Here is a 283,980-nt window from a genome sequence, read left to right as displayed (position 1 = left end):
GTCCCTGTCCCCTTCCTGCCTAAGGGACAGTGAATTTGGGTTCCAGTCCTCCCTGGAATGAGAGTTGCACAGACTGGGCCCTACCTCCCACCGTGTCCTCACAGAGAATGCCGTGCAGATTGGCAGGAGACCTCGCTGTGGGGTTGGTGGAGCCCACCCTCTGGGCCACAGGCCCCACGAGATCTCTGAGGCCACAGAGCGTGTCCACACATATGACCTCCAGGGTGATTTGGGCCAGGGCACAGGAATGGCCCAGGCAGCGGTGGCCTGGGCGTGGGCAGAGGTGGCTCAGCATCGCATCTCCTCAGAGGGGCCATCTGAGACGGCTGGGCCCGTGAAGAGGCTTCTCCCCAGTACCCACCTGTCCTGTCCGGGAGAGAACAGCCAGCCCCACAGCCCCAAATGTCTCTGTCCTCCAAGAGGCTGGATGTGAATCACAGGAATTTACAGCCCGGCCTGGCGTGGGATTTATGAGTCTGCCTCCAGCCAGGGCTGGCGGGGAGTGGCCGCTGTCAGCCCCCCATTGCCGCTGATGGATGAGGCTGTTTCCTGCAAGACAAACTCCCCTCTGTGGCAGGCAGCGGAGGGAGAAGCATCCAGGCCCTTGGGCCAGCCCCATACCTGTCCCAAAGCCAGATCACTCCTGCCCTTCCTTGGACCTGCCCAAGATGGGACATGCCACACTCAAAGCCAGAATGGATCTCTGAGGTAGCCCAGAACACACACACACACACACACACACACACACACACGAGGAACCAGGGTCCAGAGAGGAACGGGCCTTGCCGGAAGTCACCCAGCAGCACAGTGGTGAAGCCAGACCCCAGCCCACAAGCCCCTGGACTGGTCATTTCAGTGTCCGGTCACAGTGGACTGTCATATGGCCACGGGGGTAGTTTTCACCTCCAAATGTGGGCGCCTCTCCAGACAAGAGACAGACCTGGGTTTGAGTCCCTGCCCCACCACTCTGTGTGTAAAAGTCATAACCTCTCTGTGCCCTTCCCTCACCTGAAAAATGGGGCTCAAAATAACCCCAACTTAGCAAGGCTCTTACAAGGTTCAAGTGAGAGGACGCAGGCAGAGCCGCAGGACAGAGTGGGCCCCTGGCACATGCTCCCTGAGTGGTGACAATGGCTCTCCACCATCTCTCGTGCCTCAAGGGGCTCCACTGACTGATTTGCTGCGGGCAGGAGGACAGTCATGGTTGGGTGGGGCAGGAGGAGCAAGGAGAGTTTGAGTGTGGGACTGCAGGGCAGGAGTGAGGCCACTTCCCACTGAAGGAGACCCTGGAAGGCTCCCTGGAGGTGGTGGCATCAAGCAGAGGATGTAGAACTCTTTCTCTTGCTCTGAAGCTGACTGGGGGCTTCTTGAGTGCCACAGGGATGGAGGGAAGCACCCTACCCTGAAAGCCCAGCCCAAGCTTCTGCCCTGGATGACCTAAGGAGGAGTCCCTCCTTTCTCTGGACATCCGAGAAATGGGGCCAGGGAGGACCAGACAACACTCCCTAGAGGCGCCTTTCTGCTCTGGCCCTTGTGCCAACTGAAGGTGGCCGTCCAGACCAACCCTCTGCAGTACCCAATTATTGCCACTGAGCGGCAGCAGGGAGTAAATCTGCGATCCGGCCTCCTTTCCCTGCCGGCCAGTCCCTCCCCCAGCACCTGGTGGTCTTTGCGCCTCCACCCGCCAGCCAGCTCGGCAGAGAGCCAGAGCTGAGGGTCCTTCACATCCAGACATCTGATGCTACCTGCAGCCCTGCAGAGAGCCAGCATGCTGGCTGCTTTCCAGACGGGCAAACTGATGGCCGAGAGGGGAGGACTTGTTCAAGGTCACATAAGAGCAAAGTGTGCCCACAGCAGAGGCGATGTGAAAGGAGACTGCGGTCACACGGATCTGGCTGGGATCCTGGTCCCCTCACTTCCGGCTGTGTGTCGTCGGGCAGGTCCCCCACCCTCTCTGAACCTCAGTTGATATAAGTGCTGAACACACGAAGCCACCGCTTTGTTTCCAGTAGAGTTTATGCTCCACGAGTGCGAAGACGTATCTGTCACTCACCTCAGCGCCCCCAGAGCCTGGCGCAGGGTGGGATTCGGCGAATAGCGCCTACCTCCCGGGGCCTGCCTGGCACTCAGCAGACGCTGTGTCTCCTCAAAACCCCCCCACGGCCCTGGATCAGCCTCGCCTCGTTCCCCTCCCATCAGTCCTTCCTGCAGGACACCCACCCCCCTGGCCTTGAGGGGGGCTCCTGCTCACCTCCCACCTTGCTCTCTGACTCCCACCCCATCCCTCTCGGCCCCCTTTCTCTGTCCCGGCCTCTCCCTCATGTCCCTCTCTCCTGCCGAGCCCCCACTTGGTGCTACACTGTGTTTACAAGATGACTATGACAGTTTTTATTTCTCTGTTTTGTCTCCCTTCCTCCCCTGAAGGGAAACATGCTTCCAGTCTTCCAGGAAAAAATGAAGGCTCCGGATGAGAAAAAGCAAACAAAGGACGGTGGGACTGTGTGCGTCCCCACCCCCGCCACCTGCAGGCCCCACACACAAACCAGCGCCCGTGCCGGCGCCCGTGCAGACCTCCTCCGCCAGGCCCCAAGAATGGCTCTGTTATTTTTGGGGTAATTGAAAATGTCGATCTTTATTCTAGAGGATAAGCAGGTCACAGGGACACAGGGAGCCAGAGAGAGAGAAAGGAAATCCAGTCATGGGGGAGGATCCAGGGGAGAGAAAGGCCAGGTGGGAGGACGTGGGCGCTGAGAAGAAGAGGGAGCGGGAGAAACAGGAGGGGCGGGTGACTCTGCCAGTGAGCAAGGCCACACAGCCCCTGACCCCAGGACTCAGGGGGATGTGTCCTCTCACCAGCCCCCCACCCCACCCTGCAAGGAGCCGGGTGGCAGGAGCTCCTGTTTAGTCCTCCTGTGCCTGAGCAGCCCCGGGGGTGGGCATCTCTGAATGCCGGGAGCAGGGGTGGGCACCTGGTTGTCTTCCTGGGCGACGGCTTTGAAAATATGGTGCCCTCTCACAAGCACATGTACAGCGCCCAGAGGCCGGATCCCAGGCTGGAGGGCTGAAAGCAGCCAGTGGTCTCCTCTCCTGTGGGAATGCAGGTACTCTCTGACCTCCCTCCCATCACCCATCCCACTTCTCTCTGCATGTCATGTCGGGCATCTCGTGGTTTGTGGACTTACTTCTCCAGGGCAGTGGGGGGCGCCAGTAAGCCTGGGTGGGCACGTATCTGTACATGAGATGAGACGCCTGGGAGAGAGGGACGGGGTGGGGTGGGGAGAGTAAGAGGTGTGGCCTTGTGTGGCGTGGGGCCTGTGCACATGTGTGGTATAAGCGTGGGTTGTGTCTGCTTTTTCCCTGTGACTAGCATGAAGCATGTGTTTGAAGGCAGTGGTGGTACCAGGTGTGTGTGTGTGTGTAGAGTAAGGTGTGGGTCTGCGCATTTGTGTGTGTGTCTTGCTCCCACGTGTGTGCAGTAAGGGACATGTGTGTGTGCACAGCCCCTACCTGTGTGCCTCCAGATGGTGTGTCCATGTGTCCCTGAAGGCAGGGCCCCTCTTCCGCTTCTGGCCCAGGGCCACCATCCCCCCAGGTCCTGGGAATCAGAGTGGTGTTTGGCCTTGGGAATCCCTCCAGCAACAATGGAACAACAGATACCAGCCCCCACCCCAGCCAGTGTCCAGGAGGCTCGTGGGACTGTGATGTCACCACCAAGCTCTGGCTGAGGTACATGGAGCCAGGCCTGTCTTGCCCTCTAGAGAGAAAGGAGGAACCTCAGGTTGGCTTCCTGCCAGGCACCGAGCCTCATGCGCCCTCCAACGTCTGCTTGTGGCGGGAAAGGGCGAATTCCCACCCTCCCACTGACACAGCCTCAGACGTCCTGGAGGCCAGGGCTCCAGGTGAAGATCATCTCTCCATATCCCTGGGCCCAGCCAGAGCCTGGCACAGGGCAGGAGCTTAGCAAATGCTTGTTGAATGAATGAATGCACGGATGGGGGCTTTGTGTGTGATCAAGTGCCAGGCTCTGGGCTCTAGTGACCTGAAGATACGGATTCAAGTCCTACAAGGATCAAACCAGGGCTTCCTGCAAGGTCAAGTGAGAACCCCCTGAGTTGTTCAGAAGAGGCCACGCCGCACTCAGCCAGACCCGGGAGGCCATGCCTGACCTTCTGCAGGTCACCTCTCTGGGGGCACTACCACAGGAAAGGCAGCGTCAAGCGATGGGACTGCTTCATCCAGAGGTCGATCCCAAGCTAAATGACCCTGTCATTTTGCAGACCGAGGCACAAGGGAGGCCCCATCATCTTCCCTGGAGTTGGCATCCCTCTGATGGTGGGGCCATCTCTCATCTGAACATCTTCACCCCCCAGATATTCCTTCCGAACCCTCCATCCTCCTTCTCCCCTTCCCTTGGGACCATAAACCCACCCCAAGAGTGAGTCCTAGTTCCAGGACCAGCTCCCAATCCTGCCCCTGTCTGGTGGCAGCTGGGGCCAGGCTGAAGGTCTGTCCTAGACTGAGCCATAAAGGCAAAAATAATACTTAGTCCTAATAGAAGTAAAGCACCTCACCCCAGACGAGCCCTGGTCCTGGTCACCCACTGAGCCCTGGTCCTGGTCACACATGGAACCTAGACCTTTATTTAGAGATGGGCCACTAATCTGTCACTCAGGCTGGGAATGGTGGCTCAAGCCTGTAATCCCACTTTGGGAGGCCCAGGCAGGAGGATCACTTGAGGCCATGAGTTTGAGACCAGTCTGGGCAACATAGCAGGACCATGTCTCAAAAAAAGAAATTTAAAATTAATCAGGTGTGGTGGCGTGTGCCTGTAGTCCCAGCTACTGCAGTCAGCTAAGATTGTGCCATTGCACTCTGGCCTGGGCAACAGAGCAAGATTCTAACTTAAAATAATAATAATAATAATAATTGTCATATGGCCAAATTTTTTTCCAGGCTCTGAGCGCCAGCTTCCTCATCTTTCCAACAGAGGGCCTTCACCTGGGCTAAGTGTTAAGTCAGAAAACCCCTATTTGGAGGTTGGCCAGACTTAGAGGTTAAGTCAGAAAACCTCTATTCAGAGTTCCCTGACCTGGTAATGCCGGGGAGCATTGGCTGCTGTCACCTGCCAGCTCCCACCCCACCCAACACTTTTAGACCAAGCATCACTAATTTTTGCAGCTGCCGTGATAAATGGCACTGTCGGCAAAATGACATCTTTCTAATCTGCTACAAGACAGATGGGTCCCCGAGCTCCCGCAGCCTCCCAAGAGCCAGCCCAGGCCAGCCTTGTTGAGAGGATGGGCAGACACAAAGCCCAGGGCCTGGGGGCAGGAGGGATGGAGAGGGGACCTCAGGGCTCAGAGTCAAGGACATCCCTAGTGGGGTTTATCACAGGCTCTTTTCTAAATATTTAGTTGTATGTGTGCTTCTAAAAACATTCCAAAGAATATTATATCCTCTGTTCCTTTCTGTCCAAAGTTAGGTCTTCTTTTCTTTTCTTTTCTTTTTCTTTTCTTTTCTTTTCTTTTCTTTTTCTTTTCTTTTCTTTTCTTTTCTTTTCTTTTCTTTTCTTTCTTTCTTTCTTTCTTTTTTTTTTTTAAACAGTCTTGCTCTGTCTCCCAGGCTGGAATGCAGTGGCATGATCACAGCTCACTGCAGCCTCTACCTCCTGGGCTCAAGCGATCCTCCCACCTCAGCCTCCCAAGTAGCTGAGATGACAGGTGCCTGCCACCATGCCTGGCTTATTTTTGCATTTTTAGTAGAGACAGGGTCTCGCCATGTTGTCCAGACTGGTCTTGAACTCCTGGCTTCAAGTGATCTGCCCACCTCGGCCTCCCAAAATGCGTGGATTATAGGCTTGAGCCACCATACCCAGCCTCAATTTTCGCTTTAAATTAAAACCTGGAAATTTCTGAGGCGGTGCTCTCTTCCCGTCTCCCTCTGCTCTGCGGAACGGTGTGCCTCTGCCTGAGCCATCGGGTCTGGGGGCTCTTCTCACCCCCCCCACCTCACTTCCACTCCATGGCTCCCACCCTCCCTCCCAGCCCCTCCGCTGACCTCAGCCACATCCCCTCCATGCCTCTCGCTGGCCTCAAGTTGCCAGGTCAAAGTAGAACTCCCCTCACACCTTCCTGTGTCCAGGAGTAGAGGTGAATTGAGGCTCTGGATGCCAAGAACGGAGGAAGGACAAATGTCGGCCCTAGAGACCCTCGCCTCCTCGAGACCAACAGGAGCTGGCGCCTGTCCGCCCAGCAGCAGCAAAGCCAGAGCAGGTGGGGGCCGGGGTGGGTGGGCACAGGCCTGGGCTTGAAGATTGAGGCAACGCTGCCCTCTCCTGGCTAATTCATGGCTGCTCCTCTGACAAACACTGCCAGGCTAAGCTGTTGAGGCTGGGGACATAGTAAGTGACTCTCCAAAGCAGCATGTGACAAGCTGACCCTTCCCTGCAGTCTGCCCAGCTGAGAGCTGCCTCCCGCTCTGCTCATCCTGTCCGAGCTTCTCTCACTGCCCAAAGCATCTTCCGGCCCTCACATGTTCAGGGCAAAGCCCGAGGCCCCTCCCAGCTGCCCACCACGTGGCCCCGGGTAGCAGCCCCACCCCTGCACCCCAGGCCCCTGCCGCTCTGTGTCTCCCTGGTTCCCTGTCCCTTCTGGGGCACCTGCATGCTTTGCTCTCACCTTGATCCCCACCTTTGCCCTCCCCAGCACACTGTCTCCTCTTCTCCTCTTGGGCCCCTCCCCGAGGAAACTCCCCTCTTCCCAACTCCCAACCACAGGGACCCCCCAGCTCCTGCCTGCACCCCCACCTGCCCTGCCCCTGTCCCAGGGACTGCCGCCTGTCAGTAACTCAGACTGGGGATTTGATCTGAACTGGGTCAGCGGTGTCCACCTCAGGAACCAGATGACTGCTGGCTTTAGACAGGGTGTCTGTCACCACCCCAGTACCCAGTTAAGAAAACTGAGGCCTGGAAAGGAACAAGGACTTGCCCAAAGTCTCCTGTTACATCAAAATAGCGGAGACGGAACCAGGACACAAAACCCAGAGCTCTCCTTGGATCATAGTCTCTGATTGAATAGAAACCAAGCCATGCTCTGAACGCATTCCAGTCAGCAGGCACAGGGAGGGCTCAGAGCAGCAGGCAGGACAGGCATGCAGGGTGTCCAGAAGCCCCTGAGGGACCGCAGGCCTCAGAACAGAGGATGGGGGCCCAGCTCCCCCAGCAGCAGACCCTCGAGTGCCCCTGCATGCCCATGGGGCAAGTGAACCTCTGATTTCTGGGTAAGGGAGGGCTGGGCCAGACTGGGAGTGACCCTGCCTCAGTGGCCTTGGGCCAGAGCCAGTGCTACCTCCTCAGCCCCATCTGCGTCAGCTTTTCCTGTAGGAGGCTGTGAGCCCTGATGGTCCCCAGTGCTGAGAGGGGCCAGATCTGGGGCTGGGATCCCCAGCTTCCTGGTGAGGGGGTGGTCTCCAAATATTTCAGGCCCGGGGAGCCTCCTGCCTTCCTCCCTCACTGTTTCTGCCCATCATCCCGGTGCACAGCTCTTCGGGAAAACAAGCCACCCCGCACCCCAGCAGGTCATAAGTCACTTCAATTTGTTCCAAATGCTCCCTTCCCTCCAGCTCTGACAGAGACCCAACTTGCCCTGGAAGTGGCCCTTGGCCCTCTCCAAAGCTGGCTGCTCCGTCATTCATATCCCTCGTGCCTCAGAGTCCACAGTGGTATGAGTTTCTGTCCACCTTAGTCCCCATACTGTGCCCTCCCCATCAAATGCACCTCTGGGGCCCTGGCATCCAGGTGTGTCCTCCTTCAGCTCCTCGAGGCTGCCCTGAGTCCCTACTCATAAACCTAGCAGCCATGGCTCGAGGCCACCTCCACCCCACCCCAACTCCTGACAGCTCGGTCCTCCCCAGGGACCACCACCAAAGCCCTGGCCTCCCCGTTCCCAGACCTCCTCAGGTGCAAACCGCTCCACTCCACTCCCTTGCAGCCCGGTCCCCCTCTGCAATCCTGGGCTTCCCACCACCTCCCGCAGCATTGACTGCCAGTCTCCCTGGGAGGCCATCCCCTGCCCCCCATCGCTGAGACCCCAGTGCTGACCCTGTACTCCCTCCACTTCTGCCTCATCCTTCAGGCCCCTCCAGCCTTCACTACCCTCCTCATCTAGCCCTTTTCCTGGAACATCCAAGCCTTGTGTCCCCTAGGTCTGCCTTGTCCATCTGCAACAGGCAGCTAAAGCTGCCAGAGACAGTCTCATGGCTGGAACCCTGGACCTGCCCTCCTTGACACCTGCCACCCACCCCCACCTCTGGGCAGCTGCCCTCCCCGTCTCTCCCACCCCCAGGGATCATCCCCCATGAGGAGCGTGAGAGGTGGCTTACACTCCTCTCTTTGCCTGGCGGTCCCTCCAGTCCCCCTGTCCACCTGCCCCATCAGGCTGGGCTCTGACGAGCACCCCCAACCAGAGCCTCAAACTGCCACGTGTTTTGTCATCGGCTCCCACTTCCCACCTGGGACACTGTGGATTGCACCCCTCTCCTTGGACTTGTGCCTCTCATCTGGCTCCCTCCTGTCACACTCTAGATATCCTAAGTCCCCTCCATCTATTCAAAACCGTTCCCCCAGCCCACGTGCTTCTCCGTCACCCCCTGTCCCTCTCTGCCCAGCCCACAGACCACCTCCCCCACAGAGGCGTTTTCTGGTCATCTCTATCATCACCTCCCTCTCACACTTGACTTAGCCGAGCCCACTGCTCCACCTGAACCAGGCCTAACTCCATGCCTACTGCCTGTAGGTGGCAGCTGCTTCCAAGGGACACACTTCATCCTCTAATGCATGACCTCTCAGCAGCACTGGCCCCAAATGCCAGCCCCGCCTCCCTCATGCTGCTCCTCCTGCTGGCTTCAGGACCCCCTCCTCCTTTCCTCCTGTCTCTTGGCTGCCCCTGCACTGGCTTTCTTCCTGGCTTCCTTCCTCAACCTGACCTTTCAATGTTGGTGTATGGTTATTCATTGCAAAGAGGAAACAGTAACTTTACAGGGGAGAGGCCTGGCAGGCATCACCTCAACCAAGTGATACCAGTCAACATCCTGATGATGGGATGTTGTGCCTCTTTTTTTTTTTTTTTTTTTTTTTTTGGAGAGAGTCTTGCTCTGTCACCCAGGCTGCAGGCTGCTGATTGCAGCAGTATGATCTTGGCTCAATGCAACTTCCACTTCCTCAGTTCAAGTGATTCTCTTGCCTCAGCATCCTGAGTAGCTGGGATTACAGGCACCTACTACCATGCCCAGCTAATTTTTGTGCTTTTAGTAGTGAGGGGGTTTCATCATGTTGGCCAGGCTGGTATCGAACTCCTGACCTCAGGTGATCCGCCCTCCTCAGCCTCCCAAAGTGCTGGGATTATAGGGGTGAGCCATTGCGCCCGGCCTGATGTGTGTCTCTTGATAGGCTGCGTGAGAAGGGCACAGCATCACTTCCTGGATGTTCATGCCAAGATGCAGAACCTGAATTTAATCATGAGGAAACAAGACAAACTCAAACCAAAATTCACCTGCAAAAGAACTGGCCTGTGCCTGTCAAAAATGGCAACATCACAGAAGACAACGAAACACTGAAGATCGTGCCAGATGAACAGACACTCAGAAGAAAGGATAAGTAAATGCAAAGTGGAAGCCGGGGTTTTCTTTTGCCATAAAGCATACTGTTGGGAAAATTGGAAAGCTGGGGAGAAAAAACTCTATGGCTTAGTTCAAAGTATTGTACCAATGTTAATTTCCTGATTTTGATCATTGCACTCCAGGTATGAAAGAGAAGGTCCTAGGCCAGGCACAGAGCCTTATGCCCATAATCCCAGCACTTTGGGAGGCCAAGGCTGGCAGATCACCTGAGGTCGGGAGTTCGAGACCAGGCTGAGCAATGTAGAGAAACCCTGTCTCTACTAAAAATATAAAATTAGCCAGGTGTGGTGGCACATGCCTGTAATCCCAGCTACTTGGGAGGCTGAGGCTTGAGAATCGCTTGAACCTGGAAGGCAGAGATTGCAGTGAGCCGAGATTGCGCCATTGCACTCCAGCCTGGGCAACATGAGCGAAACTCCAACTCAAAAAAAGAAAAAGAAAAAAAAAAGAGAAAGTTCTGTTCTTAGGAAATACTCACTGCTTGAGCCCAGGGGTTTGAGACCAGCCTGGGCAACACAGTGAGACCCTGTCATTACCAAAAAAGAAAAAAAAAAAATAGCCAGTCTTGGTGGTGTGTTCTTGTAATCCCATCTACTCAAGCAAGAAGCTCGCTTGAGTGGGAGTTCGATGCTGCGGTGAGCTATGACGACACCATAACACACCAGCTTGGGCAACAGAGCGAGACCCTGTCTCATTAAAAAAACAAATAAAAAGGAAATGCACATGGAAATATTTAGGGGTAAAGGAGCATTATGTCTGCAACTTACTTTCAAATGGTTCAGAAAGAAATATATACAGATAGAGAAAAGAATTTAAAATGTGGTAAATGATGAACATTCGGGAAATCTAGGTGGAGTATGCGGGAAATATTTGTAATCATCTTGCCACTTTTATCTAAGACTCAAATTATGTCAAAATAAATGTTTTAAAGAAGTGACATTGATGTCTCAGGGCTCCGTGCTGGGTCTTCCTCTCATTTTGCACCATGCTCCTCTCCCCCGGGCAGTCTCATCTCTTGTTGCTTTAATTCCTTTATTGATACTCCAGCAATCCCGAAGTATAACTTCCCCTGGCTAGACCTTCTTAGGAGCATTAGGCTCACATATGCAGCAGCCTGCACAGTGTCACCTGGGTTTCTCAGAAGCACCTCAAAGTCAACATGCCCCAAGATTTCCATCTTATAAGATGCCCACCCAGTCCCCATCCATCTCAATCCATGACACCGGCACCCACCCTTCCAAGTGTCCAAGCCATCAACCTGGGCTTGTCCTGCACACCTCCTTCATCCTGACTCCCACAGCCAACCAATCACCAAGTCACTTTGGGGAGCCTTTAAGTTCCCCCAAAACAGGGTCCTGTGTTATTCGCTTGTGTCCCCAGCCCCCAGCATCAGCATAGTGCCTGACAAATGGTCTGTGCTTAGGAAATATTTGTTGAATGAATGAATTTGTTGATCAAGGAAGAGTCCCAAGCACATGTTGGGCCTGACTCAGTGGAGTGCCATCTACAACTGTGCCCGTATCAGTTATCTTTTGCTGCATAACCATAACAAATTAGTCTCAAAATCTAATCTCTTAAAACAGCAATCTCCTTCTGTTGCACACAGTTTCTGTGGGTTGGAAGTTTAAAAGTGACTTTGCTGGGTGGGTCTGGCTCCAGGTCTCTCAGTAGGTAGCAGTCAAGATGTCAGTAGAGGTTGTATTCATCTGAAGGTTTGATTGAGGCTGGCAGATTCCCTTCCAAGATGGCTCATTCACATGGTGAGTTGGTGCTTTCTGCTGGCAAGAGGCCTCAGTTCTTCTTCACATTGGCACCTCCACATGCTGCCTAAATGCTCTCAGATTATGGCGGCTGCAATCAGAAAAGAGCAAGGCAGAAGCTGCCATGTCTTTTCTGACCTCATCTTGGATGTCACCCCATCATTTCTGCAACACCCTATTGGCTGCACAGGTCATCTGTATTCAACATGAAAGGGAACTACCCAAGGGCATGAATGCCAGAAAGTGAGGCTCACCGAGGGCCATCTTGGAGGCTGGCTACCACGAAGCTTTTCACTGTGCAAGGACAACAGCCAATGGGGCCGGTAGGGGCTGAACTCCAAGCTGTGTATTCTTGTGTAAGGTGGCGTCCCCACTAAAGCTCCACACAGGCTAACAGCAGGCCCGCCAGCTTGCTCCAGCTGTCTCTTGGTTGTCAGTCTTGCCTCTTCTCCAAGGGACTCCAGGGAGTCAGGCAGACAGCAGGACCCTGGCATAAAAATCATCATAACCAGCAAGTCTTCAGAGTTTATAAAACTCCGGCGCCTCTGTTGGAGGCCATCATCCAAGCACCTCGGTGACCATACATTTTACGGATGAAGAAAAGGGGACAGAAAGATGAAGTGACTTGTCTGGGGCCACATAAAAAAAGGCTTGGCAGGACCGGGCTCCGGGCTCCTGGCTCCTGGCCCCACATTCTTTCCACTGCCCTGCCCAGTGGCCAGCTCAGACCCACATCCCGGACATCTGCAAGCCTCATTCCTAGCCCTCAGCAGGTATTTCTCACCCTTCCTCTGGGAGCCCCAACCCAGCCCTCAAACAAATATATTCACAAATTTTTCATCCAGGTGGGGACTGTCCACTCTCCTTCCAAGAGGCTCTGTCTGGCAGCCGGCTGTCTACTGGGGTGGCACAGCAAGGGTTAACAGCAGGAACTAATATTTAGAAACAGTACAACCCCAGAGGAGTCAGCTGTGGTCAGCTGGTCACAGCCACTGAAGCCACCAGCCTTGTGAATGTGGTATGGAAGACGAGTGCCTGCTTCTGCAGAGCAAAGGCTCCGAGAGGCTCCTTCACCGCCCCCGGTCCTCGTCCTCCCAGCACGGCTTGTGCATGGATCAGAGCCCAGGGCAAAGCCCTCCACTGGCCTCCCCCACACCTGGCTCCTGAGGGGGGCAAACATAACTTTCCAGCTCCCGAACTGAAATTGTTGGGACTGGCTGCTCCCGCCCCTCCTGAGCCTGCCTGCCTGTACTTGGAGGAGCCCTATGTGTGCCTCTGCCAGAAGCAGGATCAGCACCACTCCTAACAGAGGCCCCAGGTCAAAGGCCCAGGCCCAGGGCCCGCTGCCGTGGAGCTCTTGGCCACAAAACTGTAGGGCCACTGAGCCAGTGCCTAAAGCCCATGCCCTCTTGCACAATAGTGGCCTAGGTTCTGTGACCTTCATGGCAGAGGGCCAATTCCCTGAGGGCAGGCCCTGGGCAGCAGAAGCACAGCCCTGCTTAGGCACCACCCCATCTAGGGCACAGGCACACACCATTTACCAGCAAGCTGGCTTTGGCCACAGGCTCCTTGGGTGGGGCCCAGGTGACCAGGGTGCAAAACGCCCTGGCCAAGGCTGGGGCCAAACCACAGCCACTGCCCAGAGCGGGGACTCTTAGTCCAAGAACCAAGAAGGGTAGGAGTGACCAGCAGCGCCTGGCCAGCATGCTTGGCTGAACTCTGCTGGCAGGGAGGTGGGTATTACTGGGCCCTCTGTTGTCTTCTTCTCCGAGAACAATTGGAGAAATGGAGGCAGCACATACCACAGGTCACTGTAGCTTCAGAGAAGTTTGAATCTTCTTTCGCCCCTGGGTGGGAACATCCTTCTTCCTTCTTCTAAGCGTGTTCTAAGCCTCCTTCTTTCCTCCTCCCTCCCACCCTGTCCCCTGTCCCATGCTTGGCTGGGGAGGCATGGACACCTCCTGACCCAGCTAGGCAGGCCCCAGGTGAAACTTGGAGAGCCACGGAGATCAGGACTCCAGGGAATCGTTTGAAAGAGAAGTCACCGTGCATGAAGGAGGGCTAGGAGGGCTTGCTGGAGGAAGGTGAGATGTGGCCAGGGAGCTAGGGGCAGTCAGGGATGGCCACCAAGGACGTCTGGCCAAGCAAAGTCATGGCAAAGGTTGGAAGGCAGAAGGGAGAAGGCCCGAGCCAGACCTGAGGATGCCAGGGAGGCCCAGGTCAGCTCTGCTCAGCACTGAGGCTTCAGGGCCTCAGGGGAGCTTGCTGAGGAGCTAGAGAGGGGACAGTTGCGGAGCAGGCACGGCTGGTCCAGCAGCCTTTGTTCCAAGACAGTGGGAGGCAGTCAGGGGTCAGTTTCTTTTTTTTTTTTTTTTTGAAACGGAGTCTCGCTCTGCTGCCCAGGCTGGAATGCAGTGGCCGGATCTCAGCTCACTGCAAGCTCCGCCTCCCGGGTTCACGCCATTCTCCTGCCTCAGCCTCCCGAGTAGCTGGGACTACAGGCGCCTGCCACCTCGCCCGGCTAGTTTTTTGTATTTTTTTTTTTAGTAGAGACGGGGTTTCACCGTGTCAGCCAGGATGGTCTCGATCTCCTGACCTCGTGATCCGCCCGTCTCGGCCTCCCAAAGTGCTGGGATTACAGGCTTGAGCCACCGCGCCCGGCTGAGGGGTCAGTTTCAAAGGCACACAGGGGCCTTGACTTTCTGCCAGTCTGCCTGGCATGATGCTGCCCAGCATTGGTCCAGAGTTCCAGCCCTAGGTTATGGCTGAGCAAAGGCCAGGCCTGTGTGCGCTGGAGCCACAGCATCCCTTTTTCACTGAGAGCCTCAGTTTCCTCATCTGGAAGAAGGGACACTGTCGGCCAACACATACACTTCCCAATGTTGTCAAGAGAGCAGGTGAATGTTTTGTAAACTGGGAAGCCCCAGCAGAGATGCGCCAGCCGGGTTACTGCCGCTGTGCTGGTTGCCGTTATTTTCCAGGCCTGTGTTTCTCTGCCCAGCTAGCAACAAGGCAGGGGGAGGCTCCCAGCTAATCCAGACTTGAATCTCAGCTGTGGGCGGGAGCGCCCTGTCTGGAGGCTCCATAGACATCTGTGTAGGTGGGGAGCAGGGAAGATGGGGAGGGGGAAGGGAAGGGGAGATGGGGCCAGTAGGGATCTTCACCCAAATTTTTGATTCATAGAGCAAAAATCCTTCTGTCTTCTTTTTTCATTCCTGAAAAGAAAGCTCTTTTCCTCCAAACACAGTCTTCCAAGCAGACCCCCGAACCCCAGCCCCATAGCTGGTCAGTGATTAGCCCCTAATGAGGACCAGGTGTCCTGCTGACTTGAGGAGAAGGAAAAACATGGGACAAATTGTGGAATCAATGACTTTACCACCACTGAGGCCAGCCTGGCACAGCCTCCATCCCAGGCCTCCTAGGGCACCTGGATGGAAGCTCTTAGGTTTGCCAAAATCCCCATAGAACAGCAGCAATTGGTTTCTTAGTCAACTACGGTAGACATTTATTGCACACCTACTGTATGCAGCAGCCTGTGCAGGGGAAAATTAAAGCTTTACAACAAGGGAGGTGATATGTGTAAAGCTGTATGTAAACCACGAATCACAGGGAATGTGCAGGATGACAGAGGCAGAGGAGAAAGGATAAGCATTTAATGAGCACCTACTGTATGCCAGGCCCTGGGCTAGGCACTCAAGGTACATTAAAGGATTTAATTGTCATCAATCCAATTTTACAAATGAGGAAACTGCCACAGAGAGGTGAGGTGACTTGTTCAAGGTTTGACAGCCAAGTAGGAGAGCTGGGATTCGAACCCAGGTCTCTCTGGTTTCAAGACCAGTACTCATAACCCCTGCATGGACCAGGCACCATCACACCTCGAAAAACCTGTCACTCAGCCTGCTGGGATGCATTCCAGGATGCGGCCCCCACCTCCCCCCTCCCCCCGGCCCTGGCTTTGCCCCTGACTATGTTGCTCAGACTTGCATCCGCAGGTGAGTGAGGGGCCTGAGACCCTAACCCAGCCTGGCAGAACTAGAGGGGTTCCTGCAGGAGGGAAAAGGGACAGGAGGAGCCAGAAGTGGCCCCCAGATCAGGAGTCAAGCAGGCTGCGCTTTTCCCACCACTGGCTGGGGTCGCCAGGGGTTCAATCCTGGGGTGGACATGGGACCCTGCCACCTCAGGTTATGGGGTTTCAAGCTAGCCAAGGCTGTCCAGTTAGGGGCGGGGGCAGGCGCCCCAGGCATGGATTGTCTAGGGCATGGCTTTCCCCGTTTGGATTGTCGGAGACACCAGTGGGGCCACCCCAATGCTGGCCAGGCTTTGTTTGCCAGGCAAGTTTGGGGTGACTATGTTGGGGTCCAAAGGGACCCGGTGACAGTGAGAAGTGGGTCCTCCAGCCTCAGATGCCCCGGACCAGGAACGGGGAGAACAAGGCGGGAAACGAGGAAGGAGCCACCATGTCCTCCCCTGTGAGGAGCCCCCACACACACCCCTCCAGCCACCCCCCAGCTCTGCCCCTTCTCCCCTCTCCTTGCTCCCCTGAGGATCCATCTGTCTATCCACCACCTCCCCTCTTCCTTCTCTCCTCCTCTTCCTGACAGGCAGGACCCCCCCACCCACCACCCACTCTCAGCCTCCTAGAGGCAGAGCCGGTGCCCCTCAGATACACTGTGCCCCAGCGGGGGCTTGTCCTACAGATAGCCCTGGACCACCCCCTGCCACACCTCCTCATCCCAGCACTGACGCCTGACCCAGCAGAGGCTGAATGGAAGTTCGCTTTCACAGAAGTGCTGGGATGTATCCCCTCTCTGTCTCCATGCCAGAAACCCCGACATGACAGCATTCTTCCTTCAGCGAAGGCAGCTCTACTTATGCCATAAGAACTGTGGCCTTAGGGCCCATCCATCATCACTACCCATGTGTGATTCAGTGCTTCAGCTGCACCTTCGAGATCATTCCCAAGAGCAACATGGAGCCAAGGAAGGGCCTGAGCTTCCTTCACAAGGGCCCAGGCCACACCCTTCTCCCCTTCAGATGGAGAAGCAGCTCTAAAAGAGGGCATCACATGGTTCCCAGAAGGGAAGTGAGTCAAGGGAGGACCCCCTGGGGTGAATCAGGGCTGGATCCCCAGGCTCCCTGTTCCTGCAGGGACCAGATCCCCTGAGATCTCAGGGCCTGAGGGATGGGCTGGGCGGCCCGGGAGAGGGGAAGGGAGCATCCAAGGTGACCAGGGCAGTCAGCTCATCCAGGCCCCAGCCTCCAGCCAAGGAGGGATTCCAGTACCCCCACCTCCTTGCGCTTCAACTGAGAGCCATTCTCAAATACCTTCTTAGCCCTGACAGCATGCAGGCATGGTGCTAGGCTCAGGGGCACAGGATATTGAGAGACTGAACTGAGACTCATTCAGGAGGCAGAAAGGCAAATTAAATCTCAAACAGCAAATATCTGGATGAAAAGTACGGAGGGGAGAAAATCAGGGGCAAGCTGGGGCGGGACACAGGTGGTCCTCAAACCATGCCTTGGTGGATGGGAAGGGAGTCAGTCCTCCAGGCCAGGGCACTGACTCAGAGGTACCGAGGTGGGCGTAAGCAGAGGGGTGTTGAGACAGGAAGGCCAGCAGCCTGACTGGGAGGCACATCTCGAGCACAGGCCAGGGAGAACCACTGGGCTGGGGCACGGAAGCCTTAAATGGCAAAATGAGGCCCACGGCCTTATGCCCTATTGCAGAGGAGATGCCACCAGGGTTTTAGGGCAAGAGAACAGCATGGTGCTGTGGGGTTTTATAAAGTTATACCACCCCCTGCCTTTAGGAGGACTCAGAAATGAGGAGGGGGTGGGAGAGCTCCTGTCCAGCAGCCCATCTCTGTCACCACTCCTGGTACAGCTCCCTGTCCTGATTTCTGCAGTAGGGGCAGCTCCTGCCTGAGGGAAGCGTCCCTCTCACCCCTGCCGGATGCCCCTGGCTGCAAAGGCCCTTGTCCTCCCGTATTCGAGTGAGGCATGCTGGGAGGCTCTCCCTCCACTCATCAACGTTTGAGGCATCTGGGTCAGGGGGCCTGGCAGTCAGCACCCTAGAGGCCATCTGGACCAATCTTCCACTTGTATAGAGAGGGAAACTGAGGCCCCAGAGAGGAAGAAAAGTACTCTGAGTTCCACCAAGAACCCCAGCAGCCCAGGAAGAGCCCCCAGCCCTGCTTTGAGGGTGCTCCCAGCCTGCGTGGGGGCCTGGGTTTGGGCCACTGTGACAGTGTGGATGACAGATGCGGTGTCCAGCTCCTTCTGAGCTGTGTGGGAGGCCCCAGCAGAGAGCCAGGCGTCAGGGGAGACTAGATTTGAGCCGATACTGGAAGGACAGGCAGAGAAGGAAGGAGGTGACATTCTAGTCGGGGGGTCACAGTGAGCACAGGGCAGGCAGGGATGGTGGCTCCCACACCTCTTCCCTGTCACCGCTGACTTTGAAAGGCAGAATGTGAGGGATTGAAGTGGGACCCAGGTGGGGGAGTACCTGGCAGGGAGGGCTTGTGTGTTACCTGGGTGGGAACTCAGAATTGATGGGGGTATCTTAGCATGCACGGCCGCAGGGACACCAGGTACAAGAAATTGAAGCAGGGTAGATCCTGCTGCCTCTGAGGATGGCTTGGGGGGACCAATGGTGCTCAGGACAGGCACTGAGCCTTGTGTGCACCTTTTGTGCCACTCCAGGCCTCCAGAGCAGAGCAGGGCCCAGGGGCCAGCGCCCTTGGCCCAGCCCACCCAGACTCGAGAAAAACTGTTCTAGAGCCAAGTGTAACGGAGCCTCCCTCCCTATGCCTGCCTGCCCAGGCAGGACAAGAAGGGCCTTTTAGTGCTGCCCGCCTGGGGGGACCGGGGTGGGCCACGCCAGGTGAGCCAGGTGGCCGTCGATGATGGCAGGAGGGGAGTGGGGTGCGTGTGGAGCTCGTGGAGGAAGTGTATAGACTATGTCTGGGAACTGGGCGTGCTGCCCAGAAGGGGTGGGCAGGGGAGGGGGAGTTGGAAATAGCCCTGATGTCCACACTTACTGGCGCACACAGATGTGGGCACACACACGTGCACACGGCCACTCTCACAGACCTGGACAAGGTGGCCAGGACCAGGATCCCGGGACAGAGGCTAATGCCTCTGTCTCCAAGTCCCCTACCTTAAAGACCTGGGTCAGTGGTGCTTGCGGGGAAGGAAGTGAGCACAGGATGGGGACGGGGTGCCACCCTGAGCTGTGTCTTCTATTCAAGGCCAGGAGCAAATGAACAAGGGGCCTCTGGGTCTGGGACTGGAGGCTGATCCCTCCCTGGTCCCTCTGCTCCTTCATTGCCTTTCCCCCTGACTCCCGCCCCATCCAGCTCTCCTCTTGCCTCCAACATGCCCTCCGCCCCAGCGTATGTCAATTCAGTAGAGCCTTGTAGAGAGAGCTAAGACTCTTCCTCCAGCTGCAGGCTTAGGGCAGGTTTCAAATTTACTGTATTACCATTCCTACTGAGTTTGTATGAGGAGTGTTTGAAGGAACTGAATTTGTATGAACAATTTTGTGCTTGGCTCCTCCGTGGGACAAGGGTTCCTAGCTCTCTCCGCTTCTCTGGAGGGTCCGTAACTCCAAACGGGAGAGGATAGAGCTGTCTTATCGCTGCGTTCTTACCTCCAGGGACACCCCATAGTGCGCACTAACCATGTTGTTAGTCCTGCAGCCCCACAGCAGCCCTGCAGGTCAGGAAAGTCACTGCAGCCTCAACCTCCCAGGCTCAAGCGATCTCCCCACCTCAGCCTCCTGAGTAGCTGGGACCTCAGGCATGTGCCACCACACCAGGGTAATTATGTTTTGCAGAGATGAGGTCTTGTTCTCACTATGTTGCCCAGGCTGGTCTCGAACTCCTGGGTTGAAGCAAGCCTCCCACCTGGGCCTCCCAAAGTGCTGGGATTACAGATGTGAGCCACCATATCTGTCCAACATTCCCATTTTACAGTTGAGGAAACTGAGGCTCAGAGAAAAGCAGGGACTGCCTCAGGTCTCTCTCTGGGCACACAGGCCGTGGTATTCTCACTTACCCCAACAGCAGTGAGCTTCCCCACATCAGGCCAGGTGGACAGCCACCCACCAGTTGGCTCAGGCCCCATTAGGGGAAAGAGAGAGGTCTGCAGGGACAGGCAGCTCCCTGAGGACTCCAGATGTTTGTTCCTGTCTCCCCATCCCCCACCAGCCAGCATTTTCTCCCTCTCCAAACCCTCCCCACTTTCTCACAGCCTAAGCAAATCCCCTTCAAATAAGCCCCCACCAAAAGCTGGGGTTGCCAATGAAGCCACGTTTGTCTCTCTGTAGGGTCATAGCTGTAGGGCTGCCATCAAGGTGGCCTGGCGGCAGGGGTGGGCCCCGTCAGGAACAGTGCCTGTCCTGTTGAGCATTCCTGCCTCTCGCTCAGCTCCTCCGCACGCCCATGCCGCTCCCAGCCTGTGGAGGAGCCCGCGGGCTCTGCCAGCCTTGGCGTGCGTTATCCAGGCCTCCAGCCATCGCTCCTGCTTCAACACTTCAGTGTGGCTCTCCTGTGGCCTAAGGTTGAGGCGTGTCAGTGAGGCTGTCTCCCTTCCCGGAACTTACTGCAGAAACCCCTGACCCTAGACCAGCCCCCAGTGGATCCTGGGGAAACCCAGGCTCGGAGAGAGGAGCCTCCTTGTTCAGAGTCACACAGAGAGTCCTCAGCAGATTAGGGGGTGAGCTCCCTACTCTTTCTCCCTGGTTTGGGCAGTAGCTTCACCCTCAGGACCAGCAGCTCCCCGGGAGCACACATCCCACCTGCTTCGCTCAGGGGTCTCCCCCATCGTAGGGCTCACAGCCTGGTCCCCAGAGGGGTGTAGAGATCACTGAGCCAACCAGGGATTTTCCAGCTGTGCTCCAACGCACCCCAGGGCTTTCCAGCTGAGCCAGCCTGGAGGCGGCTGAGCTTGGGATTATGGGATGCTTGCCCCACCCCAATTCATGCAGAGCCGCATGAATTCTTGGGTTCCATGAAGATTGGTAGTAAGGGCTGTTGGAAGATGTCCTTCCCCAAGTCTGGGAGACTGGAGGCCGGGAGCAGAAGACGGTCCCAGCTTCCTCACAGCAGGCCTGGGGCTGTGTGGCCTTTCCTGCCCCAGCTCCCTGCTCCTGCCCCTGCTTGCTGGCCCTCATGCCACACTGGCTGAGTGTCCCTTATCTGAAACGTTGGGGACCTGAAGTGCTTCAGATTTAGAAATTTTTTGGCTTTTGGAATATTTGTTATATATAATGAGATATTTTGAAGATGGGACCCAAGTCTAAACATGAAACTGATTTGTGTTTCATATACACCTTATACACATAGGCTGAAGGTAACTTTTTAGATTTTTAAAAAATAATTTTGTGCCTGAGATAAATTTATGTTAAGTTCTTATGTGTGGAGGCCAGGCGTGGTGGCTCACGCCTGTAATCCCAGCACTTTGGGAGGCTGAGGTGGGAGGGTCACCTGAGTTTAGGAGTTCGAGACCAGCCTGGCCAACATGGTGAAACCCTGTCTCTAGTAAAAATACAAAAATTAGCTGGGCGTGTTGGCAACTCCCGTAATCCCAGCTACTCGGGAGACGGAGGCATGAGAATCACTTGAACCTTGGAGGAAGATGTTGCAGTGAGCTAAGATCACGTCACTGCACTCCAGCCTGGGCGACAGAGTGAGTGAGGGTTCATCTAAAAAAAAAAGTTCTTATGTGTGGGATTTTCCACTGGTGGCATCCTATTGGCACTCAAAAAGTTTTGGATTTAGGGGCATTTAGATTTTGAATTTTCAGATTAGGGATGCTCAACTGTGCTATGCTATGTCTTTCTCTCCCCAAATATATCATCCTCCCTGGTCAGGGTGATCCTGTGTCCCACAGACTGGCTGATCAGGTAGAACTAGGCCATCAGATAATAACCTGTAACGGCTGGCACCCTTCCACTTCTGCTCAAGCTGCTCCATGCAACCGGCCTTCCCTTTCCTCATCCTCCAAGGCTCAGCTCCAGCATCGCCACCCCCAGGAGCCTGTTCTAACCACAGATTGCTCTGAGACCCATGACCTGGACTGTGCCTCTCCTGGGGCCCTGCCCTCCATCTCTGTGGGGTTACAGGCCTTTCTTCCCCCACCCTCACCTGGCCTCTGACCCCGGTCCATGACCTTCTTCTGCCTGACACCCAGCCTGTGTGCACTCTCTCACACACACACACTCACACACACACACACACACACACTCCCCTCCCACTCTCTCACACATACACACACAAGACACACACACTCACACACATACCCTCTCACACTCACACACACTCCCCCCCACACTCTTACACTCACACAACACATACTCTTTCACACTCTCACAAACACACTCTCACACACACACATACACACTCTCTCACACACACACTCTCACACACTCACACACACACTCACACACACACACACAGTGTTGCTCAGCAGGCAAGGAGTGTCCCACCCCTGAGCCAGCAGCCCCAGGGAAAACCGCCAACTCAGGACACAGTGCCTCGTCCCACCGCCAGGGCCGGCCCTCTGGCCTGGGCCAGTCCACTCTCTGGGGAGATAGAGGGGGCTGGGGAGAGGAGACCAACTTCCGTTCCCACCTAAGAGCAGCCCCTTCCCCCACCCACATTTCAGGAAGGGGCAGCTATAAATACCAGTAGGACCAGGACACTGATTCCCACGACACCCGCTTCTCCCTGCCCCTTCCCTGTGCACAGTGGCTGGGGCCAGACCAGCTCTCCTGCAGCTGGAGGCCACCCAGGCAGGCCTGAGGCCTAGCCACACACACACAGACACACACACACATACACATAGAGACAGACAGACAGACACACACATACACACACACACACATACACACACACACAGACATACACATAGACACACACATACACATAGAGACAGACACATACACATACACACACAGACACACACACACACTCACACACACACACAGAGACAGACACATACACACACAGACACACACACACAGACACACACACATATAGAGACAGACACATACACACACACACACATACACACACACAGACATACACACACACACACACATAGAGACAGACACATACACATACACACACACACACATACACACATACACATAGAGACAGACACACATACACACACACACATACACACACACAGACATACACACACACACACACATAGAGACAGACACATACACACACACACAGACATACACACACACATACACACACACACACACATAGAGACAGACACATACACGTACACACACAGACACACACACATACACACATACACATAGAGACAGACACACATACACACACAGACACACACACACATACACACATACACATAGAGACAGACACATACACATACACACACACACACACATACACATAGAGACAGACACATACACATACACACACACACACACATACACATAGAGACAGACACATACACACACAGACACACACACACACATAGAGACAGACACACACACACACACACACACAGACATACACACACAGACACATACACATAGAGACAGACACATACACATACACACACACAGACATACACACACACACACACACATAGAGACAGACACATACACATACACACACACACACACATACACACATACACATAGAGACAGACACACATACACACACAGACACACACACATACACACATACACATAGAGACAGACACATACACATACACACACACATACACACATACACATAGAGACAGACACATACACATACACACACACACATATAGACAGAGACACAGACACAGAGACATAGACACACACACACATACACACACATACACATAGAGACAGACACAGACACACACACACACAGAGACACAGACACACACATACGCACACAGACACAGAGACATAGACACACAGACAGGCACACACACACATACACACAGAGATACACACAGACACACACAGAGACACAATACACACACATATGCACATAGACACACACACACAGACATACACACACAGACACAGATACACACACACACACAGAGACACAGACACAGACACCACACACACACTCTTACTTCCCACACTAGTCAAGGAAGGAGCAAATCTCCCTTTCTGGGAGTCTGCGGGCAGCTGAGAGGGAGCTCCTCCCCTGCCCCTCAGCCCTGACCCAGGCCCCACTTCTCCCTCCTCTGAGTGCTGAGCTGTGGGCACCCATACAGGGAAGCGGGACGCCAGGCACGGGTGGTAAAACACGGCGTTAGAGGGCTCAGATTGAATTCCAGCCCTAACACTCCATGCCTGACCTTGGGCAAGTGACTCTGTCTTTCTGAGCCTCAGTTTTCTCCTCTATAAAATGGGGATAAATAATTTCAACCTCTTATGTGTTGTGAGAATTAAGCAAGACACTGTGCCTGGAATCAATGCTCAGTGGCGTCTGCTCCTGAGGCTGCAGTCACTCTGCTATTAGCATCTTCTTCCCAGGGTGGAGCGGCCCGGCCACGTGGGGCTTCTGCTTAGGAATCTTTAAGGAAGGTTCCGAGGCAAAGGCTTGAAGGAGGTGGCCCTGTGAGTCTGTGTGGGACCAGGTGATGTGGAAAAGGAGAGGTGGGCTCTTGAGGGGGGATCAGTCAGCGGCTGCCTGCCAGCCCAGGACCCTTCAGAAGGTGGGAGGGGCTGGGAGTCTGCATCTGTCTGGCTAACTGGGCTGAGGTCCACACCCCTCTCCCAGTGCTAGAAGAACTGGGGACAGCCCCTCCCCAGGGCCTGTTTCTCCCGAGCCTAGCAGCCCCTAGGATGGAGCTCACTGGGCCGGGGCACAGCAGGAACCCCCGGTCCCCAGAGCAAGTGGGTGGGGAGAAGAGAATGAGCAGGCACCAGGACCTTTTATGGGATGGGGGATTCCAGAAGCCTGTCTTTTCTCTGTTCTCTACCAGCCCCTCGCAAGTCCCTCTCTGGAGGTGGGGGCTGGAGGCCAGGGCCCAGGGACACGAGACAGCTCACCTGCCAGAGTCACCATGGTGCTCTTACCAGCACTCATGATATAAGCAGTGGTGGCTGCATCACGAGGAGCAGAAATCCAGACTGAGGGGAGGGGACAGCCCTCTCCGCTCTGGGCTGCTAGGACCCCTCAGGGGTATGGGTGTATGTGTGAGCTCAGCGTAGGGGAAGGTGTGGGGAGGTGACTGAGGTGACTGCAGAGCGGGGTGTGCAGCTCAGGGCAGGGACACTGGAGGAACCTGGGACAAGGGCTGGCCCATGCCTGAACCCCCAGGCCGAGATCCCATTGTGCAGGCTCCCACTGCCTTCACCCCCATAGTGGTGACTCTTCTCCACAGACCCCTGGGCAGGGCCTGGCCAGGCCCCCCACCCACATGTGCTAACGGAATCCAGGTGGCTGCTCCTGGCCGAGGTTCCATCTCTGGGCATCTGGGGCCCATGTGCTTCTGGCCACCCATCTGGAGCCTGGCTGAGCCCCTCCAGGGGTGGGTACTCAGACAGGGGCTGCTCCTCCAACCGTGGACAGCCCTGGAGTTGGGGAGATATTGTAGAGACCTCAGCCAGCTGGGTGATGGTGCCACAGCCCTTGGGCTTCCTGGCCCCGCTGTGTGGCCTTGGGGAGACCCCTGGCCCTATCTGGGCCTCTGAGTAGAATCCTCAGTCTCCTGGGTCAGCTCTAAATTCTGCACTTAAGCCTCTTGGGAACAGGACAGGGGGCTCTGCCTCTATCTAGAGAGAGCCAGCTGCTTGTCCTGGGCCAAGCAGCAAGGCAGGCTAGGCCTGGAGTGGGGCTGAGAAGCAGCCAGCCTGCCAGGGCTCCCTGGCATTGGAAAGCCACTTTCCTAAGTTGGCATGGAGCCCCGGGGCGCTCCCCGGGATGAGAGCAGTGGCTCCTCTCCACCCCCGGTTCCCATCTTCCACCCCTGGCCCCAGCCCCACCCTGCCAAAAATAAACCCAGACCACCCCATCTTGTACCAGCCAGACCCACCCAGCCCCTCCAGAGCCAATTGAGTCACCACTCAGAGCTGCTCCTTTTTTAACTGTCTGAGTCACTGCTTGTGGCTCCATGACACATGCCCCAGGCTACAGTTACCCGGCAGCCCCCTACAAGCGCAGCCAAGGGAGGGGTCTGAGTAGAGGCTGGCAGTAGGAGTGAGTCCAGGCCATAGCCTTAGCTTGTGAGCCCTCCAGGCCTAGGGAACTCATCCCATAACAAGCCAGAGACCAGACCTGTCCCTCGAGATCCTGGCCTGAGGTCCTGGCCGTGCCCAAGACAGCCCTTGGGGATCTTGGTGACAAGGTCAATCTGGGCTCTGCCCCACCGCATTGTGTTGCCTCCAACAGGCCTGGGCCTCCCCTGCAGGACTGCCAGGAATAGAGAGTCTCCAGGCCCTGGGCCCTGGGGGCTGGGGGTGGGCGAGGCCTGGCCTTCTGGGGTGAAGGCCACAGAGGCGCCTGCTCCCTCCCTCCTCACCGGCTCTACCCAGACTCTGACCACGCTGCATGGAGCACCATGAAGACTTTCTATGGGACGGAAGCCACACTTCAGTCTCCACTCATGGCTTCTGTCTGCCCCTGCTAAGGGTCAACCGGGCTGCAGAGCTTTCCCCTGTCTCTCTGTCCGCCCCCACATCCTGCTTTCTCCATCTCTCTGTCCCTTCCCACCCCTGGCTCTGGTTCCTCCATCTCTTTCCATCTGTCTTTCCCACCCTGTCTCTCTGTCTGCCCATCTTTCCAATCCTGCTCTGTTCTCCTTCCCTTCTCCTTTACCCGGTTCCAGTTCATGGCAGTCAGAGTGCTCCCTGCTGCCAGCACCCCACCCCTCCCCAGGGCCCTCTCTGCCTTCTCAGTAGACATAACAGACCCTCACCTCCTCCCATTCCCACAAGGGACTCCGGGCCCCAGGGACCAATCCTGAGAAATGTTCCGCCCCCTCACCAGGTCCTCCCCGGCCCGAAAGTGCAGGCTACATCCTGTCCCAGGGAGTGTCAGGATCCCACAGGCACTTCCTTGGGAGTTGAGAAAGGCGGGCAGGGGACCTGGGAATGGCCCCACGCCCCCAGCCCCTGCCAGAGCAGGGGCCTGGAAGCCTCCAACCCCATTTGTCTTCTGTCTATGGCTGTGGCCTCTGACTATAAACAGGAGCTCTGATTCTGTTTTCTTTAGAAACAAGCACCAGACTCTGTCATCACAGGCCCAGAAAAGCAGTCTCTGGCTGGGGCAGTCCCTCCAACCCTCCCTGGCCATTATGTCCAGCCCCCTGCTTCTGAGTCCTGGGGCTCTGGAGAGCAGAGGAGGCCTGGAAAGGAGCCTGGAGGTAAGACAAGGTGGGGAGGGCTGGAGCGAGTTCCCAGAGGCAGCCTCTCCCTCCTTTCCTCCCACCTCCTGTCCCCAAGCAAGGTCAGTCTTGTCCCCAAGGCTCACACTGTAAATGGAGAGAGGTAACAGCACAGGCCCCTGGGCCACAGCAAGTGTCTTTGCACCCCAACGACAAAGAAGGTGCTTTGGGCTTTTTTCCTGAAAGAGCTTGAGGACAGTTCACAGGCGGACAGGAGAGAAGAGCTGGCCGGGCAGCAGGCCCATCCTAAGCGAAGGCAGCAGGCGGGCCCTGCTAGGTGTGCGCAGAGGCAGTGTAGGATCTAGTGAGGCAGAGGCGTGGAGTGTCCGTGGAAGACAGCAGGAGACTCTGGCAGGCAGAGTCTAGGGCACCCTGGCCTTCAGTGCCACTCGGGGGTGGGGTCCTGACCCTGGAGCAGGGGGAGCCACCAAAGGCTTCCAGGCAAGGGAGGCTGAGGGAGCGGCTTTCAGTTTGGGTTAACTGGGGCTGCTATTAGCAAAGGGAGGCAGGAGATTCATTAAACCGGACCAAGGACCATGGCCAGTTGCCTTATGGATGGACCAGGAGCAAGAGAGGGAGATGAATTTGAAGGAGAGTTTGGGAGCAGGAAGGATGGAACCTGAGTATTAGTTAGCAGTGGCCACGGGGAGGGAGGAGGAGGAGAGTCCAGCGCAACCCTCAGATGTCTACTCAGCAACGGGTGGACAGTTGGGCCTTCACGGGGCTGGGGAGCAGGCTGTAGGGGAGAGGACACTGAGTCCTCCTTGCTTTGGGTGGGGTTGGGCTTGGGGGTTCCTATGGGTGTTCGTGGCGTGGACATCTGAGGGACACTGGCAGTGGGCCGGGAGTCCTGGAGAGTTGGTGCCAGGGAGAGAGACATGGTGCATCAGCAAAGAGGCTGGGCCTGAGGCCAGGAGGGAAAAGGAGGGCCAGGGGGAGTGTGGTGGCAGTGGGCACAGCTCCAGGGGAGCCTACAGGCTGCAGGCTTCCAGGCAGTTGACAGGTGGTGGTGCTAGGCGGGAACCTATTCCAGGAGGAGCCAGGCCTGCCCAGGAAGAGAGGTCTCAGTCTCGGGATCTCTGATGGGCCTGGTTAGCTCAGAGGTCCACAAGGACAGCTGAGGTTTCCTGGTGCACCTTCCCGGCAATGCCCTCCCGATGGAGCACGACCAGTGCCTGGGCCTGCTGTGGTGGGACAGCTCTGCCTGATAGAAAACCCCTCATGCAGGCCAAATGCTACCTCATTTGATCCTTTCGTTCCCTTAGATACTGATGTCACCTCCCTCATCACCGGTCCGTGGGCCTCCTGGCTGCACACACGCCCTGGGCAGGGGATGTGGGCCCTGGTCCTGTCCTCAAGAGCTTCCAGTCTGGCCGGACCTGTGGCCATTTAGGCCAGAGGTGGCTTTACTGTACCCACAGTAGTGGCCACACCTCTTGTCAGTCTGCTGGGCTGGTCAGAGGCCAGATCTGGGTCCCTCTATCCAGGTCCCCTTTTACAGATGGGGACACTGAGGCCAGGGAAAGCATGGAAGCACATGGCTCTGAGCCCTGTGTGTGGGCTGGGGGTGTGAGTCCTGACCCAGACATCTGCCCTGGACATGGACTTCTGTCTGTGGGGTCAGCACACCCTCTGCCCTGTATTCAGATGGGGGAACTGAGGAGGAGGCACACAAGCTGTTGTGCCACCAGATTTCAGGTCCAGGCAGCCATCCAGACCCACAGTCACCATTTCCTCTGTTCTTCCCCCACCCCAACTCACACTCACTATCTCCAGACCCAGCCCGCCAGGCTGGGGAAGCCCCGAGACGCCGCCCCAACAGCCGTGTCTTTGGTGGTTTCTGCTGCCAGAGCCGAGGGGAGACTCAGAGATGAGCCATGGGCTGCCTGGTCCTGGATGCGGCCCAGGAGAGAGCCTGGCCCTCAGTCTCCTGGGGGCAGCTCCCACCCAGACCCCCTGTCTCTCCACCCGCCTCCCGGACCTCCAAGTCCCCAGTGGGCAGGGCTGGCACTTATCACTGACTTCTAGACTGAGTCATCCCCCGCCAGCCCCTGCAGAAGGGCCGTCCCCATGCAGCCAGCCCCAGAGCCAGAGAGGCGGGGCTGCCAAACCTTCCAAGGAGAGCAGATGCTTCCCTCCCCTCCTCGCTGCCCCCTCCACCCGGCCCTGACAGAAGAGCCCCAGGGGACAAGAAGGGAAAGAGTGTGTCTTCCCCAGGCTGGGGTCCAGCTCTCACACCCTCCTCCCACTGGGGCCCTTGGCAGATGCTCCACTTCCGATTCACAGGCAGCAAGTAAACCCACCACGCCTCTCTGGGTGCACACACGGTGCATGTGCCCTGCCGACACCCACAGCCCCCAGCTCTGGAGCCACACCCGCAGGAGCTTAAGTCCCAGCCCTGCCGCTGCTCCACAGGCTAGCGCAGAGGACTGCGCTCTCTGAGCCTCAGTTTCCTCACCTGTAAAATGGGAGATGCCTCCCAGGAGCCTGCTGGGCCTGGGAGGGGGGTGCTGGGCAGCCCCAGTGCCAAGTGAGGGTCCTTCATTCTTCTCTTCGCTGCCAGAAACCTTACCCCAGCCTGGGTCCACTGAGGTGAGGGTCCCAGATCCGCTAGGGCCAGGAAAGTGGGGAGAAAGGAGGTTACGGAAGGGGCCTGGAAACCCACCCATCTCCCTGTACAAGGGGGAAAATTATAAGGCAGGGAAAAGCCTCTTGGAACCACTCCCCACCGCAGCCACCCCACCCTCCTCGCCTGAGGCCTGGGGAGCAGCAGGGCCTGCACAAAGACACCATTGAGGCCCCGCTTCCTCCTTCCCCGGCCCAGCCCTCCAGCCTGGGTGGACTCTGGGCTGCTTCTTCCCTCAAAACCTCTCATTTCCCCTCCTGCTTCCTCTGTGCTCCACTAGGCCCCAGGGTTGGGACATGTGGCCGGGAGCCCAGCGTGCGGCCCCTATCAGCCTCTGTGGACCAAGCTCAGCTTCTCCCACCCCACCTGCCCCTGCTTCCACTCTTCTTCCAGACGGGTTCCCTTAACTGGAAATGTTCCCCAGTACATGCCCCTCCAGGTGGGTGACTCAGAGCGCTTGGTTAGAGGACTGCAGCTGAGGCCAGTGACCAGGGTCAGGGCCCAGTCAATAGCTGAGGAAACTGTTTTCCTCCCTGGCTTCCTTGGCCTTGCAGGGGACCGGAAAGGCCACTAAACAGAAGGTCAGCTGACCTCAGTGTGTGTCTCTTGGCTCAAGAGTTCTTGGGGCAAGGAGGGATCGGGCTGCCCTGACCCTGGCAGAGGTCTCTGCAGCATTTAGATGTGGAGGCAGTCACCTGAGCAGGTGCCTGGCACCCCAGCGCCCCACTGGGATAAAGCAGTGTCTCCTGAGAGGACAGCTGCTGTTGTAAGCTCCATGGGATTTGGAACTAACCTACTGTTTTGTTTTGTTATGGTTTTTTTGCAACAGAGTCTCTCTTTGTCTCCTAGGCTGGAGTGCAGTGTCACAATCTCGAGTCACTGCAACCTCCGTCTTCTGGGTTCAAGCGATTCTCCTGTCTCAGCCTCCCAAGTAGCTTGGATTACCTGCGTGCCCCACCATGCCCAGCTAATTTTTGTATTTTTAGTAGAGACAGGGTTTTGTCATGTTGGCCAGGCTGGTCTCAAACTCCAGACCTCAGGTGATCCACCTGCCTCAGCCTCCCAAAGTGCTGGGATTACAGGCATGAGCCACCACGCCTGGCCCAGAACTAACCTACTGTTGTCCACATTTCGGTAGCTCATGGGACAGGAGAGGAGCAGGCAGTCCGTGGGCTGCGGGGATGGCCCTGGGTGGTGGAATCCCAGTCTGGAAGCAGCCAGGAAGAGTGGCTAATGGTCAGTGAGCCCTGTGGGGTCTGCAGGTGTGTGAGTGTCTCCCAGGCAGCCCACCCCGGCCAGCGATGAGCCATCTAGCCTGAGCCCTGGTGACCCCAATGTCATCACTGGGCAGGTTATGTGGTCCCCTTAGTCTGACCTTAAGTCTCCCCTGTAACCTACCCCCTTGTAACCCTCAGAGTAACAGGTTGAGGGAAGGCGACAGTTCAGTGTGTGTGGCTGAGCCTGGGGGGTCTGCCGAGAGGAGGTTTGAGAGGGGCTGGCACCTGAGTAGGCACATCAGACAGCTTCTCCCTTGCCTGAGGAGCCCAGGGAGACCAATGTGCTGGGGAGGGAGCCTCCAGTTATGGCTCAGTATCCAGGGCCCACAGTGGGGCCAGACCGTGGACTCAGCACCCCCCCTCCTCGCTTGCCTTGCTGCCACACACATGTGTACACGTGACACTGACCCACACTCCTGCACACACACTCGTCCACGCCCCGCCTGCTGGCTCGAAAGTAGATTGCTGGCGGAAGAAAAATTGGGGAGTCCCTTGGAGATGCAAGGGGAGGGGAACTGACCTGAGGTCTAGAGGGCCAGGTGACTTCAGGGAGGGTCTGCTGCTGGGGAAGCACACCTGGCCTGTCCATGCTCTCACACAGCTGGCATTCAGCCCCCAGGTGAGCCACGACCCCACCCCTGCCCCACTACACACACACCCATGAGGGGAGACAGACAGCCCTTCATCCTGGCCTTGGCCCTCCCAGAGCACCCCAGCCCACAGCCCCCTCAGACTCCCTCACCCCTGCCTGCCTAGACCCGGAGCCAGGATCTCCACCCATGGTGCTAAACCGCAAGGGGCTATGGTGGAGAAGTTCAGCAAAGGGTGATGTGCCCAGGGACAGCCAGGATGGGGCAGAGGGAAGTGGGAGCCAAAGACAGAGCTAAGGAGAGACTAGGGGGAGCAGAGGCAGAGCACAGCAGCAGCAAAGGCCAGAGGTGAAGGAGAGATGGGAAGATGGGGCAGAGACGGGGATGGAGGTGGCCTCGCTCACCCCTGGGGCTTCTGAGGACTTAGGACAGAGCCCACAGCAGCCCTCAGCCTGGAAGAGGCTTCTGTGCCTGAGACCTGGCCCTGGGCTGACTGGGGAAGGTGGGGCCCTGGCAGGGGGAGGCGGGCCTGAGGGGCAGAGATGCTCCCTTCACAGTGGCCCCTTCTCCCCGGAGCCTGGTGTCAGACAGAGGGCTGGGCGTCAGGATGGAAGCCTCAGGGGCCCATCCACACTCCTCCTAGCAGTGCCTCCAGGGAGCCCGGAGATGCCAGCGCAGCCCTTGCCCTGCCAGAGGAGGCTTGCTGGGGACCTTGACCGAGGTTTCCCCTAGCCCCTGAGAAGGGACTTGGGAGGGAAGGACACAGGCTTTGTCTGTGCCCCCAGGCCTAGGTCTCAGGAAGGATGGAGCCACCCCACCCTCAGGCCCAGACAGCAGTGCCCTGTTCATGAGGAGGAAGGGTGGGAAGCCTGAGGACATACCCACCTTTAGCAAACCTCTCTATGGGCGCCGAGCAGGAGGGGCAGGAACCCTCCAAGAACACACAGCCCCTTTCATGGAGCCAGGCCCAGCCAAGTAATGGCAGGCGGGCAGCGAAGGGCAGGACAGGCCCAGGCACAATCATTGCTCTGTCCTGGCAGCTCCCGGCCCACACACGCGCACGCACACACAAACACACAGCCTTACTCAAACCCAAAGCACACCCCCAGCAGCCACCCACACGCTTGCGGGCACACACAAATACACATCTATTAATATACAGCCCTGGACGCTCACCGACGCACCTTCCAGAGAGAAGCCCATACACGCAGCACTCTTCCTGCCCCTCCCACGGGCCCCCAGACCTGTGGGGCATCCTGCTCCTCTCATGCCCAAGGCTTGGCACCTCCAGACACCCCACGCCATTAACCTTCTCCACATCCATATGGACAGCAAACTCCTAGACCAGGGAGGGACCCCCAGGACTAATCCCCAGAGTCAGGAGGGAGAAGAGGTGGGAGGGATGTGCCCATTTTACAGAATGGTGACACTGAGGCCTGAAGTGGGCCCCTTCTCCTGGCTCAGAGGGCAGCCCATGGAGCTGCTGTAGGTCTGGACTGGTGTTTTGATGAATCATGGGTCCTCTTGACCCAGGAGAGTCAAGGGCAGGTCCCATCCAGCCTGTGCCGATGTCTCCCCACAACCTCCTCCATTCCCCCCTCCCCCCAGGCAGGCGGCTGAGCCTGGCTTGACCCATTCTACTTTCCCCTCTACTTCTCTTCCTTCAAGTTAGTCAGAGGCTCTATGGAGTGAGGGAGGAGAAACCCTCCCTGCCCCACCTGAGGGGGACCTGTGTACCCCTGCCAGTCTCTCACTTGGCCTTGCTGCTGTCCTCAGAGACTGCTGCTTCCTCCCTCTCTGTGACTGTACACCACTGTCACCTCCTCCAGGAAGTCTTCTGGATTGACTTCTAGCTTATTACATCTTTATCCTGCACACCCTCTCCATTCAAAGCCCCTCTTCAAATGCCCCCCATCCCCCACCACCTCCAAGACAGAGATTCTGGGTTTTTGCAACTGCAGCCCCTCAGAGAGTGTAAAAGGGGCAGAAGAATGGAGACTGGGAGGTGGGTGAAGTGGTGCTGTCAGAGTTTCCAAAGCCCTGGCCAGCAAGGCCTCAGAGGCCTCTGTTGGGATGGGGGGCTGCCTGGCTATGCGCTCCAGCAGCACAAGACAGCCTGTGTGAGCCCCTCCCACTCAGCCCCACAGGAAGTAGCAGGGTCCAGCCCCTCAATGGACCCATTCAGACTCCAGCGCTCTGGAAAGTACCTCTGCTTCCTGCCACCCTCCCACTCTAGCCAAACAGGCTCTACTGTCTTCTGCTGGGAGGGGGCTGCAGGCAGGTGGTTCAGTGGTTAGGGCCAACCATCTAATTCAGTTCCTGTCTGGCCCAGAGCCCTGACATTGACCAAGCCTTGGCTGGTCTACATATGCCTTTAGTGCAAGGGTGGTGTGATAGTTAATACTGACTGTCAACTTGATTGGGTTGAAGGGTGCAAAGTATTGATCCTGGGTGTGTCTGCGAGGGTGTTGCCAAAGGAGGTTAACATTTGAGTCAGTGGGCTGGGGAAGGCAGACCCACCCTTCATACTGGTGGGCACCATCTGATCAGCTGCCAGCGAATACAAAGCAGGCAGAAAAATGTGAAAATGCGAGACTGGCCCAGCCTCCCAGCCTACATCTTTCTCCCAGGCTGGACATGTCCTCCCCTCTAACATTGGACTCGAAGTTCTTCAGTTTTGGGACTCAGACTGGGTCTCCTTGCTCCTCAAGCTTGCAGACAGCCTATTGAGGGACCTTGTGATTGTGCAAATTAGTACTTAATAAATTCCCCTTTATATATCTATATCTATATCTGTATCTATATCTGTATCTGTATCTATATCTATGTCTACATCTATATCTACATCTATGTCTACATCTATATCTGCATCTATATCTACATCTATATCTATATCTATCTCCTATAACTTCTGTCCCTCTAGAGAACCCTGACTAACACAGGTGGGTAGGGGCAGGGAGATGTGCCCTTTTCCCCATGGGTGCTGGGTAGGTAAATGTTTAGCAATGGGCTTTCTTGGGGAGGGGGAACCCTGATTTGCAGTATTTGCCTCTTTTCCTGGTATAAATATTCTCACTATGGGTAGTATCACCTGGCTCTCAAAATTCCTGAACATTCAACAGTTGGCTCCTGACAGCTGCTGTGAGCCGCTCCAGCCGGTGGCGGTGGTGGCTCCATCCTGCAGGGCCGTGTGCCCCCACCCCTTGTGCTATGGCCTCCCTCACTTTAGTGTGCTGTGTTTTGCTCTAAGGAATCAATGTCTTTGCAGATAAGGCACCCCGGTAGGTGGCCGCCACCTGCAGTTCCCTGGTCTGTCCCTTGCTGGTACCGAGCTGTGCTGGGCCTGCTGAGCCTGCTGGGCCGCCTCCATGCAGATGGTCTGCAGGGCTCGCTTGATTCTCTTAGCTTCCCAGACAAGGTGCTGGTGTTGCCAGCAGTGCTGGCAGGAGGAGATAACTAGAGGGGATTTAACTCAGCCCAAGGGGTTTTTACGGATCTTTCTTGGACATCCTTCCCAGTGGGGCTGGCTGCCCTTAGGGTGTACAAATCTCCGACTCCTCCAATGGCTGAAGCTGCTTTCTCAGGCGGATGGCAGCTGGCTCAGGCTGGCCAGGGACCAGCGCATGTGGGGCTGGTGCTGGATCATCCCCATCAAGGCCGTCAGCCTGTGCTTGCTCTCGGGGTTTGAGGGAAACCCAAGAGGGATGAATCACCGTTTTTAACCCGTGTTTGTCTGTCCCCCAGCCCTGGACATCTGCAGGCAAAGTCAAAGTTATATTTGGCTTTTATCACCACAAAAGGCATAGACCAGAAATTGTGGCAGTGGGTTGGAAGTCAGGGAGGCTAATCTGGGGAAACTGCCTGGAGGAAGCAGCAATTCAAAAGAGGAGGAGTCCCGGTGTGGGACAGAATGGGCCTTGCATAGGAACCACTAACCCCAGGCAAGCCCAGGTATGGCCTTCTGCCTGGCGAGGCCCTCTTTGGTCTGCCCAGCAGACCCTCAGCCGTTCCCAGGCCCTGTCTTCAGCCTCAGCCTGCGTGGTGGCCTGGGGAAGTTGGGAGCTCAGCTGTTCTCATCCCTGGTTCCTTGGCCATGGTGGAAACAATGGGGCCGGATCTGACTGCTCATCGGGGACTGTGAATAGCTCTCCAGCAGGAAGCAATAGCAGGGTAATGGAGGAAGTGTGGGCCCACTTTGGTTTGACCCTGCACATGGTCTCCATCTGGCCTCAGAGCCTTTGCTCCTTCTCAGACTCAGTCCAATAAGCTCCCGCCCCCAACCCTCAATGGCAGCTGGAAGGATGGCCTGAGAGAGAAGCGGGGATAGGTGGGCCATGCTGACACCTCCACCAGATCCCAGCCGTGGCCCCAGCCAATCCATGGAGGCGGGGCATGGCATGGCGGGCACTGCACAGGAGCCCAAGCACAAGGGCACTTAGGAGAAGGAATCTGAGCAGGGATCAGTCTGGACTGGGGGTGATTCTCCAGAAACTCCATTCCTCGGGGCTGTGACCACCAAGCCAGGTGATCAGGCCAGTGATGTTTCCCTTTGGAGGGGTAGGGGACCCAGACCCGGGAGGAAGACTCCTCTGGGGCCCAGGGGAGGTGAGTCAGAGCTGGCAAAGGCCTCTGGCTCCAGGAACCTCCAAGGAGGAGACCTGAGTTGCTGGGAATTTCTGGGTCTGATCTCCTGCAAAGTCAAGGTCTGGCTGGACACAAGGTGAGGCTGTGCCTTCTGGTGCCAGGACCAAGAAGATGCTGGGATCCAGGCAGTACTCACAGACAGCACCATATAGCAGAACCATGAGGGTGCGCCAGCATGGACCCCTTTCTTCAACCCACCGGTACCTCTTTGTGGCACCTCACCTCCTCCAGGCAAGCATCTGAGCCTGGACCACAGCTCCCTCTCTCACACAGCTTCCTTCTTCGGTGAGAACCACCTGGAGGTGCCTGTGGCCACAGCTCTGACCGACATAGACCTACAGCTGCAGTTCTCCACGTCCCAGCCCGAAGCCCTCCTTCTCCTGGCAGCAGGCCCAGCTGACCACCTCCTGCTGCAGCTCTACTCTGGACGCCTGCAGGTCAGCGACGTCCCCCTGGGATCCGGGTGGGATTCAGGGTGGGATTCCTTCTCTAGCTTTGAGTGAACCCCAGCTGGCTGTGTGACCTTGTGTAAGTCACTTTTATCTTAGGGTCTCAAGTTCTCCACTGTGGGATGGGCAGCAGCAGCCTAGAAATGGCAAATCCTTCATGAATTGGCTCTGCCCACTGGCTCCCTCCAACCATGTTTCCCACCACAAGCCCTTGCTGGCCCTTTGTGCTCTGACCGCACTGAACTGCTTTCAGTTCCCGGCCATCTTACAGTCACTTGATGCCAGGCCTTTGGTCACCACACTCCTTCTGCCAGGTGCGTGCCTCACCCATTCCCTGCACATGCCTAACTCCAGCCTCTCCTTAAAGTCTCAGTGTGGACATCCCCTCCTCCTGGGCGAGGCCCCCTCCTGGGTCCCCACGACCCCTGTGCTTCCCTGTGGCACTACACCAATTTCTCTGCAGCACCACTGTCTGTCCACGACAGTAACAGCACCAGTACTGCCTCAGCTTCCTCATTTTTCCATTTCATCCTTCAAGACACCACAAGCTTTGTTAGTGAGGAGTCTTGTGGCTCTTTCTTGAGTCTTTTCCCAAACCATGAAGAGTTAAGAACCCAGGGTCTTATTCCAAATTTGTGCCAGGCTGGGTACAGTGGCTCATGCCTATAATCCCACCACTTTGGGAGGCCAAGGTGGGAAGATCACTTGAGCCCGGGAGTTCAAGGCTGGCCTGAGCCACACAATGAGACCCTATCTCTATTTTTAAAAGAAAAAAAATTTGGGTCAGCCATCTCCTTCCACACCCCAGTGGGGAGAGGACTAGGGCTTGGCCAGTCTGCTGCTGTCATTGCATTCCCAGTTACCTATTTTTCTAGGGGTGAAATCTAGATTCCAAGACAATATTTCTGGCACCTCTCACTTGAGGAAAGAGGAGGAGAATTTAAAAATCAGGTTGGATTTCTAGGAGAGCATCTTACTGTATGTCAGTTCCTTGTGGGCGAGGATCACATCTGATTCACATCACGGTCCCCAGAGCCCATCCAGGCCTGGCCCAGAGTCCCTTTGGTGAGTGTTTGGAGGATGAGTAAAGAGATGGCAGGATGGCAAGAGGAGTGGCACCAGAGGCCCTCATCCTAGGTTTTCCACTCTGGGGCCCCAAGTGTGGGGAACGCACTATGCTTTTATAAGGGAAATGATGGATTCAAAAGTCTGTTCCCCATCTCCCACTCCCCATCCCTCTTAAGGTCAGATTTGTCCTGAGCCAGGAGGAGCTGAAGCTGCAGACCCCAGCAGAGAAGCTGCTGAGTGACTCCTTTGCCCATACTATGGTGCTGATTGTCCTAGAGGGCTGGGCCACATTGTCAGTTGATGGATTTCTGAACGCCTCCTGTACAGTCCCAGGAAACCCCATAGAGGTCCCCTATGGGCTCTTTGTTGGGGGTACTGGGATCCTTGGCCTGCCCTACCTGAGGGGAAGCAGCCGACCCCTGAGGGGTTGCCTCCATGCAGCCACCCTCAATGACTGCAGCCTCCTCAGAGCTGCTCAAATCCCAGGTGCTGTTCAGCGTGACCCGAGGGGCACGTGACGGTGAGCTCAAGCCCGGGTGCCCAGGCACAAAAAATGTTCACCCTTCTGGACGTGGTGAACCGCAAGGCCCGCTTCATCCACGATGGCTCTGAGGACACCTCCGACCAGCTGGTGCTGGAGGTGTCAGTGACGGCTCGGGTGCCTCTGCCTTCATGCCTGCGGAGGGGCCAAACTGACCTCCTGCCCATCCAGGTCAACCCTGTCAATGACCCTCCCCGCATCGTCTTCCCACGTGGCAGCTTCATGGTGATCCTGGAACACACACAGAAGCCGCTGGGGCCCGAGGTTTTCCAGGCCTATGACCCAGACTCTGCCTGTGAGGGCCTCACCTTCCAGTTCCTTGGCACCCCTCTGGCCTCCCTGTGCAGCGCCGAGACCAGCCTGGGGAGCCGGCAACCGAGTTCTCCTGCCAGGAGTTGGAGGCCGGCAGCCTAGTCTGTGTCCACCGTGGTGGCCCTGCACAGGACTTGACATTCCGGGTCAGCGATGGACTGCAGGCCAGCCCCCCGGCCACGCTGAAGGTGGTGGCTGTCCGGCTGGCCATACAGATCCACCGCAGCAAGGCCCAAGGCCCTGCCATGCCCATCTTGCCCGCCAACCTGTCGGTGGAGACCAATGCCATGGGGCAGGATGTGAGCGTGCTGTTTCGCGTCACCAGAGCCCTGCAGTTTGGGGAGCTGCAGAAGCAGGGGGCAGGTGGGGTGGAGGGTGCTGAGTGGTGGGCTACACAGGCGTTCCACCAGCGGGATGTGGAGCAGGGCCGCATGAGGTACCTGAGCACCGACCCACAGCACCACACAGAGGACACCGTGGAGAACCTGGCCCTGGAGGTGCAGGTGGGCCAGGAGATCCTGAGCAATCTGTCCTTCCCAGTGACCATCCAGAGAGCCACCGTGTGGATGCTGCAGCTGGAGCCACTGCACACTCAGAACACCCAGCAGGAGACCCTCACCACAGCCCACCTGGAGGCCACCCTGGAGGAGGCAGGCCCAAGCCCCCCAGCCTTCCACTGTGAGGTGGTTCAGGCTCCCAGGAAAGGCAACCTTCAACTTCAGGGCACGAGGCTGTCAGACGGTCAGGGCTTCACCCAGGATGACATACAGGCTGGCCGGGTGACCTATGGGGCCACGGCACGTGCCTCGGAGGCAGTCGAGGACACCTTCCGTTTCCGTGTCAGAGCTCCACCATATTTCTCCCCACTCTATACCTTCCCCATCCACATTGGTGGTGACCCAGATGCGCCCATCCTCACCAATGTCCTCCTCGTGGTGCCTGAGGGTGGTGAGGGTGTCCTCTCTGCTGACCACCTCTTTGTCAAGAGTCTCAATAGTGCCAGCTACCTCTATGAGGTCATGGAGTGGCCCCGCCATGGGAGGTTGGCTTGGCGTGGGACACGGGACAAGACCACTATGGTGACATCCTTCACCAATGAAGACCTGTTGCGTGGCCGGCTGGTCTACCAGCATGATGACTCCGAGACCACAGAAGATGATATCCCATTTGTTGCTACCCGCCAGGGTGAGAGCAGTGGTGACATGGCCTGGGAGGAGGTACGGGGAGTCTTCCGGGTGGCCATCCAACCCGTGAATGACCACGCCCCTGTGCAGACCATCAGCCGCGTCTTCCATATGGCCCAGGGTGGGTGGCGGCTGCTGACTACAGACGACGTGGCCTTCAGACTCGGGCTTTGCTGACGCCCAGCTGGTGCTGACACTCAAGGACCTCCTCTTTGGCAGTATCGTGGCCGTGGATGAGCCCACGCGGCCCATCTACCACTTCACCCAGGAGGCCTCAGAAAGAGGCGAGTCCTGTTCATGCGCTTGGGCTGATCATGGCTGGATCTAGCTGCAGGTGTCCGATGGGCAACACCAGACCACTGCGCTGCTGGAGGTGCAGGCCTCGGAGCCCTACCTCCTTGTGGCCAACGGCTCTGGCCTTGTGGTCCCTCAAGGAGGTCAGGGCACCATTGACACAGCTGAGCCCCACCTGGACACCAACCTTGACATCTGCAGTGGGGATGAGGTGCACTACCATGTCACAGCCGGCCCTCGCTGGGGGCAGTTGCTCTGGGCCACTCAGCCAGCCACAGCCTTCTCCCAGGAGGACCTGCTAGACGGGGCCATTCTCTACGGCCTCAATGGCAACCTCAGAACCCGTGACACCCTGATCTTCTCAATGGAAGTGGGGCCAGTGCACACGGATCCCACGCTACAAGTGACCATTGCCCTAGAGGGCCCACTGGCCCCACTGAAGCTGGTCCGGCACAAGAAGATCTATGTCTTCCAGGGAGAGGCAGCTGAGATCAGAAGGGACCAGCTGGAGGTGGTGAGCGGTGGTGTGGGCCAGGTAGAGGGCCTCCGGCCCAGCTTCCATGCCAGGTACACATGTGACTTGGGCTGTGGCTGTGGTGGTCCCAGTTGCATGTGTGCACAGGTCTCAGATGTGCTCCCGTATATGTTGTGCTCCCAAGAGTTTCTGGGGAGCTTGCTGTACACCCATCCTCCTGGGAGTTGTGTGTGACTCCAGAGTTGGTGTCCACTCGTGTCCAAGGTGTGGCTGAGCATGCAGATTCCCGGGCCCCACCAAGCCCTACTGAATCTCTGAAGTGGAGCCCAAGAATCTGCATTGCAGTCAGTTTCCTGGGAGGGCATCACGGGTCCTGAACTTTGGGGATTGCTGGCCACGGAGACAGGTGGCTGCTCTTCAGATCCACATGTTCCCCGCTATTTTCTCAGAGCCCAGACCAGGACTAGGAGGGTCTGTCAAGGGCTTCTACCCACCCAGGAACCCCACAGAGCAGCCACGGGCCCTCCAGCAGGCTCACTCCAGCAGGACTTGCCCTGTGACCTCAGGCCAGTCCTTGCCCGCTCAGCCTTACTCTCCCACACTACTAATTTCGGAGACCCTTCTGGTCTGCATGTCTGGAGCTTGAGGCTGACAGTGAGCCAGCAGATCTGGCATCAGGAAGGCCTTGCGGAAGGAGGCAGTGTTTGGGCCGGGCTCTGAAGAGCACAGGCCATTGGTAGCAGAGAATGGGGAGTGGTATTCCAGGCAGGAGGAACATTCTGGGGAAAGGCATAGAACAGGAATGTGAGTTTGGGGGTGGTTTAGCCTCTTGTGACTGGCCCATCAGGTGAGGAAGCCCATGTGGCCTTTGGGGCATGAGCTCCATAGGGCCTGGGCTGAAGGTGGCTGTGCCTCCAGGAGGGGTGGGGCAGGGCGCCCTCTGATGGTCCTGGATGGTAATAACAGGGGCTGGGGAGGCACTGCCTGCAAACCAGCCACAGACCTGAGCAGATCTTCAGCAGGGGGGCGTGTGTGTGTGTGTGTGTGTGTGTGTGTGTGTACATGTGTGACTGCGTCAGCGTATGATGAACTTGGGTGTCTGTGTCACTGAGTCTGGGGATATGTGATTATGCACCTCCCCGGGGGAGTGCATCTCAAGCTGTGTGACTGACCCCCTGTAACCGTGTGTAGGGTGGGTATTAACATGTGACCAGCAGCCAGGGGCAACCCAATGAAACCCCATCTCTACACAAAAAATTTAAAATTAGCTGGGCATGGAAGCATGTGCCTATGGTCACAGCTACTTGGGAGACTGAGGTGGGAGGATCCCTTGAGTCTAGGAGGTTGAGGCTGCAGGGAGCCATGATTGCGCCACTGCACTCCAGCCTGGGTGAGAGTGAGACTGTCAAAAAACAAAAAATGTGACCAGCTGCATGTCTAGCTGCTGTGTGTGTGAACCCACATGTGTGTTTGTGTGTGTAAATGAGCAGTGGTATCTGGAAGAATAAGTGGGGCAAGATCAAGTCTGTTCTGGCTGCTTAGAGCCACAATGGCCCCTCAGAGACTGCCTCTGTGGCCCCCTGTGAGTCCTCATGACCTCTGTTAACCAGGCAGCCCAGGAGGCAGTGCCGCTGGCAGACATTTTATTCTCAGTGAAGAAGCCACCGAGTGCCGGCTACCTGGTGATGGTGTCTCGTGGCGTCTTGGCAGATGAGCCACCCAGCCTGGACCCCGTGCAGAGCTTCTCCCAGGAGGCAGTGGATGTGGGCAGGGTCCTGTACCTGCACTCCCGCCCTGAGGCCTGGAGCGATGCCTTCTCACTGGATGTGCCCTTGGGCCTGGGTGCTCCCCTCAAGGGTGTCCGCGTGGAGCTAGAGGTGCTGCCTGCTGCCATCCCACTGGAGATGCAAAACTTCAGTGACCCCGAGGGTGGCAGCCTCACCCTGGCCCCTCCACTGCTCTGTGTCACCGGGCCCTACTTCCCCACTCTCCTCGCCCTCGGCCTGGCATGGGGCCCTGCAGAAGGAGGACGGACCTCAAGCCAGGACCCTCAGCGCCTTCTCCTGGAGAGAGGTACAGCTGTGAGAGAGGCCCAGGGACTGCAGCCCAGCTCTGGGGGCAGAATGGAGGGAGCCCTGGGGACCCGCAGTGTGGGGGTTATACACAGAGAGGAGATGGGGAGTCACATTTCAGAAGCACCTGTGCTTTAAATACTGTATCTCCTTTCTTCCTCACAGCTCCTCTGGGAGCCAGAACTTATGGTCCCCATTTTCCACCAATGGAAGCTGAAGCCCTAAAAGAGTCAGTCTCCTCCTGCACCCAAAGGCAGGACATGAAGGGTGCTGCTGGGGCCTGACTAGCCCTGGGCCTGTCCGTAGGTGGAAGAGCAGCTGATCCGCTACGTGCACGACGGGAGCGAGACACTGACAGACAGTTTTGTCCTGATGGCTAACGCCTCCGAGATGGGCTGCCAGAGCCATCCTGTGGCCTTCACTGTCACCATCCTGCCTGTCAATGACCAACCCCCCGTCCTCACTACAAACACAGGCCTGCAGGTGAGAGTATTCCCGGCACCATCCCCCATGTCTGCTTCGAGAAAGAGGCCAGCGTCCCCTACTTCCCAGCACAGAGCTCCCCCTGTCTGAGCCTCAGTTTCCTCCTCTGCAAAATGGGGACGCTGCCGCATGCTTCACGGGGTTGTTGGAAGGAGAGTTGTGAGATTGTGCTGAAATAGAACACAGGTGGGAGGTTTTGTCATGGACACTTGCAAGTAAGGTAGGCAGACTTCTGAGCAGCCACAGGTGGCTCTGCTGTTCCTTCTCCTGTGGCTCAGGACCAGAACTCCTGACAGAATCACTTACAAGCCCGTAAGGGCAGGTGTCAGGGCAGGAGCCAATAAGCTTCCCACCTTCACCCCAGCAAGTGAAGGCCACGGCTTGGCTCCCCAAACTCCTGCCCCTTGTGCCACAGCAGAGCAGGGCCCCCGTTTGGCAGGAACCCAGGGCCCAGACATGGGGTGGAACTTCTCCATGCTTGTGAAAGTAGTTCTGGCAGAACAGAAAGGGCATGGCTTCACTAAGCTCACATGGCAGGGCTTTGAATGCCGGCTTCTGGGTTGCATCCTCTGTGGTCAGCGAGAGTCACTGAAGGTTCCACAGGAGAGTTGACTTGGGCTGTCTTTGACATGGGGCGCTGAGGAGGGCTTTGGTGGTCTAGGATGTGCCCATAGGGGGTGGCCTCATGGTGCGGAGGTCACAGGAGAGTGGAACACAGTGCTCTGGAACCACAGGCCAGGACGGCTGTGTGGCAGCGCGGCCACCAGGTGGTGCCATCGTTTTTGCTCCGGGAGCCCTGCAATGGGTCCCTGCTCCCCACATTATGGCCCTTCCTGCCAAGACTCAGCCTGAGGGCTCCCTGGGGCCGGGGCAGGGAGCCCAGGAATGCCAGAAGGCTCTGTTTCCCGGGCATGTGACTCCCACTGCAACTCTGCCTGCAAGTAATTGACCCACCAAGACTGGTACCAGGACCTCAGGAACAGGCGCCTGCTCTGCTTGCAAGTGGGAGACCTGAAAAAGGGTCCCCTTCACCCAACATGAGGAGGGCCCGTAACTGCTCTGGAAGCACCTGGGCCCATCGCAGCGCTGATTCTGTGCTGCAGAACATACCAACCATCAGCCCCCCACTCTCCGTGCCACCCACCCCTCCCTCAGCCGGAGGGAGGGCCCGTTTCTAAAATCACCACTCCCACCTGTGCCCAGCCCTGGCCAGGCACACACGGAGGCTCTGAAAGGAGACCCCTGCCCCACCAGTGAGACAGATTAAGGAGCACTGTTGGTCAGCGTTGGGGATTTCTGGGGGTGAGAACTTGGTGAGGGTAAGAACAGGGGCCTTCTTGGGTAGGGGACACAAGCTGGCCTTGAGGGACACACACGACTAGGGCAGATGGAGAGCAAGGAGGCTGGGCCTGGAGGGTGACCTTCCCTGGGGCCTTCCCTGGGGTGACAGGGAAGGTGAATGTGGGGAGGGCCCTTTGTGCAGGGGAGCCAGAGCAGTGCCAGCCTCGATGCCACCTGAGGGCCTGAGCCGCAGCAGAGTTGGAACCCTGGTGGCAGCCCAGAGCCGGGGAGGAAGGGGTGGGTGAGCAGGGCAAGGCAGAACCTTCACAGGCCTGTGTTCCCAGATGTGGGAGGGGGCCACTGCGCCCATCCCTGCGGAGGCCCTAAGGAGCATGGACAGTTACTCTGGGCCCCTGAGCATCTGGTTTACACCATTGAGCAGCCCAGCAAAGGGCGGGTAGTGCTGTGGGCAGCGCCGGGCACCAAGGTGCACAGCTTCACGCAGGCCCAGCTGGACGGCAGGCTCGTGCTGTTCTCACACAGTGGTGGGTGCTGAGGGCTGGGCCCTGGGTTCCTGCTGCTTGCAGGGGTGCCCTGAGATGAGGAGCCAGCTCAGGCCAGCCGGACCCAATGACTGTCCTCAGGAGCCCTGGATGGAGGCATCCACTTCAGCTTCTCTGACGACAAGCACACTTCCTCTGGACGCTTCTTCCGAGTGATGGCCCAGAAGCAAGTGCTCCTCTCGCTAGAGGGCAGCTGGACACTGACTGTCTGCCCAGGTGGGTGTGCTGATTGTGGGCATTCCGGGGTGTGCCAGGAGCTGGGGCAGAGCTGAGGGTGGTGCGCCAGGGTCACGCTGCCTCTCTGCAGACACAGGCCTGAGCCTGTATCCCGGCCCGCAGGATAGTCAGAGCAGGCCCTGGAGGAGGGGGTGGGAATTTGGGGAACAAGAGACACGAGAAATGGAGACAAGACAGTGCTCTGATCAAGTCTCATTTAATGGCGGTAATGCACTGCCTTATATACACTTGGAAGGGAAGGGGTTGGGCTAAGGCGGAAATGATCTCATTGCCGAGGGCGTGGCCAGGTTAGTTTCGGTTTCTCCGGTCGGCCGTCATGTTGCGCTTGTGCTATTAAGTAACAATTTTCCCGGGCGCGGGAAAAGTGAGTGAAGAAGCAGCAGGAAGAGCGCCATCTTTAATGAGGTATTAGTACAGGGGAAAAAAAGGCAAAGATAGGGAGAAGGTGTGGGGTGGAAATGAACACAGCTCAGGCGTTTAATCTTTAATTATTATTCACTATGGCTGGGGCGTGCAGCTCCGGACAGGCCTGGATCTCAAAGGGTGATGGCCCCTTTTGCATCTGGAAGGGTCCCTCCAGCCACTCAGCAGCCAGAGCCTCAGAGCCAGCTCCAGCACAGGCACTGACCCCCAGCTCCTGCTCTACAGTGTGGTCCTGGGCCCCCAGCTAGGCCAGCTGTTCCATGCCTAGCAGGACAGCACAGGGGAGGCCCTGGTGAACTTCATTCAGTCAGAGGTAAGGTCCCCACTCTGCAGCCACCACTCAGACACCCCCAGCCTCAAATGGCCACTGTGCCATGGACATCACGTGGACATGGGTGCAGGCTCCAGCATTACTAGCAGCAGACGCTCCCGGTCCTGCCATGGTCCAGGCCCAGGCTCCTCCAGGAGCCACCAGGCTGGCAGGGCAAGTTCATGTTCCCAGAAGGAGGGAGAAGGATGCAGAAAGTCAGGGATACAGGGCCCTACAGCAGGGCTGGGGTTTTGGAGTGTGTCTTCCAGAAGGAAGCTACAGCCGGACCCAAGGATACCGAGAGGGGGCACCATGTGGGGGCACTAGTGGCACCCCAGTAGCTTGGTCCAGAGGGGCAGTGCTTGGTCAAGAGGGATGGAGTTGGAGGTGAAGCAGCTGCTGGGCCTGTGGGCAGAGGTGTGAGCCTGGGGCTCGGGTCAGGTGCCAGCCAGAGGCAGAGTGGATCCTAGGGGCAGATGAGCTGATGAAAGGCAGCTGAGTCGGCCAAGAGGGTGAAGCCACGGTTCATCCGTCCTGGTGGCTTCAGAGACCACCAGGAAGAACTAGAGCTCTCAGCCATGGGTAGCAGCAGACTCTGTGATAACTGTGCCATGGGGGCCAGCCCAGTCATCGCTTAAACGAACACCTCTTCCCGAAGGCAGAACGGGAGTTGTTCCATAGCAGGGCAGAGTGGCGCAGACCCTTCCGTGGGCCATCCTGGGCAGGTGGTGCAACTGATGCCCCTGCCAGGAGGCTGCATGGGCATCTGGATCCAGCACATGATCACAGTGAGTTCTGGGTAGGGAGCGGTCTTGTGGGGCGCAGAGCTGACTCTCACTCAGGAGCCATGGCACGCGATACTGCCCCAAGTACCTCCAGAGGGGTCTGGCTGGCTGGTCCCCCTCCCAGCCCTCAAAAATGGCACAGCCCACCCCTAGCCCCCTTTCCAAGCTCCCTTGCTTGGGCAGGGACCTCCTGAGCCTGGCACTCTCCCTCCTGAGAGGCACAGATGGTATTCAGCAAATGCAAAGCAGAGGTTTCTTGGACCTCTCACATCAACACCTCCCAGGCCAGGTTCTGTATTTCCCTGGAGCCCCACTCCTGCTATGGCCCCCTCCCCACAATGAGATATTCATCAGGCTGGTGTCTACAGCTGCTGCATACCCTCGGTTGCTGGGAGCTTTTGTCAAGAATGCACAGGAATGGGGAGGGCACGGGAGCCAGCCATCAGCAACCCTCATGCACTCTATAGTCCCATGTTACTCAGAGCTTCCCCATGCCCCAGCAATATGAAGGACTAGACTGAATGGGAACCAGGGTACCAGGCTGGCAGTGCCACAAAGGCAAGTGGGGAAGAGGCTACATGGGCTATCTGGCCCACTCAGGGAGGAGGGCAGGACTGGGGATTGTCTTGACAGCAGCCCTGTCCCACAACACTGAACTGGGCAGGGAAGGGGTCAGATGTTCCCCTGACATGGGACTGGATTCCAGAGCATCGGACCTGGATGCCAGAACCGGCCCTCTCCTTCCAAGGCACTGGGACCATGGATGCCAGAGCCACGTGTGGCTGAGGGCTGGCAGAGCCTACCCCCAGGGAGCGCTGAGTCCCGGAGGTGGTCATTTTTGGGGAGGGGGCTATGGAGCTCATCCCACCTGCCCCCTTCTTTCCAGCACTTACATGGCGCTTCCCTCTATTTTCACTCTTGGCGGCCGCCCCACCCATTGCATTCCTCCTCCTTCTCGCTGTCCTCCATCCTCCATTCCCTCCAACTCCTCTCCCAGCCCCTGGGGAGCCTACCTCAGGTCAGAGAGCCTGAACCCTGAGATACGCTGGGTGTGTGGATTTCCTTCAGCTACCCTGATGTCCCCACTTCCAAGTCCTGACTCCTTTGAGCCATCCCAGGGGGTGTCCAGCCACTGGACCACAGGAGCAGAGACCAGGCTGTGATTGTGTGACCATCAAGGTTTGTGATGTGTGTGACACATCACATGAGTGTGAGAGTGTGAGAATGGCACCAAGCCTGGGCTAGGACAGAAGCAGTTGGGGAAGGAGCCTGGGGGCCATGAGCAATCTGATTTTTTATCCACCACCCCCCCCCACCCTACCCAGTCTAAACCAATGTGATAGGGGTGGCTGCCGGGGAAGGGATGGGAGTGTCTGAAGCCCACTTCATTCCCAAAGATTTCTAAGGAAAAGCATTCTACATCCTCTGGCTTGAACTTGTTGACCCATGGCTCTCTTTCAAGGACATTCACTCTGATTCCCAGTGTGCCCTGTTTACTGGCCACGTTCTCTAAGGAAAACAATAGCATCTGTTTTTGTTTCCAAATGGCTGGAGAGTGGGGCTGTGGGTCCAGCGCCCATAAACCAAAATGAGGCAGGGATTGGGGCTTGCCCTAGGATGTGGTAATGACCAACGGAGATGGGTAGAGGCAAGCAGTGCGGTATTGGGCAAGAGCACTGGACTGGGAGTCCAGAGATGCTGCTTCACCCTGGGACTTCAGGCAAGTCCCTTTCCCTTCCAGAGCCTCAGCATCCTTTCTATCAAATGATTTCTTTCTGCCTTTCTCCCAGGGTATCTGTGGGGATCAAGGGAGACAGTGGTCATAGGGATACTGTGTTAACTGCAGATGCGGCTGTAGGAGCACTTTGCTAACTACCAACGTGAGTTCAGACTCTTCAGGGTATTTGGCACCCAGGTCTGTGGTGAGGTGTGACATATGGGATGTAAGGTTTGATGCCTGCTCCAACTCTAGTCTTACTAACGCAAGCAAAACATTTGGCAAGTCATGACCCTGCCTTGGGGAAAAGGGCAGTCTGGGAGAGAGCTTCTTCAAGGCAGCCTGGCTTCAATGCAGTCCGGGGCATGACTGAGATAGGCTTATGTGATGAGGAATTGGAGGGTGTCTGGGTAAAGAGCTGCAGTGTGGGCAGAGGTTTAGTGTGGGACTCACTGAGGACAGCCACTGGCCAAAGCAGGGAACAGAGACAGAATGAGAAAGAGCTCTGTGGGGACGGCAGAGCATAGGGTGGAGAACTTAAAAGTCTGAAGAGTATGACTTGTTGGGGCTCAATGCTGTAGGCAGTAGGGAGCCATGGAAGGCTCTTAGGTGGAGAAATGGCAGCTGAACATTAGCGAGCAAGCGCTGTCTCCATGAGCAGCATGGATGGTCCTCTGAGCATGCCAGCATGAGTGTGCAGGGAGCTGGTGCAAATGCCTCTGTGTGTGGGTGAGCTTCTGTGTTGTGACTCTGCCCATGTGTGTGCTTCAGTGTGCCGAGTGGCTGCATGCCCCAGATCTGTGCTGCACGTGCCAGCCAGTGAGGGTACTGGGCACTGGGAGGTGGCAGGGAAGGAGGCGTATGCGTGTTGTGGGCATGTGTGTTAGTGTGTGCATGCCGGCAGTGGGGCCTCATAGCATGTGTGTGCACACCCCGGCATGTGCATGTGTGTGTCCCCCAACCCCAGGCCTGCCCCACCCATGCATGTGAGCTGCCATGTTGATTTGATGCTGTCTTTCAGAATCACTATCAGTGGCCCCTGAGGAGCATCAGCCATGGTAGGTACATGCCTCGCCGCCTGCTGCATGAATGGTGTTCCCGCCCCACTGCACCAGCTCCACAGGGGGGCACACCTGGGACCTCAGATCCAGGCTCCCTGCCCCTCCTTTCTGGAGCTGCAGATTTGCTCTTTCCTCTTTCTGTCCTCGTGCTGTGGCTCTCTCACCTCCCTTCCCTGTGAGCCATGGGACTCAGCACCACGCCCATGGCCTCCATGGCTGAGCCTGGGGGCTCTTGGAACAGGCTCCATGCCCAAGCTGGCAGACATGGGTGCTCTCTGGAGCCATCAGAGAGGGCATAGAGCCCATGGTTTATGGTGTAGGGGCTGGGAGCTTGGAGGGCATTGTGTGGGGCTGGACTCTGAGGAGGCCAGAGGTCTAGGAACGTCATCCTGGGCATGCCATACCGGTCGTGCAGTCTGAGTCATGCTGCTGGGGCAGGGTATCCAGCTCCCAGCCTGGGAGTGCCGAGAGCCGAATCCACTGCAGAGCAGGGGTGATAGTCGGGGTCCCACCTCCTCTATCTGTTGGCAATCCAGTGGTGATCTAGGATAAAACCTTAAAGTCCCATACACATGGTCATCCCACAACACACCTCACAGGCCAGGCGGGGACACACAGCCCCCTTCCCATCCTCCCGGGTACCATCATAGCTGCTAGCATGTGACCGAAGGCAGGGTCCCTGGCCCCCGCTGAAGCATTACCACAGGCCAGCAGGCTCACACAACTTGGCCTCTTGCTTCTAGGGGTCTCCTGTGCTATTCAGCCAAGGGGATCACAGTGCCTGCTGGCCCAGCTGACCTCCGCCTAGTGAACACACCTGCCTCTCCTGCCATGGACTCTCCCTCTTCTGCTTTTCCCAGCAGGAAGGGCCCAACCTCACCTACGAAACCTGTAGCATTCCCACCCAGCAACCAGCTGAGGCTCCCCTCTTAAGACTTACAAGTCTATGGCCAGTGGCATCCAGCTACCTGCCCTCCCTGCCTTCCCCAGGCTCCCTTCAGAGGACCCTGGTCTTTCTGACCACTCAAAGGGGCCTCTGGCACACACTCCAGCCATCCATCCCTTATAGTTTCACCATTTTGGGTCAAGCAGTGTTCCTTATCAGGCCAGGTGGCAGTTGGGTGGGGCTCCCCAAGCAAGAGGTGGCCCTGGCCAGTGGGTTGGAAGACAGGGTGACCAGAGAAGAGAGAAGCCCAAGGGGGCTGAGCATTGGTCTGAACTGTGGGTGCACTGCCTGTGTGCCATGGGTGAGGCCAGCGTATGTGGGCTGGGGAGGGCTGCTGCAGCCCCCAGGCACTACCTGTGAAGCTCTGGCTCCTCCCTCCATCTTCCTCCCCTTTCCCTTCTGGCCCCTCTTTTCTAGGAACCTTTGCCTTACCCGCACCTGTGCCCTCCCCTCCCCAGCCCTCTCACAGCTGCTGTGGCACACCAGTGCTCTGCGCTTGCCTCACCAGCTCTCTGCTTGCTTTTCTCTCTCCTGTTTTCTCTCTGCTTCTCTCTGACTGCCAGCTGATTGGGTCAGGCAAGTCCATCCCATCCTGAGAGCCCCAGCCACACTTTGACTTCTAAACAGATCCTCCTCTTCTCGGAGGCCTCCCTTTCCAAGCCTGCGGGGCAGGTGTCCTGTGACTTGACAGTGGCTCCCCAGCCCCAAAGCCAGCCCCCTTCATCTGTGACTTAGTCTGTTGTAGTGCTGAGCTGACACATCCAGGTGTGACCGTTCCTGAAAACTTGTGCCCCCTCTGTGGTATGCCCTGCCCTGTTCTATAAATATCCATAAATACTCTGTGGTACGCCCTGCCCTGTTCTATAAATATCCATAAATACTCTGTGGTACGCCCTGCCCTGTTCTATAAATATCTATAAATACTCTGTGGTACACCCTGCCCTGTTCTATAAATATCCATAAATACTCTGTGGTATGCCCTGCCCTGTTCTATAAATATCTATAAATACTCTGTGGTATGCCCTGCCCTGTTCTATAAATATCCATAAATACTCTGTGGTATGCCCTGCCCTGTTCTATAAATATCTATAAATACTCTGTGGTACACCCTGCCCTGTTCTATAAATATCCATAAATACTCTGTGGTACGCCCTGCCCTGTTCTATAAATATCCATAAATACTCTGTGGTACGCCCTGCCCTGTTCTATAAATATCTATAAATACTCTGTGGTACGCCCTGCCCTGTTCTATAAATATCCATAAATACTCTGTGGTATGCCCTGCCCTGTTCTATAAATATCTATAAATACTCTGTGGTACACCCTGCCCTGTTCTATAAATATCCATAAATACTCTGTGGTACGCCCTGCCCTGTTCTATAAATATCCATAAATACTCTGTGGTACGCCCTGCCCTGTTCTATAAATATCTATAAATACTCTGTGGTACGCCCTGCCCTGTTCTATAAATATCCATAAATACTCTGTGGTATGCCCTGCCCTGTTCTATAAATATCTATAAATACTCTGTGGTACGCCCTGCCCTGTTCTATAAATATCCATAAATACTCTGTGGTACGCCCTGCCCTGTTCTATAAATATCCATAAATATTCTGTGGTATGCCCTGCCCTGTTCTATAAATATCTATAAATACTCTGTGGTATGCCCTGCCCTGTTCTATAAATATCTATAAATACTCTGTGGTATACCCTGCCCTGTTCTATAAATATCCATAAATACTCTGTGGTATGCCCTGCCCTGTTCTATAAATATCTATAAATACTCTGTGGTATACCCTGCCCTGTTCTATAAATATCCATAAATACTCTGTGGTATGCCCCTGCCCTGTTCTATAAATATCCATAAATACTCTGTGGTATGCCCTGCCCTGTTCTATAAATACCCATAAATACTCTGTGGTACGCCCTGCCCTGTTCTATAAATATCCATAAATACTCTGTGGCATGCCCCTGCCCTGTTCTATAAATAGCTATAAATACTCATATATACATATATATATATACCCCTGCCTTCCCGGCCACCGGTAGATCAGGCTTCTGAGCCTGTTGGCTGTCAGGGCTGTACTGTGCTATAGCAGTCCACATGAAATCCACCAGCTGTCACCAGGCAGCATACAGGTAACAGGCCTGGAAGGTCCCCAACAGCCCAGCTGGACATGCTCAGACACTCTGGGCTCCTCGTTCAGTGGCACAAACTCCAGGACCCAGTGAGGGAAACAGGAACCCACCAGGCTGAGTAGTATGACTAAATCCATTTATTCCAAAATGAAAAGCAAAATACACAGGAGTCGCATCACCAAGGCAACCAGAACCCCATCCTCACCTCCTTCCTCTGTCCTATACTATAGATAAATAAGTTTCCCAGCTGTAAATAACATTTAGAACCTCCTCCTCATATGCCAGCTCCAGCCTCCACTAGTTACAATACAGGGGGTGGCCCTACCACCTGGAATATACAAAATGTTACACAGATACTATATGTACACTGGGGAAGGGGGGTCACCCCAGCAGCCCGTGCCCTCACCTGCTCTACACTTAGCCCCACTGTCCCGCCTCAGCTGCCTCTCTGAATAAGAGGACGGGAGCCCCCTGAGGGAAAAGTTGCTTTGGTGAGAGTAGGGAGGCCATCAGGCCTCCTCCAAACAAACCAACTCCACCAGCCTCTGGCTCTTCAATAACAAACATCACCGTCCAGAAATTTAAGGACTCAGCCTTGGTCAAGGTGGCAAAGGGTCTGTTTGTCTCCCTCCATTAGATGGGGTCTTGTCTTGCTCCCCTAATGGTAAAGGGGTGACTGGGAAGGGGTGGTTGGTACATGGTGGGGGCGGAGACTCCAGCCTCACTTCTCCAGGCTTATGCTGATAGGGGCCTGCTTTTATTTTTATCCCATAACTTAAAAAAAATAAAATCCCATAACTTCCTCTTCATAACTTTTTAAAAAACTTTTCATAAAACATTTTCCTACTTTTTTCCCCTTCTTTTGCCACAACTTTTACACAGCATTTTTTATCCCATAACTTTTTCATCTCACAACTGTTTTAAATTCCCATAACTTCTTTTTAGTTTGTGTTCTTTTAATAAACACACTTGCATAGTTACAAATTTGTAAAAATAAAAAACGATGATCTCATGCCAAGTGTGCCCAGGATTTGCACAGTCTCAATATCTTTAATACTATAGTTTTCAAGACACACAACATTTTAAGGCAAAAACAGCACTTTGCAACAATTTCCTAATTTATTACATTACAGTAGCATCACAGTAGCAGTCAATAATGGCACTTTAGACAACAGTCTTGCAGTATTTCCATTATACAGTCAGGAATTCATAAATTGATAGAAGTCATTCTAAGAAAACTTGGCAAATAAAGGTTCAGACTGAAATTGGCATCTCTTTCTCTACTTTTCCTCCCCCCAGGTTCTTTGTTTTAAACTACAGTATTCATATTTTAAAATGTTTTAACTTATTTGAAAACATTAACGCAGCAGTTACATTTTTCAATAACTATATTATTTTAAAGTGACTGTAAGATAAAGTTTTAGAGAAACTATATTATGGATAGGGCTGAGTTACATTTTCACATTTTCTAAATATCAGCTTTGGTTTTAGAACTGATTTTTTTCATTTCTGGAAAACTTATCAGGTTTAATCAGATACTTTAAAAATAATGACCATATATTGCAATCTTTAAATAGGTATTTTGATTCTTTACTTCCTATAGAAATTCAAATTTATTCAGTTGAACTCACACTTTAAAATTCTATATTTCTGATGAACTCTAACCTTCTAATGTTGCCCCACCAAGCCCTACTGAATTTCTGAAGTGGAGCCCAAGAATCTGCATTGCAGTCAGTTTCCTGGGAGGGCATCATGGGTCCTGAACTTTGGGGATTGCTGGCCGTGGAGACAGGTGATTAAAACAGGTAACATGAACATGGTGATTAAAACAGGTAACGTGAACATGGTGATTAAAACAGGTAACGTGAACTCTGACTTTAAAATGTATTGTAGATATAAATGCTCTAAGCTAGAAAAGGTTTTCTGCATCCACATTCAATGATGGGAGCCTTTCATTCCTCAGAAAGAATCCCTTTATAAGTCATTGAGTAAGAGTCCAACTGCTGCAGCTCATGCTGCAATATCTTCATGAGCCCAGAGCACATACAAATCCTAAGGGAACTACCATAGTACCGCGCTCATTCCTGGCACCAGAACAAATGAAACACACTCTATCCTGCACACACCTGCCAGAGCAGGCCACTTTCCTCTTCTGTGAGATTTAAAAAGCTCCCCAAAATGTTATCACTCCCATCCCCAATACACAGAAAATAGGGGAAAGACTGTTTCCAGTTCTCAGCCTTTAAACAACTCTAAATGTCAGTACTCACAGTGGCATGTTACAAAGTAAGAAACAGTGTGCACTTGAGGGCAAACCACATATTGAGCTAATGAAGAGCTCACTGTGATTAGGATTCGATCAAACATAATAACAGAACATAAGCAGATTTTATCTGAATTCTTTAATGAATATACATGCTGCAATAACATTTAAAAAGCAGGGCAGCCTATTCCAAACCAGTAAGAATAGTTTTGTGCAAATAGTGGGTCTTTGTGTGTTTGAACTCCCACCATGTAAGGGCAAACTCGATATGCGAGCTAATGACCTACAATTATCAATTAAAAACAAAAATGCTAAAGGATGCCAGAGTGAACATCAGGGAAAGATCCACTCTCCCTTAACTTTTCAGAAAGAAATTTAAACTGTAAATTAGAAACATAAATAAACATGAGGGGTTCTAACATTCCAATGAAGTAGATGAATTGTGTAGGGGATTAACCCCATAACTTTTTGTTGTTGATTTTAAATTTCTTGACCAGCTCTCAGATGATGATGATGTTTATCTCTCGGTTCTCGGCTGCCCGGTAAAAGAATGGCACGCAGGGTTTGGTGGCCAAGCCTGGGTGCTCCTGGGTGTCCTGCATTACAGGAAGCAGCTGCAGGATCTTCTGTGCAGTGGGGTTGTCACGGGGAGAACCCTCCCTGGCCTGTCCCACTGCAGGCTTCATGCTGTGGTGAAAATCTTTGGAGAGAGGGAGGCGGGGCTCTGAGTACACTGCGAGCCTCCCCTGCTCCAGCCTGCCCACCCCGCCTGAGGGCTCTACTCACCACCCTGCTCCTGGGGGGCTGGGGCCCCTGAAGCGGGCTCATTAACAGGGTTCTGGGCAGCAGGGAGGAATTTGTCATGCCCCTCGTGGTCGCCCACAACCGGCAACACCATATCTTGCAGCTCCAGCAGCTTCACCTGAAGGGAGGGGTGCTCAGTTACCACGCCTGAGCCGGCGCCAGCACCCACCCTCACCCCAACCCTGCAGAGATGTTGCACACCCTCTACCTTCATCTCCTCCTCGTTCTGGGCCAGCCTGCTGGCTTCCTCCTCCTGGTGCCGCGTGTTTGGCCCTGCCCCCTGGCTCTCATATACTGTGATGTGCTCTCCTGTGAGAGGACACGGCTCAGACACTGGGGCCCCTCTGAAGGCTCTGCAGCTCCCCGTGCCTGTGCCCTGGCCTCCTGCTTACTCATGCCGTCTGTCGCTCCGGAGAGCTGGATGAATCCAAGCTCTAGATTCTCCACCTGCTGCTTCCCGACCACCTTCTCCCTCGGGAGGTCCATAAAGCCACTCTGGAGCCAAAATAATACGGTCACATCACAGGAGTGACCTGTCCTGCCCCACCGCCACTTTTCTTGGCCCATGCCAGGACTCACTCACCTTCACCTTCTCCATGGCCTCCTACAGGGCCCGGTAGCTCTCCCCACACACAAACTCACCCCCATTCCCTAGGGCTGGGGCCTCTGCCTCTGGCTCCTTCCAGGCCGAGGCCACCAGGTGAGCCAGGTGCAGGCAGCACAGCCTTCACACCTTCCGCTGCCCACATAGCCGTGCCTGCTCCTCCTGGGCACTGGCTCCAGCGGAGTTCAAAAAGCCACTTGAAGGCAAGAGCTGAGTATCCTTGTAGGGGCATACACAGAACAAATGGGGCAGGGAGGTGGAGCACAGCCCCTTCCCTTGGGGCCTCAGAGAGTGCACCTGTTGGTCACAGGTGAAGTGGTGTCTGACCACTGGCTCCCAGAAGGGGTGAATGTCCAGAGAAATCAGAAGGCGGGGAAAGCAAGAGCATAAGGGGGTCTGGGAGGGACCACAGAGGAAGGTGGCAAAGTGGGGACAGGGAAAGTCAGACTCACCGTGGCCTCCTGGCTCTCCATGTCCTCTGGGACACTTGGCCTAGGCCGAGGCACCCCCTCCTCCTCAGTGTCCTGATGTCCTCCTCCATCTCCTGTGGGGAGGTGGCCAGAGGGGTCCTCAGAAAACCCAACAAGGGAAGTACTGTGGGCCCACCTCTGTCCCCACCCTCACTGTGTAACCCTGAGCCAGCCCCTCCCCAGAGGGGAATGAGCTGCTGTTCTTTAGTTTTCCTATAAGATCCAAGATCTTCTATATTGCCCAGGCACAGTCACACTAGCGGTTGGTGTGGGAGTTCTGACCTGCTCCCTTTCTGATCTGGGCCAGTTCACTCATCCTTAGGCAACCTGGCGGCCCCCTGCTCCCGGGAGGTCATCATATTGATGCCGAACTTAGTGCAGACACCCGGTTGGCATAACAACCAGCTGTTCTAAAGGTCTCTTCCAACCCCTCAATCCTATGCTGCTAACAGTCCCCCCTTCCTCCTGGGGCTCTCTCCTCTTCCCCTGAGTGGTCTCCTGTACCTTGTCCAGGGAGAGCCATGAGACTCAGCTGGGCCTCTAGCTGTTGGTTCTGCTGGCTGGCAGCTTCTAGGCACTCCTAAGGGAATGGAAAACAGAGTGAGAAGGCACAGAGGTTGCCAGGTCGTCCCCCTCGGGGCCCTGTCCTCAGCGACTCCCTCTCCTGGGTCTCCTGCAACTTTTGGCAGGCCATCTCAGCCACCGCTTTGCCCTGAGCTTCCTGCTGCTGCAGCTGGTCCACGAGCTCGGTCTGCAGCAGTAACTGCCTGTGCGGCGCCTGCTTCTCAGAGGTCAGCTGCTAATGGGTGACCATGTACTGCTGCAGGTGACCCCGGTACTAGTCTCACTGCTGCTGCTGCAGACTCTGAGACTCTTGACTCTTCAGCTGTATCTGCAGGAAGACCCTGGGCATGAGGGCATGTGGTTGGCTTCCAGATTCTGGGCCCATTAATAGGGTAGCGAGGGCACGGTGGGGCTCTGTCACCTGCCCGGGACCCTGGCCCCTTGCTCCAGGCCTAAGAGACGTAACCCCCTTGCCTAGAACCCCATGCCTCCTTCCCCAGCCTCAAATCTCCTGTCCTTCTTCCCACCATTTAAACTGTAGGCCACAGACTGGTGGAAAAGCTGAGGGAGGCAACCACCATCTGCTAAGTGTGCTCCATGCCTAATGCTTTCCATGTGTTCTCTCATTTAATCCCCAGCACCTCCATAAGAAAAATGCTAACTTCCTTTTGAAGCTAAAGAAACAGAGACTTAGAGATGAAAAGTAGTTGAATGGTGACCAGTGGAACTGAGGCCGGAATCCAGTTTGAATCTAAGGAAGCTTTTTTGTTTTGTTTTCAGACAGAGTGTCACCATGTGGCCCATACTGGAGTGCAGTGGTGCAATCTCAGCTCACTGCAACCTCCACCTCCCAGGCTCAAGGGATTCTCATGCCTCAGTCTCCTGAGTAGCTGGGATTACAGGCATGTGCCACCATGCCGAGCTAATTTTTTTGTTGTTGTTATAATTTTAGTAGAGATGAGGTTTCGCCATGTTGGCCAGGCTGGTCTCTAACTCCTGACTTCAAGTGATTCTCCTGCCTCAGCATCCCAAAGTGCTGGGATTACAGGCAGGAGCCACTGTGCCCGGCATAAAGACCCTCTTATACCACTGTCTCCACCCCTATGATTGGGGGAATCCATGCCTCTAGCTGGGAAGATGATGTCCAGACCTGGGAGGAGCCCAGGGCTACCCACCTCTAAAAGTCAGAGGGCAGGAAGAAAGAAACAGTCATGGAGCTGCCCTGGAGGGTGCTGGGGTCACCTGCCCGCCAGCTGGAGCTGCCTTTGGCCTGGCACCTCCCCTCACCAGAGGCTGGTGCCTGCCTTCCAGCCCTTCTTGGATGGGGCAGAGGTTACCATCTCCTTCACCTTGCTCAGCTTCTCCTGCAGCTCCTTTACTTGCTGCTCCAACTGCAGTGTGCTTTTGTTCTCGTTGTTCTGGACAGAGAGAAGCAATCAGTGGTCAGCCACTGCAGCTGGAGACCCCAGAACTTGGTGTCTGCCTCCCATGTCACCGGAAAGGGTGGAGGTAGGTTAGAAAAATCATCCCCTCTCCCCTACAGCCATCAGAGCAGGGCCTGATGAGCTCTGGCTCACAGATGCCTTTAGAAGTACCATGTCATGTGAGGGCTACACTGCCCCATTTTACAGGTGGGGAAACAAAGGCCTGGAGGGCTAGGGATGAGGGCAGGCTGCCCAGGTGGGGCAACCCACCAGATCCTCAAAGCTGCACTGTGGCTCGGCCAGCTGCTTGTTGAACTTGTGGTTCTGGGAGAGCGCGAGCCTCTCCTCCTGTATTCGCAGCCTCTTCTCCTGTTTTCGCAGCCTCTCCTCCTTCTCCCACAGCCTCTCTTCCTGCTTTTGTAGCCTCTCCTCCTCCTTTCGCAGCCTCTCCTCCTGCTTTCGCAGCCTCTCACCCTGCTCCCCCAGCCTCTTCTGCTTCTCCCAAAGCCTCTTCTTTTGCTCACATAGTCTCTCCTCCTCCCGCAACCTCCTCTCTTCCTGCTCTTGGAGCCTCTCCTCCTGCTTTTGAAGCCTCTCCTGCTGCTCTTGGAGCCTCTCCTCCTGCTCCTGGAGCCTCTGCTTTTGTTCTTTGCTCAGGAGACTCAAGGCCTGATTGTTTTCCACCTGGGATTGGAGTTTTCCCACCAAACTCTCCACCTCCTTCCTCAGGTGTTTGGCCTCATCTTGTAGCTGTTCCATCTCAGATGTCCCTGCTGGGTCCACTGGGGATGGAGGCTCAGCTGAGAAATGAAGCAGACAATAAGGGCCTCTGGATTCCCCACCCACCACCCCCCCCTCAAAGAAAAAGCCCTCCTTTTGATGCACAGCTCCTCTCAGGCTTCCCAAACTTGGCCTCACTGCTAATGATTCCTCGCACCCGATGGTAGCCAATTTCCAAGCCATGTCAGATGGAGAGCACTGTGGGTGGCTGACAACGGCACTCCTCGCTCTTAGCTGATGGGGACCCTGAGGCTCATGGAGATGACAAGACTTGCCAGCTGCTGGCACAGACCTCTTTCCCTCTGCTTCAAAGCCCTTCTATTCACCCACCTCCCTGGGGCATCCTAAGCCACCCCACAGCCCTCTGATGCCAGTCCTGCTCCCACGTCACACCAGCCCCATCTTACCCATCTGGTGTTTGCGTTCGGACAAGCTCCTCTCCAGCTCCTGTATCCGATGTATGTCACGCTTCTTCTCCTCCTTCAATGTGCGAGCCTGCCCAAAGCACAGGGGGAAAGGGCCCTGGAGAGAGGGGCTGGTGGCTGGACAGGCTACTATCTCCCTCTCTGCCCCCACCTCCACAAACCCAGACCCATGACCACCTCTAGCTATACTCTTCCCATTTTACAGATGCCCAGAAAGATCCAGTGACCTATCTAAGGTGGGGGCTGAAGGGTCAGGTCTCACCTCCACCGACATTTTCCACATCCTCTCCTGCCACCGGGCCCTCTCTCCTTTTATATGTAGAGCATATTCGTCTCTCTCCAGTTGGACTTGTTTCAATGACTCTGTCACCTGCAAGAATGGGCACAGAAGTGAGGAAGGGCTGTCACTGGTCCTCACCTGCTCCTGGTCAGCTGGGATCATCTTCCCTCCACATCCCTCCCTCTGCAAAGCCTCACCTGTGTCACGTGTGCGTTCAGCAGCGCCCGCTCCTTTCTGGTCTGCTGTAACTGCCGCTGGAGGACTGCTTCACTGCGGCTCGAGGACTGGATGGTGAAGAGTGAGAAGTTTTGATGTGGGGAGCCCGGGCAGTGCCCCTTAAAGGGCTAGGGCTAGGCTCAATGTACAACTTGATCAGTAAAGATCAAGGCATTTCCAAGCCCGTGGCCTGGTTTTTAAAAGAACTCAGTAAAGTTGGAAGGGACAGGGAAAGAGATCGAACTTACAGCTGGCTAACAGAGGCCCAGAGAGATCAGATAACATTGCTGTTGTTATTACTGTTATTAATACCACTGTTTGAACCTTTATGGAGTGCTTCACCAGGTTCCATACTAGCAATCCCATGTCATCCTCACAACCACCATATGAGACAGTTACTAGGATAACCTCTATTGTGTAGATGAAAAACACGGAGTGTTCGAGGTTAAGTGCTTGCCCAAGATCACTGAGACAGAGCTGGGATTTGAACACCCAGGTCTATCTGATTCTCTAAGCCCATTTTCCTTGCTGGGCATGGGGGCATAGAAAGGAAGGGGAAGTTAATCTTTTGTCCATTTTTTGAAAGGATGATACATTCGCATAGTTCAAAACTCAGAAGGTACACCATGGAAGGGTCTCCCAGCCGCCCTGTTACTCTCTCCTGAGTTTTTTGTGAACCCTTGCAGACATGTTTCATGTATATTATCATAGTATGTATGCACACACAGACACAGATACACACACACACACACCTTTCCTCTCTCTACAGAAATGGTGATGTACTAAAGGTACTCTTCTGTACCTTCATAGTACAATACCCAATACTCCACCTAGGATTTGGCCAAGGCCACAGCCAGGTAAGGGCAGGGCAGGCACTTCGCATTCAAGCTGTGTGTGCAGTGCTTACTCCCCCCAGTGCCCCTCAACTCACCCACAGCAGCTGACTCAGCCCCAGGCTGTCTCTAACAACCACACACAATAGCAGCTAGAAATGAGCATTCTGCCTTCTGGGCAGGACACTGCATCCTGCAGAAGGGACCTTTACACTCTCTCCTCCATCTGGGAAGCCGGGCTGCCAGGGGATGGGGCAGTTGGTTGGACTCACCCTGTCCTCTTCCCGCTGCTGTGTACACACAGCAGAGAGAGCCCGCTCCAATTCTTGAATACGCTGTAAAGAGTATTGAAGGCGGCCGGCCAGATCCTTGGACTCTTCTGTAATGACAGAGGTGGAGATGGGGCCCAAAGGACTCCCCCTAAAGACCTGTCAAAGTGCCAGGGTGAAGGATGACGGGGTGCACAGATTCCCACCTTCGAAGTGTCTGGCGGCACGTTTAGTATGGTAAAGGGTGGTCTTCAAGTCTGCCTTTTCCAGCGTGAGGATGTTGATTGTCTGGAATTGAATGTTTGGGAGAAAAGCCAAGCAAGTGCTGAAAGAGATGGAAAGAAACATTCTCCGGAGGACAGGAGAAAACTCCCCACCCTCCACTCACCTCTAGCTGCTCCGTCTGTGCTTTGTATATGTCATTGTTTGCTTTCTTTTCCTATAGGAAGAGGAAGACAGAGCTCTTACCCGGGGGAGGCAGAGATGGCACAGCAAGAGACATGCCCCCAGCATGCCACCAATGCCCCAGCACAGGCCCACCCATGGGATCAGATTATCAGGGACCCTGTGGGGATGTGGTGGAATCTGAGGGGTGAGCCTTCTTCCCCAGGCTGGGAGTGGGTGAGACGAGACTGGCGCCTCTACATCTGAGTGCCCCCCAAACCCAGCAGTCATGTTGTGAGCAAACAAAGAAATCACATTACTTCTTCCAGCTGATGTTCCACTTGTTTCTTCTGTTGTTTCTGTGGGGAGAGTCAAATTCAGGTGACTGAGGGTGGCCCCCTCAACTCTATTCCCCAGGAAGCGGTAGGCAGGGGCCAGGAAGGAATTTTAAAGACAACATTCTCAGACCCAATGGCAACATGAACGGGCAACTGTCCTCAAGCTCCCAAAGACAGAGGATTTGGGTCTTTGTTGGTTTTTGCCCACAGCCACGGAACTCAAAGTCTGAATCTGGATTCTCTCCAAAGGACAGTAACATAAACCTCTAGGGACGGAGTCTGAGAAAGGCCCACCCTTCTGCCAGCTTGTGATTGAGAAAGGTGCATTCATTCAACAAACATTTACTGAGCACGTACGAGCCAGGTACAGTTCTTCACAGCAGATATAGAATGGAAAAGGACAGACAGGAGCCCTTGGCCCTCAGGTTTCCATTGTAGGAGGCTTTAAATCTCAGACTCTCAGAGCTAACCGAGACCTTTGATGCTCTACCTCCTTCGGAAACACCAGCGCAAGGAGGAGAGGTGGCTTGTCCAGACTCAAAGAGCAAATTAGGGACTGAGTCACAGCAGAAATACAAGGCCCCTGACAAACCATCAGGCTAGTGCTTCCCTGAGAGGTGACAACCCCAGGGCATGTGTGGCAAGGACTGGAGCAGGGGTGTCTGGAGAAGAGAGAGTTGGCAAAGAGGACAGTGACAGAAGAGCCATGCTGCATGCTCCTTGCTCTGGGATCCCTCCAGGTGAGGCCTGGGTGCTCCAGCTTCCCATTTGCCCTTGGCCTCAGGGGACCCAGCCCCTTTCTTCAGAGCCCCAAGGGGAAAGTAAAGCCCAGGATTGGCAGCGTGGAATCACAGGACCCCACTGGACTCTTACCAGTGATTCTATGTTTTCATAGAGTTGATTGATTGTTGCGGAGCTTGAGTCCAGAGCTACTTCCAGTTCTTGGTTCTGGCTCTGTGGCGCGTGCAGAGAGGAGGAGTTGGAGGAGGATTGTGGGAAGAGGTAGAGAGAACAATCATTAGGGCTGGGGTGTGTGTGGACTGTCTCAGCTGGCAGAGGGGCACCCAGCCCCCACTGTGAGAGGAGGTTGGAGGGCTGGCCTGCAGGGTCACTGCACCTTGGCTCAGGGCCTCTTACCTCCAGATCCTTCAGGGTAGCTGATGATGCAGGAGTAATAAAAAAGAGAAATTAAAAAAAAAAAAAACTTACAGGGAAACAGTTATGGATATAGAGAAAGTATAAAAACAGCAAAGGGGCCAGGCACAGTGGCTCACGAATGTAGTCCCAGCACTTTGGGAGGCTGAGGCAGGTGGATCAGTGGAGGTCAGGAGTTCAAGACCAGCATGGCCGACATGGTTAAACCGCGTCTCTAATAAAAATACAAAGATTAGCTGGGCGTGGTGACAGATGCCTGTAATCCAGGTTACTAAGGAGGCTAAGGCGAGAGTATCACTTGAACCTGGGAGGCAGATGTTATAGTGAGCTGAGATCGCACCACTGCACTCCAGTCTGGGTGACACAGTGAGACTCTGTCTCAAAAAAAAAAAAAAAAAAAAAAAAAAAAAAATCCCCAAATCGCACATGCCTGCTCTGTATGTTATTCCCAAGTTACTTTTAAACTGTAAGGTCTCACCATTTCCAAGATGATAAAAGATGCGGGGAAGGAAAAAACCCTATCAATCAAGCAGGTGAAGAAGCAGACATAAACAGGATGAAGGTTAATGGCAGCAACATAAAACAAGGCAGAGGCAAAGTATCCCCAAAACCAGAGAAGCCTCAGGGGCATGCACAGCTGGAGAGAGCAAGCCAGAGAGGGGTCCTGGCACTGCCTCACCTTCCACTTGTGCAATGGGGGAGCGCTACCCCACTGGAATGGTTAAGGTTGGACACCATCACCTTCAGAATGTCCTGAATCTTTTGGAGGGGACATGGGAAAAACAAGGGCAGGGGGAGAAAGACAGAAGTGGCTTAGAGAGAAACAAAAAGTCAGGGTATGAGAAAGATGTGGTTTCAGGAAAATAAAACGCTGAGGAAGAGCAGAGGAGATTGAAACCATGGCCTGTGCCATTCTTCCAAATGGCCACCTGCTGCCTTGCCAGGGGCAGGAACAAATAGATGGAAAAGTTCCCTGAGCGATGAAGTCACAGGGTGGAGTCACCTGACCAACGCAGCTCTTAATATGCTCACTGGACCCCTCTCCTCAGGCCCAGGACGTGGACGATGAATCTGGTAGAGCTCCAGACCTCCACCTCTATTTAAAAAACCAGACTCCTGACTAAGGGTTCACTTGAACTAAGGGGGCTCCAGCTAAAAAACAAGTTTGAAAGACACTGATCTTGTCCGGTATCATCTTACAATGGAGAAAACTGAGGCCCAGGGTAAGAAGTGATTTTTCTGTGGTCACTCAGCAAGCTGGTGGCAAGTTAGATCTTCTCTTAATCCTAGTGCCTGGGGCTCTCCTCACCACACCCTGAGCCCCCTTCTGTGACTCCTAAAGGGACAGCTTGATAGCAAGTGGCTGTACTCATTGGCCCAGCTCTCCCTTGAGACTGGGGATCAGGAAAATCAAACAGCAATGACCATTTCCTGGGTATCCTGGGTGTTCACAGCAGGATATGTACTAGGGATTAACATAAAAACAACAACAATATGGAATATCATTTAAACTTCAGAAATGAAAATCAAACAACACTACCCCTATTTTATAGATGTGAAAAGAGAGGCCCAAAGAACTCTAGCAACTTGCCATAAATCAGATCCCTAGCCAATGGAGAGGCAGGATTCAAACCCAAAATTCTTAACCAGTACCCAGCAATCTTAACAATTACCCTCTACTGCCCCCTTGGGTCTCCTGTCCCCAGGAGCCTGGCCAGCCAAGACTCACATCCCCAGGTGAGTGGCAACCACCAGAAGTGGTTGTCTCAGGGCTACTGCCAGTTTTCTTCTTTTTTGTCTTCGCTCCTGCCGGAACACCAGGGCTGTTCCTCTGCTGATATTCTTTTAGCTGTGGGAAAGAAGAGCAGTCATACTCATGAGAACTACCAGCCCCTATGGCCACATCCCCCTTTACAGTTTTTCAAAATACTCTTATACACCATCTGACTTAATGCCACCAACAACTGTACAAGGTGTTTTCACAATCACTTACTGATTGAGAGGGATGGATATTATGGCTAAAAAAAAGGGAGGGTGGGCAATAATGGGACTTAAATTCAGTCTTCTGAGTCCAAGCTCTGGGGTTTTGCCACGAATCAGCAGCTGCCAGAGACCAAAACCAGAGCCAGAGGTAGAAAACTAAACATTAAGTAGGCAGGAACTGCACACTGTGTGGTTTGGAGTCACACATCCTCACATGTCTGTAAGTGTGAAGAAGTGCACCAGGACCTCTCAAACTTTTATATCCATGTGTCCTCATGGCAGAAGGCAGCTTTTTTGTTAAATCTGGGAATTTATCAGAAAGAGGACAACCCAAGTCTCATTTCAGAGAGAAGTCTGGTATACTCTTAGAAACGTATGTGACTGTCATCCCTAAGTACATTAGCGTTTTTTCTCTCTCAAGAGAATCAAGGGAAACTGATGCTTCAGAAAGATCTCCCACATTCATCCTGTGGCACTCAAAGTACCCCAAGTTGAGATGATACGAGGAAGATTCAAGCTGTCAAGTTCAGTTTTCCAAGATCTATTCCACAGAAGATAAGCAAATCTCACTTCAGAGACCACTGACTGAAGGGCAGTCTGGTCCCAGAACTGTGGAGAATTAGAATATGAGGTGGAGAACTCAGAAGAACATGTTAAAGTCTCTCTGGAGAGTAGAAGGCTGGGAGAAAACCAAACCAAATCCATTCTCCCATTGCCACCCAGAGATGCTGTCAACGTTTGAGCTCACAGGGGAAGTGTAGGCTTTTCACAAAGTCAATGTCTATGCAAAGGGGGTAAGGCAACCTGAAACCTGTTGCTCCTAAGTCCCATAGTCCCCATTCCCCTCCCAGCTGGAAATGTGTGCTGTGGCCAGAGGAACCAGAAATGGGGTGAGAATGCTTAGGGGACTGGGTTGTAAGATCATAGGCCAGTCTTGAAGCAGTAATGACAGTTCCTAGGGGAACTGTGATGTCACTACATTCCACTCCTCCTGGGGGTGGGGGGAACCACATCAGTGCAATGGCTCAGTTGCTGATCCATGATGGGGGAGTGGGACGTAGGGCTGGTGCCCAGGCCTTTGGAGATGCCGGTCCAAAGAGCCCAGGGAGGTCAGGCTTGGGTCAGCAGGAGGGGAGAGTACAGTCTGCAGCAGGAAACCCCAGGAGTCAGCAGCCCAAAATCACCCGGGGATGACTGGCGATGGTGGGGGACTGGGGCTGGGGGACCCAGGTCCTCGGACAGCTGAACCCAAAGAACCCAGGGAGGTTGGGCTTGGGGCAGCAGGATGTGAGGGGCGAGTACGGAGCAGGGAGCCCCAGGAGTCACCTGCCAAAAGTCACCATGGGGCGACTGGCGAGGGCAGAGGCTGGGCTGCTTGCTGAGGGGGCAGGACTGACTGATGAGACTTTGGTGGGGGGAGCCCAGAGGTGCCAGCATTAGGGGGCCCAGCCCAGTGTGCCTCAGGAGTGCTATGTACTCTGGCAGTGGTCTTGTCATCGGAGGGGATCTCTGGCTAGGTTGGGGGGCCATGACCTGTTGTGTCTTACCTTTTTCTTGGCTGCTGCCAATTGACTCCGTTGAGTCTCGTCTAACATCATGGGGTGGGGAGGGAGGCAGGGTTGGGGCCACATCAGCGAACACCTCCAGTCACCTACCAGGCGGCTGTGTGACTGAGCCAGAGGAGGCGTAACCAGGGCCCCACTAGAATGCAGAATGGGGGCGTGGCCTTAATTCTCCAAGCCCATTGGTCAATGAGAAAGATGAAAAGGAAAGGAGGCGTGGCCAGGGAGCAGTGTGGCCAGAGGAACCTGTGATATCACAAGGAAAGCTGCCCATGCTACTGCTGTCCCCGCCCACTTGGGGAGAGGGGCGGGGCCTGCCTTCTCCGGGAGGGGGGGGCTGGTTTTTGCTTTAAAACGTTCAAAATAAACTTTAAAAAGTATTTGTGTTTATACTCTAAATATATGTGTGTCAGTGTGTGTGTGTGTCCACATGTTCCTCCAGAGCTCTCTTCATTATCCAGCTTCTATGCATGGTCTATGATTTTGGCCTACATTTTTCACCTTCACATAGAGTACAAGAATTACCAGTATTACCTCAATTGAGACAAATCCTATAAAAATGGAAAATCCAGAGCATGTTTGATGACTAATGAAGTGGACTATATTATCCAACATTCCAATAAGGTAAAATAATCACAATGATTTGTCTTTTTTGGAAAAACATTTCTTTTATTCTCCTACATTATTAAGATTTTTTTAAAAAACAAGAAACATGTCTAATATCTTTAAAAACACAAAGTTTTTGGGCTGGGTGCGGTGGCTCACACCTGTAATCCCAACATTTTGGGAGGCCTAGGCGGGTGGATCACCTTAGGTCAGGAGTTCAAGACCAGCCTGGCCAACGTGGTGAAACCCCGTCTCTACTAAAAATACAAAAGCTAGCCAGGTGTGGTGGTGGGTACCTGTAATCCCAGCTACTCAGGAGGCTGAGGCAGGAGAATAACTTGAACCCGGGAGGTGGAAGTTGCAGTGAGCCAAGCTCACGCCACTGCACTCCAGCCTGGGTGACAGAGTGAGACTCCATCTCAAAAAAATAAATAAATAAATAAAGTAAAAGAGTCAAAAGTAAATAAAAACACAAAGCTTTCAACTTAATAAGCACTCAAAGCTCTTTCTGGTTTAAAGTATATACAAGGTCTATTTTTCTAGAATCACCTGACCTCTCTAAGCCTTGCAAATGAAACTGAATTTCTCACTTGATACTTGGCTATGACTTACAATCATGAAAACCAAGAAATGTGTTATGTCACTGTGTATTGCTTGTTACCTGAATTCCACACTAGGCTGAGATCAAGGGTTGAATCTTTCACGATTTGCTTCATAACCTATGAGCTTCTTTTCCCACACCAAACTAAGCTTTTTTCTAGAATTCTACAATTTACAGTTAGTAGACAAGAGGGTTCTCAAAAATGTAGTCTCTGGACTAGCAGCACCAGCAGAACCTGAGAACTTTTTATAAGTGCAAATTCTCAGGCCCCACCCTGGACCTGGTGAATCGGAAACTCTGGAGTAGGGCTCAGCCATCTGTGCTGCAGTAATCCCTCCAGGTGTTCAAGAACCTCTGGCATACAGCAGGTAGAAAAATGTGTTTCCTTCTGTAGGTCCAAAGCCAGACATACTATATGTCCTGTCTTGATACGAAACCATGAAATGCAATTAAAACACATAAGTTTCCTTCCTACTCCCACCCTCCATCCGAAGTGTTCTATTTTTATGAGTTAATAAGAAAACAAGTGGCAATCAGAGATTCACTCTAAAAAGTATATTTACAAGTGTCAGTGCTCATCCAGCCTGATCTCATACAGTACCATTTACACCCTCCTACCTCTCAAGTTTTAAAAACTTATCTTCACAATGTAAGTCTCAGGCACACTAGCAGTTCTACAATAAAACACCAAGTAGGTTGGAATGTCCAAACTTACTACAGAAGAAAAGGGGAATGATTGGCTGTATTTTCAAATTGCATTCAACCAGAAATGTAAGTTTTGGATTCTTTTCACCTTCACACTTCCAAGTTAATAGAATTAAATCAAAATACTCCATTCTTTCAAAGCCTGTAAGCCAGGCAAAGTTTGACTGTATTACTCTTGCTTTCAATGGATATAAAGCAGAATCGTGGTAGGCACATTTTCTATGCCTGCAAAGATACAGAATTACACAGTTCCATCTGTTCAACATTAAAAACAAAAGTCCTGCAAACCTCAGATGGTGAGTGTAATACTTCAGCACTAGCACCAAAGCCTCAAACATAAAAAGATACCAAGAACTCCACTAGCAAACAAAATGAGCTCTTGGCCGGGAGCAGTAGTTCACACCTGTAATCCCAGCACGTTGGCAAACCAAGGTGGGAGGATCACTTTATGTCAGGTGTTCAAGACCAGCCTGGGCAGCACAGTGAATTCACATCTCTACAAAAATTTTTAAGAATTAGCTGGGCATCGTGGCACACACATGTAGTCCTAGCTACTTGGGAGGATGAGGTAGGAAAATTGCTTCAGCTCAGCAGTACAAGGCTGTGGTAGCTATGATCATGCCACTGCACTCCAGTCTGGGTGACAGAGCAAGATCTACATAATTACAGTCTGTCCTGCTCCTGTTTATGTTAAAATGCTTTCAATCAGCAGGATAAAATTTAAGTGAAATGTGACTTTGGAGGTTGGCCAGAAAATAGGCAATGGAGAAACAGGCACTTCCCACAAGAAAAAAAATGACCAATAAGCATATAAAAAAGATTCAAGGCTGGGTGCCATGGCTCATGTCTGTAATCCCAGCACTTTAGGAGGCCAAGGCGGGTGGAACACCTGAGGTCAGGAGTTCGAGACCGGCCTGACCAACATGATGAAACCCCATCTCTACTTAAAAATACAAAATTAGCCAGGTATGGTGGCGGGTACCTGTAATCCCAGCTGCTTGGGAAGCTGAGGCAGGAGAATGACTTGAACCCAGGAGACAGAGGTTGCAGTGAGCCGAGATTGCACTGTTGCATTCCAGCCTGGGCGATAGAGCAAGACTCCATCTAAAAAAAAAAAAATTCCAAAGCACTAGAAACCAAAGAAATGCAATGAAAACAATGAGATTTTCTCCTTAAATACCAGTAAAGTGGACAAATGGAAGGGGGACACTGGAGCTCTGCCACTTTGGGAGTATAAACTCTGAACCAATTTTTCTGCAGGATAATTTGAAAATTTCTATGAAAAATCTTAAAAGTGTTTTATGTTATTTTCCTCCAGAAATTCTACTTCTATGAATTCAGCCCAAAAATGCTTGCTTGCATCCATTAAAATATATATATAAGAAAATTTACTTCTGGGGTGACAATGATTAACTTAATATACATCAAGCTTTTAAAAAGGATGATGCCAAGGATATATTTACTGCCATAGAAATATGCCCAAAACATAATGACAAAAGACTATATATTATGATTCTACTTTTTAAAATGTTCAAATGCATAAAGATGTAAAAAAACAACAAACCAGAATGTTTTGAGTGGCAACATTAAAGACTTTTCTTCATATTTTGTCTTCCAAATTATCACAAAAAGAACGTGATTTTCTTTATAATCAGGGAGAAGTATTATTTTCATTTATTTACATTTAAATTTCTTTCCTTATTTTTTCTCATGTATGTATCACATGTACTCTAGAGAGCTTGAATCCCTACCTCTTGAGGTAAATCAGACCATTTCGGTCTCCATCAACTTGCCTTTTCTGGACATTTCAAATCAATGGAATTACACAATATGTGTTCTCCTGTCTGGTTTTTTTTACTTAGCTAATGTTTTTGAGGTTGGTCCATGACATATGACAGGTTTTGGTAGTTTGTTCCTTTCATTACTGAGTAGAAGTCCATCAATGGATATAGCACATTTTGTCAGCAGAGAACCTTTTAAACTTCGATTTCAACTTCCTGTGGTCTAAATGAAACCCCCGGAACACAGGACTTCTAGGGAAAGCTGCTGTGCATGTCAAAATAACTACTTAGCAGAACCAGCTTTGTCCTCAGGAGCCTGAACTGCTGCAGACATTTTTATAATTTTGCAACTTCTTTTTTCACAAGCAAGTTTTGTTCTACTACTACACATCAGGACTTTTGAAGCATCTGATACATCCATCGAATAAGTATGAGCATGTGTCTGAGTGGACAAGTGAAACCATCTATGGTACACTGCATATTTTTTCCTCCCCTAGACTGGACCAGGGAATCTCTCAGCTTTCTAGAGTACCCTTTCCACACTGACAAAGCCGAACAGTATTAAAGACCCTGCTGCCTTCATTAGGCACATTTGGAGGGGAGGCCCAGCAGCAAGGGTGGAGAGGAAAAAGAGAGGGGAGCTTGTGGAACAGGAAGCCCCCCAGGGTCCGTACATGGCTCCCTGCTGTTGAGGATGTTGTGGATGGGGAAGTGCTGATGGTGTCCTGAGGCAGCCTAGCACCTCCACTGGGCCCAGAAGGTCTTGACTTTGGAAGCTTACCCATGTTCCAGAAGTGTCCAAAAGCTGTTTTTGCTTTTATTCTTTTCATAAGAAATCATTACTTGGTAGTTAGTTATTTGTCTTTCTTTGGGAGAGGGACGGAGCTTTAAAACTGAAGAACATAATTTTCATTAAAATATCAAAAATGGAAAAAAGTTACTTTGTAAACAATTTGCTCTACAAACCAAATGGTAGCTGTTGAGAATCTCAATAAAAGGTTAAATGCATTTGCTGCTGTTAGAAGAAATAAAGAAAAAAAATTAGAATAAAGAAAAAAATGCATTTGCTGGCAGAGGTACCATTAGCCTAAGGTTGGGTCACTGTGTCATCATACTGTGGTGGGGGGTATGTGTGGTGTATATGTGTGAAACTTTTCATCTCAGGATGGATCATAATCTTAGCTGCAGTTTTTCTTTCAAATAGGGTTAAACAGTAGGAAAACATGGGCTTGGAAGTGACAGACCTGAGTGAACCAGCTCAGCTTAAAGAAAAATCCAATAAAACTAACTTTTAATAATCCTGAGGTTGGTTTTTGAAACAATAGATACAATGATTTACTTTAAGCATCTGGTTATGATTTTTAATTAGTAATACATACTGTCCAAACCCCCTTTTTTTCTTATGGAAACAGAGGTTTCACCCAGAAAACCACAAAACACTGATTTTTTTTTTAAAGACAGGGTGTCACTCTGTCATACAAGCTGCAGTGGAGTGGTGGATCTCAGCTCACTGCAGCCTCCACCTCCCACCTTAGCCTCCCAAGTAGCTGGGACCACAGGCGCCACTCCGTCCGGCTAATTTATTTCATTTTGTGTACAGATGGGGTTTTGCCTTGTTGCCCAGGGTGGTCTCAAACTTCTAGGCTCAAGTGGTTCACCCACTTCAGCCTCCCAAAGTGTTCTGTCTACAGGCATCAGCCAGTGTCCAACCTGCAGTGACTTTTTAAAACATAAGTTCAAGCATCTGGTCTTAACTCCTTTAATTGGAGGTATCTCTTCTCTCATTTTTCTCATCTTTGGTGTTCCCCCAGAGTTCACTGCTGACTGGATGTACAACATATATTTCAAAGTAAAGGCTGGACTGGGTGCAGTGACTCATGCCTATAATTGCAGGACTTTGGGAGTCCAAGGCAGGCAGATTGCTTGGGTCCAGGAGTCCTAGACCAGCCTGACCAACAGGGAGAAACCCTGTCTCTACAAAAAATACAAAAATTAGCCAGGTGTGGTGGTGCATGCCTGTAATCTCAGCTACTCAGGAGGCTAAGGCAGGAGAATCGCTTGAATCCAGGAGGTAGAAGTTGCGGTGAGTTGAGATCATGCCATCGCACTCCAGCCTGGGCAACAAGAGTGAAACTCCATCTCAGAAACAAAACCACACACAAAAACTAGAACGACTTTCTTCTGGAGTAGTCTATGTGTGCCACCTACCTAACCTACTGAATGAAACCCAGATCCTTTCCTATTTCTCCCAGTTGCAAGGCACTGTTACAAGGTTCAGACTATCCAGAAATAAAAAGCCAGGAAATAGCAAACGCTATGCATTTGTGGAGTTTAAGTCTGAGGATTTTGCCAAGATAGTTGCTGAAACAATGAACAACTACCTGTTTGGTGAAAGACTCTTGGAGAGTCATTTTATGCCATCTGAAAAAGTACAGAAAGAACTCTTTCAAGACTGGAATATTCCATTTAAGCAGCCATCATATCCATCAGTGAAATGTATAATTAGAATCAGCACTTACAAAAAAGCTACAGAAGGAGGAGCAATTTAAAAACAAAGAAGGATTACTCAGGAAGAAACTAGCTTAAAAAGGAATTGATTATGATTTTCTTTCTTTGATTTTACAGAAAATGGAAAGTATTTCAAAAATGAATTGTCAGATGTCTACAAAAGCCCAGGTTTTATGTAAAAAGAAGAAAAAGGTTTTAGGCACTTCTGACACTCCTGAGAAGACAGTGGCTATCTATGGCCCCACATTGGTTTGTACATCAACATTTTTAAAGAAATGAAAAATCTGAAGTGGCTGAAATGAATGATAATGATGAAGATAATGAAATAGTTTTCAAACTGCCCATATCCTGTGTCAAAGAAGAAATATAAGAGACTCAAACACCTACACATTCATAGAAGACGAAGAAAAAGCAGTCAGTGATATTCAATGTATATAGATTTCTTCTGAAAAATATTTTCATGAGAAAAATACAAAAAATTAACTGGGCAAGTTGGCTGACACCTGTAGTCCCAGCTACTCAGGAGGCAGAAGTGGATCACCTGAGCCCAGGAAGTTGAGGCTACAGTGAGCCGTGACCAAGCCACTGTTCTCCAGCCAAGTCAAGTCATTACATTTATCTTGACCTATTCTAGGCTGGCTTAAGTGGGATTTGTATTAAGAATACGACAGGCAACCTCACAGACATCTAAGTACAAAACTTAAAATAGGACCACACCATGGAAGGCCTGCATGGGCTGGGAGGTGATTTTCCTCTCCTGCATGCCTTCACTCTGGACTTCTGCTCCATCCTTGTGCTTTGCTCTGCAGATGAACGTTCGGCATGTGCTCCAGGCTCCTCCAGCCTCTGAGGCTTTGGCTTGCCCTGGCAGTACCCCTGGTCCCAGTGTTACTGGACCTTTCCATACAGATGCTCCTCTGCAAAAAATCTATTGAAAACTCTCTGTGTCATTTCCAATGAGCAGGAGAGAGAATCTGATCTGCCTAGCAGTGAGGGTGGGAGTTCCCTAGTTGTCCCTGGATTTGTAGTGCTGCCCTTTCCAGAGACTTGAGGAGGGGCCACATATCCAAAAAGAGGGTGCGGGTGGGGCATCAGTAATACAGTCTACTTCTACTAGAAAGTATAAAGTAGAGGTGGTGGCTCACACCTATAATCCCAGCACTTTAGGAGGCTGAAGCAGGCAGATCACTTGAGCTCAGGAGTTTGAGACCAGACGGGGCAACAGGTCAAAACCCCATCTCTACTAATAATACAAAAAGTTAGCTGGGCATGGTGGCACATACCTGTAGTCCCAGGTACTTAGGAGGCCAGGGTGGAAGCATAGCTTGAGCCCAGGAAATAGAGGCCGCAGTGAGCTGAGATCATGATGCCACTGTACTCCAGCCTGGTCGACAGAGTGAGACCCTGTCTCAAAAGCAAACAGAGAAACAAACAAACAAAAAGGATAAAGTGGAAGCATCTGTATGCAAGATTGAAGTCATGCTTTCCATCTATTTTTTTCACCTTTCCTTTTTTTCTAAAACACTGTATCTTAAGCTTGTCCCTATGTTATCAAGTACTCATGAGCATTATTTGAATGGTTGTATAGGAATCCATTATCTGGACTCATTGTCATTTATCCATCTGCAGTTGCTGGACGTACTGCCCTTTCTGCCACACTCAGTCACCCTTCTGACTTTACACTGTGTCCAGTTATCTACTAATACACATACTGGTCATTTAGGACTTAAAGTTAAGAATAGTAATTATGTTTCCTAACACTTCAAAAAGAATGTATCTTCCTAAAAGTGTCTTGGTGGTTATACTTCTAAAGCAAAATAGACAAATTGATGTTGAAATTAATGTTTTGCTTTCTTCTTGTATCTATTTTCACTTCTCTGTAATTTTGATGGAGAAAGTTTCATGTGGAAGGATTTTTATTTCAAAACAGAAAGAGCATGTGACATGAGAATGGGAACACTGAAAGGTTCAACTTTCTAGTTTACTAAGTTTGTCAAAAAAGCTACTGACAGTTAATCATGATTGACCTGTATTGAAAGTGAATTAACATTATGTACAACTTAAGCACTATACTTTCTATCGGATATAGAAAAATAGGTGGTGTGTTTGTAAAAGTATTGGGCTAGGAGTCAGGAAGCTTGACTGTTAGTCCCAATTGTGCTTCTTCAACTGAGCACCCCTAGGCAATAATTTAGCAGCTATCTCTTAAAAACCTAATGAATTTCAGGCTTTGTAGTTGGGCTGGGAATATAGACATAGATACTGCATTCATGATTCTCCAAGGCTCCCTTTGTCACTTGGCTTACAGTGAGCTTTCTTATGCATTGTGTAAATCTGTCTCCTAACAGGCCCCTACTCTGTCTCCAACCTGCTTCCCAGGGCAGTTGTGAGGATCAAATGAGGGAGAATATGTGTGAAACAAAGTGTAAATGATTTTAAAATGTAATAAAAATATGATCCATGGAAAATTATTTAAAGATCCTTAGAATTTTAAATAAACAGTACATTAGGCCAGGCTCTGTGGCTCACAACTGTAATCCCAGCACTTTGGGAGGCTGAGGCGGGCAGATCACAAGGTCAGGAGATCAAGACCATCCTGGCAAGCACGGTGAAACCCCGTCTCTACTAAAAATACAAATTATTCGCTGGGGGTGGTGGCGTGTGTCTGTAATTCCAGCTACTCAGGAAGCTGAAGCAGGAGAATCGCTTGAACCAAGGATTCAGAGGTTGCGGTGAGCTGAGATCAAGCCACTGCACTTCAGCCTGGTGACACAGCGAGACTCTGTCTCAAACAACAACAACAACAACAACAACAAGTACATTAACCTGAATTCTCTCTGGTTTTGATTTTAAATAGATATGAAAATTTTTCAATGGACCACTGAGACAGTTGAAAATCTTGGCTTGATTATTCTCCAAGAGAATGATACAGTGGTTTGCATGATTAATTTTCTAAAATTGCTAGCAAAAGAAATCAAAACCTTTTTTGAGTTGCTGTATAATGGAGAAATGTTTTCTGTGTTCACTAACAGCTTGCCTTTGTTTGATTCCAGCTGCAGCATATCGTTGAGTGATGAGATCTGTGTGCAGGTGACTGACCTTTACCTGGCACAAAATAATAATGGGGCCACGGGAGGCCAGCCAAACACACAGAACTCAAGGAGTCTCCTGGAATCAATGTGTCAGCGGAAAGCTGAGCAGCTAATGTCAGGTGAGAATTGATTTAAGGTGAGATTTGCTCAGGTAGTCAAAGAACTTGCTGGTGACAATGTAAGTTGTTAGGATTCTCTGAACCAGAAGTTAAAGCCGGGATACTCTGACCCCGTGATTCTACTCCTGGAACTTTTTAGAGTTCCTACTGAGTTCACCAGAGAAATACAAAGTGGAAGTAACTATCTTCCTGGACAATCTACTTTGTTTCTTCCTTCCTTTTAAAAAAAAAAAAAAACCAAACTAGTTATATATGATTTTTACAATTTTGTATTCTTCTTTTTCTCTGAATATTTTCATAGTATGCTTTGTAAATATTATAGTTAGAAAAATATTGGCACATGAAATCCATGGTCATGGTCATTATAGAAAATAGGCCTGGCACACACTGTTCACACTTGTAATCCCAGCACTCTGGGAGGCCGATGTGGGTGAATCACTTAAGACCAGCTTGAGCAACATGGCAAAACCCCATCTCTGCAAAAAATACAAGAATCCAAAAATTAGCCAGGTGTGGTGGCATGTGCCTGCAATCCCAGCTACTCAGGAGACTGAGGTGGGAGGATGGCTTAAGCCTGTGAGGTCAAGGCTGTAGTGATCCCTGATCGGGTCACTGCACTCCAGCCTGGGTGACAGAGCAAGACCCTATGTCCAAAAAATAAAAGAAAAAAAAAATGCAGATAACCAAAACAAGTCACCTTAGAATTCTTTCCTGAAATTACCATTGGTGACATTTCTAGACTTTTCTATGTTTGAGTATATATTTTGAAAAAGTTTATACTGGACAAATGGGTTTTAACTTTTTTTTTGAGACAGGGTCACGCTCTGTTGCACAGGCTGGAGTGCAGTGGTGAGATCATGGCTCATGCAAACTCTGCCTCCTGGGTTCAAATAATTACTGTGCCTCAGCCCCCCTAGTAGCTGGAATTACAGGCATGTGCCACTACACCGGCTAATTTCTGTGTTTTTAGTAGGGCTGTGATCCCTGTGTGTCTCTGGGCCATCAGGCTCTTCCCCTCTCTAAACCTCGGTGTTCCCCTTCTAGAGAATGCGCAGAATTTTCTTCAGACAATACTCGCTCATGTGTTGGGGCCACAGAGAGGAATGGGGCATAGAGTTTCAGCAAGGAGCTGGACATAGGCGAGAAGCAGTCAAGATCAGAGGGATGAGAGGGTCCCGTCACCTCCCTGATTGCCCAGGACCTCACTGAGTTCTCACATGCATGACAAGAACTGTCCCACGAAGTCAGAGGCAAAACCCCTCAGCTCTACCCCAGTGCAGGGGCTGCAAGAAACCCATATCTCCTCTTGAGGCCTCCTGATAGGATGACTTCTGCAAGCTCATGCCATCCTAACAGGGAGAGCTGTTCCACACCCAGGTTGGGAGAGCGCTAGGTGAAATCAGTCCCCTCCAGGTATGCACAGCCCAGAGCTGCTCTCCAAGGACCCCTCAGTCACAGAAGGTGCTGGTCCTCCTACAGTGCTGCCCCACCCCCACCACCGCAGCCTCCCGGGAGTGTGGTCAGGGTGCCCTTCTTCGGGCTCTGCCCTCGCACCCACTCCTACACAGCTACTCTCCCTGCTGGCCGCCCCAGAGACCAGATTGGTTTGGGCCTCTGCCTCCACAGGCCCAAACTACCATCTCTTCTGCTCCCCAGAAAGCCAGTTCCCAGCAGACAGACCATGTTCCCTCTTCATTCCTCAACACAGAGGGCCCATCACAACCCCCTTAACAGAGAGTAGAGCTCCCCACACATCCTCTTAAAGAGGCTTCACCATTGATGGCCACAAGCCCCACCATGACCTCCTCCCAGGGAGTGAATTTTCTTACATGTCTCCCACCAGAGCAGCGACAAAATAAAACATAAAAGCAGCATCTGTTAGATTATCAGCATCATTTCCTACTAGGATCAACTCTCGGAGTGAGCAGCGTATTCCATTAGATGGATCAGTGCAGGGGGTAGCAAGCATTTTCTGTAAAGGGCCAGATGGAAACTCTTTAAGGCTCCGCAGGCCACTGTGTCTCCATCATCACATACTCAAACCCTCCCCTGCAGCAAGAAAGCAGCCCTAGACAACATGTCAACAAATGAGCATGGCCATGTTCCCCGAAACCTTTCTTTATGGACGTGGAAGTTTGCATGTCATGTACTTCTCATGTGTCACAAGATAAGATTCTACTTTCCATGTTTTCAACCATTTAAACATGTAAAAGTCATTCTTAGCTCATGGGTCACACAAAAACAGGTAGCAAGAAATCTCGTTTTTAGACCAGCAGCAGCTGACCCCTGGATGGAGCATTAGAGCTTGGGTGCGTGCCCCACCCCAGGGCTTCCAGGAGAGGGAGTGCAGGCTGATGCCACCTCCACCCCCATCTCTGTAGGGGAGAAGGCGGAGCTGGTGCTGTATGAAGTTTGGCTGCAGATCCTGGGCCAGCCCTACACCAAGGCCTTGGAGGTCAAAACCAGCCCTGACCTCTGGGCACTTCAGGGGCAGCTGACGAGATGGGTGAAGTGGCGGAATGAAGTACGGGGGTTGGGGAAGAGGCCTCGGGAAGATGAGGGATGACTGGACAAGACTTTGTTAGAGCTGTGACCCTCTTCATCCTCTCCTGATCCCCCAGCTGACCCTTGTCCTCAGACCTCTACAAAACTTTGACCAAGAGGTGGTGGAGGAATTCTGGTGGGTCCAGGGTGGCCTGGGTGGCCCGGGGCTCCGACCTGCGTTCTGGGGTTGAGGGCAGGAGGCTGGAAGAGGTGACCTCCCTTAGGCCCCTCAGGCTGCCAGCCCCCTGAAGTGGGATGATCCTCCCACCAGGCTGGATCCACTGACCACAAGAGTGGGTGCCACCTTCTTCAGGGCGGTGCCAGCCCAGGCTCTCATGTGGGACTGTGTGCGCCAGGGTCTGCACATCCTGGGAGAGGCAGAGGGCCTCTTGGTAGAGATGGTCATCCCAGACCTCAGTCAGTACCTCCTTCCCTCTGCAGGCCCCCTCCATCTGTCCACCTGCCTCCTCCCTCGGGCTCACTGCCTCTGCATGCCCTGATCTGAAACCTGCCTCCCCTCCTCACGGAGCCCACCCAGATGCTTCTAGCCCCAGCTCTCTGGTCCCACAGCAACTTCTGGGCCCAGATTCAGCCTTCTCAGAAGTCTGGGAGGCAGAACCCTGCCTGGCCATAGCCTTCTTGGTCTGCTCTAGGCACTCCTAGCCCCGAACCTGGTATTGTAAAAAGTGATTTCTGGATATTTAGAAAGTCATCCAGTGTGAGGAGCTGGGAGGGTCCAAGGATAGAGCCCACAAGAAGAGGAAGATTGAAAAGGGGTCAGAGTGGGAATGGGGGCTGCTGAAGGCAAGGCCCACCCCCAACCCTGATCCCCAAACCCAGCCACAATGCCAGTCAGCCTCAGGCCAGAGGGTGTGAGCAACGGGGGCCCTGGCTGCTCTACAGTGGATCAGAGCCACTGGGTGTGGGGGGGAGGTCTTCCAGGGGAGGTTTGGGGATGCCCGGGCAAGGTAAGGCAGGCTCCCAGGGCAGAGACTGAGGCTGACCCCTGCAGCCCCCGTAATGCAGTGGGGGAACACCGGGATAGGCAAGAGTCTTAACCTAGAAAGCCCCAGCAGCTCCTGTGCCCATCAGGACACCGTTGAGGCTTGGTGGTGGTGGAACCCAGGAATGGTCTTTGAACCCACGGTCTGGAAGGGGAAGCCAAGGACAGTCCTGCCCCGTAGGCTCCCCTGCCTGTAGGCAGTGGGCAGGCCCAGTGAGGGGACCCCAGAAGCCCAGACCATGAACTTACCTGGCCAAAGACAGCAGCCAGCACCAAGACATCAAAGAGGGCGGGTAGAAAGGTCATCACATCGGGGTTGACTGCAGCCAGCACCAGGTTCCTCTGTACTTCTGGAACACACAGGCCTCTCCTTCCTATCCCTGAAGTGCCTCTGCCCCCACCCCAGCACCCCGAAGACCAGCCTAATAGATGCACTTGTCCTGGGTCAGCCCCGCTGTCCAAGCAACTGCAATTTCTGACTAGAGAGCCAGGGCGGGGCAGGGTGTAGGAGGGGTCCCTGGAAGATGCTCCCCGGGATGCCCTGATGCCTAAAACGTTCCCCATTGGGCCTTCTCAGGGAGGGAGGGTTATGGCAGCCTGTTCTCTCCAGCCACCTCCATCACCACAGGAGCTCTTACAGACGTCACAGGAGAGAACTGGATCACTGGAGCCAGGACCAGCACGGACGCAGCTCTGGGGCTGAGGCTAAGTGGACTCTGGGAGACCATCACTCTGTCTTCAAGCTTTGGTCTCCTGGACCTCTACAAGCCAGGCTGTTTCAGGCTTTGCATGAGGCCTTGCACAGAGACAGAGTTCAAACACAGCTGGGGAACAGAGCGGGCTTTAGGGAGGGGGCACATACCTAGTGGTGGGGGCTGGGTATCAGGGAAGGGAGGCCCTGGGGCTAGCATGGTCTGTCTGGAGGTGGCACAATGGGACATGCACCATGTGAGGAGAGAGGGTCCACCTGGAAGTGTGGACCAGCCAGATGGCCACCAAGCTGGATGGCCACCGCCAGAGCCTGCATGACACTAGAGGGGGCTGGGAAGGGACAGAGGACAGCTGAGGGACAGGGAACCTGGTTTCCTTCATACAGACACATGAGTCTTCCCGAAGTGGGTCTTCCTCAAGTGGGTGAGGGTCATTCCAGACACACCTCCAGCCCACCTCAAACCACCTCAGGAGGCCACCACCAACCCACACAGGCCAGCTGCATTGTCACCGTGACCCCAGAACAGCACAGCCCTGTCCTTCAGATGAATCAACAGAGGGAGACACACATCTCACAGCCAGGAGCTGGGACTCAGACCAGGTCCAGCTGCAGTGCTGCCTCGATGGCTCCCCCTGCACCTCCTCCGGGACTCAGTTCCTGCTAACAAGTAAGCACCTGAGTATGGGTGAAATAGGTGCTATTATCCCTGTCCAGCAGCTGGGGAAAGGGAAGCAAGGTGCAGGTGACTTGCCCAAGGCCAACGTGACAGGGCTGATTCAACCCCATCTGTCTCAGCGAGCACATGTCCATGGCAGAGGCTTTACTGTGATCCAAACCTGGAAGGTGGAACTCCTTCCAATGTCCCACCCAGGGCACACAGCATGCAGCCCCATGTTTGGGGAGGTGAAAGTGTGGGGAGTGACAGTGTGGGAAACAATCTGGCTAGGCCATGGACTCATGGAGCCCAGGGTTTCCTAGGGCCAGGACAGCTCTGGAGCCCACTCCAACACCTACTGTAAACCTGGAATCTGCACCTGCAGGAGATCAGGAGAGGGATTCATCCTCCAATGCACCTGCAGCAAGGTGAGACAGGCACAGGTGGGCGCCCTGCTTCCAACCAGCTTCAGGTGGGCAGGACGCAGATCTCCTGCCTGACCTTCCTCTCCTGCCTCCCCAAGCAGAGAAGGGGCAGCCGCCCATCAGGCCATTGCCCAGATTGAAGCCGCTGAAGCTAGGTCCCAACAGGCGAGTGTGACCCCTGACTATCCCAGGCCCGGGCCAAGGCAGTCCTCTGTCTGGTGAGGGCCTGGTAGACAGGAGATGTGATGTCCCCACATGGCTCTATAAACCTCTGATTGAGGATAATCAAGGAAATGGACAAGAACACCATGCCTAGTCAAGACCCTGGCAGGCACAAGGGGGACCAGGGCAGGCAAAAGTCAGTTTGGGCCCAGGCCTAGCCCCTGGAAGGACGGTGGATGAGGGACCAGCCACGGTGAAGGGGAATGGATGGCCATGGGCTGGGTGGCCAGGGCTGTCAGCTCCTGCAGCCCCTGCAGAATGTCCACCCAAGCCTGGCTCTGCACTCAGCCTTCTGCCTGGAGCCACAGGTGCCTGGACAGTGGCCTGCAGTAGGGATGGTGGTAGGAAAGGCACTTGTGGCCACATGTGGGTGCCTAAGCATGGGACAGAGGAGTATCTTGCCCCCAAAGAAACCATAGAGGCCAAGAGCTTAAGCAGATGTGACACCATCAATAAACCCCCTTGTCCTGGGTCACGTCAATTAAGTCAGCACCTACTCTGACCCTGAAGCTGCAGCTCAGTCTGGTTGAGACTCACAGAGAGATGTTAGTGCTGGGCAGGGGGCCTGGCCCAGCCTGCGATGTCCAGCAAAGCTGTGGGCTGAACAAGAATCTCTGAAGATTAGTCCAGGAAAAGGACAGCTGTGTCTGGGAAGGGAGTGGGGGCAATGCCCAAGGTGCAGGAGACCTGAGGACATTTAACTAAGTAGGGTGCCAGGTCAGGATGTGCAGAAGAGAAGGTGGCATGGCAGCATCCTGCCCAAGGCCAGACAATAAACCTAGGGGCCACCTTGTCGAGCCTAAACCATGCTGCCACCCAGATGCCATCCTTCAAATGTGAGGCGGGCTGGGAGAGCCCCCAGAACCCTCATCCCTCCCACCCCAAGCTGGTTTCCATCCCTCACCAGAAGGAAAGGGGACTCTTCTATGGGGCACAGCATGCCAGGTTCTCTATCACCTGGGGGAAGGGGCCAGGTGGAGGGGGAGCTGCGGCTGGGTGAGAAAGAACCCAGATCCCTCTCTGTCCCTACCTGACAGGTGACCTCCAGCAAGCTGCTTTCATTGCCTGGGGCCAAGGAGAGTCACAGGGGAGGGACCAGGTTAAAAGAGCTCCACCCTGGAGCCCAGAGCTACCTACAGAGAAAACCCCCCATCCTCCTGATTCTGCTCCCAGCTCTCGCTGCTGGGATAACATACTCACCATCAGAGAGGCCGTGGGAGGCAGAGGCTGACCCTGCTCCTTCAGGCACCTCAGCGGGTTTGGGTCCGCCTTCATCATGATCAGGGAGTGGGTCCCTGGGATCACAAAGGTGAGGGGCACCTTCTTGGGCTCCAGGTGCTCCAAAGTAGACCCTGCAGGGCACCAGAGCTAGAAGGGTGTTAGGGAGGCTGGGCGCAGTGGCTCAGGCCTGTAATCTCTCCACTTTGAAAGGCTGAGGTGGGCGGATCACGAGGTCAGGAGATCAAGACCATCCTGGGTAACATGGTGAAACCCCATCTCTACTAAAACTACAAAAAATTAGCTGGGCATGGTGGCATGCACCTGTACTCCCAGCTACTCGGAAGGCTGAGACAAGAGAATCACTTGAACCCAGCAGGCAGAGGTTGAACAGGGCCAGGACCTGAGCTCTGCCTGGCCATGGTGACTCTGAGCCAGGTAAGCAATCTGTCACTGTGTCTCATGGGGGATGTCAGCATTACCTCTGGAGTCAAAGTAGGTAAGCCAGGGTAACCAGAGTTCCCAGTAGGGACCAAGACCAAAGGACGCAGTGGTCAGTCCTGTCCTGGAAGGTCAGGCTGGATGAGGGGCTCTGTGAAGCTGGGGCAACTGAGGGCCAGCCCTTCAGGTTACAGGCATCTAGATCCTGGTCTAGACCCTCATATGCCATCCAGAGACCCAACCCTAGGGACAATTCCTCCCAGGCTGGTAGCAGAGAGTCGATCCTTATACTCACCCCACCAAAAGCTCTGAAATGAGGGGGCCTGCGACTGGGGGAAGATTCTTCAGGAAAATGTTCTCAGGGGCAGGTATGGTTTTAGCTGGGCCTTAGGGCAGTCAGAGAGGCAGGTGACAGGCCCGCTCACAAAGCCTGCCAGAGCATGCAGGAGGGACACAGGTGTAGTGGTGAGAATGTTCTGGAAGACAGCAGGCAGCCTCTTACTCACCAATGGGGCCAAGTACGGTCAGGTCCACACACCAGGAGAAGCTGGTATCCACACGCTGGTGCACTTTGTTTCTTGTTTTAGAGACAGGGTCTTGCTATGTTGCCCAGGTTGGAGTGTGGTGGTGCAATCATAGCTCACTGCAGCTTTGACCTCCTGGGTTCATGTGATCTTCCCACCTCAGTCTCCTGAGTAGCTGGGACCACAGGCGCATGCCACCATGCCTAGTTTTATTTTCTGTAGAGACAGGGCCTCGCTATGTTGCCCAGGCTGGTCTCAAGTGCTTTCCACCTCAGCCTCCCAAAACACTGATACTACAGGGACAAGGCAGCACTCCTGGCCATGCTGGTGCATTTTGGCTGCCGTGGTGCACAGGAGGTATGAGCTCTGGGGGTGCAGAGTCTGCTCCTGGACCTCTACCCAGGCCTGCACACAGACTGACCCCTGGGCTGCAGGGAACAGGTGTGGAGAGAACGCAGCAAGCAGAGTGGGCTAGCCAGTGATGGAGACCCAGGCTGGGACTAGGAGAGGTAGGGCTCCAGCCCTCAGCCTAGTGGCCCTTCCCAACCCCTTGGGGCCAAGATGATTTCCTAGGAAGCCAGGCATGGAGGCCAGCATGCACCTGAACTGAGGACAGAAGACTCTGACGAGAGGGAGGGGGAGGCCTCTGACATAGTTTGGATACTTGTCCCATCCACATCTCGTGTTGAAATGTGATCCCCAATGCTGGAGGTGGGGCCTATTGTGTGAGGTGTTTGGGTCATGGTGGGGGACCCCTCTTGAATGGCTTAGTGCCCTCCCCATGGTAATGAGTGAGTTTTCTTCTTTTGTTTTTTCTTTTTCTTTTTTTTTTCTTTTTTTTTTTTTTGAGACAGAGTTCACTCACAGCCCAGGCTGGAGTGCAGTGGTGTGATCTCAGCTCACTGCACCCTCCATCTCCCAGGTTCAAGTGATTCAGTGAGTGAGTTTTTTATCAGTTCACAGGAGAGCTGGTTGTTTAAAAGAGCCTGATGCCTCCTCTCTCTTTCTTCCTCTCTCACCATGCGACAGGCCTGCTCCCTCTTCACCTCCTGCCAGGATTAAAAGCTTCCTGGGACTGTTTGCACCAGGGTCTGCACACCCGTCATCCCAGACCTCAGTCAGTACCTCCTTCCCTCTGCAGGCCCTCTCCCTCTGTCCATCTGCCTACTCCACATGCCCTGATCTGAAGCCTGCCTCCCCTCCTCGTGGAGCCCTCCAAGATGCTCCTAGCCCCAGATCTCTGGTCCCACAGCACTTTCTGGGCCCAGATTCTGCCTTCTCAGAAGTCTGGGAGGCAGGGCCCCACCTGGTCATAGTCTTCTAGCTCTGCTCTAGGCACTCCTGGCCCCAAAGCCTCCAGCCCACTAGACGTCTTCATCTCCAGCTATGCCGTGGCTCTCCTCATCCTGAGCCTCCTGCTCGTCAGAGTTTCCCTTGTCCTGGTGAGTGTCTGGCTGGGCCAGGGCTGCTTCCTGAGGGGCAGGCTTAACCTTTGACACTTTGAGCCTTTGAGCCAAGCTGAGGGGCGAGCAGGTCCCTTTACCCCCCTGATTCCCCCATCCAAGCCCAGCATCTCCTCATCCTCCAGCTGGGGCCACAGGGTTTGGGGCCAGAGGGTTAGGCCTGATCCCAGTGTCCCCACCCTTCTTGTCAAGGTGTTAAACTTGAGGGCATGCCTTGGGTGCTGACATTCCCAGGAACTCAGAGCCAGAGAGAGCCAGGCACCAGCCCAAGGTCACACAGCCAGAGGCTTCTTCCCTCTTGGACCCCGAAGGACTGGACTTTGGGGCTGGAAAAGAGGTGGAGTGGGGGAAAGTAATGCCTTATCAACCCACGCAGGGAGCCCCACTCCCATTCCCAAGGTGCATAAAGTCAAGGAACACCCATTTCCACATCCATGTTCACACAGGGCACTGCTCCCACTGTTTGGCACTCACACCAGCCTCCCGCCCTCCATGCCACAGGTATCGGTCTCATTTACAGAGGAGGAAATGGTGGCCAAAAGCCTCCCCCAGCACACATAGCTAGGCCACACAGAGGTCTTAGGTGCAGCTGAGGGGTCCACAGTCTCTGCTGCCCCTTCTGCCACTCATGCTCCCAGGGACCACGCTTCGGAGAGGGAGGAATAAGAGAAAGCTGGGTGCTCACACATGGGGCACAGGGGACTAGGGAAGGGTCAGCCAGGAGGAAAGGGCAAGGTGTGATCCTGTAGGTACACATCACACAGCCCGCAGAGTCAGGAGAGCCAGGGCCAGGTCCCAGCTCGGCAGCTGCTTGGTATGTGACCATGGTTAGTCATCTCCCTGGACACTCATGCACTTTGTGTGCTGTGTGTGCCTTCTAGAAGGAGCCTGGACCCTGGCTGGCCTCATACTTGCTGCGTAGGCTGTAGATCCACAAGTGCTTCTGCAAGGGGCTTTGCTTCTCCTCATAACAGTGGCACAGGCTGGCCGCGTGCTCTGGGGATAGAATGGAGTAGCTCTGGAGGTAGCAGGTGGGGGCTGGGCTTGGGTTCCTGGCCCAGACAAGGCAGAGTACATCTCAGGGTCACAGGACCTTGGCAGCAGACCTTGGCCCCCAGGCTGCCCAGCTGCCCACCCACAGCCCATACCTTTGGGCAGCCCCAGCTGCTGCAGTTCACTGGCCAAGGATTCGCCATCGACACTGCTCGGCTGCACTGGAGAGGATGAAACTCAGCACTGCTACTGTGTCCTTCATATCGCTTGACTCTGATGCACCCGTGAGTGGGACAAGGGTTGTCACTGTGGCCCCAGCCACCTCCCAGTTGCCCTATTAACTTCAGCTCAAAGCCCCCAGGCCTCCTGAAGCCACAGGCACTGCTCCTGCTCCACCAGGAGCTGGCAGAGGACAGGAAGGTGGGACTGTCCATGTCTTTCTTTCCCTCATGCTCCTCCACTAGGGACGGTAAGTTAAGGATGCTGCAGGGAGGGGTGGGTACAGAGGGCCCCTCTGTGCCAGGCACCAGGCTGAAGTCCCAGGGTAGCTTGGGGCCTATGGACTCAGCAGGGTACTCACCAAACTTGACATCAGCTGTGAGCTTCAGGATCTTCTCATACTATAGGGAAAGGAGACCTTCAGAGGGTGCCAGTACCCTATTCACCAGCCCCTCACCCTCAGCCTGGATCCTGCAATAAGAACAGACAGGCTGGAAAAAAGTATGGGAGGTGCCCAGAGAGGTTGACAGGCTGGGTCACCCATCTCCCCGGGCCTAGTGCAGAGCTTCAGGGCACTGGGGGTCATAAGGTCATGGGACAATTGGGCGCTGGGTCTTGTACTCACATCATTCCCCTGTCCCAGCAGCTCTTTAGTATCTGGCTGCAGAGCAGCTGCAACTTCACAGAGGATTGGAAGGGAAGTCCTTACATCAGCCAGGCTGGCAAACCTCACCCCTCCTTCCTGAATACTGGCTCAGAGCAGGCCAGCCGCTGATCAAGGTCAAAAAGCATGGTAGCACAGGCTGAGAGCACTGAGGTCCCAACCCCAGAAAACCTCACCATCCTCCACACCCACAATCCCCAGCCCCAGCACCCCTCCTCCACCCAGACTAGACCCTGTGCACTCAACCATCTTGGCCAGCGTGCCAATCTCTGCCAGGACCCACTTGGGACAGTCCAGATCACCAGGGAACTGAAACTTCTGCAAGGGAGGGAGGCAGGTAATCATGCCTGAGGGATGGCTGAGGTGTGGCCAGGATCCGTGTCTCCCACACTTCTGTCCAGCAGGGAACCCTGGTCCCCATCACAGATGGACACCCTCTGGCCACTTGTTCTCCCCTATCACCAGGCTGTTGAGTGAACTCTCTCCCTGACCCACCCTGCCACCAAACCCTGCTCTGAGGTCTACTCCAGGCATTCGTCTGCTCAGCAAACATCAATCAAGCGCCTTCTCTGTGCTAGCTCCCACTCTAAGCGCTGGGGGTACAGCAGGGGATAAAACAAAGTCCTGGGCCTCACACAGATGGGTGATCTCTCTCCCCTCTTCCCCATACCCACACAACTCCAGCCACTCCGGCTTCCCTGCTGCTGCTCGGGGACACCAGCCTTGCTCCCGCCGCCATGCCTGCTGCATTCTCTGTGTGGCTTGCTATCCTTTATTTCATTCCACTCTCGGCTCAAGTGACCCCTCATCAGACCGGCCCCCTCTTTTTTTTTTTTTCCAAAGACGGAGTCTCGCTCTGTTGCCCAGGCTGGAGTGCAATGGCACAATCTTGACTCACTGTAACATCCGTCTCCCGGGTTCAAGCAATTCTGCCTCAGCCTCCCAAGTAGCTGGGACTGCAGGCATGCACCATCTCACCCGGCTTTTTTGTATTTTTAGTAGAGACAGGGTTTCACCACGTTGGCCATGCTGATCTGGAACTCCTGACCTCAGGTCATCCACACACCTCAGCCTCCCAAAGTGCTGGGATTACAGGCTTGAGCCACTGCACCCGGTCAGGCCGGCCCTTCTTGATCATACTTCCTATAATAGCCCCTCACACAAGGAAATTTTTGGGGCGGGTGGATATGTTCATTATCTTGACTGTGGTGATCCAAGAGCCAGGAAGATTTGATCTTTACTGGTGCAACCTCATCTTTCCCTAACCTCCAGATGATCCTCTCCCAGCTATGGGAAATGTATTCATTCCTGGGGAGCCATGCTCTCTCTAACCTGGTCTCTGCACATGCTGTTCCCTGTCTGAAGACACACACCTCCCACCCTTGCCTCCCAACCCCTGGTACACAAACTACTTCAGCCAGCCAGCTCCTGCCATCGGCCTTTAAGGTTGATGGCATCCTCAGGGAGGCCCCTTAGCACTACACACAAGGCGTGGTTAGGTCTCTGCCCCTGGAGCCTTAACTATGACTGCCAATTCAAGCCTCCGATTTCCCCTTCACTCGCAGCTCAAGTCGTCCCAGTGCCTAGCACACTTCATGGTATGGACTAGAGGCTTAGAACGCACGGATGGATGGATTGGATGGATGGATGGATGGATGGTTGGATGTATGGGTGGATTAGATGGATGGACAGATAAGTCTCAACCCCAAAACTACTACTTTCGGGATCTGGAGAGAGTGGAGGGGCTTCCTAACACTGTGGAAGAGTGAGACTAATTCTAAGCAAGTGTCCAAGTCCCACAGGAGGGCTGGGGAAGACGGTGTCCTTGGGAGGTCCTCTTGGGGCTGGGGAAGACCTGAAAGGACTCCCAGCTCCAGACAAGCCCCACTTCCTGCCCCCGGAGACAGGGGCCCTTCCTCCCGCCAGGGAAGCACGGGGACTCTGAGCTGGCCGGCCTGCTCCGTCTTACTCACCACCACCCCCACCCCCCCACCCCCCACCCCCCCCCCCCCCCCCCGCCCCTGTCTCGGGAGCGGATGGCGGTGGACTTTTCTCTACCAGACCCGCAGCCCTCACGCTAGCACACACTGTATTTCCGGAGAGGCCAGGGCAGACAACCTCCCCCCGTTTCCGCAGCCACTGGCGCCCCCGAATTCCCGCTCCAGCAGCCCATGCCTTGCTTCACCCCTGGTGCCTCATCAGCGCGCCAGGAAGCCAGGGCCCGGGAATTTCTTTTTCCAGTCGCGTGGGGTCAGCTGATTCCACGATCACGTGACTTGGACTACCGGACTCTGGGAGGGCGGGGGCTGGTCCAGTGAGGTTGAGAGCGGACCGCAGCCCACTGGAGGTGCTCGGGCGAAAAGCTGGCCTCTCCTCCTAGTCTCCCAGAATCCTTCCGTGGAGAAAAAACCAGCGCCCACCGCCAGTTTAACTGACAGTGGGAGTTATTTCATGTGTTTAACTTAAGTGGGCAGGATTCTGGGAGCCGGGGAGATTCAGGTCATTGCCATGTTTTCCGCCGTTAAGCGAATAGCATTATACACAGCTGCGACCTGTGGCAAAAGACATTTTAAAAATTATTGAAATCTACTACACATACAGAACATTGTACCTATTGTAAATATAAAGCTTAATAAGTTTTCATCAACTGTAAACCTCACATAACCAGCACCCAGATAACGAAATAACCAGATAACTTCTTCAACTGCATGGGTATTTTATTTCATTTTGATGAGTCGTCTAGGTGCCTAACAAAAAGGGCTGTCATAATTAACATGCTCAGGAAAACTCCCTAAAGCTTCAACATCAATAGATTCTTAATTATTGCCAATCGGGTGGGGAAAAAAAATCGGTTGCTTAGATTGCAGTGGTAGTCAGCTTACTGGTAGCTTTGAGCTAATGGGTAATCTAGAACAACTAAGTTTCTGACATTGACTTGAAGAGGCAAAAACAAAAAGACAAAACAACAACAAAAATACATTAGAGAATAGACTAATAACCAGAGAAGAAATTGAATACAGTCATCCCTTAGTAACCTCAGGATATAGGTTCCAAGACTCCAGAGATACCAAAATTCACTGATGCTCAAGTCCCTGAGATAATATGGCATAGTATTTGCAAATAACCTATACACATCCGTCTGTAGATTTTAAATCATCTCTAGATTACTATAATACCTAATGCAACATAAATGCTTTGTAAATACCTGTTATGAAGTATTTATAAATGTATGTTTTTTATTGTTTTACTTTTTCCAAATATTTTTGATGCACAGTTGGTAAAACACAGGGATCCCAAACCCGAGGATACAGAGGACTGACTGTAGTTTGAGCTCTGTCCTCAATTCCATGCCTATCCCATGCACCAGGTGCAGCTGGTTTGATTGTTGCAGGCTTTCAGGTTTTCTAAAGACAGAACTCATGACAAACTGCTCTATAGAATAGAAAGAAATGGAAAGTGTCCCAATTCATGGTAAAATTGAGCTCGTTTCTGAAGAGTTCTTTTACAAATCATAAGCACTAGCCTGTTGAAAACAACAATATGTCAAGTTACTAGACTATCCTATACCATGTCGAAGAAAAATTTTAAGAACATAAGACCTGTAATCATAGCATTTTGGGAGGCCAAGGCTGGTGAATCACTTAAGCCTGGGAATTCTGGACCTGGTTGGGCAATATAGGGAGACCCCAGTCTCTACAAAAAATTAGCCACTTGTGCTGGTGCACACGTGTCGTCGCAGCTACCTAAGAGGCTGAGGTCAAAGGATCTCTTGAGTCTGGGAGGTGGAGGCTGCAGTGAGCCATGATGGCACCACTGTACTCCATCCAGCCTGAGCAACAGAATGAGACCATGTCACAAAGAAAAAAAAAAGAAAAGAAAAAAGCTTGGTGCTGTGGCTCATGCCTATAATCCTAGCACTTTGGGAGGCTGAGGCAGGCAGATCACCTGAGATCAGGAGTGGGATACCACCCTGGCCAATGGCAAAATCTCTCTCTACTGAAAAAAAAAAAAAAAAAAAAAAAGCAGGGCGTGGTGCTGGGTGCCTGTAAATCCCAGCTACTCAGTAGACTGAGGCACAAGAACCACTTGAACCTGGGAGGTGGAGATTGCAGTGAGCCAAGATCACACCACTACATTCCAGCCTGGGCGACAGAGTGAGACTCTGTATGAAAAAAAAAAAAAAAAAAAAAAACACAGAAGAATGGCTCAACTTTAGTTTCATCCTATCAATAGCTTAAAGAAGAGAAAAATGGATAGATTTGGAAAACCACTTTTTATTTAAAAAGAGAAAATTAGGAAAAGATGAAAACTGTCTTAGTATTTGAAAAACAAAACAGCAAATTTAACATCAGACAGACAAAATATTTAAATTTAGAAATAAAGTTAAAGGTGGGTGGCGTGCCCTTTTAATGTCCTACTGTAGCATTGTTTCATAGATACTCATTTTATAATTAAAGATTATTTGACTATTTAGAGCCTTACCTCTCACACATTAGAGTGTATCATCATCACCTGCAGGGCTTGTGAAACTGGCTGCTGGGCCCCACACCAGAGTTTCTAACTCAGTAGGACTGAGGGCCTGAGCATTGCATGTCTATGTTCCCAGGTGATGCTAATGCTTCCAATTTGAGACCATGCTTTGAAAATCACTAGTGTAGGGAAATATACTAGAGAGTATGTTATGAATATACTGGAGAATATGTATATAAGTTAACTTACAGATTTCTGTCCAGTAGGAAAGATAACTCCCAAAGAGGACAGTTTTATTTCCCAATATGAATTTTTTTTTTTTTTTTTTTTTTTTTTTTTTTTTTTTGAGACAGAATCGTGCTCTGTCACCCAGGCTGCAATGCAGTGGCATGATCTCGGCTCACTGCGGTGTCTGCCTTCCGTGTTCAAGCGATTCTACTGCCTCAACCTCGTGAGTAGCTTGGACTACAGGCACCCACTACCGCACCTGGCTAATTTTTATATTTTTAGTAGAGACAAGGTTTCACCATGTTGGCCAGGTTGGTCTTGAACTCCTGACCTCAGGTGATCCTCCCATCTCGGCCTCCCTAAGTGCTGGGATTACAGGCATGAGCAACCACGCTCAACCTCCCTTTAGGATATTAACAAGTTTTGTCTCTATTTCCAAATGCATTTCAGAATGCCCTTCCTGGAACACTGCAGACACTGTCTCTCAAAACACTCCTTGAACTAGCTTCACCGTGTTGCTGACTCCCTTGTAAATTAAAGAAAATATCTTATACATATTCCTTCATTATTTGTGTGAAAGTCAAACTTTTCATATTATGAAAATTATACTTCAGGCTGGGTGCAGTGGCCCACGCCTGTAATCCCAGCACTTTGGGAGGCCAAAGTGGCGGGATCACTTGAGGCCAGGAGTTTGACACCAGCCTGGACAACATGTCAAATCCCATGTGTACTCAAAAAAAAAAAAAAATCAAAATTAGCTGGGTGTGGTGGCACACACTTGTAGTTCCAGCTACTTGGGAGGCTGAGGCACAAGAATTGCTTGAACCCAGGAGGCAGAGGTTACCACGAGCTGAGATCGTGCCACTGCACTCCAGCCAGAGCCAGAGCAAGGCTCTGTCTCAAAGGGGGAAAAAGAAAGAAAGAAAGAAAGAAAATTCTACTTTGATACAGTATGCTAATATAAAGGATATGATATGGTTTGACTCTGTGTCCCCATCCAGATCTCACCTTGAATTGCAATAATCCCAACAGGTCAAGGGTGGGACCAAGTGGAGATAATTGAATCACGGGGGCATTTTCTCCCATGCTGTTCTCATGATAGTGAGTGAGTTCTCACAAGATCTGATGGTTTTATAACAGGCTTTCCCCTTTGCTCAGCTCTCCTCTCTCCTGCTGCCCTGTGAAGAGGTGTCTTCTGCCACAATTGTAAGTGTCCTGAGGCCTCCCCATCCGCGCAGAACTGTGAGTCAACTTAAACCTCTTTTCGTTATAAATCACCCAGTTTTGGGTATTTCTTCATAGCAGCGTGAGAATGGACTAATACAGTGTACTAATAACAGCCCAGACAGTAGTATACAGGTGCTGCTATACTTTGATGCCAGAGGTATTCCCATTAAGCTCAGGAGCAGTATGTGCTATCGTTATCATGATCTAACATTGTTCCAGAGGTTTTTAGGTCAGCAGTTGTCAACTGGAGGTGATTTTGCCTTCCTGGGGATATTTGACAATATCTGAAATCATTTTGGCTGTCACACTGAGGAGTGCTACTGCCATGTGGCAGGCAGAGGCTGGGGATGCTGATAAACATCCTGTGAGGCACAAACAGCTCCATAACAAAGAATTATCCAGCCCAAAACGTCAATAGTGCTGCTGTTTAGAAACCCTAGTCTAGATAAATAAAACATGGGAAATCCATTAACATAAATGTGGGAAAATAATAAACTAGTATTTGCCAATGACAGTCTAGCTAGGAGGTCCAAAAGAAGCACCTGGAGAACAGATTTTGCAGGGGCTGCATGTTGGCTCATGCCTGTAACCCCAGTGCATTGTGAGGTCACATTGGGAGGATCTCTTGAGGCCAGGAGTTCAAGACCAGCCTGGGCAACATAGTGAGACTGCACCTCTACCAAAAATTAAAACATCAGCCAGATGTGGTGGTGTGCTCTGAGAGTCCCAACTGCTGAGGTGGCAGTATTGCTTGAGCCCGGGAGCTGGAGGCTATGGTGAGCTGTGATCATGCCACTGCACTGAAAAAAAAATTTTTTAAGACAGGGTTTTTCTGTTACATAGAGGGTCTTGCTATGTTGCCCAGGCTGGTCTCAAATCCCTGGCCTCAAGCAGTCTTCCTGCCTCAGCCTCTGAAAGTGTTGAGATTACAGGTGTGAGTCACTCCCCCTGGCCTTAAAAACGAAAAAGAAAAAAATAAATTACATGGTGTCATATGGCCAGTTGAAAGATGTTGGAAAACAGTTGTGCTTGTGACCCCGCTGTAACCAGTTATAAAAGTATCCGGATTAAGAAATGTACTGGGTCTGGCTTTCCCAAGTTTAGGTTCCTGCTAAAAGAATGAGATGGATTTTTTTCCTCCTCCACTTCTCACCTTCCTGCAAGAACCAGGATTGTGCATTTTGACGGGCAGGCTCTTACCTCTGGCAGGCCACGGGGGCATGCAGAGCCTTTCTGCTTGTGCTTTTGGGCACTTAAGTAAAGACCCCCAGTCCAGGCGTTTGTTTAGGATATTTGGCCCATGGAGGAATGAGGGTGGAATCACCTGGGAGGAGCAGAGGCTTCAACTGGAAGGAGGAGTGACCTGAACTCCAGGTTCTGGGCCTACACTTTGTTCCCATGCAGCACCCTGTTAGTGGTGACTGGGGCCTGGAAGTCAGGGACCTTGGTGACCAAGTGTTGGGTGGACAGGATGAGCTGAGGGAGGTGAGGGGCATTTCTCCAGTACTGCCCCCTCCCTGGTCCCCAAATCAATGCCCTCTGTCAGCTCAGACACAGCCCCGGCCAGCAGCAGTGCAGGTCAGGAAGGACAAATGCAGTCAGCACGGATCTGCTCCACAGTCTCCGCCTCACTTCATCTCGGGTTGGAGGGAGTGAGTCCCCGCAGCACCGATGATATGCTGTCAGCTGAGAACATTCAGCTTGATTTAGAAAGATAAGGTGGGACATCTCTTGGGCATGGCGTGTGGAGCAGTGCCATCCTTCTGTGGCAGCGAGCCAAGCAATAAACCAGAATGTGCAAAACCTGCATCCGAGAATCACCGTTCCCAGAGGGAAAGCCTATATTGTCAAGATGCCCACAACTAAATTAACCCAAACATTCCACCCAGCCTCGAAAACCAGTAGAACTTTGACATTAATATACTAACCCTCAAGTCTTTACAGAAATGTGTAAGAATAGCCACATACTGTAACATGTGATCATTGAGAGAGGAGCCCATCAGAACAAATGGAACCAAGTCCAGAAACGTGTCTGTCTAGATGCAAGATGCCAGCAAGTGTGTCAGCCAGGGAAGCAGACCAGGAGCAGATATTTATTAAGATTTAAAACAGGCTCCGTAGCTCAGGCCTGTAATTCCTGCCCTTTGGGAGGCTGAGATGGGAGAATCAATTGAGCCCAGGAGTTTGAAGCAGCAGTAAGCTATGATCATGCCACTGCAAGACTCTGTCTCAAAAAAATGAAAAAAAAAAAAAAAAAGTGCTCAGATGTACCCTTACATGGAGCCACCTTTGGCACACCTTCCAGGACTGGCGAGGCCTCACTCAGGACCAGGGGGCCCAGCCGTAGCTCAGTTTCCACCGCCTGAGTGGCACAGTGTCCTTAGTCCAGGCTCTGTCGGATCTCAGATCCCCCGATCAACAGGCCTTTTCTGCCCAAGCTCTGCCTCATTATGGCCTCCACTGACCACAGCCTCTTCCACCTCCCCAAAGGGACCCCTGCTCATGCTCCCCAGCCCGCAGGAGTGCCTGCGTCTCCAGGAAGCCCACCCTGCTGGCTCTGGGCTCTAAGTAGGAGAGCTGGGTGGGCTGGATCCCGCCACTGAGTTCAGTCTCGGGGGTCTCCACCCATGCTAGGCTTCCACTGATGGGACATAAGTGGCCTGAGGGTCTTTTACATCCACACAAGAGCCCCATGGTGACCAGGAGTGGGGTTCTGAGAGATTAAATGACTTGCCCAGGGCCCCCGTGCTGGCTAGAATTCCTGCACTGCCACATCCAAGGCCTCATTTGGGCCTCCCACTCGGGGGCCCGGACACCCGTCTGCATCTATCAGGCTGGGAAACGCATGTCTGCCGCAGTTTCCTCCCAGTGACTTACAGCAGCTGCAGATTTTTGGGGGGCCTTCTTACAGGGCCCACTGCAGCAGGGAGCCGAGAACTCTTACAGAGCCCTGTGTTTTCTCTCTGCCCCCTTCAGCTCCGAACTCGTGTACTAGCTGCTCTGATGTAAGAACAGGCCTTGGTGAGGGTGTTGGGGCTCTCTCTGGTCAGTAGCCCAGGACTTCAGGAAACAGGTGATATCAATCTGGAGAGGAGGTGCCTGCTGGAGGGACTAGGAGGAGCAAGCCTGGCCCAGGGCCCTGGCCTCCTGGTGGGGCATCTCCCTCTTCCTTCCCAGGGTCCCCTGAGAATCCAAAGGCATCCAGGGTAAAGCACAGTGTTCAGCTGTGTCCTGGGGTCCAGGAAAGCCAAGGAGAAGTTGCTCTACGTGCTGTCCACCAGGCACCCCAGCAGAGAACAGCCTCAGCCCACCCCAGCCCAACAGCAGATCCCAGGGACTGACCCACCTGTAAGAGGGCAGCATAAGACTGCCCCCATTGTCCCCAGAGAGTCCCCTCAGTCATGGGCTCTGACCAGGGTGCAGGTGGGCCCAGAAGGCTGGCCCAGCATGGGTGTGGCTGCCCATTGGTCCTCTGAAGAGCCTCAGGGGCTTGTGGCAGCTGGTGTGTGTCTGGGCTTGGAAGTGGAGGATGTCCCCCAGCCAGAGGGCAGGGGACACTTGTTTTGTTTTCCAGTCCTCTGCAAGGACAGGGACCCCAGGCTCTGGGCACCCCAGCTCTGCCTGCCCTACCCACAGCCAACCACCATTTGGCCCAGGCAAGTCGTCCCGGCTCCCACAGAGGGAACCATCCTCTCCACCTCCTGATGTTTGCCCACAACAGTCAAGCTCCATTCCGGAAAAAATACCCTCCACATCCTTGGGAAGGCACCTCCTCCTTGGCTCCTTTCCAGAGCTGTCATCCCCACTTCCATTTTCTACCTATCATTCCATACAGAGACCAGCTTCTTCCCTGGGCCAGGGCTGCTCTGGAGGCAGGGAGGTTGTGGCCAGGCCGTAGGTGTAGCAGAGCACTGGGTGTAGACCAGGCTCTCTAGGCACACTTGGGCAGAGAAGTCAGAGACCCACAGGTGAGTGCCCCTCCTTCTGGCCCCACCCACCGCACAGGCAGAAAGAGGGAGGCTCCACAAGGAGGTTGAGGTAAACAGGGGAGCCTGGGTCACCTCTGTCTGATCTTCTGCCCTCCTGGGAGAAAGCCAGAGGTCAGAGCTGGGAGGTGTCGAGAGCCCTGGCCCAGCCCTGTCGAAACCCCTGGTTTCACTGATGAGGCTTGGGGAGGGGCTGGGTCAGCCTGTGTCACTGAGTCCATAAGGGAGGGCCCTTCTTACCATAACCCAGGACCCTAGAGCTAGCTGAGGTCTCATCCCTTTCCCACGTAGACCAAGGCAGGGGCATGAACTGGCTTCTGGCTTCTAAGACCAAGGCCCATCACACCTCTCCCTCCCCTTGCCTGCAGCTGTTGTCACACATCAAAATTGAGTTTTGCCCTGAGGGGCTGGAGGCGCAGCTCCTCGGGCTGGACCAGGTGGCCAATCCAAGCAAGTACCTGTGTGTCACCACCAGCCAGGAATTCTCACACCACGCAGCAGGATCCCCTGGGGGATTCCAGGGATGAGCCCTCCCCGAAGATTCCACAGCAGCACTGCCACCCCCAGACCCACCACAAGCCCTGTGTCATCCAGCCTTTGAGAACCTGGCCCCTCACACATACCTGCCCTGCTCCTCACACCTGGCTTTCCTGTGAAAAGTGGAACTGGTTCTGCCTGGGCCAGCTGGAGAAGGGCCTCAGGAAATCACCATTTAGGGGATTCATTCCAATCATTCATTCATTTATTCACCAAATACCCACTGTCCACCTTTCTGTACCAGGCCAGGGTGATGGTCAAGCGGAACACATGTCCCAAGGAGCTTTCCTCTCTTTAGAGACAGGCAGGCGGACTCTCACACCATGAGGTGCCCTCTGGGCTAGGGGGTGCTCAGGGCTGGATGCAGGGGAGGGCCTCGCCCACAGGAGGTGCTGGTGGGTTCGGATGTGGAGGCCACCACGGGGCGAGGATGTCCAGACAGAGGACCTAGCATGTGCCCAGGCCCAGGGTGTGACCTGGGGCAGGTGCGGGGCTGCTCTATCTGGAAGGTTTCCTGACTCTGCCAATGATAGGCCATGGCTGGATCAGGCTTCATGTCGATTTTTAACATTTAATAAATTTTGATTATGTAACTATGCATTGTGATAAAAATTATGAAATATAAAAATTAAAAACACAAACAGCAAACTTCTCTCCCTAAATAACAGCTTCAACAGTATTTTTGGACTTTTTTCCCGTATATCTGCAGCTATAAACATAAGCTGCCCAAGATAGTATCCTTCCCCATATTCTGTTTTGGAGCTGGAGTTTTCACTCAGCAGTGAATAGAGGCAGGCTTTAAACAGGCCAGGCACTGTGAGGACCCTGGGAAAAGAGACTGACCATGTTGCTGGGTGACCTTGGGCAAGTCTCGCCCTCCTCAGAGCCCGGATTTTCTCAGTCCAGTGAAGGGCAGGAAGGGCTGTGGTAGGACTGCATCAGCACTTCCCAAACTCAGAACTGCCATGTGGAGCTGTGTGAGCTGTCACTGCACAGCCCCAGGGGCAGGAGTATTCTTGTCATAGCCTCTGTGGGTGGGGCTCCTGCCCGGAAGTGTGGTGTGTGAGCCTGAGGCCCACAAGAGGATTTCAGGTGATACGCAGATGCATTTATTTTTACCATTACCTTCTATTTGTAGTAAATGAGACCGATTCTCACCGGGAGGGCTTGTTAAACCACAGATCACTGAACCCACGCCTCAGAGGTTCTGATTCAGGAGGTCTGGGGTGGCACCTGAGAATCTGCATTTCTAACAAGTTCTCAGGTGATGGTGATGCTGATGCTGCTGGCTCAGGGACCACACTTTGAGAACCACTAATCACAAATTTCCTTTTATTCATTTATTTATTTAAGGTAGGGTTTTGCTCTGTCACCCAGGCTGGAGTATAATGGAGTAATCATGGCTCATGGCAGCCTTGACCTCCCAGGCTCAAGCAATCCTCCTGCCTCACTTCCCGAGTAGCTGAAACCATAAGCGCACACCACCATGCTGGATATTTGTATTTTTAGTAGAGACGGAGTTTCACCATGTGCTCAGACTGGTCTTGAATTCCTGGACTCAAGCAATTCGCCTGCCTTGGCCTCCCAAAGCAAAAGTTTCCTTTTTAAATAAATTTATTTAGGTTTTAAAAATGAGTTGACTTAAAGCACAGGAATAGATCTTCAACACCAACCACTGGGGAAATGCAAATTAAAACCACAGTAAGATATCACTACGTATCTATTAAAACAGCTCAAATCAAACATAGTGATAATATCAAATATTGGCGAGGATGCAGACAAAACTCACTCTCTCATACATCGCTGGTGGGAATATAAAATGGTGCAGACACTCTAAAAAGTAGTTTGGCAGCTTCTTTAATTAAACATCCACCTCAATATATGACCCAGCAATTGCTTCTGGGCATTTGTACCAGAAAATAAAACTAATGTCTGCACAAAACCTCACACATGATTGTTCATGGCAGATTTATTTGTAATAGCCCCAAACTGAAAACAACCAAGTACCCCCCAATAGGTGAATGGTTAAGCAAACTGATACATCCATTCTATGAAATACTATGATGGCGTACACATGTAAACTCAGCACTTTGGGAGGCCGAGGCAGGCAGATCGCCTGAGGTCAGGAGTTCAATACCAGCCTGGCCAACATGGTATAACCCCATCTCTACTAAAAATACAAAAAAAAAAAAAAAAAAAAAAAGCTGGACATGGTGGCAGGCACCTGTAATCCCAGCTGCTCAGGAGGCTGGGGCAGGAGAATTGCTTGAACTCAGGAGGCAGAGGCTGCAGTGAGCCGAGATTGCGCCATTGTACTGGGCAACAAGAGCAAAACTTCATCTCAAAAAAACAAACAAACAAAGCCAGGTATGGTGGTGAGTGCCTATAATCTCAGCTACTCAGGAGGCTGAGGCAGGAGAATCGCTTGAACCCAGGAGGCAGAGGTTGCAGTGAGCTGAGATCTTGCCACTGCATTCCAGCCTGGGTGACAGAGTGAGAATCCATCTCAAACAGAAAAAAACAATAAAAAGGAACATGCACAACTTGGATGGATCTTAAAAGGCATTTGCTGAGTAGAAAAAAAAAAAACCTAGTCTCAAAAGGCCACATACTGTGTGATTCCATCTATATAATGTTCTGTTTTTCTTTGTTTGGTTTTTTTTTATTTTGTTTTTGAGATGAAGTCTCACTCTGTGGCCCAGACTGGAGGGCAGTGGCACGATCTCAGCTCACTGCAGCCTCCACCTCTTGGGTTCAAGTGATTCTCATGCCTCAGCCTCCCAAGTAACTGAGAGTACAGGCACGCACCATCATGCCTGGCTAATTTTTGTCCACCTGGCTCGGCCTCCCAAACCACTGGGATTATAGGTGTGAGCCACCGTGCCAGGCCTTCATTCATTCATTGAGAGAGTCTCGCCCTGTCTCTCAGGCTGGACTGCAGTGGCAGGACACTGTAGCCTCCACCTCCCAGGTTCAAGTGATTCTTCTGCCTCAGCCTCCACGTCGCTGGAACTACAAGCTGGTGCCACCAAACCTGGCTAATTTTTGCATTTTATAATGTTCTTGACGTAAGAAGATTATGAAGACAGAAAGCAAATTAGTGGTTGCCAGGAGTAGGAATAGTGGAGGGGAAGAGCCAGGAATGAGTGCAGAGGAATAGCAGGAGGGGGATTTTCGTGGTGGTGGAACAGTTCTGTATCTTGATTGTAGTGGTGGTTAAAAGAGTCTACATATGTGATAAAATGGCATAGACCTAGACATGTGACATTGTTAGATATTGTCCTACATTTATACAAAATAGAACCTTTGGAGGAAACTGAGTGAGTCCATGAAACCTCTCTGTACCATCTTTGAAATTTCCTCTGAATCCATATTTCCAAATAAAAGGTTAAAATTTTTAAAGTTGCTTTAGACAAAAATGTTAAATAAAAATAATATCGATTGTATGCTGGCCTGGCAAACCTTTGACACATTGAATGACTGGCATCTCGAACCCATCCAATGCACAATTGCCCCTGGCCAGGCCCTGTCCTAGGCTAGGTCGCCTGCTGGAAGATAGGACTCTGGACTCTCTCCTGCTTGGCTTTGGGGTAGAGATGCCAGATAAAATATAGGACACCCAGTTAAATTTAGATTTCTGATAAAAAGTAAACTATTTTAGTAAGTATGTACCATACATATTTAGGACATACTTATACTAAAACTTATTTCTCTAAATTCTTAGTTTACCATCCTTCACAGGTGTTGATATTTCTCTAAATTCTTTAATGTATGTATGTAGTTACTTTAAAGCTCCTCTTGCCTGATAATTCCAATGTGTGAGCCATTTATGGGTTCTTTCTTTCTTTCTTTTTCTTTCTTTCTTTCTTTCTTTCTTTCTTTCTTTCTTTCTTTCTTTCTTTCTTTCTTTCTTTCTTTCTTTCTTTCTTTCTTTCTTTTTTTTTTTTTTTTTTTTGATGGAGCTTGGTTTTGTAGCCCAGGCTAGAGTGCAATGGCACTATCTCAGTGCTGGGATTACAGGTGTGAGCCACCATGCCTGGCTCTTTCTGTTTATTTGTTTCTTTGAGATAAGGTCTCACTCTGTTGTCCAGGCTGGATTGCAGCGGCATGATCTCAACTCACTGCAACCTCCACCTCCCAGGCTCAATCCATCCTTCCACCTCAGCCTTCCAAGTAGCTGGGACCACAGGCACTTGCTACCTGCAGTCCTGACTGGTTTCACAGAAGACAAGTTTTCCACAGACGGGATCAGGGGCAGTGGTTATGGTATGAAACTGTTCCACTTCAGATCATCAGGTGTTAGATTCTCATAAAGAGTGTGAAACCTAGATCCCTCACATGTGCAGTTCACATTAGGGTTGACGCTCCTGTGAGAATCTAATGCCTGCTGATGTGACAGGGCGCAGAGCTCAGGCAGTAACACTCACTGCCCACCACTCACGTCCTGCTGCGCAGCCTGGTTCCTAACAGGTACCTAACTGGTGCAGTCCACAGCCTGGGGGTTACGGACCCCTGCACATGGCTCATTTTTGAATTTTTAGTAGAATGGGGTTTTGCCATTTTGCCCAGGCTGGTCTCAAAGTCTTGAGCTCAAGTGATCTATCTGCCTTGGCTTCCCAAAGTGCTGGGATTACAGGCATGAGCCGCCATGCATGGTGGGTCTGTTCATATTGACCGGTTTTCTCTTAATTTTAGGATGCATTTTCTCACTTTTTCACACATCTAGTGTTACTTGATCTGTTGGACATTGTGAACCTTCATTGTAAAGATGTGGATTATGTTATCCTAATTTAGTGTTGAGTTTTGTTTTGGCAGGGAATTAAATTACTGATGGGTTAACTGGATCATGTTTGTCAAGGCTCCATTTTAGGTTTTGTTAGGGTGAGCTGTTTTTTAGGTTTGCCCTTATTCCTAGGGAATCTTCCTTAATCCCAAGGCATGGCCTTCTAGACCCTCCTGTGAGTGTCTGGGATATTCATCAAGACTTGAGATTCCAAGAGTGGAGACTCTGTCTGAGCTAGAATTCAGATGTATCTCCAGCAGTCTGCGACCACTGAAATTACTATTTAGCTTTCAGCTCCCCATTGGCTGTTCTGTGCTGGACCTTGCAGAGTCTCAATCCACACATTCATAGTTTCGCATTTGGCTAAGGACCTGCAGCAACCTCTGTAAGATTTCTGGGGCTCCTTCTCTGCAACTCTGTCCTTTCTGAGACTCTGCCACACACATTTTAGCAGCCCTGAGTGGCAGTCTCTGTTTCCTCCACCAAACAACACTGATCCTCTCGGCTTGGCCTCTTCCTCTGGGTGCTGTCATTGAGGCTTTGGAAACTCCCCACCAGAAAAATGTAGCAGTCACTTCATGTGATTCCCGTCTCTCAGATTGTACCTGGAACTGCCTATTGCCCAATGTCTGAAGACAATTTCTTCATGTATTTCATCCAACTTTGTAGTTGTTTATGCTGGGAGACTATCATCAATACAGGTACTCCATCATGGCCACAATTCGAAGTATGATTAATATCATATTCATTCTATTCTAAAAGTAGAGAAGACAAAGACCAACAATCCTAAGAAAAATGGGAAAAAATATATGAAAGTTCAAAGAAAAAGAAATGCAAATGCTGCTGATACACAGGAAAAAATGTTTAACTTCACTGATAATAAGAAAGATACAATTTTAGGCCAGGTGCAGTGGCTCACAACTGTAATTCCAGCACTTTAGGAGGCTGAAGTGGGAGGATCACTTGAGGCCACGAAGTGGAGGTGGCAGTGAGGTGAGATGGCACCACTTGGGTTGACAGAGCGAGATCCTGTCTCAAAAAAAAAAAAAAAAAAAAATACAGATATAAACAACATCCTGCAACCTCTACATGTGACCATGATTGCTAACAGGGACCAGATTTGCCTCCCACCTTGAACAACTAGAAAAATGGAACAAAATATATAAAACAACAGTTTTCGGACATTGGAGATAGGTCGAGCAGAACTATGATCCCTAAAAGAAGGTGAACCCTACAGTGTCCTCGGTTTACTGCCGGTAGCAATTCACAGGCTCCAACACAGAGAGGAGAATCCAAAGTCCAGTGACACGTACACCACTCTTGAGCTGTTTTCTATTACCTCCAGGTCCTTCAGTCCAGCCCTCCTGGGGTTCTGCCTTGGGAATTGGTGTTGGTGACCAAAGGAATAGAGAGGAACATGCATAGAGCTCTGCATTTAGACTGACATATTCACACTGGGTTCCAGTTTCAGCTGACAGAGGGTGAGCACATCGCGAGCCCACTCTGATCCTGTCTCCTAGTTGTGTGATCACCTATTTCCCATCAAGTGCAAGGCTGGAGAGAAAAGTGCCCACTCTGGCCTGTACACGTTAGGAGCTTAGTGAGCTTAAGCTCTCTTGCTTCCCCACTATCCTAACACATTAGGGGAAAGACAGAGATGTGGGGAATGGCACCTGGGAGGCTCCAACTGTTTGCTTCACAATCCTACCAATGAAAAATCTGAATTAGGCTTCAGTTTCCCGTCTACAAAATGAGACAGAACAGAAGTGGGTAGGAAGAGGAGGAGCTGGGCTTCGTTGGTTTAAGCTGGGCCCATCTTATGCTGTAAAGTGGACTTCAGGGTCCAGCCAAATCCCCAGCCGGGGCTTCGCGTGATCGGAATGTCTTTTGGCCAAGTCCAAGGTTGTCCAGGGTCGGGGTGTGGAAAAGCAGTTCCCACACGTAACCTGCAGGTGGCACCAGAGCCGCGCGGGAGCCGAGGGTTCCGCTCCAGCCTTCCTGGAGCCCGGGGCAGGGCGGGGTAGGGCGAGGCAGAGGTGGTGCACGCCGCTCAGCTGGGCAGCGGCACGGGGCTGTGGGCCAGTCCACACCGTTTAAAATGGACACATGGGTCTTCTGGCTAATTTCCTCTCTTTGGTAGGGTGATCATAAGCTTTATCATCCAAATTCAGACACTTAGGAGAGTGAAAGCCGCACTATAATAATTGCACCGGGACAGCAGACATAACCTTAGCTGTACCTTGTTGCTGGGTAACTTTGGCCTAGTCTCGCCCTCCTCAGAGCCTGGATGGTCTGAGAACGTATGGTCACCCTACTGTCTGTCACTTTTTCTTCCTTGTTTGTATTCTTTTACTTTTTTTTTTCTTTTTAAACACACAGCATTCTCTTTCTCCCAGCACCACTGTTTTTGAAAATGCCCTTGCATTCAGGATATTTTCTACCAGGAAACATCCGCTTTCACATCTTGAGTCTGAACAGTCTCTTTGAACCCACCCCAAAGGCTGGTTTTAGCTTCCGGTCAGAAGATTCTGTTTGTGGCTTGCCATCCCCATGACTCAAGAATTAAAGGTGTCAGACGTGGAACAGTGACCCTTATCTCAACTTTAGTGCCTCTTTGCTAAATTTATTACAGCAAATTTGTATTTGTTTGTTTGTTTTTTGAGACAGAATCTCACTCTGTCGCCCAGGCTGGAGTGCAGTGGGGCAATCCGGTCACTATAACCTCCGCCTTCCAGTTCAAGTGATTCTTATGCCTCAGCCTCCCAGGTAGCTGGCACTGTAGGCACCCACCGCCATGCCCAGCTGATTTTTGTATTTTTAGAAGAGATGGGGTTTCACCCCGTTGGCCAGGCTGGTCAGAAACTCCTGACCTCAGGTGATTTGCCCGCCTCAGCTTCCCTAAGTGCTGGGATTACAGGCATGAGCCACTGTGACTGGCTGTATTCCTATAATTTTGTTCTGAGTGCTCATGTCCTTTGTCTCTTTGAATTTACATATATTGGTTTATTGAATTGCAAGTAGACAAGTCCCATTAAGCACGATTCTTGTATTTCCAAGATCATCTCATTACTCCATTCAACCCCAAATCAGCATGCCATTTATTCCCTTGTTTCTGAACCCTCTTCACTTAATAGTCTCATAAACATCCATCCATCACAAAAAGGACTTGAATTTTTCTCACTTTCATTTTTAGTTGATTCATTGCTATCCAAGTAATGATTTGTCTGGGGGAGTCATTAGTAGAGAATTGTGCTCTTAAATTTATTTTTATAGTTGGATTCTGCTAGTTAATATCTCTCTCTGTCATTCTCACATTGCAACAAATGACTATGGGTTTCTATCTCAACCTAAAATCTAGGTTAGAAATTTGGTTTTATCTGAATAAGATATTAATAGATAATGTGAGAAAAAACTTAACTTGCTGAAACTTTTCTCAGCTAAGAATGACACTCATGGTCACAAATATGTATGTATGCAAGTGGAAAACTGGGCTGTAAATATAATAAACTCTTAGAATAATTATGTTTAGAGATAAGATTTTTCTTTTTTCTTCTTTTTTAGTAAAGTGTATTTGCTATGGTTGGAATGATTGTGTCTCCTCCGAAATTCATGTTGGAACTTAAACCCCAATGTGATAGTATTAACAGATGGAGTCTTTAGGAGATGACTAAGTCATGAGGGAGGAGCCCCCTCATGAGTGGGATTAGTGACCTTATGAAAGGGCTTGAGGGAGCTACCTAGCTCAGTTTTCTTCTTTTGTTTTTCTGTCCTTTCCACCATGTTAGAACACAAAAAGTGCCATCTTGGTGACACCCAAAACATGGCTAAATCTCACATGATTCCATGGACTCGTTTCACCTGTTATTGAACTTCATATAAATGGAATCATTCCTTATGTGTGCGTTTGTGGCTGGCTTCTTTCATTCAACATAATCCTGTGAGATTTAGCCATGTTTTGGATACTGGTAGTTGTTTATTTTTCTGGTTGTGTAGTTTTCCATATTTCATTTATTACCCTTCTATTTTTGTCTCTAACTCTGTGTCTTGTGGGGTCTATTGGTCCTTTTAAGCTAGATTGATATTGAACATCTTATCAATGGAGCTTAGGAAATTTTTAGAAGACAAAAGCCTAATAAATCCAAGCCCCCCAATCTTAAGCCAAGCTTCCTTCTCACGCCTGCTTCGTTGCTCTTCTTCATGTGGTATTTTTTCCCTCACAAAACTGATGGAAATTAAGAAACCCAAAAGCTCTTCATCATGTTATCAGCTTAGGGACTCTTGTTATCTGAGTAACAGGGTAGATATTTATAATCTGAAATGTTAAAATAACTATAGCAAACATTTATATAGCAATAACTGCTGTTCAAAGTGCTTTATATATATTATTTTCCTCAAAACAACTCTGTGAAATAGACACTATTATTGTCATCCCCACATTTTAGATGGAGATATTGAGGCACAGCAAGACCGTGTAACCTTGCCAAAGTGGTAGAGCCAGGACTTGAACCTGTGTTTTCTGGTTTTAGAGCCTACACCCTTCACCACCACACCATTGTGTAGCATGATACTTCCTGTGGTTAAAGTGTTTTATTAGCTTGGGAGTATTTTCTGAATAATTTGAATCTTATAAATTTGCTTCAAAGAATACAAGTAAATTGAACTGAAAGATCTAATATAGAATGTGTGGCATTCGTGAATAAATTATAAGACCCTCTGGTTTTAAATAATAATGATTTGCTTATCTTGTGACTTTTGTCGGCAGTGCTGCAATGTGCTTGCTTCATTTTCCTTCTCTTCAATAGGAGGAGATGGGCTCAGAGACAGGCACAATTTATCATAAAATCTGATCACACTTTCCCTCACCATCTGGAAGCTGGAGATAGGTTTGTGAAATCTTGCTTGAGAAAAAGTTGAATGTCACTTGTAGTATAATGAGTTTAAGAAAGATGGTTTTACTAGCCAGTTCTGTTGCACAGAGTTCTGCAAGTTTTGGCAATTAACATATGTGATCAACAGTTTTCTCACAAAGATTGTCAGGGTTCTAGAGGAAATTATCTTACAGTTTTATTCTGCTGCTAAAGTGCTATATTTCTTTATCGATGAACTAACTAATTCTTGATCACTTGTTTTTCTTTAGACATTTCTCTGCCTCTTTATGTGGTGCTTTATGTCTTTTTATGTCCAGCCCCAGGTTTCTTCTTCTAATTGCAAGAAGATCATTGAAATTTTCTCTCTCTCAAACTTCTGGGCTCAAGTGATCCTCCTTCATCTGCCTCCTGAGTAGCTGGCATTCCAGATGTGCACCACTGAACAGATACACACATATATAACAATACTTATAGACACACAAACATCCACATATAAACACAAACACACAGAGACATACACATATCCACACATACTCATTAAATATACATTTACACACACAAACATACATGTGCACACACACACATATACACACCTTGTTTCCATCTTCTTCTTAGGACTCGGGGCTCTCAGAGAGTGAAAAGAGTCTTGTACCATGAGTCCAGGATCAACTGTGCAACCTTGCCCAAGTGTCTTCCCTCTTGAGATCTTGTTTATGATAATAAACATCCTTACCCATAAATTAGGGTTATTTTGAAGATAAAACAGAAAGGATAATGGAGTGATGGCATGTTGTACAGTTTCAAATAAAAATTAACCTTGACCGAAAAGAGGTCTGGCCTTTGTCCTAGACTCCTGGGAGGTAATCTTCAATGTGTAATGCCTGACAAGAGTATCTTTGCCTGGGGCTCTTGGGTCATAACGGATAGTCTAATAATGAGATTTAGTGTGGGGTCTAGCCAGGTCAGGAAAACCAACTAAGAGATTTAGAGTCCAGGCTTTAGGTCACCCCTGGAAGGACTGGAAACTGAAAACTGAGAAGATCCATCCACGTGGACAATCAAGCATGCCTCTGTGATGAAGTTCCAGTAAACACCTTGAACACTGAGGCTTGAGGGAGCCTCTCTGCCTGGGAATACTCCATGTGTATTGGCACATAGCAAAGCCGGGAGGGTAATGCACTGCTAGACTGAGAAGAATACAATAAATACCTAACTCTTCAATGCTCAGGCATTAAATATCCACAAGCATCAAGACCATCCAGGAAAACATGACCTCACCAAACAAACTAATTAAAGCACCAAGGACCAATCATAGAAAAACAGAGATATGTGACCTTCCAGACAGAGAATGCAAAATAGTGGTTTCAGGGAAACTCAAAGAAATTAAAGATAACACAGAGAAAGAATTTGGAATTCTATCAGTTAAATTTAACAATGAGATTGAAATAATTAAAAAGAATCAAGCAGAAATTCTGGAGATGAAAAATGCAATCGACAATAAATAATGCATCAGAGTCTCTTAATAGTGGAATTGATGAAGCAGAAGAAAAAATTAGTGAGCTTGAAAACAAACTATTTGAAAATACACAATTAGAGGAGACAAAAAATTTAAAAGAACAAAGTATGCCCACAAGATCTAGAAATAGCCTCAAAAGGGCAAAGCCAGGAGTTACTGGCCTTAAAGAGGAAGTGGAGAAATAGAGGTAGAAAGTTTATTCAAAGGGATAATAGCAGAGAATAAATATTCAAGAACATTATAGGACACCAAGTAGATTTAACCCAAAGAAAACTACCTGAAGGCATTTAATATTCAAACTTCCAAAGGTCAAGGATAAAGAAAGGATCCTAAAGCAGCAAGAGAAAAGGAACAAATAACATACAATGGAGCTCCAATGCATCTGGCAGCAGACTTTCAGTGGAAACCTTACAGGCCAGCAGAGAGTGCCATGATATGTGTGATGGGCTGAAGGAAAAAAAAAAAACAAAAAACCTTTTACCCTAGAATAATATATCCAGCGAAAATATCCTTCAAACATGAAGGAGAAATAAAGACTTTCCCAGACAAACAAAAGCTGAGAGATTTCACCAACAGCAGACCTATCCTACAAGAAATGCTAAAGGGAAGTCTTCAATCAGAAACAAAAGGATATTAGTGAGCAATAAGACATTATCTGAAGGTACAAAACTCACTGGTAATAGTAAGTACACAGAAAAACACAGAGTATTATAACACTGTAATTGTGGTGTGCAAACAACTCTTATCTTAAGTAGAAAGACTAAAAGATGAGGCCGGGCGCAGTGGCTCACGCCGGTAATCCCAGCACTTTGGGAGGCCAAGGCGGGCAAATCACGAGTTCAGGTGATTGAGACCATCTTAGCTAATACAGTGAAACTGCATCTCTACTAAAAATACAAAAAAAAAAAAAAAAAAATTAGCTGGGCCTCATGACATGTGTCTGTAGTCCCAGCTACCTGGCAGGCTGAGGCAGGAGAATCGCTTGAACCAGGAGGTGGAGGTTGCAGGGAGCCGAGATGGCACCACTGCACTCCAGCCTAAGTGACAGAGTGAGACTGTCTCAAAAAAACAACAACAAAAACTAAAAGATGAACCAAACAAAAATAATAACTACAACAACTTTTCAGGACACAGTGCAATAAGATATAAGTAGAAACAACAAAAAGTTAAAAAGCAGAGGGACAGATTTAAAGTGTAGAGTTTTGGTGAGTTTTCTTTTTGCTTGTTTATTTGTTTGTTCCTTTATGCAAGCAGTGTAAAGTTATCAGTTTAAAACAATGGGTGATAAGGTAGTATTGCAAGCCTTGTGGGAACCTCAAAAAAACAAAAAACAAAAAACAAAAAAACACTCAATGAATACACAAAAAACCAAAAGCAAGAAGTTAAATCATACCACTAGAGAAAATCATCTTCACAAAAAGGAAGACAGGAAGGAAGGAAAGAAGAAAGAGAAGACCACAACCACCAGAAAACAAATAGCAAAATGGCAAGAGTAAGTCCTTACTGATCAATAATAACCTTGAATGTTAATGGACTAAACTTCCAATCAAAACTGTTATGGAAAGAACTGTTAGGAAAAGCAGTTCTCCCCATCCCCACCCACATCATTTTTCATCAACTCTAGATGAGGTAAGGGCCCCCAGATGCCTTAGGTTTAGCATTCTTTGGGGTGAAGTCCCTTCCTTCTCGGAGTCTAAAAACAAGTGGTGACACTGTTTCTGCCTAATAGACCTTCAGTCTCCAGAGTGGAGAATCTGCCTTTGTGTGGGGTCTTAGTAAGAAAAGCTAGGAGCCGCATCGGATCCTCTCTTGCCCTGCTGCAGCCAGGGCGTGTGCATGTGACTTAGACTCAGCCAACCAAATGCTCTTTCCTTGCACGTGGACATTTGAATGAGAAAGGCGGGGAAACAGAGATGGCTGTAGTACCACCAGAGGTCGTGGGGTGGGCAGGCTGAACTGTTTCTGTTAAGAGACTGTTGTTGTGGTTCTTGGGGCCTTCCTCTTTGTTTCTTGGTTCTTAACTGTTCTCAAGCCTGATCCATCAGCTTCCTTCTATTCTGTCACTTCCCCGACAGTCTTTCAATAAGTCCCTTTTACTTAAGTTAGCTAGATTAGTTCTCAAGCTTTTAACCAAGAATGCTTCCTGGTGGAACTGAGCCTCTCTCACCCCTGTGGTTTGGCCAATAGAGAAAGGAATGTCTTGGGGGAGCAACCTTGAGCTTGGCTTTGTTTCCAGGCTTGGCTCACTGTGGCAGGCTGGTCTTAGAGTACTGCCTCGGCTACCAGGGCCCTTCTCAGTGAGATCATTATGCCATATATTGGTCTTAAGTGTGACTTTCTCTGTCTCATGTAGGATAGTTGACACTGGCAAAGACCAGCTTCCCAGAATCAAACACACAGGAGACGGCTTCTCTAGGACTCTTCATGACAAGCTAGTGCCAGTTCTTGTGGTCAAGGGTCGACATGGGTTAGGAACAGAGAGGTAAATGAACCCTTGGGCTGCTGGAAAGTTCCAGCTGTGCATCCCCACCCTCCCCTGCATCTTTTCTCTTTTGTGTAAATTTCCATTCCTGGTAAAGATGGACATGTAGGGAAACCCATCTTTGTTAATAAAATGTCACCCCCAGAAAATCACTGGAGGGGTTGTGGCCTGGAGTTCTGTATCCAGGGGCTTAGTACAGACTTCTCAGGCTGGCATGGAGGTGGTGCTGTTTGCATGTGGTCAGTCTGGACTGATAAAGATGCTTCCAGGGTACTGGATAAGATTCACTAGCTAAACGTCACTTTGCATCTCTGTATTTGGATTAAAGAAGTTAATTATAAGTGAAAAACAGGTGAATTTCACTTCTTTGGAGTGGTGCAGAGGATTTTCTAACACAACACTCAGATGCTATAAAAAGACAAGATTAACAAATTTGATTGCTTAAAAACTTCAAATTTCTATAGCAGAAAACAAACAGCAAACTGAGAAGTCTCAACAAAATAATAGTAATAAAATAAATAGACCTCGCTTACAAGGAGCAAGGTCAAAGATATGAAGAATTCAAGATGGCAGGCTAGATGCAGTGGCTCATGCCTGTAATCTCATTTCTTTGGGAGGCCGAGGTGGGTGGATCACCTGAGATCAGGAGTTTGAGACCAGCCTGGCCAACATGGTGAAACCCCCTCTCTACTAAAAATATAAAAAATCAGCTGGGCATGGTGGCAGACGCCGGTAATCCCAGCTATTCAGGAACCTGAGGCAGAAGAATTGCTTGAACCCGGGAGGCAGAGGCTGCAGTGAGCCAAGATTGCGCCACTGTATTCCAGCCTGGGCAACAAGAGCAAAAAAAACCTCCATCTCAAAAAAAGAGTAAGATGGCAACAGCAGAGCATTGTATACCTGCCCCACTTCTCCCCACCCTCCATTGCTTTTTTCTAGGCAACCACCTTCAAACTTAACACTTTTAGCTTTTTCTTGTATTTACTCTTCTATTTCCAAAAAGCATTGCTACACTCTCATTTATTGATTTTCCAGTTTCGATATTATCTGGAAGGTTGGGATTTAGCACCCTTACATCACTTCCTGTACATACATTTGTCCCCTCACCTTTCATCCCAATTTAGTGTTAACATATTTGGATTAAGCCCATATTCTGTGTTTTCATTATTATGGCCATAAATCTTGATGGCTGAACTAAGTGTTGTAATAAGATGGCATTTTTTTTTTTTTTTTAGTGTCTCACTCTGTTGCCCCAGTTAGAGTACAGTGGTGCAGTCTCGGCTCACTGCAGCCTCTGCCTCCCAGGTTCAAGTGATTCTTATGCCTCAGCCTCCCAAGTAGCTGGGATTACAGGCACCTGCCACCCCACCCAGCTAATGTTTGTATTTTTAGTAGAGACAGGGTTCTCATGTTGGCCAGGCTGGTCTTGAACTCCTGACCTCAAGTGATTCAACACCTTAGCCTCCGAAAGTGCTGGGATTACAGGCGTGAGCCACCGCGCCCCATCTAGCTGGCATTTCTTTTTAAGAACAAGTTTTTTATGTGCTTGGTTTTCGTTGCTTCTCCAGGCCTTCCAGATCCTTTAATAGTTTTATAAGATGTCTCTTAATCCAGTTTTTTCAAAGGTAATCCCTACCAGATAATCCAGCAGTTCCCTTCTTTCCTGGACCTTCCTACCAACTTCCCTCTGTCCTCCAGTTTAGACTAGATGCTTTCTAGGCCTGCCCCAAAATATTCATGGAGGGTCTTCCTGTTTCTTGGATCCCATGGTACTTTTTTGGGGGGGAGGTATCTTTTTTTTTGTTTGTTTTGGTGGAGCACATCCTCAAGTAGCTTTCTGAGAAAGAGTGCATGGAGGTAAACAGTTTGCCCATCTCAAAGTGTCTTTATTCTTCCCTCATATCTGATTGATATTTTGATTTGATATCAACTTCTGGGTTGGAAGTGACTCTTCTTCAGAATGTTGGAGGCATTTTTCTGTTGTCTTCTAGTTTCCAACATTGCTCTGAAGAGGTCCCATCCCATTCTGATTTGAATGTGACCTTTTAAAAAATCTGGAAGCTTTTAGGACTCTCTCTCTCTCTTTGATGATTTTAAATTTTACAATATATGCCTTGGTCTATTTTAATTTGAGGTAGCACTCATTGGACTGTTTTAATCCAGAAACTTGTGCCCTTCAGTTCTTGAACTGTTGTCATATTATTTATTTGATAACTTTCTTACATTTTCTCTTTCTGGAATCCTTCATATGCAGCTATTCTCTTGCTTTCTTATTTTTAAACATTTTCTACTTTTTCATCTCTATTTTCTTTTCTATTCTTTCTTTTTTTCTTTTTCTTTTTTTTTTTTTTTTTTTTTTTTTGAGACAGGGTCTCACTTTGTTGCCCAGGCTGCAGTGCAGTGCCACAATCATGGCTCACTGCAGCCTCGACCTCCCAGCCACAAATGATCCTCCTGCCTCAGCATCCCAAGTAGCTGGGACTACAGGTGTGTCCCACCACACTCAGCTAATTTTTAAATTTTTCATAGAGATGGGGTTCTGCCATGTTGCTCAGGCTGTACTTGAACTCCTAGACTCCTCCCTCAGCCTCCCAATGCTCTGGGATTACAGGCATGAGCCAGCGTGCCCAGCCATCTCTTTCTATTTTCCAGGAGGTATCTAATTCATCTTTACTTTATAATCCTATTAAATTTTTTATTTTTTTCATTGTACTTTTAATTTCTTGAACTTTTTCATTCACTAAATACACATTAAGTGTCTTGTATCTGAAACACTTGGGACCAGAAGTGTTTTAGATTTTGGATTTTTTGGGGGTGAGTGGTATTTGCATTATACTTAGCAGTTCAGAATCCCCAGTCTGAAAGTCCAAAATCTGAAGTGCTCCAAAGAGCATTTCCTCTGAGCATCATGTTAGTGCTCAAAAGTTTTGGATTTTGGAGCATTTGGATTTTGAGATTGGACATGCTCAACCTGTGCACCTTTTGATCCTATTCTTGTTTCATGGGTACAGTAGGTTCTCTTATCTCTGTGAGATTATTACTTACATGGATTTGACTTTTTTCTTCTGTTCCCTGAAATGTTTTTCTTTCCTTTGGGTTATTTTTTAAAAAATATTTGTTTCATGTTAACAGTTTTCTTGGCCAGGTGGCTCATGCCTGTAATCCCAGCACTTTGGGAGGCCAAGGCAGGCCAGCCTGGCCAACATGGTGAAACTGTATTTCTACTAAAAAAATACAAAATATTAGCCAAGTGCAGTGACTGGTGTCTGTAATTGCAGCTGCTCAGAAAGCTGAGGCAGGAGAATCGCTTGAACCCAGGAGGCGGAGGCTGCAGTGAACCGAGATTGCACCATTGTACTCCAGCCTGGGCAACAGAAACTCTGTCTCAAAAAAAAGTTTTCTTAAAATGCATTGGCAGTATTTCATATATAGCAAGGAGATGCAGAGACACCGATTGGGCAATTTGTGGACTTGGGCAGGACTTTTCCAAGTCACTGCTGAAGGACTGGTTCAGATAGGGCTGTTTTGGGGAGATCCTCTAATGTCAGTATCTGAGGTCATTTTTCTGAGTGATTCAGTTTCCCCAGAGAAGAATCCTCTAGACTTTTCCTGGGAGAGTGTATGTCTGGCTGCAGCATTCCGGCATCCAAGTGAGGAAGGGGCTTGGCGTGTTTCTTACCCTTCGATGTGTAGACTTTTGCTTGTCCTCTTTTCTCTGTAGGTCCTTCTGCCTTGGGCCTTCATCTATGCCCAGTGTTGCTGGGCCAGAGCCTCTTGGTTCACCCTCTCCAGGGAGTGATCCCTGGCCCTGTGCTGGGTGGAGAGGTGGCTGTCACTTGGCTACACAGGGTTTGGGAGGGGATATAGAGTCTGATCAGTTCTTACAGACTTTCAGCCCACTGTTCTCAGCCCTCCTGGCCCTAAGGCCCTGAGGGGTCCCTGGAAACAGGCTTTTCCGGGCTTCTCCTTCTGGATGGTTCCTCCCTGCAGGCATTTGGCTCTCAGTTTTCATCACTCTACCAAGTCAGTTACTGCCCGGCCATCTGCTTCCCAGCTTCCAGAATCTTGACATCCTTCGTTATCCATCATCACCCCTTATGGATTTATGCCTTGTTTGTTTCCTCTACTGTCATCAGAGTGGAGTTTTGGAAGGGAGCAGCGATAAATCTGTCTGCTCAATGTGCTATGTTTTTCTAGAAGTCCACTCACTGTGGGGTTTAAGCAGGGATGTGACCAGGTCCATTAGGGATGTAAGAGCAAGGATGCTGGCCTCCAGTGGTAGAGAGATTACTGGGGTGGGGAGCGGGATTGGAAGCAGAGAAGAGTTTTGTTTGGCGGTTAAGGACCTGGCTCGGCATGGTGGCTCACACCTGTAATCCCAGCACTTTGGGAGACTGAGGCAGGCGGATCCCTTGAGGTCAGGAGTTTGAGACCAGCCTGGCCAACATGGTAAAACCCCATCTCTACTAAAAATACAAAATTTAGCTGGACATGGTGGTGCATGCCTATAATCCCAGCTACTCGGGAGGCTGAGGCAGGATAACTGCTTGAACCTGGGAGGTGGAAGTTGCAGTGAACTAAGATCACGCCACGGCAGTTCAGCTTGGGCAACAGAGTAAGACTGTCTTGGGGAAAAAAAAGAACCTAGATTGTGGCCCAGGCTTCTACCTGTGTTGGCAGACAAGTTATATTATCCCTTAAGCCTCAAAAAATGGACATCATGATGGGACTGCCTTGTGCATGTGATATGAGGAATAAGTGAGAAAACACGTGCAGTGCTGAGCACCGCGCCTGCCACGCAGTAAGCATTTCACACACGCTCACTACTATTCCTTCCACTGTTACCAAGTGATAGATAGGACGGACTTGAACCAGGCAAGTGGCCTGAAGGTGGAGAGGAGGGTGTGTCTCCTTCCCCAGAGAGAGGCAGAATGAGAGAATGGCTTCAGAAAATCAGAATAGTAGCTGCCGCCACAGCACTCCCAGGGCTTGTTCCCAGCTGCCCCCACCCAGGGTGCCGCCCAACACCCTGGCTCTAGGACAGACAGACAGACAGACAGACAGACAAGTCTCTGTCCTCATTCAGCTGCTGGCATGCTGGAGGGACTTGGCTCAGGACCTGGGGTGAGGAGGGGAGGACAGGGTGAGAGTCAGAGCCAGCCGTGGCCTCCCAGAGCCTTGGCACTGGGGTGAGCCAGACAGAAGCAGAGCAATCCATGCCTCACCAGTGGAGGGTGTTTGGGAGGAAGAAGAACCCCATCTTCCCAAGGTCCTTTCACACTTTCACCTTTGCATCCTGGGAGTCAGGCAGCAGGGCCCTCCCAAGGCCCAGGAGGTGGAAGGAAGAGGGTGTGCGGAGGCAGGGAGGGTGGCAGCAGCCTGTCTCCCAGCCGGCAGGCTTTGGTCTCCTTGCTGGGGGTGGGACAGGAAAGAGAGGATGGGCCCCACCCCAGCCGGTTGGAGGACAGAATGAGTGAGATTCACCGAAGTGCCAAATGGTCAGGCAGTGTTCCCAGGACTTGGGGGCACCTCAGAGGCACTCACAGACAACCCCCTCATCCTGGCTGGTCCTGAAGCCCCTTGGCTTCCTGCACGTAGATGCTTATCCAGCCAGGTAGACCCACAGGGCTGAATCCAGACTCGTTCTTGCTGTGTCCACAGACTCCGTGTCCATCAGGCCCTGTGTGTGGGGACTGTGGTAAAGGAGACAGACCTCCAGGTGCCTGTCCTGCAGGTCCTCACACCAGGGGGAGATGGACAGATGACAGTTGGGGATGATTGGCACCAAGGCACGCAGTCCTCGTGGGCTGTAGGACTGGGGAGAGGGGCACCAAGCCCTCCTGGGGTCAGGAACAGTGACTCAGAGAAGGAGCCTGCCCTCTAAAGGCTGACTTCCACCCCGAGGAAGAAGGGTGCTAAGTGGAGGGCAGGCTGGGCAGAGGCCGGGGCCACGCGAGTGTAGGGTGGGGCAGAAGAACCCTCAGGAGGTGGCAGGGAGGGGGTGCTGGAGGGTAGCATCTGGAGCTTGTCCAAGAGGGTTGACCTGAAGAACTCTAAGATCCTTTCTGGGCTGACAGGTGCTTTAAGGGACCCTGGGGAGAGGTCACAGCATTTCACTGGTGTCAACTTGGACTTGGGTGGGAGAAGGGGAGGCCCTGGTCCCTGCTTTCCTCGAAGCCAGCATTTCTACAGGGAGAGAGACAGGCTGGGTCACATGTGGGATCTTTCACTTCACCCCATGGACCCCCCCATTCAGTGACTCCATGACCAGATCCCAGGGGTGGCCAGGGGAGCGGGCCCACAGGTGTCTCTTGTCAGTGGTGGGCAGCTCTTTGCAGTCTCGAGGTGAGAGTGAGGTTTCTGACCAGAGTCACCTACTGTCTGCTCTGACCTCTTGTGGGACTGCCCAGCTGCACTATAATTAGCCTAAGGAGGGGCGTGGAGGGGAAGGGCTGACGGGTTTGGGGATCCGGGTGTGTCGGCAGTGCAGAGGAGCTGGCAGTGAGCCTGCCAGAGGAAGGAAGGGCTGGCTGCCGGCCGCCTGTGTGATTTTTCCCAAGAAGACACTGCTATTTATACCCCTGTAGCTTGGGATCAGCTTCTTGCAGATGAGGACGTGAAGGCCCAAGGCCACACAGCAACTACAGCCAGGCTAAGAGTAGAACTTGGGTTTCTGACTCCCAAGACAGCACCTGGGCCTGATTCTGGCAGTGGATTCTGTGAGGGTCACCTCATGCTCCCGACTTCTCCCACACACCCAGGGTGGGCTGAGAGGTTGTTGTGGCTTCAGCTGCCCAGCAGCAGGCCCACAGGAGCCACACAAGCAACGAGTCAGCACTGGGGCAGCCAGAAAACAGAAGGGCTGGGCTGTAGCCCAGGGACTGTTGGTGCCGGGATGAGGCGCATGGGACTCCTCAGCCACAGGATCAGAGGACCCCCTGGCTGGGATGGGTGAGCCCCCAGTCTACCTCCTGGAGCCACAGAATGCTAGCGGGAAGGAGGGAGCCCAGGGCCAGCTGAGCCCACCAACCCCTGCTGACACTCTGCCCCGGGTGCAGGCCCAGGGAGGCTCAGGGAGCCCCAAGCCGCAGGAGCACTTGAGACGCTCCTTTCTCCCCGCCAGGCCTTGGCTGCCATGGTTTTGAACTTGTATTTGGGGTGAAGTATTTGAGGCCAGGCTGGCGGCTGAATGGGAGGAGCCCTGCACTGGGGGCAGCTTAGTGAGTAGACACAGCCTGGTGCAGGCAGCCTGGGCCTGGCTTCAGATCCTGGCCATCACGTCCCTCTTGTGTGACCCAGGGCAAGTGACGTATGGGCCCTGAGTGTGTGAGGAGAGATGATGGTAGAGTCTGCCCGGGATGTTGTGAGGAGCAAATGAGAGGGTATGCCCCCAGTACCCAGGGCCAGCCTGGCACGTGGTCATCTTGGGCACTAGAACTGCATCCAGCAGCTGCTCATCTGCCAACGCCCGTGTTTGAGGGTCTGTTTCCAGCCAGCATGGGCAGTCTGGGTGATTCCAGGAGGATTCCAGGGTTCTCAGTAGAAGTCTGGTCACCTTGGCTTTCTTCTCTGCAGCTCTGGGCAGAGCCAGGGGCTTGTCACTGGCCAGGGGACTTAGGAGACCACACAGACCACCCACCCCACCCTGGGTCTCCCAGCTGCCAGGCCCACTCCTCTGAAATCTGGGTTTTGGGATTCCATGGTCTGATCTACCCTCCCAGCCTCTCTCCACACCTGCCTTCAGCGGTCTTGGCCCTGTTTCCAGACCCTTTCATGTTCTCCCAGCCTCTCCACATCTCGGAGTGTCTTTCTCTCCCTGCTGGACTCCAGGATCCATCACCTTTGCCCTTCTTCCCTGTGCAACCCCCCGCCTGTCCCAGTCAGGACTGTATGCTCATCCTGGCCCTCTGGCCTGGCACCACCTGCCCTGAGGCCACCCAGACTATAGAACTGGAGGGTTTGTGCCTCCCCATCTCCCCTGCCTGGCTAGAGGCCCCAGGTCCCACGGGTCCTGCCTCCCTCCGTTGCTTCTGCCCAAGCCGTGGCTGCCTGGGTCATCCCCAGCCCTGCATGTCTGCGTGGCTCAATTCTCCCCAGCCACTGCTGCCCCCAGAAGGCCCCAAACCTTCCTCCAGGACAGCAGTGAGCCATAGGTGGGGTGGTCAGCGGGTTAGGGCACTCCTGCTGCTAAGCCATAGTGGTGTCTGCCTAAGGTCCAGCAGGGGCAGCAGGCTGGTCACTGGTCCCAGAAACAATAGCATGGCCAAGGGCTGTACAGAGTGAGGCAGGGTCAGAAGTGGGTGCCAGCCAGGCCTGGGCTGCTCTCCCCAGGGCCCCCACCTCTGTGCTCCCTGCCTCGTGGTGTTGTGTCTGGGCAGCCTTGTCTTTGGCACACCGCAGCAGCAAAAGTGTATGGTGGACACAGATGGCGCCTGCTCATGTCTGCCATTTTCCCCACCACCGCTGCCAGGGAATGCTGGCTGGAGGAAGGCCAGAGTAGATAGGGTATGACAGAGGCCGGAAGCCAGCCCTGTCGGTGGGTGGGGGAAATGGACAGGCACGGCTGCCCTGCCTGGGTGGGGCCATCGGAGGCTCTGTTGTGTCAACTGTGATGTGATGTTCTCTGGATCCTTGTTGGGCCTGGCTCCAGGGTCTGGGCTCAGGGACGGAGGCTGCAGGGTCAGAGGGCAGCGCCACATGAGGGCTTGGCGGTCCAGGAGGCCTTCTGAGGGCAGGGCCCTGGCAGCGTGTGCAGAGGGCTGGGATTGGGGTTGGGATTGTTTAGCCAGCTGGAGTGCCCAGGAGGTGAGATGAGAGAGGCCGGGAGGGCCTGTGCTGCTGGCTGTGGTTGGAGGATCAGCTGAACCGAGCGGGGAGGCTGGAGTTTCCTATAGCTGTAGGGCTCTGTGTCCCCTCCCACCTCTCCTCCTCTCCCGGCCCCACCAAGACTTCTCTGGTGGGTCTCACAGGCTGCGCCCCCTCCATCCTCTAGCTGTGGGTGGGGCCCGTGCCTGGATGACCCTCCCGCCAAGGACATCATCGACTTCCCCTCGGTGCCGCCTGGCATCCTCTATGATGTGAGCCACCAGTGCCGCCTCCAGTACGGGGCCTACTCTGCCTTCTGCGAGGACATGGATGCGAGTGGGGCCGGTGTGGGTGTGGGGGTGTGGGGACCCGGCAGGAGGGCTCAGGGGACAGCTCTCACCAGCCCGTGGATGCCAGCCTGGGAGTAACCTCGCCTGGCCTGGGCTGCGCCCCCGAGTGATACTGTGAGACGTCAAGTGGCCTGTGGGAGAGGCCAGGGATGGGCGGCCACAGACCCAGCTCTGATTTCTGGGTCAACCATGGACCAACTGTGACACTTTGGGCAAGTCCCTTAGCCTCTCTGGAGCTGGCTCATGAGAGGGAAAAGGAACCCCAGTGGGGAGGGTCTATTTATCCTGGAGAAGATCACCTGAAGTGATCTTCCAAGGGGAGTGTTTCCAGAGGAGGGGCTGGGCCGGGAGAGGTGGGGACAGTTGGGGATGGCTCTGAGCAGCGCGGCCCCGGGCACCTCACACCACCACATGGTCCGGGGAGGAAGGTGGGAGCAGGCACACAAGAAGGGACCTCTGGGGGTCAGTGGGCCCCTGCCATGTGGAGGGGTGCCCAGGGGACCCTTGGGGACAGGGAGGGGGCAGGGTGGGTGGCGGCACTGGGAGGGGGTGAGGGTATGGCCCGTGTCCTCCTCCTTGCAGAATGTCTGCCACACACTCTGGTGCTCTGTGGGGACCACCTGTCACTCCAAACTGGATGCAGCCAGGGTGTGGGGAGAATAAGGTAGAGGATGTCCCCAGTCCCAGCGGTGGGTGTTGGAGAGGCCAGACCTGCTGTAACCAGGCCCTGGGGTCAGCCCCGGCTCACGGTCTTGCTTGTGCTCCTAGCAGAGCCCCGCACTCTCTACAGCCCAAGGCCCCATCTGCAAAGCGGAGGCACTGGGGCCAGGGCTTGATTCCATGATTCCCCAGGGTGTCTTCAGCTGAGTCAGCACGTGGGCTGTTTTACTCCCTGCTCAGCTCCTCCCTGTGGCCTGGGTCACAGATGATTGTGATGATTGTGAGGGGGTCTCTCTCACCTTCCATCCTTCCCCTCTGTGCCTTTCGCAGCCTTTCCACCCACCTTGTTCTCACTAGGGTGAGGATGACTGATAGGCTGGGGGGTGGGGTGGCTCTACCTCCATCTGTCACAGTAGTGGTGTCTCAATGGGGAGTGCGTACCCGTGGGCTTCCGGCCCGAGGCTGTGGATGGTGGCTGGTCCGGCTGGAGCGCCTGGTCCATCTGCTCGCGGAGCTGTGGCGTGGGCGTACAGAGCGCCAAGCGGCAGTGCACGCAGCCTACGTGAGTGTGGGGCCCAGGGTGCCCTGGGCAATGGGACAGAGGGACCCAAGCAGTCAGCCGATTGCAGGAGCTTGGCTCTGTCCCAGCCCCTGGCTCTGAGAAGTGTCTTCATAATGGTCAGTCCGAGTGTCCAGGCCACCTTGAGTCACTTTCAAGCAGTGTTCTGGGGGCTGACAGGGTCCCCACTGCTGACCCCTTTCCAGAGAGCGGGACACTGCGGCCCAGAGACTGGAGAGACTCATCAGAGGCCACATGGCAAAGCAGCTGCTGGTTGGAAGGAGGCAGGAGAGGGCAGTGGCGAAGAGCATGGGCCCTGGACCTTAGACGGCTCTGAGTTCGAATCCTCTGTTCGCCCCTTCTCTGGGCCTCCGTTTCCCCGTCTATATAATAGCAGTGCCCATCCAGTAAAGTTGTAGTCGGGGGCAAATGCAGTTTACGCAGGCCAGGCCCTCAGTTTTGCAGCTCGTCTGTAGTGGGCACTCAGCGGGAGTGGCTTGGTGGCCTCAGAGGCACAAGGGTCTGAGATGAGACTGGGGGCAGCTGGGAGGATGGGCCAGCAGTGAAGGGGTGGCCTGAGGTGAGTGACTTCACCTCTCTGGGCCTCTGTTTCCCCGTCTAAACGGTGGGGTGTGAAGATCTGGTGAGATGCAGAGGCCAGTGGTACTGTAGACCTGAGGCACTACCCGGCTAATCTTCACTTCCGGAGGCCACCTGGGGCAGGCATGGGGTTCACAGTCAGCCCCACCCAGGGCCCTGTGCTTACCCAAGATTGGCCTGTGGCCCTCCTGCCTCCTGGCCTCCAGGTCTGAGCTGGGTGGTGGTTAGCGACCCTGGCTTAGATGCAGAGGGTTTCAGGAGCTGTGCTCGGTCAGACCTCTCAGCTGGCTGGGGCCCTGGGCGCTTCCTTTAGGCCCGGGCTGGGGTACTGCCACCAGGAGGGAGGCTGAGGACTCAAGGGCTCGTTAGGATGCTGGTGTCATGGGTCGGAGACTTGGAGCAGTCCCTCCAGCCAGTGCCAGTCATGCCTACAGCTTGTCCCAGCTTCTCAACAGCCCTCTGCAGAGGCAGCCCCAACCTCACTTTATACTGGAGGAAACTGAGGCCCAGAGGGTGGCTGAAGACTTGCCCCCGATCACACAAGCAGGTTGGGGGCAGAGCTCAGGCTTCCTGTTGCCACCTCCCCGCAGGTCCTTACAAACAGGAAGGGTGTGTCTGGGCCACAGGGTGGGCAGCCCAAGGGAGGAGAACAGCGTGCACAAAGCTGGGCGGCAGGCATCTCGGGGTGTGGGTGCAGGAGGAAGCCGCTCGCTCTGGGCTGTGGCCATGCAGTAGTATTCACCAGTCCCTCACTAGGGCGCATCCCGGTCCTCCCCACAGGCCCAAATACAAAGGCAGATACTGTGTGGGTGAGCGGAAGCGCTTCCGCCTCTGCAACCTGCAGGCCTGCCCCGCTGGCCGCCCCTCCTTCTGCCACATCCAGTGCAGCCACTTTGACGCTACGCTTTACGAGGGCCAGCTGCACACATGGGTGCCCGTGGTCAATGACGGTGAGTGCTGCCTCCCATGGAGACACTGAGGCTCAGAGGGCTGGGGGTGTGTGTGTCCAAGGTTACCCTGTGATGCAAGCAGGCGGCCCAGTCTCCACCCCAAGCCTGGGCCGCTTCCAATGTCCCCTGGGGCTGCTGCTCACCCCTAGCTCTCCAGTCTGCAGCCTTGCAGATAGCTACCAGCCCAGCCGGAGCCTCCAGCATGTTGGTGCTGCTTGGGAGCCTCTAGCCTGCTATGGATGTGTGTCACAGAGGGGTCTTCCTGATGGCCTTCACATTCCTGCCCCAGCTGTTGCTGACGGCTCTTCTACTTGGGTCCCCAGTGAACCCCTGCGAGCTGCACTGCCGGCCCTCGAATGAGTACTTTGCCGAGAAGCTGCGGGACACCGTGGTTGATGGCACCCCCTGCTACCAGGTCCGGGCCAGCAGGGACCTCTGCATCAACGGCATCTGCAAGGTGTGCCTGGTTAGAAGAGGCTCTCCCAGCACTGGCTGCCCACAGCCCCACTGGCAGGCCCCAGGCTCTCTCCTGGGTCCCTCCTGGTCCTCCTCAGGCCACCCTCCTCATGCTCTACCTTTGGGCTTCCCAGCCCCTACCCTCTATGACCTCTAAGGCAAAGCCCCTACAATGCCTCCTGGCACTGGGGACCCCTCCCAGTCAGGCCTCGCCCCCTGCATCTCCTTGGATGCCTGCACCAGCACTGCCCCAGCCAGGAAACCAAAGCCCAGGCAGTGGCTTGACCTCTTGCTGGCTGGCTGACCCCAGGCAGTGGTTTGCTCCCTAATAGAAGGGGTTAAATGAGGTGGCACAGGTGACATGAAGGGCTCTGAGCCCCGAAGAATAGTGCTCAGTATTTGGTAACAATTTCTATTCTTACTTTTAATAACAACGATGGCCTCTCCTCTTTGCCTATGTCCCCAGCCACCTACTTGTCCCTGCTTCTTGCCCTCTAAGCCTCTGGGGTATCAAGGCCTGGGCTCCGAGGAGGACCAGCAGGGAGGTGCCAACCCCCAGTGCCTTTGACGTTGAAATTCCCTGCATGCGCTGGTCAGGAGCCCGTGGCGCGTCAGATCCCCTGCCTGCCCGTGGCCTTTGCAGAACTCTTTCCTTCTCTTGTCTCATGTGATGCTCACGACATGCCTTTAAGCGAGGGGTGGGTCTCCCCATCTCACATCTGAGGAAACTGAGGCTCAGGGAGGTAGAGAAGTTCACCTGGGTCAGAGGCACAGCTGGGGTGGGGCAGGGCCAGAGAGAGGCCTCCTGACCCCCACTCCCAGCTTTCTCCTCCTGAGCCTGGCTGACCCCCGGGGCTGGGACCACAGAGGGCTGGCCGCCAGCACCAGGAGCCTCCCCTCCTTGTGTGTTGCAGAATGTGGGCTGTGACTTTGAGATTGACTCTGGTGCTATGGAGGATCGCTGTGGTGTGTGCCACGGCAACGGCTCCACCTGCCACACCGTGAGCGGGACCTTCGAGGAGGCCGAGGGCCTGGGTATGGGGTGGGACTGCTGTGGGGGAGGGGTGTGCTCTTCACCTGGTGACCCCTTCCCCATCTCCCCTGGGCCCCTGTCCTTGGCCTCGTGGTCCCCACCCAGCCTGGAGATGGCTAAGCAGGGAAGCCTTGCTGGGGTGGAATTCTTGCAGGAGTCAGGGGACCCCTGGCCCATGTGCAGAGACCTGTCCCCATGGGGAGTCCTCCTGTCCCAGAGACCCCAGGCAGGGCCAGCCTGGCTTGTGTGTGGCCCCTGGGCCTTTCAAAGAATGGTAGTCTCCTCCTGAAACTTCTGAGACCCCCAGCTCTGTGCCCTCACCTCCGATCTGTTTTGCACACATTGCTCAAATACGGACTGTGTGCTAGGTGATGGGGACATGCAGGCAAAGCGCTCAGTCCTGCAGGGGGCAGAAGCTTCTGGTGTGACCAGTGCAGTGGAGGGAGGCCCAGAGGGCTATGGGAGCACCGAGGAAGAAGGTCCTGGCCTGGGGAAGTCAGGGAAGGTTTCCTGTAGGAGGTGGAAGTTGAACTGAATCATAAAACTCAGAAGTGATGGAAGGGGCCTTCCAAATGGAGGAAAGTGCTTGTGCCAGAGCCTGGAGGCAAGAAGAGAAGGCAGGACCAGCTATGGGGCCTTGAATGCCAGGCTGAGAAGCTTAGATTTCATCCCAGTGCAATGTGGTGGATAAAGCACTGGCCCTGGAGGCTGCTCATATCCCAGCAGGACGCTCATGCACGTTACCATCCCTGTCTGCCTCTCTGCTCATCTGTAAAATGGGGATAACAATAGTACCTAGGCTATAGGGCCGTTACCCATGAGCTTACACAAGTGCTGAGAGTAGTGCCTGGCACGTGATGGGTGTGACGGAAGTGAATTGAATAAAAGCAGGCTGTGTGGGGATGAGGAGGGTGTCCCAGGAGAAAGGCCTGGGCACTTTGTTTTTTTTAGAAAGAGAATTAGTGTAGGGGATGGATCCAGTCTTATGATGAGACCAGTTTAGGTCCTCAAGAGAGGGGTGACGGGGCATGGCCACGGGGTCAGGATTTGTGGCACCTCTGTGAGGTTTTGGTGACCCATGACACATCTGAGCAATTTTGGGAGCTCAGACTTTAAAGCTAATGGTGAAATCTTTGGCATCAGCAGGCGGAGGCAAGTGGGGAGAGACGTGAGGGAAGCGGGTGGGAATAAGCAACCTTCTCACCCTGGGCGCAACCTACGCACAACCCTTGGCTGACAGGTTATGTGGACGTGGGGCTGATCCCAGCCGGCGCACGCGAGATCCGCATCCAGGAGGTGGCCGAGGCTGCCAACTTCCTGGCACTGCGGAGCGAGGACCCGGAGAAGTACTTCCTCAATGGTGGCTGGACCATCCAGTGGAACGGGGACTACCAGGTGGCCGGGACCACCTTCACATACGCACGCAGGGGCAACTGGGAGAACCTCACGTCCCCGGGTCCCACCAACGAGCCTGTCTGGATCCAGGTGCCTGCCTCCTGAGGCCCAGGGTGGGGGAGCGGAGGCGCAGTCCCCAGGCTCAGCACCCCTCATGGCAGGTCTCGTCCTGGAGGAGTGAGCCCTGGGTCAGTCACAGAGCCTGGCTCTGAGCCAGGCCCTCCTGCTGTGGCCTCTACCTTGGTTTCCCTATCTTTAAAATGGCCCATTGGTGTAGCTGCAGTTCACAGAGGTGGCTGGGGTTGGCTCCTTTAGGACTGGGTGGATGGAGAAGACACCTCGTGCTCACGGGCTGCTGCCTGCCCACCCAGCTGCTGTTCCAGGAGAGCAACCCCGGGGTGCGCTACGAGTACACCATCCACAGGGAGGCAGGCGGCCATGGCGAGGTCCCGCCACCCGAGTTCTCCTGGCACTATGGGTCCTGGACCAAGTGCACAGTCACCTGCGGCAGAGGTGAGAAGTGGGGCAGGCACAGCCCCGCCAACAGGGGCTTCGTCTGTGGACAGGGACGCTGGCTTCAGCTTCCAGCTCACTGCTGGGCCACCACGGGTTTGGAAGTTGGCTTCTCTGAGCCTCAGTTCCCCATCTGTGAGATGAGGCTGGCAACCGCCCCATGTCCCAGGCGCACTGGGAGGGTAAATGGATGAGGCAGGTGGGTGCTGGCTCGCGGCGCGTGCTCAGTGTGCTCCAGCTCCTGGCGTTGTCCCTCCAGCGGACACAGCTCCCTCTCGATTGTGTCCTTGCTCAGCTCCGGCAGGTCTTGTGCCTGCACTCCTGCTGCGTCCTGGAGACCAGACCAGTGGCCCCTCACCACCCTGACTTATTTCCCTGAACTATTTATGAAAAGTAGGACAATTTCTTTAACTCCGACTCTTCCTCCCCATATTTCCCTCAGTCTCCCCCAATGCTCCTCAGTCCCCGCTCTCTTTATCTCCTCCCCACTGCTCCTCGGTCTCCCCTCCGCCCCTCCATGTCCTCCCCACTGCTCCTCAGTCTCCCCTCTGCCCCTCCATCTCCTTCCATACTTCTCAGTCTCCCCCCATGCCCCTCGGTCTCCCTCCTGTCCTCCAGTCCCACCCATGCCCCTCGGTCTTCCTCTCCCCGCTCGGTCTCCCCCGCCGTTCCTTGGTCTCCCCACACCTCAGTCTCCCCCTTTGTCTCTTAGTCCTCCCTTTTCCCCTCAGTCTTCCCATCATTGACAGTGTCCTCAGGGTCTCAGAATCGGGAATCTGAGATACAGACATTTGAGCATTCCTTAAAATGCTATTATGATGACAAAACGAAAATGGAGAACTGGGCAGATACCTTTCAAAGCTAGGAAACCCATGTTATCTAATACAGCTGTTTATTTTTATTTTATTTTATTTGAGATGGAGTCTCACTCTGTCACCCAGGCTGGAGTGCAATGGTGCAATCTCAGCTCACTGCAGCCTCCACCTCCCAGGTTCCAGTGATTCTCCTGCCTCAGCCTCCTGAGTAGCTGGGATTTACAGGCACGCGCAACCAGGGCCCTGCTGATGAGGTAATGGGGTTTGAGGCAGGAAGGGCCTCCCTTCCAGGGTTCTGCTAATCCCAGTGGTGGGGGGTTTCCTGGCCAGCTGGGTCCTGGTGGAAGGACCTGAGCTAGATGTGGTTCTCCACAACCCCGCTGCTGCCACACACACACACACACACACATATACACACACACACACACACACACACACACACACACACACACACTCATACACTTCCTGCAGCCCCAGCTGCTCTCAGCAGTGCTGAGGGCAGAAAATGGGGTGGCCCTGGAGTGTCACCTAGGCTCCCCTCGCCAGCTGTGTGGCCTTGGGCTCCATTTCCCTCTCAGGCCTTCATGTGCTGAATAAAGGGGCTGCCAAGCCCCATCCTTGCATAAATGAAGTCTGGGCATGAAGGGCCCAGCACTGCGTGGGCATCGAGGGGATACTCAGGCAAAGCGGCTTCTTCCCCTCTACCAAAGCCAATGTCATCCCCAATTGCAAGGTCAGGGAGAGGGCCTGGGGCCAACCCTGCCAGTCTAAGGAATCCAGAAGCTGTGGTGTGAGGAGCTGCGGCCCCTGTGCTATTGGCTGTCTGCTCCCTACTCCTAGGACAGAGTCCTCAGCCAGGGCCCTCAAGCTGGCATTTGGGGCCCCCTGCAATCTCCCCGGTCTGCCTTCTCCCCTTGTCCAATACAGCCTTCTCTATCTGCACTGGCTCCTGGGCAGCCCTCATTCAGGCTCAGAGTGGCCCATGCCATGCCTCGTTACCCTGCCTCTGGCAGGGGTGGCCTTCCTGCCTCAAACCTCAAGGCCCAGTGGCAGTGCCCCCACCCTGTCCTGCCTGCCCTCAGCATGCACCTAGCCAGCATCTCAGAGTGCTCCTGTGTGTCGCCTAAGCTGGGTGCTGGCACCATCTCTCTCACCTTCAGGGTTAGGGCTGGCCAGAGGGAGCAGGGTGGTTATTATCTCAGGGGATGAGGACCAGATGGGGCAGAGAACAGGAACTGAAGCACCTGGGGGCCTAGAACCAAGGACGGATGGCCCAGGAGACTCTGGGCTTGCAAAGTCTCCCAGGGGCGGGTGTGAGTGAGCTGCAGGGAGTGGGCTATGGGGGCTGGTTAGGTGGCTGAACTAGAAGCTGTCCTAAGTGAGGAGTTTTCTGCCACCAGTGAACAGTGGAGGGGCGGCTGGGAAGGTATCTTGGACTTGGAGACCTGGAATTCCCAGGATGTTTTGCTGGTCTGTGGGACAGTTGGTGGGACATGTGGAAAGCCAGGAAACTCCAGAGTGTGTGGTCACTGCAGTGACACAGCATGGCCACATCCGTTTGCTGTGGAGGTGGGGTTGACAGAGGAGGGAACGAAGGCCCAAGAGGTGAAGCAACTTGTCTGAAGTCACCCCAGGCGACCAGGATGCAGGCCTGCAGATGTGCGCTCTGGAGCTTTGCCTGGAGCTGGGGTGGAGGAGCCTGCCTGCTGCCTCGTGCCCTCTGCCGGGCCTGGGGGATGTCCCAGGCCCAGGGATGGCTGCTGTCCTCCTATTCCTCCTGCTGGAGTAAGCTGGGTCTGTCAGCAGCAGCAGCAGCAGCAGAATCAGGAGCAAGGCCTGGAGGCTGGAAACAAGCCACCTCCCAAAATAGCTCTGATAACCACGGGGCAGGAGGGCCCAGCCAAGCCTCAGCCCTGACAAGCACAGCCTGGAGCTGGCCTGGGCTCAGTCCCTGGTTTCTGCTGACGGCCTCTAAGGCCCACTCTCTCTAGGCTTCGTGGCCCACCTGAGAAGTGGGAGGTTGGCCTGGGAGATAGGACCCTGTGACCCAGAACCCGAGGCTGAGTACAGCCCCCGTGGCTGGAGGTGGTCACGGAGGCCTGGCAGGACAGATGTACTGGGGCAGGGGGTGGTGGTGGGAGTGGATGGCAGAGGCTGCTGCAGGCTGGCAGGAGGTCCCTGGGACCACAGTTCTGTGCCAGGATCTGTTGGGAAACACCAGGGGTGAGCAAGGATGGAGATGGGGTGGCAGGGCGTTGCCCCGGGTAGGCTTTCACGGGCATGTGAGGGCATCAGGGTGGGGTGTCAGGACCTTTCCTCCAGAAACCTCAGCCCAGCAGCGCCCGTTCTCGAGTCCTGGGGTTGGCCATGAGCAGGTGGGACAGAAACAGCAACAGCTGGAGACCTGCAACTCCGGTTCAGGACCCACTCCAGAAACTGGGGCCCTTTGCTCGGTGGGGAGCTGCTGGAGCCTCCTTAAGGTGGTTGGCATGGGGAGCCAGGTTCTGGGTACCCCAAACCACTGGTCCTGATGCCCCTCTGCCCCCCACTCCAGGCTGTGAGCGGGACCGCCTGTCCTTCGGGTTTTGTGAGACACTGCGCCTACTGGGCTGCTGCCAGCTGCCCACCGTCTGCACCCAGTGCTGCCGCTCGTGCTCTCCGCCCAGCCACGGCACCCCATCTCGTGGCCATCAGCAGGTTGCCCGCCGCTGACTGTGCCAGGATGCACAGACTGACCGACAGACCTCAGTGCCCACCACGGGCTGTGGCGGAGCTCCCACCCCCTGCGCCCTAATGGTGCTAACCCTCTCCCTACCCAGCGGCAGGCTGGGGACCTCCTCCCCATCAAAAAAGGTACTTTTTTATTCTAACAGTTCGTGTAACATTTATTACGATTTTACATAAATGAGCATCTACCATTCCAAAGCACAGTGTGACTTCATCCTGGATTTGGAGAATCTTAAAAGTCAGAAACTCTTCCCCCAACCCCTCTGCCCAAAACTCCACCACGGCAGCACCTTGGCAGGCCCGGCTTTTCACGTGCTCCTCTGGGGCACATCTGCAGTGGGCAGAGCAGCAGTTGGGTCCATGAGATCATGGCGTCTGGTGAGGCACAGAAGGCCTTGGAAGCCGGGGGCTGCTGCCCAGGGAGGCCTGTGTGCAGAGGGTGGGGTGCTGGGGGCAGGAAGGTCTTCTGGGCAGGGGCACAGCTTGGCCCTTACTTGCTGCCCGCCTGAGGCCCCACTCTGTGGTCCTCAGAGACCTGTTCCACAGGGATTGGGCCCACCTTGTCACTTGCAGGGACTGCCCCTTGGAGTGATGGGGACTGGGGCCCCCGGGGGCACCTCCCTGGCCCTGTTGTATCTGTTGATTTTTCTGCAAAAAGTGGGCAGAGAGGAGAAGAGCAGGCTGGCCAGCTGTGCCCTACTGTGTCTGTCCCAGGACTTGGAAGGGAGGGAGGGAGTGTGGCCAGGGCGGCTGCCTACAGGTGCATATCCTGCTGCTCCCCAATTCAACATGCTCACCTCATTTCACGCCAACACGCCCCATCCTCAGAGGAGGAGCCCAAGGCTCTGAGAGGAAGTAATTGGCCCAAGGGCACATGCCCTGCTGACACAGGCCCATCCTAGGCTCTGACTGTCCACCTCCAAGCTCCAGGCCACCCTGAGCAGGTGGAAGAGGGAGAGGGCCCCGAGCAGGCCCCAGGGGCGGCTTTGCACAAAGCGGGCAGCCTGCCAGAGTTCACGCAGGAAAGCAAGTTGCTGGGCAAGCTAGCGTGAGTCCAGCCCCGCTGCGCCGCCCGCGGGTGGAGGAGCGTCAGGAGTGCTTCCTGTCTGTCTACAGCAGCCCGGCTGGCCCAAAGAGACCCTGGGGACCCATGCTCTGAGTCATGGCTTCCCGGGCCTTAGTCAGAACTGCCCCTGGTGGCAGCCCCTTCCAAGGGGTGGGGAGCAGAGCCTGTCGACTTGCTCCTGACCCACACACTGAGCCAGTCCCTGTCCCAGCTCTGCCGCCGCTGCTGTGCTGTGTGACTTCAGGAACCCCCAGCCTCGCTGAATCCATGTCCCCAGAAGGGAAAAGCCTGCCAGGCCTTGCCTTGCCCTGTCTGGGAATCCTTGCGGGAGCCACCCCTGAAACACCCCTATGGGAACCCCTTTGGTCTTCATCATTCTTGGGTGTTTTCCACTGACGGCTGGGGGTGTCTCCGGTGGCAGCTGGGCCTGAGCTGTCAGCCCAGGCAGGAGACAAACAAGCCTGTGACTCAGGCAGGGGATGGCACAGCTGGCGGAAGGAAGCGTGCCTGTTCTTTGTGGCTGGGTGGGGGGGTTATCTGGACACAGGGAGTCTCCAGGTCCTGGCTTCCCACCTTGGTGCCCCCAGCCCACACCTGCAGCTTGGCCATGGTTCTTGGGGCCTCCCAAGGCTGACCCTGCTGGGAAAGGCATCCTGACACACCCGCCCCAGGGTAAGCCAAGGGCAGGGACACCCAGAAACGCCAGGCTGGAAGGGTGGAGAGCCCCTCCTCACCCCCCAACACCAATAAGCCCTGGTCAACCCTCCAAGCCCTTGGGGTGAGCCTCATCACTAGTGACTATAATGGAATTTCAGTGCAGAATATCATACAAATTAGTTTATTTCTTCCTTAGTATTACAGTTCCAAAATGTAACCTGAAGGTCAGCACAGGAGCTGCTGTGACATAAAAAGAGAGAGTCACCTGGCGCCCCCTGCAGTCCTCCAGTTGCCCAGCAACGGTGGGACACTCAGTGGCACACACTAGGTCTCTGTATGGCCTCCCACCTGCAAGGACTTCCCCGGGCAGGCCCAGCTGCCCAGAAGCCCCGGAACACACAGGAAGACAAAACTATAAGATGGCAGGTGGGGATCTCTGCAATACAAACTTGTAGTTAGAAAACCCAACCGAGCATCTGTCTAGGATACTTCCTATATCAATATACCGTAGTTGGAACCAGAACCGTCTCCAGCCATCAGCAGTCTTGGCGGCTACTGTACAGCTGTCAGCATGACTACAGGCAGCGCCCGGGGCTACCTGGGGTAAGAAGTGGGCCCGCACATCACAACAGCGAGTCAGTGAGAGTCAGGGCCAGAGGGAAGAGCAACTCGGAGGCTCAGGCTGGCACAGATACAAGGGAGTCACACACATAACGTAAGAACTTGTTATATAAAATAGATATGTGGAATCTAGAAACACCTTGAGAAAATAGCCTATAAAAATATAAATTGTAGTGAAAGCATACAAAAGTATTAACAGAGGTTCAACCCATTAAAAAAAACCCCATCCATTTAAAAGTTGGCAATTCCCAGCAGGTGTGGGGAGGGAGCTCCCCTCGGTCCTGGTGCGTGTATTTGGACAGGCCTTTGGGTTTCTCAGCTGGCAAGGTCCCCCTTGCAGGGGCCATGGGCTGAGTGTTGGGGCGAAGGTTCGGAGGAGGAACAGCAGTGTGGGGCAGCCCCTGCCAGAAGGGCCCCCTGCCATGGCAGCCAGTGGAGGCCAGGGACCTTCAGGGCACTGGAGGGGACAGAACAGCTCTTTCCTCAGTGACATGAAGGGGGGAAGTGTTAGCACGAAAGAGTGGAGGCCGCAGTCCTGGAAGGAGGAGTTGGCTCCATCCTGTTCCCAAACTGGAACCAGGCGGAGCTGCCCTATCTTGCCTTCTGGATGCACGTCACTTGATTCCAGGCAGGAGAACCTCTGAGAAAGTGTCCCCAGTCCCTTTCCTCCAGGAACTCTCCTGCTCTCACACACACACTGCCTGGCAACTGCTGACAACTGTCTGGGAACACGAACATACCACTGTGGGTTGCAGCCATGACGGGACCCTGGTCAGGTGCATCTCTCAGGGCAAACTGGACAACACAAGCCTGTCCCTAAAGGCAGCATCTTAGCCCCAGGACATGGCAGTGTGTGCTGGCATGTTCCAGGGGCCATCAGCTTGGAAAGTAAAACCTGAGGGCAGCTGGTGCCAGCCCACGGGCCCAGCCCCATTCCTGCTGCACCTCCTCAGCAGCCGTCCCCCAGGCTGACAGCTGTCATTTCAGATGGGCTGATTTGATTCGAGCGGACTACAACGCCCAGCTCACAGGACAACTTCCTGAAGGAGTCAGACCTCAAACTGCTGCTCTCAAAGACAAAGACAATGGCAAAACCCATTTTTGATGCCTGAAAAGAGACAAAGGCTTTTGGCTAAATATAGAGGCCAGCCCCTCTACCCAGTGAAACGTCAACCAGCTCCACTAAAGACATGAAGCCGGAGCTCAGTCTAGCGTGCGGAAACGCCAGCTTCGCCGTGGCACTGCTAGAAAGTTGACAGCACAAAATAACAGGAAAAAAGTACTTCTTAAAACTGCATTGCTTCAATTCTTAGTCTCAGTGTGTTCGTATCAACAAAGGATGATTTCCAGTTTTTTTCAGGTAATACGAAACATTCCACCGAGACCGTTTTTCTTGTATTTTCGTAACACTGTGCCAGAAAACATCGTCTCACATCTACGCATCAGGGATGCTCTAGAGGGATTAAGCAAAAATGAGCTCCTTGCTCAAAGCCTCTTCCCAGCCTTCAGAAAGGCAGTCCTGTGAGTTCCCAGAAACTGCCGTGTCAGAGGCACCAGTGACCCCGCATCCTGGCAGAGAACAAGGATGCTTCCGGGCAGTGGTGGGGTGGGCACACACCCGGGAGAGCTCACCCAAGCCTGGGCCCCAAGCAAAAAAGCTTCCCAGCCCCGGACACTGGCAGCCGGCCTCCTGCACAACCCAGTCAGGTGGAGGAGACACCAGGAGCATTGGCCATCTCCAAGGAAGCCAAGGTTTTCAACTGTCCAAGAGCGTTCATGCTGCAGCTGCACCACTGCCCTGCAAAGCGCCACCGAAAAGATTCCTCCATCCCCTCGACCAAGGCCAGCCCAGGGGTGGGTCTGCTTTGCAATATGCCGGTCCACCGTTGACCTGGAATCCTGAACTGTCGTACTTGGTGAATGATTCCCACAAGTCAAGAAGGGCATTCCACAGAATCTCACCGAGCCACGCCAGGCACGCGGCAAGCTGGGGACAGAGCAGCCCAGTAATCTGCAAACGCAGGCTGGCCATGAGAAGTGAGGGCGGGTGTCTGGGCAGCCAGGCCCTCCCCATGCAGGCTGGGAGCCACTGTTGGAAGGGTTGCGTGTGGAAGAGCAAAGGTTATTCTAGAAATGGGGCACGGCTAGCAGCTTAAAGCCACTGGTGGGAGGTTCACAGGCTTTCTACAGTGGCCATTTCTGAACAGGCGATGTGCCTGCCTTTCTAAGGCAGTCCCTTTTCATACCGACCTTATGCCTGAGGCAGCAACCCTCTGGCCTACAGGTGCCTGAAGCACAGTGGGCATCCTTCACAGCACTGCCATTCAAAACCACACACCACTGCCCACTATGTACAGGAGAGAGAACATGGGGAGACGCCCAGCAAAGCAAGGTTTCAGGGGGTCAGAGCACCGACAGGCTGATGGAGACTGGAAACAGGCTCTTGCAAATAGCCACTGGTAAGCCTGAGGATCTACCAATCAGACAGAAAGCATGACTGAGATACGTGTAACCAAAAGCATGGCATGGAAATGGCTGTAAACAGATGAGACCTCCCACCCCTGCCCCCGCACAGTGGGAATTGAGGAAGTGCAGTCTGGCTTTGGACATCTGCCCAGCAGATTCCCAGAGGCCACACACGTTACATTCTGGCTTTTAAGCGTGCTTTCACCCTTTGGGCACACTTTGGTTGTGAAGGCAGGAAGAGCAGCGTCCCGGGACCTACTCAGGTATCCTCCTCCTCGTCGCTGACCAGCTCACCCTTGTCAGGGCTGGTGTCCCGCTCACGCAGGAAATCCTCACGGATGGCCTCCAGCTCGGTCAGCTCCAGCCGGACCTTCTCCAAGTGGTAGGCGCGTCGGTTCCGGATCTGGCGTAGGGGGAAGGGGTTCAGGTCCCCAAAGGAGATACTGATCAGCTTCCTGGCAGGACACAGGGGAGAGACAAGAGAATCAGCAGCGCTCACGTGAGTGCTCACACACAGCCCTCACAGGCACAGCAGGTGGCCTGGGGCAGGGTGGGAAGAGCGCTGGCCAGGCTGGGGGTCTGATGTAGAGGACGAGGCCCACCTTCTGCAGAGAGGTGACAAGGAACAATGGCCCAGCCAGGGGCAGGTTCAGAATGACAGCCTGGACTCCAGCTCTGCCACATGCTTGCTGTGTGACTGAAGTCACCCCCTTTTCTGGCCTCTGATTCCTCATCTGCACACTGGGGATGACAGTAGTGCCACCTCCTAGTGTGTGGGATTACTCGAGTTCCCACACATAAGCGCTGAGAAGAGTGCCCGGCACTTGCATGGTAATGACAGGTGCGGATGTGTCTGCATCCTCAGGTAGGCATGAGGCCTGGCACCAGGCATGAGTCCGGGACGTCTGTGTCCCAGGACTGATTGACTGGGAATGAACACAGGCCCAGGCAGTCCTGGCGATGACTGTCAGAGCCAGTCGGCAATGTGACAAGTGTCCAGATGCAGTCTACAGAGAAACGTGCAGCTCGTGGGTTTCACATTATCCCCAAGTCAAGGCTCCAATTTACAATAAAAATGTTAATGTTGTGATCACTTGCTCCTAACCACTGGTCAGTGGCTTAATAAAAATAAAACTGGCCGGGCACGGTGGCTCAAGCCTGTAATCCCAGCACTTTGGGAGGCCGAGGCGGGTGGATCACGAGGTCAGGAGATCGAGACCATCCTGGCTAACGTGATGAAACCCCGTCTCTACTAAAAATACAAAAACTAGCCGGGCGTGGTGGCGGGCGCCTGTAGTCCCAGCTACTCGGAGGCTGAGGCGGGAGAATGGCGTGAACCCGGGAGGTGGAGCTTGCAGTGAGCCGATATCGCGCCACTGCACTCCAGCCTGGGCGACAGAGCGAGACTCCGTCTCAAAAAAAAAAAAAAATAAAAAATAAAAAAATAAAAAAATAAATAAATAAATAAAACCAAAAGCTGTCCTGAGGCCTGGCTATGGATTTGTAGCACTAAGGAGTCAGCCACGCTGGTCTCTGGGGATCACAAAATAAGCCAGTTCCTCCAACACGGGGCCACCATCTTCCCCTCTCTGGATTCTGCCAGGCCCCAGACTCTCTGTATCCAGCAACATGGGCTCATTCCTTTCCAGTCAACCGAAGGCCCAACAGACTCACCAGCCCCAGGAAAAGCTGTGATGAAACAGAAATGCCCTGAAGGACTTCCTGCCTGTCCCCAGTGGAGCGGGCCATTTGCTCCTGCTGCCGTCAGCCGCCTGGGTTCCTGTCAACACACGGCGCACACGAGGACGCAGCCTTCTGTGTTTCCAAACCCCGCTGCCTGGACATGCTTAACTCGCGTCCAGAGGCTCAAGGTCAGAGAGGCCAGCTTTATTTAAATTCCGAATTCCCCAGCGTGTGTTCTAGAACATGGGAGCACCACAGAACAGGGAAGACTCGAGCACAGGGTTCCCCGCTTGTGGATTTCTCAGGTTCCACCTCCTGCCTGGCTCTGCGGACCAGGCTGCCAGCCCCACCAGGCGGGAGGAGGCTTCATGTGAACGGGGCACAGGGTCCCCACTCACCAGCACTTTCTCCCCCATAGCTGTCAGCCCACAGCCCCCACAAACCCCAAACCTAAGGCGCCCACCCCTCCTGTGCTGCAGAACGTGAGCCCGAAGTGTAATTCTTCATTTGCTCCTCAGTCAGGAGCTGACAGAGGCCTCTGAGCCCAGGCTGGCACCTGGGAAGCCAGATCCCACCTCTGCCTCAGGCCTGGAAGATTCCTCTGGGAGATGAGAAGGCGCCCCGTGGTCAGCTAAACTTGGGAGACGATGCTCAGCACCTTGAAAGGCTCCCAGAAGTTCTGCTGCAGAGCCTGGTTCAATCCTGTTTAATCCCCGTCTCCTGAATGCAGCTGACCACACAACTCCCTCCCTGTGTTTCTGAAGGCCACTCACTGTGCTGCAGGACTGGCCTCCTTGCAACCTCTAGTCTGGGGAGCTCATTAAAACACTGAGGCTGCAGCCCATAGGCGGGTTATGGGCCCCTGCAGTCTTGATAACATTGGGGAGCCTGTCACTGTGGCCTGGCACTCCTTAAAGCACCTGCTGGTCTGGCGACCCAGCTTTCTAAAGCAAGCTGCAGGGGAGACTGTACTGCGAGCCGCTCGCAAGGAGGCGCTGCAGGACCATGCAAGGTCCAGCAGTGGTGGTACCAGGGAAGGGGCGGGCACTCGCCAGAGTCACGCCCACTCGCCTCTGCTCCTCCTGGCAGCGCCTGGGACCCAGTACAGAACTGAGGGCAGCGGCGCTTCCGACACAGCCCTAGCTGTCGGCATGGGTGAGCTCATTCCGTGTCACTCTCAGGAATCCTGACCCAACACGAGATGAACAGAAACTCTCAAGGCTCACCCCAGGACTCAGAATCAAACTTTCTCCAGCAAATATGATTCCAATATCCTTTCTCATTTGGCAGAAATCAGGGCACTGTTGTTGGTGCTATTAGTAAGCCTGAAACTTACAAACCCACTCCCAATAAAAGACCCTGAAAATAGCAACGACCTCCAGGAGGCCTGGCATGGCCTCAGCCAGCACCTCAGCTCCCAGTGTCTGAATCAGCTGTCAGGGTCAGAGCAGCCAACAGCTGTGGTCCAGGGGACACACAGACAAAGGTGGCCCAGAACAGGCAATGATTGTGTGGCCAGGGAGGATTCCTGAACACTTGGCCTCCCAGGCCAGAAACTCAGGGGTCCTCCAAGTCAAATTCCTCCCTCCCTCTCTTCAATCTACCCTCCTTCTCCATCTGTGGGACCACCTCTCCCCCAGGTCACCACCTCTCTCCCTAGAGCCCTCTAACAGTCACCAGTCCTGCCCCAATCTGACCTGTTTGTCTCTTGCCTAACCCTGTAATACTTCCTAGCGCTCAGGATGAAGCCTCAAGTCCTGAGCAAAGTCTGTAAGCACCCTGACAGCCCAGCTCTGCTATGGCCCAGCCACACTGGCACCAGCCGGGCTGAGCTGCCTCCACACTTCCCCAAACACACTTGCCCCACAGTTCTGCGCCACCGCTCCTGAAGGACCCCTGCCCCCATACTGTTTCCTTGCTGCCCCTTGGCCAGCTTACTCAGCCTTTCTCCGGCCTGGGCTCCCTCTACCACAGCACGGATCAAATGATGCGCAACAGTGTCCCCAGCAAGGTCTTCTAGGACAGGCCTTACTCTCCATCCGTCATCCTCAGTGTGCAGCACAGGCCCTACCACGCAGCAGGTACTCAGTAAATGCTTTCTAGACAAATGAAACTATTGCTGTTGGTTGTTGGGATCTGTGTTTGTAGGACAAAGGACAGAATCATCTCAGTTCCTCCTACGTAAGGCTACTTGGGGCTCACACCCCTTACTCCTTCCTTTCCCTGGAAAGCAATGCCCCTCCCACACCGTACACCTGGCACGGCTCTGAGTTGGAAGACAGCAAGGACACACTACTCTCAAGGAGGCAGGGGCCAGGCTTCCTGCTCTCCTTGACATCTGAGAACTCCCCAGGACTCACCTAGCATCAAGGATAGTGCGAGTGAAGTAGCGGAGATACTTAAATATAGACATGGAATCTTGCAATTTCAAAATCTCCTCTTCCTTGTACTTAAAAAGTGCCAGAGCAAAACGGAAAATAACCTGTGGAATAAACAGGGAAATCTGTTAGCGGAAAAACCCTCGTGGGTCCAGGCACAAGGCTGGACTCCAGGGGGGTGCTGGCCCCACTGGGGACAGGGGGACATGGCTTGCATGGGCCCCAACCTGGGGAAAGACAACTGACCTGAGGGGCAATTTTTCCTGGCTAGGCCAAGACTCCTTTATTACAGGAAAATAAACTCTGGTGGTTTTCAACAACACATCAGCCCAAACCAAAAATCTCCTTATAGGAGATCTTTGTGGAATCCTTTCATATTCAGAGAACACTTCTAGTCAATAAAGCATAAGTAACAAGCATAAGGAATCATTTTAAAATAAAACCAAAACCAAAGTTTTCTGATTTTGAAACTCTTAGAAAGTCCCACCTACAGAGGCTGTTTCCATCTCAACTAGTGTACTTTTGAAGACAGGGAAGGAGATTTTTAAAATTTTTATTTTTATTTTTTATTTATTTTTTTTGAGATGGAGTCTTGCTCTGGCACCCAGGCTGGAATACAGCGGCGCAATCTCGGCTCACTGCAACCTCTGCCTCCCAGGTTCAAGTGATTCTCCTGCCTCAGCCTCCTGAGTAGCTGGGACTACAGGCGCCCGCCACCACACCCGGCTATTTTTGTATTTTGAGTAGAGGCGGGGTTTTACCATGTTAGCCACGATGGTCTCCATCTCCTGACCTCATGATCCACCTGCCTCGGCCTCCCAAAGTTCTGGGATTACAAGTGTCAGCCACTGCACCTGGCCTTTTTTTTTTTTTTTAAATTTGTGTTTGGGGTACATTAGAGGTTAAAGGGAATGGACTCCTGGTAGTCTTGCGAGTTCAAGCAGCTTTGGAACAAATTGCTTTTCCCATATCTAAGGGCCTGTGCCAACCTGTACTTTCTCTTATTTAGTTTGTTTTCCGGGTCTTGCTATGTTGCCCAGGCTAGACTTTAACTCCTGGACTCAAATGATCCTCCTACCTCAGCCTCCCAAATAGCTGAGACAATTGGCACATGCCACTGTGCCCAGCTAAGGTATAGAATAAATTGAGAAGAGTAACTAGAAGACTAGGGGGGCCTCCACTCCATTACATACACCTGTTTATACAATTAGGGTTTAGTATGTAAATGTATTCCTTATTCAAAAACTGATTTTTAAAAAACATACAACAGAGCGAGTGGGAGGCTCATGGGCAGTAAGGCTCTGCAGTTGGCTCCCCCTCGTTAGTCCCCCTAATCCCCTGCTTATTAGATCTCTGGGTCTCCATCTCCTCCTCCATATGATGGGGCAACACCACCAGACATTTGACAGATGGTGAGGCTCAGGCTCCAACTATAAGTCACAGCTCCCAGCGCCTATCACAGGGCTTGATGTGGGTTGAATGTTTCTGATACATGAACAAATGACTGTGGTTTCCTGATACCCTGGACCCAGCTCTAGTCAGGCCATGCTGAGATCCCGTGGGCACCGTGGTAATCCTCCCAAGTTCCAGGTGAGCCAGCCACTCTACCGCCACCAACGCTGCTGACGGTTGTCAAGCATGTATATCTGAAAATAGCTGAGCTGAGCTAACCCACCTTTGGTCCTTCATAAAGGAAAGAGTCCCATATTTTAAAGAGGATGTCACTAACGACACTATCAACAAACACCACCAGAAACCAGTTGAAAGTGATGAGGGTGTAGTCAACTTTGTACTGTTCAAAGTGGCCATGCAACCGAGGCAGCTTCTCACTCATGAGGTCTCTGAACACCCGCTGGTCCACCTGGAGAGGGAACAAAGGGGAGAGGTGTATGGGGCCTGCCAGGTCACCGGGTAAGCAGACAAACAGACACACAACCTGAGAGCCTGGGGGTGGAGCCCACGTGACAGCAGCACGACCGTTCCAAATGCGCCGTGGGGCCCATCACAGAACCAGACTACCATGTTCCAGCAGTGCTGACCTGGTGTGCTGCAGGTACACACCAAGTGTCTGCTAAACACATGCTTTCCACAGGGCATGGGAGTGGGGGGGGGGGGGGGGTCCGTGACCTGAAACCAACTCTTGCACTCAAAATGCCCTGGGAAATAGGCCACTGCAAGGAGCAGGTGGGACAGTCAGCCTTGCTAATCCACATGTAACTACAGGAGACGTTGACACAAAGGGCCAAAAACTGGAATCCTGGGCAGATGGGAGTCTTGAGTCAAAGAGGAAGCAGCATCACCACGTCCATTCAACAAACATTTGCTGGGCTCTATGTGCAGTGGGGGTGGCAAGGACTCCAGCATCACATGGACCTGAGTCTGAATCTCAGCTCTATCACTTACTAGCTGGGTGGCTTTTAGCAAATTATGCTCTAAATGGCTCTGTGCCTCATGTGGAAAATAGTTAATTACCTCTCTCTTACTGGACTACTGTGAGGATTAAATGAGGCTTATATAAACTACCCATCGCACGACAGACAAGCGATACCTGGTTACCACCACTCTGTGTCAGGCATGGCACCAGCGCTGGGCAGAGCAAAAATAAGGTTCAACCCTGACCTCAAGGAGTTAAAAGATGAGAGGGGAAGGCCAGACACATGGACCATCCTAACTATGGCCAGGCCCTGGTAACGATGTGTTCATACAGCCCTGTGGAACCACGGACAGGTCCCGGCCAAGCCCTGAGAAGAAACCGTTCCTACAGCTGGAGTTCAGGCTTCCAGGCAGGAGGGCTGGGAGGTGAGGCAGCACAGCCAGGCAGAAGCTGGTCACAGACACCCCTGAATCACACTGAGGAGTCAAGACACTATCCTGTCAGCCAGGGGCTTTCCTAGCCTTTGTCTATGACTCACAAAAAAACATGCATCTTCAACCATCACCCAGTCCACGTGAACCAGTGTGCACGTGTACAAAACAAAAATAAATGTTTCACAAAACAATACTTAACCTCACACAGCGGACTACCCTTTGATGCTTTTAATTCTAATCAATTGGATTTGATGGGAAAAAGATAAAAATAAAAACCTAGTACCAACCTACTAAAACAATTTCTCTATCCATAGTATAAAAAACAACGATAGTCATCCCTTGGTGTATGCACAAAAAGCTGGCCCTCCATATAAGAGAGTTTCACATCCTGTGAATACTGTATTTTCAGTCTGTGTTTGTTTGAAAAAATCCACATGTAAGTGGACCCATGCAGTTCAAACCCACGTTATTCAAGGGTCAACTGTACGTACTTTCCCATATTTCATGCCCAGTCAGGAGCTGCCTTTAGGGAGCAATAAAGTGGCAAGGGAGACGGACAGCTCACTGTAAGACCAGTTGATGATGACGTGATTCATTCAGCCTGGAGGATCTAGCTGAAGACGTCCAAGAGGGAGGGGCATATCAGCTGGCCCTGACGTTGGAGGAGATCCTTGTACACATCTCTTCTCCGAACTAGGAGGCAGACTGTGCCTCACTCTTAAGGCTGCCCGGGTGCTTGGCGGAGGGCTGGTGTGGAGCAGGCTGCCAGGGAACGCTTGCTCTGGCCTCTGTTCAAGCTTCCTCCTCCACTGAGCTCTGGAGGACATGGAATGACTGTGTCATTCATCTCTGTGTCCTCAGCACCTAGAAAGGTCCTGGCACAGAACATGCACTCAAAGGATGGAATGAATGGAAAAGCTGACAAGCATGTGGACTGTAGTAGCAGTGGACACGGGGCTCAGGCACTTGATTCTGGCAGGAGGCAGTTTGACAGTGATTGGCAAAGCCCAGTGCTGAGGGTCGACAGCACACACAAAGCTATCCGCATTTTAAGAGCCACCTTACATAATGGCCATCGATAAGCAGGAGGATAATTAAACATGTTCTAGCACCCACCTGATGGAGTATTAGGCCACCAAATAGGATGGGTACACAGTATAAAATGACATGGGAAAATGCTCATGCTATAATGTGAACCAGCCAGGATACAGTGTGCTCTCAATTTGGACACCTATATGAACTAGGGGAAAAAAAGCAAAAGGAAATACATCAAAATGCTAACCATGGTTCTCCAGTTGGTAGGATAACAGGTAATTTCCATTTTCCTCTTAACATCTTTCTACATTGCCTAACTTCTCTTTCGTGAGCATCTATTACTTGTATAGTCGGCGGGGGGAGGGAGAAGTCTCCTTAGAATTTACATTTATGTTTACATGACAATGTGATGCAAATTTTATCTTAAATCCAGACATTTAAAATAAGTCTTCCCCTATAACAATACTACCAACTTTTATTGAGTTTTTACAATGTTCTGAGCATTACATTCAACTTTTTTTAATGCATCATCTGAATTCAACCTCAAATAATCTGTGTGAAGGGGTATTACTCTCATCTTACATATGGGGAAACTGAGGCACAGAGCTGTTAAGTGATGTGTCCAAGCTCCACAGCTCATAGGAGGTAGGGCCTGGGTTGTGACCTACTACTACATGTGACCCTCCACCCAAGTTCCTAACCAAGGTGCTTGGCTACACTTCAATGGAATTAAGAAAGATCAATCCTTCATTTTTCTTATTCTGAAACACTGGGTCACCTGATATTTTAAATTTGAATTTTTGAAAGCTATTAGCTTTCAGGTGCCCATGAACACACAAAACTTTCTTTACTGACCCTCTAATCCCACCTGACTGACTACTGCCTCTTCCTGTTGCTGTTCATTTCCTACACACCAATGCAACAGAACAATACATTTCCTGGGTAATTAGCAAGTGAAGTGATCACAGGGAGACCAGATGAGCTTCTCCTGGGATCCACTGACATCTGTGAAACTGGGACAGGGACCTGAAGGGGGCAGCTGTGGCGAAAGTCCACCCTCTGGGAAGGCCAGAGCTCTGACTCTCTTGCCACCCTCCTGTGACGTTCTAGGCACTGGGCAGAGATGGGCAAGCTTAGGCCCAGAGCTGCAGAGGCCTGAGTTCAAACCCCAGCTCAGCCCTTCAGCAGTGGCACCTCAGGCAAATTGCTTATTAGTGTCTTCGGCTCCCAGTTTTCTCCCAAGTCAAATAGGGAGACTGATGCTCAAGCTTGCAGGGCTCTGTGCAGTTGTACAGCTGCTGGCACGGGGCCAGGGCTCAGTAAATGCCAGGTCCCCTTCCCTGGTCAAAGAGTAGCTCATGTAAGTTCAAACATTTACTATGTGGGGTGCCAGGCATAGAGGAAAAGGAAAAAGAAAGAAAAAGGAAAGACAGGGCCATGGCCCTCAGGTACCACTGACTAGCTGGAGGACAGGCAGGCACACAAGGATGATCCAATCAGGTGGCTGCTGTCCCAGAGGCCTGCACCGGAGCAGCGGGAATAGCAGCAGGGCCCCGTGCCTGCCTTGGGGCAGGGAGGACCACTCACAGAGGAGATGTCTGTGTGCTAAGGCTGCACAGGAGCTTCCCAGGGAGATGAGCAATGGGATGTTGTTCCAGTAGAGGGATTACGTAGGAAAGTACCCAGAGGATGGGCATGCCCAGAGAACATATGTCCCATCAGCAGGCAGGAAGGAGGGCCCTGGCGGCATTCGAAGGCATCTTTACCCTGAGGAGCCCCGGACAACAGCAGCAGAGGGACGAGACTGAATGCCTGAGTGAGACAGAGGTTAAACTGGAGCAGTAGGCGAGTGGCAGCGAGAAGAAAGGAGAGAGGCAACTGCAGTGATGGAGAGGGGACGGTGGTCCCACCGTGGTGAGACGGACAAAAAGGGGACACAGATGTAAGCTTCCAGGCAGGTGGCAGCACTAGAAATGTTGACGGCAGGGATACAGAGGAAGGAGGCAAGAGTCCAGGATGGCTTGAGTTTCCAGCCTGGGGAGCTAGAGAGGTGAGGAGCACAGGCGGAAATAGGAGGCAATAATGATGACCCTCCCTCCAAAGGCAGAAATGCAAATGCAAAGAACACTCGCTCAGGGTCCAGCCAGGAAAATGGAAGTCCCTCTAAATATGTGTCACAGAGTGAATGTCATCCAGAGGCTGGCCACATCGTTGAGAGAAAAGCTGAGAAGCCAAACAGCTGACAGCGAGGCAGCCCAGAGTTATAGCAAGGGCAGAAAGCCACCCTGCGGGGAACAATGAAGGGAGCCGGTAGGGTCAGCTGTTGGTACAGAGGAAACACCGACCAGGAGCTGGGCACAGAGGAGACAAAGCCACCTTCAGAGACAGTGCCCGAGACGGGGAGAGGGAAAACCCCTTCAGTCCCTCCTGTCACCCTTCAGTCTCCTGCCAGCACCTCTCGCTGGCCTGTGGGTCCAGGCCTTGTGACACCGAGTGGTGCAGGAGAAGGGCAAGCAGAGGCTGTGAGCAGGTAGGCCAGGTCGGGGCACAGACCTGGAGAAGAGACAAGAGACAGAGTAGGCACACACGGGCACAGCTGTGGCTAAGATAGAAGCTGCCTGAGGCTGGGCCACATGCAAAGGGCCGGCTTATGGGGAAGCCAGTGCCGACAGCAGCCCCAGCTCAGCCTAGGGATGATGCAAGGGCCAAGGATCTGGTCCAGGGCCAGGACCGTCCCAAGCAAAGACGGAAACACTGGGCTCTCCTGCCCTTATCACCCTGCCCTGGCCCCTGGCATCAGACTCCAGGTATGGACGGCATGAAATGCGCCACTCAGACCCCCACTGTGGGAGGTGACTGCAGGCTCTGCTGCTGCCCCTCTGGTGCATCACCATGTTCATTTCCAGCAGCAGGGCACGGGTGCGGCAGGGGCACGAATGCAGCCCATCTGTGGAGGTGGGTGCCTTGGTCACTGCCCTTGGCTTGAGGGCTCCCCACTGGCCCTGCCCAGACTTCCTCAGGACTTCATGGTGGTCACTGCACAGGGTCTGGGACTCTCCTCCCCATCCTCCTCCCTTCCTGGGGCTAGAGCTTCTCTGTCCCTTGTCCTCCACAGGGGTTCCCCCATGCCAAAGTCTCTGGTTTGTCTCATCCCAGCCTGACATCTGTTTCTTGACAGCCTGAGCTAACACACCAGTCACCCAAGCACGCCTGGATTATGACTCAGCCCGCTGGTAGGTCTGTGTCCCGGGAAGAGAGCGCAGAGCAGTGAACACAATGTTAGGCCTGCAGGACGGGTCTGTCTCTGCTGGTTCGCAGGGGGCTGAATGAACTCAACTCGGCCTCAGTCACAAACAGCAGGCCATGACTGGGGACAGCCTCTGAGATGTGGCCTGCTGTCTTCAGGAATCAGTCTCTGAAGTCATGTACACAAAGCAATCCCCAACCCCGACCACAGGTTTAATTCAGGTCACATTTCAGCTGCAATTCTAAAAGTGATGACTGAAACACAGAATTTTCAGAACTACCTGGGATCCTAAAAGAGTCTTTGTATAATAGTCTCGGGGCATGAAAACTTCCACTATGGTAACGAGACACCAGAAAGCATCTTCTTGTTCCAGGTACAGGAGGGCCACTGCCACCAACCTACAAGCAAAGGGAGGACAAGATGAGAGCCCAGGCACAGACAGCTGCTACCACAGTCTCCACAGAGACCGTCTGCTTTAAGCCACTTTTTCTCCCACGGCCAAAACTATTTCTAGTTCTCCAATAAAAAATAATAAGGACCTGGCTTAATGGCTCACGCCTATTATCCCAGCACTCTGGGCAGCCAAGACAGGAAGATCACTTGAGGCCAGGAGTTTAAGACCAGCCTGGGCAACATAGCAAGACCCCATTTCTAAAAAAACAAAAAACAAAAATCAGCCAAGAGTAGTGACGCGCACCTGTAATCCTAGCTACCCAGGAGTCTGAGGCAGGAGGATCACTTGAGCCCAGGAGGTGAAGGCTACAGTGAATGATGATCGCACCACTGCACTCCAGCCTGTGCAACAGAACGAGACCTTGTCTCATTAAAAAAGAAAGGGGGGGGAGGACATTTCCTAAAATTTGAGAAGCAAAGCTACTTTTCCCCACTTTCATTTGGTTTTTGTTCAAAGATGAAATAGTTTCCCAGTGATCAACCAGCCTCATTAAATAGTTTCCATTATAACGCTTTTGCAAATGCAGCTGATTCTTTTGAGTTCATCAAGAAGTTCCAGATAACCCTTTCATACACAAAAAAATCCAGATGTGAATGGAAGTAACAAAGAACACAGGGCGGTTTAAAACAGCTTTCCCAATGCCATCTTGCTTCCAGGCTGAAGGAATAAAATGGGCTGCAGACGAGAGCACCCCGGAGAAGCTAACAGTGCTGTGTCCGCTGCATGCACAGCAGGGGAGGAGGACCATGTGTCTCAGTTGCTTTGTTGTTCATAACGGAAACAGGTCAGCTATTTACATGCTGTCACTAATCAACAGCCCTGGTATGGCTCCAAGTGGGAATGTGGCGCAGCAGGATGGAAAGGAAGAGGTGAGAGATAGGCCTCCCTCTACTCAGCTGAAACCCAAAACTTCTGCCCATCACACAAAGCTTATGAGCAACACTCATGGGAAATTCCCTGAAGCCATTTCTCAGAAATTTTTTCCTTAGATAAAACTATAATGAACTCATCTCAAATTAAATGGAAAAAAAGTCCGGGAAGAGGATGTCTCAAGTATGCAGGGATGGGATGGAAAGGAGAATGGTGACCACTGGCAGAGACAGAGGAGAGAAAAACAAGACACGCAAGCAGAGACACCAAATCCACAGGACTTGATGGTGCCAGGAGAAAGGGTAAGGAGTCTGAAAGCGGCAGAGCCTTTGAGGACATCACTTATATTCACCAATATTCCAGATGATAGGCCTGAATCACCATCATCTAGACAAGGCTACAGTTGTCCTACTGAAGTTCTGGGTGCTCAGAAGGCATGGACACGTACCAAATACTTTGAAGAAAAAAATCCCAAAGAATTACAACTCAGAGGTTTTAATGGTGATGAGGGTGGAGGTGTAGAGAGAAAGCTTCAATTATCTGCAAGTATCATTTATGTAGGAAAAAACTGATTCCATAACAATGCCAAATAAACGGAGCATTACTGTACCCCAAACAGGCACACTCAAGTCCTCACCAGGACCCTTAATTTCAGGGGTTTCCAGCTTCCAGGAATTTTTAGATTGAGTATACAGTGTGAATGGTGGCTTTAAGCAAAACAAAACTGGTTCATTAGGGAGGATGCTACTTACAGGCTTTTTAAAAATGGAGACTGTCTAGAAGTAGCTCTAGTCCCTTTCACCTTCTGAGGGCACACAGCGAGGCTGCCCTATCCTCACCACCACAGAGACAGTGACTTACTGAAAACCATTTGGTTTCAGGTCTTAACCAAATAACATTCCAGCTTAAAACCCTTTCTTCCTGCAGTACTCTCATTTCAGACACAAACAGAAAACCCGTACCTGGAGGTCAATACCTGGCATGGAGCAGAAGCAAAAAGGCCTGTGAGCAGCCAGAACAAATGTCAGTACTCAGAACTCCAGCTCATGCACGGCTTACAGAATTCCTAAGGTACACAGGCAGAGCTTTTCCATTCTTACTTTATCCGTATCTTTTTTTTTTTTTTTTTTTTTTGAGACAGGGTCTCACTCTGTTGCCCAGGCTGGAGTATAGTGGTATGATCACAGCTCACTACAGCCTCAACCTCCTGGGCTCAAGCGATCCTCCCACCTCAACCTTCCAAGTAGCTGGGATTAGAGGCGCATGCCACCATGCCCAGCTAATTTTTTTTTTTTTTTTTTGACGGAGTCTCCCTCTGTTGTTCAGGCTGGAGTGCAGTGGCACGATCTTGGCTCACTGCAACATCTGCCTCCCAGGTTCAAGCAAATCTCCTCCCTCAGGCTCCCAAGTAGGTGGGATTACAGGCACGTGCCACTGTCTGGCTAAGTTTTGTATTTTTAGTAGAGACAGGGTCTCACCATGTTGGCCAGGCTGGTCTTGAACTCCTGACGTCAGGTGATCTGCCTGCCTTGACCTCCCAAAGTGCCAGGATTACAGGTGTGACCCACCGCACCCAGCTAATTTTTTTTGTATTTTTTGTAGGGATGGGGTTTCGCCATGTTGCCCAGGCTGGTTTCAAACTCCTGGACTCAAGCAATCCTTCCACCTTGGCCTCCCAAAGTGTTGGGATTACAGGTGTGAGCCACTGCACTGGACCTTTATCCTTTTTTTTTTTTACAAACTTGATTACCTACTTTCATAACACAGAAATATAAATGGGCAACTGCCAGGACAGCAGTAAGCAGAAAGTGCGCAAGCCATTAAGAAGCAGTCAGTGCAAAGTCCAGTGACAGGAAGAGCTTCGTGGGGAGCAAACCTCAGTCCTCCTGAGGTCTTGTCCCATCCCTACACAGCTCAGGAGGATGAGCCTGGATCACCAAGAAAATGTGAGAGGCTTTTCAGCGTCCTCTGCCTATGGAAGTAGGGAAGTATGCAAGACCTGTTAAAGGTTCTAGTTTAAAAGGAAACAAGTTTAAGTCCATGAAGGGCTAAGTTTCAATCAGCTGAATAATTGTCTGGGGCGACTTCTTGATTCACAAAAAGATCCTGTATACTGCATAAACAAGGGGTGGCCATCAATTTCCACTCCATGCATTACAAACTAATAAAATCAAACTTCTGATCAAAACCCAAGTGTGATGAGACTAGGAAAAAATGAGACTCCAGTAGTTTCAAATGAATTAAACTCTTGTGTTCTTAATACTTTCTGAAAGCATGTTTGTTTCTCTCAGTTCTTCTAGAACTGGGGACACTGTGTCATGAAAACTGGCTTGCTGCAACTACTTTTTTCTTCTAAAATATTGACTTTTCTTGGCCAACCAGGAAGGGAGGGAGCTGCCAGGCAGTACCGGTGCCTACAAGTTGCCTAATGGCAAATGGGAACATTTTGTGCTGTGCCCCCACCTGTTTAGGCCTTGGCAGTAGCCGATGTCTGGATTCCGCCAGGAGAAGGCGAGGAGGACGTTGCGTAGCTTCTGTATGCCTTCTGAGGTGGGGCAGGAGTAATGTTTGTTGTTGGGCAGAGTTCGCAGCAAGTCCAGCTCAATCTGCTTGGAGGCCGGGTTCTGTTTCTCCAGCGCCTTCTGCAGCAATGTCTGGAAGTGGCCAGGCTCCGTGCTGTCCTTGAACTTCTTGGTGTGACGGTCCACACACCACTTCCATACCTTGGAACGGTGCTCATGGGGAATGCCCGCACGGATAAGGTTTTTTAATTCTGGAGAGCACATCATCTCCCTGTTGACTGTACTGGCAAAATAGTTTTCCCACTTGACCCCAGTGGAGACTTCCTGGTTTTCTGTGAGGTAGAGAGTCTTCAGATCCAACGCGCGGACCTTGGCGACCAACTTCTCTTCCTCGTCATCCTCAGGTACAGTCCTGAACCCATAAATATCATATTCACTGTTGATAAAAACAAAAGGAAAAGTTAAAATGACAAAGTTTTAGCAACAAAGACCAACGCAACAGAAAAAGAGAGTCTAGAAACCAAATTATGCACACGTGGTACTTTGAACTATGAGAAGCATTTCAGATCAGTGAGGATATAATCGACTTCTCAGTATATAAAGCTAGAATGACTATCTATATGGAAAAATTAAATTAGATCTCTACTTGATACTACATAGGGAAAAAACCAATTCCAAACAGTTTAACACTGAAAATATGAAAAGCATGGAAGAAAACGCAGGCAACAGCACAAAAACAAGACTGATAAATCTGGCTACATTAATGCGTGTGTATGTTTCTTTATCATATATGTACTACATATGTATAACTTTATGCTTAAAAATATCATTTTAAAAGATTAAAAAAAAGAAGAATGTATTTATAAGCTATTAGGGATAAAGATGTTCACGTCCCAGTTCCTGGAACCTGTGGTTGTTTTACGTTACATGGCAATAGGAATGTTGTTAATGGAATGTTAATGCAGAATTTAAAACAAGGAGATTATCTGGGATATCTGGATGGGCCCAAATATCCTCATGAGTCCTTCAAAGTGGAAGAGTCAGTCAGAGAAACGTCAGGCAGGAGAGATGGGAGGCGTGAGAGGCGCTGGACCTGCTGCTGTCGCCCCGAAGATGGGAAAAGGGGCCCCGGGCCAAAGAACGCAGGGGGCTCTAGAAGCCACCAACCACAGCTGACAACCAGCAAGAAAACAGCGACCTAGTCCTACAACTGACTGCAAGGAACTATATTCCACCAACAACTTAAATGAACAAGGAAATTAACTATCCCAGAACCTTCAGAAAAAATGCAGCCCTCAATTAAACCTGGATTTTAATCCAATGAGACCCATATTGGGCTACTGACCTTCAGAACTATTAAGTGACAAATTTGTGTTGTGTTGTTTTAAGCCACAATGTTTATAATTTGTTGTACCAGTAAAAGAAAACTACTACAAAGGCCTTTCACACACTGCTGCTGAGCGTAAACTTACTCAAGCACTTTGAAAATCAGATCTAGCAGAGTTAAAGGTATGTATTTTCTACACACCAGGAATTCCACTTCCAGTCTGCACCCTAGAGAAACTCTCTCACGTGGGCACATGGGAATATGGACCATGATGGTCCTTGCATCACTGTAACAAGGAAAAATGGAAAGATCTAAATGTCCTCCATGAGGGGAAGGAATAAAGACACCATGGTAGATTCATACAATGATGTTCTACAAAGAAGGTAAACATGCTCAGTCGTGTGCGTCTGTAGTCCCAGCTGTCTGGGAGGCTGATGTAGGAGAACTGCTTGAGCCCAGGAGGTCCAGGCCAGCCAGAGCAACAGAGTGAGACCCCATCTCTTAAAAAAAAAAAAAAAAAAAAGCTCAGGAGTTAACTTGTATCAACCTGGATAATTTCAGAAAATAATGTTGAAGGAAATAAGTTTCAAAATGATATGTATCTGGGATTAGTATGTATCCAGTCAGAAATACATACTGAAATGTTTACAGGTGGAATGACGTGATGTCCGGCATTTGCTTTAAAATATTCCAGAAAAAAAACTGGGGAGTCGGGAGGTAAAATGAAATAATATTGGCAAAACATTAACAAGTGCTCCAGTTAGTTGCACACAGGGGTATATGTTACATAATTCTGTCTACTTCTTTGTTTTAAATTTTCCATAAGAAAAAGTTGAAAATAAAACAATATACATGGTTATTCTACTTATATATAAAATTTGAACACACAATGTAAGTAGTAAGAGCACAAAACACTTTTACATGGGAAGAATACACAGCACCTTCAGAAGCACTCCAAGAGCTCATAGAAGTTAACCACCACCACGACGGGCAAAGCAGCAATGCCCAGCGTACAGGTGGCGCTCCAGCACCTGGGAACCTGACCATCCAGGCGGCTGAGGGCCTGTCCTCACCACTCACAGCCTGGGTGACTCTGGGCAAGTTATATCACCTCCATACCCAGCTTCTTCACTTGTAAAGTGAGAATAAAAACACCCACATCACTGAGCATTAAGTACCACTCTGCACATAAAACCCTTAGCACAGTTCCTGGCACCTGTGAGACATCCATAAAAGTGTTTAGTAAAGATGGTGTTGGGTACTTTCTGAGCATATTTCTGTTATCTGAGTAGCCCAAACACTGCAGGCTGGTGCTGTAAGCTCAGAGAAGGGAAAGGTCACGTCAAACTGAAGCAAGGCTTCACCTGGGCCTGCAGGGGTGGGGCAGGAGAAGCAAGGAGACTGCCGTAAACAAGGCCTAGACACAGGGCTGGTCCTGAGTCGTGGAAACAAGAGGAAGCTGAACTGCGTGAATCTGCAGATTTCTCCTGGCTCAAGTATTTCATGAGTCTAATTTTTTTTAGAAAACAGGTTATGAGAGGGTTCTTAATCCAAGATCCATCATGGGCTTCCAGATTCAGTGATTTCCCCAAAAATATATGGGGTGTGTGTGTGTGTGTGTGTAAGCTCAGTTCCCCACTTAAGGGCCCCCTTTGTTTTGAACCACCTGTGGGTAGGGCTGTTTTAGCAGATGGTTCCTATTCCTTGGAAGACCAGCTCCTCCTGAAGTAAGCAAGGATCAGAAGGAAGGCTCCCTTACTTACACGAGAAATAGGTCTTGCAATCAGAAGACCTGTGGTAAGTCCCTGCTCTATGACTTGATTACTAGGGGAGAATGAAGACATTACCTGTTCTGCTGACCTGACAGCATTTGTCATGAACACCAAATGAGACACACAGCTGTGTACGGCTTTCTGCGAATGGTTCCTGCTGTTGAAAAAGGGACTTCAGAAATGGGGTGCACTACTCCCAAAAGTCACTAGCACCTTTACCTGACAAGATGAGGTTTAACAAATGCTTGCTCTGGCTGCTCTTGGCTTTCAACCTGCAGAGCATCCTCCAGCAACTGGGCTATGACCTCCCGGGTGGGCCCCTGGTCTTCTGAGCACACTGGTGTCTTCATTTCTTGGAGCAATATCAGGTATTTACTTTCTATCTGGCAGAGCTTGGCTTCCAGGCTAGAATACTGCAGAGAATGTGGTGGTTACCTCCATCCAGACAGAGACACAGGAAGAGCAATATTTAGATACTCAAATAACCAGTGAACAACAAACCCAAAACTATTAGGAAGTGAGCCAGAGACAGACTGTATCAAAGACAATAAATTAATTTATGCCACAGACCACCTGTCACGTTTAAAATGGCCTGCAGTGGGCTCCTCTCTTCCTTATAGAGGAGTGCTGATAATCAGACCTCCGGATGCCAACAAATGCATCACCTCTGGACAGGCTACATGCCAATTACTACATGCCAATTACTGAGGTCCAGCTCGGTGCCATTTGGCACATGGCCCATGAGTGGCCACTCCATGCTATACCCATTCTATTTAAGGACACTGTGGTTCAGGACTAGCTCCCATCTGCCACCTTATCAGACAAATCAAATATACCCTGGAAAAAACGCAGGAATAAGGTCTGGGAAGATGCTTCAAGTTCTGTTCAAAAAAGTTTATCAGGTATATAACAGCTATTGACAAGTGTCATTTGACTACAACTCATTTGATGACAGCTGAAATGTTTGTGGTCCCATTACACTTTGTGTAAAGCCCCTTCCAGCCATAATCATATCGGACTTTCACAACAACCCTACTGGGTCCACAGAGGCGGCATTCACCTCACCATCTCCATAAATACAATCTGAACAGCATAAATCAAAACCCAAATAATCTTAATTTAGGGGACCTTATAATTATATATTTAGTTTGTTTTCTTCAAAGTCCATTAAAAATGCTTATGAACAAAGGTAACACACTAAGAAAGCAATACCTTATGTTCTTTTTCTTTAACTAGAGAAACGGAACACATTTTCTGTAGCTTCTCATTCTTACCCAGTTTATGTGAAAAACTCACATCTCAGGGCATTTATCTTTGTCTTCATCAGAGATAAAATAAGACTAACTATATATCTCTATGTACTATATATATTTTAAACATATTTTGTTATCAGTAAACACATCTCTCTAAGCCTGGGAGTTGAACCGGTTTGTAAAGCATGCTTAATTTTAATGGTTTCCTAACCTTACCTCCCACCAGGTAACAGAATCCATCTATCCTGACCCACCTTTGCCATCAGATCCCTCTCTCTCCTTTCTGCATTTCTTCGTAGAGCTGAGAGTTCCAAAATCTCCTTATTTAGAAATTTGTTTTGGGTTTTGTACCCCTGTAGATTATCCTGTTAGAAAAAAAAAAATCCCTGAATTCATATTGGTTGAATATTGACTAATTAATTACCCTATGTAGTCAGTATCTTGCTGCCTCACCAATCAAATAGCCCTGCTAAGTTAGAGTAAGTTCTAAAGAACTAGAAGTTGTTAAAAGGCACTTTCCGATTAATCTTTTTGGCCATTTACAGTAGTAGAAGGCAGGCAGGCATGATGGCCGTGATGGAGAAGATATTTTTATTTAATTGTGGTAGTTTTTCTCAACTGATGACAGGAGAAATAAATATGACATATTCCTAAATCTATGCAAATATTTTATCCATATTCCATATTCATTGAGGTGGTTAAAAAAAAAGCAACATCTTACTTTTTTTTAAACTAGAGAAACAACATATTTTCTGAAGGTTCTCATCTTCACTTATCCAGTTTATGTAAAAAAAAAAGGTTATATACATATACAGTTCATAACTAAAAATCACTCTTAACAACAAATCCTATGACCTACAAATAAGGCACGTAAGAGAACATATTCTTCAACATTGAAAAATTTCAAACTTACAGAAAAGTTGAAAGAAAAGTACAATTAACACAATATAGCCTTCATTTAAATTAGCCAACTGTTAACCTTTGCCTATTTGCTTTCTGTCTATAAAAGAACATAACAAGCTGGTGACAAGTTCTGCCAAGTCCAACTGTGAGAGCAGGTTGGGGCGGGGCACATGTCATGTTGGTTTCAGCCCTTGAAACTCCAAGCAAGAGAGCTGAAAGGAGCCAACAGCAACAAAAAGCAAACCAAAAAGGGGGTACAGTGTTTTCATGTAAAACACTGAAAATGAAGCTCAGAAAACTTCCTTAGACTTTCCTAATAAAAACAATGAACTGAAGACGCTGCTAAGGATACTAATCCAAATCACCTCTGAGGCAGTGACTTCTGAATCTTCTTTACAAATTCAGTCTTTTATAAATGTGTCTCTTCTCCCCGTCCCGCCCCGCTTCTAATTGTTTCTCTTTTATAATCTGACAGGCTGGTGTGTGAGGTTCCTGATCTCCCAATCACAGAAGAAATTATGTTCAAGACAGCTCAAAGAGCAGGCCAGGGGAGTCAAGACAGACTGGTGATACCACAGGCAGGAGACTGCTGCTGCTCCCCAGAGATGTGGCTATAGAAATTCCTCATCGCCAAACAAGAAACCACCACGGGATTATACCATTTCCCCCATAAAATGCAGAACTGAAAATGGTTCAATGTTCCCTTTAATCACTAACATTTATGGAGCACTTGCAATGGGTTACAGGTGCCCTGTGCTAGGCATGTGAGATTCCTAATCTTGTTTAAAACTCACAACTCTTAGGCAGCCATTCTCACCATCTTTATTTTTGAGGTGAAGAATTGAGCCATAGAAAGTTGCCCAATTACTGTCTAGGCTGCAAATCAGACTTCTGAGAGCCAGACCAGTGGGCTCTTAGCTCCATGGTCTCAGGCCCCTGACTCCCACAAGAACTTCGATAGGCATCATACTCAGCCTGAGCAAAACCATGTCATGACAACTACTTGAAATGTTGAATATTGGACTTCCTTTTCTCACCTGAATCTCCTTTCTACTGGTGTCTTAAAGCTTTTTTTTTTTTTTTTTTTTTTTTTAAGAAACAAAGTTGGCTGGGCATGGTGACTCGTGCCTATAATCCCAGCACTTTGGGAGGCCAAGGCAGGAGGATCACTTGAGTTTGAGACCAGCCTGGCTAACATGGCAAAACCCTGTCTCTACTAAAAATACAAAGAAAAAAAAAAAAATTGGCCAGGTGTGGTAGTGCACACCTCTAGTCCCAACTACCCTTTCTGAGGCATGAGAATCACTTGACCCCAGGAGGCAGAGGCTGCAGTGAGCCAAGATCATGCCACTGCACTCCAACCTGGGTGAAATAGTGAGACTCTGTATCAAAAAAAAAAAAAAAAAAGGGTGGGAGACAAGGTCTAACTCTGTTGCCCAGGCTGGAGTGCACTAGCATGGTCATAGCTCACTGCAGTCTTGAACTCCTGGGCATAAGTGATCCTCCCACCTCAGCCTCCTGAGTAGCTAGGACCACAGGCATGGCCACCACATCCAGCTAATTTTTTTTTTTTTTTTTTGTAGAGATGAGATGTCACTATGTTGCCCAGGCTGGTCTCAAACTCTTGGCCTCAAGTGATCCTCTTGCCTCGGTCTCCCAAAGCACTGGGATTACAGGTATGAGCTACTGCACCTGGCCAAAGGTCTCATACTTAGAAAGATTAAGCAAACATATTACTAAAAGGCAGGTCAGCCAAAGGAAAGCTGGCTGAAGGGCAACTGAAGAAAACACTCAACAGTGATGGATAGAGACTGAGTGATACAAGGTGGGTCAGTGAAAGCAAGTAACATCAGCTGTCATGTATGTCTTTAACTTAAAATTTGTGTTACAATCTAAGTTAAATCCTGATCATTTATATTACAGCTACTTTCTCTAGAATGATGATGACCACAGCAATAACAACACTCAATAGTGAAGACCCTATGAGGAGCCAGGCACTGTGTGAGGGAGGGCTACGTGGATTACTGCCTGTAACCCTTACAATACCTATGATGAAAATAAGCACTATTTCACAGACAAACACACTGAAGCAGAGACATGAATTCACCTGCCCAAGTCAGAGGTCCTAAGTGGTGATCTGACTTTGAATCCAACCAGGGCTGGCTCCAGAGGTCATGTAAAGCATCACCCCATGCTGTTCCACATCCCCTTCCCTCCTGGTGCTTGCTCCAGTTGTCATTCTGCTTTTCTGTTTGTGCCTCTAAACTAAACCGTGAGGCCCAGGAGTGCAGTGCCTGTGTACCCGTGCAGAATAAAAGAGTAGGCACAAAGCTGGATGAATAGATGAGCTGGAAGGAGAAGCTGTAGGCAGGGAGGTATTCATGGAACAGCAAACACAGGAAGAAAGACAAGGATGAAGTAAATGACAACACAAAGGATGGACAACACTGAAATCGCTAATGAAAGCAATGTGGAAGTGCTGGGGCCACAATGCTGAATGGAACAATCCGAAAGTCCATATACTTCACAAATGGAAGCATTATGGAAACACAGAAAAGGATTGGAAGGAAACATAGAAAAAGAATGACTTAATCACTAGGGTGGCAAAATCCTAGGACCAATGTTTATTCCTGTCTCAGAATACTACAGAAACAAAAAGCATTAGACTACACCAAAAAAAGTTAGCAAATTCCAAATGGCAGAAATCTTTACAGGCAGCATCCACTGACAATAAAGCATGAAAACTGGTCAAGAACGGCAATAACAAAAAAGATACATAAACATATATTTAAAATTAAAAATATATAAAATATGCTTTAAATAAACATATCTTAAATATATATATTTTTCCACTTAAGACATTTTAAATTTGGAATCAGAAGTAGGAATCAATATTTCTTCTTCAACCATACCCTGTCTAGAGCTGAAGGGCTATGAAGGAACGCACATCAGAACACCCACTTCTGTCAGTGCACTCCCTCTTTCTCCTTGGAGCCTTTCCAGTTCTCCCAGTGCCACTGCAGAGGAGACCTATATGAGGTGTGAACACCTTCTGCATTGCAGAGGGACCCCCAGCACTGGCAATAACAGAGCAGTGTCAGACAGCATGAGGTCATGGACCCAGGCAGGCCTCAATTGTCTCACCCGGAATCCACCTAACAACTACTTTGCCTCTTCATCAACTGTCACTACATCACCTCACGGTTGTGATATTCGGGGGTCACTCACAGGCTTAAGTTGTTAAAAATTGTTAAATTTGTTGAGAAATGTTGGAGGAAAAAAAACTTCATGGCTGATTCAAAACCACCCCACCCATTACGCTGCAGAAAGAAAAGAGGAGGGAATGTCCTGTTCTGATCAGTGTTGTGTCCCGATCAGCTCCATCAGCTGCCTACAGAAGGAGCTACACAGTCGCGACAGCCACGAAGCATACTCTTCACACAACCCCGGCTTGCTCCCCCGGAAAACCTGTTCCACACGTCTTCCCCACTGCCGAGTGTCACGCACGCCCTGAAAACCCACCACTATAGTACTATTCTACACACTACAGAAATAGACACACTTGCAAAATAAAACCTTCACCGGTCTGCTGGGTGCCATGGCTCATGCCTGTAATCTCAGGAGGATCACTTGAGCTTGGGAGTTCAAGACCAGCCCGGGCAACACGGCGAAACTCTGTCTCTACTAAAAATATAAAAATTAGCTGGGTGTGGTGATGTACACCTCTAGTCCCACCCAGCTACTCAGGAGGCTGAGGCCAGAGGATTTCTTGAGCCAGGGAGGTTAAGGCTGCAGTGAGCTGAAATTGCACTACTGCACTCCAGCCTGCAACAGAGCAAAACACTGTCTCAAAAAAAAATACATAAAAATAAAAATTTCTGCTCTCATTAAGTAATCCCAAAATTTGTATTATTGATGGGTATATATTTAGGGTCATGTATATTCAATGTTGTGTACATTAAAAAACCCAACTTCCATTGGCAACGTTAACTGATACCTCTTATTTAAAAAACAAAAAACCAAAAAACAAAAAAACCCACAAAGGCTATTTTTTTCTTGCAACGGGGTCTCACTTTGTCATCCAGGCTGGAGTGCGGTAGTAGGATCTCAGCTCACTGCAGCCTTGCTCTGCTCTCCAGGGCTCAAGCAATCCTCCCACTTTAGCTTCTTGAGTAGTTGGGACTATAAGTACAAGCCACCATGCCTGGCCTTTTTTTTTTTTTTTTTTTGTAGAGATGGGGTTTCACTATGTTGCCTACACTGGTCTCAAACTCCTGGGCTCAAGCAATGTGCCCACCTCAGTCACCCAAAGTGCTGCTATCACAGGCGTGAGCCATCATGCACCGCCAGCTTTTTTTTTTTTAATAGTAGATATAAGGGTAAAGTATTGAGACCAGAGGTTTTATTGTTGTTTTGGATTTTCTCATTCATAAATCCTCTGGGCCTCACATATCCAATGGGTGTTATCAGTGAGAAGTGGTCACTCTGTGGACCATGTACATATTCCAGCCCTGCTGCCATGATTTCAGTGTTTTTACTTCTGTTTTGGAATTATCTTCAGGGTGCCCAGCATGCCCATCATTCCCTCACTCAATGCATTGGCAGTACCTGAAAGGTACTGCCAGGCATGAAGCAAATGCTCAGTAATAACCTGGACAGTAACAAACCTCGGACCTCCAAGGACAAGCTCCATCCGGAGCCAAACACCCTTGAAAACACATTATTTGCAAGATGAGGGTGGCCAGGTAAGGAATGCCTTGGGGCTGAGACTAGTAGCTACAGGCATGTTTGGGGTCTGCTGGGGTCAAACAGGCTATACTTGATGCCCCACGTCCTGGGGGCCACGTGTCCACCTAAAACCACTCCAACAAAGTCTCAAGAACTGGTGGCAGCAAGAATGTTATGATCCTCCCTGTGGCTTCCCCTCTGAAACAGGAGGCTTCCCTATAGGCAAGAAGAGAAATGCAGGCTGCCCCCGCCTCTCACAAATGCTGTGTGTTCCTCCTACCACATCAGTTGGTCACCACCCCAGGCATGACTTGGAGGGTCACTTCCGTTCAGGAAATAGCCTCCCACCCTGAGGGCTCGCCCAGAGAGGGACATGGGGAGGAAAGCTGTCCTTCCTACTAAGTGTCAGTACCCTCCCATCTTGGGTGTTGGGGGCACTGACTGTGAACAGGCCCTCTTCCTAGGCCTGCTTGGAAGCTGGAGTCCGCTTCCCCAGCTAATCCTATACTAGCTGTTAGGAACAATGCTCCCAAAGCAGGCATCCACTAGGTCCTGCAGCAAACTTTACAAATTAAGTTTGTGTGTGCTTTCATGTACACAAGAGGGGTAAGAAACAGCCTCTGTATGATACATGGGATAATGAAGTACTAAGGGTGGTATATATAGAAAGGTAAGTCTCAGTTGCTTGAAAGCAAGGGAGGGGAAGGATTTGAAACTGTTCCACATAACAGCAAGAGTTTCCTTTTCCAAGGAAGCTCCACAGATGATTAATGATTATTTGATGGTAAGTCCTGTTACACTTGTGGGAAAAAAAAAAAAAAAAAAAGGTGTGTAGCTGTCCATCACACCAAATCAGCTCATGGAGGCCAGGCCTCTAGGGTGACATTGGTGGTCTCTCATGCCAATCACCAGAGCCCCTGCCCTGCTCTTACTTTGAGCCTGTCCAGTTCCAGCTGGTCCCTGGCAACAGGTGCGGCTGAAGGGGAGCTGGGCACCACAGTGGGAGGAGGCCCGCTGCCCTCGCCCTCGCTGAGCTTGATGATGACCTCATCCTTGGCTTGGATGGTCTCCATGAGCATCCCCAGCTGCTCATTGAGCTCGCCTACTTTGCTCTTCAGCGTCCTCACTTCCTGCTGAAGGCTCTCCTTCTCCAGGTTGAACCTCTCCAGGTGGCTGGTAAGGCCCAGAATCTGATCATCCTTTTGGTGCAGAAGCTCGAGCGTGTCTTTTGGGACCCCCTCGCAGAGCCGGCTGCTTGTGAAATACTTGTCATACTGGGATGACCGGACTGTCTGCTGGAGCAGTCGAACAAGCTCCTGGGAGCCAAAAGGAGAATGGAGTGAAGGGTAAGGAGGGGAGGAAAAGCAGAAATTATGACAACATGACATAGAGCAATCGACAGAATTTGAGGAAATGTAGAAACTTTACTGGAAACATTTTAATACTGAACTTCCTCTTGAAGGATCTCAAAAATAGAGGAAAAAAATATTTATTCCATAAAGACTGTCTGTAGAGAACAGTAATAGGAAACAGGAAATAATGGACATGTGTACTGTAATTAGCAATGGTGTCCAGTAAATGTTCATGGGTATTAAAAAATCTGTGCTCTAAGAGTCACTGAACTACTGAACAATTAAATGTAATTCGATCTGATTAGCTCAGGAAACTGTTGTTGAATAGGATGCAGAAACTCTTTTTAACGACTGTTAAAGAACTCTGGGCTGAAACTGTGTTCGGGGAGATTCAACCTCAGGGGCAGGACTGGGCGGTGGGTGCAGACAGCAACCTCCTCTGTCCTCCTTTGAGAGATCTTCACTCTCCTTGCAAATGCAAACACCTCTGAACCAATGATTACGCACAGCAGCCGTGCCTAGATGATGGCCATGGCAATATGAAACCTCCAGAGGAAAAGCAACTTCTAGGAAATAAAGCTATTCCCAGACTCAGGGAAACATAAATTGGGCTTTATTCCTCCCATCCTTGGCCTGCTGATGTGGGGTAAGACAGAAACCAGAAGAAGTTACCTTCTGACTGCATAGGTCTTTCTTTAACCGTTCCAGCTCTTCCTGCTGGCTCTGGATCTGCAGTTGCATTTCGGAGCCCGGCTTCCTGATGCTGATGCTGCCACTGCCTGATGTGCCTTCACTTGAAGTGTCACCACTGCTGTGACGATTTTTGTATGACCCAATTATGTCTTTCAAAGGGCGCTTTCCTTTGTAGGGGTTACGTCCAAAATCAAAGGGGAATCCTGAGCCAGTTACTCCTACATAAAAATAAAACTTGTATTTTATTATTATTATCATTATTATTATTATTATTTTGAGACGGAGTCTCGTTCTGTTGCCCAGGCTAGAGTGCAGTGGCGCAATGTTGGCTCACCGTAAGCTCCGCCTCCCGGGTTCACACCATTCTCCTGCCTCAGCCTGCACAGTAGCTGGGACTACAGGTGCCCGCCACCACGCCTGCATAATTTTTTGCATTTTCAGTAGAGATGGGGTTTCACTGTGTTAGCCAGGATGGTCTCGATCTCCTGACCTCGGATCTACCCGCCTTGGCCTCCCAAAGTGATGGAATTACAGGCGTGAGCCACCACGCCTGGCCAAAACTTGTATTTTAAACGCAAGCCACATCTTCCTTTTGGAAACTATAACAAAATAAAGCATCCTCACAAATCATCCTCCAGGGAGTCTGGCATTCACCACCTTGAGAACTACAGGAGATTGACGACTCAGCCCCACTGCATTCTAGATAGTAACCAACATGCTTCAACCAGAGATGATTGATTTCCCCCCATTGGATCCTTCCTTGGAAGACTCTATCACAGGATCATTTTTCATGGAAAACTAAGACATATTAAGCATCCTATTTTTGCTAATTTGTCCTTAGCAAAAAACCAAGAACACTCAAATGTATGTTGTTTTTTTTAAACGTACAAACATCGTTATGCTTTGAATGTGTCCCCCAAAGTTTATGTGTTAGAAATTTAATCCTCAATGTAACAGTATTGGGAAGTGGGGCCTAATAACAGGTGATTAGGTCATGAGGACTCTGCCCCTGTGAATGGATTAATGTTGTTATCAACCGGGTAGGTTAGTTATCACCAGAGCAGATTTGTAATAAAAACAAGTTTGGTACCCTGGCTCTCCCTCACTCTTGCCCTCTCTTGCTCTCTTTCTCTCTTGCCTTCCGCCAAGGGACTACACAGAACAAAGGCCCTCCCCAGATGCCAGTGCCATGCTTTTGGACTTCTAGTCCCAGAACCATGAGCCAAATAAATTTCTGTTCATTATAAATTACCTAGTCCGGCCGGGCGCGGTGGCTCACGCCTGTAATCCCAGCACTTTGGGAGGCCGAGGCGGGCGGATCACGAGGTCAGGATATCGAGACCATCCTGGCTAACACGGTGAAACCCCGTCTCTACTAAAAATGCAAAAAATTAGCCGGGCGAGGCGGCGGGCGCCTGTAGTCCCAGCTACTCGGGAGGCTGAGGCAGGAGAATGGCGTGAACCCGGGAGGCGGAGCTTGCAGTGAGCCGAGATCGCGCCATTGCACTCCAGCCTGGGCGACTAAGCGAGACTCTGTCTCAAAAAAAAATAAAAAAATAAAAAATAAATTACCTAGTCTATGGTATTTTGTTGTAACAGTAACAATATAAAACAAACTAAGACATGCATGTTTTAAAGCATGACTACATTCCCCTTCTTAAAAAATGGGTATTTGGGGTCGGGCATGGTGGCTCACGTCTGTAATCCCAGCATTTTCGGAGGCCAAGGTGGGCAGATCACCTGAGGTTGGGCATTGGAGACCAGCCTGACCAACATGGAGAAACCTTGTCTCTACTAAAAATACAAAATTAGCTGGGCGTGGTGGTGCATGCCTGTAATCCCACTTACTCAGGAGGCTGAGGCAGGAGAATCACTTGAATCCGGGAGGCGGAGGTTGCAATGAGCCGAGATCAAGCCATTGCACTCTAGCCTGGGCAACAAGAGCGAATCTCTGTCTCAAAAAACAAAACAAACAAACAAAAACAAAAACGAGTATTCAGAAATACTGTCAGGCCAGGCACAGGGACATGTACCGGTGGTCCCAGTTATTGGAGGCTGAGGCAGGAGGGCAGCTTAGGCCCAGGAGTTCAAGGCCAGCCTGGGCAACAGAGACTCCATCACTAAAAAAGAAAAAAAAAATACTATGGGATCTAAATAAATGTCAGTGTAGATACATGCAAATATATATATTCAAATTACAAAGAGGAGACACAAGGGAGTATATATTATGTAAGTGTGATTTATATAAAGTTAGAAAACAGGCAGAACCAACCTACACTGTTAGGAATCAGCACAGCGGTTCCCTGGGGCGGAGTAGTGACTGGAAAGGGCACGGGGATAGCAGCTGGCTCCTGGGGTGCTGGCATAGTTGTCTTTCTTAAAGTGAGTGCTGGTTACATGGATGTATTCACTTTGTGACAACTCACTGAGCTATATATTTCTGATTTGGGGACTTTCCTGTATGTTATACATCAATAAAAAGTTTACTTAAAGATTGGGGAAAATAAAGGAAGGGTAGTTCACTTTCTGTGAATAACATGGACAAGTTGGAGGGCTGATTCTTGGAGCTGTTTCAGGAAATACCCATGAAGAGTATAAGATCAAAGTCTAGTGACATCTTTGTCTCTCCCTGTCTATCACGTAGACTCCCCTCAAAGGGGATGAAGGGCTGGGCAGAGGGCTAAGAAGGCTGTCATCCGTCAAGAAAACACTCTCCATGGTGCAGGGAGTTTCTCCTCCTGTCCCGACTCACTAAGTGCTCCCGATTTCTCCTCCCCAGTCCTGCTCACATTCATCCTTCCATTTCACCCTTAGTCTCTACTGGAAGTCACAGCCAACAGTACTTATTTTCAATAACCTAAATCCCCAGTTTTAATCTCTTTTCCTCCAGGTAGCATTATCAGCTCATACTGAGCCCCTCTCCTTGGCACTCCCACTGGCCTTGCCATGCATTAGGTAATTCAGCACATTCAGTGTGGCCACATTCTACACCATGTCATACTGGACCAGTGGGTTCTACACCAGGATCCTATGGAGCACAGGTAAGCTCCCTCTCACAGCAAATCATGACAGTCCTTTTCTAGGAGACGGAAAAAATATTTCCTTTCCTAAGTGCTTACTCTCCCAATAAAGGTTTCCTCAAATCCTGCACCCTATTCCTGCTGCCCCATGCTAGAATCAGGCATAAGGTGGAATTTCAAAATTATTTATTCTTATTTTATGTTTAAAACATCAACATTCTCTTAATGAATTAACAAATCTAGGACTGTGGCCAGGCACAGTGGCTCACACCTGTAATCCTTGTACTTTGGGAGACCAAGGTGGACAAATCACCTGAGGTCAGGAGTTCAAGGACAGCCTGGCCAACATGATGAAACACCATCTCTACTGAAAATACAAAAATTAGCCAGGCATTGTGGTGGGGGCCTGTAATCCCAGTTACTCAGGAGGCTGAGGCAGAATCTCTTGAACCTGGGAGGCAGAGGTTGCAATGGGCCAGGATCACACCACTGCACTCCACCCTGTGTGACAGAGTGAGACTCTGTCTCAATAAATTAAATAAACGCATAAATAAATCTAGGATTGTAAATGGTTGTTAAAAGCATCAGGCAAAAGGCTGACAGAGAATTTTATGAATGGATCAGGATGACAATCCTAAACTTTGATCAATCTTAACATCAAAAGAGAGAAACAGATGATGTGGCTTCAGATGTGATGCGACAGGAAGCACGCAGCATCTCCCCACCAAAACATTCCTGTCGAATCAGAAGTCAACCCTGAATCTGGGCAGGCCTCCGGCCCTAACTACCAGTATACAGGAATTACATGGGACAGGAGCACGTTAAATGACCCCACAGAAATACAATCAGCAAACCCAGACGTGGGAGACTTCTCAGCACAAAGACCTGGTTTCTTCAACGAATGTGGCAAGGTAAGGGGAAGGAAAAAAAACCCTAGGGAGCTGTTTAGACTAAAAGAGACCTAAGAAGACATCAATTAAATACAACGTGTGGGTCTTGTTTGAATCCTCATTTGAACAAACCGGCTGTAAACAGACACTTAAGGAACAATTAAGAAATTAAATAATATTAAGGATTTATTGTAACTGTAAATATAATAAAGAAGTTGGGGTGGCCGGGCGCGGTGGCTCAAGCCTGTAATCCCAGCACTTTGGGAGGTGGAGACGGGCGGATCACGAGGTCAGGAGATCGAGACCTGGCTAACACGGTGAAACCCCGTCTCTACTAAAAAATACAAAAAAAACCTAGCCGGGCGAGGTGGCAGGCGCCTGTAGTCCCAGCTACTCTGGAGGCTGAGGCAGGAGGCATAAACCCGGGAGGCGGAGCTTGCAGTGAGCTGAAATCCGACCACCGCACTCCAGCCTGGGCGGCAGAGCGAGACTCTGTCTCAAAAAAAAAAAAAAAAAAAAAAAAAAAAAAAAAAAGTTGTGGTTGTAATTTTTTTTTTGAGACGGAGTCTCGGTCTGTCTCCCAGGCTGGAGTGCAGTGGTGCGACCTCGGCTCACTTCAAGCTCTGCTTCCCGGGTTCACGCCATTCTCCTGCCTCAGCCTCCCGAGTAGTTGGGACTACAGGCGTCCGCCACCACGCCCGGCTAAGTTTTTGTATTTTTAGTAGAGACAGGGTTTCACGGTGTCAGCCAGGATGGTCTCGATATCCTGACCTCGTGATCCGCCCACCTCAGCCTCCCAAAGTGCTGGGATTATGGGGAGCCACCATGCCTGGCCGGTTATAATTTTTTTAAAAGAGTCATTATCTCTTAGAGATACATACTAAAGCATTTGCAGATGCAATGAATTAATGCCTACAATAATAATCCAGCTGACAGTGGGTGCAGGGAGGAGCAAGAGCTTAGAGACAGAGAAGGAAGAAGAGAGACCATAGTTCACGTTGTAGAAGCTGGATGATGGGTACACCAGAATTCATGAGATTATATTCTCTTCTTTTGTGTACATTTCAAATGTCTATAAAGTTTTTTAAAATCAATATTTCCATAAAGAGGATCATGACTTCCAAGTGTGCTATCTCCCCCAAAAAATTGAGCCATTGGACTAGACAGTCATTTATTTCTTATAACATTTATTAAATAACTTTTTAAGCCTTTATGTTTTAAGTCCAACAAAGAGAATGCAAGCCCCCATTGGTCTTGGTCCTTATGCTTCTCAAAATACCTGCTAATAAAGTGTCTCCCACATCACTGGTGGTTAACAGATAGCAGTACAGAGAATGACAGACAACAGGAAGTACGCTGATACCTTTGTTTCCTTCAGGGGTAAGCTTCTTCTTTTCTTCCTGTACTACGGACTCCTCTAGGTCCTTAGGGGTTGGGTCTAAAAGTTCCCACTCTTCATTGGTATAAAACACAGTCCTCCGACCATCATTATGTCCTCTCCCAGGACGGAAAGAAGACATCGAATTTCTATTGGGAAAAACAATATGTGTTATTAACAAAAACAAAAGTAAAACAAAATGTAACCGCACATATATAGGATTGGCAAAAATTAAGATATCTGATGATATCAAATGTTGGTGAGGATAGAAAAATGGGGATTCTCTTTTTTTTTTTTTTTTTTTTTTGAGATGGAGTCTCCCTCTGTCACCCAGGCTGGAGTACAGTGGTATAGTCTTGGCTCACTGCAACCTCTGCCTCCTGGATTCAAGCAATTCTCCTGCCTCTGCCTCCCTGAGTAGCTGGGATTACAGGCATGCACCACCACGCCCAGCTAATTTTTTTTTTTTTGTTTAGTAGAGACAAGGTTTCACCATATTGGCCAGGCTGGTCTCGAACTCTTGAACTCAGGTGATCTGCCCACCTCGGCCTCCCAAAGTGCTGGGATTACAGGCATGAGCCACCTCACCCAACCGAAATGGGGATTCTCATACACTGCTGGTGGGATTATAAATTGATACTATTACCATGCAGAAGAACACAGCAAGGTACTGTTAAGTTGAAGAGGTGCCTACCCCTAACATCCAGTATTTGCTAAAAGAAATTCTTACATATGTGCACAAGGAGACACAAACAAAAACATTCACTGCAGCACTGTTCATATTACAAAAATAATAAAAAGGTACAACAACCTAAACATTCATGAACAGGAGAATAAACTGTGGCATATTCATATATAGTCAAGTACTACAGCACTTAAAATTCATTCATTCATCCAGCAATTATTGTTTGAGCCTACAACATGCCAGGCACTATTCTAGATGCTTGGAATATCCCAGTGAACAAAACATAGCAAGATTCTTATTCTTGTGGAATGTACATTTCAGCCAAAGCTATATGTATCATAGGGATAAACATTTTTTAAACACTGAATGAAAAAGAAAATGGAAGAATTATAGGTATAGCATGATACTGTTTTATATCTTCAGATTATACTATTAATAGAGACTACTTATGGATACATATATATGTAGTAAAACTATTTTTTAAAATCCACACACAAATTACAATTATCAAATACAGAATATTGGCAACCTCTGTAAAGGTAAAGAACGGGATCAAGAAGACAGCATTTAGCCCAGTGCCATGGCTAATGCCTGTAATCCCATTACTTTGGGAGACCAAGGCGGGCATATCACCTGAGGTCAGGAGTTCAAGACCAGCCTGGCCAACATGGCGAAACTCTGTCTCTACTAAAAATACAAAAATTAGCTGGGTGTGGTGGCACACACCTGTAGTCCCGGCTACTCAGGAGGCTGAGGCACAAGAATCACTTGAACCTGGGAGGCGAAGGTTACAGTGAGCTGAGATTGCACCACTGTACTCCAGTCTGGGCAACAGAGCAAGATTCTGTCTCCAAAAAAAAAAAAAAAAAAAAAGAGAGAGAGAGAGGATCTTAGTAATGTTCTGTTTTTAAAAATGCAGTAGAAATATGACAAAACTCTAAAAATGAGTCATGGCTATCTGAGTAATCAATATACTTGCCTGTGTGCTAAAAATATTTCATTAAAAGTTTTAAAAAGTAGGTTGAGATTTCTGCTTCCAGTGAAGATGGAATAACAAGGACTAGATTTACCCTCCCTGGTGAAAACTAAAGAACTGAAAAAAAAAAATTAAAAATATAGGAAACCACAGTTTTCAGACACTGGCCATCAGGCAGCACAGGACAGTGATCCTGAGAGAGGGAAAGCCAATGAGGTAAGCTCACCTTACTGCCTGGAGACAGTTTCCAGGCCAGGGTGCAGGCAGGGGACACCCAGGAGGAGCCCAGCATCTCTCTGAGCTGAGAAGATAGAGTGGAGACTCTCAAGGCAGTTGCAGCTCATAGAGCAGAGTACTAGAGAGAAGACAGCTGCACAGAGGGAGTGTCGCAGAGATCTTAGATGGTCCCCCAAGTCTTCAACTGAGTACTGATTGCGGCTTCGATGTAAGAAAGCTATCTGAGGACAGGGAGAGAACCAGCTGAGAGAAGCAAAGGAAACCATCCTTGAGGCTCACACAGGAAAACCTCATAATTCACAGGGCATCAGAAAGAGTACTGAGAAAGGCTACCAATGGTATTCCTAAAGCCTGTGCTCATCCTACCAAGCAAAGCTTAAAAGCAAACTTCAAAAGGATCAAACTGTTTCAGAGTCATTTAATACATCCAAGAACAAGGCTCAAGAATATCTGGAGCACTACAAAAAAAAATCCAGCACACAGAAAGGTAAAATTCACAATATCTGGTATCCAATTTTAAAAATGACTAGGCATGCATGAAGTGGGAAGTACAAGTCATAATGAGGAAAAAAATCAATCAACAGAAACAGACCAGAAACTACAAATGATAAAATTAGCAGACAGGGACTTTAAAAGTTATAACTGTATTCTTTATGTTCTAGAAGCTAGAAAAAAAAGAATAAACATCTTAGAGACATAGAAAATTAAAACAAAAAAAAGATTTAAATCAAATTTCCAAAAATAAAACTACAATGCCTACGATGAAAAACATGCCAAATGGGAACAAGAGCAGACTAGGCATTGTGGAAGGAAAGACTAGAAAATTTGATGACCCTGCAATAGGAATGACCTAAAATGAAACAGAAATATGACCTAAAATGAAACAGAAAAATGACAAATGAAACAAAGAAGGATAGATGGACCAATGAGCTGGTCACTGAAGGAGACGAGAAGGGGAGGAGATGGAATAAAAGTATGTGAAGAAATAATGACCAAAATTTTTTCTAAATCTGATGTAAACTATCAATCCACAGATAGAAGCAGCTCAATAAACTTCAAGCACAAAAATCATGAAGAAAACTGTATCAAGGCATATCATAATCAAATTGCCTAATACAAATAATGTTTAAAGTTTTAAGTATAACCCTAATTTGCAAAAGAAATAAAGGAACAGTCAAATTTTTATAGTTAAACTGTCAAAACGTAAGAGGCATGTGTTCATTATGAAGAGGCATCTTAATTCATTTGAGCAGTTGGTAAGTGGAGTGGTGAGGAGAGGACATGCTCCCATGAACCACCTTACTTATATGCACACACACATAAATGCTTATATTCTCTTACTTAATAGATCCATACTTATCCCTAAAGCAATAAAAGGAATGAAATATGAAACCACCAAACAATATAGGTGAGTCTCCAAAACATTATATTAAGTGAAAGAAGAAACACAGGAGACTACATGGAGTATGATTCCATTTATATAAAAATTTTTAAAAGTCAAAGCTATAGTGACAGAAAGCTGATCAGAGGTTGCCCAGGGCTGGGTATTAAGGGAAGGGATTAACTGCAAAGGACCGTGAAGGAATTTTTAAAGGTATAGAGATGTTCTATTTTTCTTTATCATGGAGGTATTTACATTGCTGTGTATAATTTCTTAAATTCATCAGCCTATTCACCTAAAATAGTTATTGGAGGTAAATTATAACTCAACAAAGTTATTAAAATAAACATGCAAATAAATAAGGAAGAGGAAGAAATGTATCATTTGCTGTTTTCTGAGGTGGATTAAGGGCAAGGGGGGGAAAAGACAGCTTTATCTCTAGTTTGAATCAGACAGATGATATTCTCATTCAAACAGTCATTTCTCAATGTGTTTTTTAAAGAATATCTTTTTTCCTTTTACTTGTATTTTAAACATTCAGAAGAATACAGAGAAATTATATAGCACACTTACATTCTCATCATGTTATCACAGCTTATGGATGCATGGCCTTTGGCTAACTGCTTTAACAAAGAGTTATCAGGAACCAGCAATTATGCCTGTTTAGAACTGACACTCCCTTTCTCATAGTTTATTTACTTAGGACCAAGAGGGAGCTGGTAAACAACATACAGCATCTTACACATGCTATTTATTTCCTGTCTCTTCTAGAGCCTGGCATTGTGCCACACATCTTCACAGACAACTGCATAGAAGGATTCTAGTCAATTCCCCATGGTAACCCAATGAGCAAGATACTGTATAAAGTCTGATTTTATAAAAATTATAAAATTGTAGAGAAAACCATTTCTAAATAGCTGCTCAAAAAGAAAACTCTCACAAATGCTGGCTATACTTCTGTTCATTTTTTTTGACATGACTGGTTCATCACTTCACAGAGCACTGGCACCGCTGGACCCACCGCACCATGACGTTTCAGTGGCCCTGCCTATGGCAAGGATCCCACGGGAGCCTTCTCTCAGGTGGCATGTGATTACCACCACTGTCAATTTTAGGAGTTAAATTCTCCTTGCCATTTGCCCTAGCCGTCAAACTGTGCTCCTCAGCTCTGGTTCCTAAAGGGTGAATGCAGGAAAGAGAAATAAGAGCAGGAACACCCCCACAGGGCCTGGGGAGAGAGAACAGTAATTTCAATGACTTAGAACTGCCACACACCCTCCTTCCTCCCACAGCGGTTTTGGGTTTCCAGCCTGTCGCAAGCCTGAGTTGTACACTGCTGTGCTCTCACCTGCAGCTGAGGGACAGCCTTGCTGGAGGCGTGGTGCTACTTGTCAAGTCCTCGGTAACAGAGAAATGGAATCAGGCTCAAAGTGAAAGCCTCTTGAAGCTGAAACAATATACAGCCAATTCCTGTTTTTGCTCTTATGTGGGGAAACTCAATTCTGGGACTGTGCAACAAGGGGGTCATTACAGTGCAGACTTCTCACACACTCACCCTATCCGCTCTGGCCTGCAGAGGCCTCAGGGGCAACCACGTGTCCTGCCTGTGCACGCCATGTGGAGTTCACAGCTGGTTTAAATGGAGGGTTTTTAACTGCTGTTAGAGGCTGTTCTATGGCAGTATTTGCTGTTTAAAGACCCCAGCCTCATTTGACAGATCTTTGAGAGGCCTTCTGTGTTCCCCCAGGCATCGTGCCAGGTACCCACCTATAAACACTCAGCTGCTCTGATCTGAAATAGAAAGTGAGGCACCATCAAGCAGCAAAACAGCACCTTGTTAGGGGCAGTGGTCAGCCTGAGCTTTTTAAAACAAACGCCAGCAATCAGTATCATTGTTAAGAAAACCTCTTTCCAGGTGGAAGTCTGCACAGTTTAAAATGTCCAACTAAAACAGTAATAACTTGTTCCACATTTGTTTGAATTCTGATAACCAGCTAGAATTTACAAGTTGACAGAATTATTGGGAAATGTTCCATCAAATTTCTTCCGAGTTAACCCCTCCACAAACCACCTGCATAGCCAGGTTTCAGGCCACACCACAACCTCTTCAGCAGGGGGACAACACTGCTGAGGCAGAGGTTTGCACTTGCCAAGACTTTGTGCACAGGAGGGAGGCAGGCTACCACTCCCTTTATGCACAGGAGGGAGGCAGGCTTCCAGCTCCCTCCCTCCCTCCAGACTACAGGCCCTGTTAAGGGAAACGAAGGTGGGGGGCGCAGGGAGGAGGTCGTGTAGAGAGGTTTCCTCTGACTGGCAACAGCCCTCTCAACAAAGCTGACTCAGTATTTCCTCCTCTGCAAATTAATTCCTCAAATATGTTCTCACAAGGGCACAGAGACATATGTACAAGAATATCAGAACAATGCTATTTGAAATGACAGAAAAGTAGAAACAAGCAGATGTCCATGGCTAGCAAACTGCTTAAATAAATTAGGGCACATTCCTATAACTGAATTCTGTCAGAACAAGAGCTCTAGTAAGGGTAATAAGTTTGGACATTCCAATAAGTGCCTATATAATGTGTCAGCTCAAAGGGGCATGGCAGGTAGCCCTACACTCCCTACCACTGCTGACCCCTCCTGACCCACCTGCTGGTGAGAGCACAGCTCTGGTGCAAGTGGGCCTCATGACATGGTAAATACAGAGAAGCCATGTCTGAGGGAAGACTTAGCATTCTAAGTCACTGAGGTAGCTATGCACTGACATAGTGGATACTGTACGATCCCTCTGTGCAAGTCACATACACACAGAGCAAAGTTCAGGGTGCAGACATAAGTACCTTTAGTTCTAGTGGTGACTTCTGAACTTTTAAGTCCTTTTAAGTCCTGGGAAGTGGACTTAAAAGGACTTTCACTTTTAACTGTGTACCCCTCAGCAATGACTGATTTTTCTTTTTATACGCATGCATGCTTATTGCAATGGTACAAACACACAACTAAGAAGGCAGGCCAAACGGGGAAGCTGTCAGGTGGCAGGCCTGCAAGTCAGGTCACTTGCTATGGTTTGAATGTCTCCTCCAAAATTCATGTTGAAATCTAATTGTCATTGTGATGGTATTAAGAGGTAGGACCATTAAGAGGTGATTAGGCCATGAAGGCTCAGTCTTCACAAATGGATCAACACCGTTATCTGGGGAGTGAGCCTAGATTCAACTACAGAAGAGGAGACGGCAATGTGGTCAGGGAAGCAGAGATTTAGACCAAGGCAGCCATAGGCCAAGGAACGCCAGCAGCCATCAGAAGCTGCAAGAGGCCAGGAACTAACTCTGCCCTGGAGCCTCTGAAGAAAGCAGTCCTGCCAACACCTTAACTCAGGCCTAGTGAAGCTGATTTTGAATTTCTGGCCTCCCAAACGATCAAAGAATAAATATGTGTTGTTTTAAGCCACCAATTTTATGGTCACTTGCTATAGTAGCCAGAGTAAATTAATGCAATTACTCTCCAATAAGCTATCGCCCTTCAAACCAAGGACTTTGATAGGTTGTTTTCTGTTGTGGTCCAGGCTTCAGCTGACATTCAAGTTTGGAGCATTAATGTCCAAACTCAGAACATACTTACTTCTGATATGATGTCTTTTTGTCCTGAGGACCTGGAAAGGTGTCATCAGAAAGACCCTTCCCAAAATACTCTAGACATTTACCTGGACAGATGAGTACATCACCCTTCCAATTCTAAGACATCAGAGCAAACACCTAATAAACATGCACAGCCTCAAAGAAACCAAACATCTAAGAAACAATATTCTTACTGTAGAATTTACAGACAAGTATAGTTCCACAGGTTCCCTATTGCCCAAAGGGTGGACACCCCTACTCCTTCACCCTGGGAGTCCCTGGCCTCCTCAGCCCTTCTTCTGTCCTCACCCCCTTAGCATCCTACGCACCTGGCACCAGAACCCATGCCACTCGTGAGACACACCCTGTTCTGACTTCCTTGCCTCTGCATGGGTGTCCTTGCACTTGCATTTCCCTTTGGACAGTCCCTCTCCATCTCTCAAGCCCTTTAAGCCAAAACTCATCTTCACAGCAAAACCATCACCAGCCTCTCCCACAACCCACACTGCAAAGAATAAGCACTTCTTCCTGATGCACCCAGGTAGGCTGTGACATGCTGGGTTCAGCCTTGAACTGCACCCTACAGCCCCTGTGGCAGAGGACTCACAGGCTCGCTCCCCCGGGAGCGTGTGAATGGATCAAGACAAAGAGGACTGCTGGGACACAACTGCTAAGCACAACTTCATGCTCCTGGGAGTTATCAGAGAAGACCAGGTGCCACTGCACCACTGCAGAAACACACACACCCCAGCCAACTTCCCACAACTGCTAAAACTCCATGGGCCCAAGAGCAAGTCGCCTTCCTTCCTGTTTCCTTCTCCAGAAGGCCTGGCTTTAAAAATGTCTGTGTGAGGCAGCAGCATGGTGACTACATGCCTTGTCTTTCTTGATAGACATAGCTGTGCCTTCCAGTGAGGAAAATCACAAGTACCACATTACAGCTCCGGGACAGGAACAACTTCCCCTAATTCACCAAACATCTGGGTGCCTGCTTTGGGCTGCGCTGGGCCCTCTGCTGAGAACTGGGGCTGAAGAGAGGAGTCACTGTCACGACTTTACAGTCCTAGACACTAAAACCATAATATATTCTTGGGAACTCCCGCCATGCTCACAAATAACTCTTTCTACCAGGCCTGAGGGAGCCAAGAGAGAAGCAAAAACAAAGGATCAGAGCAGGGCCAACTACAGAGCCCGCAGAAGGCCTACGGGAGGCAGGCCTGGAAGGATGAGCACACCTTCCCGGCCAGCTCGGCCCTCACACCTGCACTAAGAAAGGCACCTGACTGAAGGAAGTGGAGACTCACTTCACCCACTGGTTCAAAAGAGTCAGGTTAACGACAGTGGCAGCAATGCCAGCAGGCCTGGGTTGTGTAGCCACCATTTATTGAGCACTTACAATGACACTGTGCTAAGCAGTTCTTATTTATAACCTTAACACTCCCACCCATCCAGTAGAGGAGAGGCTTACTACTTCTCACACACACACACGCGCACACACATGTGTGTGCACGCAATTTACTAATGGAGAAAATAAAGCTCAGAGAAGTTAAGTCACTAGCTCAACATCACACACCCAATAAGTAGCAGGACTGGGATTCCAAAACCTGGGCTGACAGAAATATCTACAATGTGACCCCACTCTTGAACAGAACTAGAGCTGGACCCCAGGAGCCAGAGGTCCACATCAGGCCCTGCCTAGCACCCAAAGATGGGCACACAGTCCAGGCCGCAAAGCCACAGAACTTTGCTGACTGCTGTCAGCGCTGCTGCAGCCTAAGCACACCTCCTACATACACTGAAAATACATGCTCAACCACTACACAGGCTCCCGATGCACGCTCACACGTGTGCTCAGGCATGCGCTTTCTCACACGTGCTTGTGCATTCCTACCCCTGAGCATGCACATACACACATGGACTGGCCAGAATTTCAGCAGAGACCTAGTGCCTTCACCTGGTGTGATTTGGACTATTGATAAGTTAAATGAAAAATGTGGTTAAAGCAGGAATCCATATAAAAGGAACTTAAAACACACACAAGCACCTGTAAAGGTGTATGTAAATGTGCACTCATCTGCCAGTCTACTGATACACGCCAGCCAACGCCTCTTCTTGTAATCTGGGGATACTGGGCGTGGTGACACACGCCTGAAAGTTCTAGCTACTTGCGGGGGCTGAGGTGTGAGGATCACTTGAGCCCAGAAGTTCAAGAGTTCAGTAAGCCAAGATCATGCCACTACACTCCAGCCTGGGTGACAAAGTAGAGACCCTGTTTCAAAAAATGAAAAAAGAAAAGAAAAGGGAAAGGAAAGGAGAGGAGAGGGGAGAGGGGAGAGGGGAGAGAGGAGAAAGGAGTAAAAGAAAAAGGAGAAAAAGGAGAAAGGAGAAAGGAAAAGAAAGGAAAGGAGGGAAGGAAGGGGAGAAAGAGAGAAAGTGAGAGAGAGAGAAAGAAAAAGAGAGAAAGAGAAAGAAAAGAAAGAAAAAGAAAGAAAAGGAAGGAAGAGAGAGAGAAAAAAAGAAAGAGAAAAAAAGAAAAGAGAAAAGAAAAGAAAAAAGAACAGAACAGAACAGAAAAGAGGGAGGGAGGCAGAAATCAATCTGGGGATACTAACCGCAGTTCCCTGTTATCTTTCTTGGGCAAATCACATCCATTAAGACATCAGCTAATTTTTCCAGTTTTGTTTTGTTTCTTATTAAAAAGTGGAACAAGGCCTAACAGTTGTGAAACAATCTAAGCATAAAATCTTACAGGCTTTCAAGTTTTTTTTCTGATTTTTCACAATCATGTCACCCACATTCTCATGGCAATTTTTTTAGTGACTCTCCTTTATCAAAGTTTCCCTAAGCATTCAACTTATTTTTCCTAGAAACAACAATTCCTTTTTATATTTCATCGGTTTAATAAATATCCCATTAAATTACATAATTACAATAATAAGTACAACGGGCATTAACCAGTGAGGAACAAACCCAGCTGATTATTGGTAGGTCTGTAGCTCAGCTGGGGGCAGCAGGGACACAGGTGCCCTGAAGTGGCCCATTTGGTCTCATGCAGTCAGTGAGGACCATGGCTCTACTGAGGAAACTTAAAATGTCAGTTCATCAGGGGAGCTAGTTAAGAGAGTTTCAACTATACTGATAAATAGAATAAAATAATAAATAAACCTTCATTTATCTTTTAAGCCTTGACTATAATGTTGACAGCATTTTGAGTGCATTAAAAAATACAATTTTTGAGCCATTCATTTATAATACAGGAATCTATTTTAGGGTCATTAAAGTCTGTCTATGCACTTAAGGCATTTTATTTAAAACTTCATAAAGCATGCCATAAGCAAAAACAAACAAAAGAAAAACAAAAAACCATGAACACTTAAGATTCATATGCCAGTCAATAAGCATTATTGTCTACAGAAAGTGGTCCCAAAAACCTCTGTGAAGAAAGGCTTTGTCATGAGCTGTGCCTCCACCAGCAACAGCAACAACTAACCCTTGACTAGTACTTCCTAAGTGCCAGGCACTGTTTTAAGCAGTGTACACATATGAACTCATCATCATGCTATCAATCTCATGATGTATGATTATTATCTTCATATTACAAGTGAGAAACGGAGGCAAAGAATATTAAGTAATTTGCCCAAGTTATCCAGCTACTACGTGGCATAGCTGGGAGTTGAACTCACACAGCCTGGTTCTTAATCACTGTGTTACACGGCAAAGGCAGAGCTGATAGAAGATAACTCCTAGTCATGTTTCACCCTGAATGTGATCTGTCAGCTGTGACAGGCAGAAGTGACAGGCATTCACTTTCCAGGCAGGAGGCACTCAATCATCATCCATGTTCCTATGCTCAAGGACATGGAAAGCACCCAGCATTACAGGTCTGTTTCCACCTCATTCCATTATCTCACTTTGAGGGCAGATGACACACCTCTGGCAAACCAATAGTCCCCCAAATGTAATCTTATGATGAAAGGGGGAAGGAGCACTGGGTCCCCAATCAGGAGACCTGGGTGTGTGTTTCAGCTCTGTCACACACTTGCTATGTGATCTTGAGCAAGTTACTTTACCTCTCTAAGCCTCAATCTTTTAACATGTGGAATGAAGGGAAGCTCTCAGAGGTTTTCTGACACTTTTAGGAGCACAGATCCCTTTCTTTACTGAGAAGCCCGATACTTTGAAACAGAGGAAACCAGTGGTTCTCTAGTTGCAGGTACCCAGGGAAGGCAGCCCCACTGTGTCTCCCGGCTGATCCCTCCCCATCCCCTGGATGCTGGGAGATGACTGGGACTTAATTAGATGGCACAGGGCAGACAGGCACATGGTGAGCAGAAGTCCTGGGATGAAGAGGAAGGCACAGAATGGGCAGAACAGAGGCTCACGAAGTGCTAATACTGGGAAGCAGCTGCCCAAGGAAGAGACTAAAGTCGTATCATTGAGAACCTCAAATATCAGACCAAAGAGTCTGAAGCTGCACTTGCAGGCTGAGGTCTATCAGCAATGCTTCTGATGTAGGGAGATGACATGATCAGAGCTGTCTGAAGACAGAAAACAGCAGAAAGCAGATGGATGGGAGCAGAGCAGGACCAAGAAGGTGGGACTGCAGCCATGAGCCAGGATGAGGAAGGAAGGCAGCGCCCACTACAGTGACCACCCTCACAAGTGCTGGTCTTCTGAGGTCTGAGTATCCCTGACATTGAGCTCCAATATAACCTGTATATATCCTATATATCCTACTCAGCTTCAATTTATGGCTTAAAAACTAAAAACACACAGAGAATAACTTTATCATACTGAATTCAACCATGAACATACAAAAAAGAAAGCAGTTATAGCAAAGAGGCCACTTTTTAAAACAGTGTGTCCTTGGATGGCAGCTTCTAAGAACACCCCAGCCCCACCCTGAAAAACCAGTGGGACCCATTATGGAGCTCAGCTGGCCAACTGCACGGTGACCGCTGGCCCGGACTCTACGGGACAGCAAGAGAGAACGGCCAACTGCACAGTGACCGCTGGCCCTGGCTCTACAGGACAGCAAGAGAACGGCCAACTGCACAGTGACCGCTGGCCCTGGCTCTACAGGACAGCAAGAGAACGGCCAACTGCACAGTGACCGCTGGCCCTGGCTCTACGGGACAGCAAGAGAACGGCCAACTGCACGGTGACCGCTGGCCCGGGCTCTACGGGACAGCAAGAGAGAACGGCCAACTGCACGGTGACCGCTGGCCCGGGCTCTACGGGACAGCAAGAGAACGGCCAACTGCACGGTGACCGCTGGCCCTGGCTCTACGGGACAGCAAGAGAACGGCCAACTGCACGGTGACCGCTGGCCCGGGCTCTACGGGACAGCAAGAGAGAACGGCCAACTGCACGGTGACCGCTGGCCCGGGCTCTACGGGACAGCAAGAGAACGGCCAACTGCACGGTGACCGCTGGCCCGGGCTCTACGGGACAGCAAGAGAACGGCCAACTGCACGGTGACCGCTGGCCTGGGCTCTATGGGACAGCAAGAGAACGGCCAACTGCACAGTGACTGCTGGCCTGGGCTCTACGGGACAGCAGGAGAACGGCCAACTGCACGGTGACCGCTGGCCTGGGCTCTACGGGACAGCAAGAGAGAACGGCCAACTGCACGGTGACCGCTGGCCTGGGCTCTACGGGACAGCAAGAGAACGGCCAACTGCATGGTGACCGCTGGCCCGGGCTCTACGGGACAGCAAGAGAGAACGGCCAACTGCACGGTGACCGCTGGCCCAGGCTCTACGGGACAGCAACGGCCAACTGCACGGTGACCGCTGGCCTGGGCTCTATGGGACAGCAAGAGAACGGCCAACTGCACAGTGACTGCTGGCCTGGGCTCTACGGGACAGCAGGAGAACGGCCAACTGCACAGTGACCGCTGGCCTGGGCTCTATGGGACAGCAAGAAACTTCCAAGTCTCCCCCAACGCACTGCCTCTACAATCTTTCTCTTTTTCTATTTTTTATTTTTTTTGAGACGGGGTTTCACCCTGTCGCCCAGACTGGAGTGCAGTGATGCGAACTCAGCTCACTGCAGTCTCGACCTCCTGGACTCAAGCGATCTTCCCACCTGTGCAGCCTCCAAGCAGTTGGGACCACAGGCATGCACCATCACACCCAGCTAATGGATAAACAAAATATGGCACATTCATATATGGGAATATTATTTGACCATAAAAGGAAATGAAGCACTGATACTTGCTACAACATGGATGAATCTTGAAAATATTATGCTAAGCAAAAGAAGCCAGACACAAAGGTATATACAGTGCCATTTATATGAAATGTCCACAATAAACAAACTCATAAGCCAGGGGCAGTGGCTCATGTAATCCCAGCACTTTGGAAAGCCAAGGTAGGATTGCTTGAGCCCAGAAGTTGAGACCAGCCTGTGCAAGATAGAGAGACCCCTGTCCCTACAAAAAAAAAAAAAAATTAAAATATTAGCCGGGCATGGTGGTGTACGCCTGTAGTCCCAGCTACTCTGGAAGCTGAGGTAGGAGGAATGCTTGAGCTCAGGAGTTCAAGGCTGCAGTGAGCCATGATCATGCAACTGCACGCCAGCCTAGGTAACAGAGCAAGACCTTGTCTCAAAACAAAACAAAACAAAACAAAAATCCCACCAAAAAAAAAAAATTCATACAGATAGAAAGTTGATTAGGAGTTGCCTACAGTTGAGAGTTGACAGAGGAGAAGGGGTTGGGGGAAATGAGAAGGAATTGCTAATGTAATGAGTTTCTTTTTGGATCGATGAAAACATTTAAAAATTGATTGTGGTGATGGTAGCACAACTCTGTGAATATACCAAAAATCATCGAATTGTACATTTTAAATGGGTGAATTGTACCGTGTGGGACTTGTATCTCAATGAAGTTCTTATTTAAAAAACAAGTCGACCATAGTGGCACCTGCCTGTAGTCCCAACTACTAAAGAGGCTGAGGCAGGAGGATCACTTGAGCCCCGGACTTGAAACCAGCCTGGCCAACACAGCAAGACCTCATCTCATAAAAACCAACCAAACAAACAAAAACCAACCCACCTCCACTCTCATTTGACCATGCACAAACAGGGAATGGAAATCCAGAGCACAGGACCTGGCCAACCTAGTGTCTTGGAGAGGGGACTAGGCCCTAGGCACAAGAAGCCCCAGCTCTGCAGCCTGGAAGAATTGTGACCTCGGACACATACTCTCCTTCAGCCAGTTTCAGTCTCTGTAAAATGTCAGCCATATGACCTGCTTCACAGAGTTGAGCAATTAAATTAAACCGTAAGTGTGAAAATGTTTGGCACAGTGTCAGACACAGAATAAGCATGTAATACAAGCTAAAACCACAACGATCTATGGGAAAGTATGATGTAAACAACAAAGGCCTTTGTAAGTGTAAGATAGTTTTATAACCTCATTTATAAAATTATAACATACATTATCAGAAACAATCCATTTTCAATGTCATATGCTGCTTTCCAAAGACTCACTTGAGCTCATTGCCCCACTGTTTCAAAGAGTAAAAATTAATGGAATTTGGATGCCCTGGGGCGGGCTGATTTGCAGCTTGTTCTCCCACCAGCTCTCCAGGCACAGTCTCCACAGCTAGGACATTTCTGGCTTTTTCTGCAGAAGCATTTGGGTGTGGGTAAATTAAATCTGAAAAGAAAAAGGTAAACAAATGTCAGTTACTCAAAGCTTCCACATAAAACTTGATATCCCACATAAAACACTGACTTGATATACTATATAAAAATCTAAACTATGTAATAGTATATTTTTAATGTATACTATATAAAAAACATAATCTGTGGGTAACTCTGGTGTTCTGAAACCATTTTCATCTAAATAGCTCCATGTTTCTCAAAGGAAGGTTGTGACATACCTCAAACCACCAAGTATTAACAGTGTTGGCCCAGAGAAACCAAAGGCTAGAATTTTCCTCCAGTACTGCAGATCAATAACCCTCACCATAAACCCGTCATCAAAGTCCAATCACCTGTACTGATAAGAAACAATTTCCAGGATAAACTGTTATATAAGAAAAGCAAAGTGCAGGTCAGATTATACAAGGGTATCTTTTCTCTAAGAAAGTGGGAGAAATACAAATATAAATGTATTTGCTAATACTTGTAAAGAATGATACTGAAAAAATAAAGTTTGCACATCACAGAATAGCAGTTCAGTAAATTCACAAGCAAACCCACTGATGCTAAGGCATGATGAAACTTCACATCTTTAAAATGTAAACTTTTGAAATAGTTAAGGTGGAAATCATATGATGGTCAGGATTTACCATCATATGGTAAATATGATGGTAAATAGCAGTATTTTGTTACTTAACAAATACATAGTAATATTTGCTTCAGGTAACATTTTATTTGCTTCAAAATAACAAAGCAGGATATCAATGAAACAAGAGGGGTAATTATTGCTGCAACTACCTAATAAACCTGGAGGTAATATTATGTTATTCTTTGTATATGTTTAAAATTTCCCATAATAAAAAGTTACTTAAAAAAATTTTTTTTGATAAAAACTTTTCTTTTTTTTTTTTTTCTTCTCCCAAGACAGAGTTTGGCTCTTGTTGCCCAGAATGGAGTGTTTCGCTCTTATTGCCCAGGATAGAATCCAATGGCGCAGTCTTGGCTCACTGCAACCTCCTCCTCACAAGTTCAAGCGATTCTCCTGCCTCAGCCTCCTAAGTAGCTGGGATTACAGGCACCCGGCACCATGCCCGGCTAATTTTTGTATTTTCAGTAGAGACGAGGTTTCATCATGTTGGCCAGGCTGGTCGCGAACTCCTGAGCTCAGGTGATCTACCCGCCTCCGCCTCCCAAAGTGCTGGGATATAGACATGAGCCACTGTGCTGATAAAAACATTTCTAACTACAAATACTTTGTATTCTTCCAAATGACATAATCTGCACTGGTGTTTCAGTGGTAGAATTCTCCCATGCCAAATGGCATAATCTCTCTGAGAATAGGACATGCTTGTAAACAGAATTCAATATTACTTTAAAATAATCAATTTGATCTACACTTCTTTTTAAAGTATCTCTGTATCAACAAAATCAACCATCTCTTTCTGTGAAATCAGAATTGACTGCTGACCACTGATATTCAAGAAAAATTCTTTTCTCTTTCTTTTGAGATAGGATCTCAGTGAACACGACTCACTGCAGCCTCAACCTCCCAGGCTCATGAGATCCTCTTGCCTCAGCCTCCCAAGTAGCTGGGACTACAGGCACGCACCATGCCCAGCTCATTTTTGGGGTTTTTTGTTTGTTTTGTTTTGTTTTCTTCTAGAGACAGGGTCTGCCATGTTGCCCAGGCTAGTCTTGAATGCCTGGGTTCAAGCAATTCTTCCACCTTGGCATTCCAAAGTGCTGGGATTACAGGCGTAAGCCACTGTACCCAGCCAAGAAAAATGTGTTTCTAATCAGAGGAGCACACAACCAGAGCCAGCAAGAACAGGTCTCTGCTAAAGGTCACTGAGCACTGGTAAAGGAAACAGACAGCAGGCACTCCTGGGCTGCTCCGGCTTGGAGAGCAATGTACTGAATGTCGCATGATGAGCCTGCACTGTGTAGGCAGGTTCTGACTTGACCAGTCAGTGTGGGAAGGGCTTCAAAAACACACTGGGAAAGTATCTTGGGCGTGGCTTGAGTAAACAACTGCTGTGTATCTATTAGGGTAATTTGGCTCTGGCCAGAAGAGTCAATGCATGGCTTACAGTAGGGTTCTGACTAGGAAAAGCAAGATGGTGTGCTGGGAACAGAAGAATTACAGGCTTGGTAACAGAGTATACACTTTTTTTTTTTTTTTTTTTTTTGAGACTGGCTCTCACTCTGTCACTGAGGCCTGGAGTGCAGTGGTGTGATCACGGCTCACTGCAGCCTCTTGAGTCAAGAGGCAAGAAGTTACAAATAACCACAGATTGCCAGTTCTTGGTTTTACTATCATGTATTAAGCACTAGGCACCGAGGGCACAACAACCGATGAGACAGAGCTTTCCCCATAAAGGAGAACACGTCCAGGAAACAGACATAAGTAACACAGTAACATGTCAAGCTCCAAGTCACCACAGAATAAATAAACATTGAGTCCTTGGGATCCAGACCCTTCCTCTGAGTCTTAGGGTTCCAGGAGATGCCTGGGGGACTTCTAGAGGGAGAAGAGGATGGGGGCCCCATGCTCAGTTTCATCCTCAGCAGTTCCTCTCTTCACCTTTTATATACTGGGGTTCCCTTTAAGATTTCATTTGGAAAAGAGGTTCCAGCAAACAAAAGAAAAAAAAAGTTCAAACCCCACTAATCCAGTCCAGTCCCCTTACCTACTTTCTCCATCAGGACACTAGCGTCCAGAGCCAGGGCCAGAACCCGGACACCTGCCCCTGCAGTATACAAACATCGCAAGGCAGGTAGAGATGAGTGTACCTACCAGAGGAGGGCACAGTACCTGGAGTTGGGGGCGGGGGGTGCTCAATGTTGGTGAGCGCGTGTGTCAGTTTACAGGTACATGGAGTACGGGCGCAGCACAAACTCCTTTACTTCAAGGGCTGGTCTTACAACCATCATCACAATTCTAAGCCAAATCAGGAAATAAACACAACAAACTGTACGGATTTCTACTACAGGCTGAGTCTGGCCTCTTCTTCCTGTGTGGGTTAGTAGCAAGGTGATGAACGGCCTCTGCGAGACTGGACTGTCAAATGCTCATGTGGCAAAGTGCCTATTACCAAGAAAACCCCAGGCCTTGCAGCAACCCACAGCCCATACTGGAAATACTTCCTGAGGAACTCAGAGGCCCCAGGGAGGGGTGGAGAAAAGGGACCAGAGACCAGGGAGGAACATGTTGGAGGACAATTTCTAAAAGTAATTATCTGACTTGAAAAAGAAGCTCTTTTCCAGCTTAATACATTTTTGCTGTAACTGTTATTTTTGTCTGGTTTTTGGTTTTTAAGAGACCATGTGAGATGTACTTAATGAAAGCAGAGCTGCTGGCTTCTCCTCAATACATGTCCTAGCATTAGCATGCAGGGAACCGCCTCAAGGAGGACGTTAAGGGAAAACACAAACTAGGACATGGCAACATTTCCTTGAAGATTTTAAGAGGCTGGACTGGTGTTCATGAACATGTCTTTTGTCTTACAGCTTCAGTGGGGAAAGAAAGTCTGTGCCTGATGGTTTTTGGTGTTTAGACCTCTGTCCTTTTTAAACATTTTCAAATGCCTAAATGAAAACTCTGAGGGAGTTTCCGACTGCATTGTTCCCATTTCCTAGGTTCTGATTCTAGCACCGCCTCTAAATCCAGTGTGACCCCGGGCAGTCTCAGCCTCCCTGGAGCTGCTGGCTTCTCCTCCCTGGTCTCCAGCCTCCCTGGTCTCCAACAGCCGTTCCCATTTGCTGCATTCTACCACATGATGCTCAAAGTCTCCTCCTAATGGGACTCCCTGCACAGGAGCGGCTCCTGCCTACATCTGGACTGCCTCAGTGAGTATTCCCTCTCCTCTCCTGCTGTGTCAGTCAGGCCTAGGTGCTCCGCCAGCAACTTCTACAGAGCACAGAACTGCGTACAGTGGGAGAATTCTCATAAAACTCAACCCAGGCCTGTAGCTGCATCCAAGAAAGGAGAAAAGAACATTGGGAAAGGGTTGTGCCCATATGCATCTTAATGAAAAGCAGAACTTTTCATTAAGGACACAGCAAACGAAAGTGTGGGTGTCAACATTGGGAGGTGGAGGAAGACAGGGTGGGCTTAATCTGAAAATTTTTTTTTTATTTACCAATGTGAGTTTTAATACAGATTGTGAAGGACCAGTCAAGAGGAACAGAAATATCTTCCAAGTGAGAACACAGCATGCATCTAAGCACCAAAAAAAAAGAGGCGGCAAACCACCGGGTCCTGACAGGCCCCAGCATAGGCCAGTCCATATGTCTGGCTAATTATTCATCTGCCTGTCCTCTACCCCCATCAAGGACACAACTCTGTGAGAAGTGAACCTCTATCTGATTTGCTAACAGCTGCATATCCAACACCTAGCATAGAGGAGTGACTGAATAAATATTGGTTAAATGACCAAATTAATCCGTAAGCGACAGGAACTTGCTAACATGGCATGGGAGAAAAGGCCTTCTGTGGGTTTAAACAATCGGGCAGAAGGCAGCAAAGGCTCCTGCAGTTCTTGAATGGATTTATACTCATCATCCTTCCAGACTTTCCTCTCTCCTGCCACCTTGCCTCTGACAGATTCCCTGAATTGGGGTGGGGGTTTCCCTCTTTTCCTTTCCCATTCCTCCCTGTTCTCCTGCAACCTGACTCAGCCACCGCCCCTGCCCCCATTCACAGCCACATCAACCCCTGTATTCACCTGCATTAAGTCCCACCAAATCTAGGCTGAGGATGTCCCTGCTGACACCAAACTCCAAGCTTGTTCCAGATAGTCTCCTTTTGGACCCTATCCAGCAGGTTCCTCCCAGACAGAACTGCAATCAAACCCCACTCGGCATCTCCCTGACATCCTCCCTCCCACAGTCACATTCTTTCACAACCTGACTTTCACAGAACCTTCAAACCAGAAGGAACCTGGTTCAGAGAGCATCTTGCTTCACAGATGGGGAAATCATGATGTACTCAAGGTCCCATAAGCTCTCTCCATGCTGTCTCTCAGATACAATGCTGGTAACTACCGATACTTCACAAGAACGGATGGCATTTTGCATTTTACAAGGATTACACGAAAGCACAGCTTCCTTGATCTCTGTATGGAATCATGACATTAAAGGTTGATGTGTAATTCCTGTGGCACTGCCAACGCGGGGCCTGCATTCCACCTAATGGCTTTCCTTCTGGCAGCCCTCTACACCCTGCACCCCGCACCGAGAGCACTGCTCAAGCTGCCTGAGGACTGAAAGTTACAGCTACTCCTCCCACGCCATCCCCTTGCACACAAGCTGTTAAGAGTGTAACAGTTCAACTACCCGATGCAGCTGCTTCAGGGGAGGAAATGTGTGGTCATCCTTCAAACTGTCTTCACAATACAATGTTCTGCAAGAAATACCATCCATATTCAAACAGGCACTTGGGTATTTGAGACTGCTATGACCATGAATGCTTTAGTACTCATGAACTTTCAAGAAGTTTTTTTAAAAAAGCAGGATCTTGTTACCCCTGGCTTGTTTTCTTATTAGTTTATGTGGGGAATGAAGTAAACAGAATGTGCGAGACATACATCCTGTAATGAGGCTATTAGTCATTTATGGGCACCTCCTTTGGGTTCTAGTTACCTCATTCTCAACAGCTATAAAGGTTTGTGGACCCCTGATTGTATCTTTATGCAAATTATTCTTTTGTGTTGAAACTAGGTCTTTCTCTATCCAAACACAGAAGACAATGTGGAATGGTATTTGAGGCATGGCATGCCTTCAGAGGACAGGCTACAAAATAGAAGGCACACAGAACAGATATTGACTAATAATAAAGCTGCAAGTTCCAATCACACACAGGAAAGTCTCTTACTCAACACAGATTCTAGAAAAAAAGTTAATGTAAGCAACTATGTGACAGTGCTGGCTCCTTAATGAATATTCAATCCAGCTTTTCCTTACTTATAAACCTTGGTTTTGATCGTGGCCATATGCTCAGCTAAAATACTTGGCTTCCCAGACTCCTTCCAGCTAGGAATGGCCATGTGACAGTTCCAGCTAACGATGCCTAAGCCACAGGTTTCTGGGAAAGCATTCTCCTTTTTGATGTAAGTGCCACCCCCAGGGGCAGCCAGCATGAGCAGGAAAGCTAATACACTCTAGCAATGGAAAACAGAGTCCGAGACAGCTTGGGCCCCTCAGCGGCACTAGTGAGTAGCTATGCCAGCCATAAACTGCTTATCATGTGAGACAAATTACTCCCTATGTGTAAGTCCTTATTAGGAAGGTTTCCTACTAATTACAGCTGAACATAATGCTAACCCTTTCAAAATGATATCATCTCATACATATCTATACAATATATAATATATGTGTATATACACATACATATGGCTCTTTACACTTAACAATGCAGCTTCCCGTTTGATCCTTAAAACAACTACAACGGAGGGGGAACAAACTTCAATTCCCAGAGCCACAGTTTCCTACCCCTGTACTACAAGATAAGTGACTTACTTAGAGTCTGACAACTAGTAAATATCCCCAAGACTCACAGGCCCACAGGGCTTCTTCCACCAGGCAGAGCTGCCTTCTAAGATATATAACTAGCTATCAGTGGAAAATGTTAATCCCCTATATTTTTCCCCATATTAACTTTAGGTGCTAGGAGGGTCCTGATGGGTGAAGCCCATTAGACTACAAACCAAAATGTTCCAAACAACTGGGTGACCATGAGACAATACTAGGAAAAATTTTATTTTTAATGCAAATCAGTTATAAAAACACTCTTCTTTAATTCTTGCTAGAGTAGGCTAAGCTGAGCAGATAACTACAAGCATGGCTTTAGAAACTTCAGAGCACTGCCATATAACACAACACAATTTATCTTTGAACCGGATTTGATCTCTGATGATGAAACAAAAGGGGCTAAAATATAAGCTTTTCTTCTTGACTTCCTGCTTTAGATTTTTTGACTTCCTGAGCTATTATAGTCTCACATACTGCTCTGGGGCCCAAAGTTTCATTCCTTGTTCTTAGAAGCTATCTAAAAATTAATAGAAGTCTAAAGTTACAGTCATTTCTATCTATAAAAATCTTCAAAGGCACTCCACTGCTCTTAGGATAAAGTCCAAAATCCCAAGGCCAGCAGTCTAGGCTCTCCCCCAGCTCTGGCTCTGGGTCCCCGGGTGTGCCCCCAGGTTCGACTCGCACCCCACAACTGCTTCCAGCCGGTAGCCATCCTGACTGCAGCTCTGGGAAGGCACCGCAGTCCAGCCCTGTCATCTGCCTCCCCGCTTCTCTACCTAGCTAATTCCTAGCCATCCTTCAGGCCTTGGCTTAGATGCACTTCCTCAGAGAGGCCCTAACTGCCAGAAGCTATGCACAGCCCACTTACAGCCCATGGTACCAGCATGCACCCTTCCCTCACATTTCTCTCATTTTTTCTCTGCACAACCACCCTGCTTGACTAGAAATTCTGCGAGGAGAGGGGCAAAGCTCATCTTGAGTGCCAACTTTGCTGAATGAATGAGTAAATGTCAGATGGCATTTACTCAAATGCTAAATTCGATACCTGGAGTCCCCAAATCAAAGGAGGAGAAACAAATATGGGCTTCAGATGTTTTCTCTGGCTCTCCAATCACAGCATTTTGGCTTAGAAGGAGGAAGGACAGCTGTTATAAAGAGACTATAGGGATAAGCATTACTTCTTTGTCCTCCTTTTGGTTGAATATCCCTGAGTCTTTGCTAGAAAGAAGCACTTGGTGTCCTCAGAACAAAGGAACTGAGGCAAATCAAGTACCTCCTGTGCCAAAGGCAGTGGCTATGCTCATGAACACCGCCTGTTCCCACAGGATTTCCAAATGTTCCAAGTGACTCAGACACTCAGTTAGGAGCTCCTTTTGATGAAAAGCACTAGAAGAGTGGCTTTCAAAAGAACTCAGTTACCAGTGACTTGACCCTGAACTAAACATAAGGGGGCAAAAAGCTGAAAATAAAGGCATGACCTCAGAACTTGGAATAGACAAAGTGCTAAGACAGTCGTGAAAGTGACTCGAAAACTCTCACAGAAAATATATCAACAAGTACAAAGCATATATAGTAATTTCTCACTGATAAGAGGGATTAACCTACTGAAAAATACTGGGACAAGTAAAAACAAGACTGGCAAATTTGGAGATGAAAAATTTGTCTAAGAACGCATTTGTTTCTGGAGTAAATCAGCCACACATGTGCCAACACCATCCTTGGTGGGACAGGCAACTCGGATGCAGCCCTGTGTTCTGCTGAGCAAAGGGTCCCACGGGTTTTATTAAGTGCAGACAACGTCTCTTTATGAAACTGTTAGAACTAGTCCTTACTGTTGTCTACTTCTTTTAATGTATGCTCCATGTGTCTTCCAAAAATACTAGTACAACGGCCTGGGCTTTTTAGACCTTACTTCTGAGCTTAGGAGGCTTTTTTGTTTGTTTGTTTGTTTGTTTTTCTGGATGTGTTCTTTGCCCTGTATGGAGAGCGGGGGCCAAAAATAGTCCCATCTCCACAGTCTTTGCGGGGGGGGGTAGGATGGGCAGCAAATAATTGTTGTCCTGTTCTTTCTAGAGGTTATCTCCATGTTGCAAATGGCCAGGGATTACCCTGAGTTATAGAAATGCCATGAATCCAGGACAGAATTAAATCAATGTTTGAAGGTTAAAGTCTTCCTAAGAAACACTAGAGAACTGTAAGTGGAATGTTTTGAGAATACCTTCCTAGCGTATACAAACACCTGTTAACCTTGGCAAGTCTGCCCAAGCATGACTATTTAGGCACGAAGTGCTCCATCATTAGGTGTGGTAGAAAGGCTGGCCCTGCAGTCAGAACTAGACTTACAGCACCACAACTTACTACATGCTGACCTTAGTCGTATCATCTCTTCCATATGCTTGGCACTGGCCTTGCCTGATTCCAAGGCCATCACTGGGTTTGCATAAGCTTCGTACATAGAGGCGCTGGGTAACTGTGGAATGCTGTCCACTCATAAGGTAGCATCACTATTATTTCTTTCTAAAATCATTTTCATTCACTGCTAAGTTCATGTGTGGTATCGAATGGCTCACACAAATAACTGACCCAGCTCCCCTTTATTTCTGCCTTACCGGTGTTATCTCTGGCTACAAGACCCTTAGGAAAATCCCCGGGAGTTGGAGAGGTCCTGCTGTCCCACTTGACCATGTCGAGACTGTTACAATATTCCCATCTCTTCTGCTGAAGCTCCTGTAACCAGTAAGTCATGAGTTGACGATTGGGAGCCTAGAAAGAGGGAGGGGAAAAACATGTTATGGCCACCAATAATATGAAGAGCTTAAAAAATATTATGTCTCATGAGTACAGACTGTTCAGCTTGCCATATGAGAGTTAAGATGAACAGATCAAGGAAACTTCAGCTACAAGATTAGTAGCTTTTGCTCATGATGAGTTGGTCAAGCAAACAGCAATTGTGACATGAAGAATTGAACACAATTAATAAGAAGTCTTTTTAAATTCTAAAATTAAAGAATAATGCAGCATAACATTTTCCTCAAAACTGTTTAGGAAGGTGTGATAATACTGCTGGCTCTTTTGCTCTGAGCAACTATAAATTCCATCTTCAGAAATAAAATCTTACATAGGTATGAATGACGGCCTTGCCAAATAACATCAAATAATGATATTTAAACTCCATCAGCATCTGAGAGTATACAAAGAAAACTGCAGATTAAAAACTAGCTGGCACTCCTATCAGAATGGCTAATATTTCAAAAAGTTGACAATGCCAAGTACTGACAAGGGTGAAGGGCAGCTAGAACTTTCATAAGCTGCTGGTAGAATGCAACTTGGTGCAGCTACTTTAGAAAACAGTTTGGCAATTCCTTATAAAGTTAAACATACACTTACCAAGTGACCTGGCAAGCCCATCCCTACATATCCACCCAAGAAGAATGAAAACATATTCACACAAAAACCTGTATGTAAGTATGTATAGAGGTTTTATTCATAATTGCCAAAAAAATGAGAACTTCATCTGATGAAAGGATTAAAAAAAAAAAACTGTGGTACACATCCATACAATAAAATACTATTTAGCAATAAAAAGGAGCACACTATTGATTCCTACAACATGGATAAATATTAAATGCATATTGCTAAGTGAAAGAAGCCTGACCCAAACGGCTATATACTATATGATGCCATTTATGTAACACCCTGAAAAGGCAAAATTGTCAGAACAGAAAACAAATCGGTGGTTGCCAGGGCTTGGCAGGGAGGGGAGTAGCTGACTACAAAGGGGCAGCACAAGAATTTCTGGGTAACAGAACTGTTCTGTATCATGGTTCTGGTGGTAAAGTCATGATTCTACGCATTTGTCCAAAATCATAGAATTATATACACAAAGAGTGAATATTATTTAAAAAAATCAACCAAGATGGGGGAGAGGACCCAGAACAATGAACCTAACTATAAACAAACTAGACTGCAGGTATGGGTTAAGGTCTCCAGGCTGCCCCCTGCAAAGGAGTCCCAAGAAGAAGGAAGGCTGCCATGACACAATTATGGGAACTTCATCAACACTGGCATCCAGTGACATGTGCAGACATCAGACACAGTGGTTCCCAAGATCAGAGGCAGTGAAGAAAATGGCTCTGCAGGCATGACAGCAAGAGACAGGCCTAAACCAAACTACTACTACTTACAAGCAAAGGATACAAAGGATAACCTCTGGGTGCTGTGGCTACAACCTGGGTCTTTTTAGTGATAACTGCATACCTGGCCTCAGATAAAGAAAAGCCTTCATTACAGGATATTTGGGTATTTTACAGAAAGTTCTTCCAACTATCAGCCAAGTTGCCATTTCATCTATTCATTTAACCAACATTTGCCAAGCACCTATCAGGTACCCAGACCTGGGGCTTGGCCTAGTGAGAAAGACAGGAAAAAACACCCAGTAATTTCCATGCTGCATTAAGTGCTATGACAGAAAGCAGAGCAGGTGAGGCAGGGCTGGCGTGACTGGAGAGCACTGGGGAAGGACAAATAGCCAAGGAGGGAGGTGCAGCAAAGGACAAGGTACTCAAAGTTCAGGACACCTGCCACATGCAGGTTTAAAAGCTTCAAAGTATTGGTTTAATGTTTATCTTCTCCAAGAAACAAACTCCAAGTTGTCTCCATTTCTCTAGCATCTAGCTCAGTGCCAGGCACATACTAGGTCAGTATTTACCGAATACATATATGTAGGAATAGTGAATGAATGAATGATCAGAAAATGATACAGGAGAGCTTGGTCTTAAATGGGAAGCAGGCAGTGGCCAGAGGAAAAGAGATTTCAGGAAGAGAGAGGAGTGTCTACAAAAGTGAAAAGGTCAAAGAGCAGGAGTGAGGTGAGGTCAGTGAGTGGCAAGGACCTGGCCCTGAAGGGACTTGTGTGCCTTCCTAAAGAGATGGAATGGGGAACTTAGCAGAGCACTGGGGAAGGACACATATCAGATTATTAGACAAAGGTACTGCTGGTGAAAATGGTGGTGAGGGAAAGGCAGGTGCAGTTTGCATAGAAGGAGATTAGCTCAGGCCAGAGGCCATGAGCCCACTTAAGAGATCCATTAATTACAGCCTGGAGTTTGGGCGGCAGGCTGGTTGCAGGGTAGACACAGGAGCTCAGCCTGGCCCTGGGGCGGAGCAAAGAGCACACAAACATTTCCACAGGAGGGGAGAGGAGAGTCACCAGGCAAGTCAGGAACTGAGACACACAACCATAGCCAAATTCAGAGCCCAAAGCCCACCCAGTCCTCCCCTTTTTTTTGCAGATGAGGGGATACAGGCCCAGAAAGGGAAGTGACTTGTCTAGATCATACAGGGAGTCAATACTGTGAGCCCGGTCTGCCAAACCCCCAACCCTTAGAGGCAATTGTGTGTTTGGGTGGGGGGAATGTGTGTGTCTGGTCCACCCACCAGCTCCCTAACTACCTGGCCCCTCCATCCCCATGCCATGGATGAGCTAAGCACCCTGGGAGCCTTCTGCTCCAGCCAGGGAGGCGTCCAGACACTTGCTCTACTTCCTCTTGTTCAGCCTGCACACGCAGCTGTGTTTCTATTTATGCTCAGGAGCCACAGGCTGCTCAGAGAAGCTGGCACACACTCACTAGGACAGATCTGAACCAACCTCTCCAGCTGCCTCTGACAATGCAGGCACCATGAAAAATCTGCTTTTTACAAGAAATCCTTTTCCCTTTAAATCTCTGAGTATTAAATCTAACTGGGAAACAATTAGTAACCTCTGAGTCATCTCTCACTAAATTCCCGGGGCAAAACTTTGAGATCACATGCTTTCAACGACTGCTATTTTATCATATTGTAGAAATTCGGTCAATAAGCTGGGCAAAATCTGGTCAGGAAGGCAGTTAATCTAGACACTGATTAACTGGGTTTGTTTCCTTTCAAAAAAAAAAAAAAAATCTAGACAGGCAGGTGTGGTTGCTCACACCTGTAATCCCAGCACTTTGGGAGGCCGAGGCAGGCAGATAACCTGAGGTCGGGAGTTCGAGATCAGCCTAGCCAACATGGGGAAAACCCCGTCTCTACTAAAAATATTTTTTTAAATTAGCCAGGAGTGGTGGTGGGCACTTGTAATACTTGGGAAGCTGAGGTAGGAGAACTGCTTGAACCCAGGAGATGGAGGCTGCAGTGAGCTGACACGGTGCCACTGAACTCCAACCTGGGCGACAGTGAGACTCTGTCTCAAAAAAAAAAAAAATCTAGAGATCACTAGAAGACTTTTTACTTCAATCCCCAATTAGCTAGTAAAAGGCTGGGGGCCAGGCTGTCTGAAATGTCTCTGGGGCACGTGCTTTGACAGAAAAGCCCCAAAGGGCCTTTTCTGAAGACAGCTGAAACCCAAAGACAGAAACACACACAGGCTCTAAGACTGAGCACCACTAAAAGTACAATACAGCAAAATCAGCAGAAATCCAAAAAGCCTCTGGGTTTTCCATCTGATATCTTTCAGCGAAGGACTAAATGGAGATTCAGCTCAGGCCTAATTAAATGTATAATCACAAACCAGCCTCTTTATCGCCCCAGTCCCAATAAATTGGTTCAGATCTGCCCTGTCCAACACAATAGCCACTAGCCAGACGTGACTACTGAGCACATGAGAGGAGACCAGCACCACATGATAAAATCTTTTGGATGTACTGAATTAAATACAACAGTATTAAAATTAATTTTACCGGTTTAATGTGGCTACTTGAAAATTTAAAAGTATGTATGTGGCTCATATCTTATCTTTACTCAACAGAGCTGGTCTATACCACAATGGCAAATATATTCCATTTTGAGAGCCAAGGTTGGTGGGAGATCTGGCTTGGCAGGAAACAGCACCTCAGGATTACAATGTAAGCCAAGGGCATGAGGTCCCCATGGGGGTGTGGGGCAGCCAACACCATTGCTCTTCTACAGCACTTTATGACTCAAGATAACTGCTCTCTTTAAACAGGCACCTCCATATCTCCAACCATCCCATGGTCCATTAATGTCCAAGGAGAGGCCAACGTTCTTTAGGAACCCAGGCAACTGCTGGTCTGACTAACAGCTTTAGTGCCTTTATTCAGTGCTCCCAAAGTGGGGCGAGTAGGACCTTCGAGTGATCTGGCTGCACAGACAATGCCTTGCTGGGTCTATCACCAGGAGTTCCCTCCACTGAGGCTCGGCTCAGCTGGTGACAATGAGCCAGTCAGCGCAGAAGCTTACCACCAGGACCACACAGCATTCACCAAAGACATGCCCGCCAGAGGAGTGAGGACCAGGAAGGATCACCATCTGCCCCCCACCCCTCAGAATGACCATTTAAAACGCTGTGGTCCCATGTTCTGGAGAGTCAGACAGGCATTCCACTCACGCTAGAAGAAACAGCGACAAGGCAGAGCTCCACAGATCAGCAGAGAATTGGGAGCTGATTCCACGCAAGCACCCAGCAAGAAGCCAGGTGTTAGCGGGTGCTGTCTGATGCCTCACCCAGGCCAGCTCCTGAGTGTCCCCTCACACCAGTCTCCTCAGCTCCTTCCTACTCACCCTTCAAGGTCCAATGCAAAGGCCACCTCTTCAGAGCAGGTTTCCCTGATTTGGGGGTACATTTTGTCTCCATTCTCTGAATGGGGAGCCTGGAGAATCTTGTAGCCCAGGTAACCCTCCCATGGAGATGAGGGCACTCCCTGCGTGTTCCTCACTAACCTAAGTTCCTTAAAGGCAGAGGCCAGACCTGCTGGTCTCAATATGATCCAAGATGCCTTGCACAGTGTCCTGAATATAAACACTCAAATATCTGACTCATCCTCTCATGTTCAATTGTTGCTACTTCCTCTCAACAATGCTGAAATCCCAGGTCAAATATGGCACCAATCCCAATATGAGACAAAGCCGAACATCTTGGAAAGCCATTGTAGTTGTCTCCTACATGGCTGCATGAACGTCCTGGGTTTCTTCTACTCAGGAAGAGGGGCAGACAAGGATTGGGTGGTCACAATTCTACATGGCAGCCATCTGCTGCCTTTGGGTGCCAAGACATGAGGCACCAGCTAGGAGAATAAAAGCAAGCCATCTGTGTTCTGCTCGAGGTGGGAATGCAGTCCTTGACAGCCGGCTGAGAAGTACCATGTGATGCCCCAGCTGCTCCCACAAGCTGCTGTCCCCAGGTCTCTATTAGCACAAAACCCAGAAGCCCACTCATGTGTGAGACAGGCCCTGGCCACCTGTTTCTTCTCTTGGGCCCCAGAGACTACCCTCAGCCTCCCACCGGCTCTCAACTTGATGCTTAGACAAGTCCCACAATAAAGTTGTTTGATTACAAGTTAACTGATTTCAATACACAAATATTAAGGGTCCACTCTCAGCGGGAAGTACATGATTGTGAGGAGAGGGGCTGGAGTAGCAATCCAGCAGCAGCTACAGGGAGTCGGGCCTCATTATCTCCACTAAACAACAAGTTTATCTAAGCTTTTATTCCCTTTGGTAAACAATGTCCGCCTATCAAAATTTACCACATTTTAGAAGCTATAATAATGTTCACATTCTTTGACCTACAATTCCATTCCTAGAAATGTAGCTAAAGTAGTTCAAAAGAGGAAAAAGGGACAACGCCATGTACATAAAGTGTTCATTTGCTTGACAAATGTTTATTAAGAGCCTAACTTGGGCCAAGGCCAGTAGTTAGCACTAAGAATACAGAACTGGATGAGATCTGGTTAATTCCTACCTCTGAGATATTCACCGCAAGCAAACATTTTCCTTTATGCCAACAATAAACAGTGGGAAACAGGTTCATAATTATAATCAACATAAAATGCCTAGGTATCCAATTAAGAAATCTAGAGGCCAGGCCCAGTGGCTCATGCCAGTAATCCCAGCCCTTTGGGAGGCCCAGGTGGGTGAATCGCCTGGGCTCAGGAGTTTGAGACCAGCCTGAGCAACATGGTGAAACCACATCTCTCAAAAAAAAAAAATTAGCCAGGCACAGTGGCATGTGCTCGTAGCACCAGCTACTCAGGAGGCTGAGGTTAGAGAATCCCTTGAGCCCAGGATACAGAGTTTGCAGTGAGCCAAGATCTGTACCCAGCCTGGGCAACAGAGCAAGACAAATCTCTTGGTTAACCAGGCACCGTGGCTCGCTCCTGTAATCCCAGCATTTTGGGAGGCCGAGGCAGGCAGATCACCTGAAGTCTGGAGTTCGGGACCAGCCTGGCCAACATGGTGAAACCTCATCTCTATTAAAAATACCAAAATTAGCCAGGTGTGGTGGCGCACTCCTGTAATTGCAGCTACTCGGGAGGCCGAGGCAGAAGAATCGTTTAAACCCAGGAAGCAGAGGTTGCAGTGAGTCAAGATCGTGCCACTGCACTCCAGCCTGGGCAATGAGAGTGAAATTCTGTCTCAAAAATGAAAACAGAAGACACTGTCTCTTTAAAATGTAATAATAATAGGCCAGGCACAGTGGTTCATGCCTGTAATTCCAGCACTTTGGGAGGCAGAGGTAGGCAGATTGCTTGAGCCCAGGAGTTCGAGATCAGCCTGGGCAATATGGTAAAACCTCGTCTCTATTAAAAATATAAATTTAGCAGGTGTGGTGGCACACTCCTATAATCCCAGCTACTCGGGAGGCTGAGGCAGGAAAATCATTTAAACCTGAGAGGCAGAGATTGCAGGGAGCTAAGATCGTGGCACTGCACTCCAACCTGGGCAACAAGAGCAAAACTCCATCTCAAAAACAAGACCCTGTCTCTTAAAAATATAATAATAACAGGCCAGGCACAGTGGCTGACACCTGTAATCCCAGCACTTTGGGAGGCAGAGGCAGGCAGATCACTTGAACCCAGGATTTCGAGACCAGCCTGGCCAACATGGTGAAATCCCCTCTCTACAAAAAGTGCAAAAATTAGCCAGGTGTGGTGGTGCATGCCTGCAGTCTCAGCTACTCAGAAGGCTGAGGTAGGAGAATTTCTTGAGCCCAGGAGGTTGAAGCTGCAGTGAGCCATAACTGTACCACTGTACTCCAGGCCAGGTGACAGAGTGAGACCCTGTCTCCAAATATATATATGTAATTTACATATATAATATATATAATGGCATTAGGACAACTGGCCAAATATCTGGAAAAAAATAAGTGATGCCCTGGGTAAGAAACCTATCATCAGAGAAAATAATTTCAAATTTAATTCAAGATTTAACAAACTAATGAATTTAATAAAAACCATTAAATGAATGCATTTAACAAATAAGTAAATTTAATAAAAACCATTAGATCAGTAGAAGAAAAAGCCTGTATAATTAAAATTAAGTTTCTATCTCTTTCTGCCTCTTACAACAGTTGTATAGATTTCCACCAATTATAAAGGTATGGAAGGGAAGATAGGACTTAAGCAATGCGGCATAGCAGAAATTCACATGGGAAGGTTTAGCTAAAACTGAAGTATAAACAGCAGCCACAAGACTCTACACAGAAAATGAATGCCATGTGCACCATGATGCAGTAGATGAGGAAAACAAAACACTCTTTCAAGACCGAGCCGGAAACTGAAAGCTAGAAGGACAGACACTTCAAACCGTAAGCCCGGGAGCTGCTTCTCCCATGGGCAACCCTGGAAGCCAGCTCCAGGCAGCAGGGAGTCACTGATCATAAGAGGGCTGATGATTCTCTCCAGCAGCACAAGAAACTGCTGTCCTAACATTTCTATTTTCTTGGAAGGTAAAGGGCTTTCTAAACCCACAAAGAAAGCAAAACAAAGAAAATATGTGTCTAAAACACTACAAATAAATTAATAGACAAAGACGAACTGAAAAAAGACCAAACAACTTCAAAGTCACTAAGTGTGGCGTAGAGTTTCACACCACCATAACTTTGCAGGGCTCTTCACTCTTCCTGGACTGTGGGAAGTCCTGTTTGTCTGGTAAGTTCCTATTAATCTTTAGTTTAAAAAAAAAAAACAAATGTATTTTAGACTTCTATTTCAAATAATAACAACCTACATCTGCTGAGGAGAATTTGGAAAACACAGGAAAGCAAAAAAGAAAATAAAATGAACATAGCTGCATCACCAGAAATAACCACCATTAATACTTTGGTATTTCCAAACATTTTTCTATCCATAAATGTATAGAAAATTCTCTACCCATAGATTTTCTACCAATTTTCTAGCCGATTGGTAGAAAATCAATTTTCTTTATAAAACTGTATTAAAATTACATAGACTCTTCCATAATCTATATTTGCATATTATATTAGACACCATCCATAAAACAATTACTGTGTGCCAGACACTATGCTTTCGCTTTATACACACTGTCATTTAACCCTCGTAACTATCTCTCCCTAAACAGTATCATCTGCTTGCCCATGGACCCTGGAGCCTAACTGCCAAGGTTCAAATCCCAGCTCTGCTACTGGCTACCTATGTTAGGTAAGTTACATAAATTGTCTAGGCCTCAGATTCCTTGCTGGTAAAATTGAAAGAATAATAATAGGAACCTACTTCACGGTATTGAAGATCAATGAGTTAACATGTGTTAAGCTCAAAAGGGTGTTCGGCACCAAGTACTCATTAGGTATCAACTATCTATATTATCATGTTTACCCATGATAACCCACTTAACATGTGTTAAGCTCAGAAGAGTATTTGACACAAAGTACTCATTGTGTATCAACTATCTGTATTATCATGTTTACCCAAAATCTCACAGTCACTTGGCACAGTCAAAATTTAAACCTGAGTCTGCATTACTTGCTATCAAGGGGAAGGATGAGAGAGCATGTCCAAGACAAAATCAATCCTCTCAGCATTTCAGCAGGAATCACAAGTTCCTCTATGGTTTTTCTCAAATATTGAAATGCTGATGGCCTCAGTCAATAGCAAAGTTCAGATAAAAACCTCTGGGTTGGCTTCAGGGACAAATAAAACTATATCAGATGCTGGTCCCCACATCAGTACAGAAGGTCCTCTGGACATCAAATCTAGAGGGCTAGGCATAGAGTCACTGGGAGAGGGCATGACCATCAGTCTACAATGGCCAACATGCTTCCACTCTTAATCACAATTCTGCTCTAACAGCACTTCTCAAAACTAGACTGCTGTGAGCAATAACAAGACCACACACAAGCAAATATGGAGAGGACAGAAACTTCTCCATCCTGACATAATAGAATCGCCAGGTCTCCTATTCCTAAGGACTCCCTTGTCAGTCTCTCAGATTCATGCATCCTGACAGTGTCAGAGTCATCTACCCCGGGACCCCTGGGTCTCCAGATTCATCTACCCCTGGGCCTCCGCAACAGCTTCCTAACTGGACTTGCTGTCTCAGTCTCCCCTCTCTAAATACTCTTCTGACACCTAGCCAATGAAGTCATATATGTTGCATGCTTAAAACTCTCTCATGGCTTCCAAGTGTCAAGAAATCTGGCCCGCACTGCCCCACACTCCATAGAACTATAACCTTTCTCCCACACTAAAGGCCCACAAAAGCCTTCACAATCTCTGCTGCTACTGCACTAACACCTCCCTAACAAATTCCTACTCACTCAAGACCCAGCTCAAACATCTCATCTACAAGGCCAGCCAACATCCCTTATACAACCAAACGATCATTCCTCCAGCATGCTCTATATGATGCACACCACCTCAATCACCCACTTAGGGTTATGAACTCTGGGTTCCTTCCCAATGGATCAGGTCCCACCACGTTTATAAGCCAAAAGAACAACATAACCAACAATCACGAAGGAGCCACAGGAAGGAAAATATATATACAGAATGGGTCAAGTCTGCATACCTTATAGAAAGCAATTTAAATTACAAGGATAGTTTTGAGTATTCATTTCTCAAAAGAATGCAATGGCTGCTCATAATGAAGGAATTTTTGTTTCTTAAACCCAAGGAAGGATATCTGGATCTCTAAGAAATGTCTAAAGTAATTTCTTCCATAAGCAATAAAAAGCACAAGAATATTGTAAGCAGCCTGATAATACAAAACAAAATTCAAATAGAAAACAGACTATAACTCCGAACCTGATAAATAACTTTACGTTCCAAATTTTTTCCTGAGTGTTTCAAAATCATGAGCCTGGAAACAATCTCAAGGGATCTGGACCAGCACCAATGGGGGAAAAAATGTATTTTTTTCCCCAGGAAGGTTTTGAAATCTTCTGTTTCAGCCCAGCAACAGAGACTGAGAAGTAAAATACTGGATCTCCTGGCTCCTTGGAAAACGGAATGCAAGGTCACAAACCTCCATTCCTCTAGTGAACATAATAAACTCTCCTTTAGTATCTTTTAAAATTGCTATCTTAAAAGTAGCATCCATATGTCTTACAAAATAATCGTATCTTATTAAAATAGTTCTAATCTAACTCCTTTCAAAGGCTGAGCACACACCTAGAACCCATAATCAATTTCCCTGAATAGTCTGTGTTGAGGTGGGCAGCCATTCCCTGGGAAGATGCCACATTCCTCATCCATTCTGGCAGGTGGTGGTCTGAGGAGTTCTGCCACCTCTAACACTCAAGCACCCCTTTTAAAAAGCAAACACCTTGAGAGAAAAGCCATTTCTTAAACCCATATTCAGCAAATACCTTTTTAAGCAAATACCATTTAATAGAGATTAGCAACTAAGGGTAATGGACTAGAAGAAGAGGGCCTACAACTAGAACAAAGAAGAGCAAATGTGAGTTCACAGGAAAGTGGGCAACGAAAACAACTGGGCTTGTGAGGGATTTGGCCACATCAAAGCCTCTCACAGCCCAGGCCACCCGGCTGGGCTGAGTCAGATTTCATCAAGACAAGGGCAAGGACAAGGCCACTCTCCGGACATGCTCGTCCCTACAGGAAATGTAGAAGCCTGTCAAAATGCTTTCTGTTTCAGAGAGAAAGGGAACACGAGGCCTCCAAGTGACCACAGGGCTACATTCCTATGGTTCTCTCTCAGCTCTGCCATTGCACAATGTGAGAGAGCCAGGGATGAGCTCATGATAAATAACAACTCCTGCAGCCACGGCCTGTGGCCTATTGGATAGTCTTGCTCCACCTCCGCCCACAGTGGCTTCCACACACGATGCAATACCACATTATTCTGCTTGATGTTTTTCAACTAAAACTAGGGCAAAAGAATGACTGACTTAACATGAAGTTTTAGGAAATGGAGATAGGATAGGTTCCCAGGCTCCACCCATCAGACATTTGGGAAGCAGGAGAGCCCGGTACCAGGAACCTGCCTAGTCTTTCAGTGAATTTACAGGCATGTTTGGGAACCATGGTGATTTCTAACGGTGTTTTAAGGTGGAGCTGGTGTTTAAGGAGTATCAGATGGTCGTCCTACATCATTGTTACCCACTTCTCTCTGGTGAAAAGCTGGGGGATCTGAAAGTAATTACCAGTTCTTTGGTGGTGGTAATCATTGCAATTCACCCTCCCAGAAATACCCAAAGATGCCAAGTGAACACTGTTCCCTCCAGGAGCCTCCCTCTGAATGCTCAGGGAGGAACCCTAGCATGCAGGGTCTGCCAGCCACTACGATCAGCACAGAAGACAGAAATCTTAGGGCTAATGGAGAATTGGGCCAAAAGTCATTCCTCTGGAGCATAGAAACTCAGAATGCAAAGTAGATATGCAGTTATAAACCACAGAGACTCAACTTGAGGATGGAGGGCTCACACTTCACTGGTCTCCACCCACGCAGTTTAGTTATTTCTAGTTCACTTAGAAAGCCACCATCATACAGGGACAGTCTTCTTCACAGCCAAAGAGGACATTCATCATCGAGAGGACAGCAGTGTTTCACAGGGAAGCCACAGAGATCTGCAGCAGAAGGGCTGGGATGCTGGAGAGAAATGCAGATTCCTAAGGCCCCCTCTGGCCTGCCAACCAAAGCAGAATCCCCAGGGGAGGAACCCCAGAATCTGCATTCTAACAGAAAGGAGGAGGAGTCTTTTCCACACAAAACTTGAGAACTGCAGTTCTCAGGGAGATATTTGCCTTTAAAAGATAGAAACAAAAAAAGTCTTATCAGCATGTTACCTCTAGGACAATATATACAAGAGAGCTGTGTAAACAGTATAAAAAGTGGTTCACTTCTAAGGCCAGAGGGTGTGCCTTACAGAGCAGAATGAAAAGATACAGCCATCTGCCAACTGCCTGTTTTCCTTTGACAAACCAAAGAGAAAACTAAAGCCGCCTCCAAAGAGAAACCCTCTGAAAAGGGATGCACCAGGCCTCAGTCTCTGCCAGGGAAACATCACTGATGCCTCCTATCAAGTCAACCCCCACTGGAAGTTTATAAGCTGTGCTGTTAATTTCCAACCTCCATGTGACTAGACTTCTTAAATCTGTGCCCCAACACAAAATGGTTAAAGGTACAATTTGAGTCTCCGTATACAACTACTAAAAAAAGAATAAGCCCAATTTTCTACCAATGGATTAAGATAGATATATAAAGCAAGTATCATCAAACTGCTGGGTTTAAAATGGTAAAATACTGTTCATGTGTTTGGAGAAGGTTTCAGTGGTAGGGTAGCTAGCTGTGGGACTCAAGTTTCCTCTCTGTATCATGCATGGGAAGGGGGCTGATCTCTGAGGGTCTCTCCAGTTCTAACTTTGGGATAATGACCCTTGAAAAAAAACAATGAACGCCTTCCTCCAGTTCACAGAGCCACCTATTGACAATGCCCTAACCACACCCAAAACACACAGAAGCTCCCTGAGGCCAGAGGCAAAGCTTGACTCCTGCTCAACAAAGTCTGTTTGGTGAATGGCCAGTTGGCTGCATCCATTTAGAAAGCTGGCCACCTTCTCTGCAAGCACAGCCTCTCCTGAACACCAGAGAGCTGGAGAGGAAAATGAATACTGGGCTTGCTGCCTAGAAACAATTCCTGTAATCCAAGATCAACATCTCTGATAACATTGGCCTGCCCACCTCCAGGCCACGGCCAGGCCTGCCATCTGACAGTCAGCGACACAAGTCCCAACCCAGAGGCAGTCTGCTCAAGGAAAGTCTGCTGGTACAGTAGCACTGGCCTAGGAAAGGGGCAGAAAGCAGCAGCACACAGGATCTCAGCTACCAAATCCCCACTTCTCACACTGGATTCCAGTTCTCCCAGGCAATCTCTGCAAAGGCTAAGAAAATGGCCAAGCATGCAAACTCATTAGAAGATGGTGATTCCCAGCTTACTGGGAACACATGTTGCTGATCAAAGAGGAATTAAGTCTTTGAGCAGCTACACAATCATACCAACATTTACTAACTCCCTTTCCCACCTTCTTCAGGGAGTTTTTCTTGATAATCAGTTACACAGAACTCTCCAATTCTGCAACGTTCACCACAATTATTACACAAATCACAGATTTCTGGCCCTGGGCCATATCCAGATTAGTATTTTACATATGGATGCCCCCTCCCCTTCATTTCCTATGGAGAAGTGCCAGACTTCTCAGAATCAAAAAACTTGCAGACATGTGATATTTATCTCCCAGTGCTGAATACTACAGACAAACATGGTCCTCTTCAATGTTTTTTTCAAAACTCTTACAATTCTTTGATTACATCAGATGCTAAGCTATTTTTAAAGTTAACACTAGTTTCTTAAATCAATGGAAAATTTTCATTGCTGTATTTGCAGCAAGAAGCATAGTGCTTAGAATATGACAAATGCTCAAAAATATTTGCTGAGTAAATGGACACTGCAAAAGTCCGTTTGACTATGAAATGAAAGCACACCACACACACACACACACACACACACACACACACACACACAGGATATGAGGGCTTAAAGCACGCATTTAGCCAACAAGCATCTAACAGGTGTTGCCATCCTCTAAGCATGAAAGGCACAGTAGTGAAATGCACTGACAAAATCTCTCAGGAGGTGATGCATTAGTAGGACACAATAGCAGACACTCAAAGTCTAGATCAGGGAGCAAAACCATCCTGAATCTCTAGCCGACTGAGGGCCTCCTGTGCTGACTGGTGAGCTACTGCCTGCTGGACAATCTCCAAAGCCACAGTCTCCCCAGGGATCCTCTCAGCGTCTTGCCCCTCACAAGGCCTCACATATCTGAGTGCTTAAGATGTTTACTGAACTGAGCACTCCAGGCAGAGTATTTCACAGAACACTAGTCAGAAGCCACTAACTAGTCACCACTATCCAGTTTACCATTTCCACATTGCATTCACTCTGTGAAAGCAAACAATACCCAGCTGAGGGCTGGCCTGATAGGATATGGGTACACCTGATCGAATGTCATTAAGACTCCACTACATAAATACCAGAACCAAAAATTGCTGATGAAAATGCCTCTCCCTCTCCCAATGTGACAGTCACTTCTACAACGACGCGGTCTTTTTCTTTCTTTAGAGGAAGGGGGTGTTACTGTTTGTATTTTGTTCTGACTGGAGGTGGGAAGTCTGCACCTCAGTGTATCAAAGGTAAAAGCAACCAAGCGAGGAGACTGGTTCACCCCCCTCAGACGTGAGGTGGGAGCTGGTACACCTCTACCCCGAACACATCTGAACCCTCCTTCCATTTCTCAAGAAATCGTCATCTCCACGGATTAAGGAAACTGGTAATGTGCATATGAGCAAAGCAAGTGCAGCAGGACAGAAGTCAATGCCAGGGGCCATTAGGAATGCTTCAGGAAAGGAAGTCCACCAGGGTGGGCCGGCCCTAGCCACACACACGCCTGCCAAAGCAAGCTTCACCCATCACAACACCCACCGCTCACAAACAATTAAGAAGCAACTGCTCAAGATAGGTTCAGCTTTGCATTTAGCTACTTTTAAATCTGTTTGCCAGTGCATTAAATACATCAACCCTTCGTACCCAAACACGATAATCCTCTTAGTTACATAAAAATACTAGGCATGACCAAACCATCAGTGCCACAGTCCAAATGTCTGTGTCCCCGCAAAATTCATGTGTTGAGACCCAGTCCCCAAGATGATAGTATTAAGAGGGAAATCTTGTGGGAAGTCATTTAAGTCATGAGGGCAGAGCCCTCTGGAATGAGATCTGGGTCCTTATGAAAGAGGCCAGAGTGGTAAAAGGAATTTGAGGAGAAAAATACATTTAGATGGATAGATACATACATACATATATACAAACACACATAGATGGAGTCCCCAGCGGGAACCTGCCTGTCCCCTTCTGCTATGAGGACACCACTAGAAGGCACTACCTCTAAAGCAGAGTGAGCCCTCACCAGACACCACATCTGCTGGTGCCTTCATTGTGGGCTTCCCAGCCTCCAGAACTATCAGAAATAAATTTCTGTTGTTTATAAGCTACCCTGTCTAGGTATTTTTTCACAGCAGCACAAACGGCCTAAAACAATCTTTCTGGGAGCTGAAGAAAAAAAAAAAAAAACCTATTTGTCAAACCCTGCTTAAAACTCTTCACTGACTCTAGCTCTTAAGACAAAGACAAAATCCTGCCCTGGCCACCTAAGGGCATCAGCTTATGCCATTTCCTCTCCACTCCCCCACCCCACCTCCAGTCAACACCAACTCATCCTCTGTGTCTCAGTTCAAATGTTGCTTCTTCAGGAAAGTCTTTCCTAGCCCTGCCCCACCCATAAACCAGATCAAGATCCTGAACTATACATGCATTGCATATATTTCCTTTCAAACTTCCTAGCACTGGTTGGTGTTTGTTATATTTTATTAACGTCTGCCCCCCGCCCCACCTACTGAAAGCTCCAGGAGGCCAGGGACTGTTTGTCTTGTCCAGTCGTACCCCCAGTGCCTAAGCACACACAGTGAGTGAATGAGTGGGAAGCTTCTGAGGCCTTCCTAGAACACAAGTCAGTCAACCACAGCCTGGGGTCATTTCCAGCCTCTGCCTATTTCTGTACAATCTACAAGGCAAGGACAGTTTTAACATTTTTATTTTGCTATTTTATTTTTTTGAAACAGGGTCTCCCTCTGTCACCCAGGCTGGGGTACAATGGAGCAAACACAACTCACTGCAATCTCTACCTCCTGGGATCAAGCAGTCCTCCTGCCTCAGCCTCCCAAGTAGCTGGGACTAAAGACATGTGCCATCATGCCTAGCTATTTGTTTTTTGTTTTGAGACAGAGTTTCGCTCTTGTTGCCCAGGCTGCAGAGCAATGGCGCCATCTCAGCTCACTGCAACCTCCATCTCCTGGGTTCAAGCAATTCTCCTGCCTCAGCCTCCCAAGCAGCTGGGATTACAGGCAACCGCCACCATACCCAGCTAATTTTGTATTTTTAGTAGAGACAGGGTTTCACCATGCTGATCAGGCTGGTCTTGAACTCCTGATCCACCCGCCTCGGCCTCCCAAAAGTGTTGGGATTACAGGCATGAGCCACCGCGTTCAGCCATACCTGGCTAGTTTTTTAATTTCTGTAGAGATAGGGTCTCACTTTGTTGCCCAGACTAGTCTTGAACTATTGGGCTCAAGTGATAATCCCATCTCGGCCTCCCAAAGTGCTGGGATTACAGGAGTGAGCCACTGTGCCCAGCTAACATTTTTAAATGGTTGAAAAAAATCAAAAGATTATTTTGTGAAATGTGAAAATTATATGAAATCCAAATTTCAGAGTCCATAACTAAAAGTTAAAACACAGCTATACTTCTATGGTTGTTTCTGTACTACAACAGCATAGTGACAGATATGGCAGAGTGTGCAAAACCTAAAATAGTATGTGGCCCTTTACATAAAAAGTTTGCCTCTGCTATAACAGTGTCCTCAGAGTCCTGACCATGGGCATGAAATACATGAGACCCGAAAATACGGAACTGACTGTAACCTCTCTCCTCTGGGGAAGGGTGAGTCATAACCCCCTTTTGGATTCCTGATGTCTGTTAGATTCAGTGGGCATTCACTGAATGGCTGCCACCTCCACGACATGAGTTCTGGCTGATCACTTCTAAAGGGTCAGGGCTCACACGAAAACCAGTGCTTACTGGGTGATCATGTTCTTTTCATTCATTCAACAAATGTCTACCTGGGCACCTTACCGTAGTCAGTTCAGGCTGTTATAACAAAAACACCACAGACTAAGTGGCTTAAACAACAGAAATTTACTCCTCAGTTCTGAAGGCTGGAATGTCCAAAATCAAGGTGCTGGTCAATTCAGTTCCTGGCGGGGGCCCTCTTCCTGGTTGGCAAAGGAATGCCTTTTTGCTGTATCCTCATAGGTGGAGAGGGAGATCATCTCTCCAGGGTCTCTTTTTATAAAGGCACTAATCCCATTCATGAAGGCTCCACCCTCATGACTTAATTACCTTCCAAAGGTCCCACCTCTAAATATTATCACATTGGGAGTTGGCACTTCAACATATGAATTTTTCAGGAACACAAACACTAGTCTACAGCATGTCTCCTTTGTGCCAGATACTGTTGCGGGAGTTGAAGATACACACAGTCCTTAGGGAGCTTACCCTCTGGTCAGCAGGAAATAGGATGGAGACTCCCCTGCAATGAGGACTGTGTGAGAGGCAGTGGGAGATGGAATGCCACTGTGATATCACAAGCACAATACTGGGCTTGCCTTGAAGGAACTTACGAATTCGAAAGCCATGAAAAGTTGAATCCCCATAACTTAAAGAGTTAAATAACGCTTCAAGACTGAGCAGATGCCCTAGGGCAGAACAGCTTAGAAGAACCATACAGCAAAGAAGGCTGGTTCACCACATCTATTTTGTACTAAACACACTGTGATTACCTAAGCCGACAAATGTTTGTCATTAAGAGAAATTTCAACACCAGGGAATGTGCGTTCCCACAAGAGTGGGTTAAGAATAGGGGTACCCAGCTATTCAGTTACGTGTGGCTCAGAAACCAATACACATGTCCATTTAGCACCAAGCACCTACAGAGGGAGGAATTCCTTTGCTGACGGTCTGATGACGCTCTCTTGCTCCAAAGACTGCAGAGATCTGGAAGATCAAGGCTGTTTAAGCTTCAACCTTGGTCAGTCACATGCTCTCCTTCCCCTAAGTGCCTCAGATTCCAGTAAAGCTCCGTGAGAGGCCTCCAGCACCCCTACACACAGAGAGACGCACACAGGAAGCATCAGCCTCTGCTAGACCCTTGCAGCAGTTTCCAGACATGTCCAGTAAAGGTACTAGGTATCCTGGTAAAGAACTGGGCAGTAAAATGTTCCCTTGTGATATTCACTATCCAAAAACGACAGATAACAAATGCAATAAAAGGAAAGACTACTACTACACCTTATCTGATCCACAACAAAGTCAAAAAAAAGCAGACTTGTCAGAACAGACAATACAATTAGATACTCCACATTTTAGACATTCACTGTTCCTGGAGCCTCTACTTTCAGAGAGGGGCTGAGTCTAGCTTCATGATATTGGCAAAATCACATCCCCTCTCTAGCCTCTATTACCTCATAAAGCACTAGATCAAATCCCTAAGTTTGGGAATAGAGGAGTTTACAAAGAAATTCCTATATCAGCTTTCATTAAGACTTACATAGAAAAACATTTTGAAAAAGTCCAACAAAACCACAGCTTCTCCAGAGAAGGCTGAAAGATGCTTTTAAATAAGAAAAACATATGATAACAGAATAAGAAAATTGCTAATTTTTCTTTACTTTTTAACCCTCTGTGATAAGAAATGGTATTTGTAAAATTATACACAACTAGCTGAAGTCTGAGCAGCGCTAAATCCTAACTTAAAATCCTTAGAAATCAGGGTGCTCTACAGCTGGGCAGCCCTGAAGTGAAACATTAAGGCTTAAGGGCATCAGTTCTTGCATATGAAAGACAAAAAGGAAGATAAATTGGTAATTTCCATACTTACCACCATAAAGATTTTACTCCTACAGCTCAAAAGAAATAACTGTACAATGAAATTTAACTTTCTTTTTTTTTTTTTTTTTTTTTTTTTTTTTTTTTTGAGATGGAGTCTGGCTCCGTCGCCCAAGCTGGAGTGCAGTGGCTGGATCTCAGCTCACTGCAAGCTCCACCTCCCGGGTTTGCGCCATTCTCCTGCCTCAGCCTCCCGAGTAGCTGGGACTACAGGTGCCCGCCACCTCGCCCGGCTGTTTTTTTGTATTTTTTAGTAGAAACGGGGTTTCACTGTGTTAGCCAGGATGGTCTCGATCTCCTGACCTCGTGATCCGCCCGTCTCGGCCTCCCAAAGTGCTGGGATTACAGGCTTGAGCCACCGCGCCCGGCGAAATTTAACTTTCTTAAAACACACCCCTGGCCGGGCGCAGTGGCTCACATCTGTAACCCCAGCACTTTGAGAGGCAGAGGCAGGTGGATCACAAGGTCAGAAGTTTAAGACCAGTCTGGCCAATATGGTGAAACCCCATCTCTACTAAAAATACAAAAATTAGCTGGGCGTGGTGGCGCGCGCCTATAGTCCCAGCTGCTCGGGAGGCTGAGGCAGGAGACTTGCTTGAACCCGGAGCCAGAGGTTGCAGTTAGCAGAGACTGCACCACTGCACTCCAGCCTGGGCAATGAAGCAAGACTCCGTCTAAAAAAAAAAGGGGGGGGCAGGGTTTTAGAGTAGGGGTGTTTGTTTGTTTTTTGAGATGGAGTCTCACTCTGTCACTCAGGCTGGAGTGCAGTGGTGTGATCTCGGCTCACTGCAACTTCCGCCTCCCGGGTTCATGCGATTCTCCTGCCTCAGCCTCACGAACGGCTGGGACTATAGGCGTGCGCCACTATGCCCAGCCAATTTTTGTATTTTTAGTAGAGACAGGGTTTTCACCATATTGGCCAGGCTGGTCTCAAACTCCTGACCTCAAGTGATCCGCCCGCCTCAGCCTCCCAAAGTGCTGGGATTACAGGCATGAGCCACCGCGCCCGGTCTTCTCCTCCCTTCTTCCAGAAAGCCTTGCCTGGTTTCCATTCCCATTGTTGTATATAGCTAACACTTGGTACTATCTTACTCTGTGACCAATTTAATTTTACATGTCAAAATACTCCTCCATTGTAAGTAACCCAAAGGAAAATGTATTTCCTTTCTTTAAAAAAAGAAATATTCTGAACCTACAAAAAGATGGATAGCATAACATGACAAACAATGACCCAGTCCAATAAAACACTGCAAAACAACAGGAGAAGCCCTGAGGCACCCATTCCCAATCACATCCTCCCTCTTCCCATCAGAGGCAACCACCACCTGGAAACCAGGGCTCATCAGCCCCATGAAGCTATTCCCCTCACAAAAGAGCATACATCCTTATGATCTGTAGTACTATTTCACGTGATCTTCCTAACCTTTCTATAAGTGGTATCATTCTGAACTTAACTTCAGTCTGTAACTTCAGTCTGTAACTTACTTCTTGTTCAATTTTATTGTTTGTGAGCGTAATCCACGTTGACACCTATAGCTCTAGTTCCTTTGTTTACTACTGCATAATATTCCATTATATGAATACACTACATATTTGGCCAAAAACATAGCTTGATATTTCATATGCCATGTAGTGCCTACTATTTTCCATACTACTACGGAAAATGTGCCAGCCATTTTCCGTAACATTCTCCAGAATCCTCACAGCCACCTAATGAGGAAGGTATGATACCCACTAGACCAAAGAGGAAACTGGAGCAGGGAAGTGGTGTAATTTGTCCAATATGTGTGAGCAGCAGACTCCTGCTTCAAGTTCAAGTCCATCCAAATTTAAAGCCACACTTCTGACAATGAATACGCCTTGTAACCCTGCTTATGTAGATTCAGATTATTATTTATTTATTTATTTACTTTTGAGACGGAGCCCGCTCTGTCACCCAGGCTGGAGTGCAGTGGTGCGATCTCTGCTCACTGCAAGCTCCGCCTCATGGGTTCACACCATTCTCCTGCCTCAGCCTCTCGAGTAGCTGTGACTACAGGCGCCCGCCACCACACCCGGCTAATTTTTTGTATATTTAATAGAGTTGGGGTGTCACTGTGTTAGCCAGGTCTTGATCTCCTGACCTTGTGATCCACCCACCTCGGCCTCCCAAAGTGCTGGGATTACAGGAGATTCAGATTATTTTAATGAAAAAAACCCGACAGAGGGCTCTACAGTCATCTGGGAAAAATGTGAAACATGATGCTCTAGTTTCTTTGACAAACATTCCACAGGAAATTAATACGACACAGGGACAGCCCGTACGTACACTGAGGAAGAGCCTCTGCCTTTGGCAAAGGTCTCCCACTAGGGTCATTCCCAAGATTATACAGGCACTCTCTAAGTAAGCCTGAGTAGGACTGCAACCCGAATTGGTTTTCTTTGGGGAAACAGGCTGTCTGCACACACTTACAGACAGGACAGGGGAGCCCAAGAGAACACGGGAATCAGATCCTGCTTAAGCTCGCAAAAGCTGAGTCAACAAAGCTCTAAGAACATCTCCAGGGAGCAGCTCCAGCTGTTAGCAGCTCTGGGGTCTGAGGAACAGTCATCAGCTCATAAGGCCAGGTGCTTGCCTACTCTGCTCTCCAGGTGGCCAACTTTGAGAGCGCTTTCATACATCCCAGCCCAACCCTGTCGTCCTGGAGAAAGCCCAACTTGGGAATACGTAAGAGAGTGAGGGTGGAGACTCATAGGAACCAGGCAGGGAGCAAAGCCTGGAGAAAGGATACCCAGCTCCAGGCCTGGGCCCAGATCCCTCCAGGTGCTCAAAGCAGGTAGGCTCCTAGGAGGTGACAGTCTAGTCCCCCAGGACTCTTAAGGACAGGGGAGGCCTTTCAGCACCAGGACTCCTGACTCTACTCTCCTGCCTCTACACTGTATCTCTCTCATTGTGTCTGTTCACTGGAGGATTAAGGGAGCCTCAAAGGAGCAAGTCATAACTGGCTGAAGCGACCCCCTCTCACCTCTCCTGGACAAAGCAAGGAGCAAGAAAACAGGCTCTGCCACCTACTTGTTGTCACCTTAGCTGGAGCATTCCTGTCCACTCTGGAGGGAAATGTAGTGGACTGTCTCTAAGGGCCCTGCCATCTCTGACTCTTTCTGTCTACAGTGCTGAATGCACTCTGGCTCACGCCTGGCATCCTAGCACTTTGGGAAGCTGGATGGGGAGAATGGTTTCAGCCCAGGAGTTCGAGACTAGCCTGGGCAACATAGTAAGACCCCGTTTCTTTAAAAAAAAAAAAAAATTAATTAGCCAGGCGTGGGGGCCTGCGCCTGTGGTCCCTGCTACTTGGGAGGCTGAGGTGGGAGGATCGCTTGAGCCCAGGCATAGAGGCTGCAATGAGCCGAGATTGCACCCCTGCACTCCAGCCTGGACAACAGAACGAGATCCTGTCTCAAAAAGAATAAACAAATAAATAAAGGCACTAACATTTACTGAGCAGTTTAGACTATAATTCATTTAATCCCAACACCCCATGAGGTAGATACTACTGCTATCCCAGTTTACAGAGGAGGCCGCTGCAGCACAGAGCGGTTCACTGAGGTACCAAGGTTATAGGCAGAGGTCTTCTTTCTTTTTTCATTTGAGACAGAGTCGCTCTGTCCCCCAGGCTGGAGTGCAGTGGCGCATCTCGGCTCACTGCAAGCTCCGCCTCCCGGGTTCACGCCATTCTCCCGCCTCAGTCGCCCAAGTAGCTGGGACTACAGGCGCCCGCCACCATGCCCGGCTAATTTTTTGTATTTTCAGTAGAGACGGGGTTTCACCGTGTTAGCCAGGATGGTCTCGATCTCCTGACCTCGTGATCCACCCGCCTCAGCCTCCCAAAGTGCTAGGATTACAGGCGTTAGCCACAGCGCCCCGCCGGCAGAGTTCTAAAGGAGGCCCCGAGGGTAGAAGCCTACGGTTACAGGCCTAGGAAGGCTGCACGGGACATCCACGGGATGGTGGGGGTCGGGAGACACCAGAGAGGGGCCCGAGGTTAGGCGCAGAGGGGATAATGGGTCAAGGTGTCTGAGGAAGGAGATGGGGCTGGGTAGCCCCAGCCAGACTGGCCGAAGCCCAGGTGGAGGGGTGAAGATAGGAACAAGGGCGGGATGTGGAGACGCAGGGAAAGGCAGGCCGACGTGGGCAGGGGCGAGGAGGCCTTGGAGGAAGGAGGGTGGATGGCGCAGGCCCGTGGTCGAGGCAGCGGGCGCCTGCGGAAGCGCAAGGGCGGCTTTGGGGCGCGCGGTCCCACCTTGAGCACCGTGACGGCTCCCGCGCTGTGCACCTGGAAGTGCGCGGGCGGCTCCGCGCCCAGCTCCGCCGCCTCGTCGGGGCCCTGGTAGCTGAAGCAGGCGTCCGCGATGTCCAGGTGGCCGAGGGGCAGCGCGTCCTGCGGACTCTTGAAATAGTAGAGGTAGCAGCGGCGCGCGTCGAACACGAACCAGCGGCTGCGGTAGCCGCGCAGGGGGCCTTTGCCCGACAGCTTCTGCAGATAGCCGCACAGCCGCGCTGGCTCCCGCGCGGGACCCGCCCCGGGCTCCGCGGCCGCCCCCTGAGCCGCGCCCTCGCCGCCACCGCCCTCCTCCGCCCGGGATCCAGCCCCCGGCATAGCTACCGCGCGCCAACGGTAGGAGCCCGAGCCCGAGCCCGCGCCCGCGCCCGCGCCCGCTCCCAGCGCCTTCGCGCCACCGCCGCTGCGCCCCCTACCCCTCCGCACCGCCCCATCGCTCCGCAAGGCCCGCGGGTGCGCAAAGCAGCCTGGGACTTGTAGTCCCGCCCCCGCCCGCCCGCCAGCCGTTGCCCCCGCAGTCCCCGGAGGCAGGGTCCTGCGTCCAGCATCCCTGCAAGTCAGTTGCCTTCGTGCTACCTGTGCTCCAAGTCCTCGCCCTGTGGGGTGAAGCAATGGTCTATTTCTTTACGGCAGTGTAAGTACATGGGAGTGTGCATCTCTCAAAACCCAACGGAGTGTCCACTTAAAACTGCATTTCACACTGTGTACCTTTTTCTAAAAACTTGATTTTTAAATCTCCCTCCTGCCAGAGTCTCAAGCTAATATTGTAAAAATGAGACAGCCTATTGCCTGGCGCTGAGTGGGTGCTCAGTAAATATTTGCAGAATTCATGAAAGCCAAAGCGTTTCCTGCCTCTCCAGACTTCAGTTCATTCATTGAATTCAACATATATTTATTGAGCGCCTTCTGAATGCCAGGTACAGTTCTGTATGCCAGGCCCTGGCGGATAGAGCAGTGAACAAACCAATCATTCTCCTGCCCTCGTGGAGATTATATTCTAGTAAGGCAAGGAGGTGATACACAAGAAAGCAGATAAAAGTAATGTGTGCTATGTTGTATAAATGCCGTGATGACATGTAAATATTATCACTTAAAATAGCACCTAGTATTTATCAGTGCTTTATAGATTATTTGAACACTCACAACCTGAGAAGGCAAATCTATTGCTTTGTAATAAAGCAAAGAGAAAGAATGAATAAGACTAAGTATTTGCTAGCAAAACAGGGTGACTATAGTCAAAAATAATATAATTGTACATTTAAAAATAACCAAAAGAGGATAATACAGGCACGGTGGTTCATGCCTGTAATCCCAGCAGTTTGGGAGGCCGAGGTGGGCGCATCACCTGAGGTTGGGAGTTTAAGACCAGTGTGACCAACATGAAGAAACCCCGTCCCTACTAAAAATACAAAATTAGCGGGGCATGGTGGCCCATGCCTGTAATCCCAGCTACTCGGCAGGCTGAGGCAGGAGAATCTCTTGAACCCAGGAGGCGGAGGTTACAGTGAGCCAATATCACACCATTGCACTCCAGCCTGGGCAACAAGAGCGAAACTCTGTCTAAAAAGAAAAAAAAAAGTATAATTGGATTGTTTGTAACACAAAGGATAAATGCTGAGGTGATGAATATGTTACTTACCCTGATGTGATTATTATGCCTTGCATGCCTGTGTTAAAATGTCTCATGTAATCCATAAACATAAACACCTACTATGTTCCCACAAGAATAAAAAATAAAATAAATAAAAAGCAAAGTGAGAGGATGAAGTGAGGGGGCAGGTAGCAGGCTGCTCCCCCAGGACAGGCAAGGAGGCTGGTCTGATCCTGTGACGTGGAACACAGACCCAGATGATGGGAGGGACAGGGGCAACCAGAAATGTGGGTGAAGCATTCCAGGGAGAGGGAATAGTGAATACAAGAGCTCACTTTATTCAAAGGAAAAAGGAAGTGTATAGCTACATTTGTGAAGGCCCAAACCAAATATTTCACCCTTATAGATTTGCATGTTTTATACAGACACACTGAAAGACCCAGGAGGAAAACTGACCTTTCTGAGCTAGACAGGGACACAAATTATACTGCCTGTTTAGAGCCACCCAGGGAGGAAGGGCAGGCTCTGGGTCCTCACCCAGCCCGCCGACTCTCTGCAGGCCCTACAGTGGCACCACACAAGTGTTCCTTTCCTGGGGCCCATCAGAGGTCTGGCTGGGGTGGCCACAGCAAGGGCGCTCCCACGTTAGCCCTCTCCACCTGTCTTTGAGCACAGTCAGCACAGTGTTAAGGACTGGACTCTGACTTCCCACTGACCGGATGTGTCTCCTAACTCTGCCACTTACCAGAGACGTGACCTTGGGCAAGTGATTTAACCTTTCTAGGCCTCAGTCTCTTCATTTATAAAATGGGGTTGATAAATACAAGTAGCTATCTCATGCTGTTGTTATTGGAAGGGTTATGTGAGAAATGCATATGAAAGTGCTTAGCATGGTGCCTCACACATAGTAAGTACTCAGCACGTATCAGCTGTTATTATTATCATCATACAGTTAACACCGATATCTTCCTCATGAGTCAGCAGATTCAGAGAGGAGGAATCCAACAGTCAGACCGGGCCCAGACAAGGGAGGCCAGAGACTGCGGTGCTGCAGGAATGGAGTGGGCTGCTCTCGGGAGTGAGGGGTCCAAGTTCAATTTGGGCTTCACCGTGTATGTAAAAGGGGCTGTGACTAATTGGCTTATGGGGTAGGCAGTCAGGGTGGGGTCTGATCTTGAAATACTGTGGGAAAGGGAAGAGGTGGGAGAACCAGGTCTGTATTGCTGTGGTATGGGGAGGCAACGGGACAGGGGAGGGTGTAGCCCATCTCTTCTAGCTCTATCAGTAAGTTATGAAGAAGTGGGGGTGGCCATGACCTGTGGTCCTGGTGGACAGTACCAAGACCCATGAGGTGTCTCACAGGGACCAATATCTGCTAGGCCCAAGGAAGGAGGCACGAGCCGCGCTCCTGGACTGAGTCTGGGCTGGCTGGCCAGGGCTAGGCAGATGGGACGGGACAAGGGTGCTGTTTTAAGTGGTAATCATTTACATGTCATCACAGCATTTATACAACATAGCATGCATTACTTTTATCTGCTTTCTTGTGTGTCACCTCCCTGCCTTACTAGAATATAATCTCCATGAGGGCAGGAGAATGATTGGTTTGTTCAATGTTGTATCCGCCAGGGCCTGGCATACAGAACCGTACCTGCTGTCTGTGCCCCTCAGTGGGCAAGCTAGACTTCACCCTGGATCCCCTACACCTGAGCCCCTAGTCCTTCCCTGGTCACCCAGCACAGACAAGCTGGGGCCATTTTAAAATGCTTGCAGGGCTGGGCGTGGTGGCTCATGCCTGTAATCCCAGCACTTTGGGAGGCCAAGGAGGGCAGATCACAAGGTCAGGAGTTTGAGACCAGCCTGGCCAACATGGTGAAACCCAATCTCTACTAAAAATAGGAAAATTAGCCAGGCGCGGTGGCAGGCGCCTATAATCCCGGCTACTCGGGAGGCCGAGGCAGGAGAATCGCTTGAGTCTGGGAGGAGGAGGTTGCAGTGAACCAAGATCGTGCCACTGCACTCCAGCCTGGCAACAGAGCGAGGCTCTGTCTCAAAAAAAAAAATAAATAAAAATAAATAAAATGTTTGTAGGCCACTGCTCTCTTCCTTTCGGAGGCCACACCTTACATCATATCAAATATATTAAAATACCCTACATCCCATAGTAAACATACACATAATTTTTGCTATAAAAATGTTTTCAGGAATATCCATAATTGTGCTCTTGATATTATCTAATTATGAGTTTTCATTTTGATTTTTAATTGGCTGATTTCTGGGCGATCATCATGTCTATGTGGGAATTTTGGCCAAGTAAGAGAAACCTAACCTAGAAATTATTCTCAAATGTAATGACCCCCTTTTTTTTTTTTTTTTTTTTGAGATAGGTCTCATTGTGTCACCCAGGCTGCTGGAGTGTGGTGACGCTACCTCGGCTCACTGTAACCTCCCCCTCCTGGGCTCAAGCTATCCTCCCACCTCAGCCTCCTAAGTAGCTGGAACCACAGGTGTGCGCAGCACCATGCTCAGCTAATTTTTGTATTTTTTGTAGAGATAAGTCTTTGCCATGTTGCCCAGGCTGGTCTCAAACTCCTGGTCTCAAGTGATCCTCCCACCTTGGCCTCCCAGAGTGCTGGGATTAAGGCATGAGCCATGGTGCCCAGCTCTGTTATGACATTTTTATGATGGCTATAAAGGTGACATGTTACATGTGTAGATATTTAATTAGATGTTCATTAATTCTAATTTTGCTGTTTTTCTTGGGTTTTAGAGCCAATACATTTTTCTTAGGCCACAAACATTTCACAGGCCCCTCAAGCAGCCAGGCCCAGGCACTGAGCCTTTTAGTATACTAGGGGATAAACTGGCCTGGCCCCTGCCTCAGTCTCGCCAGGTTCAGAATATGGCCCTCTGAGGAGCCTGCACAGACACAGGCCTGAGTCCCCAGTGAGAATTGTAAAGTATGGAAGCCTCAAGGCCAACAGCAATGTCTCAGGAGGGTCCCCTGGAGGGCCCTGAGTCTCTGTCTACCCGACCAGGCTTGGGAAGTGGCCCAAACCTTCCAAGGATCCCTAGAGCCTCCAGAATCAACCCTAAAACCCTCTTGACTCTCTAGACCTCCCCCAGGCCCCTCTTCCCCACTGACTCTCTCAAGGCCCTGCTGGAATGCTTTTTATTTCATGAACAAACCCTTCTCCCCTCACTCCTAGGGCCATGAGCTGAGGAGAACTAGGCAATGGGGCTTTATCTCATCTCTCTTAGTACCTCCATTTTCAATTTGGACAATGTTTATAGTTTATGTAAATAAATATAGCTTCAGTTCTTCCTAAGGGCTTCCTCCATGGAAATGTTGGGGCTGTCTCTGGTGGTTCCTAATTCCCTAGAACCTTTGTAAATGGTTTGTTGACTTTTGCAGTTCCTGAGGTCTCTTATATTAAATAGCAATGTCCTATGGTCAGGGCCAGCTTTGTACAGCCTGTGTACCTCCCCCACATCTAGTACAGGCATGAGAGGTGTTGAAGGGTCTGCCCTGCATGCCCATTTAAGCCCCTGCTTCCTCAAGCCTTCCGGGAACCCAGTGACCAGAAGGAAGCAGCCACCCAGGAGGAAGTAGCTGGTGTTTATTGAAAAGGGGAAATTTGGGCAGTAAACTTGCTCCTACATGGCCAGCCTCTGGGAAAACCCTAGGGGAATACAGAGCCAGAGACTCATCCTAGGTCAGTCTCCCCAGAGTTGGTAGCATGTGCCCAGAGGCCTCTGAAGAAGCATTCACTGCACACTGCCTTTGTAACTGCCAGACCCCAGGGAGACAGAGCTGGCCGAGATGCTGACCTCCCGTTGGAGGAGTGCACAGATCTGCAGGAGGCCCAGAGAGGAAAACAGCCTTATCATTTGTATGCTGTGTGCCCCCGGGCATGTCCCCGCCCTCTCTGGGCTGCAGTTTTCCACCTGCACAGCAAGGAGATGGATGGCTAAGTGATCTCCAAAGGCCTGGCCCTGCCTGCTCTGAAACGCAACAGTGGCGTGAGACACAGCTGTGAGGGCCTGCAGTCATTCTTCCCACAACTCTGCAGGCCGGTGGAGGCTGTGCTCTTTTCAGTCCCCATGCTCAAAGCCCTCTGGATTGTTGCAGCCATCACAACCAAGCTGCCCCCTCCCCTCAGGGCTCCACTCCATCTACAGGCTTGGCTGCCCACTGCAGTTGGTACAAGCATGACCCCTTTGAGGTGACACTTTTGTATCATATGACCCTGGGCCCTGATGGAGAAGCAGTCCTAATCACCACCCCCATCCAGGGCACAAATGGAGGCCTTGTGTCCCTGAGGTAGAAGCAGAGATGGCTCTGTTCCTTGGGGGTTGGACAATGCTATCCTGGTAGGGCCTTGTGAAGGAAGTTGGCCTGATGAGGAGTGGGTGGGGTGGGTGAAGAAGGTTGGGGGACTGGAGCTGTGAATGGGCCGAGCAGGGGCAGGCCAGAGAAGAGCAAGGCCATCCTCAGAGCAGATGATGCTTTGACCAGAGAACACAGCTGCCACAGGGAGACCCCAGACCAGCGAGAGGGCTTTCCAGGTATGTCCGCAAAGCTCTGAAAGGGGGCACCCTGCACCAAGCCTACTGCACTGGTGGGAAGTTGTTGGGGGGACTGGGGCAGGGGTAGGGTAGCGGAGGAGTGGTTTTGAAATAAAGAAGGGGGCTGGGCCTGATGGCTTACACCTGTAATCCTAGCACTTTGGGAGGCTGAGGCAGGTGGATCACTTGAGCTCAGGAGTTTGAGACCAGCCTGGGCAACATGGCAAAACCCCATCTCTACCAAAAAATTAGCTGGGCATGGTGGTATATGCCTATAGTCCAGCTACTTGGGGGTCTGAGGCAGGAGGATTGCTTGAGCCCCGGAAGTCAAGGCTGCAGCAAGCTGAGATTGCGTCACTGCACTCCAGCCTGGGTGACAAAGTGAGACCCTATCTCTAAATAAATAAGTAAATAAATAAGTAAATAAATAAATAAATAAATAAGGAGCGGTGGGAGCTTGGGCCAATCTCCTAGCCTCTGTGTGCCTCAGCTTCCTCAACTGTACAATGGCGCGTAATAACATCTACCCCCTAGAGCTGCTAGGGGCTTAAATGAGCCAGTAAATGCAAAACACTCCATACAGTCCCTGATGTACAACAAGTAACTAATTCATTTAACAAACATCCCTGGCCCCTGCTCTTTGCCTCTGGCTAGTGATGGGTGGTGCTGAGAACTCACCACAGGACTAGGCCTGGCCCCCACTGCAGGAAACTCTCAGTTTTGTCAAGTGGGAGAGCCTCAGAGAGAACAGCCCCAGCAAAGGAGCCCAAGGCTGTCAGACCCTCTTGAACTGTGGACTCTGGTTTCCAGTAGGCCTCATTTCCCTACCAAATTGTTAAGCAAATCTGCATACCTCCTGGCTCTTTTTCTGAGAGGGAACAAATCTGAGGTGCTGGCCAGTCTCCCAGCCCTGGGGCCAGGGGACTGAGGCTCAGACAGATAGAGGCCTGGGTGTCTCTGGGAGCTGATAGAGGATAGAGGGTTGGCAGGGGCTCAGTGCCAGGCAGTCAAAGCCAGCATGGGAGTTAGGGAGAGTCACACTGCCCCAGGAGCAGGGGAGCACTGGACCCTGAGGAGGCAATGGGCTGCAGCTGCAGAGGCCCTGTGTCCTTCCTGTTACCGCCCTGTTCCCAGGGCCTGGCACCCAGCCCAGCACAGCATAGTCCCCTCTGCCTTCACCTTCCCACTTCCTAGAGGCCCTCAGGCTCTCCCCTTCCCAGTGCCCCCATCACTCAGCCAAATCTGATCTTGGACACTTCCACCCTTCCCACACAAGCAACAGGGACTAAAACCCACTTTGAGATCAAGCATTTTAACTGAAAGCCTAAAGAGATGCTGTTCTGATGGTGGAAGTTCAGGCATCCTTCTGGTTGGGCAAAGGGGTCTACGAAAGGAGTTTACAGTGTACTTATGTGAGCAAAGCAATGAAGAGGGAAGCAGGAAGAAGGCAGTCAGGATACATGATGACGGGCACGGAAAAGACCCAGAAGTAGATACTGGAGTGGGAGGAATGTTTTTAAATGTGTTTCTTATTTGGAAGTTTGAATACATTGACTATTAATTTTGAATTAATGTATTTTTAAAGTATTTAAAGAGTTTGGGTAGCAGGGAAAATGGCTGGAGCAATGGCATGGGAGGAGGATGCAGCATGTATGGGGGAGGAGGATGGGGTACCAGGTTCTTGGCCCTGCCATGGACTTACTCCTTGTCTTGGACAGACCATTTCCATTCTTGAGTTTCAGTGTCCCTGTCTTTATAGTGGGAAAAAATGGGGACAGTAATACTACCTGTATACCTGCTATAAAGATGAAAGGAAATCATATATGTGTGTATGTGAAGTACTTGGCACATGGTAAGGGCTCAAAATCATTAGGAATCTACAGAGGATCTCCGTTTTCCCAGCTGTAAAGAGAGGGGAAGGGAGACAGGGATAGGACTAAATTGAGAGACAAGCCCAGGGGCCCCAGCTGTCCAGGTGGCTAGGTGTACCAGGTCTCTGCAACTGGGCCCCACAGTGGCCATCTGGCCTCCAAAAGGCTGTAGAAAGAGAGTTCTCAAAATTGTGGTCCTTGGCCCCTTGTCTTCCCTATGGTCCCTAAACTGATCCCAAAACTTGTCCCTTCTCCAGCTGTCATGAGCAAACAGTAAGTAACTCTGAAGAATTTGATTTTCACATGGGACTCAGAAATACTCACTAGTGAGGCCGGATTATCTATAGCGAAATTAACTTGTGTCTTGTTCTTGCTGCTGAAACTGAGAGGTACACTGACAAAGGAGCCTCCCTGATCTGAGGGGTGGTTTTCCGCTCTGGGCTGTCAGGAGCAGAGACTACAGGCCCAGACAGCCCCAGATGGGTGCTTTATGGCTCAGATGAGGCTGGCAATGTTTTTAAGGCCATGGTAGGTCCAGGGCACTCTCACCTTTGGAGTCCCCATCTCACTACTATCAAATATATATAATTTTTAAATGTCATGGCCACATTTTACAAAAAAAAATATGTCTTTTGCTTTAAGCTTTTTGGAAAGGATAATTCTTATGAATTTGCTTTTGAAATGATTTGGCCTTGAGGAATTCATTTCATTTACAATTGGTAATGATTTCTTGGCAGTTTTCTTGCATACTTGGGGATTTTCGTGAGCTAAGATAATCTGGCCTCCAAACCATTTTCAGATGTGATGAAACCTTTATGAATGCTAAATGAAGCTGATGCAATATTACATAGTATAGACATTTACTTATACATTTATTCATTGTGATTTTGCATTTTTCTCCTTTTGAATTTTAGAGCCAATACTGGTTGGTTGTTTGTTTCTTCCAGATCTTAGATCTTTTTATAGGCCCTTGGAAAGTTCCCAGTACCTGGCCATTGTCCTATGGATAAAATAGAACAGCCTGTGTTGGGTGGGAGAAGGGCTGAGGGGGACCTCTCTGGACACTGTCCTCCCCAACCAGCAGCCATGTTGGAAAGATGGCAAGATGAAGTGACTCAGTGGCTTTGAGGGGGCCAAAAGCATCACAATAACATTGGCGACTTTTCTGGACCAGCAATAGCCCTCTCCCCTGGTTTTTCTTGCATGCTGGGGGCCTCAAAATGACTGAACTTGAAAATATTATTCATCCATATATTCAATATTTACTGAGTCGTACATCAATACAACCCTTAAAGAAAGCAATTTGGCATCATCTGTTAAAATGACAACTGCAAATACCCTTTGATTCAGTGATTCCACTTTTGAGAATGTGTTTCATGGATGTATTTATTCTTACACTTAATCAAATCCATATAAGATTATCCATTGCTGGCCGGGCGCGGTGGCTCAAGCCTGTAATCCCAGCACTTTGGGAGGCCGAGGCAGGCGGATCACGAGGTCAGGAGATCGAGACCATCCTGGCTAACACGGTGAAACCCCGTCTCTACTAAAAATACAAAAAGAAATTAGCCGGGCGTGGTGGCGGGCGCCTGTAGTCCCAGCTACTCCGGAGGCTGAGGCAGGAGAATGGCGTGAACCCGGGAGGCGGAGCTTGCAGTGAGCCGAGATCGTGCCACTGCACTCCAGTCTGGGCGACAGAGCGAGACTCCGTCTCAAAAAAAAAAAAAAAAAAAAAAAAGATTATCCATTGCTGCATTTTCCAGGAATTAAAAAAAATGGAAACAACTCAAATGATCATCAATAGAGGACTGGTTACAAAAATTATGATGTATTCATACAATGGAATAATATGCTGCTGTGAAAATAAGAATGGCACCCCTCTCTTTAGTCTTATGGAAGGAGTGCCAAGATATACTGTTGAATTTTTTTACAAGGCGAGGTGCAGAATGCTGTGTAGTACTCTACCTTTTATGTAAGAAGGTGAGGAAAATATGAATATACATACTTGGCTGGGCGCAGTAGCTCATGCCTATAATCCCAATACCTTTAGTACCAGCTACTCAAGAGGCTGAGGTGTGGGAGGATTGCTTGAGCCCAGGAAGTTGAGGGTGCAGTGAAACTGTGGTTGCACCACTGCACTCCAGCCTGGCCAACAGAACAAGGCTCTGTCAGAAAAGGAAAGGAAAGGAAAGAAAGGAAAGGAAAGGAAAAAAGGAAAAGAAATACATACTTATTTGGATGTACATAAAGAAACCCAGGAAGGACATTCAAGGAACAACTAACAGTGGTTATCTATGGGAATGAAATGCGGTTAGTAACTGGGTGGATGGGGTTAAATGCCTGGAGGGAGAATATTTTTACTGATATCTTTTTATATTTGTCTTTTTAAAATTATGTTGATATATCATCTATTTGAATAATGAATTAAAATGTATTTACTGAAGGCCAGGTATAGTGGTCCACACCTATAATCCTAGCACTTTGAGAGGCCAAGGCAGGTGGATCACTTGGGGTCAGGAGTTTGAGACCAGCCTGACCAATGTGACAAAACCCCATCTCTATTAAAAATACAAAAATTAGCCAGATGTGGTGGTGCATGCCTGTAGTCCCACCTACTCAGGGGGCTGAGGCAGGAGAATCACTTTCACCTGGGAACTGGAGGTTGCAATGAGTCAAGATTGTGTCCACTGCACTCCATCTGGGCAACAGAGTGAGACTCTGTCTCAAAAATCAAATCAAATCAAATCAAATAATAACATAAAATAAAATAAACCTACGGAGCATCCACTTGTGCCAAGCACCATTCTAGGTAAGGGATACAGTGGAAAATGAGATAGACAAATTGAGAAAAAAGAAATAGGATCATTAATTCTTCATTCCCCAATATTATAGAACTAATTCAGGCCTATTAATGAAACAACTTAGGGCTATGAAAATGTAGTGTGCATAGGCTAACACAGGCACATGACAAGCATTTACGGAAAAGTCCACTTTGGTGTTCGATCACCAGTCTCTACCAGCAGCAATTGGCAATGAACATGGCTTCTGCACAGGCTCAAAAAGAGAAGTGAGAGAGTCAGTGCTTGGATGGGGCACATTCACTGGGCCTTCGTCGAAACGCTTAGAGAGACACTACCTCTGAGCGGCTTTCTGGAGAAACCTCAACCTCCTTCCTGAAAGGGCAAGCCAGGCTGAATACCTTCAGTAGATAGTCATTTGTGGGATAATCCATTACCATCTATTTGCGCTATAGGAAAAGCAACCTTTTGAGAAAGGAGAACTTAGGACAGGGAAGTTTTGCTAGGCACAGGGACTTTGAATTCTGGGGACTTCCCGGTCCCGGGGATGACTTGCAGCAGTGGGTGAATCATGATGGCCACTGATGTCTACTGCATGTGCACTGAGCCTCCCGGCCACTTCACTGCATAGATTAGCTCTGAGAAGTCCTGAAACCTACCCGGTAGGTACTTTTTCTCCCTTCTGTGTTTATAGATGAAGAAACAAACAAGTGAACTCACAGAGCCAACAAGTAAGGGAGCTGGGATTCTTTTTATTTATTTATTTATTTATTTATTTATTTATTTTTGAGACGGAGTCTCGCTCTCTCACCAGGCTGGAGTGCGGTGGCGCGATCTCGGCTCACTGCAACCTCCGCCTCCTGGGTTCAAGCAATTCTCCTGCCTCAGCCTCCTGAGTAGCTGGGACTACAGGCGAGCGCCACCATGCCCAGCTAATTTTTGTACTTTACAGTAGAGACGGGGTTTCACCATGTTGGTCAGAATGGTCTCGATCTCTTGACCTTGTGATCTGCCTGCCTCAGCCTCCCAAAGTGCTGGGATTACAGGCGTGAGCCACCGTGCCCAGCTGGGAGCTAGGATTCTAAGCCAGTAAGCCTGACTCCAGAGCCTGAAGCCTTCTTCTCCCTCTCCCTGCATCTCTGGGCCCCAGGTGGAGAAGGAGAGCTAGACTACTGTAGTGTCCTTTGTATGCCCAGGCGTCAGCACCCAGTAGGTGACCACATGCATTGAAATGAACAATGACACGAAGAGCACTGTCAAGGACAACCTTTTCCTACCACAACCCTTCTTCACGGAGCTCACCTGGGCCTCGCCCCTCCCCATCCCCACATTTCCGCTGAGTATAGAGACCGACCTTATTTGCCTAACTTTGGAATCTGACCTCTGGCCCATAGCCATACTGGGCTCTGCCGCCTTTTATACACAAAGCCTTTGTCTTCTTAGGAAAATGACCAGGTTCTGCCCATAAAAGTATCCAGCCTGAAAGGAAGGTGGGGAGAGATTGCATCATGGAAAATTGTAGAAACACATTTCTTTGTATTTGAATACTTACAGGACCTCACTTTTGGCAGCAAACCGACTGGGTTAGACCCCAGCATCCTTAGCCTTTTTGTGCCATGGACCTCTTTGGTATCTGATGAAGCCTATGGGCTTCTCAGAATAGATTTTTTTAAGTGCACAAAATAAAATACAGAGAGCAATGGAAATAAATTATATCAAAATAGGGTTTATGAAAATATTTGTGATATTACATGATATGTTTTATTGGCACGTTAAATAACAAGATCCAGAGTTTGGTCTAATTACTGTAATTCTGAGGTAATGATGAGCAAAAATGATATCTCAAGATGTCTGCAACAGCTGTAGTGTAATATGAAAATATCTGTTATTTCCGTTGGTAACAAAGTAACAGGTGCTGCTAATGAGGTTTGTTCCCAGCAACATTCACCATGGAAGGAAATGCTTAATTCAATGAAAGGTTAGGGAAAAATCAAGATGTAATCTTACTCCTCCCCATCTTTCCCGAATTTTTTTTTTTTTTTTTTTTTTTTTGGCATGGTCTTGCTCTGTTGCCCAGACTGGAGTGCGGTGGCACAATCATTGCTCACTGCAGCCTCAACCTCCCAGGCAATCCTCCCACCCCAGCCTCCTAAGTAGCTGGAACCACAGGTGTACACCACCACGCCTGGCTAATTTCTTTATTTTTATTTTATTTTATATATTTGTTTATTTATTTCAGAGGGAGTCTCACTCTGTTGCCCAGGCTGGAGTGCAGTGGCGCTATCTTGGCTCACTGTGAGCTCTGCCTCCCGGGTTCACGCCATTCTCCTGCCTCAGCCTCCCAAGTAGTTGGGACTACAGGTGCCCGCCATCATGCCCGGCTAATTTTCTGTATTTTTAGTAGAGACCGGGTTTCACCATGTTAGCCAGGATGGTCTCAATCTCCTGACATCATGATCCGCCTGCCTTGGCCTCCCAAAGTTGTAGGATTACAGGCATGAGCCACCATGCCCGGCTGTTTTTATTTTTTTAGTAGACATGGGGCCTTGCTATGTTTCCCAGGGTGGTCTCAAACTCCTGAGCTCAAGCAATCCTCCTGCCTTGGCCTCCCAAACTGCTGGGATTATGGGCGTGAGCCATCATGCCCAGCCCACTCTCCCATGTTAAAGAGTTCCAGTCCTCGTTAGCCCAGGCCTGGGATTTCCGTTCTAATGCCATTATATCTCTGGCTTATGTTTGTGACAGGGAAGACCAATTAGCAAGTATGCAAATGATGGTTCCCTTAGGATGTCCCCTGGCAAAGAGTTGACTCCTCCAGTGTCAAGGTGGGAATTAATGGTTTATAAAAGTGATGTTCCCAGTAGTAGGCCCTCCAAGAACGCTTGCTATGTGCCTATGTGCTTGTCCTTGTGAGAAAAGCACTATCTGTAGTATTTCACCCCATCCCCAGGTGAGCTAAGTATGGTTACCCTTTTCACGGATGTGGAAAATGTGGCTGAGAGATGAGAAAGAGCTCAGGAGATCGAGACCATCCTGGCTAACACAGTGAAACCCTGTCTCTACTAAAAATACAAAAAATTAGCTGGGCGTGGTGGCACGCGCCTGTAGTCCCAGCTACTCAGGAAGCTGAGGCAGGAGAATCACTTGAACCTGGAAGGCAGAGGTTGCAGTGAACCAAGATCGTGCCACTGCATTCCAGCCTGGGCGACAGAGCAAGACTCTGTCTCTAAATAAATAAATGAATAAATAAATAAGTAAATAAAAGAGATGAGAAAGAGCTGCCCAGGTTGAGGTCACAGGTTCGCCTCATGCCCTTGCCTGTTCTCTAAACTATAAGCCTCACACACACCCTCACAGGCATTTTTATCTTGATTTCAGATAACCCTGATGACGTTGTAATAATAATAATAATAATTATCAACAGAAGTGGACCTTCTGTATTTCAGAATCTTGCATCACCACCACCACCACCACCACCACCAGCACCACCACCACCACCAGCACCACCATCATCATCATCATCAAATTAATAGCTAATCCTGGTCACTATGTTATTCCACACACTATTCTAAGGATTTAACTCATCTGACCTTCCTAACAGCAGGACAAGTTAGATCGTTTGATTAAGGTCACATAGCTAGTAAGCTGGAATTTGAACCAAGGAAATCTGGCTGTAACACCCTCATTTTTTAAAACTTTTTTATTGAAGTAGAACATAGACATCGAAAAATGTGTAAACCATGAGTGCAGAGCCAGTGAATCTTCACACTGTAAGCACTCTCATTCAACTCACTCAATCCACACTCACTCAACCCACCAACCGGAACAAGAAATAGAACACTGTCGGCCGGGCGCGGTGGCTCAAGCCTGTAATCCCAGCACTTTGGGAGGCCGAGACGGGCGGATCATGAGGTCAGGAGATCAAGACCATCCTGGCTAACATGGTGAAACCCCGTCTCTACTAAAAAATACAAAAAACTAGCCGGGCGAGGTGGGGGGCGCCTGTAGTCCCAGCTACTCGGGAGGCTGAGGCAGGAGAATGGCGTAAACCCGGGAGGCGGAGCTTGCAGTGAGCTGAGATCCGGCCACTGCACTCCAGCCTGGGCAACAGAGCGAGACTCCGTCTCAAAAAAGAAAAAAAGGAAAAAAAAGAAATAGAACACTGTCAGCACCAGCAGCTTTTTGCTCCCCATCCAGTCCCCAAGGTAATCACTATCTTAACTTCTATTGCTATTGGATTAGTTCTGCCTTTTTCTTTTTTTTTCTTGTTTTTATTTATTTATTTACTTATTTATTTTTGAGACAGAGTCTTGCTCTGTTGCCCAGACTGGAGTGCAGTGGTGCGGTCTCGGCTCACTGCAAGCTCCGCCCCACAGGTTCATGCCATTCTCCCGCCTCAACCTCCCGAGTAGCTGGGACTACAGGTGCCCACCACCACGCCTGGCTAATTTTTTGTATTTGTAGTATAGATGGGTTTTCACTGTGTTAGCCAGGATGGTCTCAATCTCCTGACCTCATGATCCACCCACCTCGGCCTCCCAAAGTGCTGGGATTAGAGGTGTGGCCACTGCGCCCGGTTGCCTTTTTCTTTTTAGAAAAATGTCTTGCTATGTTGCCCAGGCTGGCCATGAACTCCTGGCCTCAACTGATCCTCTCACCTTGCCCTCCTAAAGTGCTGGTATTACAGGTCTGGCCTCAAGGAAAAATGAAACCAAGCATCTCTTACTGTGGAATGGAGTTAGAGATAGTTATGTATCAAGTGCTTTAAGCAGGGGAAATGACAACAAATCACTTTAGTCATACTGTAGCAGTACCTGCATCCTATTTTTTAACTTATATACATGTGCCTTCATTGTAAACCATTATGCTCTCTCACTTAGTCCTCATGATGACCCTAGAGTCTAGAAAATAGCTTTGTCTCATGCCCATTTTACAGATGAGCAAATTAGTTCTCTGTAACAATTGAATAAGTTTCTTGAGACCCCACGTCAGTCCCAGCTACTTGCCCAGGGTGGTCTCACGTCAGTGTGCAGTGGAAGTGGGAGTCTCATCAAGTTCTTTGAGGCTGACTGCACCATCTGCTGCCTCACCATCCATCCAGCCTGGGTTTCTGCTAGGAAACTCAGAAACACATTAGAGACTCAGGGATGTTTGTGTAAACAAATGGTCCCATTGCCCTAACTGCTCCAAAGCTTCCTACCAGAGGCCTATCCCTGCCTTTCCAGGGGACCCATCTACTCCAAAGTCCCCTCTCTGTTAAAACGACATGAGCTTCTGGTTGTTCTTCAAAATCTGCAACAAAGTCCCACCTCCTCATCTTTGCGCGTGCTTCCCCCTGCTGATGAGGGTCCACTCTGCCAGGTGCCTGCTTGGCTTCCTCCTTCACTGTTCCAATGTCACCTCCTGGACAAGGCTGACCCTGACCCCTGACTCTCTATCTGCATAACGTAGCCCATGGGCTCTCTTGTTCTTCTGCCTTTGTCTTGGAGTGCTTGTTCCATCTGACTCTATTCTACACATATATTTGTCTCCCTCTAGAATGTATGTGCCATGAGGGCAAAGTGCTGTTTTATTCACTGCTTTATTCCCAGGGCCCAGATTTACATGGCACACAGTAGGGACTCAATAAATCTTGAGTGGAAGGAAGACTTAGTTAGCACAGAACTTCTCCATAAAATAAAAATAGCCTCCATGAAGGAAGGCTACCTAGAATGTAAATCCACTGCTTTGCTCCCAGGGGCAGTATTGTGGACTTTTGCCAGGGTCCGATCTTTAGTTGTGACGAAGACCAGAGGTGGTGGGGAACATGGCCAAACCCAGTGAGGTAGCCCATCTGCTGGCCAGGAAGCCACGGAGGGCCTTCCCTATCCCCTCTCAGGCTGCTTCCCCTATGTCTGCAGCCAGCCAAAGTGCCCCACCCCAAAGCATCAGAGGAGAGAACCAGCCACCAACCCAGAGGTGACAATAGGGCTGCTGTGTGCTACGGGTCCTTGGGTAGGGCATGGGCTCAGGCAAATGAGCCAGAGCACACGCAGATATAGAGGCATGTGCGCTGGCTGCGCTCTGCTTCCACTCCGGTGCTTGCCAGCATGGAGGACAGCTTAAAGCAGCTCAGCCTGGGGAGAGATCCTGAGGGGGCAGGGGACAGCCAGGCCCTGGCTGAGCTCCAGGAGCTTGCCCTGAAGTGGTTCATGGAGACACAGGCCCCCTTCATTCTGCAGAACGGTGCCCTGCCTCCCTGGTTTCATGGATTCATCACCCGCAAGTAAGGCTGCTTCTGCCCACAGGTCCCTTATAGCCCACAGCCCCTTGGGGCTGAGAAAATGGTCTGGGAACTATGGATCAGACTGGTTCCTGTCCTTTCCCTGGGCTAGGCAGGGGCCCTTGGAGGCGGGGGGCAGGGGAACAGACTGAGGAGCACCATGTCCTCTGGTGGTGGCTTCTATAGGCAGAGTCGGGGAGGGCAACGGCCTCTACTTTAGTACAAGTTGAGGATGGCTGGGGCTGCCAGGCTGCCAGAGAACAGAAAGAGGGCCAGGCGTGACTTGATGAGTAACTAGGGGACCATATCATGTATCGTCCAAACCAGAACACTATTAGTAACTAAGCTAGGAGAACTGTCATAAATGGGGCCATCCCAGGAAAACCTGGATGCACGGTTACCCTAGGTATAAAGGCCAAGATAGAGGTTTGGCTTTCTATATGGGCTGGGTCTCCAAGCAACCAAAACACCTGATGAAGGAATGACAAATCCAGCCAGTTCTTAGGTCCTGGCACAGTACCTGCACAGAGCCAGGGCCAGCTTTATGGGCACTGACTTGTGCAACAGCACAGGGTCAAAAGGGCTCCACATTTGATTTAATACTCTGCTGTCACTGTCTTGATATTCTAAATCATTTCGAACCAGGGGCCCCATGTTTTCATTTAGCACCTGGCCCTGCAAATGATTTAGCTGCATAGAGCAGGCACTCAGTATTTGGTGAGTAACTGAGTGAGGGAATATGTATCTGGTCTATGTACTGCCAAACCACAAGACAGGTGGAACTTTTCACCATGCCTCCAAAATATTTGGCACCATGTGGAAAATCTCTGTAGCTGCCTGGGATTGAAGGGGACAGGAAGAGGAATGAGTCCCTTTTAGCTGCTTCAGACATAGCAGCATCTTCTCCGTGCAGAAGCTCGTGTGTAGTGCACATCCTGTAGTACTGTACACAGTGGTTCTGAGGGAGGGACCCCCCACTAAACCTCAACATCTCCAGCTGTGTGGATTTATTCTTGCTGCACAACCATCCAGGTGGAGAGTGGGTGGCCAGGGTCAGCAACCAGTGTGCCTGCTAGTGAGGCTGCAGTGGGGAGTCGGGGGGTGCATATGACTTCAGACCCTGACCCAGCCCCAGACAGTCTTGAACTTAATCATTTGGGCCCAGATAGACCACATACTGAGCCCTGACAGGCCACAGACCAATCCATAGGTCTGAGTGGCTCCTCTATAAAGGGTTGGAGGTCTGGAACCCAAAGGCATGGCCAGCAGGGATTCCAAGAGAGGCCTAAGTCAGGCTGTACCTGCTGCTGTTAGGGCACAGACCCCAGCTAATGGCATGTCCTCTGCCCAGGCAGACGGAGCAGCTACTCAGGGACAGAGCTCTTGGTTCCTTCCTCATCCGCCTCAGTGACCGAGCCACCGGCTACATCTTGTCCTACAGGTAAGGGGAAGCCCTCTGGGCAAGCAAGCTCAGCCTGCCATAACCTAGCCTTGCAGATTAGTGCAGAGGCCCCACTGGCCCAAATTGCCTAGATTTCCCTGGGTCCTGACTCCTGACTCCTTCATTCATCCATCACATGCTCAGCAGACACTTCCTGAGCAGCACTGGCCGTATGCTATGGATGAAGCCACAGCCTTCAAAGGAGGTGAGTGGGAGTTGGAGGAGGCTTCACAGAGGTGAACTTTGAGCCTAGGATAGAAGAAAGAATACAAGTTGCTAGGCAGAAAGGAGGGTGTGGTTGGGGTTTAGAAGGGCATCTCTGGTAGATGGAATGCCATGTGCAAAAGTACAGAGGCATGAAAGACAAGGGTGCTGGGGGAGCTGCAGGTTGCTGGGTGCAGCAGAACACTTGGTTCCTTTGGAGGAATGCCTGGAGGGGAGGGTGGGAGAAGCTTAGAATGGCCTTGGATGCCTAGCTAAGTCTGTAGACCCTGAAGGATGATCTGGTTCGCTGTATTTGCATAGGTCCTTTAGGCAGCCTATGGAGAGAGGACTGGAAGTCAGAGCTGGAGGTGTGGGGGCACTGGGGACTCCTGCAATTGCCTGAATGTGAGATAATGAGGTCTGGGCTAGGATAGGGTAGTGGGGATAGAGAGAAGGAGACAAGGTAGCCAGGACAAAGGCAGAGATGGTGATGTCGAATCTTGTCCCAAGAGTAGGTCGGTTGGAAGGGGAAATTCAGAGGAGGTAAGAAGATTTCTCTAAGTAGGGAGGGAGGCCAGGGCTCCAGGGTGAACTTAAAAGTCTTCAGATTCTGATTCAAAATTGTCACATATTCAGACTGCCCCAGTTCAAACGCTGACCTTGAGCAAGTTACTTTGCTTGTCTGTTCCCCCGTTTCCTCATTTGTAAAATGGGAATATGATAGTCCCTGCTTCATAGGATTGATGAAAGTGTGCAATCAGTTGATACATTTAAAAGTGCTTGGCACAATGCATATAATGCAGTAAGGACTTTAAATAAATGTTAGTCATCATTAAAATATTTTTATTCTATGTGCCAGACACTGTGCTAGGCATTTTGAAATATACTAACTCAGTAGTTTTCAAATGTCTTTTGAGCTTTGGGGATTTTTTTCTTTTGTTTTGTTTCTTCCCAAATAAGATCTTAGGGAGAATACTAACTTATAAAAGAGACCAAAGTGGGACCGCTCAAAGGTATACAAATAGAAAAGGGGAACAGAAAAGAGTCCCAAAACAGTCCCAAATGTTTGGTCACCAGATTTCCAACAGAGGCATCACGGCAATTCTGTGGGGGAAAGGCTTGCTTTTTCAATAATTGGTGCAGGAGCAATTGGATATCTAAATGGAAGACAATTACTGCTACCTCATACCATACACAAACATTAATTAATTCTAGATGGATTGTAGATCCAAGAAAGAAAAGCAAAACAATACCATTTCTAGAAGAAAACAGAAAAACATTGTCATAGGTAAATGAAAATACCTTTGAAAATGAGAGGCCAAGATTTTTTAAACAGGACACAAAAAGCACTAATCTTAAAAGAGTGATTAATATGATTTCCTTAAAATTAAGAATTTTTAAAAATTTATTTATTTATTTGCGACAGAGTCTCACTCTCCTGCCCAGGCTGGAGTGCAGTGGTGCGATCTCTGCTCACTGCCACCTTTGCCTCCCGGGTTCAAGCAATTCTCCTGTCTCAGCCTCCCAACTAGCTGGGACTACAGGCACACGCCACCATATCCAGCTAATTTTTGTATTTTTAGTAGAGACGGGGTTTCACCATATTGGTCAGACTGGTCTCTATCTCCTGATCTTGGGTGATCCACCTGCCTCGGCCTCCCAAAGTGCTGGGATTACAGGCGTGAGCCACCGCACCTAGCCAAAATTAAGAATTTTTATAATTAAAAGATATTATTAAGAGAAGAAAAAGATCAGTGTGCAGTCTTGAATAAGTTATCTATTAGAATACAAATATCTAACAAAGGACTCAAATCCAGAATATATAAAGAACTCCTACAAATAAATAAGACAAAAACAGATAATTCGATAAATAAAAGCAAAAGAACTGAGCACTTTACCAAAAAGAAAAACCCAGAAGGCCCATGTTCAGCATCATTAGCTGTCAGGGAAACACAAATTAAAGCCACGTTGGATGGCTATAATGGAAAGACAGAATATGTGGAACAACTGGAGCTCTCATACATTGCAATAATTTTATTTTATTTTTGAGATGGAGTTTCACTCTTGTCACCCAGCTGGAGTGCAATGGCACGATCTCGGCCCACTGCAACCTCCGCCTCCCAGGTTCAAGCAATTCTCCTACCTCAGCCTCCCGAGTAACTGGGATTACAGGCAACCACCACACACCAGCTATTTTTTTGTTTGTTTGTTTTTTAAATTTTTAGTAAAGATGGAGTTTCACCATATTGATCAAGCTTGTCTTGAACTCCTGACCTCAAGTGATCTGCCTGCCTGGGCCTCTCAAAGTGCTGGGATTATAGGCATGAGCCACTGTGCCCAGCCCATTGCAATAATTTTAGAAAGCAATTTGGCATGATTTACTAAAGCCAAATACAGGTGTACCCATGACCCATCAACTCTATTCCTTGGTATATTCTCGTCAGAAATGAGTACATATTCACCAAAAGATATGTACAAGAATGCTCACAGCAACTTTATTCATAACAGCCCAGATCTGGAAACAACCTAAATGTCTATCAACAGAATAGGTACGTGGTGGATTTTTCATTAATTACAATACTACATATAAATGAGAAAAAAAAAGAAACTAATTCTACTTGGACATGAATCAGTCTCCAAGATACAATGTTGAGTGAAAGGTGCTAGACACAAGAGACGTATTATAGAAGTTCTCTAATGGACTAGACTAATCTATGCTGATAGGCGTCAGAATGGTGGCTACCTTTGGGGGGCATTGACTGGACGGGAGTGCAAGTAGGTCTTCTGGGGGCTGGAAAGGTTTTATATCTTGATCTGAGTGGCAGTTACATGGGAGGGTTCCTATGTGGAAATTCATCAAACTGCACATTTATGATGTATGCACATCATTGTGTAGACGTTATTTTTCTAGAAAAAGGAAGATGAAGAGGGTGAGATTTTAGGGTGGGACTTTACAGGCCGAAGAGGGAGTGGGAGCTGGAACTCCATCATTGCAGCAGGGTGGGGAGTAGGGGGAGGTTGAGTTGTACAGGTGTAGGGTTAGATCCTGTCTTTATTTAGAACTTTGGTGTTTTGTTCATTGTGGATTTTTTTTTCATATATTTTGATTTTCTAAAATACTGCGTTATTAGTTTTCTTGATTGAGTTTTTTGGTGCCCCTGTAAATTTCGCACCCAAGATGAGTGCCTCACTTGCCTCACTCCAGTCGCAGCTGTGCCTTCCCTGACTCCACCAGAGCAGGCTTAGGTACTTCCCAAGATCCCAGGGCTTCATGGTTTGAAAACCTCTCCGTAGCTTCCTGACGAACACACCATGGCTCCAAGTGGGGTACAGTGGCCCCAGGTCAGGCAGGTCTGTTCTGGATCAAGAGCTGGGACCCCTCTCCTGCACCCAGGCACAGAGCTCAGATCGTGGGCCAAGGCTGGGCTGCCTTGTGTTGCAGGGGCAGCAATCGTTGCCGACATTTTGTCATCAACCAACTTCAAAACCGGCGTTACATCATCTCAGGAGACACCCAGAGCCACAGCACCCTGGCTGAGCTTGTGCACCATTACCAGGAGGCACAGCTTGAGCCCTTCGGAGAGATGCTGACTGCTGCCTGCCCCCGGGTAGGCGCCCCATTTCCCCAGGGTGAAGGTGGCTGGGCAGGGAGCCCAGGCCTGGGGTATCCATCACTCAGGCATACCCCTTTTCAAGCCCTCCCTATTTACTATCATCCAGGGGCACTCGGTGTGGGGTCATGATCCCTATTGGAAAAAGGGAGACTGTGGCGATGTCTTACCTGAGGTCAGGAACCCGGTGGGAATGTTGCAGTCTCTTACCACCAGTCTCAGGTAGGCTCTGGAGACTGGCTGGGCCTGTGTGACCACATATCTGCTGTATCCCCATACACCCAGCCAGAGGACAATGATATGTATGATGCCATCACCCGGGGCCTCCACCAGACCATCGTGGACCCAGAAAACCTGCCTGCCATGGTATCCCCCACAGTGGTCCCAGACAAGGCCGCCAGCCCCCGCTCATCTCCAAAGCCCCAGGTCTCCTTCCTCCATGCAGAGAAGAGTCTGGATGTGAGTCCCCAGAACCTCTCCCAGGAGGAAAGCATGGAGGTGAGAAGCATTATGGGCCACCTAGAGTCAGGGTTGCCAGATCAGGGATGTGGGTGCCATGCTCCTAGTCAGACCCTGAGGCCAGGCCAGCCACTCCCTCCGGCTGTAGAGGGTGAGCCAGGCCCAGAGGTGCAGACTCATCTTGGAATCACCCAGGGTTCACCCGTGCCATTGCCTGCCTCTGGCTAGTTAGATTTGGTTCAAGCCTTGGCTTGGCCATTTTCTAGCGATGTGGCTCTAGGCGAGTCATATAATTTCTCTGAGCCTCAGTTTACCATGCCTGAGGTTCTTGTGAAGCTTGAATGAGAAAACGGATATGAAATGCCTGAACATCCCTTAGTAAGCTGTAGTGTGGGGTGCCTGTGAGTCAATATTTTATTCTTCTCCATAGCACCCCATGGACTCAGAAAGATTTTTTTTTTCTTTTCTTTTTATTTGTTTGTTTGTTTCTGTTCGTTTTTGTTTTTGTTTTTGAGATGGAGTCTCGCTGCATTGCCCAGGCTGGAGTGCAATGGTGCAATCTCAGCTCACTGCAATCTCCGCCGCCTCCTGGGTTCAAGTGATTCTCCTGCCTCAGCCTCTTGAGGAGCTGGGATTACAGGCACCTGCCACCACATCTGGCTAATTTTTGTATTTTTAGTAGCAACAGGGTTTCAACATATTGGCCAGGCTGGTCTTGAACTCTTGACCTCAAGTGATCTGCCCGCCTTGGCTAAAGTGCTGGGATTCCAGGCATGAGCCACTGTGCCCAGCCTTTTTTACTTTTATTTTTGAGACAGAGTCTCACTCTGTTACCCAGACTAGAGTGCAGTGGCACCATCTTAGATCACTGCAATCTCTGCCTCCTGGATCCAAGTGATTCCTCTGCCTCAGCCTCCTGAGTAGCTGGGATTACAGGTGCACGCCACCATGCCCGACTAATTTTTTTTTTTTTTTTTTTTGTATTTTTAGTAGAGACAGGGTTTCGCCATGTTGGCCAGGCTGGTCTCAAACTCTTGACCTCAGGTGATCTGCCTGCCTCGGCTCCCAAAGTGCTAGGATTACAAGCGTGAGCCACCATGCCCAGCCAAAAGATTTTTCTTTATATCAGATCACAGCATGCCAACGGCTTTTCCTCATATTTAGAATAAAACCTAAACACTTCACCGGGGCCCACAAGAGCCTCACCAGATGCCCTGCTACCCCCTGCTTCTTCACTGGAGGCTTCAGTGAGGCCTTTTCTCTGACTTCTTTGGCCTTCTAGATCATCCTTGAACATACCAACCTTGCTCCCACCTCAGGGCCTCTGCACTGGCTCTACTGTCTGCCTGGAATGCTCTTCCTAGAAGATACCCGCATGGCTTACACTCTTAACTGCATTCCATTCTTTTCTTAAATATCACCACCTAAGAAAGGCCCACCTATGACAGAAAATGTTGCCTTCCCCACCTGCCATTCTCTCTATCCCATGACCCTGCTTCATTCTTTGTAGCACTGATCATGCCCCCACACTCCGTTGTCTTGTGATATATTCGCCCATCATATAGCACATCAAACCATATTGTGCTACACAGCGCAGCAGTATGCTGCCCATCTCCCAGATTAGAATATAAATTCCCAAGAGTTAGTCTTGCTCACCAGAGTCCTTGGCACCTAGGACAGTGTCTGGCACATAGTTGATGCTCACTAAATATTTGTTTTTTTTTTTTTTTTTTTTTTTTTGAGACGGAGTCTCACGCTGTTGCCCAGGCTGGAGTGCAGTGGCGCGATCTCGGCTCACTGCAAGCTCCGCCTCCCGGGTTCCCGCCATTCTCCTGCCTCAGCCTCCTGAGTAGCTGGGACTACAGGCGCCCGCCACCGTGCCCGGCTAATTTTTTTTTGTATTTTTAGTAGAGACGGGGTTTCACTGTGGTCTCGATCTCCTGACCTTGTGATCCGCCCGCCTCGGCCTCCCAAAGTGCTGGGATTACAGGCTTGAGCCACCGCGCCCGGCCTAAATATTTGTTAAATGAGTGATGGGACTTGGAGATGGACCATTCTGAAGGGAAATACAGCAGTGAGTGGGTTTGGGGGCACGGAGGGAACAGTGGACCACAATGGAGGTGGGAGGAGGTGGAAGGAGGGGAGGGAAAAATTGGGTGGGAGGTAGAGCTGGTGACCTGAAGCCTTGAATGCCAAGGTAAAGTATGAGTCTTAGGTCGGGTGGGGTGGTGGCTCACACCTGTAATCCCAGCACTTTGGGAGGCCGAGACAGGTGGATCACTTGAGGTCAGGAGTTTGAGACCTGCCTGGCCAACATTAGGAAACCCCGTCTCTATAAAAATACAAAAATTAGCTGGGCATGATGGTGGGAGCCTGTAATCCCAGCTACTCAGGAGGCTGAGGTGGGAGAATAGCTTGAACTTGGGAGGCAGAGGTTGCAGTGAGCCAAGATCGCACCACTGCACTCTAGCCTGGGCAACACAGCGAGACTCCATCTTTTTTTTTTTTTTTTTTTGAGACGGAGTCTTGCTCTGTGCCCCAGGCTGGAGTGCAGTGGCGCGATCTCGGCTCACTGCAAGCTCCGCCTCCCCGGGTTCACGCCATTCTCCTGCCTCAGCCTCCCGAGTAGCTGGGACTACAGGCGCCCGCCACCTCGCCCAGCTAATTTTCTTGTATTTTTAGTAGAGACGGGGTTTCACCGTGTTAGCCAGGATGGTCTCGATCTCCTGACCTCGTGATCCGCCCGTCTCGGCCTCCCAAAGTGCTGGGATTACAGGCTTGAGCCACCGCGCCCAGCCAGACTCCATCTTAAAAAACAAACAAAAAAAAGAACAAGTCCTAGAGCATGAGAGCTGGAAGGGACCCTGAGTGTCATGTATCCAACCCTTGCATGTACAGGCAGGAAGACTATAACCAAGACAGGGGGCCTCGGCTTATCTGAGAGAGTTTTTACTGGAGGGCATCTTAGTGATGGGCTGCCCCTTAAGAGTTTCTCTGTCCCTGTCTCCTCAGGCTCACATCAGAGTGCCCCCACTCCCTGAGAGGAGTTCCTCCCTCCTGGAAGAGTCTTTTGGAGGCCCCAATGACATCATCTATGCAGACCTGAGGAAGATGAACCAGGCACGGCTAGGCTTGGGCACAGAGGGGTCCAGCAGGCATGCACCAGTTCCAGCTGGCAGCCAGGCCTACTCCCCAGGCAGGGAGGCCCAAAGGAGACTCTCAGATGGAGAACAGAATAGGCCTCATGGCCTGGTGCCTGTCCTCTCTGGGGTGAGCCCAGACCAGGGTCCCACAGAGTCTCCCACTTCCTGGGGGTGTTCTAATGCCATGGGATCCCTGGGGGCTACCTGGAGGCAGGAGTTTCCAAAGCTGAGCCAAGAGGCTCAGCCCTGCTCCCAGGGCAGCTCTGCAGATATCTATGAGTTCATTGGGACACAAGGCCCCCTGCAAGAGGCCAGGGACACACCAGACCAAGAAGGCAGTACCTATGAGCAGATCCCAGCTTGCTGGGGTGACCCAACCAGGGCCCCAGATCCTGGGGCCAGTCCCACATCTAGCCCATGGGTACATGGGCCCATGGACCATGGCTACAAGAGGATCTCAGGGCCCCCAGGGCTCCCAGAGCCTGGGAACACCTATGAGCAGATCCCAGCAACCAAGAGCAAGGAGACTGGACGGATGCACAAGGTGAGCTCCATGACGGGATGGGGCGGCTCCCAGCCCTTAGAGAGCACCTGGTGGTAGGAGACAACCTGTAGCCCCCAGGCATAGGCAGGTCAGGTCACCGCCACTGCCTGGAAGTGCACAGAATTTTCCAGCCCTAACATCTGCCTGGAAATGGTGGTGGTGGTGGTGGTGGTGGGAGAGGCAGCTGCTAGATTTGGATGTAAGACAGGGGCTTCCAGGCTCTTCTAATAGGGGCATTCTCTACAATAGATCAGCCTCTGCAGGGGACTCAGAGCCTCTGGGTGCAGGAGAACAGCCCCTTTGCCCCTACTCCCTCGCCCTGTAGCTTTGGGCAAGACAAATTCCAGGACAACCAGTTAAACCTGAATTACAGATAAACAACATTTTTGAGGCCAGGCATGGTGGCTCATGTCTGTAATCCTAGCCCTTTGGGAGGCTGAGGCAGGTGGATTGCTTGAGCTTGGGAGTTTGAGACCAGCCTGGGCAACGTGGCAAAATACCATCTCTACGAAAAAATACAAAAAATTGCCAGGCATGGTGGCCTGTAGTCTCAGCTACTTGGGGGGCAGAAGCAGGAGGATCGTTTGAACCTGGGAGGTTAAAGTTGTGATGAGTCCAGATTGCGCCACTGCACTCCAGTCTGGGAGACAAAGTGAGACTCTGTTTAAAAAAACAAACAAAAAAACCAAACCAAAACAAAAACCATTTCAAAGTATGTCTCAAATATCACAATTATTCCTTTGTTTATCTGAAATTTAAACTTAACTGGGCATCTACATTCTTGTTTAGCAACCCCACCCGGGACCTCCATTTCCTCATCTGTAAAATGGGCTGATCCTCTGCTTGTATCCAGGGGCAGGTGCCCAGAGGATAGTGCTAGACATCCTCTCCTGCTCAGGACACAGCCCAGAGAGGGCTCTTGATGAACACAGCTATTATTCTGAGGATCTCTGTGGTGGTGGTGGTGGTGGTGGTGGGGGAGGCAGCTGCTAGATTTGGGTGTAAGCTGGGGGCTTCCAGGACCTTCTAAGGACTTTCTCTGCAGCAGACCAGGGGTCCTTTCCCCTCCCTCTTGGTTTCTACAGGGGTCTGCTAAGTAAGGAGGAGAGGGGACCAGGAGTGTGGAGAGCGGTGGCCAGGAGTGGGGCTGGTCCAGGGTTCTCAGGGAGGCAGATGAACTCTCTGGAGCCCTCAGTCCCAACTGCACTCTGCCTATACCCGGAGACAATAAAACCTGGGAGACCCTTCCCCAGGGGCAAGTCCTCTGATCTCAGTCAGGCACACACAGATCTTCCAGTTGGATTCCTGGTGGAAAGATCTTCCCGGGAAGTGCTGACGGCTCCTTCTTCAGGACAGGGCTGTGCCCCCATACCCCATGGATAGAAGCCTTTGAGATCCTGACTCTCCGGGGACCACGGATCCAGCAGTGGACAGTCCTGAGACCCTCAGAAGCCACATCCCATGTCTGCTCTTTCCCTGTGGCTGCCCCATGTCCTCTCCCATCTCTGTGGGCCTGGGTACAGCCTCACCCCACCCTACCTTCGACACCAGTGCATCCTGAGGCCCCCAGCTGTGGGTCAGGGGAGACCAGGGCACTCCAGGGAGGTAAGGTGAGGCTCGCCACCCTTTCTACACTCCTCCTTCCCCTCCTGTCCTTTGCCAGAAGAGGGTGAACCCTGCATCCAAAATTGGAGAGCTAAAGGTGGGATTTCAGGCACCGGGAGAGGCTTGTAGAATCAACCACCAGAATTCTAACCTGGCCTCATGTCCTGGGCTTGGGCCCCCAACCCAAGGTCAATGAGGGGTCCTCGGAGCCTGGGTCTTTCCCTCCCTGTCCAGTGACCCCAGGCCCCAGTATCTCCTCCTTCCTTGCAGCCTGACAAGCTTCGGAGGCTCTTCTTCACGGACAGGAAGCACAAATTCTGAGGGCCTGGCATCTGGCAGCCCACCAGTGGGTTTCCTGGTACCCAGGCCATGCCAGGGGTTATCGCAAAGCCCTCAGCTCACTTGAAGGCACCCTTTAGATCTTCAGACTCATCCAGCCTACTACAGAACTAGGCTTCGAGACAGCCAAGGTGCCTGCCTGAGAGCAGGTGGAAGAGGACCTTCCAACCACCTGCAGCTCCTGGCTACGTCCTGCTTTCCTTGTGCCTCCCATCCATGCATAGGAGGGAATCAAGGCTGGAGAGGAGTGACACTGGCCAAAGGCAAGGGTCAGCACCCCCATTTCCCAGATGAGCATTCTGAGGCCCAGGCAGACTGACTGAACCTGCCTCCCACTACTGAGCACTTACCGAATGTGTGACAGGCTGTGTGCTAGGACAGACACCTTTCTAACTGGCCAAGTGACATCATGCAATTGCTATTGAGAAAACCAATTCCCCTCCTTGTGGCCCCATCAGCAAAAAGGAGGGGAGGGCCAGAAGCCACATCCTCTGCTTCAGGCCTTTTCACTCCAGCTATGCCCTCAGGTCAGGCTGGCTCTTCCTGGAGCTCTGTCCCTCAGGAAACTTCCTGTTTGTGTGTCACTTCCCTTCCTATCCACATTTCCCATTCTCTATAAGGGTGGACAGCTGGCTTGCTGCCCCGCTCCCCACTACCCCAAGCCCGGGATGCAGAAAACAGGACTGATCATCTCCAGCGACAACACCAGAGGTACCCCTCCTCCCTGCCCTGATCCTGGGCAGAGCTGGCTCAGGTCGCATTTGTGGGAAATCTACCCTAGTGACCACTTGGCTCTGCAGCTTTTCCTGAAATATAGGCCTGTAAGAGTCCCTCCCTCCTTGGGGGTTGTAAGGATTGAGACTGAAGCAACTGTCCCTGTGCCTGAGTGGTTAGCACTCCTGAATGTTAACCAGAGATACTGTCAGGGAATTTACAGAAGGTTTGGGGCATGGATGTGTCTTCTTCCCGACGGCACACGCACTGAAATCAAAGCTAGTGCCTAAAGCAGGAGGCACTGCCTGATGCTGGGAGGTGAGACGCCAATGGTGGGATTTCTAGGATCAGAAGCAAAGGTACCCTCAAACATTTCCTAACATTAGCAGACATGGAGAGCACAGGGATGCAAAAGTGTTTTACTACCAGGAGTTCACACATCTGTGGACAGCACATACCAGTGAGGATTCCATGGTGTTGGGGAGGGCAGGCAGGGTAGTACTCATGACCCAGAGGCAGAGACAGGGGCAAGAGCCCTTCGGCCCACTGCGCCCACAGCTTCACATTGTGAAGGAGGCCAGGAGAAGAGGAACAGGCAGGGGTGAGGAGCAGCCCAACCTTGGGTTTTGGAAAAAGATTGCATAGCTCATTAAAACCCTGACCTCTTTTTTTTTTTTTTTTTTTTCCATTCTGTCCTGGGTGACCAGGGTGTCTGCCAGCACTTGGACACGTCAGACCCCACCACCTCCTGTTGGGTTATCTGCCTTTCCCTTTGGGGGGTGGGGAGCATTTCTGGAGTGGGAGAGGACTGGGGCATGGGGCGGGGTACAGAGGGCCTGGAGAGGGGCCATGGGTCCTCGGGCTGGGCCACAGAGGGGCTGTGGGAAGGGTCCTAACCCTCACACGCCCCCTTCCTGGTTAAGGCTGTTTTTTGCTGAAAGGGCCACAGGAAATATTCGTGGTGTGAACCCCAGAGGCTGCCACTGCTTTCCTGGGGAGCTTGGAGGCCACACCCATGTGACCGCAGGGCAGGACGGTGGACTTCCAGGCCCCTGCAGCCTCGGCAGTGTCCTCAGATCCGGATGTGGAAAGTGCTGGAAAGAGAGAAAGGGCAAGAGAGGGTGAGAGGCCCTGGGTTGGGCAGGTAAAGGCTCCTCAGGGAAAAGCACAGCAGGCCCCAGGCCCACGCTGGACAGCACCTCAATAGGGAACCCTGCATAGTGGATGCAAGTAATCAATACTGAGGGAAGGCAGGCTTGGAGGGACAGCAGTGCCCAGGGAGTTCTGTCCCCAGTTATCACTGAAGGGGCCCCCAGGTCTTCCACCATCCCCCTTGCAGGGGACAAAGGCCAGTCACACGTCTAGGGCAAGGGTGCCTTGAATGTGACCTCCTGCTTCCTGGTCACACACCACTGCTCACAAACAGCGAGTGACAGGGGCTTAGCCCCAACATCCCAGCCTGCCCTGCCCTGCCCAAGCCCGGCCCCTGTAGTGGCAGCACCTGAGGAAGTCAGGGGCCTTGGCAATCATGTCCTCGAAGTCAGCAAAGCCCAGCTTGCCATCACCATCCAGGTCAGCCTCCTCAATGACCTTGTCGCACACAAGCACCACCTCCTCCTCATCCAGCTCTGACTTAGTGAGCCGGGCCAGCGTCAGCTCCAGGTCTTCCTTGCAGATGAAGTTGTCAGTGTTGAAGTCTGTGGGGTGGGGGTTGGACATGTTCAAGTCCGGGTTGCGTGCACCCAGGGACCCCTACACTCCCAGCTGGTCCTACTACCTCCACCAGCTTCTGATGTCCCCAGAGCATCTCCATGCACACTCTCGGGACACTGGATCCCAGCCCCCAAGAGGGCTCACCCACCAGGCATAGCTTAGACACCCACATCCACCACCCACAACAACCCCACAATGACTAAACCACATCCTGAAACAAGTCAAAAGTCCAAATCTGAGGTTTCCTGAGAACTTCAGGCTTAGGCCAGATAGCCCTTCCTGGCCTTAGCCCACAGTGGACCCTGTGTTCCCTTTAGACTTCTAGAGCTAAGGAAACTAAGGCCCAAAAAGGCCATGTGATTTAATCAAGGTGGGAGAGCCACTCGGAGATGGAGCAGGGATTCTGATTGGGGCCTATGTGACTCTAAGACCCAAGTTTTCTAAACCGCACCATGTTGCTTCAGTGGTGTGTGGCCAGGAGACACAATGGGTCAGGAGACTCAAAATCAAAAGGCCCTTAGAGAGGGGCCTATGCCTGGCATTAGTGCACACAGAACAGGGAACATGGTTTGATTCTACCCAGAAAAAGGCACTATTACTGCCCCAAAGGATAGCAAAATGGTTCAGAGGACCAAGCCATGCGTGGCTGCATCAAAGCAAATTCTCTCTCCTTACATTTTCAGCCCAACTACCAGATCTGCACATGTGCTGTTTCTTCTGCCTGGGGTCCCTTCCCAGCAAACTCCTGGTCATCCTTCAAATTTTGGCTCACACATCACCTCCCAGTGGCAGGGCTTTCTAGCAACAAGGGTCCTCTCCCCTGCAGATGAGCTTCTCGTGCCCACTGGCAAACTCTGACATTAATGTTAGTGGCAAAGACCCATCATGTGAGCATTACATGCTCTTTCTCATTTAATTTTCAAAACAAGACTATGAGGCAGGCACAATTGAATCCCCACTATACACATGAAGAAACAGAGAGGTGGCCAGGTGCGGTGGCTCACGCCTGTAATCCCAGCACTTTGGGAAGCTGAGGCGGGTGGATCATGAGGCCAAGAGATCGAGACCGTCCTGGCATACACGGTGAAACCCTGTCTCTGCTAAAAATACAGAAAAAAAAAAAAAAAAAAAAAAAGCCGGGCCTGGCGGCAGACGCTTGTAATCCCAGCTACTCAGGAGGCTGAGGCAGGAGAATGGCATGAACCTCGGAGGCAGAGCTTGCAGTGAGCCAAGATAGCGCCACTGCACTCCAGCCTGGGTGACAGAGCAAGACTCTGTCTCAAAAAAAAAACCAAAACAACAGAGGTGAAAAGGAGAGGTACCTGCTTGAGGTCACATCCCTGGTCATTGTTGGACCCTGGAGCCCAACAATGACTTGGGGGTGACTCTGCCCTATCTCTGCAGAGGCCTGGGCACAACTCTAGGGTAGGCATCAGGGGAGATTCATCTGTGCCCTTGGCATGGGACATAGCAAATCTCTGGAAAGATTTGCTGGCTGGCTGGCTGGCTCAATTGCTGTGGCCATTTAACACGAGTAAACTGAGGCTCAGAAGTAAGATGATCCTTGTTGCAAATGAGGCCCCAGGCCTCCCCAGCACCAGACTAGGAGGGCCCTGGCTGCCTCTCCCCACTCCACCCCCAGCCTAGGGCAGCAAGGAAGCCACAGTTCTTCCATGTGTTCCTGTGCCCACCCGGTCCATGCGATCTGCACTCCCCTGTCTTGGGCAGACAGCAGCCCATCCCAGGAGCAATGCTGTGGGGTCCAAGACTGGGCAGATGTTGGGTGGAATCTGAGAAACATTTTACATGACCCATGTGGGCATAGTTCGTGGAGGGTAGACTGGCAGGTATTTTCTTTCTGATATGCAAGCAAAACGTGGGTGCACAGACAGAAACCAAAGTCCTCTGAAATAAACATGACTAGAACGTGAAACATAACTAGAATGTGAAACATCAGTCCGGGCGCGGCGGCTCAGGCCTGTAATCCCAGCACTTTGGGAGGCCGAGGCAGGCAGATCACCTGAGGTCGGGAGTTCGAGACCAGCCTGACCAACATGGTGAAACCCCATCTCTACTAAAAATACAAAAATTAGCCAGGTATAGTGGCAGAACCTGTAATCTTAGCTACTTGGGAGGCTGAGGCAGGAGAATCGCTTGAACCCGGGAGGTGGAGGTTGCAGTGAGCCAAGATCACGCATTGCATTCCAGCCTGAGCGACAGAGTAAGACTCCGTCTCAAAAAAAATTAAAAATAAATAAATAAATAAATAGAAAAAAAGAAAGTGAAATGTCAGCCCCTGATAGACCCTGCTGCCTTGGGATCCAGTGTCTGATCAAAGGTGCTGAGGACAGGAGGTTTGACCTTGACTCTTCAGGTCCAGGTTGGGTCCCAGCCCCTTCCTGGGCCTTAGCCATCTCAACTGAGGTCTGTCTGAGGATTTGACACCAGTCCCCATGGGTCTGTCAGGCCAGCACAGGGGATGAGCTCGTGGGTATGAAGTTTTCTCCCTATGGCTGTGGGAGAAGCGTGAGTCCCTGGCTCATGAGTGCCTGCTGCCCTCTGATGGCTGGTGAGACAGCAGGCCCGAGGGCAGGGCTGGGTGGGGTGAACCCAGGCGGCCCTACCTCTGGCAGTGTTGGGGGGCTCCGGAGGCCCCCCTGCAGGCCTGGCCTCACCACTATGGCCTAGGCAGCCTCTCTAGCTCCTCCATTTTACACCTCAAAGCTGCTGAGTGATCTTTCCAGAAAACAGAGCTGCCCTTCCCCACTGGAAACCTTGCAGGGGCCCTGGTGTCCAGAGCACTAGGTCCAAATTCTGTGGCTGGCCCCAAATTCTCTTCAGACTCATACCCCCGTCCCGCCACCTTTCAAGTTCCTCCCATCTCCTTACCAAGCTCTGCGCTTCCCTGGGTCTGCATGGGTTGCGCCCTCTGTCAGGTCTGCCAGTCCCCACTTCTCTAGTCCAAGCCTCTGCTAGTCCCTGCTTAAAGGTCATGCCTGGGACCCCTCTCACACTATCCACCTGACCTGGGGTTGGCGAGTCCCTCCCTCCTCTGTTCTCAGGAACCCCACAGATGTCTCTCAGGGACTGATCGTCTCCCCTGGCCACCCCACTGGATAGGCACTCTTCAGAGGACAGATCAGCTTCACTGTTCTTGGTGTCCCCAGGGCAGGAGCCAGCAGTAACCAGACAGCCTGAGGGCCCCACATGCTGCCCACCTCACATTCACGGCCCCCTCCTCTAGCCCTGGTTACCATAGATCTTGAAGGCATAGTTTGCCTTGAGCTCTCGGGGAGCCGACTCGCAGAGCACGGAAAACATGTCCACAAAGTCGTTGAAGGTGAGGTTCCCCTCACCATCCTCGGAAAACGCCGCCACGATCCTTTCTTTGAAGGGATTCTCCTGAAGGAAACACACACAGCAATCACTGTGGGTGCAGGATAATCAGGAGGGCCCTGGAGCCAGACTGTGGACAGCCTGTGTGACCCTGGAGGAGTGACCAAATCCCTCTGAGCCTCGGTTTCCCCATCTGTAAAAAGGGAATAATAACACCTTCTTAATTGGGTTGCGATGGGATTAAATGAGCTAAAGTATGTAAGGTGTTGGTACCAGGCCCAGCACGTGTAAGAGCTCAGGAAGCATTCTGTTGGGTCATGTCACATCATTAAGATGGGCACAGCCAGGGACAGTGGCACATGCCTGTAGTCCCGGCTGTTTGGGAGACTGAGGTGGGGGAAACACTTGAGCCCAGGAATTTGAGGCTTCAGTGAGCCATGATCGTCCCACTGCACTCCAGCCTGGGCAACAGAGCAAAACCCTGTCTCCAAAAAAAAAAAAAAAAAGCTGACCACAGCCAATGTGTTCTCACTGGAGGCACCGCCTCACCTGAAGCAGAAGCACAGATTCGTCCTGTTACCCAGAAGAGCACATAGAGGCTCTACCTGGATGTGTAGGGTTCTGTCCCCAGCAGAAAAAGATGACAACCCAGGGCACTGGTGGCCCTCAGCTTAGGCCGTGTCAGGCCAGGATCGTGGAAGGTAGATGTAGGGTCAGATAACTGGACCAGATAAGCAGCAAGAGTCATACAGCCAGTTCAGGCCCAGGCCTGCCATCACTCTGCTCCTGTGAATTTTCTTAGACTACCTTGGATGCCACCTCTCCCAGGGAGCTGTACATGGATGCCTTCCTAGATCCCCAAATCACTTATCCTACAGCCCTTCCATCCCAACTGGGCTAGCACTTGGCTAGCCCCATTCCGTGCCCAGCCCAGGCCAGCGCAGGAGGCTCAGAGACAGACCACTTCAGTCCCACCCAAGAGTATCTCACCCGCCCCAGCAACCCTCTGAGCCTGCTCTTGAGCCCCTTGCTGGGCCAGACAGGGTGTCGGTCCAGGGCTGAACCTGGGGTCCATTGTCTCTCAGGACTGAGGTCACAACCAGAGTGTAGGCCCCAAGTGGATGCCATATAGCACTCTGACCCCACCATCAAGCCACACATCCCAGGCCTGGCCAGGGGCTACTGACGAAGTACCACTGCAATGGGGAGTTATGCCCCAAATGCCTTCTTAACGCTGAGTGCACTTTACATATTATGGATAAGGAACTCATGAAACGAAACATTCAAATATATATGGTCTGAGGACCAGCAGCATCAGTCTCACCTGGGAGCTTGCTCGAAACGCAGAATCCTGACACTCCACGTGTACTGAGCCTGAATTGGCATTTGGACAAGATCCCCGGGTGGTTTAAAATTAAATTTTAACAGGTACATTAAAGTCTGAGAAATTATGTTATGGATGACCACGATGCTGACCTCAGTGAGAAGCCACGGTCAGACAAGGGGGAGACAGAAAAATTATCTAACAAAGCAGACGCAGGTCTGCCAAGTACAGCAGGCTTGGGGCCACTTAACAAAGGGACAAGCAGATGAGCACAAGCCTATGGCCTGCAGTGGGGTGGCCACTGATGTACAGCACCCTTACAGAGCCCACATAGCTTATTTATTCAGAGTGCAGATGAGGAGACTGAGGCACAGAGAGGTTCTGTGATCTGCTCAGAGCCACACAGACACAAAGGGTGGAGCTGGGTTCAGCCCAGACCTAGGGGCCTCTGCTGCTGGTCCAGAGGCACAGATCCCCTGCCCGCCAGCAAGAGGCCCTGCACGTACCCGGAGCTCTGGCATCTGGATGATGAGGCTCATGGGCACGTGGACGATGGGGCTCTTCCTGTAGTCCATTGGGACGAGGTTGGGGGCCAGCTCGTAGAATCGTGAATGCAGCCTTGGAGGAAAGCAGAGGAAAAGTGCTGGAGGGGGTGCCATCCCTAAGTCCCAGCGGCCCAATGCTGCCCTGCCTAGGCCTGTGCCTCTGCAGATCATCCTCAGCCAGGACCAGGTGAGGGGCCAATGGGAGGCTCTCTGCTCTGCCCACAGGGTATGAAGTTGGGAGGGAGGTGAGTTCTGCCCAGACCTCTGTGCTGATAACCAGATTGTGTCCAGGCCACCCCATTTCCACCACACCCACCCCATCAGCACCACCACCATCACTCCTTGGCCCTGCATCCAAGTCTTCTAATTTTTTCTCCTTTGGGCTCTCATAAGGGTTTTCTATGCTTGGGATACTGTGCTAAGCAATGAACACACCACCTAATTTAATCCTCCTCCACATCACTGTGCAGACAGATGCATCCTGACCCGTTTACTGCTCAGCAAACTGAGGGCTGAAGAGGTTAAGAGTGATTGTCTAAGGCCACATAACTAGGGAGCATCAAGGGCCATGGGTTGAGCCCAAGATGGTAAATCCAAGCAGAAACTCTTAGCCACTCTTCCTCCGGATACTCCTCGGGATCCATCAAAGCTTGGGCCCACTTCATGGCCCCATCACCCCAACTTAGGCCCTGAGGGTTGGGTCTCTCTGGGAGAGCTCTCAGCAGTCCTCACACCCTCAGGAAGCCCCTGTGAATGGGCCACTCATAACCTCTCTAGCTGGGGGCCATCGAGACACAGCCCGCTACCCTGGTGGGCCTGGCCCTCCCTCCTCACTGATGGGTCAGGTCCCTAGTTCCTGTTCCAGCCTCCAGGAAAACAAGCTGCATGGACCCTCAAAGGTGTAAGGCATCCTGGCACTGTCTCACTTGGAAGCTCCCTTCCTCCCCGCCCCCTGTCCCATCATTCAGTCTTTCTTTGCCCTATGTCACTTGTCCAGGTCCCCGTCATCCCAGAGAATAGCCCCCCATCCCAAGACAAGTATAAATTGTATTCAGATGAAATTGTGAGCTGGGTGTGGTGGCCTATGCCTGTAACCCCAGTGTTTTGGGAGGCTAAGGTGGGAGGACCACTTGAGGCCCAGAGTTTGAGACCAGCCTAGGCAACATAGCCTGTCTCTACAAAAATGAAAAAAAAATTAGCTGGATATTGTGGCTCAGTCCTAGCTACTTGGGAGGCTGAGGCTGGAGGATCACTTGAGCTTGAGCCCAGGAGTTGGAGGCTGCAGTGAGCTACGATTGCCCCACTGTATTCCAGCCTGGGCAACAGAGTGAGACCCTATCTCTAAAAACAAAAATTGTGTCCATTAAGTGCTGCCATGGGTGGGACAAGCGTAAGGGGCATTGACTGGGGGCTGAGGTAGGTAACCTGCCTAAGGTGAAGCCCTAGGCTGCTGGCGAATGGATTAGGTATGATCTTGTATCTCCCGGGCTTGGGCTGGCCCTGCCACCCCCAAAGCCAGATCAGCCCAGGTCTCCTTTTAAGTGGCTTGACCCTGTGACACACCCCAGGCCCACCTTTCAGCACATTCAGCACAGCACTGAGTTCAAGAAGAGTTATACATTAGTCCTACCATAACATCAGGACCAGAAACCACACTTATGCTACTTGAACTGCTCCAGAGTGTGAGGCAAGAAATGTGAAAGCCCTCACTTTATTTTACAAGCCATTCAGCACAGACACCCAACCTTCCCTTGGGTTCTACCAATTCTTGTGGTGCTGCTGCCTAGCTGTCCTTAGCAAGGCACCTGACTACTTACCCAGCTCAAACAGATAATAACACCAGCTATTGTTTAGCAAGTGCTTACTCTGTGCCAGGTCCTGAACTAATCTCTGTGCATTGCTTTACTCATTTTAATCCCCACATCACCCTGAGAGGTAGCTATTAGTCTCCCATTTTCAGGTGGTGAAAACTGAGGCTCAAGAATCAAGTGTCTGCTGCATCCTACACAGCCAATGAACAATAGGAACAGGATTTGAACCCAGGACCTCTGGACTCCAACCACTTGGCTTCTCCCTGCAAGTCAAGCCCTGGTAAGCACATCATCCCCTGGTTCAGAGCCTGTCCAGGGCAAATAAACGATAAAATGCCACATGCCCACTTTGCCAGTCACACATCCCTATAAAAGGGCCTGAAATCACAAGGATGTGCCAAGACTTGCAGACAGAGCTGGAGGGGAAAACCCCTAAACTTGTACTTTGGGTGGGAGGAGGCTCAGCAAATGCCAGGGTGGTGGGATCAAGCTGAGACTCTCCACAAGAGGGCACTCAAGGACTTTCTTTGCTCCTATTTCTTGTGTAGAGGAAAATTTTTTTTTTACACTGTCCCCAAATAAGGAATAACCACTTGTTTCAAAATTCATGCACCTTCTTTCATAATTCATGCCTCTGGTACTTTGACATATCCATTGTGCTTCCAACTGTTACATTTCCCACTTGACCTTGACCCTATCCCATGTGTCGGGGTATGATATTGGAGTGTTTCTGGGGGTTGGCCTATACCTCCGAAGTTTTGTGGGATGGCTGCAGCAAGAGCATGAAGTCAGGCTGAGGTTGGAGCCCTGCCTACACCTCTCACTAGCAGTGTCAGTAAGTGGGTTAATCCACTGGAGGATAAGTTCCCTGTCAGTAAAGCAGGGGCTGTTCTACTGTTCTCACCCCTGGATGTTCGTAAAACCACGGGCCTTCAACTGGCAATTTTTAGCATACTGCCTGCCATGTCAGAGACTCCCTGGAAGGGGTGGACTAGGGAGAGAGGCAATGGGTGCTTGGCGGGGTTGAGGAGGTATCTTCTGGGGTGGAAAGGCCAGCTGGGACACAGATCTGTTCTAAAACAATAACTAAAATCACATTGGAATTTTTCTTTAAAGAAAAATCCAAGGAGAATTTGAAAACCCAACTCACTGTGAAAGAAACTCTAAGCATTGTCAAAGAACCACATCTCTGTCACCTCTCCCCCAGTAAAGGACACTGAGTTCAAGAAGAGTTATATATTCGTCCTACCGTAACATCAGGACCAGAAACCATACTTATGCTACTTGAACTGCTCCAGAGTATGAGGCAAGAAATGTGAAAGCCCTCACTTTATTTTACAAAGTTAACAAGAACGCTGATACAAGAACCTAATATGTAGCATCCAGAATGGACCAACGGTACTTCATATATAGATGAAAAAGTCTTATAAAATAACATACTAGGGGCCAGGCACAGTGGCTCATGACTGTAATCTATATGTGCTTTGGGAGGCCAAGGTGAGAGAACTGCATGAAGCCAGGAGCTTGAGACCAGCCTGGGCAACATAGTGAGATCGTGTCTCTACAAAAAAAAAAATAAATAAAAATTAGGTGGATGTGGTGATATGCATCAGCAGTCCTAGCTACTCAGGAGGCTCAAGGAGGAGGATCTCCAGCCTGGGCAACAGAGACCCTGTATCTACAAAAAATAATAATAATAAGTAAAGAAAGAAAAATAACATACTGGTAAATCAAGTCCAAGACTTTAAAAGAATAGTATGTTAGAACTAAGTAGGATTTCTTCCAGAATGCAAAGATAGTTCAATATTTGGAAATCTGTGACTACAAATCATATTAAGCAAAAAACATTTTGACCAATTTGATAGATGCATTTATGACTGTATGTGTGGATACAGAAAAATATCTGAGAAGTTATATACTACATGTTTACACTGATAGTCCCTGTGAGGTGGGAGTAGAGAGTTGTGAAAAGAAGGAGGCTAACTTTTACTTGTTATTTCACCTACTTCTCAATTATTTGAAATTTAAGAAGTATTTATTAATAAAAATTAAAAATATTTTTGTTTTTTTGAGACAGAGTCTCACTCTGTCGCCCAGGCTGGAGTGCAGTGGCACAATCTTGGCTCACTGCAACCTCTGCCTCTTGGGTTCAAGTGATTCTTGTGCCTCGACCTCCCAAGTAGTTGGGATTACAGAGGCATGCGACCATACTCGGCTGATTTTTTTATATTTTTAGTAGAGATGGGGTTTCGTCATGCTGGCCAGGCTGGTCTCGAACTCCTTACCTTAAGTGATCTGCCGCATCGCCCTCTCAAAGCGCTGAGATTACAAGCATGAGCCACAGCACCTGGTCAAAAGTATTTTAAAGTATATGATATTTTGTCAATTAAAAAAAAAATTCTTAGTAAAACAGAAACAAAAGGAGTTTCTGCTTAGGAGCAGAAACAAAAGGGTATCTCTTTCTCTCTTTTTTTTTTTTTTTTTTTTTTTTTGAGTCTTGCACTGTCACCCAGGCTGGAGTGCAGTGGCTCAATCTCGGCTCACTGCAGCCTCTGTCTCCTGGGTTCAAGTAATTCTCCTGCCTCAACCTCCTGAGTAGCTGGGACTACAGGTGCCCACCACCACGCCCAGCTAATTTTTGTATATACTGGGGATATACCTGTCAATGTGAGATGCCTATAATCACCATTATTACATAACATTTCCCCCCAGGAGCACGAGTCAATCTACTATTGGCCGTCCAGGTCCATGAGTTCTGCATCGTGAGTCAACTGAAGACGGAAAATATTTGACAAAAAAAATTGCATCTATACTAAACATCTATAGTTTTTTTTTCTTGTCATTATTCCTTAATACAGTATAGCAACCCTTTACACAGCATTTATGTTGTATTAGGTATTATAAGTAATGTAATGATTTAAAGTGTACAGGAGGTGCCGATTTAAAGTATATAGGAGCAGCTGGGCATGGTGGCTTATGCCTGTAATCCCAGCACTTTGGGAGGCTGAGGTGAGCCAATCACTTGAGCCCAGGAGTTTTGAGACCAGCCTGGGCAAAACAGTGTGACCCTTGTCTCTACTATATATATATATATATATATAAATTAGTCAGGCTTGGTGGCATGTGCCTATAGTCCCAACTACTCAGAAGGCAGAGGTGGGAGGGCCACTTGAGCCCAGGAGTTTGAGGCTGCAGTGAGCCATGATTGCACCACTGCACTCCTGCCTGGGGGACAGAGATCCTGCCTGAAAAAAAAAAAATTATACAGAAGGATGTGCATAGGTTACATGCAAATACTATGCCATTTTATATCAAGGACTTAAGCATTTGCAGTTTTTGGTATCCTTGGGAGGTCCTAGAACCTATCACCTGCAGATACTGAGGGAGGAATGTAATTAGTTAAAACGGTAAAATAGTACACTTAAATATTGGAGAGGAAGCAAGTTATCATTTACTGGAAAACCAAAAATAATTAGCTTAAAGACTATTTGAAATAGAAAGAGTTCAGAAGCCTTTGTACACAACAGTTTTTCTATTATGTATCAAAATTAGCCTTTTCAAAAATAGGATTTGGCTGAGTGCAGCGGCTCATGCCTGTAATTCCAGTGCTTTGGGAGGCCAAGGGGAAAGGATTGCTTGAGGCCAGGAGTTTGAGACCAGCCTGGGCAACACAGTAAGACTGTTTCTATATATTTTTTTAATTAAAAAGAAAGTTGAATTCACAATTTAAAAGAACCGAAAAAACAAAAACAACTAAGTATAAAATTGGTGCAAAATGCACTAATTTTGAAGTATCAAAAAAAAACCATGAAAGTTTAACAAAAGATATAAAAATATTTTAGGTAGTTAGATAACTATTGTACATTCCTGATTGGAAAGACTTAATGCTGTAATGATGACAATGCTCTGTTCATTCTTCTATAAAATGAATACAATCCTAATCAAAATCTGCAAATGATCTATTTGGGATCTAGCCAGACCGATTCAAAAGTTTGTTTCATTAAGTGTTTCTTCAAGCTACTGGCAAAAAAAAAGAAAAAAAAAAAGCTTGTTTAGAAGAATAAATGTAGGAGTGTTGCAGGGGAACCCTGAAGAAAGAGAAACGGGGGAAACATTTGTCTCTATCAGGTATTAAAACAGTTTAAAGCTATAATAAGGACAATGTATGAAATAGACATTGGCATTTACAAGGCAGACTAGAAGTGGTAGATACCAACATAAATGAGAATGAGTCCATGACACAGCATTTGAAATCAGTGGGGGAAAGATTAATTCCTCTGAAAGTCACAAACCAGCAATCCACATTCATGCCTAGTTTTCACATAGCATTTTAAAATAATTAAATTACGCCAAAATAATAAATTTAGAATTTTGTTGCCAACATATACAGATTGAAAGATTTTACACTATAAACCTAGGTTTCTTCATCAAGATGGTCTGAATTCCCCCAAGGCAATAACCAGCTTGGGCTAAGGAGCAGCTATTTCTGCAGGTATCCATTCCAAAGAGTTCCCACCCAACTAGACAGCTTCATTTATTTACAGTGCATGTTGGCCCCCCTTACAGGCAGCTGAACTTCAGACTCTTGGGTTATTCAATGAATGATCTGGGGTCAGAAGACAAAAAACATATAACAGTAGTGGGGGGGGGAAAGCTAAAGTCTTAAAAATATCCATATCTTTGATCAGGCAATTTGTTGGAAATACCCAGACATATGCAGTTATGTGAATTGTACCACAAGAATATTCACTGAAGTACAAATTAAAATCGTGAAAAGTTGGAAATCTAAATGTTCAACTACACGAATTAAGAAATATCCATTTAAAATATTATATCAGAATATCTAATGATATTGGAAGTTGTTTGCAAGATGTTAAATGAAAAAAGCAGACTGTACAATATAACCCCATTTAAAAAAAAAAAAAAGCTTGTATACATTTATATACCTACAAAAAGAAAGACTAAAAGGAAGGCTGGTCACTACAATGTTAGTGATTATCTTGGGTAGTAGGGGGACAGTAAGATCTTTTTTCTTACCTTTTTTTAACTTTAAAAATTGTGATAAATGGCTGGGCACAGTGGCTCACACCTGTAATCCCAGCACTTTGGGAGGCCAAGGCAAGCAGATCACGAGGTCAGGAGTTTGAGACCAGCCTGACCAACATGGTGAAACCCGTCTCTACTGAAAACACAAAAAATAGCCCAGCCTGGTGGCACGTGCCTATAATCCCAGCTACTCAGGAGGCTGAGGCAGGAGAATCACTTGAACCCAGGAGGCAGAGATTGGGCCACTGCACTCCAGCCTGGGCGACAGAGCCAGACTCTGTCTCAAAAAAAAAAAAAAAAAATTGTGATAAAATAACATAGGCCGGGCGCCATGGCTCACGCCTATAATCCCAGCACTTTGGGAGGCCGAGGCAGGTGGATCACGAGGCCAGGAGATCGAGACCACCCTGGCTAACATGGTGAAACCCATCTCTACTAAAAATATAAAAAAAAATTCGCCAGGTGTGGCACTCGGGAGGCTGAGGCAGGAGAATGGCGTGAACCTGGGAGGCGGGGTTTGCAGTGAGCTGAGATTGAGCCACTGCACTCCAGCCTGGGCGACAGAACGAGAGTCCGTCTCAAATAATAATAATAATAATAATAATAATAATAATAATAATTTTAAAAAACATAAAATTTACCATCTTAATTATTAGTTTTTCTGAATTATGGTAAAATGCACATGCCATAAAGTGTACCATCTTCACCATCTTGATGGGTACAGTTCAGTGGCATTAAATATGTTCACATTATTATGTGACCATCACCACCACTGGTCCACCTCCAGAACTCTCTCCTTCTTCCAAAACTGAAACTCTAATCAAACAATAACTCCCCATTCCCCCTCCTCTCAGCCCCTGGCAACCACTATTCTACTTTCTGTTTCTAAGAATTTGACTATTCCGCCACGTGCCAAGCTGGGACTACAAGCACACACCACCACACCTGGCTAACTTTTGTATTTTTTTTTTTTTTAGAGACAGGGGTCTCACCATGTTGGCCAGGCTGGTCACAAACCCCTGAGTTCATGTAATCCACCCACCTCGGCCTCTCAAAGTGCTAGGATTACAGGTGTGAGCCACCATACCCGGCCATGATCTGACTTTTTGATAAACACATACAAAAGAAAAACACTGGCATAATATATACCAAAAGGTTAACAGCCATTATTTCTGGGTCATACGCTTACAGGTAATTTTTTTTTTTGTCTTCTCTTGACTGGCTTCATTTTCTAATTTTTCTATAATCATTATGTATATGTGTAGTAAGTAATTAAAACAGGTTGCACAAAGCTTTTAAAAGGTTGAGAAAATAAACAATAAAAGAACAAGTAGGCAAACACTTTGGGGTGCTGGCTGGGTGGGCCTCTCTGTGTACCAAGGGGACAAGGACTACTGTCCCGCTGATTAAAGAGCACAGCCTAATTAGGGGACAAGGGAAGTCGAAGTGCTAAGCTCTTACCTATGGAAAGCAAGGTGACTGAACAGGGTGGCTGCCCACTCGGGCTCAGTGTGGGAATGGAGGAGCTGTGTCCTGGGGAGCAATCGGATCTACCTGGGTGCGGGCAGGGCAGAGGGAAGGAGAATTGGAGGCGGGCTATCTGTGACTCGGTATCACTGCCCCAAAGCTGCCAGAGAGCTGGGCCCCAACATGCAAAGAAACACCTCCTGCTCAAGTTTCCTCCTCGCCATCTGATCAGTACTCAGGGAGCAGCTTACCAAGAAAACCATCCCGGTGGGGGTGGGGAGTAGCAGCCCTGAAAGGCCCTCGGGAGCAGGGAAGATGAGCAAGGCCTGGGGCTGGACAGCCTGGCTCTGCAGCTGACCTTGCCCTCTCTGGGCTCCAGGCCTCAGCTGTGTCACCCTGACCTGAGATGTGAACAGTGGAGAGGGCTTTCCTGGAGGGGCAGTCAGTCATGCTGGCCTCTCTACAGAGAAGGCTGGAGAAAAGTGAAAGGGCTGAAACTGGAATTGAGCCATCATGGCCATGCCTGGTCTCTCCACAGACAGACAATCCTGAATCCTGCCTTGTCTTACTACCCTTCCCTGAGGGTGGACAGGTGGGCAGCAAAACTCCAGGTAGCTCTTTTCATGTTTAATAACACCGTTACCCAGCCCTCCTGGATGCAGGGCCCTGTGAGAAAACAGCTCCTGCAAGCAATGTCATCCCCGAGCTGCAGACGGGGCCTCAGGCTTGGGTTTTGCTCTGGTGTTGAGTTACAGAGCCTAGGGTGCTGATGCGCGCAGAGGTGTGCAGGCCAGGGCCGTGGGGGAGCCAGAACACCCGTCCCCAAGTCCTCTCACCTGCCTGGAGCTCCTCATTTTCCAAGGGGCCAGGAATACCCCTAATATGGTTTGGCTGTGTCCCTACCCAAATCTCATCTTGAATTGTAGTTCCCATAATCCTCACGTGTCATGGGAGGGACCTGGTGGGAGATAATTGAATCATGGGGGCATGCTGTTCTCATGATAGTGATTCTCACAAGATCTAATGGTTTTATAAGCGGCTTTTCCCCCTTTGCCCGGCACTTTTCTCTCCTGCCACCATATGAGGAAAGATGTGTTTGCCTCCCCAGCCATGTAGAATTGTGAATCAATTAAAACTCTTTCCTTTATAAATTACCCAGTCTCAGGCAGTTCTTTATAGCAGCATGTGAATGGACTAAAACCACCACCAAAGGCCCATGATATTGGATTTGATTCCTGGACTGGCCTTTGAGCTCCTCTCTCCTCTTCCCCACACGGGCAACTTTGCTGCTCTCAGTGAGACCACTGGAGGATGGGAGTGGGAGTGGGAGTGGGAGTGGGAAAAGCTGGCCTGTGTCTCACCTCTGCTGCTCCCTAGCCTGGAATGTTTTCCCTCAGCCAATCCCGTCTTTCACCCACGCACTCTTCATATGGTCACTGGTGGCTAACAGGTGCCATGCTCCCCATTAGTCCTGCCTGATAGCAAGTCTGAGGGGGAGCTGGGCACCTGGGCCCAGAAACCCAAAGAGCCCCTAACAGGCTGTTAGAGCAGCTGGGGGAGCACTAGGGTGGCAGGATGTTGGGGTGCTTATAAAGGGGATGACTCTGGAGTTGGGTCTGGAAGGATGCATAGCAATGCTGTGGGCAGAGGAGAGGAGGACACTCCAGGGAGTGGTGACAGTCAGTGCAAAGGCCAGGGCAAGGCGCTTTTGTTGCCAGAATGAAAATGCCCATGGGCCTCAGAAGACAGGCAGCCTGGGCTTGGCATCTACAAAGGCAGGGGATCCGAAGTTCCCTGTGAGGCTCAAATGAGGCTCCATGCCAAGAACTCTGAAAGGTAAAAGGTGCCACAAGAATGCTAGGGGTGACAGCTTTGTTATTCCAATACTGAAAGCCATGCTGTCCAAATGGGGACCTCACCCCTGACATGTCTCAAGCTACAGGGCAAATCCCACCTATCAAACACTATACCCCAGTGTTGCAGCCTCTCAGCAATGCTATGAGGGTAGGTTTCACTATCCCTATTATACAGAAGAAAACTGAGGCTCAGGGAAGGTCAAATGGTTACCCAAGGCCATAGAACTGAGATGTGGGAGTAGAGCCCAGGTCTACTGATGCCAGGCCTGGTGGCTTTGCCCCTTGCCCAGACTCTCTAAGTTGGTGGAAGTGGGGTGTCCCCTGCCCATGCAAGGTACAGGTTGGAATAGCCTGGGTAGAGAGGAAAGCCGAGAGGCACTGACTGAATGAGCAGAGTGGTTAGGGCAGTGACAAGTTGCAGCACAGCTCTCTTGGGAAGCTGCAATGGGCTCTGGTCCCAGCCTGACCGTCGATCTCCAGGGGAAGTGATCCTGGGACTTTGCTGGCTTTTAGTGCCACCTGATAGCCCGGGCAGAGGGGCCTACTGAGGCCCATGGGGCAGGTTTCTTGGTATTCAGTGATTCCTGCTCACCGCCTGGTCCTGGGTTTCTGAGGCTGCCAATCCCCTTCGTCTTTGCCATCCAGATCCACCCCCATCCCCACCAACACCAAGGAGAAGGGCTGTCCTGGGAAGAAGCAGCACCCTGATGAATAGCTCAGGGGCGATGGGCATGCCCTCAACTTTTAGACATCCTAGGAGTGGAAGAACATCAAAGCTAGAGCCAAAGGGCCCTTAGGGACCCCTGTCTAACAACAGAAAGGGACTCCCTCCTATACCAGGACCCAGGATGCAGTGAAATAGCAAGGGACCTGGAGTTAGAGGTCTTGAGTCCCTGGCTCTGTGACTTTAGCCAAGTTGCTAAGCTCCATCTGTAAAATGGGGTTAAATGGATTCTCTTGTTATAAGGTCACAATGAGGATTAAATAAGAATGTGCCTGAAACCACCCACCCGAAAGCTCAGCATGTAGTAAGTAGACGTTCATTCCCCAGCAGGAGGATCTGGGCCCTGGGAGGAGTGGGAAGCTGTAACTCCATACCAGCCCAGTGGCGGAGTGGGGACCTGAATGTGGTTCCTGACAGATGCTGATGCTCCGCCTCAGCCCCAGCTAGCACAGCCAGCCCATGTGGGGTGCCCCAGCCTCACCCCGGCCCCAGTCCCAGTCTCACAGGGTGAACGAGAAGCCACACTTACTTGAGGATGTCCTTCTTATTGAAGAAGGTGCAGTCCTGTTGAGGGAAAACACATAGTCAGTGTGTGATTCCCAGGCCCCTTTCTTTCTCAGAGGCCTCGATGCCACAGGGCTCACAGGGGATAGCCGCGGACTGAGGGCAGAAGAATCACTACTACCCCTCCCCACCCCACCCTCACCCACTGGGGAAAGTTGGTTCTAGTAGGTACAGAAAATGCCTCCCAAAACCTTTGTCCATCCCGGGCTAGGCCTAAGGAGCTTAGTGCATGGTCGGGGGCTATAGCATGCTTTAGGGTGCACATTTAGGAGGAAGATGAATGCTCACAGGTATGCGTGGCTGATTTGAGTGCCAGTGGGATACACTGGGGGATGATGGGGAAGTGGCTGGGAGACAACTCCGAATGAGGACCCACAGGGCCACCTCGTGTAGCTGCATAGGGTGCCATCCTCACTGTAGCCCTGAGCATGGTGCTAGGGGGGTTGTGCAGTCCCAGGCTCAGAGACTGAGAGTTCCAGGCACATAGACTGGGGAAGCATCAGTATGTACCTGGTATCTGAAGCCAGAAAGGGATGAGGTCACCCAGGGAAGGGAGTGAAGAGGCCAGGGAGATACGGGAGGGAGAAAGGTGGGCAGGGTACCGGGTGGCATCCGGGGTAGAGGTGAGGGTAGGGACTGCTGGGGACCCCCAGGTGAGCATTACTCCAGGTGGGGGCAGCACTTGGCTCCTAGGGCCATCCAGATGACAAACTCATCTCAGAGGGGTCCTGTCTGTCTAGATGACCCGCCTCCATCCACAGCATGGCCTACCCAAGGTGAGTATCAACCACTGGGAGTCAGTGACAATGGCCACTATGCCAGGCCTTGGTGAAAAGTATGGAGGTGAAAAGGACCCAGCACTTTGTAAAATGCCCAACCATGAAGGGCTTTTGTGCACCTCCCCTGCTGTGTAGCTCCTCCACCTTTGTTCACTGTTACAACATGAAGGAAGAAGGCCTCCTAGGTCTGCAGAGCCCAGAGCCTGTAGGGCCTCCTGGGGCCATAAGCTGACCAGAGCCGGCTCTGATGAGGAGTGAATGGCTGAAACTCAGGCCTGCAAACAGCCAGGCTTGCTCTGAATGAGACCTGAAGCTGCTAGACATCAGGGCAATTGGATTGAGAGAGCCAAAGAGAGGACGCCCGCAGGATGCACACAACATCCGGGGTTTCCACTGGGTGTTTTCAGGAGAGCTGAAGAGGCAAGAGTTGGCAGGAATTTCCAGGCCCCATTTGACCCAACAAGTCTGTCCTTCTAAGCTGCTGCTCCCTGGGGGTTAGACTAAGGATCCATGCTGCCTCCTTGGAAACACAGGGGGTTCTGCTGGGGGTCTCAGCTTTGCTTTTGACAATGGCTCCTCTGTAGGAGCCCAGAAAGGCTCAGGCTGTGGAAGCAGTGCCCCTACTCCTCACCCAGCACAGACAGAAAACTCCCTACTTAGCAGGCCTCAGGCACAGACAGGCTGGAGACAGGGTGGGCTGATTTCTCAGCAAACTCCAGAAACTCCAGAATGTGGACTTCCCTCCACCCCAGGGACATTTCCATAGTCTAAGGTGCCCAGTGAGAAGGTCCAGGGCTCTCCCACCTAGCCTGGAGGAGGCAGTCAGCGGAACTGGGAATGGGGAGAGATCCCAGCTCCTGCTCTCTTCCCCCCGAATCTGTCCTCCTTTCCCTCCCCTCTCCTCTCTCCTACCCCATGTGTTGGAAAGGAACTATCCAGGTCCTGATTCAAGGGTTCTACTGGCAAAAGATGCAAACACTTCCCCTATAACCTTGCTCCCTGTCACAATTACTTACACCTGCCTACATCAATGGTCCTCAGGCTGTGGCTCCTGGACCAGCAGCATCGGCCTCACTGGGAACTTGGTGAAAATGCAGATTCTCAGGCTCCACTCCAGCTCTCTTTAATCAGAAACTCTGTGGGTGGGGCCCAGGGATCTGCATTTTAAAAAACCCTCCCAATGACGGTGATACATGTTGAAGTGTGAGGAAGTCTGCTCTAGAGCAGAATCACCTGGGGGGCTGTTTAAGATACCTGTGTCCTCCACCCCTCAGCAGACCCCAGACAAATTATAGAGAAATCCCCAAGGGTGGACCCAGGCATCAGTAGTTTTCAAAGCCACTCAGGTGGTTCCAACATGCAGCCCAGGCTGAAAATCACATCACAGCCAGTACATGATGTATCATGCATCTGGCACCTGGGGCTCTGAATATCCAATTTTGCTTAATCCTTATCATTAGCCAATGGGGGCAGGCATTATCTCTCTATTTTAAAGATGGGTAACTTGAGACTCAGCAAAGTTGAGTAGCTTGCCCTAAGTTGCACACACAGCCCAGGAGGGCTGGGAATGGAACTTAGGCCTCTGTGTTTCCTTTTTCTCCCTTTTCTTTTTTTTTTTTTTTTGAGACGGAGTCTCGCTGTGTTGCCCAGGCTGGAGTGCAGTGGCATGATCTGAGCTCACTGTAACCTCTGCCTCTTGGGTTCAAGTGATTCTCCTGTCTCAGCCTTCCGAGTAGCTGGGATTACAGGCATGCGCCACCACACCTGGCTAATTTTTGTATTCTTAGTAGAGATAGGGTTTCACCATATTGGTCAGGCTGGTCTCGAACTTCTGACCTCAGGTGATCCATCCGCCTCAGCTTCCCAAAGCGCTGGGATTACAGGCATAAGCCACCGCGCCTGGCCTTCTTTTCTTTTTAATGGGAGTAGAGCTTGGGGCCCCCACTGGCAAGGAAGCAGAGGCAAGAAAAGATCCTCTGTGCTTCTTGACCACTGCCTATGACTACAAACAGAGCCATGACCACTGTACACCAACCACTCCATGTCCTGCATCTGCTGTGTATTCCTATACTTACACACAGCAGGTGCTTAACACAGGCTTGTGGGATAAGTGATCAGATTTTTCCACATATGCCTTCCACAGCAGTTACGTTATTTCAGTGGCTGCAGAGTATCTCAGTGAGGGCATAGCCCCTGCCTAGTCTTAACCTTTCTTCTCTTTCTGAACATTTAGTGACACCTGTTTCTTGGTTTTAGCATCACTGATAAAGCTGCCATGAACCTGCTCATCAACTGATGTTTCACTTTTTCTTCTGTTGACTTGTTTCCCTGGGACTCACTCCAGGGAGGCAGTGCACAGGCAGTGAATATGGCAGGTGTTCTTAAAAGCTTCTCAGGACTCAGGGTGGCCTAGAAGTGTAGTAGGGGAAAAGGTTTGGTAGTCAGAGTTAAATTCTAGTCTAGCTTCAGACCCTTAGGCAAGTCATTCTCCTTTCTGAGCCTCAGTTTCTGCATCTGTGAAGTAGAAATAGTGTCTCTCTGAAGGGGACAGTGTGAAGAGCAAATGAGATAAGGTACAGGAAGTCTATTGGCCCCAGCTGATAGGAAACAGTGCAAAAGCCCCATCCACCACCCAAGGTCCCAAAGGCATCTCCCCAGAGTCGGTAGCTCTGCTGTCTTTTCCTTCTCTGGAGTCGCCAATGACCCTGCCCACCACTACATCCTCAGTTGCCCTAGGAGCTACAGCCACATGTCTGAAGGAACCCTTTCTTATACTTTTGGAGAGCAAGTGCCCCATCACTGCTTGGCTCCTGACAGTACATAGGAACACGGGGACAGGTCTTCAGGCAAAGGTCCCCAGGTCCGGGTCATGAGGAGTGGAAGGGAGGGAAGCAGAGAGGGGGCCTAACCCAGGACTGATGGACCCTCAGAACTTTGGCAGCAGAAAACAGGACAGGCTGGGCTTTCACAGTAGAAGCCTAGATGTCTTCCCAGTTAAGGCTTGAGTTCTGCCTCTGAGCCTTATTCACCCTATTCCCCATCTCTCCTCTTTCTCCAGGTTGTCCAAACCCTTTCCTTTCTCCAAAGCTCAACTCAAGGGTGACTGGTTTCAGGTAGCCTGCCTGCCTCCCATCTACACGCCTGGTCTGCCTGTGCCAGCCGTCAGGAGCCGAGCCATGGGCCGTCCCAGCTGTAATGGAAATGGCTCTCCATCCAGCTCTGCCAGCTCAGGCCTCAGCACTGCCCAGATGACCATCACACGGCTCAAGGTCAGTCTCCAGTGATCTTAGTTGATCCCCACAAGAGCCCTGTAACATGAGCACAGCCGGGTTAGTAGTTGTTCCCATTTTAGAGGTGGAGACACTTAGGCCCAGAAGGGAACAGTGGCTTGCTAAGGCCCACAGCATCAACTACCCAGCTGACTTAAATCTAGGGCTTCAGAATCCTTGTGCAGAGTTCTTTGCTCTCCCGGAGCCATGCCTTAACAAATATTTGTTCATTCATTTGAAAGCATCCTCCAAGCATCTCTTTTATGCCTGGATAGGGGCCATACGAGAAGGGAGATGGAGTGCAAACAGCGAGGTGCCCAGTATAAACCATTCGGTGGCCACAAGAGGGACTGGGGATGTGTATGTGTCAGGCTCCCTGAGTATTCCCAGCTGAATAGATTGGTGAGGAGGGTGTCAGGGAGCCCATCCCAAAGAGGTGAGGCCTGGCCTGGACAGATAGATGGGCCAGACTAGGTTAGCAAAGGAGAAGGGAGAGCAGCAGGAGAACAAGGGCCAGAGGTGAGGGAGGGCTTGGCCAGAAGCCCTTCAGTGTGCCTGAAACTTGGGGTACAAAGGGAAAGGGAGTAAGAAATGCGGCTGGAGGCCGGGCACAGTGGCTCACGCCTGTAATCCCAACACTCTGGGAGGCCGAGGCGGGTGGATCACCTAAGGTCAGGAGTTTGAACCTGGCCAACATGGCAAAACCCTGTCTCTACTAAAAATACAAAAATTAGACGGGCATGGTGGCGGGTGCCTGTAATCCCAGTTACTTGGGAGGCTGAGGCAGGGAAAATTGCTTGAACCTGGGAGGCGGAGCTGGGATGCGTAGGTTGCCATGAGCTGAGATCGCACCACTGCACTCCAGCCTGGGTGACAGAGCGAGCGAGACTGTCTCAAAAAAAAAAAAAAAGAAAGAAAGAAAGAAAGAGGAAGGAAGGAGGAAGAGATGAAGGAAGAGTGAAAGAACTAAGAGGGCAGGTGGCTGGAGGGGGATGGGCAGGAGGGGCACGGGAGGGAGCAGTCAGACCTACAGTTTGCAGGCGACTGAGCAGGCCTAGCCCAGGGCCCTGGCTGTGGGCATGGAGGAAGGGACCTCCAGGTGAGCCACAAAAGAGGCTGAGTAACAGGCCTTGTTCTTAACTGAAAACATGGGCTGAGGGAGAGCAGAGCGTTGGAATGGCTGGATGAGCAGCAGTGGGTGTTGGGGAGGCTGTGACCCCTGTTTTGGAGTTTGAGGGGTCTGGGGGATGGCTGTACAATGCAGAGGAGTGGTCTGGACAGAAGCTTGAACATTGGGAATCAGTGGCACCGGGAACCAGGAGGTTACACCCTGCCCAGGAAAGGTTAGACTGCCAGGCTGGGAGGTCCCAAGAAACGCTAGGGGTCACTTAGGAGAGAGGGTGCTGTAACTCAGGCTCACCCCCACTCAGCCATGGCTGGCACGTGGCTGGCTGGAGAGCCAGAGGGAAGGAGATGTGGGGCTCTCAGGTTTCACAGCACTCATTTCTCCCACCCCGCCTGGCAGGGTCTAGCTAGGTTCTGGCAAAGGATCAGAACCTAACACTGGGACTGGCTCCGATGAGTAACCCAATGCCAGGCTGGTCGGAGTGGGAACCCGGGCTCCCCACCCCCTTGAAGCTACTCCTCACTTCTGAGCATGGCTTGCCTGCTTGTACCTGCCCACTCTCAAGCCTTTATCCAAGCTGTCCCCTCCACCTGGAATGCCTCCTCTGGGCCCCACTGGGCAAAACTCCACCTATCTTCCCAAGGCCTGCTCAAGTGCTGCATAGTTTCTGGACTTTGCCCCCTTCCCTGCTGGCCTCCCACTGCCCACTAGCACCCTTCCCTAGAACACACTCCACCACCTGCCTCGATCACAAGGGCCACACAATGGAGGTGAGAGTCTGTCTCTGAATGTCTGAGACTGAGTGCCTTGGGGACAAAGAGCACACATGGCCCAGCCCAGCCCACTCTCAACTAAAGAAGTGAGCCTGGGAGTCAAGATTTGAAATCCTGTGTGAGCCCTGAATGGCTCCTCAGCCTCTGTTTACTCTTCTGTAAAATGGGCTAATAATCCACCTCACTGTGATGATCAAGTGAGTTGATGCATAGAAGGCATCAATTACTGTGCCTGGTACACAGCAGGTGCTTCATAAATGTGTCTCCCCTCTTCCTTCCCAGGGCCTCACCTGGGGAGCTGAGAAATCCATTACTGACAACTAGGGCTTGTAGGAGGAGAAGGGGCCTTTGTTTTACCTTCACCCACATCAGAGGACCCACACTTCATGCCTGCTTTCCTTCACAGCCAAAGTAAGCACTGATGAAGGCAACAAGTGCCTATGGAGACTCTGCTGGTGTTCCTCCTGCCCAGTTACACAGGCCACAACACAATCCTGCCCCCTCCACCTGAGGAGTCAGGGGAGAGGCATCAGATGTGGGACTTGAAGGGTGAGAGAGATCATCTGGAGGGGGGAGAGGAATCCAGGCCCAGGAAAAGGCATGGGCAGAGGGAGACAGGGAGGGAGGAATGAGCCTGGTGAGCTGGAGCAACTGCAAATGGGTTTAGGAAGGCTGCCATGCAGAGGGCAGGGAAGGGACCTGGGGAGACTGAGGCTGCAGAGATAAGCTGAGCAATTGGCCAGGGCTCTGGGTAAGCCAAGGGGTTGGGCTTCATCCTGCAACCACAGCGAAGTTTTTACCTGGGTGGGATGGTATTGGGATTCCAGATCTGGAAAGCTGGCTCTGGAGCCAGGAAAACCTAGAAAGGTCTAAGGAGGTGGCTGCTGAGGGCCTAAGGGAGCTGGGAGAGGTGGCCCTAGAAGGCTGGTACCGGGCTTCCGTTCTTGCTCCAGGTATCTCCATGCTGGGGTCAGAAGGAGAGAACCCCAGCAGATAAACAAAACAGTTCCAACTGAAGACTGCATGTGGGGACTGACGCATCCCACTCCTAGCCCAGACAGGACCCCAGCTCTCATTTCTGCTTTACAGAGACTCGCTCTCCTGGGCTCCTTCCTGGGACTAAGGGTGCAGGGAGCGGGGAGGGCGGTCCTCTGTCCAGCCTAGTTTACTGACTCCCTCTCGGAGCCAGGTGGGCGCTGGAATGGGTGGCTGGGAGGGGTTCGGGTCCTGCCCTAGGGCGAGAGTAGCTGGGCAGAGGCGAGCCTGAGAGGCTCTTCCAACTGGAAAGATCTCTTATTACACCGGTGGGGAAACTGAGGCACGGCGAGGGGAAGTCACCGGCCCAAGGTCACGCGGCAAGCTGAAGGCAGAGGCAGGGTTTGAACCCGGGAGAGCTGGCTCTCGGGAGGCCTCGGCCAGTGACCGAGAAAAGGGAAGGGCGGCGGGGCCAGCGTTGGGGGCCGGGCGCGCCGAGCTCACCTGGTAGTTGTCTAGCTGTTCTTCGGTGAAGATGGTCTGCTTGTTCCCCATGGTGGCCGCTGCGCCGCCGCTCGCCCGCCCGGGCTCCGCCTCCCATCGGCGGCCGCCAGACTCTGAGCCCGCGCCCCTCGCCAGCGGCCCTCGGCAGCCCCGCGGCTGGCAGCGGCCCACGGCGGCCGGACCCTTCCCGTCCCGCAGCTCGCCTGGAGGAGGCGCGCGGGGGTCTCGGAGGCGGGGACCGGGACCCGAAGCGGCAGCGACTCCGCCCCCGGCGGTAAGAGGGGCGGGCACCCGGCTCCGCGGCTGCAGCGCTCCCGGATCCCGGCAGGGGGCGACCTGGCCGCGGGAAACGCTACCCCGCACGAACCCTGGGCTCCCGCGGCCGGAAGTGCTGGGGGCGCACGGGGGTCTCGGAGGCGGGGACAAAGACCCGGAGCGGCGGCGACGCCGCCCTGTGGCAGGAAGAGGCGTGCGCCCGGGTCCCGCCGTGGGAGTCTAGGTCGCACCGGGTGAGGGTGCGGGGCCTGGGAAAAAACCCTCTTGAGGCGAGCAGTGGGGCGATTGGCGCCCCTTGACCTGGGGCGGGGGCGGCAGCGAGGACTGTGAGTGAGTGGATCTAGCTGGGGCCGCGCTCCGCCAGCGTCTCGCGTCGTGATCTTGGTCAAGCCCTTCCCCGGGCCCTCTCCCTCTGGGGAGAAGGAGGGGGTCAGTCAAGCTGACATCTGAGGCCCTCCCGGCCAGGCCTCGGGAAGCCCATCTGGCCTGTGGCCGCGGCCTAGGCAGGGCATCTCAGACCTTCTGGGTTCCTTAGGGAGCAGGTCAGGATTTACTTGGCTTTCTCTGAGCCCTTGGTTACAAACGTGAGACTTGAGAGGATTTAAAGGACTTGACTGTGTCCACAGAAGTGTGACAAAGGACAAGACATTTTCTGGAGCTTTTAAGCAAATGCCATTGTAAGGGAAGCAGGACTTTACCTCTGCCCTCCTAGGGTCTTTGGCTGGGCTTGAGAGTTAATTTGGCATAAGACAGATTGAGGGGAGAAAAACAGATTTAATACAAGTTTTACACAACGTGGAAACCCTCATAAGGAAATGAAGACCCTGAGAACTGGCAAAACCTAAATACTTCTTTTTTTTTTTTTTTGAGATGGAGTCTCACTCTGTCGCCCAGGCTGGAGTGCAGTAGCCTGATCTTGGCTTGCTACAACCTCCACCTCCTGGGTTCAAGCAATTCTCCTGCCTCAGCCTCCCGGAGTAGCTGGGACTACAGGCGCATGCCACAATGCCCAGCTAATTTTTTTTGTATTTTTAGTAGAGACGAGGTTTCACCGTGTTGACTGGCCTGGTCTCGAAATCTTGACCTCAAGTGATCCACCCGCCTCAGCCTCCCAAAGTGCTGGAATTACAGGCGTGAGCCACCAGGCCTGGCCAATTTTTGTATTTCATGTAGAGATGGGGTTTTGCCATGTTGCCCAGGCTGGTTTTGAACTCCCAGGCTCAAGTGATCCACCCACCTTGGCCTCCCACCCAAAGTGCTGGGATTATAGGATGTGAACCATCATGTCTGGCCTCATCTCTTGTTTTTTAGAAAAAGAAGGAGGATCAAGAGTGCCCTTCTTGCATCTGCTGTTTTTCAAGTGGCTTTAACTCAAATACTCAATGTGCCAGAGCAGCATATGTTGTGGTGGCATGTTCTGAACTCCTTCCCCATCCACCAAATGGAGTCACTGCTATCTTTTTGGGGTCCAGCCCATACAACTGTTATTTCTAAACTCAGGACAACTGAATCAGTAGGTATTATCTCCATATTATAGGCAAAGAGATGGGCTGAGAGAGGTTCAGTAACTTGCCCAGGGTCCCACAGCTAGGAATTACTAGAACGTGGACTGGACCCAGGCACTGGCTCAACATACCATTCCACAACTGAAAGTGGACTTTGAAGAGATCAGGACTTTTTTAAAAAAATTTTTATACATATAAAAATAGAGGGCCGGGCGCGGTGGCTCAAGCCTGTAATCCCAGCACTTTGGGAGGCCGAGACGGGCGGATCACGAGGTCAGGAGATCGAGACCATCCTGGCTAACACAGTGAAACCCCGTCTCTACTAAAAACTACAAAAAACTAGCCGGGCGAGGTGGCGGGCGCCTGTAGTCCCAGCTACTCGGGAGGCTGAGGCAGGAGAATGGCGTAAACCCGGGAGGCGGAGCTTGCAGTGAGCTGAGATCCGGCCACTGCACTCCAGCCCGGGCGACAGAGCGAGACTCCGTCTCAAAAAAAAAAAAAAAAAATAGAGATGGAGTCTCACTATGTTGCCCAGGCTGGTCTCCAACTCCCAGGCTCAAGTGATCCTCCTGCCTCAGTCTCCCAAAGTACTAGGATTATAGGCATGAGCCACCATGCCTGGGTGAGATCAAGACTTTATGCTTTAAAATGCATGGTTTGTTACTTTAGGATAGTGGTTCTGAAACCACCTGGGAGCATGTATCAAAATTACTTGGGAGGCTGTACCCCTAGAGATTCTGATTTAGTAGGTCTGGGGTGGCTAAGAATGTGGGTATCAAAAGAGTTCCTGGGTGATGCTGATGCAGCTGGTCTTGGAACCACACTTTGAGAATGATTGCTTAGGCTGCTGAGGCTTGTGGGTTCTGATGGGAACAGGGCTCCAAGTTTGGCAGATGATCCCTCGTGGTTTTAGTTTTCTTTTATATCTGAGGCTACTGGTTGGGGTTTTCCAACCTTGTTTTGCCACTCCCTGGTGAGAACAGCAGCCATCAGCTAAACAGACATGTCACCCTATTGAAATCACAAGAGTCTTCAGAGGCACCATCAATTGCTATCAGAGGAGTAAGAAGCAATTCATTAGCCTGGGGATTGGTGACCAGCCTTCAGGGGTCACCTCACCATCTTTTCTTCATTGTGGACGCATGCAATAAGGGCCTCATCCATGGGAAAGAAGGCAGGATGTATCCCCAGAGATTCAGAGAATGTGGAATTTTAGAGCAGAGAAGGCACATTTAAAGGATTCTTCTGTACCTCCCCTTTCTCCCATGTTAGAGTTGGGGAAAAGGAAACCCTTTTGAAACCGCATAACCACTATTACACAAGTTTTCCTTCTTCCCATCTTAGATTCCACATTGTGCATGAACAGGCCACAACTCTGTGTGTCCAGATCCTGCTCTGGTGCATACTTGTACAATTGCGAACATGCTGCTCATTTGCATACCAGGTGTTCCAGGTAGAAAATCTGGAACCTCTACAAAGAGGACTGTGTTTTCAGTCCTGGGAGCCCTTCTTCTCATAGGGGAGAAATGGAGGCAACCAACCAGACTAGAAAATTCCTCTCAAAAATCCTTTTAGGCCAGGTGCAGTGGCTCACACCTGTAATCCCAGCACTTTGGGAAGCCGAGGCAGGCAGATCACCTGAGGTCAGGAGTTTGAGACAAGCCTGGTCAACATGGCAAAACCCCATTTCTGCTAAAAATACAAAAAAAATTGGCCTGGCGTGGTGGTGCGCCTGTAGTCCCGGCTACTCAAGAGGCTGAGGCAGGAAAATCACTTGAACCTGAGAGGCAGAGGTTGCCATGAGCCAAGATTGTGCCATTGCACTCCACCCGGGGTGACAACAGCAAAACTCCATCTCAAAAAAAAAAAATAAAAGTCCTTTTAGATCATTATTACCGTTGCCCATCTGAAGCTCTCTCTTGAGCAATGCTGTGAGGAGGGGCAAGGGACACAATTCCCATGTTATAGATGAGAAACCTCGGGCTCAGAGAGGCCAAACTCAGAGATGCCACCCAGCTGGGAAGTAGCAAAGCAAAGCTCTAACCTCGTTCTCTGATTCAAAATCCTGTGCTTTAGCTGCTCCCTGATGTTGAGTGTGGTCCCTGAGGAACAGAGTGTGTGTGTTTGCTGGAAGGGAGGATGGGCCAAGGGAGAAGAATGAAACATTACTGATTACCTATCTAGTGCCCAGAATTGTACTAGATGTGCTATGTTTACTAAATTTGATTATTCCACAATAGCCTCCTCAGTCTGTAGAGTTTCATATTATTGTCCCATTTCACAGATGAAGAAATAGTTTCAGAGAAGGTGACTTGCCCAAGGTCACACAGCTGGTAGTAGGTAGATTTAAATCTGGGCCCTGACTCTTCTTTTTTTTTTGAAACAGAGTCTTACTCTGTCGCCCAGGGGCATGATCTCAGCTCACTGCAACCTCTGCCTCCCGGGTTCAAGTGATTCTTCTGCCTCAGCCTCCTGAGTAGCTGGGACTAAAGGTGTGAGCCACCACACCCGGCTAATTTTTGTATTTTTAATACAGACGGGATTTCACCACGTTGGCCAGGCTGGTCTCGAACTCCTGACCTCAAGTGTTCTGCCTGCCTCACCCTCCCAAAGTGCTGGGATTACAGGCGTGAGCCACCGTGCCCTGCCAGACTCTTCTCTTGATCACACAGTCTAGGACAGGGAAACGTGATTACCACTGTTTAAAGGGGGCTGACTCCTTGTCAATTGTAGTCGTATAAATAACATAACAGGAAAAGGCAGCAGGGGTGCCAGATACTCATTAAATGTTAGGTTATTTTTTTTCATTTCTGACTCACACAATGAAGTTTATTTTAAAATTTGGAAATAAAACAGGAATAAATGCTACCAAGTGCTGCTTTGGGATGAGAGGTCATCTTGACCTGCTGCCCAAGTGCTCGTTTGCGATGAAGATGCAGTTTGTGATCGAGATGACCTTGCATCACAAACAAGCACTTGGTAGCATTTATTGCAGAACAACTCAATCTGCAAGTTGTTCTTCTGAGACTTAGAATCGAGGTAGATCTTTTTGTTTGTTTTTTGTTTTGTTTTGTGTTTTTGAGACTGAGTCTCGCTGTGTCGCCCAGGCTGGAGTGCAGTGGCGCGATCTCAGCTCACTGCAAACTCTGCCTCCCGGATTCACGCCATTCTCCTGCCTCAGCCTCCCGAGTAGCTGGGACTACAGGCGCCTGCCACCACGCCCGGCTATTTTTTTGTATTTTTAGTAGGGACGGGGTTTCACTGTGTTAGCCAGGATGGCCTCGGTCTCCTGACCTCATGATCCGCCCGTATCAGCCTGAATCTAGGTAGATCTTGATGACAGAGATGGAAGATCCCTCAGCCCAAGGTCTGGGTGGGACCATCTCTTAAAGTAAATGAAGCCTGCAGCCTGCCTTCTAGCAGCCCTCTGGGCCCCATGAGTCATTCCCCAGTCCTCCACTCAAATCCTTTACTATCCCACCTCTATTTTTTATCAGCTCAGGGCCTCTTGGCTCATGGGAGTCTTCTCTATCTTAGGGGCAATTCAAATCTTACTCTTATCTTTACCTATAAAGCATTGTGATCTTGGCGTCTTCCCTGACATGGCTGTGATTTGTAGTATGTGAGCAGTTACCAGGTCTGCCTCAGTCTCTCTCTCTGTCTCTCATACACACACACACCCCTAGTTTAACCTGACCTAGATCCTAGCACTGAACAGCTTGTCTCTGTTTCTCTAGCATTTTGCACATAGCAGGTTCTTAATGAATATTTGGTGGATAAATAAATACACACCCTGGGACTTATTTTTTTTTTTGTCATAGGGAGGGTTATTTTTCCCTCTCAAACACTAAGAAACAGGAGAGCTGGGATTACATGTTCATCTGCATCCCCAGACAGAGAGGAATCTCCCAGGGTCTAGCACATGGTCTTAGCAAATGTAAAACTAACACCTTTTAAAAGAGTACATTTTCCTGGACCTGTTTATAACATTTAATTAACTAGATCCCCAAATATTCTGACTTGAAAAATATTTTCTTACCGGAGGATTTAGTGACTAGTCCTTTAGTACAGAGCCAACAGAATGAAACCCCTTTCTCCCTTCCGGGAGCCTGACCTGCCCTAGAGCCTTCCCCAGAAGCTACTCTGGATGTGAGAAGTTATTGGATGGCTCAAATGGGACCCCAACTGGATGGTGACTGTCCCGTTGTTGAGGGAGGAGCGGGTCAATTTCCCCCCACAAATCTGCTTCTTCTGGATCCTGTCCCACACACTCTTTTGGGTACCTTTGACATTTTTGGAGGCACCCTTGATTTTTCTCCTTTCCTCAGACCCCACACACTCAGTTCATTAGCACAGCCAGTCGTATCTAGAAGCCAGCCACTTTTTAGCACTCCATTGCTATCACTGTGGTCCAAGCCCCCCTCACCTCTCTCCTGTTATGGCCATATCTATCATGAAATGACCTAAACCAATTCATCCACAACTAGGTTCATTTTACTGCAGATCTCAGTAATCTCCAGTAATGAGTGATAGGTAAGGGTGTTATGTTTCCTTCCACAAACAAAACAAAAATGAGGGGATCTGAGGCAAGCAAGTCTCAGACTGAAGTCCACACCTTGTACCATCACTTATCAGCAAGCAGGTCCCCAACAGTCATATAACCTTCTCTATGAGCTCAATGAAGGCCTAGCTCCTGACCTTTTGCATATTTCAATAAGCTTCCCTCTTGAAAGATTTAGTTCAGGCTGGGTGCAGTGGCTTATGCCTATAATCCCAGTACCTTGGGAGGCTGAGGCAGGAGGATCACTTGAGCTCAGGAGTTTGAGACCAGCCTGGGCAACATAGTGAGACGCCCATCTCTAAAAAAAAAATACAAAAAATAGCTGGGCATGGTGGCACACACCTCTAGTCCCAGCTACTTGAGAGGCTGAGGGGTGGAGGCTGTAGTGAGTTGAGATTGCACTACTGCACTCCAGCCTGGGCAACAGAGTGAGACTCTGTCTCAAAGAAAAGGGGGAAGGGATTTCATTCAAGGAAGATGCAAACAATATTTAAGGGGCAAGATTTGAACAACCTTCAATTTGGGATCAGACAACTGCATCCTTACTCAGAAACTTGAATCTGAGACCAGGTGGACTCCTAAGACCTAGACCCCATCAAAACTCCCTAGGTTTTTATGTCCTGTGTGTGTAAGAGCAGAGGTACTTGAACAACCCTGCACGTATCTAAAATACCACTCATTTGATCAATGGACAATTATTTCAGCCATCCATTTTGCTAATGAACAGACCTTCTGCTGCTGGAATGGCATCAAGACAGTTGAAGCCCTTATGGAAGGGTGTCTGGAGTGTGGGCTTCTGGGTAAAGTCCCAGCTGCTTCGAGAATGGCCTCTCTCAGGGTGTGATCGTGGGTCTCCTGGGGTCTCTGGGATCTTTGCAGAAAGTCTGCAAGGGCAACAATATCTCATAATAATACTGAGACATTATTTGCCTTTTTCATTCTCATTTTCTCACAAGTGTAGAGTGAAGATTTCCAGAAGTTATGTGGGTGTGTGATATTGCAACAGGTTGAATGAAGAAGCAAATGCGGAAATTCAGCAGTTTTCTATTTGTTTTTTGTTTTTCTTTTTTTTTGACGGAGTCTCACTCTGTGGCCCAGGCTGGAGTACAGTGGCGCCATCTCTGCTCACTGCAACCTCCGCCTCCCGGGTTCACGCTGTTTTCCTGCCTCAGCCTCCCGAGTAGCTGGGACTACAGGCACCCACCACCAAGCATGGCTAATTTTTTTGTATTTTTAGTAAAGACAGGGTTTCACCATGTTAGCCAGGATGGTCTCGATTGCCTGACCTCGTGATCTGCCCACCTCGGCCTCCCAAGTGCTGGGATTACAGGCGTGAGCCACTGCGCCCAGCCTGAGCAGTTTTCTATTAAGCCAAGCTCTAAAGACATTTGCAAGCATGTAAAACAATGCCACTCTTCTCACTAAATAGTTTTGTTTTCAAATACATGATGATTTTTCATAAAAATGTGTTAACTAAGCCAACATATAATGGTTTTGTTTTTGCAGCGGGTAGGAAGAACCCATCGGGCGATTATACTTGCCAAGCTTTCAGTATCAGAGAGGAAGGTGGGGGTGTCTGTGGGGTGAAAATAGCACCCCAAATGTCTAAGATCCTCATACTTGTTTGTTTGTTTTTTTTTTTTTTTGAGATGGAGTCTCACTCTGACGCCCAGGCTGGAGTGCAGTGATGTGATCTCGGCTCACTGCAACCTTGGCCTCCCAGGTTCAAGCGATTCTTGTGCCTCAGCCTCCTGAGTAGTTGGGACTACAGGCGCCCACCACCATGCCCAGCTAATTTTGTGTGCGTGTGTGTGTTTTTTTGTTTTGTTTTTATGGAGATGGAGTTTCACCATGTTGGCCAAGCTGGTCTTGAACTCCTTACCTCAGGTGATTCGCCCACCTCGGCCTCCCAAAGTGCTGGGATTACAGGCGTGAGCCACCGCGCCTGGCCAGATTTTTTTTTTTTTTTGAGACGGAGTCTTGCTCTGTCGCCCGGGCTGGAGTGCAGTGGCCGGATCTCAGCTCACTGCAAGCTCTGCCTCCCAGATTTACGCCATTCTCCTGCCTCAGCCTCCCGAGTAGCTGGGACTACAGGCGCCCGCCACCTCGCCCGACTAGTTTTTTGTATTTTTTAGTAGAGACAGGGTTTCACCGTGTTAGCCAGGATGGTCTCGATCTCCTGACCTTGTGATCCGCCCGTCTCGGCCTCCCAAAGTGCTGGGATTACAGGCTTGAGCCACCGCGCCCGGCCCAGATTTTTATATTTTTTAAGAACAGGCTGCTTTCATCATCACTGGGATGAAAGTGATGGATGATGCTCATCATTTCAGAGCACTGAGAAGAGTTCTTCATCACACTTAAGGTAGTTCTGCAAGACCTCTGGGAGAATCCCAGTGAGCTGGGGTTCCTGTATCTGTAGAGGCCTGACATCATGGTTTACACAAAAGGAACAAAAACTACCTGGGAATCCCTTAACCTTTCCCAAGCTCCATCCTCAGGTCACATTGATGTCTCTGAAGCATCTTGTCATAATATGAACTGTCTTCTAGAGCTATCTTTCTGGCTCTCCCAGGCTACTATGGGTTGCTCAGAGGCAGGCCCTGAATGATTAGATGTTCATTTCTGTGTTTGGAGGATTGTTGGGAAGTTTGTATAGGGAGGGTTCTGATTTAATCAATTTCCCTGCATCTTCTGATCTTCTGATTAGCCCAGGAGAATGGGCGCTTCAGCAGGTCTGTGTTAGGCCATTCTTGCGTTGCTATAAAGAAATACCCGAGACGGTAATTTATAAAGATAAGAGGTTTAATTGGTTCACGGTTCTGCAGGCTGTGCAGGAAAACATGGCTTCTGGTGAGGCCTCAGGAAGCTTTTATTCACGGCAGAACGTGAAACAGGAGCTTGCATAACACAGGTGGAAAGCAGAAGCAAGGGGGAGGTGCCATACACTTTTAAATGACCAGATCTCACTATAACTCACTATCACAAAGACAGCACCAAGCCATGGGGGATCTGGCCCCAAACACCTTCCACCAGGCCCCACCTCCAGCATTGGGGATTACACTTCAACATGAGATTTGGGCAGGGACAAATATCCAAAGTATATCAAAGTCTTTTGTCATTCTGTTAGCTTCAGCTTACTCAAACATCTTTAAAGATGTTATAAGGTGTCACATTAATCAGAGAGTCTTCTGAATTCTCCGTGGGAGTGTTAACAACTCCATTTTGCAGGTGAGAGAATGGAAGGTCAAATTCACACATCTGGAGAATGTCAATGTGAGAACTGGGACCCAGGTTTGCCTGGAGGATCTTCCACTATTGCCCTGGCACCTACACTGAGAATAAATGTTGTCCCTTTATAAGGGGCAGCTAATTCCTCTGTCCACCCCAGAGACTATGAGAATAGGCTTTCAAGTATTTACTCCATTAACCTTGCAGCCCAAGGCTCAGCTACTCCAGGAAGAGAGACGGACTGGGAGTCATTATCTGCTTTGAAGGAAGTTTTATCACTGTTTTTATAGCATCCTCTGAACTTGACCCATGGACTTAGGCAGATAGAGCAAAGCCAGTCCCTGCAGTATAAACAGATGGGAGATAAGTCAGGTCAATTTGATTCGATCAACACCCCTGATGGCATTTATTTCCTTATTTCTAGGCTGGCTCCAGAGATTCTATCCCCAAATGGGCCTCTAGAGGACAAATCTTTTGGTGAACATTCATTAAGCAAAATAATGCACTTATGAGTAAAGCACATGGTGACTTGGATGGCGCCCCATTACCTCCCCAGGACAGAGTCCAAGCTGCTTGCCATGATAGGTGCATGTGGTCTGGACCCTGCCTTTCTCTACTTCTTCCCACCTGGCCCTTTGTTCCTGGTATCCTTTCTGCCGGGCACTCCTTTTCTTTCTCTTCTTTCTGTTTGGAAAATTGGCCTCCCTTAAGTCTTGTCTGCTTGTAACAATCTCTGCTGTTACCCCCATGACACTCTGTCTCATCTCCCCTCGTTCCTGAGGTACCCCAGGCTTACAGGATCCACAGACCCTGGAATCCATATTACAGCATTTGTTTCAGTGGATTGGGATCAACTGCTTGAATATTTACCCTCTAGATCAGTGTTGTTACGGGAGGGATACTGCTCCCTAAGGAATGTTTTGAGCTATATGGGTATTTCATGGATGCAATGACAAGAGGGTACTATTTCCACTTAGTGCCTGGGTTTTGGGGATGCTGGTGTTCTGTAATGCTGGGACAATCCTGCTAGGTGAAGAATGTCTCATGTCCTGCAGGACCTTGAGGAGATCAATCAGATACTCCTGTAGGAAACAAACCTGTTTATAATGACCTGAGTTTGGAACGCAACTCTGTTTTATAAACAAACTCTTTTTTGTGTGATCTTAACATATGTTCAATTGTCCAGGAATACAAATCAAGGGAAGAATAAAATTTACTATGTTCAAAACTTTAACAAGACTTGATCACCATTTTGGAGGTAACATCGGAGATGGCAACATGATTTGTGATTGAGAAAGAAGAAATTAACCCAGATGCCTGTGGCAACTAAGAATTTTGCTTCACCTGGACTGGCGCAGTGGCTCATACCTGTAACCCCAACACTTTGGGAGGCTGAGGCAGGAGAACAGCTTGAGCCCAGGAGTTCCAGACTAGCCTGAGCAACACAGCAAGACCCTATCTCTACAAAAAATTAGAAAGTTAGCTGGGAATGGTGGCTCATGACTGCATTCCCAGCTACTCGGGAGGCTGAAGTAGGAGGATTGCTTGACTCTGTCTCAAAAAAAAAAGATTTTTGCTTGACGCCATACAGCACACCTGTATTCATCTGCATTTGTGAATGTCACCATCACTGTGATTCATGGTCTATTAATATCTACTTTTTTCGCTCTTATTTTTAAATGTCAAAGATAAAAACTGTGGCCTGAATATTATCATACCTCTCTCAAATCCAAACTTGTTAAAAGTAGATGCAAGCGTGTGACTGCTTCATAATGTCTTTTAGGGTATTAGGCCTGAGCATTTATGTATTGAAACACATTATTTTATTACAGTATTCCTTTTATTTCTCTTTCATATTACAGTAGCAGCATTATATTGATTTTGTTTTTTCATTATGTGTATAAGTGGTTTAGATTATCCATGAATTTCATTTCAGGATGGCAAAGAGGATATTCAAAATACTTGTTATAAAAAGGGAGCATCTGGCAGCATTGAGAACCACTCTAAGGTTCAGGAGGCAGGGACTTCACCTCCCCTGGGTCACTCCATTCTTCTTTGTGCCTAGCATAGGGTCTGGAATATCATAGATGCACAGAGAATCTTTTTCGAATGAGTGATGAAGGAATTGAGGCTGATACTCTGGTTTGGTAACCACCTAGGTAGGTGATGAGGCCCTCTGCTGAGATGGGAACACAGGAGAGAGGGCAGGTTTTGGGGAGAGTAATGAGTTCAGTTTTCATTGTGAAAGTTTGGAGAGCCCTGAAATTTCTAGGTGGTGGGGCCTGAGGGCCAGTGGCTCTGTGGGCCTTGATTTCTCTCTCAAGGCCATGGAAGAGTGGAAGTGCAAAGTCATAGTAACAATTCATCTTTTTAATCAGTAATCATTGCTGAGTCTCTCCATGCAGGATGAATAGACCAGTGAGAGCTGCCCATGAGGTGTCTCCCTGCTGCTGTGGCGATCTGTGTACTTGCCCAGACCCTCAGAGGCTAGGAGCTCCCTCCAAGGTAGGGGATACAAATGCTTCATCTCTAGCCCCTCTGACTTCCTGTCGCATCCTGACATAGTAGGTGGCTCAGCAGTGACGGCTGGAGGGACCACACAGTAAAACCCATCTGTGGAAACACAAGTATTCAGGGTAACTTTTTTTGGCCTGAAGTCGCTGCAGTGGAACATTTGGGAGCGAGTTTCCCCAGGGCCCAGCTCCTTCCCGCTAGGCTCTGCCATGTCTCCTGTTTATTAACAGGGAGGTATGACAAAGGGAAAAATCTCTTGATTGAAGACTCATCTCAGACATCTTTTCATTCCTCCAGGGAAGCATGCAATTTTGGGCTTTAATGACGTATGACAGGGCACGGGCAGTGGAGGTGGTGTGCATTTTAGGTAATACATGTGCTGCTAGAAGGTTGAGGTATAAGGACTTTTTAGGAACACAATTTTTATTGACAAGTAACATTTTAAGAACAATAAAGGAAATCAGAAAGAAAACATATGTTCATAGCGTCATTCATAATAGCGAAAACAACTCAAACGGTCATCAACTGACGAATGCATGAATAAAATGTGGTCTATTCATGTGATGGAATATAACTTGACCGTCATGAGGAATGAAGGACTGATGCATGCTATGATATGGATAAGTCTTGAAAACATCATGCTAAACGAAAGAAGCCAGACATAAGAGACCAGATATTGTATGACTCTGTTTATATGAAATGCCCAGAGTAGGTGAATACATTGGGATGTAAAATAGATATTGGTGGTTACCAGGGACTGGGAGAGGGGAGATGGAGAGTGGCTGATGGAACAAGCCATGTGAAAAAGCATTCCAGGCATTGGGAACAGTAAGTGCAAAGGCCCTGCAGTGGGAGGAAGCATGGCCTGATTAAAGAATAGCAAGGAGGTAGGTTGGCTTCAAGGGAGACAAGGGAGTGGTGGGGGAGAAGCTCAGAGAGGGGCTATCAGGACTAGACCCTTTAGGGCCTTATGGGGCACTTCCAGGGCATTGCCTTTTACTTGGAGAGAGAGAGGATGTCGCTGGCAGTTTGGGGCAGAAAAGGATGTGTCTGTCTTATGTTTGAACACAATCCCTCTGGCAGGAGATGGATTTTAAGGGGCAGAAGCAGGGAAGCCAGTTTGGGGGCCACTGCATTGGTGGCTCAAGAGATGACTCTGACTTGGACCCTGGTGGCAGCAGCTGCCAAGGGGAAAAATGTCCAAAACTGAACCTATTTTGAAAACAGCTGATCTTCAAGCTTTTGGCCTCAGCAACTAGGAGGCTGGAGTTGAATTTTATTGGGTGGGGGAATTCTGTGGGAGGGAGCAGGTTTCCTTCTACTCTTTGTTCACATATAAAAAGAAGTTATAAGAGAACATAGATAAGAGTTTAAATTTTGATTTTTTTCTGAACATTCAACCATAAACATTTACCAAGATGCTAAAGTCTTCATAATAATCACTTTAAAAAATTTTCTTTTGGCTAGGTGTGGTGGCTCATGCCTGTAATCCCAGCACTTTGGGAGGCCGAGGCGGGTGGATCACGAGGTCAGGAGATCGAGACCATCCTGGCGAACATGGTGAAACCCCGTCTTTATTAAAAATACAAAAAAATTAGCCAGGCGTGCTGGTGGGTGCCTGTAGTCCCAGCTACTCAGGAGCCTGAGGCAGGAGAATGGCGTGAACCCAGGAGGCGGAGCTTGCAGTGAGCCAAGATAGTGCCACTGCACTCCAGCCTGGACGACAGAGAGAGACTATGTCTCAAAAAAAAAAAAAAAAAAAAAAAATTTTTTTAAATTTTATTTTTAGAGATAGGGTCTCCCTCTGTCATCCCGGCTGGAGTGCAGTGGTGCAATCATGGCTCACTGTAGCCTCTTAACTCCTGGGCTCAAGCGAGCCTTCCACCTCAGCCTCTCAAGCGGCTGGGACTACAGGTACATGCCACCTTGGCTGGCTAAATTTTTATATTTTTGTAGAGACAATGTCTTGCTATATTGCCCAGGCTGGTCTTGAACTCCTGGCCTCAAGTGATCACCTCGGCCTCCCAAAGTGCTGGGATTGCAGATGTAAGCCACCATGCCAGGCCACTGATCACTTTTGAAGGCTGCATGATGGTCCATTTCATTCACTTCCCCTAAATTACATAACCATTTCCTCTGTTAATCATTTAGACTGTTTTTCTCTTTCTTTTTAGTTTTCAAAATTAAGGATAATTGTATAATGAATATCTTTGTGTTGATGGCTTTTTCTTCCCGGATTTTTTTCCCCCAAGAGTTTAATTCTCAGGAATGGATTTACTAGGTGAAAGAGTAAGAACAGTTAATGTGTCTCTTGAGACACATTGCTAAACTGTTTTCCAAAGAGATTGTGGAAATTTATAAGGCCAGCCAAGCAGTGCACTATACATTGGATGGTATAAGGCATTGCATTTTATTAATATTTTAAAATAAAAATAAATTTTTTAAGAAATTTGCATGCATTTGACTATTGTTAAGGTCGACCATTTATTTAAAAGTTTCTT

At 50.0% G+C, this 283,980-nt stretch overlaps 7 protein-coding genes and 1 pseudogene across 19 annotated transcripts; 4 read left to right on the top strand and 4 right to left on the bottom strand.

Annotated features, from left to right (window-relative positions):
• The first annotated feature begins 19,120 nt into the window (after window positions 1-19,120).
• On the top strand, window positions 19,121-45,989 carry LOC105491038 (chondroitin sulfate proteoglycan 4-like). The gene is given in 22 exon segments (XM_071099247.1): window positions 19,121-19,157; window positions 24,069-24,146; window positions 24,212-24,327; window positions 26,371-26,468; window positions 26,648-26,798; window positions 28,868-29,021; window positions 29,726-29,884; window positions 31,479-31,586; window positions 36,188-36,393; window positions 37,650-37,940; window positions 37,942-38,003; window positions 38,005-38,339; window positions 38,342-39,668; window positions 39,670-40,315; window positions 41,890-42,284; window positions 42,286-42,352; window positions 42,658-42,834; window positions 44,460-44,525; window positions 44,528-44,660; window positions 44,760-44,894; window positions 45,485-45,651; window positions 45,804-45,989. Coding segments are annotated over 22 exon segments (5,094 nt in total).
• A 9,048-nt stretch (window positions 45,990-55,037) lies between these two features.
• On the bottom strand, window positions 55,038-83,881 carry LOC105492979 (golgin subfamily A member 6C-like). Of its 8 annotated transcripts, none has more exons than XM_071100853.1 (22): window positions 80,472-82,808; window positions 79,859-79,959; window positions 74,135-74,259; window positions 73,569-73,768; window positions 69,545-69,666; window positions 64,835-64,954; window positions 62,824-62,904; window positions 61,933-61,971; window positions 61,617-61,667; window positions 61,435-61,516; window positions 61,232-61,338; window positions 60,108-60,194; window positions 59,893-60,000; window positions 59,613-59,700; window positions 58,696-59,225; window positions 58,351-58,419; window positions 56,942-57,017; window positions 56,420-56,511; window positions 55,756-55,858; window positions 55,572-55,672; window positions 55,346-55,481; window positions 55,038-55,259 (listed from the first exon to the last, which is right to left on the bottom strand). In XM_071100853.1, the coding sequence occupies exons 1-22, from the start codon at window positions 80,548-80,550 to the stop codon at window positions 55,060-55,062; spliced, it is 2,697 nt and encodes an 898-aa protein (XP_070956954.1). In that variant the 5' UTR covers window positions 80,551-82,808; the 3' UTR covers window positions 55,038-55,059. The 8 variants fall into 8 exon arrangements, with proteins under 8 accessions (XP_070956954.1, XP_070956957.1, XP_070956955.1 ...); XM_071100856.1 differs by lacking the exon at window positions 80,472-82,808 and adding an exon at window positions 77,892-78,034 and having other exon boundaries at window positions 73,569-73,779; window positions 74,135-74,255; XM_071100854.1 differs by lacking the exon at window positions 80,472-82,808 and adding an exon at window positions 77,892-78,034 and having other exon boundaries at window positions 74,135-74,255.
• LOC105492961 (MKI67 FHA domain-interacting nucleolar phosphoprotein pseudogene) lies at window positions 72,440-73,495 on the top strand (annotated as a pseudogene).
• Window positions 83,882-84,671: 790 nt separating the features above from the next.
• On the bottom strand, window positions 84,672-87,884 carry LOC139364024 (COMM domain-containing protein 4-like). Its single transcript, XM_071099246.1, has 8 exons — window positions 87,816-87,884; window positions 87,322-87,463; window positions 87,107-87,237; window positions 86,843-86,882; window positions 86,418-86,483; window positions 86,181-86,265; window positions 85,113-85,595; window positions 84,672-84,855 (listed from the first exon to the last, which is right to left on the bottom strand). Exons 1-7 carry the CDS (start codon window positions 87,882-87,884, stop codon window positions 85,508-85,510), a joined length of 621 nt encoding a protein of 206 aa, XP_070955347.1. The 3' UTR covers window positions 84,672-84,855; window positions 85,113-85,507.
• A 34,332-nt stretch (window positions 87,885-122,216) lies between these two features.
• Window positions 122,217-130,294, top strand: LOC105493152 (A disintegrin and metalloproteinase with thrombospondin motifs 7-like). Of its 2 annotated transcripts, none has more exons than XM_071100847.1 (7): window positions 122,217-123,166; window positions 123,490-123,623; window positions 124,537-124,657; window positions 125,896-126,140; window positions 126,422-126,563; window positions 127,481-127,632; window positions 129,933-130,294. In XM_071100847.1, exons 1-6 carry the CDS (start codon window positions 122,587-122,589, stop codon window positions 127,588-127,590), a joined length of 1,332 nt encoding a protein of 443 aa, XP_070956948.1. In that variant the 5' UTR covers window positions 122,217-122,586; the 3' UTR covers window positions 127,591-127,632; window positions 129,933-130,294. The 2 variants fall into 2 exon arrangements, with proteins under 2 accessions (XP_070956948.1, XP_070956950.1); XM_071100849.1 differs by having other exon boundaries at window positions 122,218-123,166; window positions 127,555-127,632.
• A 1,699-nt stretch (window positions 130,295-131,993) lies between these two features.
• LOC105493153 (TBC1 domain family member 2B) lies at window positions 131,994-214,768 on the bottom strand. The gene is made up of 13 exons (XM_011760627.2): window positions 214,397-214,768; window positions 190,914-191,067; window positions 181,618-181,786; window positions 167,214-167,377; window positions 161,920-162,158; window positions 160,828-161,211; window positions 154,519-154,629; window positions 153,231-153,424; window positions 149,854-150,348; window positions 146,347-146,464; window positions 140,652-140,837; window positions 138,959-139,080; window positions 131,994-135,370 (listed from the first exon to the last, which is right to left on the bottom strand). Exons 1-13 carry the CDS (start codon window positions 214,751-214,753, stop codon window positions 135,175-135,177), a joined length of 2,889 nt encoding a protein of 962 aa, XP_011758929.2. The 5' UTR covers window positions 214,754-214,768; the 3' UTR covers window positions 131,994-135,174.
• Window positions 214,769-214,924: 156 nt separating this feature from the next.
• Window positions 214,925-243,740, top strand: LOC105493149 (SH2 domain containing 7). 2 transcript variants are annotated; one of them, XM_024796388.2, is made up of 6 exons: window positions 214,925-215,069; window positions 232,875-232,964; window positions 236,611-236,776; window positions 237,065-237,277; window positions 240,251-240,925; window positions 242,801-243,740. In XM_024796388.2, exons 1-6 carry the CDS (start codon window positions 215,047-215,049, stop codon window positions 242,849-242,851), a joined length of 1,218 nt encoding a protein of 405 aa, XP_024652156.2. In that variant the 5' UTR covers window positions 214,925-215,046; the 3' UTR covers window positions 242,852-243,740. The 2 variants fall into 2 exon arrangements, with proteins under 2 accessions (XP_024652156.2, XP_011758916.2); XM_011760614.3 differs by lacking the exon at window positions 214,925-215,069 and adding an exon at window positions 231,336-231,526.
• A 245-nt stretch (window positions 243,741-243,985) lies between these two features.
• LOC105493151 (calcium and integrin binding family member 2) lies at window positions 243,986-269,677 on the bottom strand. 4 transcript variants are annotated; one of them, XM_011760617.3, is made up of 6 exons: window positions 269,396-269,677; window positions 261,935-261,969; window positions 250,463-250,574; window positions 248,551-248,698; window positions 245,085-245,280; window positions 243,986-244,677 (listed from the first exon to the last, which is right to left on the bottom strand). In XM_011760617.3, exons 1-6 carry the CDS (start codon window positions 269,444-269,446, stop codon window positions 244,656-244,658), a joined length of 564 nt encoding a protein of 187 aa, XP_011758919.1. In that variant the 5' UTR covers window positions 269,447-269,677; the 3' UTR covers window positions 243,986-244,655. The 4 variants fall into 4 exon arrangements, with proteins under 4 accessions (XP_011758919.1, XP_011758923.1, XP_011758920.1 ...); XM_011760621.3 differs by lacking the exons at window positions 261,935-261,969; window positions 269,396-269,677 and adding an exon at window positions 259,662-259,680; XM_011760618.3 differs by lacking the exons at window positions 261,935-261,969; window positions 269,396-269,677 and adding an exon at window positions 254,598-254,659.
• Window positions 269,678-283,980: the final 14,303 nt, after the last annotated feature.

The sequence above is a fragment of the Macaca nemestrina genome, chromosome 7 (genome assembly GCF_043159975.1).
Source record: "Macaca nemestrina isolate mMacNem1 chromosome 7, mMacNem.hap1, whole genome shotgun sequence".
Lineage (NCBI taxonomy): Eukaryota > Metazoa > Chordata > Mammalia > Primates > Cercopithecidae > Macaca > Macaca nemestrina.
Note: the sequence above shows the minus strand (reverse complement) of the source record. Positions and strands in the feature narration are given on the sequence as shown.

Bases quoted from the DNA above. Each gene is read 5' to 3' on its own strand.
- LOC105492979 (XM_071100853.1), bottom strand. From the start codon at position 80,550: ATGTCCCATTGTGCCACCTCCAGACAGACCATGCTAGCCCCAGGGCCT. The intron at 73,769-74,134 runs GTATGTGCCACC...GATTTTTTGCAG, and splicing joins CTAAGTACCTGGGACTACAG to AGGAGCATCTGTATGGAAAG. The intron at 55,482-55,571 runs GTAGAGGGTGTG...CCCTCCCTTCAG, and splicing joins AGAACGAGGAGGAGATGAAG to GTGAAGCTGCTGGAGCTGCA.
- LOC139364024 (XM_071099246.1), bottom strand. From the start codon at position 87,884: ATGGCGGCGGGAGCAAGGCTGGTGTCCCCGAGCAGCAGCAGGGAAGCC. The intron at 87,238-87,321 runs GTGAGGTTTTCT...CTGGCCTGCTCT, and splicing joins GATTGTGGGTGTGGAGGATG to GAGCCAGTATTCAGGAAGGA. The intron at 86,883-87,106 runs GTGAGTACAAGA...CTTTCCCTATAG, and splicing joins TGCTGGGACAGGGGAATGAT to TATGAGAAGATCCTGAAGCT.
- LOC105493152 (XM_071100847.1), top strand. From the start codon at position 122,587: ATGCTGGTGTCATGGGTCGGAGACTTGGAGCAGTCCCTCCAGCCAGTG. The intron at 124,658-125,895 runs GTATGGGGTGGG...CTTGGCTGACAG, and splicing joins CGAGGAGGCCGAGGGCCTGG to GTTATGTGGACGTGGGGCTG. The intron at 126,141-126,421 runs GTGCCTGCCTCC...CTGCCCACCCAG, and splicing joins ACGAGCCTGTCTGGATCCAG to CTGCTGTTCCAGGAGAGCAA.
- LOC105493153 (XM_011760627.2), bottom strand. From the start codon at position 214,753: ATGCCGGGGGCTGGATCCCGGGCGGAGGAGGGCGGTGGCGGCGAGGGC. The intron at 153,425-154,518 runs GTGGGTCAGGAT...CATTCTCTGCAG, and splicing joins AGAGGGATCTGATGGCAAAG to TATTCTAGCCTGGAAGCCAA. The intron at 146,465-149,853 runs GTGGGGGCACAG...CTTTGCTTGTAG, and splicing joins TACTGCCAAGGCCTAAACAG to GTTGGTGGCAGTGGCCCTCC.
- LOC105493149 (XM_011760614.3), top strand. From the start codon at position 231,351: ATGGAGGACAGCTTAAAGCAGCTCAGCCTGGGGAGAGATCCTGAGGGG. The intron at 232,965-236,610 runs GTAAGGGGAAGC...CTTGTGTTGCAG, and splicing joins GGCTACATCTTGTCCTACAG to GGGCAGCAATCGTTGCCGAC. The intron at 240,926-242,800 runs GTGAGCTCCATG...CCTTCCTTGCAG, and splicing joins AGACTGGACGGATGCACAAG to CCTGACAAGCTTCGGAGGCT.
- LOC105493151 (XM_011760617.3), bottom strand. From the start codon at position 269,446: ATGGGGAACAAGCAGACCATCTTCACCGAAGAACAGCTAGACAACTAC. The intron at 261,970-269,395 runs GTGAGCTCGGCG...TTCCCTCAACAG, and splicing joins AACAGCTAGACAACTACCAG to GACTGCACCTTCTTCAATAA. The intron at 250,575-261,934 runs GTAAGTGTGGCT...CTTTCCTCCAAG, and splicing joins AATAAGAAGGACATCCTCAA to GCTGCATTCACGATTCTACG.